The 288,358-nt window shown below is 36.0% G+C and overlaps 1 protein-coding gene across 2 annotated transcripts; it reads right to left on the reverse strand.

The window, feature by feature from the left end:
* Positions 1-25,224: 25,224 nt before the first annotated feature.
* On the reverse strand, positions 25,225-227,917 carry LOC149535362 (phenylacetaldehyde reductase-like). Of its 2 annotated transcripts, none has more exons than XM_089804096.1 (6): positions 227,755-227,917; positions 203,192-203,361; positions 144,948-145,139; positions 126,583-126,745; positions 78,780-78,966; positions 25,225-25,626 (listed from the first exon to the last, which is right to left on the reverse strand). In XM_089804096.1, exons 1-6 carry the CDS (start codon positions 227,864-227,866, stop codon positions 25,470-25,472), a joined length of 981 nt encoding a protein of 326 aa, XP_089660222.1. In that variant the 5' UTR covers positions 227,867-227,917; the 3' UTR covers positions 25,225-25,469. The 2 variants fall into 2 exon arrangements, with proteins under 2 accessions (XP_089660222.1, XP_089660223.1); XM_089804097.1 differs by lacking the exon at positions 227,755-227,917 and adding an exon at positions 226,034-226,333.
* Between the last annotated feature and the right edge of the window lie 60,441 nt (positions 227,918-288,358).

Consider the following 288,358-nt stretch of genomic DNA (forward strand, 5'->3'; position numbering starts at 1 on the left):
CAAGCTTGTCTTTTATTATTTATTTTCTTACATTTTTCTATTTTATTTTTCACTACCCACTTTTTTGTTTTTATTAATTACTATTTTAACTTTGTTTATTTATACTACTTGACACATGTATCTTTTAACATGGACATAATTAATTATCATTAATTTATTAGGGAATATATGTGTGCATCAATATATGTTCCTATAAATATAATTTAAATTATAGAAGTAGGAGTCATCCATTTGAATATTATAAAATTCATAATCACTTTAAAATACAATTCAAAGAATGTATAGAACTCATTACTAACATCGACTGATCAAATCATTAAACCAATTGATAAACACTAAAATCCATCAACAAGTTATTTGACTCCCTAACAAAGTTCTAGGTACAAATGCCCCTATGTGGATCATGATATCATCTTCAAATAAATAACTTGTTCAAAGATTTTAAGGCACACCAAAACTTGTGCAGCTAGGTGACTTTGATGTCTAGTACTTGTACACATCTCCATTGCTAACTAACAATATATAAAATATGCATATATAATAACAGTGATAGGAAAGGGAGGAGGAGTGCTTCATCTTGTTGAAGTCATGTAAGAGTGACTATGACTACCTTCCCTCATCTAGAAAATACATTAGGCAAGATGCATAAACATAGTGGGTTAGTAAGGTTATCTCAAATGATAATCATAATCATATAAATGCAGCATTCCATGCTATCAAGAAGAATCTAAAAATTAATTGATCAAGATTTCTTCCTTTGAGCAATAAGATGTATTGACTACAAACACATATTTTTCTTGTAAATTCCTTATCATATGAATCCAATATGTATTATCTCAATTAAGCCCTAGCTACAAAATATCAAACAACATTTGGGCCCTTGCAATGTTTCCTAGTTTTTCTTAAACACTTATTAAGGTAAGAGGGGTATTACATCCTCCCCCTAAGATTTGACCTACTCTTGGAAGTCAATAAGTACTAAACTATTCATATTTAAGTTAATACAAGATACTATTTGAATGATAAATTTAAAAGATATGATTATAGAAATATGGTAGCAATCTTATAACTTTTGTGCTCTACAAAATGAGTTAATCAGTCAAGGTCCCTAAAGATAATGCATACTTTCTACTTTTCTATCTTTTAGACAATTTTCTCTTAGGGGTCTCAAATTGTTACTCATTAACCTCTATTATAAAATTTTATCATAAGTTGCACTTACCATTTATAACTAACTAAACAACTTATATCAATTATTATCCCTTAGTTAAGTTCCAAGATTTTCTTTAATACATTGGTTGCTCCTTAGATGAACCTAATGCATGTACTTACTCTAGCTATTTCATTTGTAGTAAATCTATAAGAACAATAAAAATATACTCTATGTCCTTTCAATGTTATATATATTTCTTATGTTTACCAAATATTCCTTTCATGACTCATCTATTTCAAATTATAGCTAATCAACGACTGGTTTTACTAAAGTGATAATTATTACTCCTTTATAAGAATCAAATATATATCCTTTTATTTATTTTCGTAATGCTCTTTTAATCTACTCATCAAACTTCTACAAATGGTACATTAAAATAATTTGTTTATCTAAAAAACATAATCTACTTTCTTCCATGATTATATCTTTGAGCAATATTGCACACATTCCATCGTGTGGCTTTCTCAAACTTTAACTTACCTTACAAGTAGACTTATAATTATTGTAAACCATTCCTTTCTATAACATAAAGTAAGTGATAACTTTTGAGGACACGAGCCTTAAAAATCAAGTTCCTATAACATTTATAATATCTTTTGCTAATCAATTTAGTCCATCTAAATCTTTGGGAGGAAATAAAGCAACTTATTTTAGATTTCAAGTTCTAATTTTGAGAAGATAAAAGTGAGAAACATAAAATATGATCATTGACCATTATGTAACTTGTAATCATGCTACACTACGTTAAAAAAAATAAAAATTAATTCTTATATGAACCTCACTATATATGTGGTCCTAATACTCTTTCAACCTTAACGAAGTGTATTTTCTTATGGTCCAATTTTTCTACTAACAAAAATACAAAATACTTGCAAAAATCTTGAAGTCAACTTAACTTTTATGGAAAAGAAGAGACACATATATCATTCAAAAATAATGCTAAAGTTCATCATGATAGGGTTAGGAGATAGGTTTAACTATCATGACACATAATTCCTTAATACTTAATCTCTTCTATGAATTCTTATATATGTAAGAAAATGAAACTCAAGTATCACAACCAAGAAATACATCTATTATACCATCAAGATTACAGAATGCAAAATCATGAGTGACCAACAATCCCTAAAACATAGATTTCTATTTAGGATCTATTTCAAAGTAAAGACTCATTTTTTGAAACTTCTTAAGATACAATCTAATTATAGTTTTATATAACCTTACACACTTTCTTATAAGATATTCAGATTTAAACTTACAAACATTTTTATTCTTTAACATAATGCAATAGAAAATCCTCTTTAGGAGAAGACTAATGAACAATTTGATCAACACAAATCCACAAAGCCTTTGAATACCTGCATGCAAAAACCTATCACAGAAGAAAAAGACAAGAGGAGGCAAAGGGTTTTGCTCTGAAAAATATGCTAATGTATTTTTAGAAATGAAAAAGATCATGAAATGCAAAGAGATCAATCCTTATAAAAGGAGATCGAAACTCAAAAGGGTAACCTAATAAGTTGCTAAAGGTAACCTAAAGGTGAAAGCTATATAATAATAACTAATTAATTATTAAATAGAGAAAGCTAAAAAATGTATAAAATGAAATCTTAAGAAGGGAGAAAAGGTAATTTAATAAATGAAATTAAATTAACCTTTTTCTCTAACACCCCCCTTTAAAATGAGCAACAATGCAGTTACAAACAATGTAGAAAGAGCAAGGAAACTACAATGTTGAAAGCAAACTTGGGTCCCAGCAACAAGGCCTAATGAGGTACCCAATCCCAAAAAAAATCTCTATGAAATAGAGAAATAGAGAAAACCAATGGGAAAAACTCTACTCCAAAAAGAGATAGCTAAAAAATCTAGTGAAGGATTGAAGAAGCCTTCGACTAGAGGAATGTCCGAGAAAATAGGAACAAAGTGATCATGAAGAACATCACTGAAGCATGAAGAAGCTACAAAGCTCTGTCGAAAGATTACTACTGATCTAAAGAACCTCCACTAAAATACAACCTAACCAAGTAGAGAAGACTATAATCTGCATCAAACCAGGAGGCAAACAAAGGAAAATAACTAAACTTGAAAATGCAGATGCCATAAAACACCAAAGCTTGAAGAGTTGATCAATCAAACGAGGGAAGCATGAGAAACAATAGTAGAATCCCCCCTAATGCAAACAAGGTGAGGTGACAGGCAACTGAGAAAGTGGGCCAAAAAGAACTACAAGTCAAGGAACCACGATCAAGATGCACAAAAAAGTACATAAATGTGTGCTGAGGTGATCAATCTCAGACCTGTCATGAGGCTAATGTCACAGAAGAGACACTCACTTGGACAAAGGAAGATGGCAAAAAAAGGAAAAACATCAACCCCCCATGGAACTTTATAATGAGTAGTGCATGTACAAAAAGGCACAAGATATGGTGAATCCTAAGAATACAGTAATCTGTATGAGTGTCCTCAGATGACACTACTTCAATTAGAAGGAAAAATAAGGCAAACAACTGAAATGAAAAATACAGGTGCAATATGGCACTTTATCTCAGTGTGTTTGCAAGAATGCATACAAATGATGTATAAATAGACTAGAATAGATATAGGACTAATACAACAGATAGTACAGGTCATGAGGAATCATCTGAAGCAACAAAATCAATCCCCAGACTTGAAACAACTAGGATATCCACTAGAATTAAAAAAAAAAAAAAAATACTGAATAGAATGTGCCTCGAGTAGAATCTAGAACAACAACCAGGATCACTGGAAAGAGTACAGAAATAACTTTCCAACGATATAAAGAAGTCTCCAATCAAAGATCGGATGCTCAAGATATGCCTCTCGGAGTGCAAAATAGAACATCTAACTTTGACTGCCAAAATAGGCAACTAAATTGCATCTAAAACCAAAAAACACCTATACCAATGTCTCTATCTTGGAACCATTTTTTCGGTGCATTTTTCGGATCGAAAAAATACATTTGTATGCTCAAGTTACGAAAAAAAAACCTGTAGGGCCCTTGGAATGCACAAAAAATTATTATTTTTTAATAAAAAATAATTAAAATTAAAATTAAAAAGCCACCCCTGCACTACCACTGGAGTAGCGGCCGGGGTGGTGGGAGGGTGGAGCTACGGCGGAGCTGCTGTGGGACGTTGGGTAGACCACCAATGGTAACCACTCGTAGTGGTCGCAAGTGGTGACTGCTAGTGGTTCCACTACAGTTTTCTAACCACCGTAGTGGAAAAACCATTGAAATTTTATTTATTTTTTTGCGATTTTAATAAAAAAATTTCCTTGAACTGTGTGCCAAGGGTCGTACAGCCCTGCTAAGCAAAAAAAAATTGCCTCCCAAATCAACTTTATCCAAAATGGACAAAATTTATATGGAAATGGGGGTTTTGATGCCTTTTGAATCCATCTATGATGTCCGTTTGGCCTCAAGCAGCTCTAAAAATTAGTAACCCCCCTATTTTCTCAGAAAAAAAACTCAAAAAACCACTAGATCTAATTTGCCAAACCCTCGTTCTTTCTTTTCTCCAAATAATGAACAAGCTATAGTAGATCTAGCTCTGATACCATGAAGGATTTGATCAACACAAATCCACAAAGCCTTCGAATACCTGCATCCAAAAACCTATCACAGAAGAAAAAGACAAGAGGAGGCAAGGGGTTTTGCTCTGAAAAATATGCTAATGTATTTTCATAAATGGAAAAGATCATGAAATACAAAGAGGTCAATCCTTATAAAGGAGATCAAAACCCAAAAGGGTAACCTAATAAATTACTAAAGGTAACCTAAAGGTGAAAGCTATTTAATAATTACTAATTAATTATTAAATAGAGAAAGCTAAAAAATGCATAAAGAAAAATCTTAATAAGGGAGAAAAGGTAATTTAATAAATTTAATTAAATCAACCATTTTCTCTAACAACTAATATTTTTCACATTACCTTGCCTTGGTAAAATAATTTAGTCCTTTTCTAGAGTTTAGGAGAGAAGAAGTAGAATCTTTTATCTTTCCAATCCATAGTGAGCTATTTACCAATTACCCATTCTAAAGAAAATAAGGATACAATCTCTTCTAGGATCTTTTTTATATCCAACACAAGTTAAGATATTACCCTATACAAATATATTTTTATTTAATTCTATATTGAATATAAGGGAAGAATTACACATGCACATCCCAAGACATTTATCATTGTTAATCTTTCAATATGAGCAATAATCAGACTCAACCAAATATATTATTATTGTAAACTAAAATTAGAAATCTACTTCATTTGCAAAATCTTCTAAAACTAAGTTGGTCCTCATAAAACAAGCACATATAGGATGTAACTAGTCCATCGTACCCTAGTAGAGTTTTTTCTTTTTTAATTTTTTGTTTTTACATTTTTCCTTGAAGAATAATAGTGGATAGAACTATAAAGTATAATTAACATTATTATCTTTTCAATCCAATAAAGTGAGTACTACCATAGCCATATCATATCTCCTATTAGATGTATAGCTAAATATCTTTAAGTATCCACATTTGCAATCGAAGAAACACAAATCATGGATTTAACTCAAGAAATTAAAGTATTCAACATTGATACTATCTCTCGACTTCTATCTAGGCTCGGCATATACTGACTTACTCATTATGAGTTAACATTTCATCGCTCAGTCTCCATTGTTTTACTCGACTTGTACATTGGCTCAGTCTTTATTGGGGTGCTCATCAACCTCTAACTTTTTTGGCATGTAATGATATAGAAAAAAGTCCTTGTAGCTCAGTTTTCTTTGGATGGGTTGATTGCAGTGATGACTAACCAATGTTTCCTAGAAAATGACTAAGTGTTGTACACTAATAGGAAACTAGGCTTAGAGATCAACAATCTCCCCCTTTGACATTAGTGGCAAAAATAGTTTTTCATGACCTAGAAATTCATTCAAAATTACAAAATATCAAAAATAACACTCCCCTTGAGACTATGATTTGGTCTTCAAAAACATATCTCTACAAAAAAAATATATACATGTTTGTAAACTTTGATGTTTACTCGTTTGATAATTCTACTCCTAGTCTGATCTTCTGACTTCTCCATTTTCCCTTTTTATACTATCATGTTAATAGTTTCCCCTATACTGAATAATTTATGTCATGATATTCTTTCCTCCTTGTGAGGATATTTCTACCTTATTTGTGTCATGAGGATATTTCCCCCTTGTTTTTTACACTTATGGCATGGGGTTTGCAAGGGTCAGTTGGTATTTATCTAGAAATATTTTGTGACTTGCCAAAATCTCTTCAATTCTTTGATGTCATCTATCTCTTACTAATTCCATGACTTGAATGTGAATTTCTAGCTAAGCAGCTAGATCAATTAGGCTCTCTCTTGTTGAAAGACGTGGATCTCTCCTTGTTAGATTTTGAGCCACAAATAATTCCTCTTTAATTATCTATAAATGGGGTAGTAGCATGAATTAAATAGAAATCAAATTATCTCTAGTGCTATTGTCTCTAGTCATCAACTTGGCTAATATTCCCCAGTCAAATGTCAACTTATTATAAAATGTGAGCTTGAACTTGTGTTCTTGCCCAAAGAAATAGTACAAGACTTCATGTATGCTTATATTTGGTCAATAGATCCTTGATTCTATAATGTGTAGAAATCAACATCACAAAGTTTCATATATGAAGAATGAATTACTTTCAAAAATCCTTCCAAACTAGTGGGGATAGAAAGCTCAACCTGGCTAATTGCAAGTTTAGTTGAGACTTTCTCCAAAACTTTGTGCTCAAATATCTTTTTAGACCATCTCAACATTTTATCACTGGTCTTTATATCATTTTTTTGTATCTTATCAACTATATACATGATGATCCAAAATATGATGTTGCTCCTTAACATCATGAATCTCAAAAACATTAAAAAAATGTCCTTAATATCATGTAATACCTACTTTTTCTTGAGGTCTCTCCTTAATTGCTCTTTCTTTGTCTTAAGACTTAGAAAAGTTTGTAGATTATGCATCTTCTCTAGAGTCATATTGTTTAGGTCATACATGGGCAATGTGATGACCTCATCCAAACTTACTGTCTCCTCTGGTGTATCAACATTTTGTGCTACTATCTGTGATTGAGGGGTACTATCACTAGGTACTTATACCTTTGCACTCTATCCAAGGGTCTATCTTGACTCCTATGGAGTTGATATAGCCTATTGTACATGTGTAACAATTAATGTATTTGTTGGCATGACATCTATAGCTATATCAGAGCTTAAATAGCCTCTTATTCTTTTGGTTTCTTTGGCTCTGTCAACTCTTTCTCCTCTTTTGCCTCTTTCTCATCTATTTTACCATCTGTGACATGAGTGAATTGTGGAAACATAATAGTTTCCTTGCCCTGCTACTCAACACTCATATTAGGAACCACTGTAACTGATGTAACTTGAAAACCATCAATTTGTGCACTTTTAATACATGGATAGTATTGTATGTGTAGCAAAACTAGATTAGTGCATGGTAGAGAGGTGTCTGAGGCATGTGATTGAGCACTTTTCAAATCTTCCTCGGTTAATACATTTTGGTTCGGTGGTGATGAATCAGGAATGTCCTCAATGGTGACAACATCATGTTGTTCACTCCCTTCTACCAATTGACTCGCTTCTTCTAACTTTTCAATTTCTTCTTCATCATCTTGCTCTTCTAACTCCATAGCATCTCTTCCTTCTTCCTCTTCTTCTTCATCAGTAGATGGAACAAGAAATCTAAATGCTTCCTTCCATATGATTATGCTCTCTTTTACTACTTCATGATCTGTATTCTTCAAAATTTTGTATGCCCTCTCTTTAGGTAGAAATTTCTTTACAAAATCTTTTAGGGCTATAGACATATGTGTCTTTCCCAAGTCAGGCATTGTTTTTGCTAAGGTGATCTCCCTTATTTTTCTTTCATTGGATAATGCCCACTTCCATTTAGCACCTAATTTATTGTACAAATCTTCAGGGATGCCTTCACCTAATTCTATAGGTGTATATCTAAATTTTACCATCATATCCATCATATCCTTTTCAATCTTCTCTTGCTCATATTTATTCAAAGAATCATAATTAATCTTCTTAAAAGCTTTCGTATTAGTTGATTCTCTAATATTCTCGCATACTTGATTAATAGTCATTCAAGGTAGTCTAGGTAAAATTTGAATTTTTATCAGATCATCAAACTTAGCTCCTTTATCATCTTCCTCCTCCTCATCAGGTGTAATGCCTAGTTTTCTTCTAGGCCTCTTAGGTAGGCTCTACTCAACTTCTCTGGCATGTTTCCTTTTCACTAGGATTCTCTTTGTCTTTGTAGTTAGGGATTGAGCTTCCTTGGATCTAGTAATCATTATCCTCTTTGACTCATGCTTCAGAGGTTTGACTTCTTTCTTCATAGTTTTATTCAAATCCTACTTCACCTTAGGATCAACCATCTCCACTTTATTTTGCTTAGTTTCCTTGGGCTCAACAAAAACTAGCTCCTTAACTTTTGACTCATTGTCTTCTTCTTCTCCTTATAATTCTTTATCCTCTCCTTTTCCTTCAGTTATCTAAATTTGACCCATGTCAAGCTTTCCCTCAAGATCTTCAATCATCTTCTTTCATTTTCTATCTATCTTTGGCACTGTTGTTTTTATTAGCATTTTGATCTTGGTTGTCTCATAATTGGAGAAGGGCTCAACATTCTTGCCTATCTCCATAGATAAAAATGCAGTAACTATTGCATCAACTTCATATTGCATTTATCTTAACCATGCAACCCTTGGTAGTACTGCCTAGGCATAGGTGAAATTGGTGTCCACCATGAAGCATATATCATCAAAATAATGATCTACCACTGATTTTGGTATCCTCATCCTGTTCTTCATCATATTTTTGAATTCATCAAAATAATTATCCATGATAAACTCAAAATTTTCTCCTAATTATTTGATAAGATCATTTATCTTCTCAATAGCCAATCTACTCATATCCCATGAAACTATGTCCATAGTAGGGAATGAATTTTGTACATAGAAAAATATACAAACAAGTAAAGATCTAAACTTACAAGAAGTGTTCTTTGTCTTCCTTATTGCTCCAATATTTTTTGATAGTTGTTGCAATTATAGCTCGGCCAGATCGTAGCTATGATGTTTCTTTACTATTTTATAACCTAGGTAAACCACAATGCAAGGAACATTGTTCAGTCAAATCGACTAATAGAATTTGTGTGAAATTGTATGCACTACAAACTCAATAACTAGATCTTCAATCCCATCAATTTACATACCATGATTGTTCCACTTAGTCTTTGTTTGTTTCTCAACAACATCTTTTGTGGCACACCTCATTGCTTTGGTCTATCTAAGGTGGGATAACGAATCACTTGATGGATGATTGCCTTGTTAATCTTTACTAGTCCACCTTCCAACCATATTTTCATGTCATGGACTTAGCTTAACATAATCTTGATCTATTCTACCTTGAATACCTTTGAAAATTCTAGGGCACAAGTAAGCCCTTTCTCAAGAATGATCTTATTTTCATCTCTCAGAATTCCATTGTCACACATTTTATCATAAGATGCTCTCAATTCATAGTCCCCAATTTCTGCAACTTTGCACATGTAACATGATTGCACATTGCAAACCATTAATAATCTGGGTGCAATCAATGACAGGGCACCAGATGTGTCTCCAATCATTGCAATGTGAGGGCACTTGAACTTAGGTGGAGGACACAGATTGTTCCTCACAATTTGTGCATTACTCTACTTCAACATTTCCTTTCTAGATATGGATGCCATTTCAAAACTAGGGTTTGAACAAATTTACTTCAACAACTTCAAAATCAAGTCAACTTGGCACTTAAAGCTTTACTTACTAAATTCTTCATATGTTTCCAATGGCACGCTATGATTTGCTTGTTATATCGTTGAAATTGCCTTCTATGCACTAAAATCGCATGGTAAATGAAATGAACTTCAAAATTTTGATATATACCTTCAATTTGTTCATCTAGTCTACAATAAATATATTGTACTATGGTAGGTGCATAATAGTTTTCTCATCCTGCACAAGTTGTATTCATGCTTCTTTCCATTCAAATACTCGATCACTATTACTCTGCTCAATCAATACCATTTAGTTTAGTCAATATATCAGCTTAGTTGATGTAATCTCTTGGTCTATATTACAATGCTTAGTCAATATAGACAATATTATTAATACTCAACAGTTGATAGTGTGATTGATTTCATTGCTCAATTCTTTCCTCAAATTTTCCTAATGCATCTTGATTCATGTTGATATGGACTTTTAATCACATTTCTTGTTAGAAACTAGTGTATAATATATCATTCAAGTGTATAGTCCCTTACATACCTTCTTCTCTTAATTGGATGTGGTGTGATCACATGAGCCATTAAATTGGGTGATCTCATCTTTGCTTGATCCACTACCTCCAGCTTCTACTATATTTTACCATGATTGTTTCAACTCAACTTTACCTTTTCCATTGTTGTTTTCATTATTTGGTGTTGGTGCTCAAGTCTTGTAGTAGTTCTTACTAACATGTCCCACCTTGAGACAACTAACACAAACTAGGTTTCCATTCAACCATTTCTTATAGTTACCTCTAAAATGTGTCTTGATGGAATTTTCTGGAATGTGTCCATACCATTCAAAATAATGACAATCATACCATGTATTGTAATCCCAATTGTAAGAGTTACCTTTCTTAGGTGAATGTGTTTTCCTTTTAGATGTCCAGGTGGATTTTTCTTTGGATATGCATTCCTAAGCTCTATGTCCATATTTCTAACACATGTAACAATGTCCTTCAAATCTAGGTGTAGTAGGTGTACTACTTGCCTTTGACCTACATTCATGTGTTTGGTGTCCTTGTTTCTTGCAATTAAAATAGTTACCAGTAAACTTAGGTTAAGGGTTTTGCATACCATTCTTGCTTCTGCAAATATTTGTTGTGTGTCCTACTTTGCTATAATGATAGCATGTAAGTTTTGCATTTCTTTATTCTCCACCCTTTGATGTATCTCCTTCCTCAGTAGATGAAGAGTGCTTGATATGCCCTAGACCAGAAGTATCACTAGATGACCTTGCTGATATCATTAGTTCTTCAAAGTACCTTATAGCTTCACTTAAATTATTTATTCTTTCCATAAGTTCTTTCTCAAATCTCAATTCATTCCTTAGTTGGTCACTCTATGATCTCAAACTTGTAATCTCCATGTCCTTTCTATTCAACTCCTGATTTGCAAGTAAAAACTAATTCATCATGTCCAACTGAGTATTTGTAAGCTTCTACACATCAAATGATCTTTCTTCAAGTCTAGTAGCTATTTTTCTTTTATCTTCTTCAACTTTCTTCTTTCGTTTAGTTACTTCACATAGTCTTATTGATTGAATTCCATGCTCTCTTTAGTCCTCTGACTTCTTCATTCAAAATGTTGTTCTTTTCTAATATATTTTCTATTGTTGCATCATTGTCACTGGAATTCCCACTATCAAGCAATTCTTTGGTATCAACTTCCTTATATAGTTTCATTCTATTGAATGGCCATATGTTTCCTTTTCTTTAAGAATTTCCTTAAATCTTATTTTGCTACTTCAAGTTGTTGTAGTATGATTTGGGTTCCAATCATATAGTTCTCAATAATCTTTCCTAATTTGTAAGCCTCCATCTCCAAGATCTGAACTCTCAAGTTATTAGACTTCGTTCAAGAGAACAAAGCTCTGATACAAATTGTTGGAATTTTTGTTAGGAAATAAGATACTGAGAGGTGGGGCGAATCAAGATCTATAAGACTTTTCTCTATTTGAACAATATAATAGATTGATTGCATTGACTCCTAATCCATCTCATTTCTTAGATTTTGTACCATATAATCATACATTGTAATGCTAAAATGAAATTTATCTAAGCATAATAGCCATGAAAATATAACCACATAACACAAAGATTTTGGTAACCTAGAAACCCTCCAAGGTGAAGGTAAAACTGGGGTGGGGATAAAACCCAAAAGTCATTATTGTTGCAACAATAAATTTCACTTATTAGGGCTACAATTTGATCACTTTTGATGATCTACCTTGTGAGGGGTCTTCTCTATTAAGAGATTTAAAACACTGTTAGGTCTACCTTGATTAAAGGATTTAAACTCTCAATAAAGTAACCACTTTATTAGGAGATTTGGATAAGGTCTGTTAAAACCACTCTTTTAAGAGATTTTCCCTGATACACTTGTTAGAATGTCTTAGTACTTGATCATTCGGTTTGCTCTAAAAGTTGTTTATAGATCTCTTCTCTTCAACGTCTAAAATTTATCTCCTTATCTGATCTTCTATGTTATGGCCTTCATTGTTAGGCTTCTCTATCTAATCTCCCTATCAAACTTAACCTTCCTTGCTTTGTCCTTAGCTTATTCACTCCTTCACGCTTTCATCTATCTCTAATTACTCTCATTCTCCATTCCATAATGATTTAGGGTTAGATCCCTTCTTAAATAGATAATTGTAGAAAGTTTTATATGATAATCAACCATCCATATTTCATCATTTTTTGGTTCATCCCTTCTAATTTATTGATTGGTTAATATGTTTTTCTTGGGATTAATGCCTTCTAACAAAATGTGTATTTTATTCCTTGATTGCCTCTACAATCTTTAAATGTCATATAGAAGTTGACTAAAACGGTTTCATAAGTGTTTGTATCATTACAAACACATATGCCACAACTAGTTTACTCGGCAATTGAATGTTCTAACGCTCAGTAATAACTAACATTCATGTTCTCTCTTGACTTTTATAGGCTCGACATATACTAACTCACTTGACATGAGTTAACTTTTCATCGCCCAGTCTCCATTATTTTAATTGGAATGTACACTAGCTCGGTCTCTACTTGGGTGCTCGGCAATCTCTAACTTGTTTGACATCTAGTGATATAGAAACAAGTCTTTGTAGCTCGACCTTCTTTGGATGGCTTAATTGCAGTGATGTCTTACCAACGTTGCCTAGAAAATGACTAAGTGTTGGACACTAATAGGCAACTAGGCTTAGAGATCAATATGTAATACATTTTGGTAGATCATGGGTGGAACTCAAATGTACTATGTTTTGTTAAGGCATTGACCACCCTATAAGTGAAAGTTGTATTTATTGCAGTCTGTGTGTTACGACATCTTATATAATGATTATTCGATTAAATATTTAATAAGAATAATATTCCATGACAACATACATGCTAACAAATCTATTATAAACATTATTATGATAATTAGATGATATATTATAATATATAATATCATGATCTATGAAATAATATATTTCTTATTGAATAAATCCTGCATTTATCATATAAAGATGATAATATAAATAAATATTAACTAACAAAATATTCAGAATGTAATCATCAATATTAATAAATAATATCATCCTAATATTATCTAATAATATATCAAGTGAAAATAATATCATTACTAAAGTTATTAACCAAATATACCATTTCTAAGCACATTAAAATATAATAAGTCTACAGTCACCTCAAACATCCGTGAAGGAGCACAACCACAAGAAGGGTACTATACATATCACGTCACCTATGAATAGGAAAACCTCACACCCACGAATCGAGCAAAAACAAACAGAAATATATAATGAAATAAAGAAAACATAAAAAAGAAATCAAAGGAGATTAAATATGAAGGAAGAAACCCCCCAAAACAACACAATAAATATGATAGAAAGGGCATTGAATAGGACACAAGAATAATCTTTAGAAGAAACTCATGAATTATAGATTTAAGCCACTTGAAGGAAATAATTAAAAATGAAAATACATCTCCACATAAAAAGTATAAAAGGCGGCAATTTTGTGAGAGAATCTTCATTTCTTTAAGGTATACACACGCATTTACAAGCTAAGAGGAATATGCCTTTACATATCTCAAAAGTGATGAAGATTCTTCCTCGCAATATATATATATATATGATAGGTAAATATATTTAAGATATAATTAACAAAAAAAATAAATGAATGTAAAATTAGTCATATGACTTATGATATATTTTAATATTAGCAAGAAATACATTCACGTTGTAGATATAAAAATTATGAATTCTCATTTTTTATAAATATGAAATCACTTTCTCATGGTTATAGATTACTAAATATAAACACATATGTTTAAATATATGTGTATATCAATTGTATATTGAGTTTATAATACAATTCGGAATTTTAATAATGTGAATTATGATAACAATAATGAGAATTATTTTAAATTACAATTATATTTGCTTCAACATAGAAATTTCATTTATTACTCCATACTAAGGTAGTTTTAGATAGGGAGTTTGTGGGAGATAAAGACAGAGTAATCTCGGGCACATGGCAGAGTATCCCAATACCAGGGTTAGACCTCGAGGGACATTGCATGTAGTCTATTTCACTTGATCTTCGCACAACAAATCTACCATCTAAGAATGACCTTAGTAATTAGAGAAAGTAATGGGATTTTCACATAAGACAGTTAAATTAAATCAATAAATTAAATCGATCATAATTCAAAAAATTGATATTTAATGATTCCATAAGACAAATATCCTCAATCAACAATTATTATGACAAGAAGTCATCAAGGATAAAAAGGGTTCATTACAATTGGTATCAGAGCATGATCTTGCCATCCTATAGGGTGAATACAATTATAAGCATTTCAATTAATAAAAAATCAAACTATTGAAAATAGGTGATAATTTAACCTAGAGACATGATTGCATAAATGTTGAATATAAGTTCATGAATACAACTAATCTAATTTTCAAGATGGAAGAGGCAGAGTAAATATTCACGTGATAGGTAGATTCCAAGATAGGTGAGAACATGGGATCAAATGCCCCGAGGAAAGATTCCAAGATGAGTATTGATATGTTTTTGAATGCCTCGAGGAAAGAGTCCAAGATGGGTAAGAGCATGATTCCAAAAGCCTTAGGGAAAGATTCCAAGATCGGTATGAACATGCAGTCCCGATACCTTGAGGGAACCTACTCGTAGATGAGTAGCTAGCACTCTCCGGTGTCAAATTTTTCATCCTTCTATAAAAGTTCATGTAAGAAGCAGAAAGGACTAGAGCTTAATATGTTGACTATCAAATCTATTTGAGATTATTCATCATCCTCCTAAATTTCATTAATCTTTGAAAGTAAATAATCTTCGTATATGACACAATCATCGAAGAAACCTTAAAAGATATTGAAACTATGAATATCAATCAAACATTTCAATTATGAAGATACCAACTAAATTATGTATGGAACTATTTGAGGCAACTCAACACCTCGACATTATAAAATCTATATGTCATCAAATTTAATCAAACACAAATCAACTGATTATGCTCAATCAATCACCTAAATAAGATTCAATCTCACATTCGCCAATTCCATTATCACATGGAATCTCTCATATCATTCAATATAAGTGTACTTAATTCCACTCTTCAAACTATTGATTATATCATCAAATTTGTATTTGAAACTCGAACAAGAGTCATGTATTTATTGTGATCCAACCAATGAAATAAAGAATTGTAATTACTCGAGGACAACCAATTGTGAGAAGGTAGGACTTTATGAACCCTTATATAATGATTATTAGATTTAATATTTAATAAGAACAATACGCCAAGACAACATACATGCTAACAAATCTATTATAATTATTATTATGATAATTACATGATATACTATAATCTATGATATTATGACCTATGAAATGATATATTTGTTATTAAATAAATCTTGCATTTATCATCTAAAGATAATAATAAAAATAAATATTAACTAACAAAATATTCAGAATGTAATCATCAATATTATTACATTATATTATTCCTAATATTATCTAATAATATATTAAGTAAAAATAATAGCATTACTAATGTCACTAACCAAATATAACCATTTTTAAGCACATTAAAATATTAATAAGTCGACGGTCACCCATAGATGTGACAAGGGACACATCAGTTTAACCTATGAATAGGGAAACTTCACACCCACCAATAAAGAAAACATAAAAAGGAAATCAAAGGAGATTAAATGTAAATGAAGAAACCCCAAAACACCACAATAAATATGATAGAAAGGGCATCAAATAGGACACGAGAATCTTCATATTTACAAGATTCTCATGAATTATTTAAACCACTCAATACGTATTGAAGGAAATAATTAAAAATGAAAATAAATTTCCACGTAGAAAGTATAAAAGGTTGCAAATTTGTGATGGAGAATCTTATCACTTTTAAGGTATGTAAAGCATATTCCTCTTAACTTGTAAATGTGTATATATATTTAAAACCATCCATATATATTTTTTTTTAAAAAGATAAGCAAAGATATTTAACATCGAATTTAATATCGAATTAATAATAAGATAAATTAATATAAAAATTATTTGTACCACATAATATATTTTAATATTAGTAAGGAATAAATTCATATTGTAAATATAAAAATTATGAATTCTTATTTTTATTAATATGAAATCATTTTCTCATGGTTGTAGATTACTAAATACACACACACGTATTTAAATGTGTATATGAATAAAATATTGAGTTTTAACTATTGAAAATTTTAATAATGTGAATTATGATAACAATAATGAGAATTGTTTTAAAGTAAAATTATATTTGCTTCAATATGGAAATTTCATTTTTTCTCTTGAGGTATTTTTAGATAGGGAGTTTGTGGAAGGTAAAGGTGGGGTAATTTTGGGCACATGGCAGATTATCCCAATACCAAGGTTAGACCTTGAGGGACGTTGCATGTAGTTTGTTTCGCGTGACCTTTGCACAACAAATTTACCATCTGAGAATGACCTTAGCAATTAGAGAAAGTAATGAGATTTTCACATATGACAATTAAATTTAAATTATCATATTTAAAAATAATAATATTTAATGATTCCATAACACAAATATCCCCAATTGGCAATTATCATTATAATAAGTCAACAATGATCATATATATGAAAGGTCAAGTTGATGGATAATGTGGAGAAGCGTTGGCTGCCGGCTGGGCTAGGGTTTTTCCCCTAGCCTGTTCTTGGTGTTTGATCTTTACTATTTTTCTGTTCTGTTTGGATTGCTAGCTACTGGACATAATTTGCGTCGGTGTTTTTGGAAATCTTCTGCAGTCAATTTTGGATTGGGGTTTTATTGTTTGCATGGCAGGGCCTGGGATTTCTTCTCCGTTGGTGAGAACAGATGGTTCTTCTCCAACTATGCATGCAATGCGATCTGAATCGTTTTATTCAGGGGAGAGCTCCAAGCTGAAAAAAGTTAATGGTTGTTTTCCGCGTAGCCATGATCGCCCTGTTCTGGTTATTCCTCCAACGGCTGTAATGGAGGACATTGATTATTGGACTAAGCATGCTTTGATATGCAAATTTTTTGGAATCCGAATTTCCCTATCCGCTCTTGAGGCATGGATCCGCCGCTCATGGCAAGTGGAAGACGATATGGAGATTATGTTGGCGGGGAATAGTTATGTTTTTGTTGTATTCTCTTGCATGTCTGATCGGGATCATGTTTTTGAAGGAGGTCCTTATTTCTACAATCATGTGGGGTTATTTGTCAAACCTTGGCATTCAGGTTTTAATTTTGCTGAGGATCTCCCTTCAACAGTGCCAGTTTGGGTTCGCTTGCCTCGTCTTCCCTTGGAATTTTGGTGTGAAGACCATCCTTCGACAAATTGCTGCTTTGTTGGGGAAGCCGGCTGCGATCGCACATCAATCCCTTGATAAAAAGGTTATTTCTTATGCTAGAATTTGTGTTGAAATTAATTTGAATAACCCATTACCAGATTCTTTGAAAATTTGTATGGGGGATTTTTCTTGGGTGCAGCAGTTAGATTATGAATCTCTCCCTTTCCGTTGCCGGATTTGTCATGAGTATGGTCATTTACTGCGTCAGTGCCCCCGTAACTAAAGTTTCAAAGGAGTGGATGGTTCTACAGCTGGCAATACTGGTGGTTTGGCAGATACTACAGGGGAAGGACAATCTCAAATGGCTAATACTACCAAGGGGATGAATCCGCAAGATGCTATAGGTAAGGGTAAGGCTCAAATGCAGGATAAGGATGGATTTACCCCTGTTCGTCCTCGTGCTAAGGGTTGTGGTCAAAAGAGGCCTTTGAAAGAAAGATTATCTTATTCAGGTTTTAACCGCTTTGAGGTGCTGGATAGTATGGTTCTAGAGGAGGGTATTCCTCCTCCTATCTCTTTTGATCCAGTTTGCCCAGATGAGAGATCTGTTCCTAATGATGCTTGTGGGGCATCCCAAGTTGTAGTATATCAGAACTGTGAGGTCCCTGTAGCTCCTGTAACAGAGGCTCTTGTGACTCCTGCAGTGTTGGAGGATAATGATGTTGTTTTAGCTGACTTGGTTAAGGATGTGCTACCATCAGGTAAGGGCAAGGGTTCTCCTCTCCCCTTGGGGTTGATGTCTCGACCCTTTAAGCGGGCTTCTTCTACTCCTCCTCTAAGGAGTGGGCGCAAAATAGACCAAGAGAAAATTAAACTCATAGGAGATATATTGATTGAGTCTGGTTCAGTGAAACCTTTGGATTCTCATTTTCCCAATTCTACCCAATGATGATTATTCTCTCATGGAATGTAAAGGGGTTGAATAGCATCCCTAGAAAAAAGGCTATTCATAACTTGGTGGTTGATCATAGCCCTGATGTTTTTTGTATCCAAGAGACTAAGCTCTCTGTGGAGTCTATGGTCCAACATGCCTCTAGTATTTGGTCTCGTGGCCAATGCCAGTGTGTTGGGGCAATAGGCAATGCGGGTGGTTTAGCTATATTTTGGGATCCTCAAAAAATTTCTCCTCTTGGCTGGATGTCTTCTCACTCAGCTCTCTCTATGGTAGCTTCTGCTCTAGACTCAGGAGAGGTGATCATGGTTACTAATGTGTATGCACCTATTGATCTTGTGGGAAAGGAGGAACTTTGTGAACATATTCAATATGTTAGAAATTGTCATCCTTATCATCCTTCGGTGTTAGCAGGGGACTTCAATTCAGTTTTAAGTCTGGAGGAGAAGCATGGTGGTTTGGCTAGATTGGGGCCTTCTTCTGCTCTTCTTCGGCAACATATATCTCTTTTGCATCTCTCTGATGTTAAGCCTTCTAATGGTCTCTATACCTGGAATAATCGCAGGACTGGTGTTGCTGCTATCTCAGAACGTCTGGATAGATTTCTTGTTTCTTGCTTCTGGGTTAGTGGCACACTTACTATCTCTTCAGAAATCCTTGATTGGAGGGGTTCAGATCATTGGCCAATCAAATTTTCTACTATAGGGCCTTATGTTCCAAAGCATCCTCCTTTTAAGTTCCAGTTGATGTGGCTTCGGGACTCCTCTCTTCATGATTGTGTTTTCTGTTGGTGGAAAGATGGTGCTCCTGCATATGGTACTGCAATGTTCTCATTTTCTAAAAGGCTTCAATATGTTAAAAGGCAGCTCAAGATATGGAATAGGGAATGCTTTGGGAACCTTCACTTTATGAAGAGGCTTGCTCAAGAAGATCTTGATGTCATCACAAGAGAGATTAGAGATCGAGGTTTCTCAGAGGATCTTGGCAAGGCTGAATCCCTTGCTTCTAAAGCTCTAGAAGAATGGGAACTTCGAGAGGAAATTTTTTGGAAGCAAAAGGCTAGAGTTGATTGGCTCCAGGAAGGTGATCGTAACACTGTCTTTTTCCATAAAACAGTGCAATCTCGCCGGAATCATAGCACTATCTCTTCTTTGGTTAATTCTCAAGGTATCCAACTGAATTCCTTGCCAGCTTTGTTCCAGGAGGCTATTTGGTACTTCTCTACCCTCTTCTCTGAGGGCTCTCCTCCTGCTGATAATGAAGAAAATCTTATTTTGTCCTCTATTCCTTCCCTTATCACTTAGGAAATGAATGATTATCTCATGCGTCCTATTTCTTTGGAAGAGCTGGAGGAGGTGGTCTTTGGCATGCCTAAGGGGAAGGCTCCTAGTCCTGATGGCTTTCCAGTTGAATTCTTTCTGGAATTTTGGGACATCATTAATCATGATTTGTTGGAGGTGGTTAAAGAATCCTATGCTAGCAAACAGATGCTTCGAGCTTTGAACTCTACATTCTTGACTCTTATTCCTAAGAGAGAGGGTGCTAATCAATTGGAGTTTTTTAGACCAATTGCTTTATGTAATGTGGTTTACAAAGTTATTACTAAGTTGATTGCTGAGAGATTGAAAAGGTGGCTTCCCAATATTATCTCAGAAGAACAAGGTGGTTTTGTTGCTGGTAGACAAATTTTGGATGGGGTGGTTATTGCTACTGAGGCTATTCACTCTATGGCTACTTCAAGGGAGAGAGCCATGTTTGTTAAGCTGGATATGGCTAAGGCTTATGATAGAGTTAAATGGAGCTTCCTAAGGAGTATTCTTCTTTCTTTTGGATTTAGCTCTAACTGGGTGAGTTGGATTATGAGTTGTGTTACTTCTGCCTCTTTTTCTTTTCTTATTAATGGTCAACCTTCTCAACTATTTGGTGCTTCTAGAGGCCTCCGCCAGGGTGACCCTCTCTCCCCATATCTATTCATCATCATGGTTGAAGGCTTGGGCAGATTCATTAAGCATCAGGTGTCCCAGAATTCTATTCAAGGCTAGCGGTGGGGTAATGGCTTACCTTCTCTTTCCCATCTTCAATTTGTTGATGATTTTGCTCTTGTTGGTCTTGCTAGGATCAAGGAAGCTGAAGCCTTTCGACATGCTTTGGACGTTTATTTGGTAGCTTTAGGCCAGAAAGTTAATGAGCACAAATCTTCCATTTACTTTTTTAACACTCCTGATTCTATTTAGCACAGGATTGTTGGTATCCTACGGTTTCAGATAGGATCACTTCCTTTGACTTATCTTGGCATCCCTATTGCTGTTTCCAGGCAGCCACGTCTCTTCTGGCAAAATTTGATTACCAAGCTTTAGGATAAGGTAAATCATTGGACTCATAGATGGCTTTCTACTGCTGCCCGGGTTACTCTTCTTCAAGCTGTTATCCAAGCTCTTCCTCCTTATCGAAACATGGTTCACACTGCACCTATTTACTTTCTCAAGGAGTTTGATGCTCTTTCTCGGCAATTCCTTTGGAGTGGTAATTTGCGTAGTACTAAATGGAGCTTGGTTAATTGGGCAACTGTTTGTAGGCCTAAAAAGGAGGGTGGTCTTGGTCTTCGATCTGCTCTATTGAGTAGTCAAGCTTTGGCTGCTAAACTTTATTGGCGATGGTGCTCTGGACAACATCAACTTTGGGCTCGTATTATCACTCATAAATATTTTCATGGTGTTGATCCTTGCTCTGTTTCTGCACTTCCTCTTGAAGGTCGTGGCTCAATGGTTTGGCATACTTTGAAGACAGGTACAATGTTGGTAAAGAGGGGTCTGTTTTGGATATGTAAAGGAGGTTCTCAGGCTTTGTTTTGGTCTAATGCTTGGGATGGATTCCCTTCCATTTTATCCATATACCCTCATCTTCAGCCTCTTTGTGACTCTTTTCTTGCCGCTGGATGGGATAAAGTGGCTCATTACAAGACTCCTTATCAATTGGGACCTGTTGTTGGTTACAGATGGAAGCATTCTTCTGATTGGCCTCCTGGAGGTACAGACATGGATCGTCAGGAGCTTTCTCAAATTTTGGCCTCTAGAGAGTGTTCTTCTTTGCTTGGTCCAGATGTTTTGGCTTGGGGCGGTATCTTGTCTGGTAAATATCATGTCTCTGTTGGGTATCAAGAGATAACTAGACAATTATTTGGGGATGTTGAGGTCCCTTGGTGGAAGCAAGTTTGGAATAAAGTTTCTTGGTCCAAGTGCAATTTTTTCATGTGGCTAGTGGCTCACAACCATTGTCTTACTTGGGATAATCTTTGTAAATGTGGATTTCAGGGCCCCTCTTATTGTGTTTTGTGTGGTAATGGAGAGGAGTCTGTCTCTCATCTGTTCTTCCATTGCTCCTATTCTACTCAGATATGGCACCTTTGGTGGAGCGCTTGGGGTTGCTCTTGTCGGCATGCTTCCTCTTTGCCTGAGTTCTGGGCCCGCTTGGGTACTGCTCCCTCCAAGTCTTCTTTTCTCCATGCTGCTTGGATTGCTGGCCCATCTTTTATGCTTTGGCATATCTGATTGGAGAGGAATCGTCGCATATTCCAAGATGTTCGGCTTGGTGTTTTGCATCTTTGGTGGAAAATATCACATTCTCTTCAGGAAACTATTCTTGTGAAGTGTGAGCTTGATGGGGGTATGGATCCGGTTGATCTTGCTATCTGTAATCGCCTCAATTTTACTCTGCAGGATGGGGCTGCAGCTCATAGGTTTCCTTCTATGTCCAGGCAACTTCACCATCAGAGGAAGGGTCGGGTTAACCAGGATGGGCACTGGACTCCTCCTCCCTGTGGAGTTCTGAAAATTAACACTGATGGTTCTTCTCGTGGGAATCCTGGTCCAGCTAGTATTGGCGGAGTGGCTCGTTGTAGTTCTGGGGATGTTAAATTTTTCTTCTGAGTTCATAAGGGTGATTATACTAACAATCTCATGGAAGCTCAGGCTATTTTATATGTTGTGGAACAGTGTTGCTTGCGGGGATGGAGTAAGATTATCTGTGAGTCTGATTCCCAGGTGGTGGTGAACATGCTTTCTTCGCAAGAGCTTGAGGATGTTAGTTGGCAGCTGGCCACTGTTGTTAAGCAGATTCTTTTCTTCTCTTCCTCTTTTCAATTCATTAGGTTCACGTATATTCCTCGTGAATGGAATAGAACTGCTGATTGTTTAGCCAAATGGGCATCTAGTCATGATCCGGATTGGAATATTAGGGATAGGAGGCAATTGTCCTTTGAGATGGTGCAAGAATTTGATGATCTTGTTGCTCAGGATCGAGCTTCTTGTTGTATTCCTTTCTGTCTTAATAAATTTTTACCCCTCTTTTTGCAAAATAATAAGTCAGCAACGATAAAAAGGGATCACTAAACTGTGGTATTTGGAAGTTTGTAGATTGTGAATATTGTGTGTGATTGTGCAATTTGTTGATTGTATGCAGGAAAAGACAAAAATTGTGCTTAATTGGGTATGTACAAGGAAAGGAGAAGTATTATTTCCAAATTATCTCACTTGTTGAATCCTAACAGGTCTGAAGACTAAATCCCTTAACTGTGTAGCTCATTGACTTGAGTTCTAAATCCTTTCACAAGGTAAAGCTCCTAACCAAGTGACTACTAATTCACCCCACTTCCCCACCCCATCCCCCTTCCTCCCCCCCTCGACAGTAATCTTGGACCTTATAATACTTAAAGATTGATGGGATACGACATATGGAAGAGGCAATCATCATTGAAGACTTCAACAGTCGCAATAACAGTAATGCTTCCTTTGATCTAGTTCTTCAAATGCAAACAATTAATTATCTTCAATAGTCATCATTCATGTACACACATGAGCATATGCGACATCAATGTCGAAAGAGAGAACAATTTTATATAGAATCAATCATCGTAGAAATGCAGATAGCTCCTGCAATTACCTAACTTCAATGGGTGCAAAGCAAATTTCCCAATTTCCCCAAATATGCAATATATTAGCTTTCAAAGATGATTGTTCTGAAACTTTCTAAAAATGTAGATATCACGAACTACATTTGGATTCAGCCTTGAAAAAATACTTGCCCTGAGACTTTGCAAATGAACATGGAAGTACAATCATACATGTGAAATCCTAGGAGTCAAATGAGGTCATCAGACTCGAAAAATGGAGATAGGGGTTCACTATAAGTTGGCAATACAAGAAAACAATCATTTTGTCATGATAATCAACTTGATGTGAAATCAAGCCTCCAAAATAGTGTATTTTGATAATTCTGAATATGTACAGGATGTGAGTTATTGAATCTTGAACTAGGTGCTGGGATTACTTATCAAAACTGATTATATGAGGCTAAAAATAGACAAGTGCACTTACTCATAGCATGCAAACATAATCCTGATATCGTTTCTCACGACAGCTACCATCAAGTTATTCAATCTCAAAGTAGGCCACTTAGAAAAGTTTTTGCAAGGGAATGTCTAAGTGTCATGGTCAACTTTCTATCAAAAACACTTCAAAAGGTGCCAACAGGGAAAAAGTATATAATAGACACGTTGGCTCTCGTTTTGGACATGTTAAATTTGATTGTGATATTGGTTCTATCTTGGAGAGGATTGACTCTTTATCTTTGTATTGTGAGGATGAAAAACCCTTGCAAGTGACATTCTCTATGCTGTTGAGAGATACAATCTAGAAAATACATGGAGATTTTATACAGAGGTTACGTAGGGGCATATTGCAGATTGCATATCAGAGCTTACTGTATATCAGATTTAAAGAGAACGAGTTTCAAAATATTATAGAGATTTATTTTTATTAGTTAGTTATATCTGTCCTAGCTGGAAATACCGTTTCTGGCCTACTGTACCACTTCTTGAAGGGCTGTGTGGGATTTCTATGGCAGCTGTTGAGGTTCGTAAATTTTGGAATCTGAATTGAATTTATTATTTTGTGCTGCTGTTTGTTATTTCCAGACCTGACTATTCATTTTGGAAACATGTTCGCACCTTCAAAATGCATGGTTTATATGGTTACATTTTATAGGTAGGTGAGATTTTAATATGTTATGTCAATTTATGAACAAGGTTGTCATTATATTTGAGAAATATTGAAAAATCCGATGAAATTTTAAAACTGGAATTTTCAGCAGTGTTATTTCTAAGCTTTGTAATCTTGTAAAGGTGTTGAAATTATATTTTCATCTGCAATATTATTATTATTGCGTGTATTGTAAAAAAAATTCAAACAACTCAAAGCATAATAAAAAACAAAATAATCAGAGTACAAACAGAACTGCATCTTACACAGGTATTAAACAAATAAACTACTAAAATTTAAATGCCTTTCATGTTTTTAATGTACAAACTTTGAATATTATAACCTCTGATCATGCCATTATTTTCCACAATGTTATTCAGCTGATCCCACCAAACGATCAGTTCAGACCACATGTTTCGAGATTTCAAAAGATATGTCTCACATAGAGCACCAACAGTTCGAGTATTGTGCTTAACTACCCAATAATTCAAATAAAGTATGTTCCAACTATTAAAAGATCACATATTACTCTCCAACTTAAGCAACTTCTTTTCCTTCAAGCTTTCAACAGTTTGTCTTATAGCCTCTTCAACGGGAGTAAACTTCACACCCAATTTCTCTGCCATTTCTTTAGACACTTTAAAGGTAGGAACAAATGGTTTATCATCTGCACACCTGTCAACAGACGGGAAGAGGAAATTAGACAATCTGCCAAAAGGAACGTTCCTTTATTTCTTTTTTTTTCAGCCTGGAGTTAAGGAAAAAGCACAAAGATACGTACATGATTCATGTATTTTTTCAATCAAACCCAATTTACCAACATTCGTCAATATTCATGTTTTTGATAGAAAAAGAATTATTATTAACTTCTTAATAACTTCACGATATCATAATTATAATGACTACACTAACATTTAAAAGAAAACCCACTTACAAGTTTCACTTGTACAAGCTTCTAGTAATTTTTATGCAACTCCCTTTCATCATATCATGGTTAGTAATGAGGAAAACTCTCTAGTAATATTTATGCAACTCCCTTTTGTTGTAACATGGCCGGTAATGTGGAAAACATTTAACAAAGTGTACAGGGCATTGACTATGCAAATCAACTATGGTCAGCTAATATAAAACAATATAAACATTTTAACTGTGATTCCCCAAAAACAGCGTCAGAAATATCAGGCCAAGGTAATACAGGAATGTTGGTTGTCATATATCAGAAGCAACCATCTTTAAAGAAAACATAAAATCAACCCTGTAAGCATATTTGAGATGAGCTAGAGAAGCGGTGTTTGAGATGGAAGTCAACAAGGATACAGACAACATAATAAATAAAGCATCCATAGATAAAGAATAGCAGAATTATGACAGAAAATAATATACAGAGAAGAGATGATACCTATGAGAATAATGACAACATCATTTATCTGACATGGGTCTAAGTAAAACTAATTGATAAAACAACTTCATTCCAGGCTCCTCCTGATAGTTTAAACATGTGTGCAATGACAACAGAGAATAAATCATAGCAAGTATTTGGAAATTTGTTGTGAAGAATCCGAGTCATCACAAGTCAAGGCAATGTAAATGAAAAGGGTATTAATGGTAGCAAAAAATAAAGTATCCATGGAAATGAGGTGTATGAAGTCAAGATAAATCCATCGTGAGTATCAATCAGCAATGAGTGTATAGCAATCTCATAAAATATAATCAACAGTGACAAAGACAAATTTGCATCCATGCCAGCCATATGAGTCCACAGATGCAAGTAAGAAACATTGATTAATATGGTAAGACAAGTGACGTCTATAATGACTAGAGCAGAAGAAAAACCTCAGCATTATTGGCAACATACATATACAAATGACATCGAGAGTTCCAAGGCAGCGGTTAAAATGTGTAAGCATCGATATCAGCACAGGCAGATATGTCTCATTGGCATGCAGAGATCTCAGTCAAAATGAAATAGAAGGTGTCAGGAGCAGCTTGGTATAAAAAGTAATCAAATAAATGCCCAGTCAAACTTTGGCACTGGCTAATCTCCAAACAAAATGCACCAAAGACAAAAAAAAGTCAAACATGATTCTTTTTCCAATTCACAAAAACCTCTATAATGACTAGAGCAGAAGAAAAACCTCAGCATTATTGGCAACATACATATACAAATGACATCGAGAGTTCCAAGGCAGCAGTTAAAATGTGTAAGCATCGATATCAGCACAGGCAGATATGTCTCATTGGCATGCAGAGATCTCAGTCAAAATGAAATAGAAGGTGTCAGGAGCAGCTTGGTATAAAAAGTAATCAAATAAATGCCCAGTCAAACTTTGGCACTGGCTAATCTCCAAACAAAATGCACCAAAGACAAAAAAAAGTCAAACATGATTCTTTTTCCAATTCACAAAAACATAGCAAAATTTTCTCAAAAATTTTGTTGTTTTTGATCACAAAATATACAGATCATGAAGATCAAATGCTGAAAATTTCAAAAACATTCATTGTGTTTTCGTTTTTTTAAATTTAGTCAATGGTGCAATTTGTAGGGAGGATAGCCACATCCTCAAACCTTCTAGGTATGATAATAGCAAAAATATATAAAAAGAAAATGATATGCACAGTCAGCAGCTATATTAAACCAGATAAAGGGATTTGTCATGAAGATGGTATTGAACAGAGAAACCCGAAGAACACATATGGGTGTACATGAGATGGACAGTGACATTAAGAATCGATGTCAGCTGTAAGAGATTATACACAACAATTAATGATTAGCGGTTAGCCTTTGTTAAGGCAGCGATTATTGTTGAAACGAATTCGCGATTATATGAAAAGATGCACTTATAGAGATGCCTTTATAAAGATAAAGGTATATAAGACAAACTCAATTCATTGTTTAATATGTAATTTGAAAGAGAATGACTAGAAAAGAGCGAGTGTAATAAGAGATAAGAAAGTATATAATCAGATCTTTGATCTGATGTATATAGTATATAGATAAATTTCAGAGTTTTTATTGAGAGCGGTGTGTAAAAAGGGGGTGTGAATAGAATAATTTGAGGAATAAAAAGATATATATATGAAAGATAAAAGAGTAGGTATGGAAGAGAGAAAAAGTGTATAGAGAAGATCAGTCAAATAAGGACATAATTGAATATATATTCAGATTGAAGAAATTGAATGAAGTGTCCATCATTAGTTGAAGTAAGCAACATAGTTTGGGTGGAAAAGCAGTTTGTGTGTAGTGGGTCGGTGCTCACAAAGACAAGAAGTGGGGGTTGGTGCTCCTAGTAGGTCAGTACCTGTGAAGTGTGGGAGTTGGAGCTTCTAGTGAGTCGGTGCTCATAAACATAGGGATTGGAGCCTCAAGTAGTTTCAGGGCTACATAACATTGTAAAAACACAAGTTTATATAAGAAGCATTTATTTGTCATGGTTTTCTCCCGCATTGGGTTTCCACGTAAATCTTTGTGTTATTGTATTCATGTGCATAATTGTTGATTTCAGCATTTAAAGTTATTAAGGCGATCGTTTGAATTTTAAAAAAATTGCAATTTGTTATTATACTGATTCACTCCCCATCCACCCCCCTCCTCCATATAACCATGTGCTCTTCAACGATTAGTTTCTCAATCCCTAAAACTTTAACTAAACAACAAGTAGCACAAATACCAAGGCATATTCATGGGGTTTAGAGGCAGAATTTTGTGTTCTTTTTCTGTATTGTATTACTGGCATGGTCACTGAAGATGAATTTTCTCTGGAAGTGAATAGACTTGTAAAACCACAGATCTTAGTAGAAAACTATTCTTAGGAATTGTTATCTCCAAAATCTACACCCTCAAAATTTTCCTTAAATCCTAAAACTCTCAGCGATTTTGGAGAAACATAGGATCAGCCAAAAGTTGTGAGTAACTTATAACTTGGCTGAACCTCCGGATTCTAGGCCGGTTCCTGTATGATATATCTTATACCTTACTTGTACTAATGGAGAAATGAAAAATTTAGACGGAAAAGGGTAAAAAGATAACCTTAAACACGGAAAACTTAAAAAAATAAGGTGATACACCAAGATTGATAACACAAGGCACTGCTATACCTGAGACACACTGAAAGTTTTTGACAAGACAATCACAAGAAACCTTATTTGAAGATCCGCTAATTCATATCAATAATTTAAGAGAAGGTTTATGAACTTGAAAATATACGAAAGGAATTTGATCACAATCGAATACATCAATAATGGAAACACAACTCAAAACCTATGAACAACTATTTAGATAAAGAAGATACAAGATAAGACATCATTCAGAAAGGTCTATTATTAAAACACAATTTGAATAATATCAATCACCTTAACGCATACAACTAAATCTGTCAACTCCAAAACTGGTTCCAATGAAAACTTTATTTCAATCAAAGGCCCCAAAAACAGTACATCTGCATAATGGATCAGAATAATGGAGAAAAAGGCACTAAGGATGAAATCACATAAGCGTCCTCTACCAAAATCCGAACCCCTTCCTCAAAAATAAGAGGAGTATATATAAACAATACACTGTCTCCAAACAGGAAAAGCTAGGTCGAAATAATGAATTAACTCATTATTAAAACCACTAAAAACTCCAAAAACATGCTCAAAATATCCCAAACTGAGGTTCCACCATCCATGCATGAGAAAATCTAAAAAAAAAAACCCCAAACTGCCAAAAATCACTCCATAATGCACTCTGAAGTCTTCAATCTGAACTGCGCCTCTAAATATATCAACTGCAACTGCCCCCTTGAATTTTGGCATTTAAAAAATACCAACTTCCCTTAACTCTTTATTATTTTTTAATTGCATGAATGTTTATTATTTTAATAATTGATTTATAAGATATCAATCATAAAAATAATAATTACAATCCCTTTTAAATATTTATGCAATTAAAATAAAATAAAATAAAAGACTTGACTAAGAGTCAATCCCTCTTTACTTGCATTATTGTTTAAATTGCATTTTAAAATTCATTATCTTTATCTAGTCGATTATATCAACTAAAGAATAATAAGGTTTACAACACTATACATGCAATTTTTTTTTATTTAAATAAAGCTAACACATAACGCAAAAATGTGTTTTAACATGTGTATGCCAAAATAAAAATCTCCCACTTCCATCAGCATGCAATCGGACCCAAAATTCTATTAAATATAATTGAGGAAATGTTAAGAGGCAAAAAAGGGTTTCAATTTTGGCATTTCGAATGCATCTGCCTTTGATATTTTTTGGAGTTGAAACACGTCAATAGGGTTATTACAAACCCTAGCCGTCATGGAACTTCATCTGCATCTTTCTCTTGCTCGGAGGCCATTTTCGGTGCATCATACCACCGTTAGACGCCCTTTACTAGTGTATTTTCTTTTCTTTGGTCTCCGTTGTGGCGCATCTATGATTGCGGGCATAAAAATACAGAGTTTTGAGAGGCCGACTGTTGCTTGTTCGAAGTCTGAGCATGGGAGTCATTGTTTCAATGGCATTTTTTCTTGGTTACGCCTCTCCTCTTGCTGTAGCTTTAAAGTTCCTTTACTTGCTTTGCTGTTAGCATGGCTGAAGATACACATTTGGTATGAAAAATAAAGGAGCTTTTCTGTAGCTATAGTTTTCTTTGGCATTTAAAAGTTGAACCCGCATTTTTTCTCTTGTGGGTTTTCCTCTTTCTAGCCAACTGTTCATTGTCAAAGCTTGAAACTGAAAATGTTCTTTTCCTTTTGTGGGTTTTTCCTCTTTTACTTGTTGGGCTCTACTGGACGCCGTGAGACCTATTTCGCATGCTTGGAAATAAGGCAAAAATGGAACTCAGTTGCTTACTGCTGTAAGTTGTCTTCCTGCTTCATTTCCTTATGAAATTTGCATATATCATGGGCATGAAAAATAAGTAACATGTTTGTTGGTTAATTTTTTACATCTATAAAATCTGGGCGCCTCTTACTATTGTATTTAGCAGCTGATTGACTGTATTTTTAGATGCCTGGAGGATAATTTTGCTTGCTTGGTTTTGGAAAGCCATAAAATCTAGGCATCATATCATCTCAGACTTTGTGATTTTTCAGCTGCTAGGAACTCATTACCTTATTTTTCATTGTGCTGGAAGTTATTATGTGTGTCATATCTGATGTTTATGTCTGCTACATATTCCTAAGTGCATATTAATCCCCCAGATCTGTAGTCTATAACGAGATCTTCTGCTGTTGATGTATCATTTTAAACATTTTCCCTCCCCCTCTGTTTCCTTTGCCATGTAAACTATTATGTATATGGATAATGTTTTTTTTCTCCTCAAATCTGTGCTATATCTGGTTTATGATGGATCTACCACTGTATGTTAACCCTTCTCAAAAATTTGCAAGAACTGATATAAACAATTATTTTGCTGAAAGTGGCCATATTTCTAGACTTGTCTGTTACTTGCTCCTTGATGGAAACTGTCATGCGTCATATTTTCTTTATAAAGGATTCTTTGCTGAAAGTAATATTTACGATACACTGTTTGCATTTACTCCATGCTAGGCTGCTGTATGAACTGATATATTACAAAAATTATGGGAGTTTCTTTCAGCTGTCAAACCAGATCTTTCTTTATCAGCTCTTACTTTCATTGCTGAAAGTTGTATATGACTGTCATACTTTCTAATGTATCATGCATGATTTTCTTTTTGTCTCTTTGCTGTATACCTATTTCTACGCCACAAAAGATTTTAGTGAGATCTTTGAGTATTGCTTGCATCAATAGCATGTTTCCGTAACATCTTTTCCTTTTCTTTTGAAGATCTCCTGCTGTAGCTTTCAATCTCGCTGTATGAATGAAACAAAAGGTTTCAAAACTTTAAAAAGTTCATCCCTTTAATGTTTCATTTGCTGTCATTTCTGTGCATATCACTTCCGTCTGGTACCTTTTTTTTTTTTTTTTGTTGTTTTCATCAGTTCTCAATAAGTAAAAGGTTTCAAAACAAAGATGAATTGTCCCTTTAATACTTATTATTTTTCTGCTATCGATCTCTCTATCTGCTGATGTGTACCTGTATTTCATTGGGATGAATAGCGTGTAAGATAGTGAACGTGAGATTAAGTGAGTCATCAGCATTGCTTCGATCCATTGGATCTAACCCATTTCTCCTTTGCGAATGCAAGAATTGGAAGCACAGAACGGGCAAGATCTGGAACAGCGAGAAGATGGATGCAGTTGGATGGCGCATCACTAGTCATTACAGGCAATGACTAGTGCCCATGAACTTTTCTCCTTTTACTCTTCTATGCAATTATTGATTTCAGTAGAATATAGGTGCATGTTAGCACGTAGGGACTACTCTCACAGTCAGATGTGTGGGAGAAATTTACTTTCAGCTTTTCCTTTAATAATTTTTTGTCATGATTTGCTCCATCATGCAAACGTTGTATATTATTTCAAAATGAATAAAATACCTTTCTTTGATGCATTTTCTAAAAATTATTTGAAAGTAATAAGCATGTATTTTCCTTCATTTGAACATGTGTGAAAAATGAACAACAGGAATAACATAAAAAAACAAAAGCTAAAGATTATTTCTATTAATTGAGATCCATTTCGGAAAAATAGAGTCAGGATAAGAATTATGTAAATAGGGAAAAACAAGCTGCAGAAATCAGGAGAAAAAACACAGAAATGGCTGAGACTTTTGAGGATGGGTTTGTAATGTCTCAAACTAATTAAATATATAGATAATTAACCTTTAGCTAATTCTTCACATTTCCAATAAGGTGTGGTAAGCTGAAAGTAATTATCTTATTTAGCATTTATCTTGATTCCATTTAAATTCAGAATTTAAGTTTTTAGAGTTCAAAACTTGGTAGCATTCATCTTGGTTCCATTTTAATCCCAAAAAAACATTGGATTTCTCAAGAGAAAGTAATCTATTGCATGAATATACCTGGGTATGACGTGTCTGAATATTTGTACCATCAATGTTTTGGATCATACTCAATGATCTGTCTGAATATTTTTACCATCGATGTTTCTGATCATACTCAATGATCCATCATCAAGATGAGAGGATGATAGTATAATCCGAAATGTTGATGGTAAAAATATTTGGACACAATCATACCGAGATATAATCATGCAATACTATCATGTATTGCAGAAATCTGCTGCCTTTAGACCATAATCTAATACAAGCGCTATTTTTAGGAGATTCTTGATGGTTATGACAGGTAACTCATAAGTTGCGCATAAGGTAGGCCCCATGTTAAAGCCAAGCATGGTGGAGGTTGAATTTCCCAATTGACATTGGGTTTCTTGGAAACCCAAGCTAGCAAGTTTTTAATAAATTCTTGGCTGGTGACAATGAATGGATCATTTGTTTAGTCACTCTTACCTTTTCAGATTGTATGAACACATTTTTCTACAATTTTCTTTTGTGGATGAAAACATGGAAGTTTACAATTTGTTGGCAAAACATCATGAGTTGTGAGGGTTACAAGACAATGTCCTTGTGAGTTTCCATTCTCATTCCATGAATGCATTGGAACTTCAGCAGAGTACAGTTCAAGTTATGAATGTGAATGTACGCACATGTAATTTTTACAGTTTGATTTCTAGATTTTTTTAAGTGTTTCTGCTATTGTATGGTATTATTTTTACAATATCTCAGTGTTCAAGACTCTGCACGCTCCATGTAGATCAGTGTTCAAGATGATTGACACTTCAAGTGGATGCGGTTCAGTAGTGTTTTGGTTAGAATTTGTATGCAGGGTTGTAGGTGAACTTGTATAAAGTTCTTTCCAATATTTTGTGTGGCATCTTAGGTTTCTGTTTTCTGCTTTAGGATCTTGGTTTTACACTTTTCTTATGGTTATCTTGATCAGCCTCAGGTTTTGAGGCTTACAACTTTCAGTCTGAACCAGATCAGTGGCGACAATGTCATTTGTTTGGAAGATTTCACTTGATGTATTCATTTTAAATTTTAAGAATTTCTAGAATTCATTAGTGTTTATGTTTGGAATATATAATTTTGTAAAAGAGTATTGTCATTTATTGAATCTGAGATTGTCAATTGAATAAGATTCTGGAGTTTTTGAGCAAGTTGTGAAATTTTTTGAAATCTCATAAGCTATAGATGAGACATCCCACTCCTTCAAATGGCTAATGAATTGCAATTGCTTGCATAAATCATTATACTCATACAATATTAAGTGCAAAATAGTTAAGATGGCTGCTCTATCATTGTCTAAATGGGAATTTATAATTTTGGTAAATAAGTGTTGGAAAATTTGAAGCACTACATCATCACACTTAAGATCAATCAAAATGACATATGAGTTAATCTTAGTCTTGGCTTCTTATTCTGATGCCTCTTTCCGAAAGAAGGGTTTCTAGTATCACCCAATCCATCAAGCTTCCAATAATCAACTCTAGAATATTCTCATCACATTATCAATGTAGGGTGCTACAAGAGCTGTAATACCTATGATCTCACTGAGGCAAGAGATAATTGCAAGTCTTACATCTTCATATAGATATTTCATAAGCTTGTGCTGGACCAAAGCAAGCACTGAAGGTTTCAAGACCCTATCAAAAATTCTTCAATATGACTAGTCCCGTGGACAAATACGATTCTATTTCCTCCAACATAGAAAGAAAATCGTCAGAAAATTCTGTGGACTCCAAATCAAATCCAACTATTAAGAACCAATTTCCCACTTCTAGTTTTATAAGCCTCCTAATCAACACACTATATTGCTGAAATCGTTTGACAAAGTGGTGTCCTCAATTTTGATATCACAAAATTGTAGTAACCCTACATAATTTTCTCATGAATTGATAGGTGCATCCTCCTTGTTTTAATGCATTAGTAAAGCATCACAAAGGCAATTTGTCATCCCTAAATTATGCTTTATATAACATTACTTGTGTATCGTTTTTGAAGGTTTCCAACATGTCAAATCCCCAAATATCTGTTAGTAAAGAGTTTTTCTTCTTTCACGGCAAGTGCTTGATTTTTGGTAGCTTTCACATCTTTTTTCTTTTTTTGGTTTTTGTAAATAGTTTTTTCCACATATTTTCTCCTAGGTTAATAGCTTTTGGAACTTTTCTCATTTTGAGCTAACTTAGGCCTCAAATGGAATTGTCTAACTCAAGGTATAAAGGAAAAGGTGGCGTTTTCTTGGGCAACAACACATCTTATTGAAAAATCCTCCAAAAGTGGGCCTCTTATTAGCAATTGCACAACATAAAAATATTTTTAATATCTAAAGTAGATTTTGATATCCATTTAAAAATTTCAGCTCATTCTGAGTTGATTTTACTATAGTTTTTAATGTTTTAATGAAAATTGGTTTTTCTAGTATATTTTCATGTTACTTGATTGAAAACTACAGTTATTTACATGGGACACTTAAAATGCATAAAGGTGGTCATTGCATACCATCCATATGCAAATCACCTTACTAAACCCACTACCAATAAAAGACATGTCCTAGATACATATAGGTGGGCTTTTTATATGCAATTGCACATTTTTATTTTAAAATATATCACTTAACAATTGTAGGTAGGGTTTTTATGTGCTTTGCACAATAGAATCTTATTATTATAGACCTTTAATAACTTAAATGCATAATGGTGGGGAATTTGAACCCACTAACAAAAATGCCTTTGAGCTCTTATTTTATTGCATTTCTAAAATCCGTCCTTCTCTTATTGAGATGTTTTCACTTGCAGATGCATGTGGTGGGTTTTTCAACTTGAGTCTTTCAAAACCCGTTTTTTCCTCTCCAAGGTAATATCGGTAACTAAAAGCACTAAGAGTTGCGATTTAGAGGGCAAAAGCACATGCTTTTGTATATGAAAACCACACATTTACTCATATTGAAGGCATTTCTGACCAAAAGGCATATGGGTGGCGATTTCAGGGATCAAAACATATGTTTTACCTTTCAAAAAGCCCATCTTTACTCACATTGAAGACATTTTTAAGCTAAAGAGTACTTGAACCAGCAATTTTAAGTGTCATTGCATGTGTTTTGGCATTGAAAAAGAACGTCTATATTGTGCTTACAACGGTTTGGATCTTGAACAACAATTTTGAAGACAAAAGCACATGCTTTTGTGTTGTAAAACCCCATCATTACTCATTTTTACATGCATTTGTGACTAATTCTCTTGGGCAGCTATTTGCAAGTGAAAAGCACATCACTTGAGTTGGAAAAACCCATCATTCTTGGGCACTTTTAGCTGGACGGGTTTTTGAAGAACAAATATATGAGATTGATCAACAAAGAATTTAAGATTTGTGTCTCCAATAGGGGCATTTTCGCCTCAAATCCCTCCATGTTCATTTTCAGCTCATCAAATTTGCAAATTTGGAAGTATTTCATTCTCTAAACAGCCCATTTAGTGCATGTTTTTGCTCAAAAACACCAATTGTTTGAGCAATTTTCTTCATCAAATCTTCAAATTGATGCCTCAAGGTAAGATCTAGGGCATTGTTTATAATTTTTAGCTTGTTCATCACTCTTCTCAAGTTGCATTTGATGCCTTGGACGCAATTTTTGATATGTATTGCGTAGTGCATATGATTTAGTCAAAATGGTTGCTATTATTGTGCATTTTTTACCTCAAACTTCCCACGCTTGGCAAGCAATGGATTTTGAGTAAAAAATGCTTTCATTTTGGAAGTATTGAGTAAAGAATCAGAATCTATTTAAGTCTCATTCATGCAATCTTTCTAAACCCAAATATCTTAATGAATTCATTTGCAGATTTGGTATAAGAGACTAAAGAGACTTCTTTCTTTGCTTCTTGAGGGAAAAAGGTAAGATCTTTGTCAATTTTATAGGCTTGTCACTATAAAAATACATGTTTTTTAACTCAAACATTTGCATCCACTAGCTGTCCCAATAATTTCTAGACATACCTTTCATGCAAAAGTTCCATACTTCACACTTGAACACTTGAAAAAAATAAAAATGGATCCCCCTCTTGAAGATGTACTTATGTTGTGGAATTTTCATGACACAGTTGCTTGCACACACAAAGTTGGCATGATAGAGGAAATTGTACTAGGTATAGGTAGAAAAAAAAATTATGGAGTATCAATATGATCAAAATTATAACTCCATGCCTCCTTCACAAGCCACTTCGTATTATGAAAATATCAAAGATATTGATATCTCATACTTGGATATCAAAAGCTTTTTTATAAGAGTAGACGATGTTGCTACAAGTAAGATGCCATGCATAAAATAGAGTAGCATTCATCTTGTTTCTACTTTCCCTCTAGCAGCCCATGAACCTAAGTCTTCGTACGTGCCTATGCAAAGAACTTTGATCTCCCATCAAGGACTATTAGAGACCAAGATGAGAAGACCATTATCAGTGTAAAACCAAAGACTCTTGATAGAATCTTCCAAGTTCCACCTGCTCCAATGGTAACTAATATCACAAAACAAAAAGCCTTGGAGAGATGGAATAGTGACACAACAAAATGCAGTTGCATCTGAATGCTAACTAGTTGATCAACAAGAAGCCTAATCTTATTAGATGGCCGGAAGGTCTACATCTTTCTGATTTCAAGGAAGGGATCAACAATCTTATAAACACTATTTAGTCACATTACTGGAGTCAAAGAATCCAACACTTTTGAGCCATCGATGTATTAGAACATTTCTCTCATTGTTCACTCCAAACAAAAGATCTTTTGGGGAGATACAATCAGAGATATGTTATCAAAGTAGCTGTCCCAAGTCATTTCAACTGGGACCTTCTACATGAACTCAAACTTGGTATACATTGTTGCTGCCCTATGTTCGTTCTTAGGTCTATACACAAGGGGTGATCGCATGACAATTTCAGTTTGGTAGTATTGTGATCAGCTAACCTTGAGGTCCAGTCAAATGCACTACAAGAGGTTGCAAGATGCTTTCTATGTGTATTACATGTGCCTATTAAACAAGGAACTTCTAAAGAAACGCACATTTGATGAGGCTTGGGCTAAGGTGTATGAGTATGGTTGTTTGTTCTATCAAATTGCCAACTTCACATCTAAGAGGGTTGGTTATTTCAAAGATGAGACATGCACTCTTCCAAGATACACCCCACTTACACGATTATCCTTATGAAGTTGACAAGGCAAATGATGGGGGTATAGTCATACCAATCTATCTTGCGTAAACTGGGCATTAAGATTTCATCAAGAAATCCTTTGAAGATTAGTGATTATTCACTCGATATGGTACCTAAGGCTATAAACATGGAGTTTGAGCTTCAAAGGATTACTTTGAAGAATTTCATGTCATGAGGATTCTTTGATTAGTGGGGCATAAATGATAAAATAAGAAAATCCTACATCCATGTTCACCGTCTTGAAGATATTTGGGTTGATTTGCGCATATAGATTAATTGTCATCAGATAGACTATTGCCAATTAACTCTAAAGAAAATTGTGGACTTCAACCTTGGAAAGATCCATGCAGGAGTTGAAGATGATGATTTAATTCTAGATCCAAAATATGAGCATCATGTGGATAGGCTACCTATTTCATCTCCATCCTACTCATCAAAGCGGAGCGTTTACATATAGGATCATTTCCAACCTAATCTCGCCAATACAAATATCGGGTTGAAGAAAAAAGGGCTGAAAAGCATAAAAGTGAATCCTAGGAGGGATTTCAATCTTGCTGGTCCAATTGGTTTTAGAGTCAAAATGAGAGGCAAGCAAAAGGATGGCACAAAATCTTTAGCAATAGCCATTCGAAAGCTTACTATCAAGAGTGACAAGGCAAAGGGGTCGTTCTTGAGGGAAACTCTGCAAAACCTCAAAAGATTCATATTGACCTAAGTGATGATGAGCTTCTCCGCCATCAAGGAAATCTTGTCCAAGGGTACCTCCTCTGGAAGAGTCAATTGCTACTACTCTCCCTGATTTTGCGCTAGCCTTGAATGAATCATCAGATTAACCCTTACATGTGGCCGTGGATACCTTTCCCCCTCAGCTAGCATTATTTTATATGGATTTGACTCCAATCGCATGAGCTATGTCTATTTCCTTCGTTGCTCCTATAGTTCTGACAGTGGACCAGTATCACAAGTTTGAAAGTGTGTTGATGCTTACACCATATCTATTCCTAATGTCACGGTTCTATCCATGGCATTAATGGATACTTTGCTAGCACAACTTGAGCAGTTCATGGCAGAGGTCACAAATAGTAGCCCAAGTCCAGTGACAATCATGACCGAAGTTGTAAAAACCAATTTGGTATCCACTTTGGTTACCACTACTACTGTAGAGTCCTCTTCCTTCACACTTCCTCCTTGGCTTACTGGGTAAAGTACAAAGCTATGTCACCCTTTTGTAAAGGAAAAAGATGACACAATGCAAACTGTTCAACTTTAACGACATAAAAGTGGCATTTGTGTTTAGAATTTGAAGATGATGTAAACTAATGAAATGCATAAAACTGGATGAAGTTTATGCCTAGAACTTTTTTTAAAAAATTGAAAAAGAATTTATGCATTTATTTTTTATTTTTGAAGTCCTTTGTTTAATTGGCATAAATATGAGGTGTACTTCATGTCAAACAAGTATACACAATCTTTTTTTACTCTAATTTTAGAATACGTTATAAATGACATGTATAGCTAGTGTCGAAAAAAAAAGAACTATTGATATTTGATGTATTTTTTCTCTATTATAAGTACTCAAAGTTGAACTTATCATAAATAAACAATTTATTTCTCTTGTTAGAACCTCCCTATCAAATCTACATCTCTTTGAAAAAAATTACATATTCTTGAAGAGGACTCTCTCCTCTAGTGCTAAATATAAATTATTAATATTTTTATACAATTTACAATTTTTTTCCTTTATTGAAGTAGCATCTTCTCGAATGTTGAAATACCTACTTCCAATATTTTAAATTATAACATTATAACTAATCAAAACACTATGAAATTTATATAATGATGATCCCAACTCTGAGACCTATAAAAGGGTATTTTTAATTTTTCAAGAAAGTTGAGTTTTGATACAGAAATGCAATTTGGCCAAAACAAGTTCAAATGTCCTTTACGGTGATATAGATTTGTGCTTTTACTCCACAATGATTACTCAAAAGAGGAAAAAGGAAGAACTTCCACCCGAGGACCATGATTCCAACATGGTTACAAAGGCTAAGGTTCCAAAGACCAAAAAGGAAAAAGTGGTGTCAAGGATCTTAGTTGGTGATGATAAACCCAAGTATGCAGAGGTAGTTGAGCCTCTCATTAAAAATCCAAGATGCAAACAAATGATTAAAAGTTCATACAATTGAATTTGGTAAATAGTCTTGCTTGGCTTGTCAACATGATGCAAGTGATGCTCTTGGATTGCTCACTCAAATGAATGACAAGTCATGGGAAAGGAAAAACGAGCTCAAAGAAGTGAACGCTAGACTGGATGACATCATTGAGAAGATGAAAGCCTCTTCTCTAACAGTTGAGTCTTTAGAGCATGCAATGCGGATCAAGAGGAAAGCTAAGCTTGTGGATAATTGGTGTGATCACCTAGTATCTCAAGGAGTGGATGTGATCAAGGACAATTTCAAAAACCTAAGGCGTGGGAGAGATACTTCCATCAACAACTCAAATCTGTCGAGATGGACTTGAATGTATAGAAGACCATGACTAAGATTGACTTAAATGTTCTGTACAACTGTGGAATCATCTCTTCAGTGGAGATGTGTTACAGGTACCTTACATCTAATGGTCAACAAGGAAAAGGTGTTGCAAAGCCTAGTGATTGAAGGTGAAGCAGCGATACAAGGTTTGCAAGAACAAGAGAACATGATCAGCATAGTTTTCAGTAGCTGACATGTACAATCATTGATGAAAGTGGACTTGCCAATGTGGGAATCTTGATAATAGAATTTGAGAGAGTGATTTGCCTACAGCTTGGGGCAAAAAACTTTGATTTTGAAGAGGCTCATACTTTCTCAAGCTACAAATTTTCACACTATTGTTTACAAGATAAATTGAAAGAGTGTAGCAATATTACTTCAGAGAACATAAATGTTATATATATGTTGTCAATTGTCGCATGAAGCACAAAAGAACCAGATGCAACACTTCTACTAGAGTCGTTGCATAAATTCAAAGAATTCATGGACACATTGTGAAAATCTTTTCTGAGTTCCTTGGGCACTTCTTTCTGGTGTTTTTAGGAGTAGATATAGTTCATGCTAGATTGCATGTAGAATCAAAGTATTTTGCAAATATAGGAGAACATCTACCTGTATACACATTTCATGCAATCAAGTTCCAACCGCATTAGGCATGCAACTTTGAATAAGTTGTAGTTAGAAGTTTGTTAGTAAATAAGTCAAGGTGGTAGAGGGTTTCCTCTTATCTCTCCACTATTCTCTCTATTATTTTCCTATATAAAGGAATAGAAGAAGCAGGTGTTCTCAAACTTTGTGTTCTGAAGCTTGAAATTGATATTTGTATTCTTATGTGTATTGGTCAATTTATCTTTGATCCAATTTATAGTTTATTTGCATGGAGCATTTGAACATTCAACTTGGTTTCTTAAAGACTTTGAGCTTCTAGAAACAAGTTGTTATAGTTAGATAGTGGCTACAAATACTCAAAATTAAAGACTTTGTACTTTAATTTGGAGTATATTATTTTAATTTAGATAGTTGACAAGAGACTTTGCGCCTTGTTATTTATTTAGTTTCCTCATCAAAACTGATTAATTGCAAGACTTTGGGTTCTTTATTCTTAATCAAACAAATACAATTGTAACTGTTGTCTTAGGAGTTGTTCTGAAGTCATCTACCAAGCCACTAGTATTACCATAGCAGTAGGTACTATCTGTCAAATTGCAAGTAGTTGGTTTTCCCATACAATCACTTCTTAAAAAAGAGGAGTTAATTCTAGAACACACGCATTTTGTCAAATTTTGTGTAAGTCCCTATTGGAGCCACCCATAGTAAGAAGGGAGCCTCCCCTATTGTTGGGAGGACATATTTATCTCACTATACCGTTGCCTAAAATCAAAATTTTGTAAGTTGTGGTCAGTAACTTACAAAAAATTTAGCCAACAGAAAGGATCCATGTTCTGATTTGCTTTAATTCTGTAAACTTGAAAATTCACCTTCTCAACTCCATGAGCTGGCAAGACCAATGCCTCTAATACCATTTTAATAAGGTACCCTATTTTGGACAATATTTCTTACCACTGATAATTATGTTAAGCAGTTTGCATAATCCCATATTGTAATGTCCCCTGTTGGGACTGGACTTAATTTATCTTAAATTTCTCAATTAGGGTTTGGATTGTAATCTCCATGATAGGATTAGTCAAGCATCTCATTAGATTTGAGTTGTCTTTAACACTCACATCCGACCTTATTACTATTTCAACACAAAGATGAAAGGAGTAGGTGCTATCCAAGTTTCCTAAAAATCAATTTTGCAAAGGATTCCCTCGATATTTACAAGTCTAAGTTCATATTCATAAAGGCTTACAGAACATTGACCCCTACCCTATCTTGGGGCAAAGATCCTATTGTTTGGATTTATACAAGTGCCCTTGCTTGGTATCATTACAAATTCTCTTCACAGATTAAAATAGTAATATAATTGGAATATAATTTTTGAATACAATTATAAATGTTTAATTTATATAGCTTGAATATATGTTTATATATATATCAATCATGCTTGTTTATTTGCTAATAGGAAATTCAGTTCTGCACATACCTGATATGAAATTATATAATTTTTAATCATACTGTCTTGTACTCTGCCTTATACACTCTCAAGGGGATATATATGTTTAATTATGTATTCAGTAATGTTGCTGATTTGTTATTCACTATGTTGCAACTCACATTTTTCCTTATGTTTTCTCTGTGGTTCTTGGAAGTGTTCCTGCTTGTTTATTTTATATCTCCCTTCAGTGGAGTGGAGAGGTGCGATGCTTGTGGTCATGTCTCCCTATTCCATAGATGCACCTCCTTAATTTAATGCAGTTTAAATATTGCTTGTATTGCCTATATGAATCAACAGTTGGCTTTTTATTTTGATTCCACCTTAATCAACTAGTGTGGATAACTAATACGTCGTAGTTCATTGCAACTGAAAACATAATTAAGTTCAACTTTCAATTGTAGTTTTAACTATCACTCATCCAATATCATGTATTACGAACATACCATGTTAATTCTCCACTCGATTAATCATTTTCTTCAAATTCCCAAAAATATATTTGTTCATCGGCTCCCTAGGGCCTATATAAATCATTGGACTTGGTTGCAAATATTACACATTAATGGAAGTACATGTGATGGTTCTCTTTCACAATTAGTTCCCTAATTACTCTGTGATGACCCCTCGTAGGCTCTCACTTAAATTCTCATAATATTCATAATCATGGTCTAGATCATATTTGTTTCATACTTAGAGAATATTAAAATATTATTCGTGACACTGAATAAGGCTATTTCTCCTTATGTGTCAAATTATGTAATAGATATAGATTTACTACTGCTCAAGTCTGGACACGCTCAGCTTGGGGTTCCCTCAAATCTTTATCCATATAGGGATTCTCTTGCCCCAACATGACTGATTTATTCCTCCCCCTATGCACACTCCCTATCCATTATGCAATAAGACACAATTGGATTCCTATCTAGTTCACTGATAATGTTATCTTTAAATTTACAAAATAAATTTAGATATGCTTCAAAGAATTATTATTTACTTTTATATATATAAAGATTTTGATTTCTTATTTAGAATACGGAAAATCATGTTAGTTTGTGATATTCATTTAATCATTAAAGTATGATTATACTTTTTACTCTATACATTCGCATATCATAATTTCTAAGATATCTATTATTTTCATATATAACCTTACCTGGACTATTTAATATGTTATACCAATATTTCAAAGTTTAATAATGAATAAGGAAGCATTACAAACATATATCTAGAGAGCTGATCTCTTTTTAACATGCCTCCACATTAATATCCATGTGGGTTTCCTTGGTAATTTAAACTAGATTGTGCCCATGTAATCCATGTAACAATGCCCTATCATTCTTGGTTAACATACTCAATTTCCAAGTGGGACTTGCGGTCCATAATTGGTTGTCTTCGATTATTGTTTGTATATTTACCTTATATATTTCTCTATCTTCCATGATTGGCCTATCCTCATCAATGAGTATTTATAGATTGATTAAGGGTCATGCCCTTGCGTGGACGAATGGCCCGTCAGTTGGAGATAATAGGTGATAATAGTAAATGGTCTTTGCTATTCAAACTTTATTAACGTGTTATAGTATTAAATAGTGATTGTTTACTTTGTTACTAATTTTATTAACTTAAAGTTGTTTATAAAGCTAGTTTAACAAATGTATTATATATTAATTATATTATTTAAACAATATTTAACACAATAGATTGACATAAGGGATTAAGTAAATTCATCATTGTTTGAGCAATAGGAAATTAATCATATGTATTTTAGATTAATATGTTTTTGTGTACCCTATCAAAAAAATGTTCGTGTGTACATTCATGGAAGTCTTTTCATTTGATTCAATACTAAATTATCATATTAATTTATATCCTATAGTCATTTATTATTAGGGCTCATGACATACTCCAAATTAGTATGATACTGCAGACCATAGTTGTGCTTGTATTGATTCTTTCTTCCAACCAATAATTGTATAAGTGCTAAGAGTTATAGTTCAGTCCTGACGGAATCATCGTATATTTCACAGCATGACACTATTTTTCTTTTTTTTTGATAGGTAAAAGGCCAGGAGGCCCAAGATTGTGTTTAGATTAAAAAACCATCTCAATTGGGCACCAAAGATCAAAGATGGATAGGTATCCTTGGTGTAGCCCTTACATAAATATTTCATAGTAATTTACTCATTTTAGCGCCTATTTTTTGTTTTTGAATTTATAACTTTTCTCTTGATAATTCTTTGTAACCTAAAAATTAAACTTAGCTACGATCAAGTTGTTAGAACGAAAAGAAATATAGTGCATGATCAAAAATGACACTTGTCTCCTATTAATGTTAATTTTAAAATCAAATAGTATATAAGGAGAAGTTTTGAATAACCAAAGATATGTCACTTTTAACATTAAATTTCCATGATATCAGCTAAATCTAACATGTTTATTTTGACAATAGAAGTTCTAAACCAATTTCGATTCAAGAACAAGTATCTACCTTATACTTATCATATTAGCTTGTCTTATTATATTCTCTCCTCCATCTGCTCCTTTGTTAGAAAGATTATCTACTTCTCTATTATCTTCCCTATAAAAATGTTTTATGATTATTTCTTCGAATAGATCAATGATGGCTAAAACATATTCAAGTTTAGAATTAAGGATCCAATTTGGGGTCTCTCTTTTTCTTAACACATTTAGGATAATTTGCGAGTCTCCTTTGATAACTTATTTATTAATACCTATCTCTCTACTTAGAGTTAAGCCTTCTACAAGGCCTCTAATTCGGCTAAGTTATTAGACATTACTCCTGAAGGTTTAGCATGTTTAGTTAGGCATCTATTGTTATCTGAAGAAATAATACATCCTATGCCTACTGATCCTAGATTACCTCTAGAGGCCACTTCAAAATTTAACTTTGACCATCCTACAAGAGGTGGTTCCCATTTACATTGTTTCCTAGCGATCTTGTTGGATTTTGTGTATATCATTGGTGGACTAATTAGTTTAAACCAATTTTTACACATATCTACATCCCAGTCCGAAAATGAACCTTCCTCTTTATATGAGTTTCTGATATTATTGTTAGCTACCTCAATAATACAAGCCTCCAATTTATTAAAAAAGGATGTTAGATCCATCTTTTCATTACTAAAAAATCTTCTATTCCTTTCTTTCCATAATTCCCATAAGAGCATAGAAGGATATATTGTCCATAAATTACTATAAACCTTAGAACAATGTTTCGACCAACTTCTTAATAAACTTAAGAGGTTATCAAGGAATGCAGTTTGCCAATTTAATTTCTTACATAACCAATACGAACAATTCTTAGCCAAGGGACACTCATAAAGCAAATGCTCACATGTTTTAGATTCTTTTTCGAAAGTGGGCATTTAGATGGCCCTTCAAAACCCATCTTAGTAAACCTATCTGCTGTTAGAATTCTCTTTTGACGAGCAGCCCAAAGGAATATACCTGCTTTTGGAAGACATTTCAGATCCCAACATAGATTTAGAGGGATATCAATCTTATCCCATCATTGAGAATTTATTATGTTTTCATTCCCTAATTTGACTTTATAATTCCTGTCTTTCAAGGCTCCCCAAATTAATTTATCTTTCCTATCTTTATGATTTGCATGTCTACTTTTTAAAAATTGATTAAAATGTACTTTTCTTGTGATAAAATTGGAGCTTCATCTAGGGTTTTTCATTGTCATCCTCCATATTGATTATCATTAATATTAATCTTATAATCACTCACATTCTTAGCCCACATAGTTGAAAGAGTGTTTTTATGTTTATACGCAGATTACACTATCTGGAGAAGGAAGCCCATCCCATGAAGCTTCCCAAAATAAAGCATCCTTCCCTAAACCAATGTCCCAAGTTAAATTATTAGCTATTAATGGGTGGCAATTCAATTTAAAGTTCCAAATTCTTGAACCTTTTGAAGGACTCTTAGTTCTAAACAAAGACAAAGGAATATTATTGTTTAAATATTTATGATATAAAATTTTGGCCCATTTACTATTATGTTCTTTAAACATTCTCGAAATAAGTTTGCCCCTAACGCCTCATTCTACCAACTCAAGGTTTTTATGCCTAGGCCTCTCAATTTCTTAGGTCTACGTATTGTTTCCCACTTTAACAAAGCTTGTTTCTTATTATCTCCAGTACCTTGCCAGAAGAAGTTCTTAAGTTTAAAGTCTAATTTCCTTTTTACACCTTTGGGTAGGGGAAGACACGACATATGATAAGTGGGGATTGTCATGTCCCCATTTTGGTTGACATCGTTTAGCATGCCAGATCAGTCTATCACAGGCTCTCGTAGACTGGTGGTGATGTGGAGAGAGTCGACCAACAACTATTTGGCAGTATTTTGTCCTTACAATGGATTAGTGATTTGGGCTTACGTTTGTTATAAGTAAAGTTACTTTATCCGGGCCCAATTTTATAATTTGATGTTGAGATACACTTTTTATTATAAAGTAATATTTTATAAATTGCACTTTATTTCATAAGAATATTTGGATGCTTCTAGAATGTTTAAGTGACTTCTAGAGGAAGCTACTTAAAAGTGAATAAATAGACCCTATGGGTCTTGCATTTGATGATCCAGTTTGTATTTCTCTCTGGACATCAGATTGTGATTCAGTCACATAATCTATTGTGGAGCCAAGTTGATCTTCAGATAGTCTATTGGTCTTTGGAAATGGAGTCTCCCTTAGATTTGCATAACTGAGGAAGTGGAATATCTTCTGAAGGGTTGCACTTTGGAGATAGTATTCAGCTATCTCAAGCTGAGTATAAGCTGAGATAGTATTCAGCTATCTAGAGCATTTATTTTGAGGAGTTTTATTGCATATCTTAAGGAAGTTTTTACTTCAGTTATGGAGGGTTGATTGTTGGGGCAAATTGGAATTCTTGTTGCATTTTCACAGTCAACTATACTCAGAAAATTATCATTTTGGTGGAGAGGAATATTAAGGAAGGGTTCGAAATTGGAAGGACGACTAAGTGTTTTCATCTAGCTTCATTTATAGCAATCAGGCAAGGTTTATTTTCGAGCTAGGGTTTGCAGTAAATATTGGAGTTCAAAAATTAGCAGCTGGAGCCATATATTTGTTCGAAACTCCTTCCTCGCTGGTTGTCTTTGTGTGAAATCCAGTTTGCAACCCTGCTACAGCCCAGACACTCAGATCTGAGCCATTTTCGTCACTATTCAAAGCACAAAAAAATTCATAAAGAATTTGCAGAGTTGCAGTTTGCAATTCGCAGTCATACCAGACCTGAGAGAAATTGATTGGAGGTCATTTCGCAGTCTTCCATTAACTTGAGCGCCTCTTTTTCTTAGGCACTTTCATCGGCTTTGGATGATCAGAAAAATTAGTAAAAAAATCACAAGTGCCAGGCATTTTCGGCAGGGTTAGAAAATTGCAAAAATATTGCAATTAAAATCGCAGCTATCTGTGGTCTTCCAGCTGTTTTGGTAGTTCCCAAGCAAGACAAAAAAAATCACAGGGTCGAGCTTTATCATCAAGCTGTACAGCTCAGTAATAAATTTCAAACTTCTTCAAGCACTTGCAATTCAGTTACAGTCAGCACCCAGGCATTTCGAAATCATTCTTCCAAGTTCTTGTATTTTTGCATTTGATAGAAAAAGGAGGAAATGATAGTTTTGATAAATGATTGTAAGATGAGCTTTGATATTGAATGACTAAAGTTTATGGTTCGGTTTGCATCCTTGTTAGCTGAAGTGATTTCATGTAAGAAGGACAAAGGAATTTGATTGAATACATTTTCAATTTGACAGTTTAGTAAAATCTAAGTTCATTCTTTCAGCTATATCCTACATTGCTTGCCAACTGATTGTAAAATCGTCTTGGATTAATTTAGTACAATTTTGGTGTCATTTTTACATCAGCTTGTGTTTGAATTTGTTGCACAACAATAATTTATGTTCACCATTACTTCTCAGCAGTGGTATGCCAAGTGTTTGACGAAATTACTAAGTCTAGCATTAGTAGTTTTAGTGACCTATTAGTAAGGGACACTACAATGGTATCAGAGCAGTTTTCTTGCCACCCTGTTGGGTAAGAGCCATCTTGTATGAGTGATCAGCACTCTACTTTATCCAGAATGGACAGGTATAGTACAGAGTCTCAGAGGACACGATCTTGGATAGTTGGTAGACAAAGTAGGAAGATCCAGAGTCGGAACAGTAGAAAGGATGGTTATTTAGACATTCGAGATGAACTTAGGAAAATAAGCCATGACATGTCTGAACAGTTGGTTAAGCACCACCGTATGATGAATGACATGTTGTCCGACCCAGCTAAGGTGGATAAGTTGACTGGATTTCTATTTGGCAGATCTTCTCATAGGGCAGATGACACAATTACCAAGAATTTGAATGAGGAGTTCGAGAAACTAGCTTATAGCCAGGAAGAGGTCTCAAATTCTACTCCGCCATGAGAGGTAATGGTAAAGGATATTACGCAAATTAATAGTAACTGTCAACTTGATACTCAAGTTGAGACAATTGTATACAAGTTGCCAGAGGGTGATGTTACAGATACTCGAGATGGTTTAGTTACAACAGGCAGTGACTACAACGTAGAGGGTTCAGATGATGATTTTGAGGATGTTGTTGTGCACGATGGTGAGATATCAGGTAGAGATGAGCAAACATTGAGTATTCATGACTTTGCTGAGAGGGAGTACCAGGCACATTTGGATGCTTCGTCACATGAGGTTAAGGATGGTAGTACTTCGCATGATTTGTCCAACCAGCTAAGGTGAGCAAAGACCGTATTGTGACTTCATTATCTCATCATGACAGGATGCGGGATATGATAGAGGATCACATCCGGATGATTCAGTTACAGGGCAGACATAAGGGAGTTCAGGTAAAGTCTTCTTGTGTTGACTTACAGGCGATCAGGGAAGGAATGGGAACGATGAAGTTGAGTTATTTACATCTTCTATCAGATCGTGACCATCTTCTTAGCCTTGCCGATGACTATTTAGATGCCTGGAGGAAGGAGAAGGAAGTTGACAGGCTTTCTCGCGAGCTTGAGGACACTCGAGCTTCCTTGGTGAATACTCCATTGGCATTACAGGACTTGGAAAGACATGGGAATGAGCATGGCGTGGAGTTGAGTTTAGTACCATCTTGCATACCTGATACTCAGCTTCCTACGATAGGTGGATCATATGTGGTTGTTGATAATGTTGTGAGTTCATCTTGCATTCACATCCAGGATATAGGGACAGTGTCAGACAGGTATGTGGAGGTAGTTGGTATTAGTCATATTACTCAGATGAGGAGTTTACTTGAGTTACTAGCTGATTCTAGTTTACGGATATGGACTCGAGTTTGTTATATTGGCATTTGGGATTCAGTTAACTGGAGATCTTTATCACTTTTTGGTAGCAATGTTTGTTTGGGTGCTATCATGAATTTGATCAGTAGATTGCACGGTGTTGTCCTTTCTTGTGCCAACAGCTTATCCGATGTTGGTATTAGTTTTTATACACCGGTGTTGGGCTTTGTTCTAATATTTAGTCGACCATTCTTGTTGGGATGTGTTGATGATCTTTCATATTTGGCAGTGTTTACAGATGAGTCCCAGGATCATATTAGCATTGATGACATCCAGGAGGATGCAGTGGGTAGTTTTGAGGACTTAGTTTCCTTGTCAGTTTCTTTTGGTATAGAGGAATTGGGCAACGGTGCTACAATTTTTGATACTCTGTATGTTGATATGAGCGTTGGAGTTGATTCGCAGGATGTGGATGGTAATACTCTAGAGACCAGTAACTTTGAGGATACTCCTTTGGACAGTGCGTCAGAGGAGGTTTGTAGGAGATAGTCTAGCCAGCGCCATCATGTGTCTAGTCAACCGAGAGTTAGTGAGCGAGACATTGCTATCGCTTGCCAACATTTCGATGCTGCTCGTCAGTTGTTAGCAGTTTATGGATGGGGTTCTACTAGTGATGAGCAGGGAGGCAATTATCTTTCCTTGACAGAGATCCGAAGGCTATCCAAATTCTGAGACAGAATTATATGCAGTTGGTAGCCCACAGAGATTATCTTATGAAGTGGGGGAGTACAACATACGATGCATTATTGGCCAAGGAAGATGAGGTGAGTGAGCTTACTCAACAGCTCGAGGGGACTTCTGAGATTCTTGAGAGTACACAGCTAGCTTTTGAGGAGTCACAGTTTCATTTGGCTGAGGTGAGCATGAAGTTAGAGCGACTGCAGTCTTTACTAGATTCTGTACAGTCACAGGCTGTGGTGTCTGGTGATCCGAGGATGTCCATGGTCAAGATTGTCAGAGACAGTGGAGATAGGGATGCATCCATCCTTGATACTAGCATTGGCATATCGGGTTCGTTTCCACTAGAGTCAGGTTCAATTGTGTTGGGTGCGGCAGCAGATTGTTGTGGTATGCCTGACATGGTGGTGACCTCTACTACTGATGGCACGGAGACTATGGATGTTGTATCAAAGAGCATGTGTGATGTTGGTGAGCCGACAGTTGGCATGGTTCCTACTAGTGATACTACTCCCTTGGCGATATCTTCAAAGGTAGCAGTCAGTTTCAGCTTGGTTAGTGATCGGGTGCAGTTAGTTTCATCTGGATTGCAATCTAAGCCACTGACTGAGATTGGTGCATTCTATCGGCATTACACTTTGAGTGCTTGTCATTAGTTATCAGACGGTTTGACGCCATGGGATGAGAGTTGTGATGGGCATGAAATGGCGATAGGTTTTGCAGTTGACAGCTTGATAGTACATGGCTCAAAGCAAGAGTTTGGGAGTGATGCTTCAGCAATTGTTATTGATTCTACTCCTTTGGCATTGTCATCTCCTGACTTCGTTGGTGATCAGTTGCAGTGGGTTGCATCACCTGTGCATGGCGAGCTGTCGACTAAGGCTGGTTCTTTTTATCCACACTATACTGCAGGGTATGTACATCAGTTTGCATTTTATCCTTGTGTTGAGGAGTTGATGGTAGGTAGATTTGGTTTGGGTTCTATTTCTTGCTGTTTATCTTGTATTTCTTTTCGCCATCAGCAGTGCATGGGAGTTATGGTTATGAGACAGTGGCCGGTGATTTGCAGAGTTGTGCTGATTGCAGTAGGTGTACAATGTGTGGATTCTCCGTACTTGGTACAGTTTCATTCGGGAGTGTCCACCATTGTGACAGAGTTGGATTGCACATCCCGCATAGGCTAGTGGGATGTGTCGATGGTATTTACTATGTTGGCAATTTGGGATGTCCACTCTACTTGGGTTCTGATATTTTGGGAGTTTGTGTCTCGTGGGTTCTTGACTATGGCAATAGTGGATTTGAAGTTCAATTGAGCAGTGATTCACACTTCATTCATGGATTCTTCTTGGTTATATTGCAAAGGATATTGCAGGAGCCTACGTTGATTGACAGCGGTATAGTACATGACTATATTTGGGATCCAGGTGGGTTGATTGGTTTATTATTCAGTCATTGCTTAGGGACAAGCAATTTCAGGAAGGGCGTACTGTCATGTCCCCATTTTGGCTGACATCGTTTAGCGTGCTGAATCAGTCTATCACAAGCTCTCGTAGACTGGTGGTGATGTAGAGAGAGTCGACCAACGACTATTTGGCAGTATTTTGTCCTTACAATTGATTAGTGATTTGGGCTTACATTTGTTATAAGTTACTTTATTCGGGCCCAGTTTTATAATTTGATGTTGAGATACACTTTTTATTATAAAGTAATATTTTATAAAAGTGCACTTTATTTCATAAGAATATTTGGATGCTTCTAGAATGTTTAAGTGACTTCTAGAGGAAGCTACTGAAAAGTGAATAAATAGACCCTATGGGTCTTGCATTTGATGATCCAGTTTGTATTTCTCTCTACACATCTGATTGTGATTCAGTCACATAATCTATTGTGGAGCCAAGTTGCTCTTCAGATAGTCTATTGGTCTTTGGGAATGGAGTCTCCCTTAGATTTGCATAACTGAGGAAGTGGAATATCTTCTGAAGGGTTGCACTTTGGAGATAATATTCAGCTATCTCAAGCTGAGCATAATTTGTGGCCAAGGGCCAACATCTAGAACATTTATTTTGAGGAGTTTTATTGCATATCTTAAGGAAGTTTTTACTTCAGTTATGGAGGGTTGATTGTTGGGGCAAATTCAAATTCTTGTTGCATTTTCATAGTCAACTATACTCAGAAAATTATCATTTTGGTGGAGAGAAATATTAAGGGTTCGAAATTGGCAAGAAGAGTAAAGTGTTTTCATTTAGCTTCATTTATATCAATCAGGCAGGGTTTTTTTTCGAGCTAGGGTTTGCAATAAATATTGGAGTTCAAAAATTAGCAGCTGGAGCCATATATTTGTTCGAAACTCCTTCCTCGCTGGTTGTCTTGTGTGAAATCTAGTTTGCAACCCTGCTACAGCCTAGGCACTCAGATCTGAGCCATTTTTGTCACTATTCAAAGCACAAAAAAATTCATAAAGAATTTGCAGAGTTGCAGTTTGGAATTCGCAGTCATACCAAACCTGAGAGAAATTGATTGGAGGTCATTTCGCAGTCTCCCATTAATTTGGGTGCCTCTTTTTCTTATGCACTTTCATCAGCTTTGGATGATCAGAAAAATTAGTAAAAAAATCGCAAGTGCCAAGCATTTTCGGCAGGGTTAGAAAATTGCTCACAAACAATACAATGGACAGTAAAATGGGATATCCTTAGATGCTTCAAGTGTTTTTCCCATGTCCTATTATAAATAAGATCATCAAAAAATACCAATAAGTACTTATGCAATTGCTTGTTGAAAATGCAATTCATGCATTATTGGAATGTAGTAGGTGCATTTGTCAATCCGAACAGCATGATCAAAAACTCATAATCTCCGTAGTGACAATGGAGGGCCATTTTTTCTACATCTTCCTCCCTCATGCGGATCTGATGGTATCCGGAATGGAGATCTATTTTTGAAATATAGATTGCGCCATGCAATTCATCTAGCAACTTATCTATCCTTGGAATGGGATATCTATTATTTATTTATTTTTGTTCAACGCATGGTAGTCCACACACATGCGCATCGTCTCGTCCTTTTTGACCAATACCACAGATGACACGAAAGGGCTAGAATTGGGACGGATCCATCCTTTCTCTAGCAATTCCTAAATTGTCTTTTTGATCTCATCTTTGAATTTCTTGGGATGGCGGTGCTGTGTGGTTATGACCGGCTTGGCTCCTGCTTCCAACTCGATGGTATGTTCAAACCCTCGATGAGGCGGTATGCCAAGAGGAATGTCAATGAAAACTTTATCATGTTTACTCAAAATATCTTGGAGTTCATCTTGTGGAAGTGTCTATTGTCCTTTTATACGTTCTACTGAGATAAAACAGTGTGCAGCCCACGCAAGGTCATCACACCGAAAAATTGCCTCCATCCAATGTGCAGAAACTTCCTTCGGACCTTTATTTGTCATTCCGCGAAGAACAACCTTCTTTCCATCGACAACAAAAGTGAAGTCCATCCATTTGAAACTCTATCATAAGTGTCTCCATCCACTGTATGCCTAGAATAACATCTATGTCATCAAGGTCCACTATGAAGAAATCCTCAATCATCGTGTGATTTTCCATTGTGATACTTAGCTGAGGAACAAGGTCCATACAGGGCAGAAGACTCCCTCCAACAACCTTGACCTGAAAGCCTGCATGCATCTTCGTAGGTAGACCTCTTCGCTTCACCAGGGATGAGTTAATGAAGTTTAGAGTGGCTCCACTATCAAGCATCACCATAACCCTTTGTTCTTGAAGGGTTCCTCGTACATGAAAAACTGTGCACCTCGGATTACCGGCTAGGGCGATAGTCCCTCTGCGTCGTACCAACACTGCAATCCTTTTCGTACGGTTCAGACTAACCATGTCGGTGTCGTCATGATGTTGGTTTCCTTTAGTGAGTGTTTCTTCCTGTTCATCCTCATCATTAGACAACCTCAATGCAATGTATTTTTCCTTTCCTGAGGCATCTGTGGCTAGGTTCCCACAGTCCCTTGCAGTTGAAACATAATTTCTTCCTTCGAAATTCCTGTCTAGTGGCTTCGTCCAATGACGGTTTCCTAGGCGAAGGTATATTATCTGTCCCTCGAAAACGTCGGTGGTTTGGGGTGTAACTTCGAGAAGATGATGTCGATGATGATGCCATGTTTTGTGCCTTCTTAATAGCCTTCGATAAAGTGGCAGGATTAAACCCTTTGACCCAACCTTTCAGTGGTTCTATCAATCCGTCCATGAAGAGCACTATCTGTCCTCTTTCAGAAATGTCTATGACCAAAACAAAGAGTTTATGAAATTCTGCAATGTACTGGTCAACCGATCCAATTTGTCTCGACTACGCCAAATCTTTGAAATTGAGTTCCAGGTATTTACCATCAAATCACTCAATCAATCTCTCAATGAATTCCGTTTAAGTAGCTATTTGATCATGCCCCAGTGTGATGGTGCCGTGATGCCACCATTCATGCACAACTCCCTCCAAGTGCAGCACCACAAATTTGATTGCTTCTTCTTTTGGCATAGGATTCAGCTGGAAGTATTGGTCTTCATTACCCACGCTTACGCAGATATAGATCAGGATCCATCAAATGGAGATAGATTTACTTTACTCAACTTTCTTCTAAGATCATTGTTAAAGTATCCTCGGTTTCCAACTCCCAAATATCCCATTCTCAGATCCGCATAATCTTTGTAGGATATATCATCCTCAAAATTCACATTCTTCCAGTCTTCTCTTAGGTGTTCTTGCATCCCTTCAAAGATTAGTTGTTTCCCTCCATGTGGTGTCTGAAAAGATAGCATGGAAGGTCGAGAACATGCTAGATGAGGGTTTGTTTTACCCGACACTGAGTCCGTGCTGTGACCATTTTGTTCTCTAGATATTTTATTGTCTGCCAACTTCTTCAGAGTTTCTTCCATAAGCCGCTGAGTATTGGTGATCTGTGCCTGATTCTTTGCAAGTTCTCTTAGTAGTGCCATGAGTTCAGCAGCTGTTGGCTTCGGTTCGGCAACCATTCTATCAACAGAACAGATTCTTTGTCTCTTTCGACTATAAACTCTCATTGTTCACAGCCTGGCAAGATCAAAGCACTCTAATACTACTGTAATAACCCATACATGCGACTCTTCTTTAAATCAATGTGCAAACACTAAGCTGAAGCCATACAGTAGATCAACTGCAGGAAAAACACTTGTACGGAGGCCAAATAGGGATGTACAGTCAGAATGGAGGCTGCATGGTCAAGGCCGTACAGTATGCTTGGTCACGTGAGATTCTGTATGGTGAGCAAGAGAGGGGTCGTATGGTGGCATGAACTGTGGTTGTGCGGTATGATGGTCGTACGATGGAAGAGAGGGGGTCGTACGGTGGAGGATGGATGGCTGTACATAAGTTTGTGATCTGTACTAGGGGAAGCAAGTTGACATACAATGGGGAATGAAGAAGATATACGGCGCGGTGGAGGTTTATGCCAGGAAGGTCGTACGGTCAGAGACCATACCACAGGTGAGCCGTATGGTGTGAAATGGAGGTCGTACAGGATATCCTAGAGGTCATACGATCAATGAATTCCGCATAGGAGGAGGGTGAATGCATATGGAATGAAATACGAGACTCAAAAACAATACAATGGATAGTAAATGCAAGGAAAATCACAGAACGTTTTATGTAATACCTTATTCATTCAACACAAGAGAATTTGATAATAATGACTTCATCAATTTGCAAGTTAATAATGCTCCAATTTGCCAGATCCGAGCGAAGTGCTACAGGCAACGAAATAGGGTGAGGGTTGAATCCCACCAAAATCGAAGTGCCTAGTAGGGAAGATCTTTCACTTCCAAAATGGTGAATAGAGAACCACAACTGGAATTTGCAATTTACAGAAATAATCCAAATAAAAAATGCATAACCAAGGACTAACTACAAGTCGTGCTTAAATACCCGTCAGGGAAACTTTCTGAGGGTGTACAAAGGTAGCCGACGGCGACACAAACTACGGAAACAAAAATAAAAATGGGTCCGAGATATATTAAATCAATCGGCCCATTAACAATAATTTGATAATTTATTTATTTTATAACAGGAACATTACAAATTGACCTATTAGGAACAAAACTTGCCTGTTCCTCTAAAATGAACTTTGGTGGTACTTTTTTAAGTATGTGTGTTAGTTCTTTTGAGAGTATTTTATAGATCATATTACATAAGGCTATGGGCCTAAAATCTCTTGAATCCATATGTTTTGTTTTCTTTGGAATTAAGGCTAGGAATGTATTGTTAATTTCAGTTAGAAGGGATCCAGAATTCCTAGTTGCCTCAATAGCCTTCCAAAGGTCTTCTCCCAAATTATCCCAACATTTTTGTAAGAAAAAGGCTTGAAAGCCATCAGGACCCAAAGACTTATTAGGATTAAGTTGAAAAAGGGCATCTTTAATTTCTTCTTTGGTAAATTTCTTATTTAAGTTTTTATTATCTTCTACAATTATTATTTTCAGAATGGATCATAACATCTTATTCTAAGCTATTAAATTTGATGATTTGAAATTATTAAAGATATCAGTATAATAATTCACAAAAGTTTGCGTTATCTCATTCGGGTTTTCAATTACCCTTCCTGTATTATCCCTGATTTTTATTATTCTATTAATATTTGTTCTATTGATAGTACTATTTTGAAAAAAAATGCATTTCTATCACTTTCTAACAACCATATTTCTCTTAATTTTTTTTTCCACAATATTTCTTCTTTTGCTAGGATATTTTCCTATATAGCTAGAAGTTTTTTTACTTTGATATATTTTTCATTATCCATTCCAACCCTAATGATTTCTTCGTTTAAGTTTTTCAATTCTTCTTCATTCTCTAGTCTTTCCTAAAATATGTTATTAAAATTATCTTTATTCCATTTTTTTATTTTTCCTTTAACGATTTCAATTTGTCTATAAAATAAAATATCCTTGATCCTTCAAATTTCTCTTCATGCCACCATTGATATATATTATTAAGAAATTCTTTCTCTAGAAACCACATTTTTTCACACTTAAATGGATTTCTTGATGGTTTTTGTGATTCACCTATTTCTAGTCTAACCGGATAGCGATCAGATTCTATATTAGGGAGCATGACTGTATTGAAAGAATGATTAAATGATATTAAATACCCTTTAAATATAAATGTGTCCAATTTTTATGCTATGTTACAGAGGCCAGCTCATCTATTATTCCATGTGAAGACTCCGTTAGATGTTGGAATGTCGATAAGGTTATCTTATGCAAACCATACTTTGAAATCCAAAATAGCTTGGTTGATGGTCATGGATTCATCTACATTTTCTCCTACATCTAGAATTGCATTAAAATCCCCCCAATGAAAACCTTTTCTTGTGGATTTAATTCTAAATAATTACTAATCTCCTTCCATATTTCTTTTTTATTCGATGTTTGTGTTGGCCCATACATAATAAAAGTAGAAATTGAATTTCTCTTTTGATGCTTTTTACTATCCCCCCATCCAATTATTATTGGATACAAGTGGAGTGAAATCTACCCTTCTTGGATCACATATAATACCAATCCCACCTGAGGCCCCTATTGAATCAACTAGTTTCATTTTCCAAGCACCTAATTTTCTTCTAGACTTTTCTCCTTTGTTAAGTTTCGATTCTTGAATCAATACTATATCTAATTTAAATAATGTTAAATTGCCCTTGAGTAAGTGCATTTTGTTAGGGGAATTTAGGCCCCTAACATTCCATGTTGTTAGCTTCATAGCTCTGTGGGAAGGAACTTCCCCTTCCCTACATTCATAAGAACATTAATCATTTTCTAATTGCTAGCCATTCTTGTAGCTTCTCTAAGTTCAATTAAGGATTTCCTTCCGCTTTTTTCTTCTTTGTTTTCCACATATTGGGTGTTCTAAGACTTGTAAGTTTGCCACGATGCCAAGATTGTCTAGAGTTTTACTAGCGTTTTGCACACTTGCAGCGATAGATTTATCTGCCACTTTATCTTAATGTTCTTTTTCTAGTTCTTTCATAATTTTGTTACTAAAACCTCTATCATCCTCATCCATTTCTCAACCTATTGTTTTCTTAATTTGACTGTTTACACCATTTATCTATAACTTGCTGAAATTTGTCTAATTCCTGGATATCAAACTTCTCCCAGTTTTGGACTTCTCCTACTTCGTTCCTAACTAGATTACCCAAATTCCATTTTTCTACGATCTCTTCTTGAATTATCAATTCAAATTCCCTTAAGAATGTATCAACAAGAATATATCTGCACTCTCCTCTTTTATCAATTTTTTCTTGGGAGGGTGGAATAGTTCCATTTCTTTTTGTTTTACATTATTATACTCTTTTATTGTTATTATATCTGATTATATATCTTCCCTGTTCCAACAAAAGTGCCTAAGTCTATGTTTTTATCTAATATTGATTCACTATTTCCCTTGTGATTTGCTAAATTGTGTTCTACTTTATTATTCACTAAGTCCTCATCTTCAAATTCTTCCTTATCCAATTCCATGATTCTTTCAATCAACCATCTTTTTCCTCTCATAATTTCTTCACTTTCTTCATCTTCTTCTTCAGTCTTGAGATCCTCAAGGAAGTCTTCTTCATCTAAGTCAACTTTATCCAAAGGAATAGGAGAATCAAGTCGAAATTTTATACTACCTATGTTCAATGTTGTTTCCTCGGCTTCTATCAATTGATTCTAAACATATTTTGTTCTAAATTCATTCTTTACAAGATTAGAAGTAAACTTTTGCTCCTTTAGCTCTTCTATATCTAGTTGTTTAACAAACATATTTTCTTCTTTGAAAGAATGTCTACCTCCTATTGCCAAAACTTATATAGCTTCCGATTCTTTTTTTATTTTTCCTTAATCAAAATAATATCCTCATTATCTAGTTGTCTTTCTATTTCTTGAGTTTCTTTTCCTGCATACTCTACTTCTACATTTTCTAACAATGGATTAATATCTTCTATACTGATCTCATGATCTATCACCCTAAGTTGTGTCCTATTGTGCCTTCTTGGGCCGCTAGGTGTTTGGTATTTCTAATATTTCTATTTATACCTTCCTCTTGCTCTAGTGAATTTGCCTATGAGAGATGTTGTGTTAAAGATAAAGCCTTGTCCATTCTTGGCTCAAAATTAGTTTTGGCATTGTTATACAATGTCTACTTCAGAGGCTCTGTCAGATTATCTCTAAACATCTAGTTGTTAGAAAATAGAATATGATAATCTTTTCTTGAGATTAGATTTATGTCTAGTTGGTCATCTCCTATCTTTTCACTTTCACAGATTATACCCTCCATTGGTGATGTTTCTAGATTTAACTTTAAATCATTCTCCATAAGTTGATCCTTCGGGACTATGTGAGGGTTATGAGCCCCTTCCCATAAAATGAGTTGATCACAAATTTCATTATGTATCAACATTATGTCCAATAAACTCACTATGTAGTCTGATGTTTTCTCTTATGTCTTCCAAAAATAGATTTTTTTTTATACATGTATCACATTATTGCAGCATCTTTATCTTGTTTACTATTGCTGAATTATCTGGACAACATCTATCAGTCTCAATTGTTTCCTTCCCCTTCTCTACTAAACCACATTAATAGTTCTTCATCTTCATCCTGAATATTCTCTTTGTTTTCTTCTTGTTCTGTGATATTGTCTTGAATATCTCTTGGCGACGAGAGGGGTTTCTACTTGGGCACTTTTGTTGTCCCTATCTTCTTCTCTAATTTCCCCTTCCTCTATTTCCTTATCTGGTTTATTATTCGAACTTTCCAAATGATCGCTTTGTTTGATATTATTGATCAATTCTGGGGAACTCTCTACTTGTTTATTCAATTGATCCTTAGGTTTTAGTCGCTCTATTGCCTTGTTCTTTTTCCAAACAATTAACCTTGGGAATATCCTTCCTAGATCTCAAGTTTTGCCCGTATATTTGAAGCTCCCTACCTCTAAGCCTTTATTAGATTCTAGAAGGACAATTTCACTAATGTGTTTGTCATATTTTTTCCAGTTTAAGTTATAAATAGATCTATTAGTTATGATTTTAATTTGTTTAATTGCATTAGAAGTTTTGCAATTGGCTTTTATGCCTAAGAATTCCCCAATAAAGGATCTTATTCTTTGAAAAGTACAAAATTTAATGAGTTCTACTGAAATTTCTTTAATCTCAACCCAAGTAGGCATTGTTAAGGTTTTTACCATATTTTCATTAAAATTTGCTAGCCAATGAAAAAAATTTACGCTATATATGAGTTCTACTGAAATTTCTTTAAACTCAACCCAAGTAGGCATTGTTAAGGATTTTACCATATTTTCATTAAAATTTGGCATCCAATGAAAAAAATTTACGCTATAACCTTTTAAACCACATACTGATCCAAAAAGGAGACTATCTTTAATTTCTATATTCTAGCAATGTAAGCAATACATAATTAGAAAAGGAAGACATACTTCCTGTTCTCCAAAAAATTCATACAGCCAATCTGTGAGTTTTGGGTCCTTTTCTTTGGGTCTTTTCTAGAAGACAAAAACTCCCAAATTTTTGCATTACATCCATCGAATAGTTGCTTATTATTAATGTATTGGAACCTTTGTCGATGTTCCTATAGTTGGTCTTAGCATTCCACAGGGATTTTGTCGCTACTCCTTTATCTTCCACCTGACTTTCCTCATACCAGAATTGATGTTTGTTGTCTGAAACTGTGATTTCAAGAATTTTTAACCTGTCTTTGTTGTCAAATGCATATTTAGTGTTTGAATCTAAGTTGTCAATTCGGGTTCAGGGACGGATTCATGTTAAAGGTTCGGGTTCGTGGGCTCGAGCAAAAAAAAAAATCCCATTTGGGTTCGTGGGTGGGTTCATGAGTGTGTATATATATATATATATATATATAGGCAAAAAAAAAAAGAGAAACATGTGTAGTTGTAAAACTAACTTACGAAGTCATTTCATAGTATCAATATATCAATGTTACTTGATCATTGATCAATGCCAAATGTCAAAGATAAACATTAAATACTCACTCATTAATCAATGCTAATATTGTAAAGAAAATCATGCATTGAAAATATTAAAAAAATGATATTTTAACGTAATTTGAAACACTTTTATGGCCCACAGTCCCAATCAAAGACCCTAACCGGACCTGGATTTGGACCCAAGCACGAATCCAAACCAAAATGAATCCGGATCCGGACCCGAGCTCTAGGGTCTGAACCTGGTAACTAAGGTTTGAATGATGCTTCTGCTATGAGTATGTAAATAAACACATTCCTTCATCCTTCCACTTTTCGTAAAAATCATACTACTTTTTTTTTCCTTGTAATACCTATTTTGAAAAATCGCTTGCCTTTGTGCTCTTTGCGCATTTGTGTTGTTGATAGATTTTCCAGTTCTCCCATTTGCGCATATTTGGTTAGTGAATAGAAATTATGTTGCCCTTCCACGATTGACTCCATCCTTTTACTTTTGTCATTGATAGAATTGTCGCTCACATATTGAGGTGGCCCTAGCGGATTTACCATGTTTTTTGTTTAGATGCCTCTATGACCTGTTGTAGGGTTTCTTGATTATAAATAGGTGCTTGATTGACTACCACGTGCTTTGCTCCATTTCATTCTTTTTTCTTTAATGCTTTTCTCTTTAGGGATTTCCGTGCAATTCTTTGATTTAGGTTGTTTATGTTTGTTACCCCACCGTCATGCATTGTCGTATTCATCTTGTTTGGTCTTCAGACTCTGATCCATCCCTCTTCTTCCTTTATTAAATTATTAGTCGAATTCCGCCATGAAGGGGTGTGGTCAACAACTTTGGATACATTGAGATTGCTCAAATTCTCTTTTGAGGCTTGTGAAGGCTTTAGGTTTTCTCCTTCCGTGACATTTCTTAGAGTGTCATACTGATTCTAGCAGGGCAGTAGCATAGAGAGATTATTTTGCCCTTCCTTGTCGGTTTCTCATATTTTGTATGGGAAAAATGAATTTTTTTATTTCCATACTTTTGATGGATTATTGCTTCTCCTTTTTCGTTATTCACTATTTGTATAGAGCATATCGCAATTTGTAATCTGGTTTCACAGCATGATACTATCGACCAAATTATTAAGATAATATTATTTATATATTTACTAATATAGGGAAGTATATATTTGTTTGAGATACAGGTTATGATATTTATTAAGATTGATTTATGTATATCATTGATTATATATTATTATGGATTATATTATTATGAATTATATTATTATGAATTTTTTTATTTCCATACTTTTGATGGATTATTGCTTCTCCTTTTTCGTTATTCACTATTTGTATGGAGCATATCGCAATTTGTAATCTGGTTTCACAGCATGATAGTATCAACCAAATTATTAAGATAATATTATTTATATATTTACTAATATAGGGAAGTATATATTTGTTTGAGATACAGGTTATGATATTTATTAAGATTGATTTATGTATATCATTGATCAAGGAACAGGTTATGATACAGGTTATGATTTTCATTGTATAATGTATTCACTTATATACAAAACTGATCAAGGAATTATTATTCAAATTAACATAATGCACCTTTTGAATAAATCATATGAGCACTGATTTATTTAGACATTCAATTGCAGCTCATGACACATATATAATGGAAGTAGTTTGCAGCAGTTTATGATCAGTTAGAATTTTGACAATTAGCTTACACTTTTTGTTTTGTTTTCTTATTGAGTTTGAATTGCAGTGAATTCAAATGACAATGTAACCATCATACATAATTGAGATTTAAGCAAAACATACGACTGAAGACAGTGAAATATCTGTCCAATAGCTTTCTATTATAATGTGAGAATAGTGATAGAAATATACCAGAATCTCTCCAACATTAGGTTGACTTGCCTTACCCCAAAGTGGGGTCTTGCGAAGGGTAGGGAATTTTTATTAGCAATTGACAATGCCTATACAAAGTTTGCATTCCGCAGTTTGCTGAGAGAAAGATCACTTTTTAACATTCTCACAAGTGCCCTTTATGGTCTCCTCCATGACCAATTTTGAGGACTGTACCTTAAATATCCATAATGTTCCAGCTTATATGAAAATATTTAAGCTATGCAGACCTACAGGTTCCAGGAGGCCTCATGAGAGCATGGTCATGCACTACTCCTAGAAAAAGTGAACTTTTCAGCTTGTAAACATCAAATGAGGTACGATTAATCCATGGCCCAATCGAACCAAACAGTACAAGTTAGCAAAGAATGTGCTTAATTCTGCAGACATTCAAATTTTAATCCCTTTTATATATTGACTTTCATGCTTTCATATGTGGACTTCTATGAACTTCCCCCCACACTATTGTGTACTGTTTGGAGTAAAATTTTCATCTTCCCATGGGGTAAATATGTGGTTTACCAGTAAATGAGGATTATTGGTCACCATCATTGTGAATCCTCACTCTACTATTGTTTGTTTAGTGGCTGCTTCAAATTTCATGATGTTAACGACATCAGACAAGATTGAATTTGATTCTTTGCTACAACATGCTTATAAAATTCTTTGCAATGATCTCAGATGGTATCCCATTTGTCCGAGCTTCAGTGAGTTTGTCTCCCAGTGCTATTTGAGATATTATGTAGATTCAATCACTATTATCTTTCAAGATCGAGTACCAAGATTCAAGCGTCAGAGCAAAAAATCACAAGTAATTAACAACGTGGTGCAAACCATATATGTAAGAAACTTGTGCGTTGCAGCAAATTTATCTTCTTGTGCATATATAGCCATTGCCTTTGGTTTATGTAATTGTTGCTAATATCATTTTTGATTGAACACAATCATTTATTTGGGTTTCATACATATCGTTCTCTTGTGTAGTACTAACAAATAGCAAATCTGTATGAATGCATTCAAAGATAATACTTTTCTTAAGCCACAGAACAGATTGAATAATAGTTAATGTTGATGAAGGGCCACACCACCCTTACCGACTCACAACCAAAAAAACAACAATATGGAGATGAAAAGAAGACAAAATGGTTCACAAAGCATGCTTTTATTATACTTGAAAATCCTTACAACATAAACATGATGATATCATAACTATGGCTTCTTCAAAAGAAGCTTACAAATTCTTCTAGATGAGACAACTTCCAAGTAAGAGCTTCCACAAGAAGAGTCTTCATACCAAGAAATCTTCCACAAACAAGAAGTTACAACCAAAGAGCTTTCATCCCAAGATATTATTACACTAGAAGATCTTTTACCACAAGAGCTTCCAACTAAGATATTTCACCTCCAAAGTTTGCTTACAAATGCTCATATGCCTTGCTTATATAGGCACTTACCACCCAAGATATTACAAACACAACCAATGTGGGATAAAAGGTAAATACAACTACCTTACAACAAGTATTAAATACCCACCTAAATACAACTAAGCACCACAAATATTAAATGCATGATTTAAGGAACTTTTCACAAACTTCTAAAAACCCACCTACACACCTTGATAAATGAAATGACAACCATTTTTTTTATTTTTCTTTTTATGTCATCTATGCTCCTTAGTAAATGAAATATTTTTTTCTCCATTTTTTTAAGTTTCCATTTTTTATTAATTTCCTCTAATTTTCATCATTTTCTCTCTCCTCCATTTTTTATTTTATTTTATTATTATTATTATTATTAATTATGCCCCCTTTTATTTTGTGATGAAGAGGCCCTTGCATCAGACACCCGTGGTAGGAAAATTTTGTGAATATACATTCACAAAATAAAGTAGCCACTGCTAATACAAAAAAATTCTTCTCTTCCAACACCTAGCTAGAACAAGTATCCGTTGTCGATATATTTCTTTTTTTCTTCTTTTCCAACACCTAGCTAGAACAAGTATCCGTTGTCGATATATTTCTTTTTTTCTTCTTTTCCAACACCTAGCTAGAACAAGTATCTATTGCTAACAATACTCCTCCACAATTAACTTTGTCCAAATGTAACACTCATTTTCCTCCAATCTTGTAGGATTTAATGCATCTATAATAAACTTTGAAATACCATACAAATATTCCTTTGCATAACACACATTACTAACAAGATCCTCATGTAAACCATCATCATTCAAATTCATCTCAAATTCAATATTCCATGATTCGTAGAAATTTACCTCTTCTACGCCTTCATCTCTATTTGTTTCTTTCAAGTCTTCAACAAGGCATGTAATTGCTTCACTTGTTGGATCTCCAAACAAGGCATCGAGCTCTTCCTCTACTGCTGCAATCTTCAAATCATCTTCATCTACTTTTAGGTACACAAATCTTGTCATTATCATGGTCTTCCTTTTCTTTTTCTTTTTCTTCAACTTCAGGTTCACAAATAATTCGTCTTCTTTCTTTCCTGCATCCAAACACTTTTCATCATCTCTTTTCAAATGAGGCGCTCTTCTCTTTCACAACTCTGATTCTAATTCATTCACTTGCTTTTGCAAATCCAGGAATGAAACTCGTAATGCTTCTTGATTTCTTGCTTTAATTTTGTCAAGTCTAGGAATCCTGAGAATCCATTCAATCACAAAAGTCTTCTTCTTCTTTCTCTTCTTCATAATCAAGTCTTCGTCAGACAAACTTCACCCAACACAAGCACCTAGTGCAAACTGCCTCATAATCGGCGATATGTATACACACTTAGCTCAAATCACGATCCTCAAACAAACTACCTCGCAGTTGGCTATCTATGTACACAATCAGGAACTTGTTAAAAAACTTCATCCAACCCAAGGTCTTGGCGCAAATTGCCTCATAGTTAACAATCTGTTTACACAATCAGGAACTCCTGCTCTAATACCGCTTGATGAAGGGCCACACCACCTTTACCAACTCATAACCAAAAATATAATAATATGGAGACAAAGATAGGACAAAATGCTTCGCAAAGCATGCTTTTATTATACTTGAAGATCCTTACAACATCAACAAGATGATATCATAACTATGGCTTCTTCAAAAGAAGCTTACAAATTCTTCTAGATAAGACAACTTCCAAATAAGAGCTTCCACAAGAAGAGTCTTCACACCAAGAAATCTTCTACCACAAGAGTTTCCAACTAAAATCTTACACACTAAGATCTTTCATCTCCAAAGCTTGCTTACAAATGCTCATATGCCTTGCTTATATAGGCACTTACCACCCAAGATATTACAAACACAACCAATGTGGGATAAAAGGTAAATACAACTACCTTACAACAAGTATTAAAAACCCACCCAAATACAACTAAGCACCACCATGTGGGCCAATTAGAAAATTACATTGCCTTTGTGGATCACAACAAACATTAAATACATGATTTAAGGAACTTTCCATAAACTTCTAAAATCCCACCTACACACCTTGATAAATGAAATAACAACCATTTTTTTTATTTTTCTATGTCACCTATGCACCTTGGTTAATGAAATATCTTTTTCTCCATTTTTTTCATTTTCCATTTTTTTAATTTTCCGCTAATTTTCGTCACTCTCCTCTAGTTTTTATTTTATTAATCATGCCCCCTTTTATTTTGTGATTCAAGATGCCCCTGCATCAGATGTATAAACTCCTCTTGTCATTTGCAATCGTCATTCTTACCAATCTGATTTATATCATGTTCTGATGTATTCATCTTCCTTCTGTTGGTTACGATTTCATACTTGTTTCTTATCAATGGCTAAACAAAATATTTGATGCAGTTATTCATCCTCTCAACGGAAATCATTTTAATCAGCAATGTATCTTCAATGTTTGCCATATTTTCAATATGCCAATAGTTCAATTGAATATTGTAATGGCCCTTGCCAATAGGCCACTAATAACCACTAATATTGACATGCAAACTAAATACACTGCTAAAAGTAAAATGTTGAATAAAGGAAATTGTTGTGCAACAAATCTACTCAAATAGCTGATGTAAAATTAGTGCCAATATATTCATTCAATGATAACCAAATGCTTTTACATATGATGTGCGATTTTCAACTCAGAGCATTACAACACAGCACATTACAAACAAACCCTTACTGGCTGAATGCAACTGAGAATTTCTTGCAACTGCAAACTGAAATGAAAGAACTTGGATTGAGAAATTGTTGGAGACTGAATTCTGAAGACAAAATGATGATAATGCAACTCCAACCTCCCCTCAAACAAGTTGACCATACGGCCTGCAGGTATAGCCGTACATGTACGGACTAGTACAACACCTCGCAAAAATAAATGTTGAGCTGAAAGGTGCCGAAAATGGTATAGAAATAATCGCTAGGCTCCAAGGAAAATTCTTCCAAAAAATAAAAATCAAACTCCCAGCCAACAGTGAGATATGAGCAAAAATGTATGTCCAGGCTAAAAATCGAACCCTGCTGGAAATGTCCAAATAAGCCCAACTTGAAGTAGCTGAATACCACTTCCAAAGTGCAACCCTTCAAAGGATATTTCACCTCCTCAGTTATGCAAATCCTTAGGAGACTCCATTCCTAATGATCAAATGACAATCTGCAGACCAAGATGGCGCCACAAACGCTCAAAGGGAAAAGTAGTGTAAACTCAAGTCATGGGATGTCCAAATGAGAGGCCAAGCACGCTATTTATTCACTTTCCTAAGAAGCTACTAAGAACTTCTAGAAGTATCCACAAAATATTCTTATGAAATTCCTTTGTAATGCACTTTTATATAAAAAATGACTTTATAAAATAAAAAGTGCAGCTCAAGTCAAAATTATAATATTTTGGCCCCACATAACACAAAAAAGGAAAATATGATAAACCCCATCTCTCCAAGAGCAAAATAGACCATCCAATCCCCAAATAATCATCAGAATGACTCTCTCACCAAAAACATTTGCCTACGAGAGTCCATGATAGGCAAATTCACTAAAAAATAGCATGTCACTAAAAGGGAGACATGACAGTCCACCCCTCCTGAAATCGCTTTCCCTCAAGCAATCTCAAATACTGTATGTTGCAAAATATCTTCTCCCTCCCATGTGGCATCCTCCTCGGGTAAATCTCTCCACTTCACCAAGTACTCTCTAATAGTCCTCCTACAAAGCTGTCTCTCTCTGCTGTCAATGATGTACTTAGCAACAAGAACCAATTTCCCTTCATCATCTAATGGAGGAAGAACTGCTGAAGGTACAACATGTTGTCCCAACGCCTTCTTGAGTCGCAACACATGGAAAACATTGTGCACCTTGCTGTCTATTGGAAGCTCAAGCTCATAAGCCATCTCACCTATCCGCCTAATGATCCTGAAAGGGCCATAGTATCTAGGCTTAAGCTTCTCTGACCCCCTCTTCCTGAGAGTGGACTGTCGATAAGGCTGCAACATGAGGTAAACCATGTCACCAACTTCAAAACTGCTCTCTGTCCTCTTCTAATCTGCATACTGCTTATGTCGATTCTTTGCTCTAGCAATATTATCTTTGAGAGCATCAATAATGTCCTTGCTCTCCTGAAGCAAATCCCCAACACAAGGAACTCTAACATCACTCATAAGAAAATCAACAAAGCTCAATGCATTATAGCCATATAATGCTCTAAAAGGAGTCATTTGAATAGACATGTGATAGGTATAGTATTATAGCAATACTCACATAAATAAATCCATCTAACCCATGCTTTCTGCTAACCAGCCACGTAGTTCCTCAAATATCCCTCCACCCCCTTATTTACTATCTTTGTCTGCCCATCAATCTGCGGGTGGTAACTAGTGCTAAGTGTGGGCTCAGTGCCACATAAATGGAACACCTCCTGCCAAAAATGACTCAAAAAACCTGTTGTCTCTGTCACTCACTATGCTCCGTGGTATCCCATGTAGTCTGAAAATCTCCCTGAAAAAGACTTTAGCCACCTACACTGTCGTGTAAGTAATAGTGATGGGAAAGAAGTGGGCATACTTCGTCAACCTATCTACCACCACATAGATGCAATCTCGCTCTTGGTCCTTAGGAAAGCCTGTAATGAAATCCATGGATATACACTCCCACTTCCTGTTAGGAATGGGAAGTGGCTGTAGGAGCCCTGCTAGAAAGGTGTGCTCTTGTTTGTTTTATTGGCAAACAAGGAACTCTCCTACATACTGCAATACATCTGCCTTGAGTCCCTTCCATGTGAACCACTCCCGTACCTGCCTGTACGTTTTGAAGTATCCAAGATGTCCAGCTATAGGTGAATCATTAAGTGCTCTCATAACAATACGCTTCACCTTCGATCCTGGGACTAAGAATATCCTATTCTTGTAAATAATCAAATCATCCACAAGTGTATACCTGGTATCAACAACTGTCCCATCAACAATCCCGAATGCCCATGAATCTCTAGCATACTCAGCAATGATAAAGTGCCACCAATCCTCTGATATCTGAATCATAGCATTGAGATGTGGTCTACGTGAAAATGCATTTGCTACCACATTCTGAGTCTCTTTCACATAGGAAATGTCAAAATCATAAGCTTGCAGTTTACTAACCCACTTTTGTTGCCTGTCATTGAGATCTCTCTGTCCAAGGAAATGTCTCAAACTATTGTTGTTAGTTTTAATGCAAAACTTACCACCCACCAGATACTGCCTAAATTTAGCCAATGCATGCATAATAGCCAACATCTCCTTCTCATATATACTAAATGATCTCTCTGGCCCACGGAGCTTCCTGCTCTCAAATGCAATGGGGTGCTTGTCCTGCATCAAAACAGCACCAATACCCTCTCCAGATGCATCACACTGAAGCTCAAATGACTTTGAGAAGTCCGGCAATGCTAATATAGGGCATGTAGTCATGATCTCCTTGAATCCCTCAAAGCAAGCTTGTGCCTCAAGTGTCCAAACAAAGGCTCTCTTCTTCAGCAAATCCGTCATAGGAGCTGCATGACGTGAATACCCACTGACAAATCTATGATAGAAACCACACAACCCAATAAACCCTCTCAACTGTGTCAAGTTCTCTGGAGGAGGCCAATCCACAATAGCACGGATCTTATCAGGATACATCCTTACTCCCTCTGCACTAATGATGTGACCCAAATACAATAGCTCTGTTACGCCCAACTCACATTTGGACTCCTTGGCATACAACGACTCCGACTGCAGGATCCCCAAAACTGTCTCCAAGTGCTCCATGTGCTCCTGCCAAAACCGACTGTAAATCAGAATATCATCAACGAAGACTAACACATACTTCCGCAACTGGTGACGGAAGACCCTGTTCATGGTGGACTGAAAAGTAGCCGGCGCATTGGTCAACCCAAATGGCATGACCACAAACTCAAAGTGCCCACAATGACATCTGAAGGCAGTCTTCTTAATATCCTGCTCTCTAACTCTGATCTGATCGTAGCCAAATCTCAAATCAATCTTCATGAAGTAACATGCACCGTGAAGCTCATGAATCCGTGGAATGGGTACCTGTTCTTGATTGTCCTTTTGTTCGGCACCTTGTAATCAATGCACATCCTTAATGTACCATCCTTTTTCTTCACCAACACAACCGAAGAAGCAAAAAGAGACTTGCTTGGCCTGATGTGACCCATCGCAAGAAGCTCCTTGATAGTTTTCTCAACCTCATCCTTGAGCCTCTTAGGATGCCTGTATGGTGTAATCATCACAGGTTTAGCACCCTCCTCCAACTCAATGATGTGCTCAATACCTCTGTTTGGTGGTCTGCTAGGTGGAATGTCACTGAAGACTCTGTCATACTTCACTCTCAACCTCTGTATGTCTGGATGATACTTTGTCTTATGTGGTCCCTCCTGTGTAGGCATGAGAGTACATACAACTACCCACTCAATGTCATCATGTCTAGTTAACCTCTCCAGCTGTCTGAAGAAAATAATCCTAATATCTCCATTCCTGATGGCTCTCAAAATGTGTTGCTTCCCATCAATTTCAAACTTAATCTCCATGTCCTTCAGTCTGAAGGTGACCTCTTCCAATGAGCGCAACCACTCCATCGCAAGAACAATATCCAGATCACCCATGTTGACAACATGGTAGTCCGCCTTGAACTCATAGTTGTTCAGGCGTAAGGGCAAATTTCTAACCATCTTGTTATACTTAAGAGTATAACCATCAACAACTTGTACTCGTAGTCCCTCAAACTCCTCAATCCTAATACCACGACGTTCAACAAAACGTGCATCAATGAAATTGTGCGTAGCACTAGTATCAACCAAAGTAATAACTCTCTGCCTTGCTAGAACACCACGCAATCTAAAAGATCCTTCCTGCTGAATACTAGACAAGCGTGCCTCTTGGAAGTGCAACTTGAGCTCCTCCTTAGTCTCTGGAGCTTCTGCTTCTGCCTCGGGCTTTGCATCACTATGATCAACCTCATGTCCAAAGTTATCAGAATCTGAACCCTCGTCGTAAGCCCACATAACCCTATTGGCCTTCCCTTTAGGCCTCAAGGGACAATCATGATCTCTGTCATAGGGACCCTTGCAGTAAAAACATAGCTTCTTCCTGCGCAAGTCATTCATTGTCTTCATATCCAAAGGTGCAATAGACTTACCCTTGGTAACACCTTTTTTGCCCTTGTTTTTATCAAACTTCTTATTGTCCTTGAATGAAGAAGTGCTCCTAGAGGTGAACCTGTTGGAGGGTGTTGTTAGCTCCATGCTTCGTGCCTTCCTCATAGCCTCCTGCAATGAAGGGGGATTGAATGCCTTGATCCACCCTTTTAGAGGTTCAAACAACCCCTCTGTGAATAGTATAACCAATCTCCTCTCGGACACATCCTGCACCATCACTGATAATCTCTGAAACTCACTAATGTAGACCTCCAAACTGTTTGTCTGTCTCAACTATGCAAGATCACAAAAGAGGACCTCCAGGTCTTTCTTATCAAAGCGCTCTACCAATCTATCCACAAAATCCTGATAGGATGTCCCCTGATTATGCTGCAATGTAACCATACCATGTGACCACTAATCATGTGTTGCACCCTCTAAATGCAAAGTGGCATACTTGATAGCATCCGTCTCTGACATAGGCCTCAATGCTAGGAATGTATCTAACTTATGGATCCAAGGTTGTGCTATCATTTGTCCATTGCCGTCAAAAGATGGTAAGGTGAGCTTGCTAGCAGCTCGCTGCAACTCACTGTCCTGACCTCCTCTACACCTCCAATTCTACCTGCTACTCCTCGTGTGCTCTCTTCTCTAACTCAGGTATCGATCAAAATTCAGCAACTCACGAACATGTGGAGGTAGTGCCTGCCATTCTGCATCTGTAGCTCGAAGATCATCCTAAAAGTCCTCTGGCATATCATCCTCTATTGCTTCCTCGGTCGCCTCTCTAAGGAATGTAGCACGTGTAGGCCTATTTGCAATCCATGACCTGTGCCTAGGACCACCCTGTGAACCTGCTACACTCCTATTATCCTGCTCTGGTGTCCCCCTACCCTTTTCCTGATTCCTCGGCTGAGCAACTCTCTCCATCATAGTAGTCAATGCACGTATAGACTGAACTATCTCCTGTTGTCCAGTAGTCATAGCCCGAAAAAAGTTTCTAGCCTCATCATCATCAGTCCTGAGGACTCTAGGTGGACTCTGTGACTGTCTTTCACCCATAGTAAGTATATCTCTGAATTCCTACTCACCCTCAGGTGTTGCTCTCTTGTGTGTATAATACTTGTGATATCCAAAAGCTGAAGGATGCATAAAGATTCCTTACCCAACAGGATGGCAAGAACACCACTCTGATATCACTGTAATGGCCCTTACCAATAGGCCACTAATAACCACTAATACTGAACTGTGAAATTTCGTCAAACACTTGACATGCAAACTAAATACACTGCTGAAAGTAAAATGCTGAATAAAGGAAATTGTTGTGCAACAAATCTACTCAAATAGCTGATGTAAAATTAGTGCCAATATATTCATTCAATGATAACCAAATGCTTTTACATATGGTGTACGATTTTCAACTCAGAGCATTACAACACGACACATTACAAACAAACCCTTACTGGCTAAAATGCAACTGAGAATTTCTTGCAACTGCAAACTGAAATGAAAGAACTTGGATTGAGAAATTGCTGGAGACTGAATTCTAAAGACGAAATGATGATAATGCAACTCCAACCTCCCCTCAGACTAGCTGATCGTACAGCCTGCAGGTACAACTATACATCTACGGACTGGTACAACACCTGGCAAAAATAAATGATGGGCTGAAAGGTGCCGAAAATGGTATAGAAATAATCGCTAGGCTCCAAGGAAAATTCTCCCACAAAATAAAAATTAAACTCCCAGCCAACAGTGAGATATGAGCAAAAATGTATGTCCAGGCTAAAAATCGAACCCTACTGGAAATATCCAAGTAAGTCCAACTTGAAGTAGCTGAATACCACTTCCAAAGTGCAACCCTTCAAAGGATATTTCACCTCCTCAGTTATGCAAATCCTTAGAAGACTCCATTCCTAATGATCAAATGACAATCTACAGACCAAGATGGCACCACAAATGCTCAAATAGAAAAGTAGTGTAAACTCAAGTCATGTGATGTCCAAATTAGAGGCCAAGCACGCTATTTATTCACTTTCCTAAGAAGCCACTAAGAACTTCTAGAAGTATCCATAAAATATTCTTATGAATTCCTTTGTAATGCACTTTTATATAAAAAAATGACTTTATAAAATAAGAAATGCAACTCAAAATTATAATATTTTGGCCCCGCATAACACAAAAAATAAAAATATGATAAACCCCATCTCTCCAAGAGCAAAATAGACCATCCAATCCCCAAATAATCGTCAGAATGACTCTCTCACCAAAAACATCTGCCTACGAGAGTCCATGATAGGCAAATTCACTAAAAAATAGCATGTCACTAAAAAGGGGACATGACAAATATCAATGCTAACATATCGTCAATTATCGAGCTCTATTTGGCACCTCTGCCTCCATTATTAATAATATAAAATTTTCCACTTGAATCTTCAAGATGGGACGTATATCTGCATGTATCATCGGTTCATTGGGGAGTGATTTGTCAAGAATCATACATTCAGCTATCCATTCTCCCTAATCGTGTCTAAGGATATGTTTTATTCTATTGCAAGACACTACTTTAGGTGATCCATTAGGTAATCCTTTTAATGTTATATCTTTCCCTTTGTGCTTGAAGCATACTTCCAGGTTTAGGTTATTTATAGTGAAGCGCCCTAAGGAGTCAATCCAAGACATTCCAAGGATGATATCATTTTGTGGTTTCACAACAAAAAAAGCTGCCTTTATAGTGTGGTTATTTGAGTAATTTTTAATTGGGGAATGATCTCCATGCATTGATCAATGGTACCATTACCCATTATCACCTTGAAGCCTTTAAATTTTTGAGTCTATAACCTTCTTTTCGCTACTAGGTCCTTGTTGATGAAATTATGAGAGGCTCCTAAATCTATTAATGCAATCACATTTTGGCATTTTAATGTTTCCTTGATACAAAAAGGTCTCTTTCCACTTTCTTGGGTGACTACTGCTAGTGTCCTGAAGTCCTTCTCATCCACCTTTATTCTTTTGTTTGGTGCATCATCCTTGCTTGTTTCTTCCATTCTATATAGTTTTCCCCTTTTACATTGATGGTCTCGTGCCCAAGGTTCTTTAGATTTGAAACATAAACCTTTCTTAGATAATTCATCCCTATTTTTAATTGCTTCTTTACCTTGACATCTATACCCTAGATTCCATTGCTCTTTGCAAAAGTAACATGATTTATCTTTATTTTTCCTTCTTGATCCTTCTTGCTTATTTGGAGTTTTAGGAGGGTAATTTCTAAATCTTTCTTTGTATACATTAGATTCCACCTTTCTTGCTTTTTGGATGGCTTCTTCCACTATTTGGAGTTCTAAAGGATTGACTATGTTTTTAATAGAGTCTTTTAGACCTTTAACAAATAAGTATGCAAGCCTTCTTTAGGATAAGTCAGGAACCATGACTGAAAGTTTTTGGAACTCATTTGCAAAATCTTCTATTGTTCCATGTTGTTTTAAATGGGTTAGTTCTTTGAAGTACCATTCGGATTCGATTTGATTGAATCGTTTGATAAGCTTTTGGGAGAATTCTTGGTAAGAGGTTATTTTATTTGATGACCTAGAGAGAGGAGCCCATTGTGTCACCATTCATGTCTTGTCCCTTCTAAGTGGAGTATGACGAATTGAAGGGCATCTTCTTTGGTCATTGGACTATGAGTTAAATACACGTTTAGTTTTTGGAGCCATGCATGGGCCATTATTTTTCTTGATACATTAAAATTCAGTAGTATCGCTTTGTTCACCTTGTGTTTAAGATATTTGTTTACATGTCTTCTTGTCCTTCTAGTGGCTTCGTGTTTTTGACCCTCACAAAATTCTGCAAAAGTTATGAGTTCCCTGATTTCAGGTTCAAGGCTTGCATAGGCTCTTGTATTATCTACTGTGCTATTGACAGGTTGGTTTATTCCTTCCTCTTCCATTGGTACTTCTCTTGGTAAGAAGGGTGGTCTCGGAATTCGAGAAGATGACGACTCATTAATATCCAATTCATTTGAACTCATATCTCTCCCATGGGAAGAGTTATTCTTGACGTCATTAATAGAATTCCCCATATTTGCCAATGCTTTTAAGAGGGCCTAATTGGATTTATCTAATCTTTCATTTTGACTCATGACATCATATTTATGCATATTTGTACGTATGGTATATACATATGTATATATACTTATATTTTAATATACTATATATATTATATATACATATACAATCTAGACAAATAATACATACAAGTATATGTAAGTATTATAGTTATTAATTATATAATAATATGGGTGAAATTTTTTTTCCATAAGAATTTCTTTCTTTAAATTCAAGGAAGTCCATTGGGCTTTTATAAATTCTTTATTATTTTAGGCCTTTCTAATTTTTCTTCCAAATTACATGTCCATCGACCAAGATTGTAACCTAGGGGTGCATGATTCTACCACCTTGTTTCATCTTGCAAAACGTAACTCCATATTACTCTTTCTTCCTCCATGTTGTCGACCATTCTCCTATATACTTACCAACCACAACCAATACTTGTTTAGCAGCTTACTTACCATATTAGTCAGTCTTGTTTCCGCCATTCATACTTTTATCAGTTGCTTCTCCCACTGTGAATCATCTCACCTCTATAGTCAATTATCACCGCAAAGGACTGTGAGTCCAATTAAGAAATTCATTTGAGCTCATTGACTTTCGATCAAGTCAAGCTAGGAAAGTTACAAATCCAGTGCTCCTCATTGAGGTCATATTCATGTGAAATTATTTATTTTCTTTCCGTAATAATGAACACTAGATTTGTTCCATAACATATCCATAAATGGTCCAGTCAGACCTCAAATTTCTATACAAGTCCATTTGAAACATAATGATACTGTTATGCAATTGTGCTAAGAGCACTATAGGTAGAGAATCACCTTTATTATATGATATTCATTTCTTTTCTGAAAAAACATAATTATTTGTTTCAAAGAAATAGGCTGAGCATGCTATATGTGCCTCCAAAAACATAGTGGCATTTAAGTATGTCCATAAAATGTGGAGGATTTGATCATGGCTGAAGATAAATCTGGTCGTATAAAAATCACAATCTTTCTTTTCTCTTTTCAAAAATTTTGGAAGCAAAAGTTATTACTTCTCATAACTGAACATCATATAATGCAGGCTGGAAAGATACACCAAAGATCATCAAGGATGGTCAAAATGGCTGAGATGAGTGGTGTAGTCCACATAAGTTGGACAAATAAATATACCTGCAGAAAATAGAAGATATATCAGAATTAAGAAGAACTACCAAATAATGAAAATTAGAGTCTACTCAGCTTACTGGGGAATCGGATATTAGATATGTTTGTCAAATCGAGCGATGGATGATTGGGCACATAGTGTCCTTTGGAAATCCTTGGCCAGCATAGGTTTAGTGGCGAATGATGCTACTATGATCACTAGAGGTTAGGATAACTCGTAGTTAGATGGATAGTTTGTTGGGAGGTACCCACAGTCTAGCCAGCTATGTAATTGAAAATTCTAACACCAAGATGCTCAGGTGGCAAGACGAGATGGTGTACACGTGCCTTATCCCATGAAGGGTTAGGCCATTCTCAGCAGAGAATGAGTGGGGATTATGCTAGGTCTGTTGTTGGCAGGTTAAGCCTTTGTCAATGCTTTTCCTCTCCTCCAAAAGCCAAGACTTGCACAGAATGGATCAATTCTTACTAATTTGACATGGTGTGAATCTAAAGCTAGATAGTATTCCATTATTTCCTTCAATAGCATCTTTATTCCAGAGCAGCTATATATATCTTATGCAGTTACTTTCCTGTTTCATATGTATGCTAGTTAGAAATTGCAGTTATATTTATTTTAGTTATCATGTGTAATATAATTAGTTGATCCATTATGATCGTCCTTTTAGTTTATCAAAGATAGTTAACATCTGCCAATTGGTAGTTAAGATCTTGTCATGTGAATGCAGATGATTAGTTAATTTATGTTATTCCTTTTCATGTGATTGGGGTAGTTAGCTTTGCTTCTATTCGACAAGATAAACAGTATTTAAGGTTTTAAACTTTGGAAAATTTTAGCTGCAAATTTTAAGACCAAATCATCCTTAAATTTATTACAACAAGAATCTGTTAGACATTTTTATTCAAAAAGAGCAATATAAACTTGTATGTGGTTTCCTTTAACATCAAATAAAAATCTTAAAGCATAAAATACAGCTCCAAAATTTTCATTTTCCGTTTTTACAGTTTTACTTAAGCAACCAAGTGAGCAACTTCAGCTGGAAGTTTCATGAAAACACTAGAATCAATGATCACAATCATTAAAAATAACTTCAGAACAACTATTTGCGGTTATTTAAAAAAATTGTATAGAATTCTAGAAAACTAAGTTATTGTATGATTCGATGCTGACATACTTAGTTGGAAGCGAATAGCCCGGATACAACTTGCGCAAGATCGTCACTATCTCTGAGTAGTGTACAACCCTATCAACTAGAAGATACCTTCCATTTGCTGATGGCACTTCAAATGCAAGAATGTGTGCTTCAGCAACATCCACAACACCCACCCATCCAAAAGCCATGTTTGGAAATGTGGAAGATCCTGCATTTCATGTAACAATTAATTAAAATAAGATACATAAAACACAGAACCACATATCGCACAGCAAGAAGAGCAAAGATAAATAGACTATTTCAATATGGAAATAATACATGATTATGATAATTTGTACATGTTGAGTGAAATAAGCACACTAATACCGTTTTGGCATGCAACATTCACATTCACTTTATGGTAATAAAACAAACTAAACAATGATGGAAAAAATGACAGCCAAGATGGCCATGAGATCTGCACACTGGTTTTTTTACAAGATTTCAATTCATAAAAGTTGACAGACAAAAGGCATTCTATACAAGATGATTTAAATTAATGATCAACTTTCCATCACAAGTTGCATCTTGGCCATCAGATCTGCACACCCTATTTCTTAAAAGCTAGCTTTCAATTCATAAAAGCTGACAGATAAAAGGCATTTTATACAAGATAGTTAAAAGTAATCAACTTTCCATGACAAATTTCATGTGACAATTTTCTAAGCTGGATTTTTCTTTTATGGAAGTGTGGTCTGTTCATGGAGCATCCATTTACTTCCTTTCTTCCACTAAATTTTTTATTAATCCATTTATTGCCTCCACAGAACTTCAGATGGTGAGTACTGCATGTTGAACACAATGTTGTCAATTTATTGGAGACGAAAGATTAATCGCCTGGCTGACCCCTGAGATGTGTTATGAGAAAATAATGGCTGACCTCCATGGTGGTCTAATTTATTTTCAGTGCCCGTAATTGTTGGCCAACTTCATCTAATCTTGGTGCCCATTTGAGAAACAAATAAAATTATTATTTGAGGCCTCCTTGATTTGGGCCAGCCCTCTTGGTATTGTTATCGCTTGGGACATGAAAACGAATTTATTATTTTCAAAATGTGGCTGACAACTTTGAAGAATTGCCTCCCTTGGATGAAGAGGCGCAATGGAGTAGTGTAATAAATGGAAGATGGGATGGAACTTAGAAACAAGCAAGCAATATGACATCCTTCTAAATACAGGCAGACTTATGAAGAAGAAAAAGAAAAAAAAATTGATCGGCAGATTTTATTGAGCAGATTCTGTCATCCATTTAAGAAGCAATATTCAAGGAGAACATTTGCTTATTTGGATGTGGGTGCCTCTCAATAGAAGAGTTGTGCATCTTGCTAAGTTGATGCTTAGTGGTGGCAATTAGTGTCTCCAGTGAGTTGGTGCCTACAAAGATTTGGAAGAAAACTTTTATATTTTGTGGTTGGAAATTGGAAGTAGATTCAAGCAGTCCTTTTTATGGTTTTTTGTCAAAAGGGTTTCCACATAAATGTTGTGTTTCTTAGTTAGTAGATCCATTTGATTACCCTATTGCGGTTGTTGAATTTCTAATAAGTTAACCATTGTCTTATACAAATTAAGCCCCCTCAATAGAAGTATGCTCATCACTGCATGCTTCATCATATTGATCTATAAAGGAGATGTGTGCCAATAATTCCTCAAACTACACAAACATTTCTACAAGCTTTATGACTATGTCTAAACATGCATTATCAATATTCCTACAGTTCACATCATAGTGTTGAGACTTGTCAAGGACTCTGCCATACTTATAATTCAGAGCCTAAGATGCCCTCAATGAGTGTAGATTGGACTTACAAATCCAATCAAAGGATTCCCGAATTGTTAGCATAGACCGACTGAGACTGCCACCAATCAATAAAGAACATTTATACAAAACAAACTCAGAAAGAGAGAGAGCATTTTTTTACCATCAAAGGTGCAAACACTTTTAAGCTCACTCATTTTGAGCTTCATTTCACTTACTATAATGTCCCTGTTTTTGGCCAGTCTGTCCAGTTGATAGAGTTAGCTAATCATAGCGACCCTCGTGAGCTGACTGGGTGTTTTGCGGGTCTCAGTTGATTACTTACTATTTTTAGTAAGTCTATTATGGGCAGTTGGTATTTTCAACAGCTCAGTGGATAGCTTGGCAGTTGGTCATCACCTGTCGTTGATCGAGTTAATAATTGCATGAGCTCTTATTTATTTATTATTCATTGAATTGCATTATTATAATAATGTTTATATTATTATGACTTTGAGAGATATTTCTAAAATGTAAGTTGGAAAGTTTCTACTATTGAGTTCTTTTCGAAAACTTCCGTGTTTTCTAAAGTGGAGTTTTATGGAAACTTTTGCCAACGAAAGCTTATAAATGAGAGCTCATTTCATCGGAAAAAGCATGCAATGATTATATAGTTGATTTTGTGCCTTTGTGGCTTTTTCCTAGGTTCTTAACTATATGCCCTTGCTGATGTATAAGGGTCTTTGAAGTTTCTGATGTTTGAAGACACTGTTGATGTATAGTGATTTCACTATCTAAATCTCCTATCTATGTTTCCTATATCTGGGAGATTGTTCTGGTAATTTCATTGCAAATTGTGCTTTTATAAACAATTTGCCGAGTCTCCTTACTGTAATCACTGTGGCTACTAAGATTTTTATTCTGAAGGAAATCAACTATATTTTGCTGCCAACTGGCAATCGATTTGATTAACGTTTTGAGGAAATTGAAGACTATTGTTTCTCTATTGGGCTAACATCTAAAAGACTGAAGGTTTAATTAGTGCTGGAGTCATACTTTTGCTGGGCGGAATTGTGTGCAATCGGCACTCTTAAAATCATCCACCTACAATTTTCTTATAGTTGGACGCCTCTCCTTTCTTGGCCGCAATTCGCATTGGGAATTTTTCACATTAACTTCAAACTGTTGTAATAACGTCTCTAGCTTGTCTTGTGGATAAACATGAAGACGTGGGGTTCCAAAGCTGCCTTTATCTCATGTTTGGATTTCCCTTTCAGCTGGAAAGCACAAGAATTAAGCAGTGGAGAAAAATCAGGTTTCTTTTATGAGTTACTGGTGGAATTTGATTCATGTTTATTGTATTGCCTTTCTACTTAAAATTATGAATATTGCTGAAGTTGAGTTGCTAGTATTTTCCTTGCACTTTTAATGTATTCTGAAAATCAGTTCTAATAAAGCTAATTGGCATAACAACATTGTTCATTGGCACCAAAAAATCCTATGAAAGCACACTTAGAGTTTTTACACTTACCCATTCGATCTCAAAACCATTAATGCCAAAGTTGCATGGAAATGGATACCACATAAGACACGATGATACTAAATCTTTCTATATCCCTTAATACAAAAATGGCAAAGTTCAGTGATAATAAAAATATAAATACATTCAAATATTTATACATCTAACATTATGGACATAACGTCAAAAAATAATGTTTTCTACTATTATTTTAGTTAAGATCCTGGTAGCCTTGAAGATTTTAATTTGGACTTTGTACAAGGGGTTCCACCACTTAACCTTGCCATATATCATCATAGGGAAGACACAACCAACAATACCCCTCAACCCTAATGGGAAGTCCACCGCCAGACCCATGTTCTAGTTTATTAATAAAAACATCGCGCTTCACTTCACAAAATGATAAGACAATAAATTTTCGAAGTAGTTGAATTCCATTTATGCTTTTGGTTCGCGTGGTCAATTTCAATTTTGAAGAAAGCTGCTATTATATTTGAAGTTTTTTTTATTATCAATACAATATGCAATTTTTCAAACTTCCTTTAATTTTTGTTATTTTCAATGTTTTTCTACATTTGCATAGTTTCACCAAGACAAAGAACTGGCTTGCAAAGTTTTCACTGAGGTTGTAATAAACCTGATGGCTCACCCAAGACTATGCTGAATAGATTTTTTGTTCTTTTGCTCAATGTTTTTGCAATTTCTTTTGGTTTTGAGTAGATATGTTTTTCGATATTTTCAGAAAGTATAGGAATTACAAATGATATACAATTCTAAATACTATGATTGCCAACATAAATTTTCAGTTTTCAATTATGTTGTATGCAATTATTACAATCATAGACTATAGAGAAGCAACAATTTAAAGAGCATGTGTATGTAGTTGGCGTCACTAGATTGCAGCAGTAAAACATGGAACACCAACTCCACAGCTGAAATTCTCACACCCAACAATAAATGCAGCGTCTGCAAAAGTAAATGCTGCCTCTTGATATGTGATTGCAGCCTTCAAACAAATTCCCTATAGGGCAATTTAAATCCATAGAATGCAACGCCAAACACTAGTAATGATGCCACCCAGCTATGGATTAATTATCAGACTTGTAGGCATCCAATTGCAAGAATAATTGATGCCCAAATGCTGAGAATATGCACACCAAGATGAAGATACAAATGGCACTAAAAATCAGAAATCCCCAAACCAAAATCTCCAGCAATGTCAATCTCCTTAGCTAGAGTTAGTAGAGTACGAGGAATGACAAATCATATACCTCAACACAATTTGCCATGCAATCTCGAAATAATTCTTAGATTTGAATCTACAATACTTCATTTGTAGATCCCAAACCCTTATACTTCAGCAAGGGCATGAAATCAGAGCCTTAGAAGTGTCACCAAGTGAAATCCGATGCTTTTCTCCTCAAATGGACTCATATTTATAATCTCCAATTGGCACAAGTTTCCCAAATAAACTCCATAACATTAAAATATAATAAAGTGTCATTATAATATAATTTATTAATTGCTTTTGGCTCCCAAAAATTACCTTTTCCACCATAACGTAATATACTGACACACAGGGCCATTGTTTCTTGTGCCCACAATTTAAAACTTTTCAACCCAATTCCAACAACCTATGATACTAAGATGACTACCATACAACACCAACAAAAATAGTAACCTCAGCATATTTAGATGAATAATCATAATAATTCACCCGTCTTGCAAAAACAACTATAGAAGCATCAGAATTGAAATCTGACAACACCAAAGTGTTCCCAATGAAAAAAGACGATGAATGAACTTGTCAGGAGACTTACTATAAATAGATGTTCCCCCCAGGATTCTTGAAGCCCAAACTAGAAGCTCAAAATAAAAAACTAAGGGCATCATTCAACTCCTCAAACACAGTTGAGCTCATCGAAACCAACAGCTGACTTACTATAAATAGCAAGTCCCTCAAACGGAAGCAAAACACACCATAGGTTGTTGGAAAGCCTATAACTCCACATTTGAGAACCTCAAATCCCACTACTAGCTCATGAGGGTCGCCATGGTGAACTGACCAAGCCAACTGCAGAAAACTGCTAAAAATGGGGACCTTACAGTTCCCCCTCCCTAAGATCGCTCCCCAAGCAATCTTGGAGAAAAATGAACATCACAGTCCACTTGGATGCCAAAGGTAGAACTGCATACTATCCCTATTATATATAAGCAACTCCTGTAGCACCAACACCCAAATAACTGATATCAACGAGAGAATCATCTGAACACTAACTATAGGCATTGATGGCGGTAACAATTGATCAAAACTCAATCTAACTAAAATACAAACTTTGTCAACATCTGAGTCCCTATCAAATTGACATTCACACCGAACTGCACTATGGAGATGACGATGACCATAAGTACCTGAATCACTATCACCAATTCCAACCTCTGATAAACTATCTTGGGTATGTGGATACTGCAAGTGGTCTAACTTGCAACTGTCAATCTCATCTATAAAAGATGGTGTTAACCCATCCCATAATCGATGATATGAAACTGGAGCCAACACACACCGACGTGAAACCAAATCCTCTACCTATAGGTCAAAAGAGAAGTGACAAGCACTCCTCGTAGTGTAATGTCGATTAAAACTCCCAATCTTTGTCAAGGGCTCATCAATATCAAACTAGGAATCTGGAGACGACTCCAATCTCTAATCTTGCACAACTACCAACTGGGAAGGATCCTGGGCAATCCTCTCAGCAAAACCAACCTCAATATCTTTGTTGGGAAGCATTGTAGCCAAGTTCTCTACAATCTTCCCCACCAATCACCGTATAGCCCAAGAGCCCTAAATGAGAGTACCCTCAAATACTTTGTATGAATCCTACCACACATACAAACTGTCCAAAAGATACTCCATGACAGACTCTGTGCAGTAGAAATTATATGTGGAAGCATCAACCTTATCCCCCGCAACTCACAGTTGATCTCTCTGAAAACGTGGCACCGCCATGAGATGAAGAAATAGATTGGCTTCCAACAAAAAGAAGCAAATCATCATGAGAGCTCGTCTCCACTAATGCTCTTACCTCCATATCTACTGCACCCATATCCTGGACAGAGCTAGCTACCACATCATCACATCCCTCATCCTCAATTGTAGAAGCAAACTCACCACCAATCACCAATATTTGAAATTGAACTAGATTTGTGGCATGTGTGGACCGAATACGCTCCAACTCTACGATCACCTCATCCAATCGTAACTGTGACTCATGGAAAGCCAATTGCGTACTCTGTGGTGAATCCACAATCACCTCAAGCTCCTAGGTGAGCTCAACCACCTCCTCCTCTTTCCCTAACAATGTCTCATAACAGGTGCTACCCCACTCTAGAAGGTAATCCCTACCACCAATTGTGAATAATTATGCTTCAAGACTCTAACAGCCTCTGAAGCTGTAATGTCCCCTCTTTAGTTCGACATGGCATTAATCATGGATTTGCCTATTCCAGACTCTCGTAGGCAAATGGTGTGGAAAGAGAGTCAATTCTGCGGATCAGATAGTCATATCTTGCTCTTGAAGAAGTGTTAAGAGGTTATATTTTATCATTATGTGTTATTGGGGCCCACATGTTATAATTTTAATTTGAGTTGCACTTTTTATTTTATAAAATTACTTTATTATAAAAAAAGTGCATTATAATGAGAAATTATAAAGGATGTTTCTAGAAGTTCTAGCAACTTCTTAGAAAAGTAAATAAATAGAGGGTTGGGCCTCTCATTTGGACATGCTTGGATTGGAGAACTCTTCTACTTCTTCATTGTGAAGACATTTGTGGACTTTGGATCTGCAAATTATTCGATCTTTGGGAACGAATCACTCCCTTGGATTGGCGACTTTGAGGGTGTGAAATATCACCTGAATTGTTGCATAACTGGAGTTGGTATTCAGCCATCTCATTGGAGCTTATTGAGAATTCGTTGTTAGGGTTTGTTTTGGTTGGAATAAGGATTTCAGATTTGCCCTATCATTTGGAGAAGCGTTTGACAAGAGTTTGAAGACAGAATAAGTGCATTTTCAGAATTGGCAAAGCAGGGTTCGGAACCACATAATTGCTCATATCTCCTCAACCCCTTGGAGTTATTTTTTTTGGTTTTACAGGGTTACTACCTAACCCTAGGCGCCCATTTTCCTTGCATTTGGGGGTCCCAAAACCCTAATATTATTTTATTTCAGCAGCCGTACAGGTACGGCCTGGTACGGCCCTGCTAGTTTGGGCAGCAGCAGCAAATTAAGGATAGTTTGGGGGTGCGGTTGGAGGTCTTCATCAACGATCTACAGCAAAATGTGGTGTTCTTCCATAGTTCTTCAAACCAGGTTCTTGCATTCTGAAATATATGTCAATTTTTGGGTAAATTTGCTGTCATACAGTCATTGAAATAATCAGTCCAGAATTGGTAATAAAACAATTTCAGAATTTATTGCATTGTAATTGAAATATCGTTCAAAGGCTTTATATATATTGTAATTCTGCAATTATATTCTGAAAGTATCAAATCTGAAATAGCCATATTCAGAATATTGTAACTGTTATTATTCATTACATGCCAAGTGTTTGACAAAATTCCTAAGTTCAGTTTGAGGGTTTCAGTGGCCTTTATAGAGAGGGTCATTACAGTGGTATCAGAGCTATAAGTCCTGCCATCCTGTGGAGGTCTTATAGGGAATTTGGAACAGCTGGATAGGAGGGAAAGTGTTTGACGAAATGTCAAAACACTAAAATCAGAGCATGCGACAAAGGCCTTATAATTTCCGCAATACCAAAGCAAGACAAGATAGGATTTCTAACCTGCAGAGCGAACAGTCTAGCTCATCTATCCAGGTGGACATAGAATCCAGTCATACAGACATAGGGGAGGTATTTTTTGATCAAGACTACGACTACAATATGGATAGAGGCGGGAATGCCGGTCCAGATCCGCAAGAGGAAAGATTTTTACAGTTATTAGACACCCTGGCACAGGGACAGCGATTAGCCGAACAAAGAGCACAAGAACAGAATCAGAGAATGGAGCTTATGATGCAGATGATGGCTCGACAAATGGGGTTGAACGCTAACATAGGTGGAGGAAATAATCAGAATGGTCACAATCAGAATGGGAATAATCAGGATGAGAGACATAATGGAGGCGAACAAATTGGGAACAATTTCGGTCATGCCCCCCAGCAAGCTCGGACAGTAAGTTCGAGGCCTATGATTCCTACGTTCCTTCCTAGAGCTCCAGAGCAGCCGGTACCAGAACCCCAGATCACTGACATACAGGATCAGCTGAGGAGAGATTGGGAAGCAGGAGGACCAGATTTTACAGCTGCAATCACCTTTAGAAAGTATATGGATGTGCGGATGAAGCATATGCCCCATGGACAAGACAGGACTCAGAACTATGAGCTACGAAAGAAGGTAGGAAAACTACAGTTACCATATTATGATGGCTCGGGGAAGTCTACAGCAAGAGCTTGGGTTCAAAAGCTTGACACATACTTTCAATTGAATCCTATGTCTGAGGAAGAAGCTATTAAGTATGCAGCAATTCACCTGGATGGGTTAGCACACGAATGGTGGCATCATGGTATGATCACTATGGGTCATGCACACATTACCTCATATGTGGAGTTTACGGAGAGACTAATTGAACGTTTTGATAAGAAAGATCCAGAACTCCATTTCAAGGAATTAGCCCAGCTTAAACAGTGGGGCTCATTGGAAACATACATTTCAGAGTTTCAGAAACTTGCAGTGTTAGTAACAGATGTATCTGAACGAAGGCTATTGGTTTTATTTATGGATGGGTTAGTTGATCCATTGAGAGGGTGGATTAAAGCTCTCAACCCTCCCACTTTGCAGGAAGCCATTAAAAAAGCTCGTGACATGGATTCCTCTTCAGCTTCTAAAAATAAATTTCAGGCAAAGAATTTCCCTTCAGGAAAAGATAAGGACAGGAAACCCTTTCATAGAGAGGCACAGCTACCTAAGGAACAAAGTAAGAGGCTGGACAAGGAGACACTTAATGACTTGCGTAGGAAGAAGCTATGCTTCTATTGCAAAGGCCCGTATGAGTACGGCCATGACTGTCCTATGAGGCCAAAAGGGAAGGCCAACCGGGCAATGTGGGCTTATTACGAAGGCTCAGATTCAGATGGTTCAGAACATCATGATGAGGATCCTGATGAAGCAGAGGGAGAGCAGGAGATAGACAGTGCAGGGCAAAGGCAGGAAACAGAGCTACATTTACAGGAAGCACGACTGTCTAGTATCCAGAGAGAGGGATCTTTTAGACTTCGGGGAGTCTTGGCTGGACAGAAGGTTATTACATTGTTGGACACAGGTGCCACGCATAATTTCATTGATGCACGATTTGTAGAGAAGCGTGGACTCATTACTGAGGAGTTCGAAGGACTAAGAGTCAAGGTAGCTGATGGATACACTCTTCGTTGTGACAGGATGGTACGAGACTTACCTTTGCGCTTGAACAACTATGAGTTTAAGGCGGATTATCATGTGGTCAACATGGGTGACATGGACATAGTACTTGGGATGCAGTGGCTACATTCATTGAAGGTGGTTACCCTGAGATTAGAGGATATGGAGATACAATTCGAAATAAATGGTAGGATTCATGTGCTAAAGGCTATCCGTAATGGAGACATCAGGACTATCTCATTTAGGCGGCTGGAGAGATTAACCAGGCATAATGATATAGAGTGGGCAACAGTTTGTACTTTGATACCTACACAGGAGGAGCAACATAAGGTGGAATATCATCCTGATATTCAGAAGTTGAGGATTAAGTACGAAAAGGTATTCAGTGAGATTCCACCAAGCAGGCCACCGGACAGAGGTATTGAGCATATTATTGAACTGGAGGAAGGTGCTAAACCTATCATGATCACACCATATCGACATCCAAAGCGACTCAAGGATGAGATCGAAAGGACCATTGAGGAGTTGCTAGCTATGGGGCACATCCGACCTAGTAAGTCACCTTTTGCATCTTCTGTTGTTTTGGTAAAAAAGAAGGATGGAACGCTTCGGATGTGTATTGATTACAAGGCATTAAATAAGAAAACCATTAAGAACAGGTATCCTATTCCTCGCATTGATGAGTTGATAGATGAATTGCATGGGGCCTGTTATTTCACGAAAATTGATTTGAGATCAGGATATCACCAGATCAGAGTCCGTGAACAAGATATTGAGAAAACTGCTTTCAGATGTCATTGTGGGCACTTTGAGTTTGTAGTCATGCCTTTCGGCCTGACCAATGCACCTGCCACTTTCCAGTCCACTATGAACAGAGTTTTCCACCATCAGTTGAGGAAATTCGTGCTGGTGTTTTTTGATGACATTTTGATCTATAGCCGATCATGGCAGGAGCATCTAAAGCATTTGGAGACGGTGTTGAGCATTCTACAGAAGGAGTCCTTGTATGCAAAGGAGTCCAAATGTGACTTAGGGATGACCGAGCTGTTATATTTAGGACACATCATTAGTGCAGAGGGAGTGCGGATGGATCCTGAAAAGATTCGCGCTATTGTTGATTGGCCTCCACCAGAGAACCTTACACAGTTGAGGGGGTTCCTTGGTTTATGTGGTTTTTATCGCAGGTTTGTCAGTGGCTACTCACGACATGCAGCTCCCATGACAGATTTACTGAAAAAAGGGGAATTTGTGTGGACTCAGAAGGCACAGGACTGTTTTATGAGATTTAAGGAGATAATGACTACGTGCCCAGTTCTAGCATTACCTGATTTCACGAAGCCATTTGAGCTTCAATGTGATGCATCTGGAGAGGGAGTAGGTGCTGTACTTATGCAGAATAAGCACCCCATAGCTTATGAGAGCAGGAAGCTCAGAGGCCCTGAGCGTTCATTCAGTATATATGATAAGGAGATGTTGGCCATCATGCATGCTTTGGCCAAATTCAGACAATATCTTGTGAGTAGCAAGTTTTGTATTAAAACTGATCATAACAGTCTGAGGCATTTCTTGGGACAGCAGGCCCTGAATGATCGCCAACAAAAGTGGGTAAGTAAGTTGCAGGCATATGATTTTGACATCTCATATGTCAAGGGAACTCAGAATGTTGTTGCAGATGCTCTATCTCGAAGGCCACACCTCACTCTTATGATTCAGATATCAGAGGATTGGCGACACTTGATTATAGCAGAGTATGCCAGGGATACATGGGCCTTCGATATAGTAGAGGGAACAGTGATTGATACCAGATACACACTTGTGGATGATTTGATCATTTACAAGAACAGGATTTACCTGGTCCGAGGATCAAAGGTTAAGCAACTGATTATGAGAGCACTTCACGACTCACCGACAGCAGGCCATCCCGGGTACTTCAAGACTTACAAGTCAGTTCGAGAGCGGTTCACTTGGAAAGGGCTGAAAGCTGATGTTCTGCAGTATGTTCGAGAGTGTCTTGTTTGCCAGCAAAACAAACAAGAGCACAGCTATCCGGCAGGGCTCCTACAGCCACTTCCGATCCCCGACAGGAAGTGGGAATGCATCTCCATGGACTTTATCACAGGTTTGCCCAAGGTACAAGGACGAGATTGTATTTATGTGGTGGTAGATAGATTAACGAAATATGCTCATTTCTTTCCTATCACCACTACACATTCAGCAGCTCAGGTGGCAGAGGTTTTCTTTCGGGAGGTTTTCAGATTGCACGGCTTGCCTCAGAACATTGTGAGTGATAGGGATAGCCATTTCATGAGTCACTTTTGGCAGGAGGTATTCCGGTTATGTGGCACGGAGCTTACACCCAGCACTAGCTATCACCCACAAACCGATGGTCAGAAATTGTGAACAAATGGGTGGAAGGGTATTTAAGGAATTATGTGGCAGCTCAGCAACGAGCTTGGGTCAGATGGATATATCTCTGCGAGTATTGTTACAATACTACATATCATATGACTATACAGATGACACCCTTCATGGCACTTTACGGTTATGAAGCACCTAGTTTCCTGGATTTATTGTTAAGCGACAGCCGGGTACCCAGTGCAGGTGAATTATTACAGGAGAGTCAGGATATAGTTGCTACCCTCAAAGACAATATTGCAAGAGCTCAGAACCAGCAGAAGCAGTATGCAAACCAGAAGAGAACTGAGCGTAGTTTTGAGGTAGATGATATGGTTTACCTCATGTTGCAGCCATACAGGCAATCTATTCTTAGGAAGAGTGGGGCAGAGAAACTTAAGCCACGCTATTATGGACCATTCAGGATTATCAGGCGAGTTGGTGAAGTGGCTTATGAGTTGGAGCTTCCCGCAGACAGCAGAGTGCACAATGTGTTTCATGTGTCACGCCTCAAGAAGGCGTTGGGTCAGAATGTGGTGCCTTCTGCAGTATTACCTCCTTTAGACGATGAGGGAAAATTGATTTTAGTACCAGAATCCATCCTGGAGAGCAGAGAAAAGCAGCTTCGTAGAAGGGTGATCAGAGAATACTTGGTTAAGTGGAAAGATTTACCTGTTGAGGATGCTACTTGGGAGGGGGAGGCTATTTTGCAGCACCCGGCGTTGAGATTGCTTGAGGCCAAGCAATTTCAGGAGGGGCGGACTGTAATGTCCCTTCTTTAGTTCGACATGGCATTGATCATGGATTTGCCTATTCCAGACTCTCGTAGGCAAATGGTGTGGAAAGAGAGTCAATTCTGCGGATCAGATAGTCATATCTTGCTCTTGAAGAAGTGTTAAGACGTTATATTTTATCATTATGTGTTATTGGGGCCCACATGTTATAATTTTAATTTGAGTTGCACTTTTTATTTTATAAAATTACTTTATTATAAAAAAAGTGCATTATAATGAGAAATTATAAAGGATGTTTCTAGAAGTTCTAGCAACTTCTTAGAAAAGTGAATAAATAGAGGGTTGGGCCTCTCATTTGGACATGCTTGGATTGGAGAACTCTTCTACTTCTTCATTGTGAAGACATTTGTGGACTTTGGATCTGCAAATTATTCGATCTTTGGGAACGAATCACTCCCTTGGATTGGCGACTTTGAGGGTGTGAAATATCACTTGAATTGTTGCATAATTGGAGTTGGTATTCAGCCATCTCATTGGAGCTTATTGAGAATTCGTTGTTAGGGTTTGTTTTGGTTGGAATAAGGATTTCAGATTTGCCCTATCATTTGGAGAAGCGTTTGACAAGAGTTTGAAGACAGAATAAGTGCATTTTCAGAATTGGCAAAGCAGGGTTCGGAACCACATAATTGCTCATATCTCCTCAACCCCTTGGAGTTATTTTTTTTGGTTTTACAGGGTTACTACCTAACCCTAGGCGCCCATTTTCCTTGCATTTGGGGGTCCCAAAACCCTAATATTATTTTATTTCAGCAGCCGTACAGGTACGGCCTGGTACGGCCCTGCTAGTTTGGGCAGCAGCAGCAAATTAAGGATAGTTTGGGGGTGCGGTTGGAGGTCTTCATCAACGATCTGCAGCAAAACGTGGTGTTCTTCCATAGTTCTTCAAACCAGGTTCTTGCATTCTGAAATATATGTCAATTTTTGGGTAAATTTGCTGTCATACAGTCATTGAAATAATCAGTCCAGAATTGGTAATAAAACAATTTCAGAATTTATTGCATTGTAATTGAAATATCGTTCAAAGGCTTTATATATATTGTAATTCTGCGATTATATTCTGAAAGTATCAAATCTGAAATAGCCATATTCAGAATATTGTAACTGTTATTATTCATTACATGCCAAGTGTTTGACAAAATTCCTAAGTTCAGTTTGAGGGTTTCAGTGGCCTTTATAGAGAGGGTCATTACAGAAGCACATGAACATCTGCTAGGAAAGACTACTATCACCGTGCTCATCTAACAATAGAGCACCCCAACAAGATGCAGCTAGCATTTGATGGATAACATCATAATGTTCTAGAGTTGAAGTGATGTCACTATCACTCACCTTCAATTGACTAATCACATGATGCCTCTGTAACCCTTGACTCCAATACAAGCACGGTGCCACAATATTTGTATTGTGATAGGAAATTGAAACAGTACTACTCACCACAAGACCACTCACCGCATGTGGGCTATTGTCCTCACATGCACCTACAATCGAGGTACAACAACTCGGTACCTCAATCAACACCTTTTCTAACAAAGCGAAAGCCCATGTAGTATCACACCCCTCGCATGACTCTACTTCCCACTCAATAGAAAATCCCAATAAATCCTGATCACATGACCCATCCAAAACCTCCTCAAAGTCATCACTTGAAACCTAGCAAGGGATATCATGCCCAGCGCAGCTCATAGCATTATCCAACAAATCATCAGAGGTGTTCATACTCTTTGTATCCACATCTCCTAATAGATGCTCAATAGCCATCACCTGACTTTGCACACATGACTCAACGTCAGGATGTGAATCAATAATTCTAGAGCATAGTCCAACACCCACTAACTCCGCTATAATACCCAGATCACCAACATAACAGGTGGGTGACTCCCTAAATGCATCGGTCCCACCTGAGGAAATAGTTGCCTCCTGCACTAGAGCAACACTATGACAATTGACATATAAATCTCCCATAATAGTCCCCTCCTCAAGAGACCCTGAAGAGTCAATGGTAACAACTGCATCAACTGTCTCTACACTAACTGCAACAACTCTAGGAGTTTCAACCTGCTCAAGCTCAATGTCGCTATCCCCCGCTACCACTGACACAACCACATGACCCTATGAAATAAGTCCATCAACACTACCGATAGGACTAGCAGGTGTTGTACTAAATACAGGTACATCTACATCATGGACCCCTGATGGGAAAAACTCAAGCTTCCTTCCCTGCAACCTCGACATTGGCCTTCTAAAGGCGGAAACCATGTACCTTGCTGCCCTATCTACCTCGCCAGATCCGACAGTCTCTATGCCAACTTCTTCTGATGAAGGCTAAGTCTTTCTAAACTCTCTATCAAAGCATTTACTTTCCTGCTATCTTCCTCACTACTCCAACTCCTAAAACTACTAGGCCTCCTATATCAGTGCATAGCTAGAAGAGTGTTGGTCACTCTGAAATCAAGAACAGATGTGATATAATAATAAAAATTTCCTACACCACAGGATGGCAGGAAACCACTCTAATACAACTATAATAACCATGCTGGCTCACCCAAGACTATGCTGAATAGGTTTTGTTTTTTTTGTTGAGTTTTTGCAATTTCTTTTGGTTTTGAGTAGATATACTTTTAAAAAAATTTAGAATGTATAGAAATTACAAATGATACAAAATTCAAACTACTATAAATGCCAACGCAATTTTTCAGTTTTCAATCATGTTGTATGCAATTATTACAATCATACACTAAAGAGAAGCAACAATTTAAAGAACCTACGTATGTATTTGGTGTCAATAGATTGCAGCAGTAAAACATGTAACACCAACTCCACAGCTGAAATTCTCACACCCAACAATAAATAGAGTGTCTACAGAAGTAAACACTGCCTCTTGATATGTGATCGCAGCCTTCAAACAAATCGCCCATAGGGTAATTCAAATTCACAGAATGCAATGACAAACACTAGTAATGATGCCACCCAGCTATGGATTAATTATCAGGCTTGTAGGCATACAATTGCAGGAAAAATTGTTGCCAAAATGCAGATACAAATAGAACTAAAAATCAGACATCCCCAAACCAAAATCTCCAGCAATGCAGATCTCCTTACCTACAGTTAGTACAGTAAGAGGAATGACAAATCATATACCTCAGCACAATTTGCCATGCAATCTCAAAATAATTCTTAAAATTGAATCTAAAATACCTCAGTTGCAGATCCCAAACACTTATACTTCAGCAAGGGCACAAAATCATAGCCTCAGAAGTGTCAACAAGACAATAGAAGAAAATAAGATAATCAAACAATCAGATGTTTTTCTCATCAAATGGGCTCATATTTACAATCTTTAAATGGCACAAGTTTCCCAAATAAACTCCATAACATAAAAATATAATAAAGTGACATTATAATATAATTTATTAATTGCTTTTGGCTTCCAAGAAATAATCTTTTCCACAATAAAATAATATACTGACACACAAGGCCATTGTTTCTTCTGCCCACGATTTAAAACTTTCCAACCTTGTTCCAATGAGCTATGATACTACAGCGACCAACATAAAACACCAACAAAAATAGCAACCTTAGCATATTTAGATGAATAATAATAATAATTCATTTGTCTTGCAAAAGCAATTGTAGAAGCATCAAAATCGAAATCTAACAACACCAAAGTGGTCCTGATGAAGAAAGACGATGAATGAACCTATCGAGGTGACTTACTATAAATAGATGTTCCCTCCAAGATTCTTGGAGCCCAAACCAAAAACCCAAAATAAAAACTGAGAGTGTCGTTCAACTCCTTTTAAGTCAACTGAGCTCATCAGAACCAACAGTTGACTTGCCATAAATAGTAAGTCTCTCAAATGGAGCCAAAACACACCATAGGTTGTTGGAAAGCCTTTTAACCCCACAACTGAGAGCCTCAAATCCCACTGTTAGCTCACGAGGGTCGCGATGGTGAACTAATGAAGGCAATTGCAGCAACCTTGCTAAAAATGGGGACATTACAGCGGTAAAGTCTAAACATTATACTTAGTAATTTGTAGTACTCTAAGGATCTAAAGCTATCAACCTTAATACAAGAAAGTTAAGACTAAAAAGGTATACTACACCACAAGAGCTAATCAAATGAGAACATGTTTATCCAACAAAGCAAATATTCAAATATGTGTTTGCATATTTTTGCATCTCATATATTATGATACCAATAGACAATCAGTAAGTAAAAAATGTTCAAAGTGACCAAGCATGTTGCAAAACATGGCACCAAAACACTATGAGGGACAAAAGATTAAATTCACTAAATATAAACACCAAAAAAGGTAAGACTTTTTCTTGTTGACAGTTTGCAGACCTATTATTGTAAAGTTTAGCCAAGTCATGGAAAACATTCAAATTTCAGCAATTGTTACGCTAAGAAGTTAGACTCACAACTGTTGGCCTGTCTGAACCAAATCCTATCACACAAACTGTCACATTACCATTAAACATTTTAAGACAAACCTTTTCATTTTTTCCCCATTATCCTAACCCTGTGTTCTTATTAGTTTCCAACAAAGCATTTCCTTTTAGTTATATGTATGGTTCTAGTGGTGGAGAAAATCTTCACTGTGATGTCCCCAATTAGGGAAGTCATAATTAATAAAATATCAATAAATGAAATTACTAAATTTTTTTTTTAAAGTTTATAGCACAGACCTTTGGGGAAAATCTTTATTAAATAAAATTTTGACTACCAATCTAGGTTTTTATGGTATTTATTTCGTTAGCTACCCTTCCATTGACTCATTTATATGGGTGTTGTTCGTGAAGACGTGCACCTGAGAATTCAATAGTGTTAGCATTAAACAAAAACAAGGAAGATTTGGACAAACAACTTCCCAAATGGGAGGAAATCCCCACTCACTTGGGGTCATTCCATCCACCAAGTTCCTTCATTAAGACATACCATGTTTAGAGGTCTCAAACAGGACTAACGCAAAGTGCATCTTGCCAAAGCATGGTAACATACCAAAAACCAAGGTTGCATGGGTACTAGTACCCACACCCCTGGTACTCGTACCCACGTACCCAAGTACCGAGTACACATATCCCACGTACAAGGTACTCGGTGGAGAGCATTATAGCTAAGGACCTTGATTAAGATTCTGATTTTTTTTTTTGGTTTTTTGTTTTTGTATTAGCTTGTTTATCAAACTTAATTCAATACCAAATCAGTTTGAAACTTTGATACTCATAAACTTTATCACTTTTCAAGTCATAAGTTTATCATTTGCAATATGTCATTGTCATATGGTTTAGGATCTTCTTGTTCATCTTTAAAGTCTGCCTTCTTTGTTATGCATCTAAGCATTTATCATGTATTATTATTTCAAACATATAGCAAATCTGAAACTGAAAACGGTTCATTACATTTGCAAACTTTATCACTGTTCTTGTTTTGAAAAACCATTGTCATGACTCATAATTTCAGATTTTTTATAAATATAAAAGTATAATTTTTAAATAAGTTTGACATACCCAAGTACTTCCATCCCCTATTATAAGAAATACTTTAAACATTCAGCAATAGCATATATGGCTCATATTTTCAAATTTCTTGTTTTGAATGCTCAATGTCATGACTCATGACAGATATTTTGATTTTTATATTTTCTATAAAATATTAATTATATAGAAAAAATTAGGCATACACACGTACCCCCGTCCCCTATTTTGAAAAATATGCATACCCATACCCGTTCCCGTTCCCGTACCCACGTACTCATGCAACCTTGCCAAAAACTAAAACGACTAGATGTAAGGAAGCCAATCAACTTCTTGGAAGTCATATACTATCATTATTCAGGTCATAAGAAAGGAGCTGAAGGGGCTTATGGCTCATATTTTCAAATTTCTTGTTTTGAATGCTCAATGTCATGACTCATGACAGATATTTTGATTTTTATATTTTCTATAAAATATTAATTATATAGAAAAAATTAGGCATACACACGTAACCCCGTCCCCTATTTTGAAAAATATGCATACCCGTTCCCGTTCCCATTCCCGTACCCACGTACTCATGCAACCTTGCCAAAAACTAAAGCGACTAGATGTAAGGAAGCCAATCAACTTCTTGGAAGTCATATACTATCATTATTCAGGTCAAAAGAAAGGAGCTGAAGGGAGATTTGACGCCCCTTCCAAGGCAACGGGCTTGAGTCTATTAGCATGAAGGTGATTATAGATCACAACTCATGGGGGATTCAATTCTGAGCAGAATAACATAGTTCCAAGATTCTTTATCCAATGCACGATTACTGCATATCTGTTGTTATTATATATGATCTCAGTTACTGGGTTCTGCTATTTAGGCCTGGGCTTGGTACTATCGAGTATTGCTTCTTCCTAGGTTCTTCCTGGGTGTTTGGGTTCTCTGTGAGTCCTTTTGTGAAGGACCCACAACAAACCCAAGCAGCCAAGAAGTACTTGAGGGCAAAGTTTTCTTGCAGATTACATTGTGGTTATTATATAAATAGTTATTGACTATGGGATTGAATCTGACATACCACCACTTTCGTAACCAAAATAATGTAGTTTGAGTAAATTTGTTTAAGATCTATTTTATTATGAGATGGTTGCAAGAATAGTGAATTCAATATTAATTTAAACAGTGTAAGATTAATACTTAGAATATAAAATGACAAGATTTTTCATTTTATAAATTATCTGTAATCTGGTGAAGATTAAAAAAATTTACATGCCATTTTCAAGATTATTTTAATCTAAAGTTTATCTTCTGCACCGTTGATTCACATAATCATTGTAAACTTTTTTAGTGCTGAAAAATCCATATAACTCCACAAATATATTGCTCCACTGATTCCACTGAACTATTGAGTGAGATATAAATGTGAATATAAATACTAAATAATTTGAGGCATTTATCATTTATAATTTTATTGGCAATTATGGATTTATGAGAATCACCCATTCTCTTATATTTATCACTTCAATGTTTGAACATGTGTATGTGTGGATATATAAATATAAATATATACAACAATATATATATGTACAAACGAACCCGATACTAGCCAAGGAAAAAGCAATTTACCATACCACATACCAAAACCCCTTACCTCCACTCAAATCAAAACCCAAATCGGCAACTTAGTATCTGATTATTTTTCCTTCTGGAAATCGACCGTAAACCTGATTTTATGGTAAGGCTAAAAACTATGCATCAATTTTCTAAGTGTATGTTTTGATGGCACAAAAGGATTATATTGTATTTGGAAATTGGTTTTTTGCCTATAACATTTAACATCATTTTATGAATGTTGCTGTTAGCCCTGGCACTTTCTTTGAAGTATAAGTTTCTCATAATCTGGTGTATTTTCTTGGTATCATAGCCACCTTTCTGAAAGCATGTGAATTCATGACTGACAGGGATCAGCAATATAAGCAAAGAGAAAAGAAGGCAATGGGTGACACAGATGAGTGTACCTTGAAGAGTTCATTTGGGAGATTGGAGAAATCCATACCAATAATAAGGGATAGTAAGAGGGAGATGGTTCAACTTTTTAGAGGGATAGACCAAAAACTAAGTACTAATGGACCTGTTCGAAATTATGTTGAAGGCAGCAATTTTGGTGGAGGAAAAGCTTCAGTTGATGGTGCAAAATTCTTAGCTAATGGCGGGAGAGATACAAGTAATATATTGACCTACAGGGCTTAAATTCATGACAAAGAAGCAGTTAGAAGTCTTGGAAAAAAATAACATAATCCAAAAGAAGACATGACAAGATTTCATGATGCATCGTATGTGTGCTAATCCCCATTTACCATGCAGATCTAACTTTGAGGGGAGTATTATGTGATCAAGAAGGCAACCGGGCATGGAAGGAGAAGTTATGGTGCAAGAAAAAACATTGAGCACCATTTGGGAATCACTACAACTTTTGATGTTGTTGATAATTTCTTAACAAGGACTTGGTTTCAGAAATTAGAAGCATATTTCTCACTGAACCCAATGTCTATAAAAGAGGCTATCATATTTGCGACCTCGCATCTTAAAGGAGTGGCTCATGAATGGTGGTCAACCTAAGGGCATGATTATATCGCCAACTTCGAACCCCTTTAACCATATTCTCAATTTGCATTTAATTAATGATAAATTTAAAGTACAAGTCATATATTAATTCAATGTCATCACATCTCTATGAGGTTGCTTGATTATAGGTGTGCCCCTTTAATTAATTCATCCCTTTCATCATCATTTAAATACATCGGCCCTATTTCACCATATGTTTCTTTTCGTATTCAATTTCATCCCAAAATTGAGCGCCAATTGTTTGAGAGATTCCATAGGAAGGATCCAGAGACATATTTTTATGAGTTAGCACAGCTGTAGCAAGAGGGAAAGGTACAAGACTATGTAGCAGAATTTTAGAGGACAGCAGTCATGATTTCTGATGTGTCAAAGAAAACACCCATAGTCTTTTTCTACAGAAGGCCTAGTTGAACCCCTTAAAAGGTTAGTAAGAGCATTTGATCCAAACTTAGTGCAAGAAACAATCAAAGGCCTTGAGTTTTAAAGATTATATGACCAAGGATAGATTGAGCTCTAAGAAAGCATTACCTGTGCAATCAAAGAAAATGTTGTTTGCAGGGGGCTAGCGTCTCTTGTGAGGATTTGTGACACGGTTTAATAGCCTCCTATGTCTTCTATATGTCTAGTGGTTGTATCAAGCATTGACGGGTCAATCATTTGGTGCAACAAAAACCCCAGCTTGTAACAAGTGGTATCAGCACTTGGTCACATGTTTGAACCACACAGGTTGCAGCAAGTAATGTTGGGAGAGGGATTGTTTGCTGCAGGTCAAAGTCTCTCGCGGGATTCCTTACATGGTTTAACAGCCTCCTCTATCTTCTATAAGTCTAGTGGTTGTATCGAGCATTGATAGGTCGATCTTTTGGTGCAATTGCAACCCTAGCTTGTAACAATTGTTTTAGAAGAACATGTCACCCACTAAGCCTAGTGCAATGGAGGTGTCCAAAAACAAATAGTGAAGGAGGAAGCTATGCTTCGTATGGAGATAATCATGGAAACCTGCTCATAGGTGTTTGGCAAAAGGATAAATACACTATATAAAGGAAGTCTCTAATCAAGATGCAAAGATACAACTTGGGAGGAAGTAGCTACCAAAAATTTAAATTTGAAGTTGCTTGAGGACAAGCAACATCTACAACAAGTGGACTATGATGTCCCTGATTAGGAAGCCCGACTCTTTTCTTTGCTAGTGTATGTTTTCTAAATAGTTGAATATAACATAATTTTAAAAATTAAATTTTAATAATCAAAGTATTAAATTAAAATCTTGAGGTTGACCTAGGTCTATGGCGATTATTTATTGTTGTTAACCTCGCTGCAACTCATATTTATATGGGTTATGCTCTGAGATACCGATGCAGGCTTGGATGGTCTAGATGTTGAAGCAGAGGTGACTGGAGGTTGGATGCTTTCAGAAGCCCTGTGGAAGCTATCCATAGGCTCTCAGATGCGGATAGAAGCCTAATGCTAGCTTCTAGGCGCATTTGAGGTCTATAGATGGCTTCCACAAGGCTTCTGAAATCATCTAGGGCGTTAAGCACACAAAACATTTTTAAAAAGCACTTTCACTTAAAAAATTAAAAGACGTGCTCTATTATGATTTTTTTAACTTATTTTGTGCTCCCAAACCCTAAAACGACCCTAAAAGAGGCAATTCAAGTATTCACAACTCAATTTGTTTGCAGCTACACTCTCTACTCATTTGGTCTCCATTTTGGCATTGAAGGCAAGTTGATTATTTTTTAAGAGGATTGATCGGAGAGCAAGAGATAGCTTCCTCAAAGGAGTTGCATCTAAAGTAAGCATTTGATCCCATTCTTGAGTACTTTGATGAGTTTTTTTGAGATTGTGATGAATTTTTTCAAGTTTGTGAAGAAATTTTTCAAGTTATTTTCATTTTTTAATTTTTAAGGAAAAAAGTTTAGCTATCTATTTTGCTAGTTTTTTTTCATTTTTTTGCACTTCTATGCTTGATGTTCATGGTTGTTTTCCTAATTTAAATTTATTTAATTTCTTATTATAGCAAGAAATTCAATTGTATTGTGCAAGGATGGTCTCCACCAGTAGTCAAAGTTTCAGTAGGAGGGCAAGGAGGGCAAGGAGTCGATAATTTCAAAATTGATAAAGGATCTCCTTTATGAAGATATACCACAGGTTGCAAGAGGTGGCTCATATTATGAGAAGTGTAATTATTGTGAAAGTAACAAAGGAAAACGTTTCAGTGGTTCATATTCCCAGGTCAAGATTCATTTTGTGGGCCCTGTTGACAAAGGATTTGCAATGTGCAAAGGCAAAAGTGGGCATGGGATGACTAATGTAGAAATAGCTTCAATTGTAAAAGAACAAGATAGTTGCTGATGCATTGGTTAAAAGATCCCAAAAAAAAGTTACTATCAACCTCCATCTACAAACAACAAGATGCAAGCACCCATTGAACCAATTGTATCCTCCGAACATCCATTCTTGCAAGTACCTATACCGGGAGAGGAAGAGGAAGAAGTGGAAATTACAGCCCGCAAAAGAAGCCCATTGCACATGGCATTTAAAATCAAGGCAAGAGACTGTGTTGATGAAGCCATTGCATGTTGCCTCTATGCCAATGCTCTTCCTTTCAACTTGGTGAGATCACCATATTGAAAGGAAATGGTGGCATCCATTAAACAAGCACCAGCTAATTGCTCAAGTCTCGGGTATGAAAAGGTGTATACCACTCTACTACAAAAGGAGAGGACAGATATAGAGAAAGAACTTCAACCAATCAAAAATCGTGGAAACGTTTGGGTGTAACTATTGTGCCTAATGGTTTGGAAAGATACAAAAATTGACCGTTAATGCGATTGTAGTGTCCCCTAGACAGGCAATATTTTTAAGGTGGTTGATAGTGAAGGGGAGGTGAAGGATTCCCAATGCATTCTAGAATTATCATTGAGGCCATCGAGATGGTGGGTAGTGAGAATGTGGTACAAGTGGTTATAGACAATGCAAAAAATTTGAGTGTAGGTGCTTTGATTGAGGATCAGTATGACCATATTTTTTAAACTCCATGCACCATACACTCCCTTGACATGCAATAGATTGGCACTCAAATAGATTAGGTGAAGTAAATATACCAAGAGGGGGAGAAGATACAAATGTTTGTGATGAACAACCACATGTCATAATCCATTTTTAGATCATATTCAAAATTGGAGTTGTTGGAGGTAAAGTGTAATTAGTAAATTCCATGGGTTTATTTAATTTGAATAAATTTTATGTTCATATTCAATTATCAAATTGTATATAACTTTGTCTTTGTTTAATATTTATTGACATATTGCAAACTTGCTTAGGTTGCTCAGACCCATTTTGCATCTCATACTATGATTGTGAGATGCTTGTCAAGATGCACGACACATTCAGCCAAATGGTCATTTACACTTAGTGGAGCATATAAAAGGCTTCAAACTCAGAAAGAGCCCAAAATGTCAAGGCGTTGGTTTTGGATCACACTTGGTGAGCCCGTGTGGCATTTGTATTGGATTTCACCGAGCCCATCATGACCATGGTCCACTTTTTCCATACAAATACACCTTGCTTGGGGAATGTGTATAATGGCATGGCCACCATGGTTGAGGAGACAACATTGTCCATAAAAAATATGAGAATGACCCCGCAACATGTGAAGCCTTATGCAATAAGGTGGAAGCAATCATCCATCATTGTTGGGAGAAGATGACTACCCCATTGCACCTCTTTGCATATGCCTTATCTCTGAGGTACTATAGCAAGGAAGTCCTTGCTATACTTGATGGAGTTGCACCATATGCAGATGAAGAGGTTGCTAATGGTTGCTATAAAGCTTTTACAAGACTCTTCCAAATTGAAGAAATGCATGAAAAAGTAAGGCTAGAATTTGTGCTATTTGCTTTGGGACTCGAGCATTCTCCATATGCAATAAAGGACCAAAATAAAATAGCAGCTATCACATGGTGGTGCAAGTATGGTCAACCTTTCAAGAACCTACAACCTCTTACAAACAAGATCCTATCACAAGTGTTTGTCACTTTCTTTTTGTTTTATGTTTTCCACTTGCATTCTAGAATTTAGTGTTTAACAATCTCTAATTTTCTTTCCATTTGTATGTTTCATGAGCACTATCTAGGTTGCTAGTTCTACTACTGAAAGGAATTTGGAATACATACTCTTATATATATTCACTAAAGCGCAACCTATTGGGCTCCAAGAAAGATGAGAACTTGGTCTACATCCAGACCAGCTTGCATCTTTTGTCATGTAAGAATGATCAATACAAGAATAGGGCAGCCAAGCTTTGGGATGTAACCCCCAAGTGTGCAAGTTTGGACACAGCTTCATGATCTTACTACACTCATGGATGATGATGTTACCGTGACACATGGTACATCTCAGACAAGTGGAACCGTTTTTGGTTCAAATGATCTTGAAGTTGCAGCAGTTGGAGGAGACCATGAGAATGTGGATTTTCTTGTGATTCCTTATGATTCGGAGTCTTATTAGTTGATTGAATATTTTAATCATGAACTAAGTGTTGATTTTGTTAGAACCTTGAACATGACCAATTGGTTATAACTTATTGTCTATTGAACTTATTTCTGAATTTCAATTTGAATATTTGTGTCTAACAAATTTATTGTTTTACATTGAACTATCACATATGAAATATCTTGAATCTTGATTAATGGTGAAGTATCATACTATCAAATGATTTATTTGTGTATATTTCTTGCATTTCTTTGCATATATAATTATATTTTTTTAAATGTGTGTCTGTATGCATGCTCCCGCATCCATTTCTGAGCTCACTTCTGAATCGGCAACTTAGGTTATGTTGGTTAAGAAAAGCATTGGAGACTGTGATAATCTTAGCATCAAACAAATATAGAGAAAATTTGACCAAATGAAAACATGAAAACCCTTCCTAGATAGGATGAATCCCTACCTTACTCATTTTCATTCCATCTGCCAAGCTCGTTCCTTGAAACACATTTTGTTTCCAGGTCTGAGAGGGAACTCAAGCAATGTGCATCCTACCAGAATGCTGTAACAACTGAAACAGCCAAATATATGGGAGCAAAACAAATTCTTGGGAGTTGGATATCAGTATTCTTTAGATCATAAAAGAGGAGTTGGGGTAGATTTGACGCCACTTCTAGGGCACCACTATCGCATCTATTAGCCTGAAGGTGATTGTAGATCATATCTGCTGGGGATTGAATTTCTGTGGAATATCACAGGTTACAGGTTTCTTTATCTCTAGCAGTGCATGATTACTATACATCTATTATTAGTATATCTGATTATTGTTCCTTCTGGAAACAGACTGTAAACCTGTATATGATAAGTCTAAAAATGTACATCAATTTTTTATGTTCAGATGGTAAAAAAGTATTACATTGTAGTTGGAAACTGAATTTGAGCCTATAAGTTTTAAAATCACTTGACAAATATTGTCATAAACCCTGGCACTGTTTTGGAAATTAAAAATTCTTCATAAGCTGGTGTATTTTATTCACAGATTTACTATTATAATATAATCTTAATTTTTATTTGTTTTATTGGTAAGTCCACAATGTGAGTGAGATAATACAAGATGTCACTTCAATATACAGTCTCCTAACATTATCTACCCTAAACATAGTTCTAAAAAGAACCATAGCATTTAGTAACAAACTCCAACCATATAGATCCATCAAGTACTCATAGGAAGGAATATTGTAGGCAAATCATCTAAGCACAATCATTGATGGGTTGCTCCAATACTATCACCATAATAGAAACAAAATTAGGGGTTATAATTTCAAAGTTATCTTTTTCTTAAATATGACAATTACTTAAGCTTCTAATTCAAGACGAGTTCATGGTCTTATCAAACCACTACATCTCACAGCCAACTCTACTCACAGTTATGTTAAATGCACAAACAGCTGAAAAAAAAAATTCAATATAAACAAATACATAAATACTTGCCATATCCAATCATTGCTTCTCACTAATAATGTATTCAATTCAATATTATTAACAAAATAAACTCATGCCTCATTACCAATAACAAACTCCAATTTCCCAGTGCTCTGCTCTTCAATTATCCTCTTTAGTTACTATGCTTCCTTTGTAATCATTTTCTCTTAATCTTCAAACCCATCATCACATACATTCTTCTCTTCACCAATCTTCACCTCTCCCTCACATTTTTAATCTACGTCTCTCCACTTTCTCATATCCATTAGACACCTCTGTTTTCCATCTTTCATCTTCGATTTTGTTTCTTTTCTTCACGACCCCTCTATTTCCTCACACCATTAACCAAGAAAAGTTTCTGTATTTTTGGTTTTTCTTTGACAATAAACTTTGTTTACAACAACCCATTTTAATTTTTCATACCAATTATGATCAAGAATTCCTTCTTTTTCTGTGCACATTTTAATTTACATGATTCTTTGTCGTTGCATGTCTTCTTTCTTTGCCCAGAATTCCAACATTCATTCCATTTTTTTAAAACTCAAACCGGTGGTGCACAAAGATGCCTCCTTTGTTTCTATGCATTTGTTGGTCCACCTTTTAAACTCATTTAATGCTTCTTTGTACAAACACTCTCTTCTTTCATTGTTTGAAATCTCCACATTTCATCTAAAAATAAATGCCACTCACCCTTACTCCCCCATGGGTTGATGTTATTTTCATCTCCATGTAGCATCCCTTCCTTCCCTCCCTTGTCTATTAGCTTTCTATGCAGCTCTCTTCATTTATATAGTTTCTAATCTTACTCTTACCTGACACCCACTTTTCATTTGTTCTTTTCTTGTTGATTTCAACATATAGCTCCAAACTTCGCTTTCAGCACCCAGCTATGTAAAATGCCCCCTAATTGTTTTTTCTCTCTTTTTTCCACTTGTATATTGTTACCTTCTAAGCCAGTTAATTTTCTTTTCTCTTCAAAGCATTTGAGTAGTCTTCTCTCCTTATATAGGAGTTGGAGGATCTTCTAATTTTCTTTTCTCTTCAAAGCATTTGAGTAGTCTTCTCTCCTTATATAGGAGTTGGAGGATCTTCCTTTAATCATGTGGCCATTTGTCTCTATTCCAATAGGAAAATGATCTTAAATGTCACACTGTCAAAAATGAGAAAAGGACAAAGGATTTATGTTTTTAATTTATTTAAAATTTTGAACACACAATAGACAAACCTCACAATACCCCAAAAAGATTAAAACACAAACTAAAACCAAATAAGCCAAATACAAGCAAACAACCAAGAACTAAAAGCATATTGGTTTTGCTTCATAATGGTTGCTGATTTTTCTGGAGTGCTCCTCCTGCATTAGATATGACGGGTAGGAAAAAAATATTGACTAGAACTCACAAAATGAAGTTGGGTAATTGAACTACCCTTCCAGGTTGTAAACATGTAAGATCCCCAATTTTGGCATGATAAATTTATTACTTTTAGGTTGCCCAAATAAATAAAATATTAAAAGGACAACTTTATCTTAAACGATTTCATTAAAAAGTGCTTTAAATAAAATTATAAAATATTAATAGAAGTCACTTTTTCTAATAAAGTTGTCCATCTTATTCCAAAAGTCACATTATGAGATGGAAAATTCTAGAAGGCTCATCAAATTGATTATAAAAGAGAGTTTATGATTCATTTGGTATGTTCAGATTATTATTGAAAGTGATGGAATTGTTCTACATTGGCTAAATCTTTGAGGATGCAAATCTTCAACAAACTGATTAAGGGTTGAACAAAACCCTAGCTCTTCTTGTGAGTGGATTTGTAATGGAGTTCACACTTGTACCAACTTCATGAAGCCTCCATTGGAGACAAATTTACAAATAAGTTCTATTGTCTAGCTAACATTGTGCTTGCCTAGAGAGATGATATTCTAAATGGAAAGAGAATAAAGAAATATTTATTTAGAGTCATTTATGTGTGTGGGCATATCTAGCAGGAGATTCGTGGGGTTTTATCATTAGATGCAAAATAAGTCGAAGGGAATACTAAGAATCAATGGACCCGAACTTGATGAATATGGAGATATAATTTAGGTTTCATCGAAAATGAATCAATCATTTGGTGATTTCAAGGTTGATTTCCAACTATTAAAATATTTTTGCATGGCCACGCTTATTTATGAAGTGTGTGGATACATACCTAATTCAAATTGGGCCATACATATAATTGGAGGGCAAAAATGCTACAAAAATTTAAATTGACTTTGTTGGCACTTTAACAGCTAGGTTGAGAATATAACTATCGTTAAATCATAAAGCCAATATTGTTATATACATGTTAAGAAAATATTTGGGTGTACGTTTGGGCATTAGTGATGGTAAATAACATTGACAGCAATGGAAAGTCTACTAGAAGAAGATCAAATATTTCTGCAACTTAGTGTCCGCCAATATCCTAAAAGTTGCAATTTACACCATTGAGACAAGGAGTCGGATATAAGATGAAGATAAATGTATTAATGTCCAACAAATGACCACAAAGCGGGTGCAAGAGACTATCAAAAAGAAGACAAGGGGCCAGCCCATAGTAGGGAAACCAAATGGTGCTCTACGAAAAGCTACAAAAAAAGAAACAAACTAGCAAATAACCAAAAGAGAAGAGAGAGAGTGAGAGAGAGAGAGAGGAGGGGGTGTTGGAATTCTTACTACAAAATTAGCTAGCAAGAGGTCTGGACTGCATTTGACACTTCCTGGATGAGGAGGGAAACCACTACTAAAAAGAACCCCTCTTGGGCTTAGCGGACCAAGAATGGCTAGAGGGGGAACCAAGTTGGTAATTAGTGCCACGTGTTGAGTAAAATCCATAGGAGGTGATAAACTAACAAGACAGCATAGTGTCATGGTGTTGGTGATGGAGAGGGTGATCCTAGAGCTTCATGGCCTTCTAAAGATAAAGTGCAAGGAAGCTCTAATCTATGAATCTAAAAAAGGTGGAGACGAACTGCTCTCCCTGAAAAGGCATTAGAATCTATCTTTGATCTCATAGTAGATAGGAGAGCAGAAAATGAAATGCTCCTCAACCTTATCCTCTCCCATCAGCATTGTTAAGAAGTAAAGTCAACACACAACTGGGGGGCATGGGAGGAGGTGAGGGGGGTGGTGGGGGTGATGTCCCCAGTTTTAATTTAGTAATTAATCAATTAATTGGTCATAGGAATTAAATTAAATAATAAAGGACATTTAATTAATTAATAAATATGGGCCCAAGTTAATGAAATAATAAAATAATTAATATTGCTAGCCTATACTTGTAAATCTCTAGATGCTTCTTGGAGGCCTTTATAAGGAGATGCATGGGCATTGTAATGGATCATGGATTGGATTTTATTTTGCTTTGTATTTTTGGAGGTTGAAGGCTAAGGAACTTATTCGTAGTTTCGAAGGTGGGAGATCTTCTCTATTCTGCCTATTGCAATTTTGATGGTTCAGCGCCAGCATATTCTGTTGTCGAAGGTGTCGCTTAGATTTCTCACTATGTACGCTAGATCTACTAACCATTGTCATTTGGAGACTACTTGTATCTTGACGGTTCTTGTTTGATGCATGTGTAATTTGTAATCAAGTACTATAATTTGGAGATTAATATAACTTGTATCATTGGTGTTTGGCGAGTTCCATTATGTGTGTAGTTCTCCTAAATTGTGTTGGCAAAAATCATATATAAGTGGTGTATTATTACTATTCATCTAGTTTCGAATCAATACTTATCAATTGAAATACGGGTCAATGAGTTTGACTCAAAAATTACACAGTTAAATCCTAATAGCAATATCACAATTTGATTTGCTGTGGAAAATATCTCCTACTTATCAATTGATGAGCTTAAGGGGCTTTCTAATGAATGGTTCATAAGGCACAACATTTGGTGAAGGTTTTGTAAATGGGGTTGCAAGCAGAGTGATTTTAACCATGGAGGAAACTTTGTAGTTAAGTGCACTCAAACTGGAGTAGTACTGGGATGGTAAACCTCCTAAGAAGTCCCAGTGCTTCACCTCTGTGAACATCACCTAGATCTAATGAGTGCTAAGTGTTCCATTCATTCTCATGAGAGATGGGTTCGGTGAACCACTACTCATGAAATATGGGTCAATGAGTTTGACTCAAATTACACAATTAAATCTTGATCACAATATCACAATTTGACTTGCTATGGAAAATATCTCCTACTTATCAATTGATGAGCTTAAGGGGTTTTCTAATGAATGGTTCATAAGCCACAACACTTGGTGAAGGTTTTGCAAATGGGGTTGCAACAATAGTGGGTTTAACCATGGAGGGAACTTCATAGTTAAGCACGCTCGAGCTAGAGTAGTACTAGGATGGGTGACCTCCCGAGAAGTCTCAGTGTTTCACCTTTGTGAGCATCACCTAGATCCAATGAGTGCTAAGTGTTCCATTCATTCTCATGAGAGATGGGTTCGGTGAACCAATACTCATTAAATATGGGTCAATGAGTTTGACTCAAATTACACATTTAAATCCTTATAGCACTATCACAATTTGACTTGCTATGGAAAATATCTCATACTTATCAATCAATACTTCCTCCATTGTTGATAGCACACACATTCCTAATAGCACAACTTGCTCACTGTGCGGCTTGCAAGGAATGTAACATTAGTGATTTGGGACTCTGCGAGTCTGAGGCAGAGGCGCACTTTCCAAGGCAATTGGCCTCTGGACTCGGACTTGGTCGAGTCCTCGGCGAGTCCGCGTGGACTCGCCGAGTCCAAGGATTGCCAGACTTGCCGAGTCCCAAGCCCAGGACTCTCACCGACGGCAAAGACATTAAAGTGCAAAAAAATAAAAAATCAATGACTTAAGTTGCATTTTTCCGGTTGTTATAACATCTATTTGACCTAGGTCATTCAACCATTTTCTTATACTTGTGATAGAGAGGAAAGAGTTAGAGAAGAATATTGGGGTTTTGAGAAAGAAATCAGCAAATCGACTGGCTCTCCCGTATCAATTGATGATGGTTTGTGCAACTTTGTAGCTTGCACTTAAGCATTGAGAGGAGCTTAAGGAAGCATTTGGAAGTGGCTTCTACAAACTTACTTGCATTTCCATTGTTTGACTTTGTGCAAATTTGAAGAGGTAAGCAACAATTTGCATTTCTTTGTGTTGTTTTGTAATATGTTTTACATTCATATGTTTTACTTCCCATTTTGTTTACATTTGTTTAGTCTCTACTTCTACCATCTACTCTTTAGAATCTAGATTTATTCTAATTTATCTTGATGACAAAGTAAGAAGGCCCTAAAGTTTAAAAATCTGATTTGATGCTAACTTTTTTCTATTTATAATATATTCATATTGCAGTAGCAAACACATTGACATAATGCCTCAGGGTGAGCCTTTTAGAAGTGGAACTAGGTCTGCATTTAACTCTGATGTAGACCCAAGTGCAATAGCAAGGGATAGGGCTTGGAAGCATGCCATCCCGAGGCACAAAAAGGGAGTTGTTACATGTTGGCATTGCGGGGTAGCATATAATGGGGGAGGAATAAATAGATTGAAGTATCACCTAACACATATACCTATGTGTGATGCTAAAAAATGCAAAGATGTACCCAAAGATGTTATGCGAGACATGCAAACTCTTCTAGAGGACAAAATGGAGAAAAAATAATTGAAAAAGAAGCAACAAGAAGAAATGGCACAACTAGCCCAATAGGGATGTTCTAGTTTTCGCTCTCCATTATCCCCTACACGACCTACAGATGCCACTGCTTCTACGAGTGTGACCATTGGGCCTCACATTCATAAACAAAGATTGACATTTGATTCCATGTTTGTTCCACGCATGGCTCCAGGTGCACAACCATCGCTTGAGGGCATGGATTGGAACAAGGAGAAGCATGATTATGAAAAATTGGCACTTGGAGACTTCTTCATCTACAACATTTCATTCAATGCAGCAAGGTACTTATTTATTTAAATTTTAATTTGTTTTACTCTTCTTGCTTTCAACTTTCAAGAGACAATAATATGCTTATTTTGTTTAATTTAATTTGTATTTTGTTTTCAAATTTATTTATAATATACTAATTTGTTTAACTTTAAATTTTATTTTATTTGTTTTAGGTCCCCTTATTGGCAAATTGCAATTGATGTTGTTACTGTGTGTGGTCCGGAGTTCAAAGCCCCTAGTGCTGACAAGCTAAGAGGCCCTATTTTGACCCAAAGGGTGGCTAATGTAGAAGGTGCAATCAAGGAGCTGCGTGAGGCGTGGAAGACAAAGGATTGCACCATCATGACTAATGGTTGGACTAATAGGAATAGAACACTCCTCAACTTTCTTGTCTCATCATCAAGTAATTGTACTTTTAGACATTAAAAATTTAGAAGTATAACTTGTAATTAAGTGATTAAGTTTATAAATTATGAATTTATAAACTATGATTCATCATTAATCATTATACTAATTTGTTTATTTTTCTTCAAGTGCCACGATTTTTTTGAAATCAACTGATGCCTCACAAAAAACAAAGAATGTTGACTATCTTTGTGAGGTAATGGATGAAGTGATAAAGGACGTGGGTGAGGAGAATGTGATACAGATAGTTACAAATAATGCAACAAATAATGTTGTTGCAGAAAAGCTTCTTATGGAGAGACGCCCTCACATATTTTGGACCCCTTGTGCTTCTCACTGCATTGACCTCATGTTAGAGGATCTTGGTAAACTCCCTTGAATAAAACAATTATAGAGCAAAGAAGGAGTGTATGCAAATTCATATATAATCATACATGGGTCCTCAACCTCATGAAAAAACGCAATAACCAAAAGGAGTTGTCTCGTCCAAGGGTCACTAGATTTGCAACCAATTTTCTCACATTGAAATCTTTGCTTAATTCAAACGGAGGTTTGAGACGCATGTTTGTTAGTGGGGAGTGGATTGCATCATCATATGCAAAGACCACTCAAGAAAAGATGCAGCTGATCACGTTTTTGATGAGGGTTCCTTTCGGACATTGATCGCTAATATTGTGATGGTAATTTTCCTTTTTGTCCTCATTTCAACTTTATTTTGTTTATAAAATTATGTTATAAGTTATTGTTCATTTTTTAAAGAAAAAACTTAAAGCTGATTATTTCTCTTCCAACTTTCATAATGATTGCAGTTTGTAAAGCCGCTTGTTGTTCTCCTACGAACTGCTGATGGAGAGAAGCCTTCAATGGGCTACATTTATGAGGGCATGGATAGGGTGAAGGAGGCCATTCGCTCTTATTTTGCAGGGAATCGAGATAGGTATGGACCTATATGGGATGTCATTGATAGACGTTGGCAAAATCTACTTCACAGGCCTATACATGCAGCGGCCTACTTCCTTAATCTAGCATACCAATTCAACCCACATTTCACGCTTGATAATGAGGTGTGGAGTAGCCTCTACGATGTTGTAGAGAGAATGTCACCTAATTCAAGAGTTGGAACAATTGTAGTCTATGAGATTGAGTTGTTTAAAAAAGCTCAAAGGGACTTATTTGCATGGGAGTTGTGCAAGAAAAATAGGAAAGAATTGATGCTTGGTAAAAATCTTTGATTCTACATCCTAATTTCTAATTCTCTTACCATTTTAATTTGATAAAGTCAAAGTTATTGATATGATTTAAAATTTTCTTGTTTCAGATGCATTGTGGAAGATGTTTGGCACTAAGGTGCCGAATTTACAAAGGATTGTGATAAGCATCTTGTGCTAGCCATCTAGTGCATCAGGATGCAAACGTGATTGGAGTCTATTTGAGCACATACACTCGAAGAAGTGCAATAGGTTGGCAATGAAAAAATTGAATGATCTTGTCTTTGTTTACTACAACCTTCGCCTTTACCTTAGACAAATCCTAGGCACTGATACATCACCGATTGTATTAGAGAATGTTGATCCACATGTAGAGTGGAACACAGAGATTGTTGATCATGTCTGCAGTAATGAAGATGTGGAGTGGGTAGATCAGGTGGATCAGGAGGCCGAGGCAGTAGCGATGACATTCAAGAAGGCTAGAGCGCGAGGAGACAAAGTACAGGATTCTAAAGCTAGGAGTGATGGATCTGAGTCTGATGATGAGGATGAGGATGAGAATAAGGTGCAGCCTTAGACATAGGGAGAGAGAATGGCTCCACAGTCTTCCATGACTTTTAGGCATACTCGTAGGAGGACATAGACTACTATGAGCCTTAGTCTTCTAGCTGTTATTTTGATACATGTTTTGACCTTTTGATACCGTGGATTTCATAATCCATGAATATTGTGGACATTTGAGTCGTTGACACTATAGTGACACTATGTTTATTACTTTATAGTTTATATTGTGTTATTCAATTCTTTTCCTTTAGAAATTCACTTTTATACTTATGTGATCTATGCAAAATTGTGTGTATTAAATAGCTTCTATTTATCTCAATTATTGTGTATTTGATGTTAATTGGCTGAAAGATGCATTAAACAATCTTAAAATCCTTACAAAACTTTGATTTCATGGGTTTTTCTATTTTCCGAGTCCTTGCCGAGTCCGAGTCCGAGTCAGATTTTGACTTTCCAAGTCAAAGACGAGTCTGAGTCCCGTAACTATGTGTAACATTATGAAGGGTTGGAGGATCTGAAGAGTACCACCGTATGACATTCTAACCTTCATACATCACCGTACGAACCCCTCCTTCCAACTTCCCGTATGCCACAATCTCCTTGCCTCTACTGTATGCACTATCTCTTCCCCTCCCTACCACCATACAACCACTTGTTTTCCCTTTCCTTACATCTTACATCCTCCACACACCCTATGGCAATATTGCTTCCCCTCTAACTTTGCTCGCATGTCTTGTCCATACATCCTCTTCGTCCTCTGTACTACATCGTCTAACTGGGTATATTATGTAGAGGGGGAGCGGGTGAATCAATTGCAAACAAATATAATTAAATCCAAACATAAAAAAATGATGATCGACTCTTAGAACAATGATGCAAAACAATAAGAAATCATACACCATAACACAACAATTTTATTTACTAGAGAAACCCTTGATAAGAAAGAAAAACCTGATGGGATAGTACCCAGAAGAAAATGTACTAATATATAAGATCCTTGTGAAAGGATGTGATCATTTTAGGAGTCGAATACAATTCCTTTAGTACAAGAAGCCCTGTTCAAGGCTAGATCCTTGTTAGGAGACCTTAAACCCTTGCTAGAAGGTTCTAACCTGTTAAAGGCTGATAAGAACAAGTAGACCCATTTTCTAAGTGCTCGAGTAACAGTGAAAGATAATTCTTTCTAGATAACATATCCGATAATCATGAACTGGCTAATCTGCAACTTACTTGTTAAAACAATTCCTTTGAAGTCCACTTAATCATTCAACAACACCTCTACTTTGCTCTAATCATCCAAGATCAAGGCTCGCATTATATACATTCTGTGCATACCATACATTCATCCCCAAACAAAGAAAACATCTTTCCTTAATACCCTTTACACATAATTAATTAGGTCAGCCTACTAGAACTTTGTCAATATACAATTAATTGCGTAGGACCATGCTAAGGCATACATGCCCTCTTAAGTATCAATACAATCATTTTATTAAGTTGCCCCCATGTTACAAAGAGAATATTACATTTGCCATGCTACAATAACATAGTCGTCTACCAATAAAATGCATTGCACGTTACACACAAGCAATCTTTCCCAAATAAGCCAAATGACTCCCAAAAATGAACATCCACACACAAATAAGTCCTCAACCATATTCCATGCTCGCCAACATTGATTCATGTTCGCCATTACGCACTAGCAAAAATATCTTTAACTATCTCTGTCATGATTTCTTGTATAATAGTGTGCTACCAATCTTCACAAAACAATATGCAACTCAACCAATATATTACATAAAGTATAGAGAACATAGACATGATGTCTACACTCATTCTATGCAAATGTAAGCTTGCATATCCAAATTTGTTAATCATTGTCCTTGTTGAACAAACAAATAATAGGCAATATATAGAATCTAAGTTTGTCATTAACCAAAGATCTCTGCAACATTCCCAAGTGCTAACAATATCCTCAATTCCTAATAAGCATAACTAGCATATCATGCTCTCTCTATCTAGCTAATAATTTGTCTTGTTGCAAAGTCAATGAGAGCCCACCCTAAAGGAACCAAGAGGGATCCAAAGGGAATGTGCACACTGCATAATGGCGGGATAAGTAAGAAGAAGGGAGAGGCTCTAATACTTTGTAAGTTGTCATACAACAAAATGTGCTTTGGGACAGAGAAGTATTAGTTTGAACTTTGAATAACACCAGCTATTTTTTGGAAGTGATAGGAATATAGTTAGATGAGGCGAATAACCACTGCTGAAAGGAAACCCTCTTGGGCTTCATAGACCAAGAATGGTTAGAGGGGGGACCAAGCTAGTGTTTAGTGTCACGTGTTGGTAAAGCCCAAGGGAGGTGATAAACTAACAAGATTGCATAGTCTCAATGCTGGAGTGGGTGGTCTTGGAGTGTAATGGCCTCCTAAAGATAAAGTGCAAGGAACCTTGAATAAGTGAATCTAATAAAGGTGGAAAGGAACTGAATTCCTTAAAAAGGCAATAGAATTTACGTCTAATCTTGTTGTAGATAGGACAATGGAAAATGAAATGCTCCTAGCGTCATCCTCTCCCATCAGCATAACTAGCTTATCATGTTATCTCTCTCTAGTTGACGATTTGTCTTGTTGAAGAGATGATGAGAGCCCACCCTGAAGGAACCAAGAGGATCCAGAGGAAATGTGAACAGTGGTTGGATAAATAAGAACGGAGAGACTAATACTTTGCAAGTTGTCATACAATGAAATGAGCTTTGGGGAAGTGAAGTATTAGTTTGAGCAACACTAGATATTTTTTGGAAGTGATAGGAATACACAAACAGAAGTCGCAGATGTGGCAATATATTTGGAAGAATATATTTCATTTATAATATTCTTCTCAATTTGAAGTTATCATAAGTTCTATTCCATATGACAGGAAGACAATGCTTAGTATCGTTTAACTCCTATACATAATGTAATCATTCTGTGGTTAGAGTTGACTTTTGTTGTGCATATAATTTCAGTCTGAGATGAGACGAGGTCAGAATCTATTGTCTTTGTAATCTATAATGTTCTAACAATTATAGCGAATTTTTGATTTGATGAATTTTGTTGTCTTGGTTATGGCTTGTGTGTAAATGTTGGTTAACATATATGCAAAAACTATACCAAACATAAGAAGCAAAGGTGAACTTAGAAAATAGATTTCTTTACATGTTTTCAATGTGTTTGACAAAATTACTACTGAGGAAAAACTAGTGAGTTTCTCTGCAAGTGAACCAAAGTGATTCTTACAAAACAACCTACAACGAACTTCATCGCAGTGTAAAGAATAAGAAGTCACTCCTTTGTCCTTCATTTCCATCATCTAGTGGAACAACCTTTTCCCTCCCCCAACAACTCTTCTCACCATTCTTCTCTCCTATCATGAATTTGTGTTATTTTTCAAGATACTAGCCATTGCCTGATTGGTGTGTTTTCCAAAGGCAGCAACCTCTTGTATTTATATTAAAAGATGAGCCAAGAAGAGACATGTCCCTCAACGGGACATGTCTATTCATTATAATGTAATTAATATAATAACAATTATTATTTAACTATATAACATCTCACATTATATTTAATTAATATATATAAATATTCTCTCTCTCTCTCTCTCTCTCTCTCTCTCTCTCTCTCTCTCTCTCTCTCTCTCTCACACACACACACACACACATCTACACTTTAGTCTCATGGTTTATCAAACTAAAGCTACCAAACATCAACACTCCCTCTTAGCTAGGGAGGATAAACACATGATAATATTACACCATAGGTAATATTAGGAATGGCAAATTTTAAGGATATCTTTGATTAGAAGATATCCACTATTTTGATATCTAGAGTATTGGTCTTCAGAATATCAACATGTGATATTCACCAAATACTCTGCGTAATGGCCTGCAGAACATCAACATATGATATTCACCAATTACTCAATAAGGTAATGGCCTACAAAATATCAACACTTGATATTCACCAAATACCTATTATATATCTATACAAACCAGAGTAACAAGACTCACCACGAGTCGGGCGAGTCTCCCAGGTCAGCAAGTCAGGCATGGCTTGCCGGGTCAAAATGACCCATGACCCGAGCTCGATGGGTTAGGGAGGGTGACTTGCCTGACTCACGTGACTCGTGGGTAAAGGCGTGACTCGCAGGTCACGACTGGCTTGACCCACCTGTAGCAATCAAAGTTCAGGTAAGTAAAAACAATAAAAAATACATTTTTTTTTTTGTTTTTTGGTTCCTTTTTATCCTTAAGACCCTAAAAGGGCTTTCATAACACTCTATTGTGAGAAAAAGAAACAGAGAGGAAAAAGAGAAATAGAGTGCCATTGTTTTGCAACCAGCTGAAAGGAAGAGGAGAAAAGCTTGCATTTGTGACATTGGAGCAACTCATTTCAAAGAGGTAAGAGTTGATTTTTTGGATTTTGATGGTTTTTTCTCTATGCTTATGGGTTTTTTGGATTAAAAAATTTCGTATATTTAAAGTTTTTGTTTTACTTTAGGTCTTCATAAAATGCAATGCTTAAATGGTAATATTTGGTCTAAAGTGTCTTATTGCAACAACCTTGACATTTTTCCTTACTCATAATGGCTCCTCCAGCGAAAAAACCTAAGCTCTCTAAAGGCAATAAAAAAGATGAGTGTTGGAAGTACACCATAGTATTTCCGGGTAGAGGTAAAACTCAAAAAAAATGCCTATTTTGTAAGGTCGTTAATAGTGGGAGGATAAATAGATTGAAATGCCTTATTGCTAGCATACGTGGTCATGATGCTGAGCATTGTAAAAGTGCAACTCCTGAGGCTAAACGTTTTTGTTATGTTGCCTTAGAAAAATATGAACAAGCAACGGAATTAAAATTAAAACAATTAGCAGAGTTAGCTCGGATTGGTTCCAATTCCCTTCCACGTTCATCTAGCACTGCTTCTGTATCTAGTTTTACACCCATAGGTTCAATAGGTTGTGTTGAAGAAGTTGCTTCCCTTCCCCCTATCGTCCTAGTGCTTCTGCTAGTTGTACTTCTTCTACATCTATTCCTTGCGCTGCTAGTGGTGTTGCCCCTGCAAGTAGTACTGGCATTACCTTTGGTCCATATTCAAAAAATCTAGTTTGGACAATTTTTTTGTACCACGTTCCACTCCTGGTGAACAACCCTCACTTCAGAGCTTGGTTTGGAATAAGGAGATACATGAAGCTAGAAGAAGAGCAATTTGCAAATTTTGGTATTTCTGTAATATTCTATTTATAGCAGCCAAGTACTTCAAAGTTCAACTTCATTTATATTTGATTGTTTTACGTTTTAAGTTCTAAATTCAACTTTTAAAATAAAATTTTATAATTTTAACTTGATGTTGAAATATGCTAATTAAAATGTTTTTATAAATGTAGCAAGACTCCTTATTGGCAGGGGATAATTGATGTGATTTCCATCTGTGGTGCGGGGTTTAAAGCCCCACTGAAAATGAGTTGAGTGGCCCCCTCTTACTAAAATGGTTGAGGAGATAAAACTTGAGTTGAAAGACCATAGAAAGATTTGGAGCCAAAGGGGGTGTACCATTATGATGGATGGATGGACAAATAGGAGGAATAGGACTCTCCTCAATTTTCTTGTTTCTAGCAGAGGTAATTCATCATCATCTACTTCTCAAAGTCTAAAATTTAATGTATGATTGAATAACAAAATTTTTATTTTATTGACTATTCAATGATAATTATTTTGTTTAATTTTCACTTTCACAATCCACCATGTTTTTGAAGTCTATAGATGCTTCCTCACATGTCAAAAATGCAAAATTCTTATGTGAGGCTATTGATGAGGTAATAAGGGAGGTGGAGGAAGAGAATGTTGTCCAAGTGGTGACTGATAATGCAACTAATTATATTGTTGCAGGTAAAATTTTAATTTCTAAAAAAATTATTTTAGTTTTTCCTTAAATTTTGAAAATTAAAAATTTTTTAACACATTTAAATTTTTAATTGTTTACTAACTAATTTAAAATTGCTGCAAAAAAACTTTTGATGGAGAGAAACCCAAGAATCTTTTGGACTCCATGTGTGGCCCATTGCCTCGACCTCATATTAGAAGATATTGGCAAGCTTGAATGAGTGAAATCATGTTGTGCTAAGGCCAAAAATCTTTGCAAGTTCATCTATAATCATGCCTTGATCCTCAGCATTATGAGGGAATACACGAAGGAAAAGGAGTTGGCTCGTCCCAGTATCACAAGATTTGCCTCTAATTTTATCACACTAAAATCCTTGTTGAGTTCAAGGTTAGCTTTGACGTGCATGTTTGTTGGTCCACAATGGACTTCCTGCTTTGTCACCAGCCCTATAGAGATAGATGCAACAAAATGCATTTATGATGAAGAAGGTTTTTGGGAGCCATGTAAGGAGATTGTTGAGGTAATTTAAATTTTAAAAGCTTGTCTTAAAATTTTATAAATTAATTTATCTCATACAAATTTTTGTTTTATTTTCATTGTGCAACTTTGCAAAGTTTCATCATTCACTAAATTGTTTTCATGTTTAATTGTTTTGTAGATCACTAAGCCCCTTGTAGCCCTCCTACGAGTTGCTGATGGGGAGAAGCCCGCTATGGGCTACATGTATAAGGACATGGATAGGGCCAAGGAGGCTATTAAGGCCAAATATGTAGGAGTTGAGGACAGGTATGGCCCTATTTGGGACATAATTGATAGGAGATGGCAAAATCAGCTTCGTAAACCCATCCACATAGCAGCCTATTACCTTAATCCGGCATATCGTTTCCGTGAAGATTTCAAGGCAAATGAGGAGGTTCTTAGTGGCCTATACACTGTGATATCAAAGATGGCCACTAATGCCACAAATACATTGCTTGAGATGGATACCTATAATAATGCAACAAGGCCCATTTTTCCAAATCAAATTTGCAAAGGTCATACAAAATTGCAGCCAGGTAAAAATTGCAGCTTAAGCCTTATACAATCTAGTTTCTAAATTTCTAGCTTTAAAGTTCAAATTTTGAAAGGAGACTAATATTTTTTTCTTTTCCATTTTTCAAAATTCATATAGATGGTGGCAAATGTTTGGGCCTTCCACCAAAGACCTTCAGCAAATCGCCATCCGCATAATAAGCCAGCCAAGTAGCACTTCTGGATGTGAGTGCAACTAGAGCATGTTCGAGCATCCACTCAAAGAGGCGTAACAGGTTGTCTATGGAGAAAACGAATAAGCTAATCTTTGTGCATTACAACCTGCACATTAGGACCAAGGAGATTTTGGATAGTGAAACCACTCCGATTACACTAGAGGAGGTTGATCCAGAGTCTAAGTGGATCACTGAGGCTATTGATCCTGTCTTTGATGGTGAGGACCTAGAGTGGGTTGACAAGGCAGACAAAGAGGCTGAGGTCATGGCTATGGCAGCAGAGGACCAAAGAGCTACAGTTGTTCCTAGTGGCACCTCACAGGCACTAGCAGAGACTACAACTGATCCTAGAGGCACCTCATAGGTTGATGCTATAGCTAATCAATCATCCAAGACCTACCTTAGACACCTTACTAAGAGGCATTTTATAGATTATACTAAGCCTGAGGTTGAGGTTGGGGATGAGGATGAGGACTAGGAGCCATAGTTATAATCTTGTTTTAACTTTTTGTTTAACTTAACATATGATCGGAATTCGAAACATTTGATGATGACTATTGATGTGTTGGATTTCGTGGATTTGATATACATTTTGATGGGTTTCATGGACTTATCATTTTATATATCTATAATTCTATGTTTTGCTTTTCTATTTCCTTCAACTACTATTTAAATTTTAGTATTTAGCAATTTACCTTTGTACTTATGTAATCGATGTATGTTTAAGTATGTGCATTGTGATCAAATTACCTTCTATTTCATGATGTTACCTGTGTATTTAAGCTTTATTCAATAATGGAAGTATGGAATGTTCTTTAAATCCTAAAAAGTATCAAAATTTCAAGATTTTTTCACTTTGCCGAGTCATTGCCGAGTCACCGCCGAGTCCGATCCAAGTTACGAGTCAAGTTACCCTTGCCGAGTCCGAGCCGGATCCGAGTCACGTTACTTTGATACAAACAACTCATAGGCCATCAAGTGAATGACATCTAACACTTAATTGTTGATTTACAAGATATAATCCATCATGATCTATTTCAACATTTACATAAAATGTATACCATGACTTTTGTTATTATAAGATTGTCACCTCCAATAACTTCTACAAATACAAGCGATGATCATTTGGAAGTCGTCACTTCCTCATGGTGTACATAGGGGGTAGGCCCATTAAATCATGCAATCACACGCATGATACCAAACGTTTACATGAAGTCTAAACTCCCTATAATTCTAATATGATCAAGATCTTCAAAGATCAACTGAAACATATCCTCTATCCATTCCTTCAGACGAATGTGTCAGACTCCCTCTGAACATCAATCTTCTAAGCTCTTTATTCAAAGTTGCTCCTAATGACATGCCAAACTCCCTTTAAATCTAATATCAATTTCCCTTTTCTGCAAGAACATCCTCGAAAAAAAAGATCAAGGCACATAACTCTTAGAGTACATATAGAAATACATAAAAGATAACTTTACTATATTATAAATACAATACTTGGAAATTTTACTCAAAATATACTTATCTCATGTAGTCAAAGGATAATGCCCTCCACAGGACTTCCTTATTCATTACTAATTTTATTTCTTATTTCATTTTTATTCAATAACAAATTATGTTGAATAATAACATTTAAATGAACAACAATAACATATATAAGAATAATAACATTGAAATGAACAACAATAACAACATATATATGAGTGAGAATAATAAAATATATCTACACACTTTACCGTAATGGGGCCCATGTTTTGCCCAATGCCCTTGCATTTATTGGTTTCACTGTTCCATGTTACTTAACAAATCAATGTTCGTGTACTTTGGGCCCTGAATCAAGTACAACTCACTATGGTTTATGCATTTTTGTATCTCCTTTTAATAATAGATGTAGCTGCAACCTTTTGAAAATAGCTCGTCTTCTTTCTCATTTTATTCACTCAAATCAATCTCTTTGTATGCAATACACATCTTCATCAGGTTCTCGGTAAACCTCTATTGCGACCTCCAAATGCATAATCTGAAGTTCATCTTCTACCTCATTCTATCAACTTATCAAGTACTTTTAGCTCCATCATATTCTTTGTGTTCACTGACCAATTGACAATCCATAACAAGCATGTTATCTATATACTCCTTTTTGTTTGTGTGGGCTGCTCTCACATCTTTCTCCTTCCAGTTGCAACTGTCCGTCAATGAAAATCTCCACATCCCATAGCTCTCGTCCCATTATCACTCCAAAAACAAAATAAGCACAACTCTCTCCATAACCCACCTCATCCTCTTCTTCAAGCTCACCATCTTCTGATTTACCACAATGACTTCTCACATATTCACTTGTTTTCCAGCTCTAACTCTCAATTGTTCAGGACTCTCTCCTACCCACATAAATACTTCAGACCTTTTCTCAACCAACTGCTTAACTCTCTATCTAGCCATTGGTCTCAGCATAGGTTGCCTCATGTTTGATTCTTTACTTACGCACTTAGAACCTTTGGGTCCAATAATATTTGATGCCAGAAATTTCAGGACTTATTCAGCTACTGGGTCTCACCGCCAACTCTACTTGCAGTGAAATAAAAAGGCAAAGGAAAGGGAAAACCACAAGTCTATGTAGTGAGATATAAAAGAACAATGAGGGATTCAATTCAAGATATGTTTGGTGTTGTTATTTTCACTTGGAGAATTTGAGAGCATATGGCTTTGAGTTCAAAAACCAAAGATTGGATATCCTTGGAATTTCTTTGGAATTGGATGGAAACCCAATTCAAGTTTGGAGTGGATTCATTTAGGATCCAACTTTGCAATTCACTATACAACTTGTGGACATCTAATGCAGATAAGTCATTTCAAATTTGACAAAGTCTCATTCTAAGCCAAAACATGTACTACAAAGATTTCATCTTAATCTATTTAAATGCTTTTAAAGTTCTATGTGGGAAGATTGCAAATATTATTATAGGAATGAAATAGAGTCATTGCTTATTTGTTAGTGATTATCACTGATAGTTTAATTAACATTGAAGGGCAAACAAGAAGTTTCTTTTATTCAGTCTTAGAGGAGATGGTCAAATAAAATACTACCTTGGACGACTTAAATCATTTCAATGTGTGAGAATCGATTTTCATTGGAGATCACCGTGTGAAGATTTTTGAAGGTTGAGGACATTAATATTTTATATTTTGTATGAAATCGTGGGATATAGTTACTAATGCAACTACTAGTATCTGGCGAAATATTATCATCGGGGGAGTGTGTTGGTATGAAGCTGTCATTCTAAACCTTTGGCTCAGAATTCTAATATTCTGTGTGAGCCTTCAATAATGATGCATACAATCTTATGTGGGCTAAGGGAACAATAATCAGTTCTAAGCAAGTAATTGGATGCCAAGACTTGAATATCCCATTTTGAAGATCGAGTCTTGACCTATCAAGTCTTGTTTGATATTCTCATTGTTATCCTGGTATAGGTGCAGGATCATTGTCTTTGGTATGGAGCTCCAAAATTGAATGGTGGTGGCTTCTAATTACTAGCAAGCATCTTTATTTGGCACGAACCTTTCTTGGCCAGGCATTTCTGTGGCACCTCTCATCATGGCAAGAACAGAATCCTTTTCAGCAGCTGTTTCTGTTATGATGCAGACAACTTCTTTGTCGAGTACTTAGATGGAACCCTTTGGAGGTTCGTGGAATTTATCAAACAATGATATCGTCTGCAGAAAGACCAGTTCATCCAAAGTGTAGCTCTTTTTATTATGGCACAAGTTGCTATCTGCTATTTCTCAAAATACAGAGCAATACTTTTGGACAGGACGCAAATTGCTTTCAAGGTAAAGTATTAAGGTGACTGGTGTGAGCTCTCATAATCTTTAATTTGTGAACTCTCAGTTTTTTGCATATTTGGTAGAGACTATTGAATAGCTATTCATAGCTGAGGTGTGGCTGTTTATCATTTCCAAGGGCTGTAGCTTCTATTGCAGTCTGATACATGCATTTCTGAGCATCACTGGGACATTTGCATATTGGTTTCAGTTATTAAGTTTAGCTTTGATTTCAGATTGCTATCACGTACAGACTGAGTGCAACTAACAGGTCAGGAGTAACATTGTGACTGCCATATTCTTATTGTGTGCATTATCGGTATTAAGCTTGCAACCTTGTGTGCTTTCTCTGTTGTTATTATGCAGTCCATTGAAAATGAAAAATGAAACCCATATCAAACTAGAAAGCATATATACCTGCACATTTGTTTGACAAAATGTATCAGAGTTGAAATTGCAGAAAATTTAAAGGAAACAGGGTGGATTACTATACTATGGGTCTATGATATAACTGTGCAGAAAGAAGGAAAAATTGTCAAATGGACACATATTCAGCTGATAAATAAATTGAAACAGAGGATAGTGAGGAAGATAAATCAGAAAAAGATCTGGAGAAAAGAAGGAAAGTGCAAGTATACTTGCTAGACTCTCTATTCTCAAATATACTGATTTCATTCAAGGTTACAAACAAGCATGCTGAAAGGGAAGAGAATTATTGACATTGGTGCCAAGCATGAGGAAGATTCGTCAATGGCGGTGAATGGACACACTACGTCAAGCATGAGGAAGATTCCTCAATTGAGGTTCCTCGAGTCACTACAAAGTCAATGATGATTTTTATGTTGTCAACACAGGAGGAACAGTGTTTGTTCTTGCTATACACTGGCTTCGCTCTCTTGATGAGATCACCTCAAACTTAAAAGTGTGATTATAGAAACAAGTTTGCCCCTTAGCACTTGAGGCTTGAATAACTTTGATTCAAGATAGTTGAATTTGAGGCTAGATAAATAAAGGCTCTATAGTGCTCTAACATATGCTTTATTGAAAGGTGATCAAAATGTGACTTTCTATCAATAACAAAAGTCTATATCACAAACAAGAAAAAACCATTTTAGAGGGGTGTAGATTTTACTTGCAACATTCCTTGGGATCATGCTAGGATATAACATATCTAGAATTACAATTGAAGACATCACTGACCAAACCAGTATATATCATGAAACAGATTACGTTCAAGACACATCTCTCCCTTAAAATCCATCTACTAAAACTTTTCGAGCTGTAACTATGATTCAACTATACATAACTGATGGTGAAACCCTGTTTAATATTTTCTTTGGTTCCATAATCTTATAGTTAAATAAGTTTTACTAGAATTGTCTTACAACAGAGAAGAGATTACAATTATCAAATATCTTTAAAACTCTGGTAGGAAACCCATAAAAATTGAATGATTTAATCGAAAGAACAGGCTTTGATACACTGAGAACTACTTAAAATTCACATTAGCCATAAACCTTACCAAAGGGCATTTTCTCAACGGTCATTATAATTTATGATTTATCCAGTAAACTAATATCAGGCAGCAATTGAAGGAGAAAAGAATTATATGTTCATTGATTCAACTATCTCACATGTTCCAATTCCATTCTCTTACCACTCATCAATTGTAAAATTGCAGCACAGCTTGTATTCAGGGTAGGCTGCAAGAGAGGGCCAATCACCATTGCTGGATTTATTGTGACAATATCAAGGCCCTTATCCTTCGCAATTTTCCATGCAGCTTCTTCGGCCAATGTCTTCGATAGTTGATACCAATTCTGATTGTAACCAGATTATAATGATACCATGTCAGTTAAATGCTTTATTTGGATAAGAGTAAAACAAAGCTCACAGATTTAACTATACAGGAAATTGACTATTTCCCCATCAAATAGTAAAACAAATGTGTCTGATAGTAAACAGATACAGAAAATAAAATAAAAGAAAAAAGAAATGATCTCATAAGATTACTAATTTAAATTAACTTCTTTGAAGAGTTTACTACTGAGTAAGATCATCAAGAATGAAAGCAACTCTAAGAATGTAGTCACTCTGCCTTTGGACAATTATTTCACAAGAGTAAACTTTTCACATAATTTTATAGTTTAGGAAACACAATTCAAACCAATTTCAAAATTTATTAAATTGTTGTCTCCAGATGAAAACTACAAGAGGAATTAAGTGCAAATAGACAATATTATCATATATGCTATTACAACACTTGGACTTGACAATCTGATTTTGCCATGAACTTGGACAAGACAATGAGACATGGCAAATTGAAAAACCATTTAAAGATTTTGCAAGCCTTTAATGCTTTTACCAAGCACCCTCAAATAAAAAAATTTAGAAGCATAATAAAATAATTGATTGGAAGCTAGATCAAATGGGTACAAAAGCAGATTTGGAAAGAAGGAAACGACTGTTTCAAATATATAATGAATGACTTAGGTGTATGTAGCTAATGGATTATGATATACATCCATGACATCTAAAAAGAAAAATCACAATATAGAGTCATGAAATAGGGTAGAGAGCTTGTATCACTCATCTCTATGTGCAGTCTTCCACTTGTATTTGAGATCAGCGTGCAATCACTACTACAGGCATAGAAGCATTACTTAGGCTATACACTGACTCAGCAGAACAAGTGTCTATATGTAGTTCAATTACTTGGGATTACCAACCATCTTCAGAAAATGAAGCTTACTCTAGAAAATAAGCACAGAAAGTAGAGATAATGAGGATTACAATCAAATAAACTGGAAAATAGATCTTCAAAGATTATTCATTTGTGTATTCAAATTTATTGAGGTTATTCAAATAATTGTGTCCACCCATATTGACTAATAACCAACATTCTAAAAAAATTTATTAAATGAAAATACTTCCATTTCCTTCATGCAAAAACACATTCAATCTCAATAAGGATAGCAAAAACTTATCATTTATCACACACGGAAGACAAGCATGGCACTAAGTATGAGCCTAAAAGATTAAAATGTAAAAGTGCTCTAAGCAAATGTCTCCATAACAAGTTCTTCCTCCAACTTCCTTCAAACCCATTATGATGCTAGAGCAAAAAGCTAAGATAGCGGGCCCTCCCCTAGAAGCCCCAAGTCCCAATTCAGTTCAAATTGGGTCAGGGTTCAAGTTTGCGTGTGATGCAGGAGCATCCTTGGGTAGTTGGCAATCTTACATCACCCAAAAAGATATTTTTTGTTTTATGTTTTACAGTTACATGTCTGACAGTTTGATTTGGCTAACTCTTGTTTGTCCTTTCCAAATCTGCAAGCTTGGCTTCATATTGTGGACCTATCATGGAACAATATCCTAAGTGTGCAGAATTTAATGTTACAACTGGCGGAATTTATGCTTCATCTTCTCGGGTTCTGATTGGCTATGTTGTTCTTCATATGATGCTTGGTATTGAATTCGGCGAGGTTCTATATTTAAGAGTTAGCTTACGCGCTCTTGGATCTAGGCAGTTGGTTAATATGTGGACCTATACCTGAGGCCGCATAATGTTATCCATGTATTATGTATGTAGTCATTAATTATTCGATGGTCAATCCGAAATTGTAATGCATGTTTCCTATTACTAAAGATTGTGAACTCAAATATGACCTGTGTGTCCTGACGGCTATATATGTAATTTCCTAGACTCTTAGAAGGAATAATCACTTAGTAGTGATCAAGAAGATACTTGGAGGAAGCTCAAGAGTAGTGAGTTTTGGTCTATAATTTGATTGGCCGTAACTGGGAAGGCCTTACAGCCTAACATGTTGCTTACCATTTTGTATGTGAGTTGTCTTATCAACCAGTATTCAGTGATGTATATAAAGATCTCTTGTTTATAAGTGTGTTATTTGCAATTGCATCTTGGTATACTTTTCTTGTGTTGTATTTGCTAGGGGCTTGGACATTTCCTTTGGAGGTACACCTACCTTGCACTGCATCAAATGGTATCAAAGCTGAAGGTTGTTGATCTTATCATACCTAAAGGTTGGATCTTATAAGAGTGTGGTTTGATCTTGCTGAGTGAAGGTTGATCTTGTTGGCGACTTATCGAAGAGTGGTTAGATATGATGGTTGACGCTCTGATCTTGGTAGGCTTGTGAAGACTTGAAATCCTTGGTCGTGAGGTGACAAATTGAAGTTCTGGATCATGATTGCAGAGGACTTTTCCAAGTTGTTTGGAATCTTGTTACAGACCTATTGATCCTTGTTGGTGGGCAGATTGCCTAAGTTTGAGGTAGTTACACCTTCTTGTAATTAAGTATGCCACCTAGAAGAATGAATCCTAGGAGGTTGGAGAAGATGTTTGAAGAATTCAAGACTGGGATAGGGAATGAGATCCTAAATGTCTTGAATGGCTTGAGAAGAAATCCTTAAACAAAAGAAGAATATGTTGAAGTTGTTGAAGATCTTTAAGCACTTGAGATAGAGATCCTTGCAAAAGAAGGAAGATTGTTGAAGGATATGGCACAAAGTGGTAAGAGTCATAGAATGAAAGATTCAAATTATTATGGTTCTTTAGATCTTGAAGAATTGCTAGATTGGGATAATGAACTTGAGGATTACTTTGAGCTTGAAAATATTGTAGATCAGCAGAGAGTTAGGCTAGCACAAACTAAGTTGAAAGGTCATCCTGCCTTGTGGTGGAAAGAACTACAGAAGTATAGAGAAGATAATGATGAACCTAAGATTAGTAGATGGAAACCCATAGTTTCTAGATTAAAGGCTAAATTCATCCCTGAAGACTATGAACTTGAATTGTTTAAGAAATTGCAGAACTTGAAGTAGAAAGATGTCTATGAAGAATTGTACTGAAGAATTTTTAAAAATACAAAATCAGATCTAGACATTGTGAATCTTCTAAGGAAAAGGTTACAACGTATGTTAATGGTCTGAAATTCAATGCTCAAGATGAATTGAGTATGTTGAAGATGCTTATCAGTGTGCATTAAAGGCTGAAGAAAAGCTAGGAAGAAAGCAAGGTAAACAAGTGGCTAAGGTTGATAAGTGTAAGGAAGTTGTTTCTGATAAGAAGTTTGTTTTCAGAGGTACTTGTTTTAAATGTGCTAAGGAAGGACACTAAGCTTTTGAATGTCCTAATGTGAAAGTTGACAAACAGAACTTGGTAGTATAGGAAGAACCATAAGTGGAATCTTCTAATGTTGATTAAGCATTACCAAAAGTAGGAGAATCTCTTTTGAGAAGAATCATGTTGGCTAAGCATGATGTGGAACCGGTGCAAAGAAGGAATTTATTCCGAACTAATTGTAAGTTTGGGGGTAAATGCTATAAAGTTATTATAGATAGAGGTAGTACTAATAATCTTGTTTTTGAAGAGACAATTAGGAAACTTGGTTTGCAAAGAATGAAACATCCTACTCCTTATGGTATTAGTTGCTTTCAAGATGATCAATGTATGCAAGTTAGAGAACAGTGCTTGGTTAATTTTCGTATTGGACATTTTAAGGATGAAGTTTTATGTGATATAGTGGACATGAGTGCTTGTCATGTTCTACTTGGAAGACCTTGGCAATTTGATAGAGGAGCTATACATGATTGTAGAAAGAATATTGTTATAGTTGAGAAAGATGGTAAGAAATTTGTTTTAATTCCTTTGAAGGATGAGGAAGATGTCAAAGCAAAGAACCTAAGTGTTTTCAAGACTTTCAATTTGAAGATAGAAGAACTTGTAGTTAAGGTTTCTACTGATCTTGTGATTAGAAGCAGAGGTAAAGGAAAGAAATCTTCTAATCAGATGAATGTATGCAGAAGGTGTGATTCATTTGATCCTAGAAGTAGTAGCAGTAGTAGCTCTGAGATATCTAATCGCATAGTTGGTTGCAATAGTGAGTTTGGATAGACTTCTATGTTGATTGATGAAAAGGATTCGTGGATTAAGAATAAGCATGGGATTTATGATCTGAATTCTTTCAGATGTTCATAAGTCCTTATGGGACATCTTTTGTCACCTTAGGTGTCAGATGTAGGAGTGTCCTCAGGCTGTTGGCTATCTTGCATCACCCAAAAAGATATTCATTGCTTTCTGTTTTACAATTGCTTGTCTAACAGTTTGATTTGGCAAACTCTTGTTTATCCTTTCCAGATTCCACGTGCTTGGCTTCATATTGTGGACCTATCATGGAACATTATCCTAAGTGTGCAGAATTTAATGTTACAACAAGAGGAAGTTATGCTTCATCTTCTCGGTTGCTGATTTCCTATGTTGTTCTTCCCACGATGCCTAGTACTTAATTCAACAAAGTTTTATATTTAAGACTTAACTTACGCGTTCTTAGATCTAGGTAATCAGTTAATGTGTGGACCTATACTTGACGCTGCATAATGTTATCTCATGTATTATGTATCTAGTCATTAATTATTTGATGGTCAATCCTATATTGTAATGCATTTTTATTATTATTGGAGATTGTGAGCTCAAAGCCGACCTGTGTGTCGTAATGGCTATATATGTAATGTCTTGGAGTCTTAGAAGGAATAATCATTCACTAATGATCAAGGAGATACTCGAAGGAAGCTTGAGAGTAGCGATTTTTGGTTTGTAATCTGGAATTTATTGGCCGTAACTGAGAAGGCCTTACAGCCTGACATGTCACTTATCATTTTGTATGCGAAGTGTCTTATCAACCAGTATTCAGTGATGTATATGAAGATCTCTTGTTTATAAGTGTATTATGTACAATCACATCTTGTTAAACTTCTGTTGTGTCGTATTTATTGGGGGCTTGGTCATCTCCTTTGGAGGTACACCTGTCTGGCACTGCATCATTATGGGTCTGGCCAAGGTCCAGCAAACAAACTGTAAGTTCAACCTTGTCAAACCAAGGACACATACAAGCGAAATTTAGTTTCCCATGGAAAAATCTTACATGAATTTGCCATATTTTTTATTTATTTATTAATTTTTTAAAATTTTCATGTTTCCTAAGTTATTAGTCCAATTTGATTTGAAGAATCAATTTGCTGGTACGGAAAAAATCTGGAAAGGGGTTTGGGTTTGTTTGGATTCATCCATACAAAAACATGTAAAAATTTATTTTTAAAAAAAAAAAATATATATATATATATATATACACACACACACATTTATGAAGCCTAGAAGCAGGAGCTAAAATTAGAATGTCATGTAGTACCATAAAATATGATTTAACAACAAAAACACCATAAACTTTATAACTTGTTATCATAGCATCATGAATCGTGATCGAATCATCGTATATTTCAAGTTCAACATCAAAGATTCAGAACATTAAAATTAAATCATAACAGCATGTTGAGTATCATTGTTTCAAGTTCAACAAATGGATTAAAAATTGCAATGTTGTCATGTTAAAGTTGCATTTTTTATTTTTGGGTTATGGGAAGTGGGTAGTAAGTTGAGCCATTGGAAATGCTTGTAAATGCATCAATATGTAGTCCAAACTTGAATGCACAAGTTGGACAAGGAAGAAATAGCTGGTTAGGCCTCTTATCACTACATTTTGCAGACATTGCAATGTGATTGCATGCCTTTGCATGTGTTTGAGGGTGTTAGAACAATGAATTAACTTTACATTGCATTTGGTTTCATTCGATTCAAAATGACCTACATGCACACCGCAAATGAGAATTAGAAGCCAACATAAGCCTTCACTTACACATTTTAGGGTGAAAACATTATAAAATTTGCAAAAAAATCACTTTTCGGTCGTTTGCAAGGACTCATTCATCCAATCCAAGTTCAACCTTGGTTCAATCTAGGCTAGACCAGTTTGCCCAGGTCCATCCATCATGGTAACAAGTTCAAACTTGGGTCCAAGAATTCAAACCCTGACCAAAACAAGTAGCGAACTATACACAGACCAAGTACCAATTCATACCCAGGCATGGTCTGAAGGGGGTATGGGTATAGCAAGGTAATAAAAAGGTCAACTCAATGCCCAAACCCTGATGTTGACCACTAAAACTATATTAAGGTTAAAACAATTTCATTTAAATGAAAAACAAAACTTTTTGTCTCCATTGTTGAAATTTCCTTGTGCTTGTCATTGCTCAAGGATAGTTGAAAATTGATTATTGCATGCCCTAAGATGGTTTGTGTGCTATTTCTACATAATTGCAAGTGTTGATAATTTATCAAAGACTTTGAAGGGGAAAACTACAACAAAAGAGGTAGGTTTTTATTGTTTATTGTTTGTTCGTGTTTTTAATTTTCCTTGCATTTTTTGCAAATTGAAATGAACTCTCTATTTCATTTTGGTTTGAGGCTTTTTGCCTATATATGTGTTCTATAGAATGGCAAGTGCTTCTAGCTCAGGGAACTTCCGGGTTAAAATAGACCCCAACTCTCCCCTATGGAAATGTGTAGAAGTGGTACAAATCCCAAGTAAAGGACGTTAGATTTGAATTTATAGCCATTGCAAAGAACACTATGTCACAACACGTGTAAACAATTCTCGAGATCGGAGATTTTGAAGGTAAGTTAAATTATTTAAATATGTTTTACTTTAGTCAACAATTTAAGCTTTTAATTTAAGTTATTATTATTTTGATTTTAAAATATGTTGTTAAGAACTTTCTAGAAACGTCTTGTGAAGATTTGTGGGGCACTATCTAGAATGGTAATCAATGAAGCATATGGAGGCAATCTAGCATTACAAGGGCAATGATACTAGATACCTCTTGGTGGTATTATGCTAAGCACCTCTTGAAATTCACTAACCCTATATTGAACATGATTCAATATACTAACATGGATAGGTCTTGCTTGGATTTACATTTAAAAAAAGTATTCATAACTCCTAACTCTAATTTTAAAATTTTAGAGTCTTTAGAGGTTGTTAGTTTCATCTGAGAGATATTGGAGCACACTCCATCCAATCAATAAAGTGTGATAGACTACACTCCAAGAAGGCAGAGGACTTGGTCAATGTGCATTCAAACTTATGGCTCCTCACAAACAGAAAATACCTACAAAAGAGAAGACATAAAGCAGTTGAATGTTGATCCAGAGCATGTCAGCCTAGATGTTGGTCCACACAATGTCAAGTTGGATGATTCAGTTGCCTTCCCTATTGCACTTGGAGTTTACAATGACCATGGGCTACCTAGTGATCATGACATTGAGCCTAAGATTGCTAGTATCAATGTCAATTTTTTTGCTAGTGCAAATGTTAGTGGTGTACTATTTGTGGTTCTTCAAATATACCACAATGATATGGTGGACAATGATATTTTTGATGATTTTTAAATCATTGATAGCTGATTGTTAACAGTTGACATTAATATTTGTGAACTCGGACACATATGGTAGTGTATTTTGGCATTTTGCTATATTATTGGAACTAAAACATTAATATATATAGTGGTGTAATTCCTATGTTACTTGCCTATTAGTATAGGTGTCTTATGAACTTCATAACTGCTGCATATATGTACATGTTTCTTATTTTTTTATTTGTAAATGTTTTTATATGGACAAACATAAAACAAACCAAATCCCCCAAAAAACAAACTTTGACCGAACCCGTGAACCTAAACCCAAACCCAATCCCGTACTAGGTCTGGAAACTTGGGCAAAGAAGTTTCAGATTTGCTTCCATTTCAAGCTGATACAAATTAAAACAAATTATTCTACATGCAAACTAAGAATCCATCCAAACACCAATTTACCAATTCTTGTAATGTACTTGTAGAATAAGGTTACTTAGAAACTTCAGCATAATTTGTAATGTCCCCACTATGAAATATAATTTAATAATAAATTAAAATAGATAAAAATCGAAAAAATAAATTAAAATATAAAAGAATATAATTACATATAAGTAAATCTTAATTTAAGTTAATGGTCAAAAGGCATGAAATGATAAGTTGTGAATCCCTCAAATGAGTATAGAAAGGAGAAGAGAACTTTGTTTTGAAGGTAGATAATAACAAATGAGAAGTAAAGATCTGATTTAACTAGGATTTGCAGATCTGATCGTGAAAGGTTGTAACCCTTTCAATGGGACAAAAGTAATGAAGAGTTGCACTCTTTCAAAGGATGCTAATGGTGAAAGGTTGTGTCTCTCACCAAAGGGCATTTACGATGAAAAGGTGTCATCTCTCCCTCACATTAAAAGATATAAAGGAAAGAAGGATGGGTATCGAAGGAATTGGAGATTCAGATAATAAACTACATCTAGCTATCCTCGAAGGACTGAAGATTATTAAATAATAAAGATCTAATAATATATTCAGTTTGGACTGATAGTCTGAAATGTGGTGTCAGCAAGGATTACCACATTAAAACTATCAACTGTTACTGTAGCCTGATATATTCAGTATTCTGATATTTAAGAAGTATAGTTATGAATAAATAAAGAATAAAAGGTTTATCAAGAAAAGGTAAATGGTTGGAATAGATATATGTATGTTTGTGATTGAATCCTACTACACTCAGTACCTAAAGAGGGAGGAATGGAAGTGTTTCCAACAAGGGGTACTCTAAATCTAGCCAATAGGTCGATTCTGAAGAGAGGGAAGAGATTAGCGTCCCATAAACCTTGAGGGTATGGTCCCAAGATAGGATAAGGGCTTGGATATGAAAACTTTACGGGATCCTATTGTACTTGATCCCTAAGATCCATATCTATTTGAATCATAAGACCAGCTTGGTTTCGGACCCAACAACTACAGGACTATCATGAGTGGGCATACTTTTGCCAAACTATATGCCATAATGTTGAATACTATTGTTTCCAAGGTACTTGATCATCGACACTGTCAAGCCAGGTGACAAGCTGGTTTTTGTAAAGATCTCCAGACCACTAACCATATTCTCACTTTGCGGGCTATCATCAAGGAGGCACAACATTGCTCGGCAAGGTCAATTGTTGTTCTTTTGACTTTCACAAAGCTTTTGATTTGTTCCTTGGAAGGCTTTCTTCTAGACACTTAGAGACATTGGGCTTTCAAAGACTCTATTGACCATTATCATGAGGCTATATGAGAGTGTGGTCAACAGGTTTAGGACTCAACAAGGGTTCTCAAATCCTATACAGAGCACCATCGAGGTGAAGCAGGGTTGCCCTCTCTCTCTACCTCACTCTCTTTGGCACTTACACTAATGAGCTCGAGCCCTTTCAAGATGTCTCTCTTCTTGGGGATGGTTGCTACTTACACTAGGTCCTAATATCCATTTTTCTTTTTGCCAACAATGTGGTTATTTTGGCCTCTTCCTTGGAGGGGCTCCAATGGATTCTTGATGGTTTGGCCTCCTTCAATGATGCGAGGCAGTTAACTGTGAACCTGCATAAGACCCAATTGATGGCCTTCAATTGTTTGAAGACTTTTCATCTCCACTTTTATTTCCATGGTCATGAGGTTGAGATCACTTCATCCTACACTTATTTGGGGGTCAAGTTCTTCGGTCCCTATTTCAGCTTGAGACCTATCATGTAGCCCCGGGTCAATAAGGAGCTTGCATACCTTGCTATGCTTGAGTGATTGTCCTTCAAACACCACTTCAAAGACACCACAACTAAGATATCCCTCTTGAACTCCTTGGTCAGACCGACTGTCCTCTACGGTTCTACTATTCAGAGGCCCTATCTCCAAGTATCTGATTAGGCTTCGGTTGAGAGAATCCAGACCCTTCTTCTTTGATGTATCCTCAGATGTCATCGATCACTCCCACATTATTTTGGAGTTTGATGTGCATCCCTTCAGGCTTAGGACCATCTTTGATCTGGTTTGGTTTATCCATCGATTATCGAGCTTCGTTGATTCTTTGGATGGCCGTCACAGATATTTTTACTTGGCCTATTGCTCTTCCAAGGCAATCACTAGGTCCGATCCTAAAGACAAGGCCCGCTGCTAGTTCACTCAAGCTTCTACTCTTCTTGGTTCGATTGGAATCTTGATTGACCACCTTCCCCCTTTTCATTTCTCCCTGGACACCCCAACTCACCTCCTTCCTTCTCAGCATGATTTGAACGGGCTTGTTAGGGTAGATATCTACAGACAGTACATTATCACGACTTGGACAAACCCTCCCAGGGGACTTGGGCTGAGGATGGGCTTTTACAAAGAGCACTACATGAATATTCAGGACAAAATCATTGTTTGCCCTGGGTACCTCACTCCTTGTGTCCATGCCCTTCGCATCTCCTTGGGCTCTTTTAGGGCGGGCTCGCACTGGCTTACATTCAAACAGATTATCAAATTATCAAAGAGGACAAGATTTGTTGCCTCTATTCTCTTGGGGAAGTGGAGTCTGAGATACATTTTTTTATCGCTCCATTTACTATGAAATCAGGGGGAGATTTTATTGCTTGTTCAAAGGGTGCCAGAGCCTATCCTTTTTCTTCAGATACACCAACCAGCGATGCCTTGCACTTTATCTACAGGAAATCGTTCGGCTCTGTATTCACACTCTCCAATCTCAATGCCCTCTGAGACAAAATTCTAACCAACTCATTACCTACTTCTTCATCTTGTATCTCTTGCCCAAGGGACATAGACTTCCCCCTGCTTCTTCGAGCCATACTAGATACGTGAGCGCTTGCAATAGATACACTTGACAACTCCATCCTACCTCCAACGCTTCCTCGAGACAGCCCGAGACCATTTTTTGCCTTCGCCTCAGACCATATCCTTTGCTTTTGGGGTACTTCTCTCCTGCGAGAAGTACTTAGGCTTTTCTTGCCTCTTGCTTTCATCTTTTTGCCTTTTACTTTCCTGTTTTGTTCTTTCCATGGACACTGTTTGGTGCTCCCATTATTGGTTGCGGCCTTTTTGTACTCTATTCAATCCCTTAGATCTATTTGTTGTCTCCTCTTGGACATTAATAAATTTATTTAATCTTCCTTCTCAAACTAAGGTAGTAGTAAGATCAGCATTGACATTTAAGAATTATTAGCTAGTAAGAGAAACCAAATTACTTAATGTGTTTGATAAATAAACAATTTTCCTTAACTTGAGCCATGGAATAACATACTCTGAATCAGTATATCTTGGGCAATTCATCTTAGGACGTAAGAATATTAAAATGGGATAATTTGGGTTATAACAAATCTAAACCTAGCAAGGGACATTACATAATTGTAGTTGGCCTACATGATATTTCCTTATATATACCCAAATGCATGGAGATTTTTCTCAAGCAAGTGCTACATGATTCATGCTTGACATCTTCATAAGTATCAAGAGTCAAGCTAAAGGGTGTGGTAATTATGATGAGAACACCTCCCAGAAATATTATTTGAAATAACTTTAAAAATATCAACAACTCATAGTTTACAGTAATGTAATAATCTCTTGTGCTTACACAAATATAGGAATGGGTTGTTACAAATCAAAGCAAGAAAATATGTAATGACAAGAAAATTGTACACTTCTCATTGAATTTACACTAGCCAAACAGCTGTTGTATATCTGAATGTTCTTTATCTTCCGTAATCTCTAAGTAGCTCATTTGTTACATGATACATCTTTGATACATTGTCCAAAAAATCTCAAGACTTTGTTGGTCTTTTCGCTTTGTGAATTGATGAGCTCTCACACCACAATCTTATTTAATGCATCAAGGGGAACAATTATCAAGACTTAAATATTAAATATTAAGGCTATCTCTTACGGCAAAACTTAGAACATGCACCTAACATCAAGAGTGAAGCACATAATGAAAGCCTTAAAAACACAATCATCATGGCCTAGTAGGCTTTAGAATTGGTTAACATCAGTAAAATGATACTAATAGCACTTGCATCACCCAAATCCAACAGTTACATCGATTGCCAATCATCCAGTGTCACTTAAATCACAAGCTCCTCTCTCTCTCTCTCTCTCACACACACACACCCACACTCAAAATAATAATCAAATACCATAGATAAGGAATTTGTCTACAAATATTGGTATTTTTAATTATAATAATATAATTATTTGTTACAATTATTCAATTATTATAATAAATAAGATAAGATAATTTTATTAATGTCCAACAAAAGACTAACAAGAGGGTTCAAGAGATTGCCAAAACTCGGCCAAAATAAAGCCTGCAATAAGACCACCAAACAATGTCCAAGAAAAGAAAAGAAAACAAAAAGAAAAAGAGCTTGCAAATTGAATAGAAACCAAACCACCCCACTAGCTGCCCCGCACAACCAAGAAGAAATCCAAAACAGATTTATAGGCCTTAGAGCGGGAAGAGACGTAAAGTCGTCGTTGAGAATCTTTGGACAAAGGAGAAGAGGATATTCGCTACGTGAAGAATCTGCGAGGACATATAGTCTTGAGATGCCTGGAAGGCGGGTTACAAGACCGCTTGGCCTCTTGCGCAGGGGAGACCATCATGAAGAATGAGGTGATGAGCTGATCTGAATGTGGCCTCATGGGGAACTGTTGTTGTAAACCATGGTCCCAAAGCCTTAAGCCCTCCTGAAGATAGATCAAGGAACTTTCTAATCTGTCTATCTAAAAGGGAGGGGAGAGACTAAGTATCCATCTAATCTCATAGTATATGGGGCGGCAAAAATCAACTAAGTCTCAATCTCAGCCACCCCCATTGTCACAATGATGACATTTCTTATTCTCCCTATACAAATGATGGTTAGTCTCAATGCGGAGCCTATGCAAACCCACTCTAAAGGAGCCAAGAGAGATACAAAGTGCATGGGACCAACAGTGTGATAAGTTGAAGGGAAAACAATGATCCCGTCCTAAATAACCATGTAGTGCTTAGCATAGAAAGACATTCTCGGCCTCAACCCCTTTGAGGGGTTAACCCAAATAGTAAAAATATATTGTCTATAAATATACATCTGGATGTGGCAGTTCAACCCATTTTGAGGTTGCAAAAGATAAGCAAGGCAATCCAGAGAGTATTGGAAAGGAGGAAGGTGATTGATGTAATCTCGATAGACCCCAGAAGAACCAAAGCTTGAGCCAACCAACAACAAGCCCACTCCATGGGGTCCAAGCATACAATGGCCTCAAATGAGTAGTAGACAAGTTAGAAGTATCTATTATGACCCTCGAAGGAGTCCGCAAAGCATCGTAGCTGATGTAAGAACCAAACAAAGTCGAGACTTGTACCGACTTGAAAGGATGGGCCCTAAACTCAACCAAGACAATACTATGTAGAGTAGTCTACCAACAGCAAATAATGCGCCAAAGAAAAAGTATCTAAACCCACTCAACAGAGGCCCAATCCAACCCTAATAAGGAGGGTCCCCAAACCACAGAACCATAGGGCACATTCCGCCTAATCAAAGTGTCCATAAGAGTCAACTTGGACGTCGTGTCTTGAAAGTGATGCTTGAAACACTGTCTATCAACAACAGCCAAGAAACCATACCCTTTGTTGATATGAGGTTGAAGTGTTGGTCTCATGCTGAAATGAGGGCCATGGAACTTGACCACCAGGTATGTGTAGCAAAATGAGATCTCAATCTCCGCATCCTAGAAAAGGAAGTGGAGGTGTGAGGTCCTAAGACAGTTGAAGACCTATGTCTTACTCAATTAACTAACAGTTGTTGTGAGTAGCAAAAAGAGGCAACGGCATCAAGAAGTCTCTCTATAACCCATCAAGGGAGGAGGCCAACAAGACCACGTCATCCACAAAAAGCAAGATATAGATCAAGACCTAATGTAAGGAGCAACCATCTCCCAAAAAGGAGTGTGCCTTTAAATAAGTTTGCATCTCTCCAATATACAATCCAAACAATGTGGGAGATAGAGGACAACCTTGCTTCACCCCAGTGGTGCTCCAGATAAAATTGGGCAACCCCTAGGGTGTCCTTATGCACTCGACCACCATTTTGTAAAGTCTCATGATGGTTGTCAAAGGAGTCATAGAAATCCCCATGAAGCCTTTGAAAAAGCATTATCTTGGGAATTGAATCAAATGCCTTCCAAAAGTCCACAAAGCAGCAATAAAACTTTGAGGATCAATGTTGTGGTTCCTCAATAATTGCCTTGAGGGTCATGATCTGCTCTGTGGTTTAAAAATCCAAACGAAAACCAGCCTACCCCAAAGCCCAAATATGTTTCTAATCCAACTCCCAAAAAAGAATAGGATGCCAAATTGTAATGTAAAGTTTAGAGAAAGTGTGTCCAATCATGATGGTCTTGCAATTGTTTGAATCAGAGGTAGGCCCAGCCTTATCAACTGGATGGATGATATGTTGTGAACAAGAAGAGGGGGACCCTATGCAGACCACTTTCTTAAGCAGATCTGTGAGGAAAGAACTCAACACTGTGATGTCATACTTGAAAAGTTCTTATTCATGAATATTAAGAATTATCAATTATTTATTGAATTTACTTTTCTTGATAAGTAGGAGATAATTTCCACAGCTAGTCAAATTGTGATATTGCTATCAGGATTTAACTGTGTGATTTTTGAGTCAAACTCATTGACCCATATTTCATAAGTAGTGATTTAACATGAATCCATCTCTCATGAGAATAAATGGAACACTTAGCACTCATTGGATCTAGGTAATACTCACAGGGGTGAAGCACCGGGACTTCCTGGGAGGTCACCCATCCCAATACTACTCCAGCCTGAGTGCACTTAACTACGGAGTTTCCTCCATGGTTAAACCCAAAGCTTGCAACCCCGCTTAACTACAGAGTTTCCTCCATGGTTAAACCCAAAGCTTGCAACCCCATTTGCTCAGGCTGGAGTAGTACTGGGATGGGTGACCTCCTGGGAAGTCCCAGTGCTTCACCCCTGTGAGCATCACCTAGATCCAATGAGTGCTAAGTGTTCCATTTATTCTCATGAGACATGGATTCATGTTGAATCACTACTCATGAAATATGGGTCAATGAGTTTGACTCAAAAATCACACAGTTAAATCCTGATAGCAATATCACAATTTAATTTTCTTGTTTTCTGTTTACTAATTATACCCTAAAACATGTTGTTAATAAAATTATTACCATCAGCATAACCATTTCACTTCTTTTTACTAAATCCAACCTATTAATGAATCAAAGTATGACAACTGAAAATGCAACGACCAATTGCATCCAATTCAAACATACTCAACTTTTTAAAAATTGACTTGTGCTTGCTATTATTGCATGTATGATTCTTGGATATTGACAATCCAAGTGCACTGCTGGGTAGGTACGCTGACCACATTGTTTTCAACTTAATTCGCTTGCCAGATTATACATGATGGAAGCTCACCTAAATCATTTATTTATTTGCCTTACAAATCAGACCAGCAACTACTGTAACATAGGGAATATAATTTATAAAATAAAAGTTGAATCAAGTCACCGCAGCTCTGTAATATATTAATCTTCAAGATAATATTGCTGCCCATATGATAAGCCTTCTCAGCAAAATGAATGGTGTCCCAGTAAACATACATGGTCAGACCTTTGCAGCACACTGAACATTTTCTGTTCCAGCTTAACCCAATCTCCTATAATCCCATTCCACCGCAACCTCTGCCCAATATCTCAAACCCTTTCTGACAAAAGTTCACAACACTGGTAGCTGCAAACTGTTTCCCAACTTGGATGTGGCACTTTTCTTGTCGAGATCTAGCCAAGTAATAGCCTATCGGCTAATTACTACATCTGAGGTAATCAATGGCTCTCTAGACATTCATGACTTTGTTGGTTCTAAATTACAAAAAATTTAATTTCTTTACCACATATAAAATTTAGGTACAAGAATTCACTAAAATTCAAGTACAAAATGAACCTTGGTGTCATTTAACTAATCATGTGTGCCCCTTATATGTCATGAACTCAGGAATGGAAGTTTACAGAGAGTTGGAAACAATCTATCTAAGAACCTATAATGCAATTATACAAGACATATAATTTAGAGTTAGAAACATTTAAGAACCTTAAATGTTTTGATAACCTGGCCGTGGTCAAAGTTTACATACACCCAAATTTGGCACAACAAAAGGAGCTGGGATGATTTCCAAGGCATCCCAATCTTGTAAAAGGATGAATCATTGCTGATGCTTGTTGGTGATTATCCTTCAGGAGCCTGTGGTACAGATAGAGGGTACATGGAATGCGTGGCCTCTTTAAATTCGCTGCCTTCACCGATGGTGATGCATATGTGGCAAGTTGGACAGCAATAGCACTGCTGCAAGTGACAGTGCAAGGTGGTTTCTTAAGGTTTTTTGGCTTGGTGCATGTTGGCTTCACTACGGAGGCCAATTTCACTCTCTAGAGTCTCTACACTCACAAGCAACAACAGTCTGTTCTCAGCCAAATTTTGAAGAAAAGAATGAGAAGTACATTCCAAAATGATGATCCACTATTTATGCAAATTGTGGAGATTATTTTGGGGGATGAATACATAAATTTGCAGTATTATATCATACCAATATTGATGTAGCCTCCATTTTCATGGCTTAAGGGTTGGATCTTGGAATGAAGGTGGTGCTAAAATGGGTTATGGGGGATGCATTGACGGGGATTTAACTCATGGGATGAGATCCCTTCTCGCACTAACACGCCCAAGCAATGACTTTGTAGTAGAAAATAGTAGTAGCTATACAAGCTACAACAACTCAACCCCCTACATCCAACCTATCTTCAGTACCTCCAGCTCCAAGGACATCTTCTCATCTACCTTCCCAATAGGTCTCATTTTTGTCTTGTTTCAGCTCCCAATTTTGTTAGTTTCTCATCTACAATACAACTCTCTTAGTTCCTGAAAACTGATGTCAGTGGCAGTTGCTGACAATTCAAGTTCTCATAATCAAATCTTATGAATGAATTGAATGACATACCTATCCAGAAAAACTGCTCTGAATTATTACCATTGTCTTCTATTACGTTATTTTGTTCACCTCCACTATTCTAATTCAGGTATAGTTAGCAAGTAAACAATTGTGACCTATAATTTCTTATTTATTTAGTGATATTTATCATGCCTATCTTGCTTACAAATATTTTGTGAGATGTTTTGTTAGGTGTGCTATGGGTTATGTTGCTTAGCAAATTTCAAGCTTTGTAGTGCAAGTTAACTAACATGTAGATTGTGCCTTTTTATCAGGTCATGTATTTAATTTACAATAGAATTCACATATTTGTGTGACCTATTGGTCCTATCCAATACATGTGTACTTACAGAATCAATTGTCCATTACATTTACGTAGATGTTGGGAAAGGAATTAAAGAAGGTTGCAATTATGCTAATGTGTGGAGTGGAATTGAACATAGGGCATAGAACAAGAGTCATTATACAAGAACCCAAATATGATATGATGAATGCATACAACTACAAGGCCTACCAGTTCCTACTACAGAAATGGTTCACTTGTGAATGTTGTGCCATACTGAATATTTAAGTTTTGCTCAAAGAAATATTTGACATTATATTATTCCATCTCCTTTAAGGTCCAGCAACAACTTTAACACACATCTATTGCTTAGTAAATAAACATTGCACGCTGATTTTATATATATAAATTCTCATTTGCATGTATATGCATAATTTATAAAAATATAGTTGCTGTCATGATGAATAAAAGATGAGACTACACCAAGGTAGATGCAAGTTTTGAGTCATTTGACTTCAGTATTCTGAAAAGCAGTCTCACATCTATAAGTTACAGATAAGATTTCACCACAGTATATATGCCAACAGAAACACTATTCCTAAGCCTGCGAATAATCCTTCTCAGTTATGTTATCTTATGAAAATATGTTCCCAAAGTATATTTTTTCCCAGAGTCAAAACAAGAATAGTTTCCCTTATTGGCTTCATGGGAAATGAATGGAACTGCTTATTGAACACACATGAGTTTTTCATCTCGCATAAAATTAGAATAGCCAAAACAAATCTCCCCTTCAAAAGTGGCATGCATATTCTTTATAGATGATTTGGCATATGCTCAGGAAATTATCGCACAGTAATGATGAACAAACAACACCCGAGAGCTAAAGACAGTAAGGTAAAGAAAGTGATCAAAAATTTATTTGAAAGGCACCTGTTGTTCCCGGGAATATTCCACATCACTGAACCATGTCTCATCAACTACTACATCTGGACCGCGAGGCCTCTTATTATACGCTACAGCTGCCATAGAGGATGTTACTACCACCCTCTTCACAGATGGTGTTTTAGCACATGCTTCAAGAACATTGATCGTACCCTTAACTGCTGGGTCCAGCAATTCAGCCTGCATTGGAATAAATTTGTCAGAGAAGAAACGTATACTTTGAAGATTAGAATAAAAAATGCCACATACATGAAGCAAACTAACTTAAATTGGCATTAGCATAGATTTGTCACAGAAGAACAATATCTATGAAAATTAGAATCAAAAATACCACATGTAGAAAACTAACTTAAACTCACAAAGAAGGCTGAAGAAAGGGATAAGCACACAAAATATGAAAGAAGAAGAAAAATAGCATGACTTAAGGCCCCTCAGGAAAGGGCTAGGGAAGATGGTCCACTTGAGATAAGTGTGCAACAATTAGAATGCGAAGCCACATAAAAGCAAGATAATAAATTCTCTCTTTAAATAGTCCAACTCCATTCAAGAGTAAACAAAATACTTCTGTCGTACAAGGATTATAGAGTGTAAACTAGGTTACAGATTGAATTGTTTTACTATGTCCATGACTGCCAAGACAAAGCAATGATAAGTCATAACCATTAAAGCTCAAGATGTTGACAGAGCCAGGTCAGGTTTTCTAAATTGCATGTCACTTTTAGGCTGTTAACACTGCCTCTCAAAATAATGCTTTTATATTATGAATATCACAAAAGCTAGAAAATAAAAGATTACAATTCCTTCAGTTTATCCGAACTAATCATGGATTGACAGTCATTTAATAAAACATTAGTTGAATTCTAAATCAGAAGGAAAAGATACATAGTTTTACAGCTTACTCATCCAAACACGAAATTTCTGTTCGATTTCACATGTTTGTGCTGGTAATTCTTTTTTCCCAATAACCAGTTTCATCTAACTTCTAAATCCAATCCAATGAAATCCTTTTCTATTTTACATGCCATCTTCAAGACGACAACACCTAGTTGATCTTTTGAAGCCTCTAGTTGAAGCTTATTAGATATCATTTCTTGTGTATACAAGGATTGATATTCCTATTTGAGTAGGTTTGTTTATGCGTCCTACATGATTGAATGTTTAGATTGCCTTCCCCACTTGAAACCAAAAAGGGAACACATTACCAAAACAATCCTTAGAATAGTGTCTTCTCTTTGCTTTTAACATTGTTTGAAAATCAAAAACTCAAAAGGTCAAAAGTTCAAAGCCAAAGTTAATGACATTTCCAAATCTATAGCCTAAACAAGAAAGCCAATGACCTCCTTCGCTCAACAAATTCAAGATCTTAAGAGAAACATTTATGAATCCCAACAAGAGAAACCAATGAGTTATCATGAGAAAAAAATTCAAGCTATTAAAAATGGAAAACTTCAAAAGATTATTGAACAACTATATGCAATGGAACAACTCATATTGGAAGCTCAGAAGCTAAACTCCAAGAAAGAACGCACAAATTCTTCCCCAAGACAACCAAATACTTCTATGAACACATGTCAATTTGAATATCCTAGGGAAAATCCCTTGAGTCGGCTTTAGAGAAACTTCTTAAGCACAACATTATTACATTGCCTAAACAAATGACATGTGGATATTTTGGATTGAATAAACATTGTGCATATCATAGACATAACAAGCATAAGAATTCAAATTGCATAGAAGTGAAACATAAGATCCAAGATCTCCTTGATGATGGTATAATCGGAGTTGAAGATCCTAATAACACTCCTAAAGAAGAAGATAGTACTTTTGAGTATGATCAAAATCATGAACCTATGTTTAGCAATGGCCTACATATAGCATCCATCTCTTCCACCATTCCTTCGTCTCACAAATGATCAAAATCATGAACCTATGTTTAGCAATGGCCTACATATAGCATCCATCTCTTCCACCATTCCTTCGTCTCACAAAGTTTCCCAAAAATACTCCATATCATCTTCTTCAAACAATAAACTATAGGAATCAAAATTAATACTAATTTTGATGCAAATACTTCACGTGCTTCCAAAATCAAGTCTAAACCACCATATACTTCCAATCCAATCATACCCAGTCCTCAAAATGTTGCCTCATCATGCTCAAGTATGGAATCTCTCCAAGAATCCCCCATGAATATCCAAACTCCTACCTCATCCTTAGAAGTGGCTCCATGTCAAGAGGATAATCCAAACAATAAAGACAAAAGTCCTAACATAGATCAAGATTAAGATACTAATCCATTTCAATTTCATCCAAATATTGACCAATATCATGTATCCCAAGAACATCATGATGACCCCCTCATACCTTTTCACTTCTTCAAGATGATTCTCTTCCATCTCAAGAGCAACATGTCCTTCCAAGTGTCATTTTGAATTCACTTCTTGAGCAATATCCTGACATCCTTTCCACCGTTTCCAATGAGCCTATTGAAAATCAAGAGCAAGGCACCTTCTACCCCATCTAATGGTCCTCTACCATGTTAAGATTAGAGCATCCCATCATTGCTCTGTTACGATCCTATGTCTACTTCAAGAACCCATCATTTCTCCTAATCATCCTCACGACGTTATCTCTCCTCAAGCCCCCATTGCTCCTATCAAAGCTACTGATGAACCCGTTGATATAAAAGAAAACCTTAAAGATGATAGCCTCAATCTAGCTCACTCTATAGATGTTGATACCCCTCTACACCATAGATCCCTCCCTTTAATTGTAAACATAGACCTTCACCATTCTTTACATCCATTTTGGATCCCTATATTTCAAAATTAAAGCCTTCATCCATTCCACCCCTCTTGTGTCATTATATCCCTACATCAACCATGCCTATCATTCTTAGCTCACAATCCACTTACCCTGTCATATATTAAGATTGACAAAGGCACACATACTTGAAAATCTTCTTGCCACCAATGCACATGAACTCTCCATACTATCATATCCATCCATGACTCACCACACCTTTGGAAGTAATTTGGATTCCAAACATAAAAACCATAGATCCATGAATCCACATATATCAAGGGATCAACATGTCTAATGTAATCAACATGTAAATACAAAGAAAAACATGATCCCAAAAACAAAGAAATATCCAAAAGGCCACAAAGGTCTATCTGTCAAAAAGAAAATTCAAAAATAACATGGGTCCCTAAATTGCTCGTTAAAGAAATGCATTCTAAAGCATCAAAAGGAAATGATACATCAAAAACCATGTGGATTCCCAAGTCACTCGTAAAAGTGTTGCACACTGAGGAAAAATCAAAGTTCGCATTCAGATTTCTAAGAGCTTCCTCTAATCCTCCATCCAAACATATTCCACCATACTCTTCCAAATCCCTTTTGGGTCCTTATGTCCCAAAATCTACATCTTATTCCCCATCAAACTCTAAAACTTCGAAGTCCACGTTTCCTCCAAAATCTATTTTCTCCCCATCATTACATCACCCTTCAAGGTGTGTTCAAATGTCATTCTTGGCACCCTTTCCATCCTCTCCGACACAAAGCCTACAACCCCCTATCTATTATCCAAAACCTATTCTTTACCCTTCGATCCCTTTTACGCAATCCATCACATAAAGTCTTACCACTAGCTATCTTATCATCTATTTCTTCTCTTTTCACCATTACCCTATGAACATTTTTTAGCAGACTTTCAATAGCCATGGTCAGTTGTAGTACATCTTCTAGGTGTATTATCTAAAGATCAAGATTGCTTGAGTCCATAATTTATCATTGATCCATTGTCTTCCCAAAAATGTCAAAAGAAAAAGTCAAAAACAAGAAAATTGAAAAAACTGAAGAGAAATAATTTCATCCATGGGTAAAACCCACATACACAATTATTTTTTATTCGCCCTATCTTCATAAACACCCATTTTGCACCTTTGATCTTGACAAGGTTAAGGATTTTCATGAGCATCAACTATCCTATATTTTTTTCCTTATCTACACCCTCTAGTCACTATCCAATACCTTATCCATTATTGTTGTTTTTTCGTCATACCTTATCACTTTTGGTCTTGCCTATGCTATCTCCCTTCTATCCATATTGACTCCTTGATCTTGATATAAAAAAAGGAAATACGATACAAAATATGTTTTCAAAGCCTCTTGACATGTCCATTACTTTCACCCATGTGCCTTTCACATGCACCATGTTTGCAATCTTGTTTGACATATCATGTCCCTTAGCTTGGATAAACATGTTATCCTATCACAAATAGACCTTGAGAGTCACATGCATTTTCTCCACCATTCTCTCATGCATTTCTAATCCATCAATTCATTCATCCATTCATACATTGCTATGCCTGGCTAGACATCAGAGGTGCGCACAAATGATCCTGCTTGCTAAAGAATCAGTGGTCACTAATCTGAAAATCATAAAAATCATTAAAAAAAAATTATAAAGATAAAAAACTCAAACAATCCAATAATAATAACAATAAATCTCAAAAACTCATAAAAATCAAAAAGAAAATGAAAATTTGAAAACAAACCTTTTGAGTAACTATCTCGACATTATGCTTAACAAAATTAGAATCAACCAAAACCGTATAAAACTACCTCACTATCATGTGATCATCAATCTTTACCAAATTATCTAGTGTCTTCATCAGACACTCTCATGATTAATCACTTGTCTTATATACAGGATGAATCATTCCTGAAACCAAACATGGCAATCAAATGAAACACATGAACTGTGACAAGATCATTTTAGCATGAAACATGATGTTTATCTGTGCAAGTTTCATACTTTTTGAAGTTTGGACCTGCACCTACCTTTGTTTTTGCATTGAGATCCATGCCTCGGATTTTGTAATCAATTTTTGCACTCTTCATCATTTCTTGTTTTTTGTGCCTCAAAAAGCATTCACAATGGCATCTTTGACCAACATAATGTTTACAATTAGTCGGTCATTCAACAACAACAATTACAACACAAAAGCATCGGGCAATAACTATCTTCGAATATCATTTTCTTTATGAGCTTTTTTTGGGTAAAGAGACTCATCCTACTGAACTTGGACAACATCAAGATAAGTTTGATGAGCATAACTGAGAAGCGAGCTTTCTCATCAAACTTTCAAATACTGATGATCAGCTGTCACAAGTACCACCTAACAAGATCGCTATCGAGATCGGACTATTTTGAAATATCTCCATGAGATATCAAATAAGTTTCGTGTGTTCTTCTTGAAGAACCAGCTATATATGAGTGTATTTCCTTACAAGAGAATCTCATGAAAATTAAGGGCATTCAAGATTAGCTAGAGGCCATGAGTCAAAAAATGGCAGAAGAGGTTAGGGTAGTAATAAACCTAAAGAGTCTACCTAAATCCTATGAGGACTTCATCAAAATGTTCAAGATTACTACAAATAATGTTGATTTAAAGCTTCTAGACTTTTGTATCAAGGTTCTGTAGTAGGACAGTTGGAAACAAAAGATTGGTAGCAATGTCACTTCGTCCTCCTCAAAACAAGCCTTCACAACCAAATTATTTCACGACAAAAGAAAATCTCAATCATCTCAACAAAAAAGTTTCAGTTAGTCTCAAGATAGCTTGAAGAAGAAGAAAATTCGATGTTACTACTAGCACAAATTTGATATCTTGACAAAGGAAAATCAGAATCAGATTGCTTCCAAACAGCAATATCCAGGAAAGTCTCAACCTAAGACCAATATCGCAAAGCACTGCACTTAAAGCAAAGAGAATTTGCATTTTATGCTTTCATGGCGAAACACCTTGTAGATCATGTGAAATCTTCTACTTGGTACATAGACTCTAGTTCTTCTTGACACTTCACTCATTAGTGTCATTGTTCACAAACTTCTCCCCTTTTCACTGATTCAATTATTTTTGGATAAGAGTGCACTATTGTCGGCAAGGGCAATGTCCTAATACAGCCTAGTGGGAGGAATCTCATATTCCACAATGTTTACTAGGTTCCCAGTATCGCATTAAATCTTCTCTTTGTGAGCCAGATTATGCGGCAGTCTCCACAGCTTGATGTGGTTTTCAGTGCACACAAGTATTCGATTAATGATTGTGCAATTCACACTGTTGTGGTTATTGTTGTTGAGGATTATGGTATGTAGTATGTACAGACATGTGGATACGAAATTCTCTTAAGCACCCTTTTGCAGCTAAATCATCTTCCATCAGCAATCTCTACGAATAGCAGTATGATCACCTAAAAATTCATTACCTTGCTTAGCTTGTTTGGGACAATCTAGTTCTTGGCTTACTCAAGATTTAAACTCAGAATCGTCAAACTTGTGGAGCTTTCCAAGTTGGGAAGCAACACAAGACGCCATTCAAAGATGATGACTCATGGCAAGCCATAAAAGTATTGCAATTAGTTCATGTTATTGTGTGTGGTCCAATGAATACACCTTATGTTATTGGTTCCAAGTATTTTGTGGTTGTTGTTGATGGTTTTAGTCGTAACATGTGGGTGTACATTCTTATTCAAAAATCATGTATTTCAAAAGTTTAAGGCCATTGTAGAAAATGACTCAAGTTATCCCATAGTCACTCTTGCATCAGATAATGGAGAAAGTTTTCTTCTAATACTTTCTCCAACTTCTATGATACACATGACATCAAAAGCCAACCAACCATAGCTTACACTCCTTAGCAGAATGACATTGTTGAATGTCAAAACTGCACTATAACTAAAATGGCTAGGTTAATGATGAAACACAAGAGTAATTCCAAGAAATTTTGAGCAGAAGCAGTATTCATTGCAATTTGTCTCATTAATTGGTTTCACACACAAAACTCTTGAAAAGCATGGATTAGTCGCAAACCTAGGATAACTCGTCTGCCTTTGGCTCTAGAGCATATGTTTGAGTTCCATATGCCCAGCACTCCAAGTTGGATTCCAAGAGTTAGAAATGTATGTTCACAAGGTAGATTGACAACCATAACATAAGATAAGACAGATAAGATAAAAATATTAATGTCCAACAAGAGACCAACTAGGGTCTAAGGGACTGGAGGATACAATAGTACAAGAAAGAACGAAACAACTAGCACACTAAATAGTGTTCGGGAAAGCGCTTAGCATAAAACCAACAAAAGACGAGGAGTAGGGATCCTTGCTCAGTGAAAAGAAGTCCAGCACTGAAGGATAAGGCTCAATACAAAAAGGGGTCCAAGCCCGTCTCAAGGAAGCACTAGAATTAGGGTGTTTTTGTCCGTGAAAACTACATAAAGGTCTAACTAATCTAGTATGTCTAGAGCTGGGTGTAGTGAGTTGTCGCTTCGTACCTTGCAAAGCAGACAAGGACCGAAAAAAAGCTATGATGAGCTGATCAGAGGCCTGAGTCTGAGGAAGCACAAGCTGTAAAGTATGGTCCCATAGCTGGGAGTTCTCTCGGAGATAAAGGGCTAAACAGTGCTGGTCTAAATAGCTGAAGAAGGTTGAAAGGTATCTACAGTCTCTGAAAAGGCAATAGAACCTGCCTCTAATCTCATAGTAGATAGGGCACCTGAAAATGAAATGGATCTCAATCTTAGTCTCAAATAAAGTATAGAGGCCGCAAATCCAATCCTCACCAGGCAGGTGGTGATCCATGTGGCACCGAAGACGGTGCGAACCGACTCTTAATGACCCCAAGGAGAAGCCTAGGGCATGACTTCAGTGTCAACTCAAGTACCAAGGATGCACAATAATCTTGTCCTGTATATCCAGGAAGTGCTCTCAATAAAAGGCCATCCACAAGCGCAAACCCCCAAGAGGGTTAGTCCAAGTCATGGTGATGTACTGTCTGTATATGTCAAGTATGCCTATTCAACTCCTGCTATGAGGGGAGGAGATAGGCAGGAGCATCTAGGGAGAACTAATACAGTGGAAGATGATCAATGTCAATCCCAGCTGAACTCAATAAGGTAGTAGCCTGGGTGTACCAATTGTGAGCCCTGGATCCCCTAGCAGAACTAGCAATATCAACTAAGGAGCAATAAGCAAGGTAGGAGTATCTATGGCGACCATCAGCGAAGTCAGCAAAGCCTTTGAGGCGGTGGATGAACCAAATCATATCAAAGATAGCACTATGCCGAAACGTATGATCCCCAAATTCGGCCAGAATAATACTATGCGGAGTGTAATGGTGAGAGCGAATAATCCGATGAAGGAGAAGGGTCTGAACTTGCTTGATCAAGGCCCAATCAAAATCTAGAAGAGAAGGTCCCCAAATCACTGAGCCATATAAAATTGTTGGTCTGATCAAGGAGTCCAGGAGAGATAACTTGGACTTGGTGTCCTGAAAGTGACGTCGAAAACATTGTCTCTCAATAAGGGCGAGGGAGCCTATACCCTTGGCCACCCGAGGTAGATGAGCGGGTCTCATGCTGAAACAAGGGCTAGAGAACTTGACCCCGAGATAAGTATATGAGGAGACAATCTCAATCGGATGGCCCTGGAAGCTCAAGCGAAGATTTGAGGTCTTAAGTCCATTGAAAACCATAACCCAAGTTTTAATCAAGTTCACCACAAGATGGCACTGATCGCAAAAAGAAGCCAGTCTGTCAATAAGCCTCTGAAGTCCCTCCAGACGGGAGGCCAGCAAAGCCACATCATCTGCAAATAGGAGAATAGAGATCATAACCTGGTGTAAGTAACAGCTATCATCGGGGAGTGAAGTCTCACGAAGAAAGGTCTCCAACTCCTCAATATAAATACCGAACAGGGTGGCGGAGAGGGGGCAGACCTACTTCACGCCAATGGTACTCTAAATCTATTCTGAAAAACCCTCTGGAGTCCTAAATCTACCAACCACAATCTCATAAAGTCATAATCATTGTCAAGAGAATATCTAAAATACCAATGTCCCTAAGTCTCCTGAAAAGGGCCCCCCGAGGAATAGAGTCAAAAGCCTTACGAAAGTCAACGAAACAACAGTAGACTTTCATAGAATGATGTTGTGCCTCCTCAATGATAGTCCGTAAAGTCAAAATGTGGTCCATATTCTGAAAGTCAGCACCGAACCCAGACTACCCTTTGGCATTAATTTGCCTCCTGCCAAGCTCTCTGGAGATGACAGTGTTCAAGACAGTAGCGTAAAGCTAGGCAAATGTGTGTCCAATCGTGATGGTTCTGTAGTTGTCAAGGTCTGAAACCATCCTGGACTTGTAGATCAGATAAATCACATGTCTCAACCAAGAAGCAAGGAACCTAGTACACATCACTCTATTAAAGAGCATCAAGAGGAAGGAGCACAGAATTGGGACACCGAGCTTGAAAAACTCTGCCTAAAAGACTTCCTCATCTGGGGCTTTGCTACATCTCATAAGTCTAATGGCCTCGCTAACGATGGATGGAGTAAAAAGATGGCAATAAGTGGGGGGGGGGGGGGGGGTATGATGAATGGGTTGTTGGCCAGGGATATCATACAAAGTGGAGACATGGGACAAAAGAGAGTGCTAGTCGAGGGTGGAGGGCGAGGGAGGGTTGTGGGGAAACATGGTACGCTAGAAGGCTTTTGGGTAACGGGCAAGTGTATCGCAAAGAGATCTGCACTACATATCAATGGACAACCCCTCCTTGTGACAAAGAAAGCGATGGTATAAGGAACGCATCTAAGTGCACGAAGGGGAACTAGCAGCAAATGAGGCACACAGGGAGTGGTGGAAAGACTTACACTTGTCATCAAACCAAAGGTTCATGGGAAGAGAGAGAGAGAGAGCTATGGTGAGGGATGGAGAGGAGGTCGGCCTCCCAAATACCAACGGCCAAATGGTCAAATGAGGACAAGGCCTAGGAGGAATTTGAGAAGCAGTCGTGGGAGAGAAGTTACCTGAGGTGGATGGTGAAGAGATAGCATTCGCACTCTAAAAAAGCAGAAAGTGGTACGGGGGTACAAAGGTGAAGGCAGGGGAGGAAGCAAAGGGGTGGGGATGCTGTGGTGGAGTGGACGACAAGACTGAAGATGGAGTGGTCGGCTAGAGGTGGGCAGGTGATGCAAAAGCGGCTAATGGAGTGGATAACCGAGGTAGGCGCAAGAGCATAGTCAACCACGCTCCCCCCCCCACCGTGGGGCCAACAAGTGAAGAGCTCAAAGTCTAGGAAGCGAGGGAGGCCGTTCAAGATCAACAAATCGGAGGACTCACAAAACTGGAAGAGACGTCAACCGTAGCATGAAAGAGGCCCGAGGTAGTCCAAAGAGAAGCGTTGGAAGCCCATACTGGTCGAATCAATCTCTCTAGTACAAAGCAAGTCTAAGGTGCAGTCGTGGTGAGGGGACTAAAGATCTCTGGTACGTGCATTAAAGTGCCCCAAAATGATGATGTCTCCCAAACTTGAGAACTTTGAGATGCATTCATACAAATCGAAGAAGGGATCTCCATCCACCAGACTGTGAACGGCATAAGGCGAGGTGGCCGGCAGAAAATAAAAAACCGTTAAGATGTCCCTATGGTGGCTAGTAGTATGGCTTATCTGGATCCACATAAACCTAGCCAAGATGTCAGAGTGAATTATCATAGTAGCATTGAAAAGGTCATCTCTAATCAAGCAAGCCACACCACCAAAACCTCAGACAGCCAAACCTCCTCTCTACAAATAGAAAGCCACTAATAACCAGTGAATCCCAGGAGGGGGTAGACCGGACTCTCATCAGTCTCAATGACACCAAGTATATCTACAGACCCAACCACGTTAGACAATAGGCCAAGTAATGACCAAAGGGTGTCATTACAATTCCAGCAATTAACATGAAGAGAACCAAAGGAAGATTTTCTAACATGTAACTACTAGTGGGATCCTCATTTGGCTGCAAGAGTTGGTCTCTGCTCCCATCCGCTAGGAGGGGAATCGCGAATAATAGCTTTGAGGTTTTGGATTACCACCCATTTATCGGCACATCTCACCTCTGCAACCAAACCTCTCGAGTGTCGTAACTCTACCATCTATGCCCTGGTGAGATCTTCATCCAAAAAACTATTCGAAGGAAGAGGGAATAACTTCGTCTTCGATCTAAGAGCCCGTAGCCTGTTGGTACGTGAGAGAAATCACAGGAAAAGGGTACAATTTGGTCCCACCCAACACCTATCTAAAGTAATGTCTGAAATGACAAGTCGGTCAAAAAGAAAGAATTGTCCAGCTGTTATAGTATACTAAAGGTAGGGAGGCCCCAAACTCTAAGATTAAGCTCGCAGGCACGACTCCAATACTCTTCGGTAATTTGTCCTTGGACAATCTTTTCCACACCCCGCAAGGGGGTAGACTCGGGGTTGGTGCAAATAGAGACCCATGATTTGTCCTTCTCCTCTGTATCAGATAAGCGGGAAGTATGCTTAACCACCAAATCACTCTATTGTTTTCTGAAGGTATCAAGGTCACCTAGCTATTCAATAACTATGTCGAAGTGGGCTTTGATGTCAATAGTTTTATAAATGAGTGGTAGAGAGACAAGAGAGGGCCAAAGAGTTGGAATCAACCTACAATTTCAAAGCCACTATGATCTCTAAGAGTTCGTGGACAATAACTTTCAAACATTGTTTCTCTATTTCTACTTTGAGCTTGTAATACAGCCTCTGATAGGTTAATGATGGTGCAGAGATTGTAATTGTAGAAAGCACTAGAGTTGGGTTATCTATTTCCGGGGTCCACATTGGAAGGGCAGCTATCACAACACGATACACAGTGAGCTGAGAGTTGGGCACACACACAGGATGGAGACGATAATCCAACCACCAGTTAGGATCAGTGCAAAATGCCACAAAGGAAAGTTTAGGCAATAAACAGCATGAGTTAGACTGAAATCCTGCTTCCAATTCGAAGGTCAATTATGACACGACATACAAGTTGAGCTCGTTGTTTACCGTATTGGGTAAAGAAAACAATGCATACAGATAATAGACAGAACAGCAGAACTCCTTCGATTATATTCGCCTATGCCAAGATATTACATTAGGTTCTGTTATCATGCTTACAATGATCCCGAAGGGGAATATAAATACTATCCGAGGAACCTTCTCGAAGGTATCTGTCGGCCACATACATGTCAACTACAATAATAGAACCTTCCGGATACATCCCAATACATGTCGGCCTGACAGCATACATCCCGATACCCCGACGATTACATCCTGTTACCCCGATGCATACATCCCGTTACCCCAACGGGTACATCCCATTACCCTGACGCATACATCCTGTTACCCCGATGGGTACATCCCATTACCCTGATGCATACATCTCGTTACCCCGACGGGTACATCCCATTACCCTGACGCATACATCCTATTACCCCGACGGGTACATCTCGTTACCTTGACGTGTACATCCCCTTACATTATTTCCTAACGACATCATCCCCCCCAAAAAGAAAAGTCGTCTCCTGACGACTAGACAACAAAAATTGTCTCCTTAGCTGACCTTGATAGCCACCCGTGTTGCTTAGTCTGCTTCCAACTCCTAGGTACACTAAGCCAAGCGTCGCTGTACTGCCTCCAACTGGATGATTAGCTCCTCCCAAGCTCTCTATGCATCCACCAAGACAGCCTCACGTCCAATACCTACTCCAAGTGCCTCTGGTACACAGACACTCCATGCCTGCAGCAGCTCCAGGTCTCATCAACTGGTCACACTTTCCACGACTGATAACCACAACAACTAGGGGTCCAGGGGGCAACGCCCCTGGTGGGGTCGAGGTGCAGCGCCCCTCACTGCCAAGACCAAATTAGCACTCTGAAACCCACACAAAAACTGCATGGAACACACTATTTCTGTGATTTACTTCTGATTCTACACTCTTTCTGTCAACTATTAATGCTTCCCCTTTCCTTTGGCATCATTCGTTACTCATTCCGAACTGCCTCAATCTGTCGTCATTTTTTTTTTTCTGTTTTAGAAAACCTCGTCACCCTTCTTCTGTATCTGTACAGTGGTCTCATACCGGATCTGCACTGTGGTCTTACAACCTTGCTGTCGATGTACAACTACACAATGCCATAGCCGTACCGTTTCTCACTAAACATCGTACTAAAATCCATGATTCTTCAACCATATGTGGTTATTGGTACGCCCCTACAGCCTTATTTGCTTGCTATATGTCGTACGAAATTCTTTCTTATGCACAGTCGCCAACAACTTTGAATTGTCGTATGATGACTTGTGAAGGCGTTACTAACTTGATGTTTCCAGACTAGAAAATGAAGGCCGTACGGTTGTCTTATAGTGCCTGCAACTTGCCAGAATGTCGTACGAAAATGTTATCTGGGAAAAGCCGTATGGTAACTTTGATTGCAAATGGCGTATGGTGCTTTGTAAGAATGTCGTACGGTAACTTTGTTAAGCATGTCGTACATAACCTCTTTGAAGTCCGTACGGTGCCTAGTCACTTGGTTATATAATGTCGTATGGTGGTCAACTATTATATCATACAGTGATGCAACCTTTCCAGTGTACGGTGTTTATTGCTCCCTCATAATGCCGTACGGTCAGACTGTGCTTTCTTTTCATTTTCTTTCTCTTTTTTTCTTTTTTTTTTAGAAGATAACTCTGTACAATATTTACATATATACAGTACTTACAGTCGTTCTTGTCTCAGTTGTTCATCCACGAAGGTGCGTTACTTCTTTCATGGTAGACATTCAACTTCCACCTATTCACTGCGTTGGCCACATCCTTTCCATCTAGTATCCATAGTTTTATTGCTCCGTTATCACCCACTTCCCGAATCTGGTACAGCCCGCTGATCCATTTCACTTGAAACTTCCCTGGTTTGATTGCATTCTATCTGTCATACTTCAACTCCTCCTGCCATCTCTTCCACTCGTTTTGTGTAACTTTCATGGCCCATTGTGCCTGCAGTCGTCACTCATCTAATTTATTTAAGGTACACAATCTCTTCCTCCGATTTTCCATATCACCCAATTTGTTCCCGAAGCTCGGTACCATAAACTCCGTCAGCTGCCCCTTCTTGCCGTCAATAATACCTTCACTCCATACTGCTGCAACTTTTATTAAACTCTTCCTCTTTATTTCCTGTGTAGATCGTATGATGTGTTTTCTTTGGTGCCAGCACCTTTCTGCTATATCTATGATTTGACGTAACACTTTTTTTTACGCGGTCGTACAGTGGAATCTTTCCTTTTTGTGGGTTCGTACTGTATGTTCTTTCCTTCAACTTCAGTCCCAACCACCTTTCCTTCTTCCCCTTCTCCGTATTCCTTTAGACATTCATTTCTCCTTTCTTTCTCACCTTCATCGACCCTTAAAATATTACAGCTCAAAAAAAGTTCATAGTCCTCTATCTACCAGTGGTAAAGACCGTTCACCAAATCTAGATCGTCGTCTGTCGATCCTCCTTCCAACCGCAGGACTCCCTCCTGATCTGGTTCCATATTCTATCTCCTTTCATCCTCTTCTTCTTCAGAATCTGATGATAGAGCTTCTTCCCCGACCATTTGAGTGTGTAGATCGATGACGTACTTCCGCCCTTTACATTTCAAGCGATAAAGTATTTTTCTTCCAATCGTGCTTTGCCTTGGCTTGTATCAACCACCCCTGGCCCAGAATGGCATCATATCCTCTCCGATTCAGTAGGATCACGACGAAATCCAACAAGAATGGCTATGTTCCAATTGTCACTGGTTGCGCTGTGAGTATTCCCAATGGCTTGATTCCATGTTGATCGGCTGTTAACAACTGGAAGGTAAGTGGCCACAATGTCGGTTGCCCCAACTTTTTCCAGGTATCCTCTGGCAGCACATTGACACCAGATCCTCCGTCCACGATCGTGTATGTTAGCATAGTCCCTAGAATGCCCATTTTGACAACTGTCCAATAGCGTCCGGATGAAAGAGCTAACAGCATCGAGTCTTCTGCACTTGCGTCCTCCTGTTTCTCCTTTTCTTGCTCTATTGGTTGCTTAGCAATCAGGACTATATTTGTGAGTGTCGTATGAAGTTGAGGCATAGTGAGCAACAGATCATTTATCTTGACAGGTACCTCGGCTTGCAATATTTGCCATACGATGTTCTGTTCTGTGCAGTTCCATACGGAGGTACTAGGCGTGTCCTTTAGGTGTGTCGTTTCTACCTATGTTGCTCTTTGAATCTCTACACAGGCTTCCTCCAGTCTCTTCTTTTCCTCTGTTGAATCAGGGTAGAGCTTTGCCTATTTCCAAGTGATTGCCAAAACTTCTTCCTCATCCATCCTGACAGTAATCAAGTTTTCTCCCGATTTCGGGCACTTCGCATCGTCATGATCGCCAGGTCCACACCATCAGCATAACAACTTCGGTGTGTTCACCGTTGTGCACTCTCAAGCGAAGTGACCCCACAGATTGCATGCGTGGCATTGGACTATCGGTCGGCCATTCGCATCATACTGGATTCGACTCCTACCGCCATTATTGTTGTTGCCGCTATTGTTGTTATTTTGACCGCGCCGATTATTTCTGTATCCTCCTGACGTGGCACCCTCCGTACTGTTGTTCCCGCTCCCTCCAGATGCGAACGCTTCCTGTGTCAGGAACACTTGCTACGGTGTTCTTGTTTTCAGATTGAAAGGGCATTCCTTTACCGAGTGTCCCATAATCTGGCAGATCTCACAAAATTGCTCTTTCAGGCAGGATCCCTTCGTATGGCCTTGCTTCTTGCACTCCGTGCACCATAGTTTATTGCCCTTAGTCTCTTTGTTCATGCTCTTGAATTCCTTCATCATCTGAATCATGTCCTTCTGAAGGGCACGAACCTTCTTGCTACTACCCTCATCATCGCTACTATCTTCTCTTGAAGAGGCATTGCCATCTAAATCGAATGAACTATTCTTCTTCTTCTTCTTGGTCTTCTGCTCACTTTCCAGGTTCATTGCCCAATTATACGCTTCAATGTATGTCGATGGTGGCACAATCTTCATCTTCTTTCGCAGCTTTGGGTGAAGGCCTTCAATGAACCATCTTTTCTGTAACCCGTCAACCAACTTATTCTCCATCTTATTGATCAAGTCTTTCAATTTCCTCGCGAAAACTCGCACTGTTTCATTCTTCCCTTGCTTAGTATTGAATATCTCGGCTACAATTTCATTATCGTCGCGCAGGAGTTGAAATTCTGCGATGAACTCCTTTTTAATGTTATCCCAACTGTTTAACTTTTGTGGATCGATATCAGTAAACCAATCAATTGCAACACCCCGTAGGGTTGCCGAAAATTGCCTCATCCATTCATTTGTATCCATTATGCCATTGGCTCTCCAAATCGTCTCACAGTTTTTACAATGTCGAATGGGATCAGCTGCTCCATCACCATCAAATTTAGGTAACTTCTCCTTTGGTCCCACCATCCCAACGCTTGGTATCCCGACACTCACTTGGTATTCCGATGCTCACACTTGGTATCTTGACACTGACGCTTGGTATCTCAACAGCTGTGTTGTTTGGTGAAGAAGGGTCTTCGTTAAGTGAATCTGTTCCTTCTGGAAGTGGATCCCGGACGAAGAGTTCACTCCACACTCTTGCTCTTTCGGCACTCTGAGCCGTGCTAGTCGATTCTCTTCCGTCTGGATTGTCTTCCCTCGGCGAACACCAATTCAAAAACTCCTCCCGTGCCTCTTCCACCAACTCTACCTGCTGTCGAGTCTCCTTCAACAATGCTTCCGCGCTTCTGCATCCGTCGGCAGCAATCTTCTAGAACCTCCTCCTGTGTTCGGCTTGCTGTGCCAAAATTAGATCTTCGTGTGCTGTGCGTATTTCGTCCTTGTCTTTCAAGTTTTTCTTATTCTTGTTCAGCTGATTTGGCATTACTCTTCATTCTCCTACCTTTCCAGGTCCATTGGGCAACAGCGCCAAACGTTTACCGTACTGGGTAAAGAAAACAATGCATACAGATAATAGACAGAATAGCAGAACTCCTTCGATTATATTCGCCTACGCCAAGATATTACATTAGGTTTTGATATCATGCTTACAATGATCCCAAAGGGGAATATAAACACTATTCGAGGAACCTTCTCGAAGGTATCCGTCGGCCACATACATGTCAACTACAATAATAGAACCTTCCAGATACATCCCGATACATGTCGGCCTGACAGCATACATCCCAATACCCCAATGGTTACATCCCATTACCCTGACGCATACATCCCGTTACATTATTTCTTGACGACACTCGTAAGCAATGCAACCACCTCATGGGAGTAACACCAAGGAGGGCAGCAAGCAACACGCGAGTGAAGGAAGGCACTCGCAGAAAGAGCAGCCCCCGCAAATCGTTAAAGAAGAGCAGTCGCAGAACCCCAATCATAACTGCAAAAAGAAAAAAGAAAAAACGACACAGGGAGGAGAAGAGAAGACCACGGGACTAGTATTCAAATGGCAATGCAGTTAGACCCCACCACAACAGTGAAGACCCCTGAACACAAGAACATGACGCTCAGGACAGCAAAAGCGAAGGCCACAATCAAAAGCAAGCAAAGCCATCAAGCTCGCACAGGAGAAACGGATGCGCAAAAGGGATGGTGGTCGCACAGGAGAGCATGGTGGCCGTGCGGTAGCTATTGATTCCTTACCATAAGGCTTACCAGATAATTGATGTAGACACTGATTACCTTATCTTTAGGAGTGGTGTCTCCCATGAAGAATGAGGACCTTTTCAGTTTTCCATGTCAGTGCAGAATTCTAAGGATCGGACTTTCAATGCTACTAATTTGGGTGTTTGTGTTCCATTTGGTTTATCTGTTGAGAGCGATGACGCAGATTTTGTATTTGAGGATGCACTACCTAACTTTCCTCCAGATGATGTTGCTCCTGTTGAACCTGATGGAACCCAATTTTTTGTCAATTAAGGGTCTCCATTTGTGAAATAATATTGGACACTTGAGAGAACATTGAAAGTGATGATGGTTTGCTTATAAAACAAAATAATGTTCAAAGATGCAGCAATACTAAGAGGGTGTTTGAGTTGACATTGAATAGTGGAGTCACTGGTGGTTTGTGGCATTACTCATAGTGCTGCATTAAAGCATTAACCTGTAAAACGAAGTTGGATTAGACAATAGATGTTAACTGGGACAGAACATGAGGTGAATGATAGTGTTTCTGAGCACTGCAATATAACCTTCAGATTGTCACCAGAATAAAGATACCCAGAAGCTACTTCTGCTGCAACCATTTCAATCAAACTGAAGAAGTTAGTTCTAGAATGGTTTGCGTTTCTCCTTCATCTGAATGCATATATCTAAATGATCATTGGAGCTTGGCATTATAAACTTGTAAAACAACTTCGAACAATCAATCAGGGAGGCAAAGTGTTTTGAACTTTGACATAATGCCTAAACAGTAAATCATTGGAAATGATAGAGAGGTGCAAAAAAATTAGTAACAACAAGGGTTGCCTTTTGCCCTTGCAATCGTACCAAAGCCTTCGTTTGATCATGTGAGCCTTATGGGAGACAATTTTTGAATATCTAATTGTAGGGAACTATTGGAATCCATGGAAAAATGAGTTTCAATATTACAAGGATGTACCAAAGAGAAATATGGTGGAATACTTTATAAATCAGATTGATGGATGATAAAACATGACAAGTGGATTACTTTGTTTATTCCAGAGGTTGAACAAACACCCAGGCTATCTATCAACATATAAATGAATGAAGATAACCAGACTTGTGCAAGTAGTACAAGGTGTTTCGAATGTCAAAAGGGTTTTACTCCATAATAAAATGAGACAAGCATCATGTTTCAGTAATCAACCAGGAAGAAATACGATATGAATCTACAGCAAGGAGAAAAGTCATATAATTTGTTGTGCAAGAAATGGTGAAGGATATTACTACCAAGAGTCATAGTCACACATCATACTGATGGTGAGAAAACAGAATTGAGAGTAAAATAACCAATGAACAGCAACCAGTCGTTTGAAAGAAGTGATGGTCATAAGTCTTTAGAAGTTTAAGTGTCTGGATGGTGGCGTCATCTTCAAAGAACCTAGAACATGATGTAGCGTGGAACAACATGAATGTTTTAGATGCAGGCAACAGCCCAAAATGAAACGCTTAATGGCCTCAAGGGAAGTTATAAGAGTCTCGATATGAATAAAATTGCAAACACCATCGACAAGACACTTGCATCAATGGAAAGCAGAGACAAAATAAAGTTATTTGTCTTGAATGACATCAACAATTAAGGAAGCCTCGTATTCGTGCTTAACAGTAAGTATAGGAGGTTTGGGGCATTGATATTTGTCAATGAAAGGGAAAAGGGAGATGTTTGCCATACTATTAATCAGCATCGATAAATAAGGGATTTGATAAATAGCAAGCTATATACACAGAGACAACAATATTGCATGTACAAGGTAATATGCACTGGAGCCGTCCATAGTAAAGATGAGAATACATCGGGCAAGGAGTATCAGATTGACAGAAGGTTGAAGTGACGAGGGGCAATGATGATTCAATGCCATTCAAAACAGAACGTCAGCATATCAGAAGATAAAAGGTTTGCGTGTTGGAGACTGTTGAACAATATTCACAATCGAATGTCATACCCAGGCAAAGAGATGGTCGAAGGATGAGATACAATGCAATAGGATCTACAAGCATGCTGATCTGAATGTCTGCGTACATTTTCCAGAGACGGACCATAAAAGATACGGCAGTTACGAATGTTAATCTACCTCACTGATAAGAATGCTTATCAAAAATGATAGATCAAAAATACATGTGTTGGGTATATATGAAAAGAAAATATATATGCGCCAGGAATACAATATTGAAGTTGCCATCAATAATTAATAATAATTAATAAAAATATCAGTGACTATACTCAAGATGACAAAAACATAAGATGGAACTAATTAAAATGAGAAGGCCCAATATGAAGTGCTGGAAACAATTCGTGTAGTGTGCTGAATCTAATGTTTTGGTGTTAAAATAATCAGAGGGTACGATTATAATTAGAGATGCTATTTATTTTCTAGAGACATAATTTTTTATTATTATATAAAGTCACGTCCCCTTTATTTAAGATGTAAATATGGGATGAATAACAAATAACAAGATACAGATTCGACAAGAAAAAGTATTTTATATTCTTTTGTACGGAGGAATATGGAGCAAAAATATGATTTTGTAATATAAATTTATTTATTATATTTTAATGATAAATAAAAGCTTTTTTTTTCTTTTTGTTTATTTAAAAGGCATGGAGATTTAAACTGCAGTTGATTCGTCCTTTATAATCATTTTTAAATTCTGTAAACAATTTGAATGTCAAGTAAATGGACATGGTCATTTAGCATTTTAAACTCGATCATCATTGTAGTGAAATATTGAACTGTTTCCGTATCTATGTCCAGTTTGTCTCCCTAACTTAAGAGTTGAAGTGCAATCTGGACTAGTTTAAAATTGCGTATATATACTTGATCTGCCGCGTCTTGATTATTAAGTTGTTTATAGTTTAAGTGCATAGAACTTTATAAAGTTGTACATGATAATTTTCATTATAGTTGACTCTATTGCCCAAATAAGCAAAGGCACTAATCTTTTGAATCATTGAAGTACTATTATTGAATTTATATTTAAAGTCAAAAAATCTATATCTTCGTTCTTACAAGCATCAAATCCAATATTGACAAATATTATACAAAACATTCATTCAATTCAAACATTCAGCATTCAATCTCATTTTGATCGAGTTTGAGGACCTTGTCAACCAGTGAACTCGCAAAGCTTAAATTCACTATAGAAAAGCCTTGAACCAAGCAGTCAACGTTTGAGGTGAAGGTCTACCTGCTTGGGTGTAGCGGAGCCTAAAGTGCAAGGGAATCAAGGTGATTCTCTTTCGTTGGCCAGTACTGACTGTGGAATCTTATCGAAGAAGTGGCAAGCTCTTGGATTTCCAATCTATGGCTTTGAGAACCAACAAAACCTATTCCAAATCATGTTCTAGCTATTCCTCTTGCCTCTAATGTTGGCTCCTTTACTCTTTGGCCTAAATGGTGGGCTAAGAGCATCACTGATTTTTGTCCTAAAGAGCTCATCAAGGGTAAATCTTCCAAAAACAAGACCAAGTAGAAAACTATAATCAACTTTTCTCTCATGACCAACATTCACTGTATTTTTGAGCCTCCAAATGTTTTAAGACTCAATTGATTCAAGGATGGGAAAAGGCTATGGAAGTTGAATTCCATAGTCATCTAAAGAACAACACTTAAGTTCTTTCTAATCTTCCTCTAGAGAAGAAGACCATTAGCTACAAATTGGTCTATAAAGTTAACTGCAAAGTTGATGAAACCATAGACAAGTACAAAGCTCATCTTGTTGCTAGGGGTTTCTCACAAAAGGAAGGCATTAACTATGAGGGTACTTTTGCTCCTACAACCAAAATGAGTACCATTCCTTGCCCTGGTAGACAGTTTCGTTGGAAGTCCATTAGACGGATGTTAAGAGTGCTTTCCTCAACAATTGGTTATATAAAGAAGTGTACATGGTGCAGTCTCCAGAGTATAAGGTCACTTGAAAAGAACACTAGGTGTGCAAACTAGTGAAAGCACTCTTTGGCTAAAAGCAGGCTCCTCAGGCTTGGTAGATCAATAATGACCAGTATCTCAAAAATAGTGGTTTTCAAAGGACTCCATTTGATTCTAATATTTATGTCAAAAACACTAGTGGTAATATCCTTGTTGTTGCCTACATTGATGACTTGATTATCTCTGGTAGTTTGGCAATTTTGATCAATCAGATCAAACAAAGTTTGTGCCAATCATTTGAAATAATAGACTTGGGACTTCTGCAGTACTTTTTAGGTGGTAGATGTTTAGCAAACTAAAGCTAGCATCTTCTTATCTTAGTCTATTTATGCTCTTAGTCTGTTGGACATGTTTTTTTGTAATGTCCTCGATTAGGACATTGGATTATAAAATCTATCTTGGCATATATTTTCCTACTCTTCTCTCCCATGTCCTTTTCAATGCGTTGATATTATATATGAGTGTATTCATAGAGTTGTGTCCTTTCATAAATATTAATTATATTAATAAGGTAATTAAATATATATTATATTAACTATGTATTATTATATATAATATTAATTATATGAATCATTTTAATTATTTATAACAATATTATCAATATATAACAAGGATGTAATTGTCATATACTATAGTACTTAGAATAGTTGATATATAATAATTATTTATAGTATGGTATTTAAATATCTAATTATATAGATATTTAATAATATATATGTATAGTTATATAATAATATTATTATGATATAGTGTAATTATAATATTTTATATACATTATTGATTATTTTAATATTATAAAATTTATGTATAATACTTATTTTTTATTATTAAAAATGGGGATATCACAATCCTTCCCTCTCGAAATTGCTTGTCCTCAAGCAAAATCATTCATACACGAGCTCTTTCATAGATAGAAAACACATTTGCATACAAAAGGCCTAAAAGATTTATGAGATATACATCTTAATGAACAAAAACATGAAGCGAACAAAAGTGGTCGCATGAATGCATGAAAGCACGAAGCAGACATGATGTAGACAGATGAAAACACGATGCAGACAAATTAAGACACGATGTAGACAGATGAAGACACACGTTATGCAATTCCTTGATTGTGAACCAGCAACCATAAAAAACCATTAGTACACATTTATATATAAATTTTCCTTTTTAGGATTTCCTTATATCGATCCCCTAACCAAGTATTTATGGTCTCAATTTAGTGACTTGTCAATCAGTAGTATAGTTCATTTATTACTCATCATTTCCTTAGTATGGGAGGAGAAACTATAATAGGGTGTAAAATTCCATAGTGGATGGTAGATTTACTACTGCTCGAGTTTGGACACGCTCAGCTTGGGGCTCCCTCAAATTTTTATCCATATTGGGATTCTCTTCCCCCAACGCGATTGATTTACTCCTCCCCCTGTGCACACTCCCCACTAGGAACATGTTTAATTTTGATGCGGATGGTAGATTTACTGCTTCTCGGGGTTGGACACGCTCAGCTTGGGGCTCCCTCAAATATTAATCCATATTGGGATTCCAATGCCCCACCATGACTGATTTACTCCTCCCCCTGTGCACACTCCCTATCCTTCATGAATTAAGAACACTTATTTTGAATAATGTCCCTTCTTAGACCCCAAAAAGAATTTCTATCCACTTCGCTTATAGTTTTATCTTTCAATTTAAGCAAGATATTAGTTTCGATATGTCACACAAAACATTATTGCCCACATATATAATTATCTCTAATCATGATGTACAATATATCGAATTTATTATTTCAATTATTAGTAACTTCATCGATAAATCATCATACATTTCCAGAATATAAATATTATTCAAAATTAGGGAAATTGATGTATTTATTTCTAACAAAACACTAACAAGTAATATCTCATATTAATTAAGATATAAAAAAAATACACTTACCTCATTAAATCACGAACATACCTTATGCTTTTAGTAATGTCTCCCCCCCCCCCCCCTTCGGACTTAAAAGGAAGTCTTAATGTCACGTGCTTTCCATTTTAAGAATAATAACATGCTGGCAGTCTTCACTAAGTACATCGCCCTATTTCCTTCCTTGTCTAGTCTGTCCCATGTGATATATCTGCTTTCGTAAGGTAAGATAAACACCAATGTTTCATACTACTTATTTTAAATCTAGCTCTAATATAAAGTGTTCTACATTGTCCACGTGGCACACAACTTGTCTTCCTTTCATTTGCAGGTGTGAGCGTGCACAATGCGATTGGGTTGAACGAGGATAAGGAGGACTAAAATTGTTGATGTCTTGTACTTTAGATTATTTAATCAACCATATATTATGGATGCCAACAAGAGTTTTGATCATAGTTCTAGTAAGGATCCAACAATGATATCCCCATCAAATTTCTCAACTCGATAGATGAATGACTGTTCAATGCCTTGTTGTATTCTAGCATCTATATGACGCTTGTTTTTTAACTTTTCTTTTCATTCCTCGTTGATTCTCCCTGATACTTGTATGTCTCTCCATATCAATATATGTGATATGTTATACTTTCTCTGTCTGCTTTATATTTATCTCTGATATGAGAGTATTTTTGGAATCTCTTACGGACTATTATTAGCGGTTTATCACTGCTGGCATGGATCTTATTTGATAGACCAAAATGCCTGGCTCAATGGTACGAACACTATACTATCTCCTTCCATGTTCCCTAACATTACTCATCTTAAATTTATATTAGAACTTTTATAGCCAATTTCATATATAAAAATTCGTGGTTGCCTAATTTGTGATTTTCATGATCAATGGCATGGTTCAAGAATTTGGAAAAAAAATTGCCTCTGAAACTGAGATAAATAATCTGCCCTGAGAGTCTTGCAATCTTCAATCACTTAGACACCTAGAGTTAACCAAATTTTGTGGCTTTGTCTTTCATTTTTAAGATTTCTTAAGCTTGCAACATATTGACTCAAGCTAGGAGTCGCAAGAGTTGCTTCATTGAATCCCATATGGAGCACTGTTTGGAGAGCCGATTTTCATTATACAATTTGATTAAGGGACGGATGGTTCATAATCATGATATTCGTCTTCAATAAATAGTTGCTACTCTTGAGAAACCCGTTTATGGTTTTCACAGGTGAAATGAATTAATAATTATTTCCAATGAATGGATCTTGTTTCAATTACTGCATAGTTTGGTATCGTTATCAACCTATGGAATACTAATTTTCTCATTCTAACGCCCTCTATATATATCATTAGAGATTCCCCAAATCTCATTATTATTGTATCACAATATTCATCATGACTTCTTTTACATTTTTTTATTTTTTTTCTGATATGAATAATTGCATAAAATAATCATATATGTATGATTTCAAATAATGTATATAACTTTCATCATCGGAGCTTCCATTCTTTCTTTTTTGTTGGTGCATTAATAGATTTGTATGAGCTCAAACTCATAGGATGGCAAGATCACAGCGCTGATACCAACTGTAATGTCCCTGATTAGGAAATTAGATTATAAGATCTGTCTTGGCATATATTTTCCTATTCTTCTCTCCCATGTCCTTTCAATGCATTGATATTATATGTATATGAGTGTATTCATAGGTTTGTGTCATTTCATAAATATTAATTATATTAATAAGGTAATTAAAAATATATTATATTAATTATATATTATTATATATGATATTAATTATATGAATCATTTTAATTATTTGTAACAATATTATTAATATATAACAAGGATGTAATTGTCATATACTATAGTACTTAGAATAATTGATATATATTAATTATTTGTAGTATGGTATTTAAATATCTAATTATATAGATATATAATAATATATATATATAGTTATATAATAATATTATTATGATATAGTGTAATCATAATATTTTATATACATTATCGATTATTTTAATATTATAAATTTTATGTATAATACTTATTTATCATTATTAAAAATGGGGATATCACATTTTTATGCAAGATTGTAAGCATGCATCCACAACTATGGACAAAGGGTTGAGGCTGACAGCCAAATCAAATTCATCTATGGCAAATGAATCAACATTCATGCCACTGGCGGGCAGTCTCATCTATCTTATTGCTAGTAGGTTTGATCTCAGTTTTCTAGTGAACTATATTTCACTCTTCATGCCAAACCCTAGGGATGATCATTCGGTAGCAATGAAACGTGTGTTATGTTATATGAGGGGCACTTCGAATGTACAATAAAATACATTATCCTAGGCCAATTGGTTTTACAAACTGAAGTTGAGCATGTTCCATTGATGACAGAAAATCAACTTTTGGGTAATGTTTACAGTTTAGAGTTTGATGCACTCACATGGTAGTGGCTCTTTCCTCAACAGTAGCTAAGAATTGAGGAACAGTTAAGGTGGCTTGTGAAGCATTTTGGCTTTGACGGATGCTTTCACACATGCAGATGTCTCAAGCAGATCCGACTCCCCTTTAATGTGACAATGAAGGGGTACTCAAACTGGCCTTGAATCGATCTTCCTAGAGAGAACAAAGTGTGTTGAAGTTCATTGTCATTTCATTCGAAAGTTAGTTGAAGATGAATCAGTCTAGTTGTTGTATGTTCCAACTACGGATGAGACAACATATATTCACACCAAGTCACTCAGCCTAAACAATTTTGTAAGATTTAGAAGGCAGCTTAGTGTAATTGATAGATTGGCCATTAGGGGAGGGTATTAGAATAATATCTTTATTATTTATTAATTAATGGTCAATAATGTAAATTGTGTAAATATAAGATGGTTTCTAATTTACGATTGTTTCATTGTAGAAACATCGTCTTTGTAATCCTTTAAATGATCATTTATTCATTCAATTATTTACCAAAACAATCCCATAAAGTTTGCAAAACTCTAAAGAGACAATAAGCGACCTATGCTACTGTACATGTTTGATGTAGGAGCATCTTGAGTTCATTGGCAATCTTACATCAACCAAAAGAAGATTTGCTTTGTTTTTTGTTTTGAGTTTGTTGATCGAGTGGAGTCTCGTTGTGCTTCCTTTGTTTCATCTGCAAGCACAGTTTCTTAAAGTGGACCTATCGTGGATCTTACACCTTTGATCGCGGATCTTAATGATTCGTCGTTGGTGCGTCCTCATTCACTTGTGACATGTTCTTCGTTGGCACCTCATGTAGCATGTGGGAATTTGCTTATGCAAAGTTCCTACGTGGATGTGATCTTCCATGGCTTTTCATATGGGTTCTTGGATCTCGTGTGCACCTATTTCTAAGCTTGTGTCTCTTCATATGCTTAATTGTGTGGTTTTCCCTTTCAGGATGCAACCAATCTGTGGCAACATGTTCCCTAATTTTGGAAATTGATATTCTCTCAACCAATTTGTGTGTCCTAATGTTTATATTATGTAATGTAGTTGGTGTTTAGAGGAAGCAATCTCAAAAGGCAAGATTTGGAGGTGTAATATCTATAATGTCCCTTCTCCCATCTTGAGTATTTGATGCTTAAAATCTATAACAATTATTAGTAAATGGAAAAGACAACATAAACATATATGAGTATAAAATAATTATTAAAAATTAACAAGATGAATATTATTAAATCATCTAAGTACTAATTCCCATACTAAACCCACCTAATCCTTTGAAGGAGGTTCTACTCAGATTTACCTCACCCTCTAATGAGAATAACTCTCAGTTAGGAAACCATCATGTTAAGAGCACCTTCTAAGGCCTCTCGGATCTCTATAATGAGTGAACTCATTAACAATACATACTTGGTAGAGATCCCACCTCTAACCAAGCCTCTTGTCTCTAACATATGCATATGATTAACCACTACAATATATATTGTCTCTAAGAGATTCTCTACAAATCTCTCTCTAGGTTCTAATTCAGAATCCCAACATTTAGTCAAGAATGCCCTCTAATCTTTGAGTTTTCATAAAAGAAACTCGACGTTCTAATGAGTGCTCTCTACCAAGTGCTTGATCTCTATGAGAATTGTAAAGTTCTCATCTCAATCCTTGATCTTGATAATTTTATCAACCAAATGATTCATATTTATTTATCAAATAAACATATCAAATGAACACACCTCTGGTTCCCTTTAGTTTTTCATTTTATAATCCTTCATAGAATATATTCAATTCCCAACATTCAATATATATTAGTTTAGTTTCTTTACTTTCTCTACTCTGATGGTTTTGTAGTTCAACTCTCTTAGGTATAATTGTTTTTAATCCCCCCATATTTTATTTATCATCCATGTCCTTTTCAAACAATCACAAACCTTCATGATCACAATCCTTTTGAAAAGTCACAACCCTTCATAATCACAATCCTTTGGAGAAGTCATAACACTTCATAATCAAAATCCTTTAAAAAGTCACAACACTTCATTATCACAATACTACCAAAAAGTCACAACACTTCATAATCACAATACTATCAAAAAGTCACAACCTTTTATAATCAGAATCCTTTTGAAAAGTCACAACCATTCATAATTTTTAAAGAGTCACAACCCTTCATAATCACAACCCTTTCAAAGAGTCACATCTTTTCATCATTGAAAATATTTGAAAAAGTCATTTGTTTTCTTCTCATTCCTCTTCTAATAATCCTTCTTTAACTCTTCTCTTCTTCTCTTCTTCCTTACTCTTTAAAATGAACTATCCTCCCTTTAATACCTTAATTTTAAAGAGTCGCGTCTTTTATTACATCTCTTGACTTTTTATTAGATTTAGTTAATTTATATTATAATATCTATTTACTTACCTATTTTGTATTTATTATCATTTAATATTAAATCTTATCTAGAAAGATAACATACTTTCTACAATATTCTCTTTTATTTAATTTTATTCATTTATTTATTCATATTAAATTTATTATTATTTAATTATTTTAAATATTATTTTATTGATAATATATTATATATGTAATTTTAATTTCTTATTTCTATACTTGAATATGATTTTTCTTATCATTATTTATTTAATTATTATTAAAATTATATTTTAAAATCGGAACACAACAATATCCACATCATTAAATTAAATAATACAATAACTTTATTTGAGGTCCAGATAGATTTATATATATCTCGAGCCATCTTTAATTTTCCGTAGGCATAGAAGTCTATCGTGTCATGTGTAGATTTTCCTCCAACAGGGTAAATATGTTTGTTGGGTTAGTTGTTGTAGATGTGTGATTTTGGGATTATTTTATTGTATTGTGAATTCTTGTTGGAGTTGGTATTGTTCGCTATTTTGGAAGTGGACGATCTTCCCTACTAGGCTATTAAAGTTTTGATGGGATTCAACTGTTACCCTATTCTAATTCTCTTTATTACTTTGCTTCGGATCTGGCACATCTGGAGCACCATCTGTCTACTAATATAAATTCCATATTCGGTGACAATTTGCATACATTCCTCTTCCTTGGTGAATATCTTGTTTATATTGGGCATCCAATTAATAGTGTAGATCTATTTTGGGCATCTCAAATTTCATTTTCTAGACCTACACGTATGGTCATTTCCAAATTTCCTTTGGACTAAGATCCCCTTCGAACCGAGATACCCTTCGGCAAAGATTGCCTTTAGATGACGATCCCCTTTGGATAGAGTTTACCTTCGAACTGAGATTGCCTTCGCCTTCGAACTGGGATCTCCTTCGGTTGAGATTGCCTTCAAAATGAGATCCTCTTCAAACCGAGATACCCTTCAGCCAAGATTGTCTTAAGATAAAGGTCCCCTTCAAATCAAGGTTTCCTTCAGACTGAGATAGCCTTCACTTTCAGACCAAGATTGCCTTTGGACTAAGATCCCCTTCGCACCATAATATCCTTCGACCAAGATTTCCTTTGAACGAAGATCCACTTCGAATCGAGGTTGCCTTCAAACCAAGATAGCCTTTGCCCTCGAACCAAGATCCCCTTCAGATCGAGATTTCCTTTGGAGCAAGGAAGGCTTCGGTCGAGGTTGCCTTCGAGCCGAGCTTGCCTTTAGATAGAGATCGCCTTTGGGACATTATAATCCTTTGGACAGAGATTTCCCTCGAGCGAAGATCGTCTTCAGAACATTCTAGTGTTATCAAAGCCAATGATTCTGCCAACCTATGGAATTGAATGCTTGTTTACACCAGAAGGAAAAGGCAAGATTGCTTTGTTGGTAGAATGGGGGATCCACAAGATCCTATGATAGAACTCATCAATCTTTTAAGAGAGCTCAGTAGAAACGAAATGTAGACAAACGAAACCTAAAGGCTTATACAAAAAACATTACAAAAATTGGCAGAGGGAAAGACAATGGGAGAACAAAATGGGCATAGCAACAACTTTGTTACGGGAAGGATAGACTCTCAACTCTTTTGCTCTTGACCTTTGATACCAATCTTCCTTCCAAGGACGGAAGCACCACGCAAAGAAAGAGAGCCCACTTTCCAAGAAATGCAAGAATAACTTCAAGAAGATTGGAGGAATGTGAGAATGGAAGGTGATATATCCTACAAAGACTATGCTGATCTAATGAAATATTCCGGAGGGGCAAATCATAGTTATTTTAATGATGATTTCTAGAGAAAGATCGAAAAAGTAAACTTAGCACCATTTTATGGATCTGGAGCCATCGCCGCACAGGCATGGATTCTGAAGACAGACACCTATTTCAGCTCAACCCAATGCCCGAAGAGGAAGCAATCAAGTTTGCAGCACTCCATCTAAAATGAGTAGCACAAGAATGGTGGCACCATGGATTGGTCACTCTCGGCCACAACCGAGTGACCTCTTAGGCCAAGTTCACTGAGAAACTCATTGATTGTTTTGATGGGAAGGATCTTGAACTAAACTTCAAAGATCTGGCACAACTAAGGCAAACAGGTACAGTAGACAATTACATCAAAGAGCTCCAAAGGCTATCAATACTTGCCACAGACATCTCTGAGAGAATGGAATCGTGTTATTCATGGATGGTCTGAGCGAACCCTTGAGAGGTTGGATCAAAGGGTTCAACCCGTGCACACTCAACAAAGCTATTAAAAAGGTATGTGGCATGGCCGCATCTTCCTCCAAAACCCACATAGCTACTCCACCAACTCCTCTACGGGAAGACAAAGACAAGGAGCCAATTCAACAAAAGCCTCTTTTGGATGAAGACTCTCATCAAGAGCTCCAAAGGAGAGCTTTGTTTCACTTGCAAGGGGCCTTGGGGACTAGGTCACCGTTGTCTTGGGAAGGCGAAGATTCATTACATTAAGGTGTTTCTCGATGATAAAGAAGGTTGAGCATCTAGAATAATTGGTGAAGAAACTAACCAAGTAGAGAGAATAAATGAACGTGTACAAAATGGGGGTTCAATTGCTACCCACACTACAATGGCTGGAAGTAGTATCTTCAAGGTCCATGGCACACTTCATGAAAAATGACTCATAGTCATGATTGATAGTGGCACCACACTCAATTTCATCAATTCATCATTAGTCGCTAGTAAGGCCTTGCACATAGTAGAGCATTAAGAATTTGAGGTTAAGGTTGTCAGAGGAACCTTGTTACCCTGCACTCATGTAATTCCATGGCTCAGCATTGCCATGGGAAACTATACCTTGACAGATGATTTCTTCGTCATAGATCTAGTTGACAACGATATCATATCAGCCATCCAATGCATAGAGACCCTTGATCAGTATACCCAAAGCTTTAAGAGGATGGACTTTTCATTCGAGACAGATGGCAGGGTGTTGCTAAGAGGAATGTCAAATAAAAGGACCGAAGGAAGTCACAATCAAAATATGATCCCAAGATGGAGGTGATTTTTAAACAAAATATGATCCCAAGATGTAACTTTGACAGTGCAATGGCAAGTAAAAACATGACAAACAACACTTTACCCCATTCCTTGGATGATTGATGGGCCCATCTGTTGGTAGAGTACTCCAAGAACACTTTTGCATGTCAACTGATGGATGTCTATATACAGGATGAAAGATACAAAGCGATTGATGATATCATTTAATATGGCAATAAGATCTACTTGGTACCTGATTCCAAACTGAAGAAGCTAATTACAGAAGGTTTCCCAAAATTGGATTTACAATTGCTTGATGGCAAACAATTTTTGGGACGGGAGGACTATAATATCCCCATCATTAAATAAAATAAAATAATAATTTTATTTGGGGTCTCAATTGATTTATGTATATCTCGAGCGTAGGCGTTTGTCGTGTCATGCATTGATACGTTGTTTCTCCATCTAGAGTTTTCCTCTAACAGGTTCTATTGTACTACGAATTCCTGTTGGAGTTCAGTATTGTTCGCCATTTCAGAAGTGGAAGAGCTTCCCTACTTGGCTATTATGGTTTCGGTCGGATTCAACCCTCACCCTACTCTGATTCTCTGTATTACTTTGCTTTAGATCTGGCACATTTGGAACACCATCTTTGTCTGCTAATATAAATTCCATATTCAGTGACAATTTGCATACATACCTTTTCCTTGGTCAATAACTATGTTGGTGAATACCTTGTTTATATTAGGCATTCAATTAATAGTGCACATCTGTTTTGGGCTTCTCAATCTTCATTTCTTGGACCTACACCTATGGTCATTTCCAAATTGCCGTCAGAAGATCCCCTCGGACTGAGATACCCTTCGCCCAAGATTCCCTTCAGACAAAGATCCCCTTCAGATCGAGGTTGCCTTCGATCTAAGATAGCCTTTGCCTTTGGACCAAGATTCCCTTTGGACCGAGATTGCCTTCAGACTGAGATTCCCTTTGAACCAAGATACCCTTCGGCCAAGATTGCCTTCAAATGAAGATCCCCTTCGGATCAAGGTTACCTTCGAACTAAGATAGCCTTCACCTTCAAACCAAGATCCTTTTTAGAGCGAGATTGCCTTTGGACTGAGATCTCCTTCAAACTGACATACCATTCGGCCAAGATTGCCTTAGAGCGAAGATTCCCTTCAGATCAAGGTTTCCTTTGGACTAAGATAGCCTTCGCCTTTGAACCACAATCCCCTTTGGATCGAGATTTCCTTCAGACCAAGATAGTCTTCGATCAAGGTTGCCTTCGGATAGAGATTGCCTTTAGGCCAAGATCGCCTTCAAAACATTCTAGTCCTTTGGACAAGGATCACCCTCAAGCCGAAATCATCTTCGGAACATTACAGGAGGCCGAGCTCTTGAGCATTTGAGCTCACATGTTGAATTTTTGTTGAAATTAGAAGGCTACAACCGGGTAGGCCAATGCTCAGCATATTGTAATCAAATTCCATTGGTTCTAAATGAAATCATTTGAATTTTGTTATTTCCTATATGTTTGTGTTGTGCTTCCATGTGTTTACTGTTGTTGCTTGGTTTGGGACAACTCCTTTGGGGATTCTCCTACCTAGCCTGCACAAGGTGGTATCAGAGTGAGTTTTCATTCCTTGTGAAGGTTTAGGAATCGTGTAGAACCCTATTTGGATTTGGTTGTGGGGTGGCAAACATAGTATCTAAACCTATAATTTGCAAATAGTTTTGATTCTTGTGGGAACTGTTGTCAAGATTGTTCGTGGACAATGAAATGTAGATCTTGCTATCATGAATATGTTGAGACAAATTCCAGCTAGACTTGAAGTTGTTGAGGTAGCACAGAGAAGGGGACCTATTGAAGATTTTAGTGAAGATGAAGTTGAAGAAGTTGTAGAACAAGTCCCTAATTTGGGAAAAGGTAATGAAATATTTTAGAGAGCTTTGACAAGAGTGAATGCAAACCACATTTCAATCCTCTTGATTGTCATGGTAAGCTTGATGTAGATGAATTGCTAGATTCTAAAATGAAAAAATACTTTTAGTATGATGAGAGTACATCAATTGATAATAGGGTAAAGATAGAAGCTACAAAGCTGAAAGGGCATTCATCCCTTGGTGGGAACATAAACTGATAGACAAAGAAGAGGAAAGGAAAAGATCAAGACTTGGGATGAGATGGTTAGTAAGTTAAAAGGTAAATTTATGCCTAGTGATTATCAAGTTAGTTTGTTGAAGAAAATGCAAAATTTGAAACAAAAAGACATGACTGTGAAAAAACACACTGCAGAATTCTACAAGCTAGATATTGGATCTGGACATATTGATGATGAAGTAGAAAAGGTTGCGAGGTACTTGAATGGTTTGAGGATTTCTATACCAAATGAGATTAGTTTGGTAAAGATGGATAGTATGGTAGAAGCATAACAATTCTCACTTAGCGTAAAAGAAAAGTCGGCAAAGAAACATGAGCAAAGGCAGAGAGAAAGAGATAGTAGGTTTCAAAGGAGTAGAGGGAGATCTTATGATGAAAGTAATAGGTCTTAGTCAAACAATACAAATCATGACAAAGGAAAATTAGGATGGAAGGATGAAAGTTCATACAAAGGTAGATGTAGCTTTTCTAGGGATAAGCTACGTTCCCCAAGGACGCGTCCCCAGCCAGAATACCCTTGTTTCTGAGACAGGGGCGTCCCGAGGATGGGGGACAAGTAGGGGACATCCCCCAACTGTCCCCAAAAAATGCAAATTACCAAGGGATGTCCCCGAAACTCAGGGATGGCTGGCCGTCCCCAAAAAAAAACAAAAAAAAATTTAATTTTTTTAAACAAATTCCTTTTTTTAATGCAAAAAAAAAAATTTAAGGCTCTTAACTAGGTCGCCCAGGTGGGCCCCACCCCTCCAAATGCCCTAAAAGGTTTAAAGACACCACATTTTAGTGGTTTTGTCATTTGTTTGGTTTTCGTTTTGTGTTGCAGCTGGCTGGAGTTTTCATTTTGCAAGAAGTAGAATAGGAGCAGCAATCTACTTTATTTTTTCTATGTTTTGTTTTTTATGTTGAACGTGAACATGATTATGATACATTGATACTTATTACTTTATGGCAGCCCTCTAGCTTTTGGGCGTATAGCTTTGGGCATATTTAGATTTAGATTTTCAGATTTATCATTATGAAATTGTTCACTAATATTGATATGCATTTTAACAATTGAGTACTGAAATCGGATATTATTTCCTAGAGGGCATTCAAATGTTGTATGTTATGGTTCTATAATGTTTAAATGACATGCTTTGTGCTTAGTTTCATATGAATGACATGTATATTTGCAAATTTCAATGTATATTTTCAAACTTTCCAATATATATATAGCCGTCCCCGTTTGTTGTCCCCCCCCCCGGTCCCCAAGATCGCCAAAAAAAATCATTGTCCCAAAAACCCATCCCACCATCCCGTACCGGAAACTCAGGGGGACATAGGGGATAAATATACACATAACTCTAGGAATAATAACAGTAAGAGGGAATTTCTAACTTGGTTTAAAGGCCCTTGTTTTAAATGTGAGGAAGAAGATGTCTTAATTCTAACAAGAAGACAAGTAGCAGTAGGAAAAATGCTTTGGTACAAGAAGATACGCCTAGCATACCTAATGGACCTAAAGAAGGAGGGAATCTAATGGTTAGAACCTAGTGGAATGAAGAACTAGAGATTTTGTTTTGAGTAAAAGTCTTTTCAAGACCAAATGTAAGTTCACAGGTAAATGTTGCAAAGTAAATATTAACAGTGGTGGTTCGAATAATTTGGCATTGAAAGAATTGGTTACAAAGTTACAGCTGTAGAAATTGAAGCACCCTAAAAATTATCACATTGTTTGGATCCAAGATGAGCATAAGTTACTGGTAAGTGAACAATGCCTAGTGAAAATCAAGATTGGAACATATTATAATAAAGTCTTGTGCAATATTATGCCTATAGATTGTTGTCACGCCTTGTTGGGTAGACCTTGGCAGTATGATAAACAAGCTTTGCTTAATGAGAGATTGGATCGTTATACTATTTGGGCTAATGGGAAAAGATAAGTTTTGTTGCCTTTGATAGAGGAACCTAAGGATGATTGTTGTACTGCTATTAGAGTATGTTTGGTTGAAGGAAATCAGTTAATTAATGATTTGAAAAAGGAGAATGAGTTATGCCTTGATTTCTAGAAAGACAAAAAAAGAGAGATGAAAATGAACGTGCACCTAAAATTAAAAAATTGTTGTCAAAATTCCATGATATTATCTGAGATAATTTTACCTGAAGGATTACCACTAGTTAGGAGTATCAATCATTGTATGGAACTTATACCTGGAGCTAGTTTGCCTAATAAAACACCACATAGATTGACACATGCAAAGAATGAAGAATTAAATAGACAAGTTAAAAAATTGTTATTAAAAGGTTTGATCAAAGAAAGTTGAAGTCCTTGTGCAGTGCCTACATATTGGCACCTAAGAAGAATGCAGAATGGAGAATGTGCACTAATTCTAGAGCTCTAAACAGAATTACAATGAAGTATGGACTTCCATTGCCTAGGATGGATGACATTATGGATTGTTTAAGTGGAGTGAAGTATTTCAACAAAATTGACTTGAAGAGTGGCTATCATCAGATCAAAATCAGAGAAGGTGAATGGAGAACTATTTTTAAGACAAATGAAGGTTTTTATGAGTGGTTAGTTATGCCTTTTGGTTTAACTAATGCACCTATTACTTTCATAATGTTAATGAATGAAGTTTTGAAGAAATTCTTTATTTGCCTTGATGATATTTTGATATCTAGTAAGACTAAATAATATCATTTGATGCATATAAGACAAGTATTACAGAGGCTAAAGAAACAAAAGTTGTTGATTAACTTGAAAAATATTCTTTTATGAAAGGATATAGTGTATCTGGGTTTTGTTATTTCTATTGATGTTTTGAAGATGGCCCCTCAAAAGGTAAAAGTTATTTTGGATTGGCGTACACTTGAGAATGTTGGTAAGTTAGATTTTTTAATGAACTGGCTAGTTTCTATAGGAAGTTCATCAAGAATTTCAGTTCAATTTGTAATGTGATGACAGAGACAATGAGAGGTGATAAAAATGAATTTAGATGGGCACATGGAGCAAACAAAAGCTTTGAAACTTTGAAACAAAAGGTCACAAAATCGTTTGTGTTAGCATTGCCTAATTTAACTAAAGTTTTCAAGTTGACTGTGGTGCTAGTGGATATTAAATAACCCGGATCGGTTTCTGCAAATGTAATAATATTGTCATTGTAATTGATATTTTTCAAATGCAGATCTCAAACTCTTCTAAATATAAGAGTAGGAGACATGTCTCATGAAGAGACATGTCTTTATGATTAATCATTATTAGTTAGTATATATTAACAATATAAATCACAATATAACATATGATTTATATATATGTATAATATATTATATATATAATATTATAATTATACTACATATATTTAATATAATATATATATATATATATATTAACATTGCATCTTAAGATTAAATCAATCTGATTGTAGCTATAATCTTAACACTCCCTCTTAGCTAGGGAGGATTAGTTATGGAACACAATATGCTCTCAAGCATATGGAGATATATCATCTCAAAGTTATATTTACGGATATCAACGAAAATCCATCAACTCACACATATATATTAACATATATTACATATGGAATCTGCTTCAATTCACTATGAGGCTAAATTTCTCAACACTCCCTCTTTAACAAAGAGAGAATTAAAGCAATTTGATAACAAGATCTGAACAACAGCTTAAGCGTGGTCGATCTATTATAGATTTAAGTTATGGTCTCCGGCAAGATCCGGCCCGAAGAACCATAACAACTTTCATGTTGTCTACAAAATCCGGCCCAAAGAATCATGACAACTTTCATGGTGTCCGACAAAATCCAGCCCAAAAAACCATGATAAGTCAGTTATCAAGGTGTCCAGCAAAATCTAGCCCAAAGAACCAAGATAACACTTGCTCCAACACATTTTGATGTTAGGAGATAGGTCGACTATTGATAAGATCGTCACCTTACAATAGCTACATTCTATTTGTTATCATAACTTCCGACACTCCAGGACAGCAACTTAATGTAGTCTGTTATAATAATAGGTCCAGCTACTGATAAGATTTTCACCTTTCAATAACTCCCCTCTAAATATATACATCAATGAAAGATTGTCACCTTTCATGACATAATCACAACAGCATCATGTAGTAACCCACATGATATCCACCATGAACCAAGTCAGAGGGTGGACCCACCATAGCTACTACTAGAGGGTGGAACAAAGGTTTTCACCTCAGACTTCTCTCTCATAGAGGTCTGAATATGATATCAATTTTCTGATTTTTTGGTGATAAGTCATCACTTCCTCATGATGTACATAGGAGTAGGCCCATCAACATCATGCAGTCACACGTGTATTTCTAGACTCCCTCTGAGTATCAATCTTCTAAGCTCCTGCATTGCCTTAGAAAAAGTCTCATATTCCCTCTTAATGTAGAAGGATCTCATAATCTCAATCATCAAAGATGTCTACTTCAAGAGCCTCACTTTATCCATCTTAATCATCAAAGTCTTTGGAGCTCCTATCATTAGATTGAGTCTGCACAATATTTGGTAGCATGCGTAATGTACCAACCTTCTTTTCTTCTAAGAAGATCCTCAAACATAAAGGAAAAGATCAAGGCAAATAACCCTTATAGTATGTATAGAATTACAAATAAAAGAGAGAATAGAATGAGTAGATAAATGTAAAAGATAAGAATACTTATCTACAGATGAAGATTCAAGAATTATCTTCTTAGATTATTTGAGTATGGAACATCTCCCTTCTAAGGATGATTCAAATGGGAATTGATTATTATTATTCCTCCCACAATGTAAAATTTTCACTTATTTCTTTCAATTTGCTTTAGAAGTGAGCCTATAATCTGTTTGTGATTCCAATGTATATTTGCATGGAAATGATTGTTGCCATCCCAATTGGAAAGACATTGTTCAATCTGATCACATATTTCCTATCTCAATTGTGATTTATTCATTAATTTCTTCCTTGTCGTGTTATTATAAAATTACTTCATAGAATTGTCCAAGAATAAATTTCTTTTGTCTTCAACAATCAAAACTTATCAGAGGAGAAATACACGGATGACCAAAACATACAAGGGCACATGGATTACAATCTCCTCTGCACAATGCAGTAGCACAACATTGAGCTAGTAGAAGTCCGATATGGGGAACTTGTTACGAAAGTAACCTGCATGTCTATTAGACATTGAAAATAAAGATTCTTCAACAAATAATACATAGTATAGTATCGTATCGCAACACAAATATTGTTCAATAATGAATTGTTGTTTGTATCTATTGCGTATAATGTCAGAGGTTTCCCTTTGACTTCGTAGCGCTATCAATTCAGAGTGATGAGTTTGCAGGGGAACTGGCTACTTCTACTTCCTCACTTCCTATCTATCTTCCTCGATTTAGTATCAATAAAGGATCCTCCTATTGTGTGCAGATATGTAATTACAAAGTGACTGTGCCTAGGAGAAGTGGTTAATTCTTGACCATGGTAGTCAAATGGAGATCTTAACATCTCACATACCCCATGCTACGAGTCTTATTAATCTTCATGGTGTTAGTCCAATGCACTAACACAATATTATTCAAGATAAAATGTTCCTCATGTAAGGAACTATATTGATCATTACAAGTAAAAGATAGTCACATTATCCAAACGAGAAATAAAAATCATATATATATATATTCAAAATATTAATAAAATTCCATATGATATCATTGAATGGATTTCATATCCAATGACAACCTTGTCCTAATAAATATATACATATAATACCTTACATTATAATAATTCAATATAAATACACTTTCTAATATTATAACACATTGATATTTACTACATTTTATCATACCTTGTACCTACCATGTGGGTCCATGCTTTCCTAAGCTTCTACTTGAGTTCCACGTCACTATTATATCCCAAATTTGTTGACTATAATGGACCCCATTGATTGGTGTAGTCTACCATTTTCTTATGTATCTTCGCCCAATACCATTTATTCACTACTCCCCCCATTTTATGCTTCTTGACATGGATAGTTATATTTGGATGATTCTTATGCAGCATACACGATCCTTGAATTTCATTGTTTCCTATGCAAGCATGTGGTGGAGTCCTTTCTTAGGTGGGAAGTGAGTTTAGGATTGTTCCTTCCATCTCCTTTTATATTATCTTCCACGTTGACTCCTTAAAACTATCATCCTCAATCCTCCCTCGACGTCCGTGATATGGGTAGAGGGTTCATATATCGTGAAATTTTTCTTTTTCTTTTCTATGTTATCGATGGCTTTTCTTATGTGACACCTCCTATCCACATTTACATATTCAAAGTCTCAATTCCAAATGCTTGTCAGTGTATTCAGAGTTTAGAATGTTGTGGATCTTACCAAATGGTTTTTTTGCTTGCAACCATGAACAAGATTGTCATTGTCGTCTTTTTCCCGATACGGAGTTTCATTTTTTGATTGGAATGTCTAGAGTGTCTTCTTAACTAGACCCAAGTTGCCTCTATATAAACAAAACAAGGATCTATTTTATTCCTCGTCAGTATCCTTTCCCATTAGGTTGAATCAAGTATGAGGGTTTTATGGCACTGTGCTTTGTCCATACCAAAGACTTGAATTCACTACTAGTTGTCATATGCACCTTGTCTCTGTGTTTTCGTGAATATCTATCATCCAATATATAACAGTGATTCCATAGATGCAATCAAACGAAATGCTCTCCTTTGTGCAGTCGATTTGAATTAAGATGTCTGTGTGCTTCCATGAGAGAACGCATTTGTGAATTGCTCATTAGTCGGCAAGATTGGGAGTTTTTCCATGTGATCGACTACAACCTTAGGCAGATCTTTTTGTCTCATGATAATTTGCATTAAGAAATCCTTAATTTATGAGTATTTACATAATTTAGTACGCATCGAATCACCAATATTAATCAAGGGATATAATGATCTCCTACTCTTTCTTTTGGCATAGAATTTGCTACTATATATGAGTATGTAAAACACAGCTTGCTTCTTTTTCTATTTCATTTTATTCATTTGCAGCCTGCAGCTCTGATACCATGTTAAAGAACATGGATCGGTTTCTCCAAATGTAATAATATTTTCGTTATAATTGATATTTTTCAAATGCAAATCCCAAACTCTTATAAATATAGGAGTAGGAGACATATCTTTATGATTAATCATTATTAGTTAATACATATTAACAATATAACATATATATATATGTATATGTATATGTATATGTATATATATATATATGTATGTATGTATGTATGTATGTATAATATATTTTATATATATAATATTATAATTATACTACATATATTATATTATATATAAATACATACATACATACATATATATATATATATATATATATATTAACATTGCATCTTAAGATTAAATCAATCCGACTGTAGCTATAATCTTAACACTCCCTCTTAGCTAGGGCAGATTAGTTATCGAACTCAATATGCTCTCAAGCATATGGAGATATATCATCTCAAAGTGATATTTACAAATATTAATGAAAATCCATCAACTCACACATATATTTAAATATATATTACATATGGAATTTGCTTTAATTCACTATGAGGCCAAATTTCTCAAAAGTGGAAATGCAATTGTTGTTTTGAGTCATGAAGATAAACCTGTTTCTTCCTATAGGAAGAAGTTGAATAATGCTAAGAGGAAATATTCAATTTATGACCGAGAATTCTATGTTATTGTTCAAGCTTTGAAGAAAAGAAGACATTATTTGATGCCTAATGAATCTGTGTTGTGTACTGATCATAAAGCATTGCAATACTTGGGTAGACAAAATAAGCTAAAACAAAGACATGAAATGCGTTGAATGCTTGCAAAATTTCACATTTGTGTTGAAGCATAGGAGTGGACATATTACAAAGTAATTGGTAAAATACTTGCTTATTATTAACAAAGTCCAAAAGGTCATTATATACAAAAGAATAAAACAATGTTTCCTTAGGAAACAATCATAAAGAGTAGAAATATTATATTCTAATAGAGAAAGCTAAAAAAGCTAAAGCTAACTAGATATTTACAATAGATTACCATTAACTAATAATAGACAATTATCTATTATCGTAATACCCTCCCTTAATGGTTAATCTATCTAGAACACCAAGTTGTCCTTTGAATTTAACAAACTTATCAAGACCAAGAGGCTTGGTGAAAATGTCTGCAGTTTGATCCATGGTAGGAACATATTGCAAATCTAGTCTTGTCTTCAACCAGCTATAGTATGTAATGATAGTGAACATCCACATGCTTTCTTCGTTCATGGAAGACTAGATTTCGTGCGAACTTGATAACGCCTTTGTTATCAACAAACAGAATAGTCGGTCTTGATGGCAACATTTGCATATCTCGAAGCATCCGACAAAGCCAAATAGCTTCCCATCCTTCCTTAACAACCCCCTCTATTCGGCCTCTGTAGAGGAGAGAGAAACTGCCTGCTGCTTCTTACTAGTCCATGTGACTGCACCAGATGCCAAACTGAACACATCCAAAAATTGACTTTTTATCATCAAAAGAGCCTGCCCAATCTGAATCTGTGAACCCACTAGGTTTAGGATTAGAACTTTGAGAGTACAAAAGTCCATAATCTAAAGTGACCTTCACATAACGAAGCACATCTTCACTACCATCCAATGATCAACCTTAGGAGCTGTCATGAAGCGTGAGATATAGCTGACTACGAAGCTGATATCAGGCCTAGTACCAGAGAGGTAGATGAGGCTACCTACTAGTTGCATGTATGCAATATCATCAACAGAAGGGGAATCAAACTTTGTGGATAACTTGAGACGTTTCTCCATAGGTGTAGAAGCAGGTTTGCAATCCGACATAAAGAATTTGTCTAACAGAGCCCTAGCATATTTGGATTGAGAGATGAATATACCAGAAAACTGTTGCCAAACTTCAACACCTAGGCAATCATGCATGAGCCCAAGATCAGTCATATTAAAAGACTAGCATAAATTTTGTTTGATTCCCTAAATAAAAGATGAACTACTAGCGTTGATCAAATCATCCACATAAATAACCAGAAAGATGATATCACTGTCAGTAGTCTTGATGTACAGATTTGAGTCTAAAGAACTCCTCTTGAAGCCTTGATCACTAAGGTACTTATCAATTTTATGTACCATGCCCAAAAGGCGTGCTTCAAGCCATAGAGAGCTTTTACCAATCTAAGAACCTAATGGTCTTCACCAGCAACCTTGAAACCAAGAGGCTGCATCATGTACACCTCTTCATGGAGATCACCATTCAAGAAAGCACTCTTGACGTCCATCTGATGAACCTTCTAGCCAAACTAAGTTGCCAAGGCTAAGACTAATTTGATGGTGCTCATCTTTGCAGTAGCAGCAAAGGTCTCCTCATAATCAATGCCCTGACACTAAGAAAAGCCCTTCACCACTAAACAAGCTTTGTACTTATCCAAAGTACCATCTAATTTGTATTTGATTTTGTAGACCCATTTGCAGCCAATGGGTTTCTTCCCTGGTGGAAGATCAGAAAGGACCCAGGTGTTGTTCTTCAACAAGCTTTGGTGTTCAGACGTCATGGCCTATTCCCACTCTAGAATGCCTTTAGCCTCGGAATATATTTGAGGTTCAAACAGACTGTGAATGTTGGCCATGAGAGCAAAGTTAACAAACTTTGTAGGTTTGCTCTTTTTCCGAGCTGTTCTCCCATCAATGAGTTCATCATCACGAAGATCAGCGTCTTAGCCCACCATTTAGGCTGGAGAGGAGAATGACCAACATTAGTATCAAGAGATGTTTGGTGATCAGGTTCATCATTAGAAGAATGTGGATCAAACTCAAGCAAAGCATCTACATATCAAGGTGATCCCGCAAGAGAAGTCGGAGGTATCTATAAAGGGATCACTAGTATAACTGGACCTGCAGGAGCTACTGGAGCCCTCCCATCAAGTGGACCTAATGGAAGCCGAACTCCCGAATCATGAGCCTTCATAGGCTGGTCTGTTGGATCAGGAACAAGAGAAACAGGCATGAATGGTCCTCGCTGCTCATCAAAGCCTACATCACGACTGTAGATGAGATGAGATGTCTCAACATCGATTAGGCAATAGGCTTTGTGAAGACTGTTGTATCCAGCAAGCATGAGTTTCTAACTCTTGGCATCTAACTTGGTGCATGACGCATCAGGGATCCAAACAAAAGCAAGGGAGCCAAAAACTTTCAGGTGACTGATTCTAGGCTTGTGACCTAACCAGGCCTCTTCCGGAGTTTTACCTTTGACCGCCACTATGAGTGACCAAACTACAATGTTAACTGCTTCTGCCCAAAACTTCTTCAGAACATTTATGTGTTCAAGCATGGATCGAGCCATCTCGGTGATTGTTTGGTTCCGACATTCAACTACACTGTTTTGTTGTGGCATTTGGGGTGTGGTTAACTGGCATTTGATGCCATGTGTATCCAAGAAGCTAGAGAAAACATTAGAACAAAATTCCCCCCCATTGTTTGATCTAAGAGTAATAATAGATTTCCCAAACTCTTTTTCAACTAAAGGTTTAAACTTCTAAAATACAAGAAATGCATCTAATTTCTTTTTAAGGAAATACACCTACATTGTTCTACTGAAATCATCGACAAACAATAGAAAATACCTAGACCCAAGAACAAGAGTGGACATAGGACCACAGATATCGACATGAACAAGTTGAAATACCTAAGAAGCTCGCCATGAATCGCCACCCGTGAATGGTGTGCAATGTTGCTTCCCAGCCTGGCATGCATCACAAACTCCAAGCTGTTGAGTCTGAATCTCTGGTAATCCAAGAACAAGCTCATTCAGAGTAAGTTGTGAGAGATAATGCACATTTAAGTGCCCATGTCGTTGATGCCAAAGTGTATTGATAGAAGGTCGTCAAGCAGCCATAGCTAAGTCCCGAGAATCACTAGAATCAGTAGTTTGAAAAGACCATGACCTTGAAGACCCACTGCAACAATAAACTGAGTCGCTTGATCAATGATGGTGCACTGATGTGAACTGAAGGTGACATCCAAGTGTGGAGAATGTCGCAGCAACTACTTGACTAGAAGTTCCATCCATACAACGTAGTACACATCGAAGAATATGAGATTCCTCCTAGTAGACTAAATCTAAATGTTGCCTTTGCCGACAACCATGTATTCTTCTCCGCCACCAAAAATAACAGAATCAAAATAAGGTTGGTAGTCAGTAAACCAGTCTCTACAGTAAGTGAAATGTTGAGAGGCGCCTGAATCAATGTACCAAGCAGACGACTTCACATGATCTACAAGTTTTTTAGCCATGAAGGTGTAAAAGGCAGACTCTATCTGCTCAGTGTGCTATGCACTGTTTTCTTTGGGCTGCGAACCTGATTGCTTAGATTGTGCAGCTAAGCATTTCTGACATTAAAACTTCATGTGTCCAAACTTGTGGCAGTAGTTGCATTGAATGTTCTTTCGGGAACCATTTGATGCTAGAGTAGAAGACTTATGTTGGCTACTGAAACTTGCCTTTATCCTTCTGAAAGGAATTTGCAGCAAAGGCTTGCTATGTGGAGGTGGAGGTGGAGCTGCTACCGAACTATTGTTTCCACCAATCTTGCTGAAGAAATAGTGTGCAGAGATTAGTGAACTACAAATCAACACTAGAAGACGTGATGCTGAGTCTTGATAAAATGCTCATAGGACTTTGGTAAACTCTGAAAAGTGATAACCACGATATCCTCTTCCTCCATCTTGCGACCGATGGCAAGTAACTGATCATGGATTTCTTGAATCCGATTCAGGTGTGCCTGGAGTGAGGTGCGCTCATCCATGATAATAGAAAACAGAGTGTTCTTCATAAAGAAAGCTTGCTTTTGTCAAAAGTCTCATTAAGAGCTTTGAGATGTGTCCAGATCTCGACAGCTGTCTTGCTAGATGGAATTTGAGAGAGCTGATCATCAGCTATGAATAACTTGAGAAGCATCACTACCTCCCGATTATTCAAATCACAGGTATCCTGATCAAAACCAGGAGTAGTCGGATGCTTCATAACACCCAATACAAGTTGATCCGTGTTCCGATATTCAAAAATTGCAATGATTTGCTACTTCCAAGTGCCATAATTTTGACCATTGAATTTGGAGTTATACTCGAGCAGAATATTTGTCAGATATGCCATGGCATGTTTTTCAATGAAAAGCCATGAAAATCTATAAATGCAGATTCTTCGAGGCAAAAAAATGGAAGACCCAAAAAATTGGAGTGACCCAGAAGAGAGCTTGAAAAACCCAAAAAGAATATGTTGTTGATTTCAAGATCCGCTAGCTCGAAAATCGAGTCACCTAGAAAAATCTGAAGACAACCCAGTTGAGCTTTCAAAAACCCACCAAAAATCTGTAAAAAACAAAATTGGATCTAGTACGAAAAATTAGGGTTTTGACCAAAACCCTAGCCGGCTGCAAAAAACCTCCAAATAATGGTGGTTTTGAACAAAAAGGTTACCGAAACTGGGTCGAAAAAAGGCAGCTTGAACAAACAACCAATGCTGGAAGGAAGTCAAGACAATATGGAGGAAGAACACTGATAAACTCATAAACCCTATGCCCAGAGGTCATGCAAAACAAGCAGTTATCAAGCACGAATTTTTCTAGTTTCGGGTATGAAAAACAAGCAGTTATCAAGCATGCAAAACAACTACAAAATCCAAAAATAGCGTGAGCTACTTAAGGTTTTCAGACGCAATTTTTAGGTCGCAATTCGGAGATGACCAACAAAATTGTGTTTTGCTTTGCAACAATATCCAGTCGCAATTTGCAAACGACCAAAGGAAATTGCAATTTGCTTCAAAAAAAATCCAATCGCGATTTGCAGATACAAGTTGCAGAAAAAATGACCTCCAGATTTGCAATTTTTTCAGATTCTCAAAAGCCTAGCCAAGGAGATTAGAGGAGTTTCTCAAAAGTCTAGAAACCCTATACTGCAATCAAAAATTATTTGAAAATTGAGAGCAGATAAATTCGAGAGAAATTATGAAATTTTTGAAAAAAATTGAAGCATTGGCTCTATACCATATTACGAAGTAATTGGTAAAATACTTGCTTATTATTAACAGAGACCGAAAGGTCATTATATACAAAAGAATAAAATGATGTTTCCTTAGGAAACAATTGAAAAGAATAGAAACATTCTATTCTAACAGAGAAAGACAAAAAAGCTAGAGCTAACTAAAGCTAACTAGATATTTACAATAGATTACCATTAACTAATAATAGACAATTATCTATTATCGTAATAGGACAGTCAAATAGAGTTGAAGATACATTGAGTAGAAGAAGAAACTTGCTAACAAAGATGAAGGTTGAGGTACTTGAGTTTGATGATTTGAAGACCTTGTATGAAACCAATCTTGATTTTGCAAAACCTTGGAAAGTTTGAATGACACATGTAACAGATAATCAGAATGAATGGGTTGACTATTTCATTTAGGAAGACATGTTGTTCAAAAGAATTCAGTTGTGGATACCTAGTTGATTAATGAGAGATTACATTGTAAAGGAAAAGCACTGTGGAGGACTTGCAAGGCACTTCGGAATTGATAAAACAATATGTTTGATCCCTAAAAGATACTTTTGGCCACATATGTATAAGGATGTTTAGAAATTTGCCAAGAGTTGTAGAATTTGTCAAGTTGCAAAAGGAACAAGTTAGAATGTGGGATTGTACAAACCACTACCTATTCTTAGTAAACCTTGGGAAGACATCAATATGAATTTGTTCTTGGATCACCTAAAACTCAGAGGGATAATGATTCTATCTTTGTTGTTGTTGATAGATTTTCTAAAATAGCTCATTTCATACCATGTAGGAAGACATCAGATGCAATACATATAGCAAATTTGTTCTTCAAAGAGATAGTGAGATTGTATGGGTTACCTAAGACTAATGTTTCTGATAGAGATACTAAGTTTACTAATTATTTCTAGAAAACACTTTGGAAAAGGTTGAATACTGAGTTCAAATCTAGCTCTACATTTCATTCAAAGACTAATGGACAAAGTGAAGTTGTGAATAGAAGCTTGAGAAACTTGTTGAGATGATTACTTGGAGATAAACCTAAAAATTGGGATTTGGTTCTGGCACAAGTAGAGTTTGCATACAATAATTATGTGAATAGAAGTACTAAGAAGACACCAGTTGAGATTGTTGCGAGTATGCATCCTAGGGGAGCTACTGAATTAAGAGACGAAGGAAGAAGTGATGAAGCAAAAGGATATACTGATCTCATGAAGACTTTGCATGATGAAGTAAAATGTAACCCGGAGCATTGTAGTCAGAAGTATAAAGATAAAGTAAATGAGGTAAAGAGACATAAGGATTTTGCAGTTGGTGGTGAAGTAATGGTTTCATTTGAAGAAAAACAAATTTCCTATTGGAACTTATGGAAAGCTGGAAAAGAAGAAATTTGGGCCTTATAGAATCTTGAGGAAGTTTGATAGCGGTAATGCTTTTGGGGTTGAGTTACCTGAGGACGTGGATATTTCACCTATCTTCGATATTTCTAATATTTATGAAACTATGACTCTAATGATGAATCAACTGAGAAACCTAATTATCCGAAGAAGCAAACAAATGGTGTTGAGAGGATTTTGGACAGCAAAGTTAGAGTAGCAAAGGAAAGGATTAATGGACCATCTAGTTTAGTGGCAGATAAACCAATCGAAGACAGTACATGGATTTCTCAATCTAAGTATAATCATTATGATTTTTCTCAATATGAATAGGTTTCCTGATGTAGGCATCAGTTTTCTATTCACCCTAGGTGTCTGATCCAATAGCACCTTGGGTTCATTATCAATCTTGCATCAACCAAAAAAAGATTTTCTTTGTTTTATGGTTCCAGTTTGTTGATCATCTGAACAATCTTGTTGTTTTGGCTTTGTTTTATCTGCGAGCATGGTTTCTTAGAGTGGACCTATCATGGATCTTACTCCTTTGATTGCGGATCTTAATGTTTTGTCGTAGGCTATTCTCTTCATTCTTGCTTGTGATGTGTTCTTTGTTGGCACCTTGCGTAGCATGTGGGAATTCACTTATGCAAAGTTCATGTGCCTACGCTATCTTCTGTGGCTTTTCATGTGGGTTCTTGAATCTCATATGGATCTATTTCTAAGCTCGTGTCTCTTCATATGCTTAGATGTGTGGTAGCCGATTTTCCCATATGGGATAGGACCTATCAGTGGTAACATGTCCCCTCATTTTGGAATTGCTAATTCTCTCAGCCAATCTATGTGTCCTAATGGTTGTATTATGTAATGCAGTTGGTGTTTAGAGGAAACAATCTTAAAAGGCAAGATTTGGAGGTCAAGCTCTAAAACATTTGAGCTCGCATGTTGAATTTATGTTATAATTAGAAGGGTGCAACCGGATAGGCCTTATGCCCACCATATTGTAATCAAATTCCATTGGATCCACATGAAATCAATTGAATTTTGTTGTTTCCTATATGTTTCATGCTGTGTTTCTATGTGTTTACTGTTGCTGCTTGGTTTGGGACATCTCTTTTAGGGATTCTCCTACCTACCCTGCATCAATGTTATTGAAATTGCGAACAAATGAGTGAATTTTGTTAATTTCTCAGCCACAACATAGATATTGTCCCTATATTGGGCCTTGGGCAAGCTCGTGATAAAATCCATAATAATGCAACTCCCATTTTCAAATAGAAATGAGTAGGGGCTACACCAAACCAACTGGTAAGCAGTGATCATATTGGTTGTACTAGCAAGTAAGACACTCCCTCACATACTTGAGAACTTTGATCTTCGAGTCCTTTTCAAGTAAATTGCTCCCAAATCTACCTATGCTTCTTATAGCCTAGGTGACCAACCATGGGAACATCATGAAAGACTCAAAATTTTCTTCTTCAATGATAAATCCTGGTACTAGCAATATCATCCCTTTGTAAACGATTAAGTCATTTAAAATTATAGAACTCTCATCTTGGATAGTACCATTAATAATACTAGATGCCCATTTGTCCTTTGTATACACAATTGTAATCCACTCTCTCCAATCAATGACAATCTCTGCCAAAGAACATGAGTGAGGTCTTCTTGAAAGTTCATCATCAACAATATTCTTCTTCCCTTTGACACATACAATATAAAATTCGTAGGCTTGGAGCTTTCTCACACAAATTTGTTGTCTATCATTGAGGTCACACTAATTAAGGAAATGCTTAAAGGTTACACTAATTAAGGAAATGCTTAAGGCTATTATGATTAGTCTTAACCATGGTTTTTCTTCCTACCAAATATTGCCATAATGTAGCCAAAGAATGCATTATGGCAAACATTTCCTTGTCATACATACCATAACCTCTCTATGTCTCATAACCTTCAATAGTTATTGTTTGCTTGTCCTACATTAGTACTACTATGCCCTCTTTTAAGACATCACATTTGAGCTCAAAAGGCCTATTAAAATCAAGTAAAGCTAATACAAGTCATGAACTCATCACCTATTTGAGTCTGTCAAAACAACAGTCTGCCTCACTAGGCCAAACAAATCCCCCCTTTGTCAACTTTGTAAGAGGGGTGGCCTACTATGAAAACCATTTAAAAATTTGGTGGTAAAATCCACAAAGACCCAAGAATCCCTTAAGTTGTGTGAGATTTTTGGGTGGGGGTCAATTGATGGTAGCTCAAGTCTTATGTAAGTATACTTTGACTCCTCTTGCACTAATAATGTGACCCAAATATAACAACTCTTCATGCCAAAAACATCTTGGATTCTTTGGCATATAAAGTATCCCTCTCCAAAATGCTCAACACCTCATTAATATGTTTAAGATGCTCCTTCCAAATCCTGTGAAAAATCAAAATATCAGCAAAAAATGATGACAATTCCACAACTAGTCTTGAAATACCATGTTCATGTGAGACTCGAATGTGGTGGGTGTATTGGTTCAACCAAAAGGCATACCCAATGACTACAAGTGTCTATAAAGGCAACGAAATGTAGTCATCTCCACATCCTTCTCTCTAAACCAAATATGACGGTATCTAGATCTCAATTCAATATTCGAGAAGTGTGCTCTATATAGCTCATCAATAAGCAAGATGACGTACCTTTTTTTATGGTCTTTTTATTTAATGTCTTGTAGGCAATACCATTTACAAAATGTCATCTTTTTTCTTGAGCAATAAAACAAAAGATGTAGAAGGACTTTGCTTGGTCTAATATGCCCCATCTCTAACAATTCCTTAATCATCTTATCAATCTTGTCCTTAAGCCTCTTGGGATGTATATAAGGGGTGGTAATCACAAGTATAGCCCCTTCCTCTAGCTCAAAAATATGCTCTATTGCTCTATCAGATGATTTCCAGGGTAGAATAGTACTAAACAACTTACTCTATTCAGTCATCAAAATTTGTATCAAGCAGATAACCATGCTTCTACTCATCTATTATCGTAGGCAGAACCAAACACTCTTCTACCCATTCTACTTGACCATATAAAGGTCATATAATATTATAGCCTCACTCAATTTTGTGTTTTTCTTATGGTTCCTCTCACCAACTACTACGTAAGGAGGTTCACATGTCCTCAACTAAAGTGAACAAGGTGAGTATATGCATAAGCATAATAATGAACACAAACCCAAAGTTGATGAAGTAGATGACAAAAGTCATAATAACCATCCTCAACCATAATATTTCTCAAAGCTTCATTGTTTTTATTCCCACAATATGGAGCACCAAATTACCCCTATCAAAAGAGTGAAAAAAGTGAGCCCTTACCATGCCTTATTATTTAAATTGATTTTCAAGGTTCAATGCAAGAATTGTCCTCAAAGAAAAAGGGCAATGAATATGAGTCGTGCATGGGTTGTCTTTCTTCAAGTAGAGAATACAAATATATTGCTAAAAACGACATAAATGTTCCTTTGTGCATGGGTTCTCTAACTGCAAGGGAGAGTGTAGATATATTGGTGAAAAAAATTTAATATTCTTCAATGGAACTATAAAATAAATGTGACAACCTAGGGGATTGAGGCATCCTAACGATTGTAATAAGAAACCCCTTGCCTCACAAATCAATGATCCCTACGGAATCCATCCTTGCGGCAACACTACAATGGGAGGGATGTCCTTGGACACATGTCCCTCAAGAAGGTACACCCAAGGACACTATATAATCCCCAAACCAAATTTGACAATTTGAAGGAATGAAGATGTCCCAAGAATGGCAACAGAACACTCCCTTGTTGCCTCCACAATTTTTGCAAGAGAGCCATTTCTAGGATGCATTGCGATGCAAGTAACATCTCTCAAAATGTTTATGTTAATTTTCATGGATCATTGCAAATGAACTAAGCAGTGCCATATTCGGTATGTGTTTTTCAAATGCAGAAATCACTTATATTTATATGGAGAATGAGATACGAATAGACATGTCCCTCAATGGGACATGTCGATTCATAATGACAATCATTATATATATATAATATCTCTTTCTTATATATATATATATATAGAATAATAAAATATGTGTATGTATGTATGTGTGTATATATATATATACAACTCTTATATACTATATATATATATATATACACACACATCTACACTAGAACTCATCCTACTGAAGCTACAAAACTTCAACGCTCTCTCTTAGCTAGGGAGGATAAACATGTGTATTACCTCGATGTAATATCAAGCTAGAAATATTAAGGATATCTTTGATCAGAAGATATCCACCATTTAGATATCACCTCACGATATCAATAGTAATGGCCTCCTGAATGTTAAGTCACGTGACATTCACCAAGTACTTAAATTATTCATAAGGTATGTACACACGCATTCTCAATAATGCTTACCATATGAAGAGCCATGTTTCATTTAAGGAACTTAATCTACCGTGCAAGTAATCTTCTATTGTGATCTTCTGAAACATCATAAGATGTCCATCACACTAAACGGCCATGGTCTATTTAAGGAACTTTATCCACCATGGAAGATATCATCTATCATGATCTTCTTAGACTTCATAAGATGTCCATCATAATAGATGGCCATGGTCTATTTAAGGAACTTTATCCACCATGCAAATTTACAATCTATTATGATCTGTTTCAGACATCATAAAATGTCTATAACAATAGAAGGTTAAATTATTGAAAGATTGTCACCTTTCAATAACTTTTACAAATACAAGTGATAGTCATTTAAAAGCCGTCGCTTCCTCATGATATGCACAGGGAATAGGCTCGAATAGTCATGAAATAAAGCTCATGAATCATAGTCCTCTATTTGCTCCCTCTCTTTCCAATGTTGCCTCTAATGAAATGTCAAACTCCTCTGAATCTAATATCAATCTCCCTTTTCCTACACAAATATACTCAGAGGAAAAGATCAAAGCAAATAGCTCTTATGGTATATATGGGTATACAAGTAAGAGAGAGATAATAAATAATTCTTCATAAGATAAGATAAGATAAATATATTAATGTCCAACAAAAGACCACCAAAAGGTCTATGGGACTGAAAGATTACAGCAAGATATCTGACAACAATAGGACCACCAAACGGTGTCCGAGAAAAGTGAGCAACAAAAACAAGAAGAAGAAGAAAGATATAGAGAGTGACAACAACAAGGACTAGGAGTCCTTTCTAGGCAAAAAGAAGTCAGCCACTAAAGGAAGATATTTTCAATAATAGAAATAAGATAACATAATACTTAATTATTGTATTCCTTTGTATTATCATTAACTCCATTGTTATTTAAATCCATAGGTAAATATGATCTGAAACAATATTTTAATTATCTATTCCATGAGTCTATTATAATCTAAAACAATATATTAATTATTATTTCTTACAAATTATATGCTTTATATATACATATAATCTTCCATATATCGATATAAGAAATTTAGATAATATATCTCATTATAATTTGAAAGAAACTTTGAATAATACATCACATAACTTGCCTCAATACAATTGTGTAAGTACCACCTTAGTATCGCCTTGGGATCTCTCGTCAACAAGTGGCAAACACTTATGTGCCTTCCCTTTTATCTTATGGGTCCCATGATATTTTGGTTGTACTTTGATTACCTTTCATTCCATACAAATAGGCTTGAACCAATAGTTACTGGCCCTTGCTAACATCACCTATCTCCCTTCTGATTGTTTCGTTGGAGTATCGTGATCCAATATCAAGTCCGCATATATGTTTGATGGTTTCCTTTTAGTATATTTCATCTTTCATGCTCTATCTCCTTCCCGTGCTATATCTAGTTTGACCCCTGACGCCATATATCTTGCTTGGCATGTGGCGGGACCCCTGATGCCATGTCTTTTCTTATTTCCTCTTAATCAATACTTAATGCCATGTCTATTCCTTCTATAAACTATGTTATAAAATTTAATACGATGCCTTATATAATCCCCTTCAGTCCACCTGTCGGGGGTTGTAATAGGTATTCTTCTCCGCGTCACTCCTTGCAAATTAGGTATATTTGTTTGGACTTATATTGATGCTGCTCCTAATGCACTGACGTGGCGGGGTCCTTTGTTCTCTCCCTCGATATTCCTATTGCTTGTCCTATTAGATTCGGGTGACTTCCCCAATGTCCTTACTATCGAATAAGAAGTAAGGTGGTTGTTTGTTTCTATGCCACTTCCACATACGGTTCTGGCTTTTTGTAATGTCCCCATTTTTGCCAGCATTAGAGTTTCAGAGATTAGCCTATTATTGTGATCCTCATAGGCTAATTATTGTGGATAGAGGGTCTTTTGAGGCAGTGGCTTGGCTTGGGAGGATCTTGTCAAATCCACAATTTAATAACAGATCGGTCTTCATTTGGCTCAGATTGGACTTTGTTTGGGCTTAGTTTTGTATACTTACTATTTGTGGCAAGTCGGGTGTTGACTGAGATGGACCCTTTCTATTTTTGGAAAGTGCATTTAGTCACATGGGGAAATAATAGGAGTGACTCCTATTTCAGACGGCATATTTAAAGGATAAGTATTTTGGGAGTTACTATCATTTTGGTGGTCAAATTAATGTTAAATCATGAAATAGCTTATTATAAAGTTATAATTTCACTTAAGTTGAGGGTTGAGTCATCATTGGAAAGAGCCATTTATCTAATTAATTATAAGCCTAAGCCAAGTATTAACTTTTATAAAGTGATCTTGTGTTGGAGAAGCTTCGAAAGTTAAGTTACATTCTGGAAACAAAAGGCCATTTGAATTGGAGAAAGCATCCGATTGATTATTTGCTTTTGTTGCTTGTGAATTTCTGAATTTGTTAACTTCATTCCCTTGCTGAGGTATAAGGATTTGATCCTAGTGCTTCCTCTTTCTGTATTCACTGCAGCTGAGGAGCAATTGTCTGCTGAAGAATTATTAAGTGACATCTCTTACTGTATCAACTGTGGCTGAGAGGGCAATCTTATTTTGGGAGACATTGGTAACTGTAATTTCTGATTACTGGTAAATAGCAATTCTGATTTAATGTTCCCAAATCTGGGCATTGGATTTTGCTGGAGATATATGTATTCTGTATGCAAGTGCAGACTGGAGTCTCTCTATCTCTGAATTTTTATCCTAAATACTGGGCGTCTAGCTTCAGGCTTTATCATGGGTTTATTTGCTGCAGAAGTTCACTGTTTTATTGCAAATAATCCAATGCTAGAATTACTGGCAACTAGCATCCTTTTGATCTGCATTGAACGTCTCTATTTAGTAATACTAGGTGTTCACTTTATCCTCTATTGGTGTGGGTTTCTGCCTGTATTTCTAACGTCCGGAATGCTGCATGTTGGGCATATTTTTCTGGGAGGAATCAGGTGTCATACACCTGCAGGTCAATGCCAATTTGATTGGGCATTGAGACCTTGTTTAACTGGCTTCTGTTGGTGTCCTTTCTTGCACCACGTCACCCATATTGGAGAGTAGACCTGATTCATGAGGCTCCCTCTAACAGGAGTTTCAGGTTCTTCCTATTTGTAAAATCGAATTCCATATTTTTGCATCATAGTTTGTCAATAAATATATTGCAGAACTTCACAGCTGTTATTGAATATTTAAATTTCAGAATTTCCATGTTTCTTCCTTATGCACTAATATCAGTTAGAGCAAAGGGCATAAAACACAAAATAAACAAATAAACTTTGCAATCCATCAACATTGGAGAAGGAAGATCGGTCAGGGTTCCTACGAGGGTATCAAAGCTTGCTTGCCAAGTGTTTTACAAAATGTCAAACAACTACTTAGCATAGAAATTTGGTGTGTCTGAGCTATAACTGGTAAGGGTTATTACACTTTTAACTGCTCATTAGTGCTTTAGTGTAACACAAATCGCACATTTAATTCCCTGAACAAATATCTCTCCTTAGTGCTGATTAACACGGTGATTCATATATATATTTCCACCCAATCGATTTGATAATCCTTTGCAATACACGATAGGCTTCTCTCAAAACCTTCTTATCACTCTCTCCAGATACATATCCATTCCTTCCATATAGTGTATGAATCCATACGCATCAGCTACGGTATTTGCAACATCTAATAAAAATGCCCCAATCTTAATGCTACATTTCATCAACCAATCTAATATCTGGCAAATAATTTGCTATACATCTCTTTTTCAACCCTGGCTCTGATACCATGTTAATTTTCATGGATCACTGCATATGTACTAAGCACTGCCATTGACATGTCCATTCATAATGACAATCATTATATCTATATATATATATATAACATCTCTTTCTCAAAGATATAAATAATAATAATAATATGTGTGTGTGTGTGTGTGTGTGTGTACAACTCTTATTTATTAAAAATATATATATACACATCTACACTAGAAATCATCCAACTGAAGCTACAAAACTACAACAGTTTCCCTTTTAAAAAATAACTTTTCTAAAAAATACCCACCTAGGCTTACCCACCCTCATTGCAAACCACAAACAAGGATTAGTACAAGGGGGAAAAGAAGACCAAAGTTGAATGTGCCATGAAGGTCCCTCTAGCCTCAAAGGTTCTGATTTGGACTTGATCCCCATGAGGACTATCTCTACTGACCCCACTATAAGATGCCATACCAAACCGCCACTCTGTTTTAAATAGCACAAAAAAATGATATTTTCAATAATGCTAAGATTAAGTCCCAAGTAATTGAATTCCAAGTATTACTACTGTGGTTAAAATCAAATAATTCAGAAAGCAAATATAATGATATAAGTGAAGATGCTTGGATTTCACATATGTACAATGGAAATTGTAACTCATTTTGGACATCTCTGCCAAACTTTATACCTTGGTTAATCTCTTGCTTGGAAATGTGTTAAAGCCCCTGAATGATACTACAAAATGAGCCATTCAAATTGTGGCCAGTCTTGGTGCATCTACTTCTATTCATTTGATGGATAATGCTAGAGGCCGGTACTTTTTTCATATGATGAATGGCAACAATATTTATCATCTTTGAAAATAGAAACTGCCGAAGCAGTGCCTGAATTTCTCAGACTATTGACAGCATGGCTGATATTGAGACTTTCAATGGTTCAAGAGATGATCCTACAAAGTAAAAGTAGTCTTGGTCAATGTTACAATTTCCACTGAAGATAAGAGACAAGACATACTAAGAGTTGTTGTAGCTGATGCAAAATGCTGTAAACATTGTTGTCCCCAAGGCTTCTCCCCCCTAACAAACACATCACTTGCCAACCCCCCTCTCCCTGCCCCCGTCTCCCCAGAGGCTCCATGGAAGACTGACAGAAACTGACAATGTATACTGAAGAACGAAAACAACATTTTCAGGATATATCTAATCTATCTATATATATATATATATAGAAGCAAAAAGTATTAATATTATAGTTCTTGAGTTGAAAAGAAAAAAAAATCCTGTAGTGAGGACTATGGCTATGTCATTTCACCATTCCATTCAACTGTCAGTGGATAAGAAATAAATTCCTTAACCATCACCAAAAAGTTTTAAAAAAATTGCTAGCAAAAAAAATGTGTTGAAGAAATCACAGCACCATGACGAGTTGGTTCAGCAAGCAGAAGAGCCAAAAAGTTTGGATATAACCCAGAAGCAACAAGTCATCTGTTGCAACAAATCCATTTACAGATCCATTGATCTTCACCCTCTCTGATTAACTGATGTAAATTTTATGCTCAAGTACCATAAAACTGCTACATGGGACTTCTAAGATCTCATTAGATTTTTTTATTTTTCTTGTATTAATTCAGAACGATTAAGGAAATTTGCAAGTACAAAATTGAAATAAATCTTTAGTTTGCTGGAATTTTATTTTATTTGGAATGACCAAATCCAAGTTTGTAGTGCTCTATCATTCTCTGTGTTACATAACAATCAACTTTCCACACAAAGGTTTCAAGACATTTAGAGATAACTACATCATTAGCTATGCATCTCGACTTTCTCTGCTAAGTTCTTCAACTTTCCTGAACAAGTTTGTCAAAGTTCTTCATTAAGATATCAAAATGTGATTACAATCAAACCATGGAAAATGGATCTACCATTCTTAATAAATAAGAATTTGCATGAAGATTACAGAAACGTGAAGATTACAGAAACGTTTTGGGCATTTACACTTACAAAATTATGTGCATGGTATTTGAAGAAAAATATAAAACTGATATACCTGGGGATCTTTGACAGCAAGGTAAAAAGGAGACGCAGTGTGAAAAACACCTTCACAGGAATCCACAGCTGCATCAAAGGATCCCATGTCAAGTAAATCTGCTTTCACAAGCTGAAGCCTTTCGTTGGCTCCTTCTAGTTCTGTTAAGTGCTTTGTTTTATCAGGATTCCCTGAATCACAGCGAAATGAATCAAGTAAATAAAACTTATGGAAACCATCAAGGTTATTCAATCAGCTATATTTGGGGAGTGAAAAAAACTCCTGTTACATGTTAAAAATTCAAAACTGAAAAAACTGAACCAAAAACCTTTCACTCCAAAATCCAGATGGCTACAATTGTTCTCATGAAACTTATACAACATACATTGTTTGCAAATGGTGTTCAATTCACTAATTCCATTTCAAGGTGTATTGCATGGTATAAGCATGACCAAAGCTCATGAAGTCCCCAAAAAGTACAAAATATAAGCTTCTTAGGGTGTGTGCAGCACACCCTAAGACTTTATCTTTTAAGAAAGGATGTTATGCAAAGGGATGATACACTTTGACAATTTCAAGAACATCAAAAAATTTGTTGAATGAAATGAGAAACTATACCAACTATAGCTATTTTGTATCACTATAAAGTGCCACCTTGCATGCCTATGACTAAGGTCAAGTGAGGCTTGTATTAATAGTAGTAACAATGGACATTAAATTCCCAATTTTGATAGCAATTTGATTAAAGAAAGTATGGAAGACCGGAAAATTATTATTTCTAATCATTAAAAAATGAATGTTTTAAGCAGTGAAACACAGGGACTCACACCCCCTCCCAAACCTCAAAGTATCCATTCCCCCAAGACATCCCCGCATCGGGTACTTGGAGTACCCAAGTACCCCACCTCTGCCATTCCGCCACCACACCGTTGTTGGGATGGGTACTTGAATTTCTATTTTATTTTTTATTTTTGAATGTTACTATTGGGTATAAACTATGTTACTACGTTAAATGTTCAATGGTTCCAGTTTGTGTTGCAATTTTTCTATGTTCAAGTACTCTAATATGGTATGTTATACTAAAATATCATTTCATAGCTAGCATTTGAAGTTCTATATGTATAGTATACAACACCCCTCCCTACCCCATCCTCCCTTTGCCATCGTCCCTTGGCCATCCCCTTGCCATCCCAAAATTGAGGCACATTGTCCCCCTGTTCTAGAAACTCGTCACAGCATCTTGACGTACCCCAATACTAGTGTTACACTGGTTTTTAAGCTAGGTCTTTTTATTCTATTTCATACCAACCCAAAAAGGGACTTCATTCCATTGTATTGGCAAGAAAAGAGATGTGTGAAATTTGATAAGATAGATAAGATAAATTTATTAATATCCAACAGAAGACTACAAGGGGTCTACGGGATTGAAAGCTTACAACCAAGAAGACAGCAACAGAAGGAGCACAAAATGGTGTCCTGATAAGAGCAAGTAAAATACAAGAAGGAAAGAAGAAGAAGAAAAGCACAAGGAAAGAAGACCAAAGAGGAGAGGACTAGAAGAAAAAAATGAGTTGGGTATAAGTAAGGGGGTCTTGTGGAGTCTTTAGTTATTAGGATAAGAAGTGATCCATCTTGGAGAAGAGGATGCAAACATTGAAGAGCTAATAGTTGCGACTTGAACACCAGGGATTGCTTGGTGGGCTTGCAAGCACAAGTTAAGATTTCCTTGGAAATTCTACCAGAGTGTGGCTCTGGACTAGCTGAAATTAGGATTGTGAGTTGGATCTTGTGGGATCTTGCAGAATTGTTATTGTAATTGCTGTTGTATTTGGCCCTAAACCGAAAGGCCTTACAACCAGGCATATTGCATGTAATCAGTTATTTTATGAATAAAGTATTGTGATTTGGTATCAGATCTTGCGTTGTTGTTGCTTTGTTGTTGTGTTTCCGTTGTGTGGTCATTTGTAGGGATCCAGTTTACCTCCAATAGGGGTACACTCGGATTCTCGTTGCATCAAGAGGATTTGACCCTTTAGCGTAAATCTCGCTCGGTGGCCAAGATTGTATATTTGGGGTTGTAGGTGTTTAAGATTGTGTTTTTCCAAGTTACAATTTTGAGACTCAACAGATTAGTGACTCTACTAGAGAATTTTTGGTTTTAAAATTTTTCATTCTTTAAAGATGGCGCCTCTATTTTGAAAGCCCTTTTTTATAACGAAAGCAGGTAGTATGTCTTTTCAATTGTATAAAATGTTTAGTTTTAGTGAAATTTTGGGTCTCCCAAACTCTGTGTTGGTTGGTATCAAAGATATTCTCCCTAAATTTGGCAGTACAAAAGATGAAATAGTAGAAAGGCATGTTCAGGATTTCAAATACCTAATGGAAGATTATGAAGTAAGTCATGAAGATGTTAATCTGTGTCTTATTGTTCAAACCCTAGCAGGGGATACAAGGGAGTGGTTATACAATTTGGCTCCACGCTCAATAAATTCATGGGAGGATCTAAAATCAATCTTTTGGAATACTTTGAGAAAAAGGTAAGTGATTCTATTTTGCTTTAAAATATCTAAATACAGAATAATGAAATAGTTCCCCTGTTCATCATTAGATTTCTAAAATTTATTCAAAATTTGCCAAGAAATATGAAGCCTAACGATGCATGGGCCCTAATTGTGTATCTCAGTGCTTTTGACAAAAATATGAGTTTCAATATAAGAATGGAAGACCCGGGAGACTTGTTTGCAGCATTGAAAATAGGCAGTAAAATTGAGAAGGCTGAAAAGTATGTTTGGGTGATGAAATTCAAGCCCGACGAAGAAGCGTAGAAGCGTCACAAAAGTATCTTATGGCTTGGACTAATGTAAATTACCCATATAATGAGTAAAAGGATCCATATCAACCATTTTGTTCTCCCATGACTTATAATAAAGAAGATGCCCCCTTCCATGGCATAAGTGAGAACAACTATGAGGACAATGGAATCGAAAGTCACTGTGATTCAGACTCCTTGCTTGATGATGAAATGAAAAAGGAATTGGAAAGAAATGTCAACATGATTAATCCTTTGTTTGATCAAGATAAGGATACTGATTGAGAATTTTGTACAAAATGAGAATGGGTAAATATATAGGTATATGTGAATCCTTTGTATGAGAAATGTGAAGATATTGAAACGAAAGCAATTAAGTAGCTTGATGAAGAACATGTTATTGAACAAGGATGTTTATCTGGTACTCATTATGACACCACTATATACATGAATGGTTATGTTGCACAAGAAGATTTACCTTATTCTCAAAATTTGTTCATTGGACAACATGAAAACACCTTCAACGCTATTTCGTAGATGGTGTCTTTAAGGGTCTATAAAATAGCGATATTGCTCTTTTGCAAGGTGGTTTTCTTGAGGTCGGCAAAAAAATGAAACTATGGGTTTCACACCGAGTAATAGTTAGGTACAATGATATTGCGAAAACATAATTATCCTAACAAATGGAGGTTAACGGACAAAAGATTAAGGGTGCAGATATAATCGATAGGAAGGAAACTCACCACTTGGATTTTACGGAATGCATTACGTTGTCAAAAGAATAGAATGGAATGATAGATGTGTGACATGTTAGGATGGGTGAACTGTGATCATCGGAGTTTCATTCCCAAGGACTGGGTGCCTCATGCAAGACAGCCTTTAGCATTAATGATGGCATGAAGTTGGTGATGAAAATTCCTTAAACTAGCCTTTACATTGATTTTTCTCGACAAATTCTTGACGAATATAATGGGGTTGCCTATGGTCAAAGGTTCTTCAAATGAGAGCCCCAATCATGTGTTGCAACCTAACTTGAACGAAGAAGTCGAGGAAGAACAAACAAACATTTTGAAAGGTCTCATGGAAACTTCTCGAAATATTTTTACCTATTATGTCACCTTTAAGAATGACATGGTTATGCTCAAGAGAGAACAAGAGAAAGCAAAACTCCAAGCCCTTTTCAAAGACTTTGGAATGAACCCGGCTGATTTCGAAGAGAAAATTGAAGACATTCTGGAAAACTTGGATCTTGATGACTTGTGGAAGTTTCTAAGGCAAAGCGTCACCTTGCATGAATCGACGCTCATAGAATTTTGAAATTTTTTATATAATTATTGAAAATGACATATGAAATAGTTGGAAGCTAGTCACTTCCTCTTCAAGGACACCACAATCGTTTTTTGATAGAAATTAATAGTATTAGGTTTATGTCAAGATAGAGATATACATATAGATAGATATGACAGAAGCGAATATATTGTAAATCTGATATATATATACACACACGCAATGAATACCCTTTTCAAAACTTGGGATATCATGTGTTTTAGTTTTCTTCAGGCTTAGTCCTTTGTAGTAATTAAACTAAAGATTTAATTGCCATCTTAAAGACTTGTGCATGTTCTTCAATTATTGCATGTGTCTGAATATCAATAAAGAATAATGAAAACATGATCTTATTCTTACTATTCAATTGGTTTCCACGCGTCGAATTAAATTCAATTGAACTGGCCATATATTTTGGCAAAATTGGATGGTTGATGATCTATTTAGGATTCCAAACTGTCTTGTAAAAGGTACATGAATACCTAATGAGAGACAACACTGTAGCCCAATGGAAAAGGGACTGGTATTTAAATGATTAATTAAATTTTGATGAAATAGGATTTCAGTTCTTATTTTTTGGAGCAAGTTTTAATATCATAGGATTACTTTATGGGATGGACTTAATATGTCTTTCAGTCTAAAAGGTTGCATAATTAGAAGGTACACAGGTCTTAGTAGGACAGAACCTACAGAGCAAAGAATTTGACCCTTGAGGGTTAATCCTATTCGTTGGCCAAGATTGTATAATTGGGTTGTAGGCGTTTAAAATTGTCATTTTCCCAAGTTGCAATTTTGAGACTCAAGACTATCAAGGACAAAACCGTCACCCAACAGTATCTCACGGCAAACGTTCCTAAGTAGTTACGAGGAAACGTAAACAAGGCTAGATGAAAGAGGGACACAAAATCATGGTACTTTGCTTTAATTCATAGACAAGGTATCTTAGAATGGATTAAGGATGATAATGTACAACCCAGTCTTTCCATTAAAATTATAATTGAGGTTTTGGGTGCACCTAGGATTGCCTTCAGCATTGAAGAGACCAACATAGGAAACACGAACTTAGAAGTTTTGTGAGAGAGGTTGAGAACTTTCAACATGGGGTAAAATGGCATTATCCAGCGATAGTGTCTAGATGGTCTTTCATCCCTCAAGGTTCTTATGACTTCAGTTAGAGACAATGCAACCAAGTGGGAGAAGGTAATTGCTAGAACTGAATCTGAAATAGACTTGGCATACTAGAAGATTCAAAACACACCCATGCCTCCAATGAATGACCTCAATAGCATGGTGTCCAAGTTCATCGAAAGAGAAAAACAAAGGAAATATTATTTTAGATGATAATTTGATGTAGACCTATGTGGCATACTCTTCTCATTGGTTGATTGCCAAGGTGTCTAATTCTGATTGGCCCACATTAGTGGCACCCCCTCATTGGTTGCTACTTTTGTGCAATTTTGTTACTGGTCTATTTTTGGGATACCTAAATCTCATTGGTTAATAAAATGGTAATTGTTAACACAGAAGTCTGCACCCTTGCTTGAGGTATGACCCTCAAACGACCTCGTGTAACATGGAAACGACCTCCAAGAGTGGAAATTGCACTCTGAGGTCGAATCTTCAAAGAAGGTCGGCTTCCTCACAATCAGGATGCACCTAACTACTCCTGAGAGGAAAAGGAAGAAGGAGATGCAAGAAATCAAACTACCTAGTCTAATCTAAAGCGGGTGATGCACCTAGATTGAATGGTCACAACTCTGTCTATAACTGCACAAAACATCAATGAAAACCCAAAATATACTAGACTTAACTTCAATCTATCTCCCAAAGCAACATACAAGCCTAAAACTGATGAAACGTTGAAAGGAAGGATAATGTTCACTTATGCAACAATTGCCAATAGATTAAACACAATATGTGAACTTAAGAAAATAGAATGAAAACATTCTCGGCAAGGCATATACATGCACTAGACAGCAAAATGGTAAGAAAAGGTAAGGAAAGGAGATTTCATTAATGGAGAGCAAAAGTTGCAGAGCATAATGCTACTGCAAAATACAAATAGGGAAGTACCTCTAAAACATATTTACAACTACCTTTTACAGACTTCAAGCATAACTCTGATATTTCATTGAGTTCAAACTCTAACTAGGTAGAGTTGAGATTGTAGAGGAGCAATAACTATTGAGCAAAAGAAATCATGATCAAGTGCACGTCGCCATACAGGAAATCAAATCTTTTACGTGCAAATTTGGCTCTGAATGGACAAAAACGACGGCCATCATTATTCTGGCTGGGTAGATGGATAAGTAAAGAGCAAGAGAAAGAAAACTACATTTATCAGGCATGGTAACATCAACAAGTAGTTGCAGTTGATCAAAAGGATCGCTTTTCCATTAACGAGTTGCTTTCCTTTGTTCTCAACATGCCAAATCAGATATATCATCAAGTCAAATAGAGTCAACCATCTAACTTGCCACATGGACCAATGTCCTTTCAGCACTTCGCCACCTTGCCCAGTCTTCTATTTTTACGTTGACCTGTGCCTTTGCCAGTGTTTGTGGCTTCGCAGTCTGAATTTCTCTTTAACTGTTTGGCCTTGCAAAATCACCACTGCCCTTGTTTATGCTTGATTGTGGCATCACAGCTTGAAATCATGTTGGCTCCTTAACTGTTGCAACCTTGTGACATCATGAAATTGGCCCTTCACATCATCGCCACGATTTAGACCTAATAGTCTTCTAACCATGTGATGATGTGAAAGCAGTTATCTTACCTTTGTCGCCCTGTCGCAACTTAAATCTTGGCTAGCATGAAATGTTCGTGACCCTACGGTCACTAGAGCCTAACACTATGTGTTGCCTTTCGCACAGGTGCAGCCTAAAGCTTGACTGCATCAAAGATACCCGCGACCCTACGAAGACAAGTTTTTGACCGTGACCGCCCAGTCGGAACTATCATTTGCTATTTTCCACTAATCGTTGCGACCATGCGATATACAAAAATAATCATTTCGTCGGATCACAACACAATCCTTAACCATATCATAAACCACTGCAACACCGCGAAGACCACAACCTAACCATCGATTGCCCAATCGCAACCTAACTATTAACCTTGGTGTTTAACCTTGCAACTGTGTGATCCATAAGTTTTCGCAGCTTGGCAACTTAAAAAACGAAGCCATCTTGATGGAATGAAATCGATTGAAATGATCAACCTTCATCCGATGAGATATTCTTGACCCTTGCAATGATGCAAAAAGGAATTCGTCATGAACCTGGGCCACCATTACACACGATGTCATGTCATTATGTCGCCATAATTAAAGGTCCAGAAGCTCCCACTAGCGACATAACGACAGACGTAGATCTTCTTTACATCTAACGGCCAAGAAGATTGTGGGCCCTCTGAGGTCTTTTGTTAAGGCAGAACTTGACCTATGACCATGTGACCAAAGCTAATCGCTCCATCACAAGTATTAACTGGATGCTGGCTCTCTAAACCGTGAAGCTGCGTTGACTGCTGAGAAGACCGTGTCGCACATTCGCAGATTCCCTGACGATTAAGCCATAAATTGCAGCAACCAAGCGATGAAAGGCAGTCGCAGGGTCGCGACTTGAAATACTCATAAGGAAAATGCCATATAATAAGAATATAAAAGCAAAGGATAGAGTTTTTACATATCCCTATCATGCATGCATGGCAACTAATGAATGATTCCAAGGAGGTGGATCAAGGCTACCACCCTAGTTTTTCATGGAATTGATCAACGTTGGAAAAAATGAGGGGGTAAAAATGGTCAACATTTCTAGCGACTCAGAGGGTATGCTTGCCTACTAAGCATGGACCAGTGGCCTTAAGCATTCCATTGGGCTATGGAGTCAAAAAAAATGAAACCTACTCAGCAAACAACTAGAAACTACAACCTCTGCAACTACCAAAAAAAAATCAACACTTTGCTATCTCACAGAGAAATAGCTTGTGCCAGTGCACTTCTTGGAAAACTGAAAAAACACCTAACCTACTATATACAGAAATTTACACAGAGAATATCAAACAAACCCATTGACTGGCTTATTGAACTAGTTGCCCTTCCTCACAAGCTGATTTCCTCTCCCATGCGCATGAGCAGCTGAAAATGACAGCAAGTGTGACGAACACACTGCTACATGAAATGCCTCCTTCCCAATGTTGAAGACAATGAAACTCTCCAACATTGCGACACTATCGACCTGAGCAAAACATGCTTGCTCTTCTTTGTGAAACTCTCCCTCATACTCTAGAATGAGAATGACTTGGGGCAACTTGTTGTTTTGTTACAGAGCTAGATGCCTTATGGAACATCCTCTTGATAATTTCAGGTCTAAGCAATCAGTCCCGACCACTTGGTTGTGCTCTGCAACCTTTGCATCCTCTTGGCTAGCAGGGGCTAGCTCTAATGGTATGGATGGTAGTGTATGTTCTTCTTCATGTTGCAGCTGCAACATGTATTCCTCCTCAAGCCCACCTGAATCCGTGCAAATAAGAGGTTGCACCTCCTGCACTTGTGCAGGCTCTTGTGATGTTGAAGAAAGAATTAGATATGCCTCCTTTGATGTCTCTATTGTAGCAGACAACATACTCATCAGCTTCAGTTGTAGTTCTCTCTCACATTGTTCCTTTTGTGTGGCCAACTCCCTTGCAAGAACTGCTTCATGCTCTTGTTGTTGGGCCTCTAGCCTCTTTGCAATCTTTGTCTCAAACTGCACCTAAGGCGCTTCTAGTTGCTGCAACAAGGTTTCTCCCTCTGGAGTATGTATTGGCTCATGAGAAACAACTAGTACCTCTTGTACTTGGGGCATGAAAGGCAAGGCCTCTTCCTCTATCATATCATGAGAAGCCTCTTGCTACAACACTGGGTCTAGCTTTTCTTCCTTTTGCAACAGGTCCTCATGCTCCATCTTAGGCTCAAAAGCCAAATTTTGTTCCTCAAGAATAGGAGCAACCTTTTCTTCTTTTTCTTCCTCAACAAGAGAGGGCAGCTCCTCACATAAGAGCATTGGGTCCTCCTCCTCTTTAGCAAGTTGTAACTCCTCCCATGGCAGCCTTGTGGGCTTTGTTTCACTCTCCCAAAACTCCCTATTTGGACCATTAGGAGTCCATACAACCGGTCCACCCTTAAAGAGTGAAATGGTGATAGGTCCAAGAGGCTCATGACCCAGCCAGCTTTCTCGCACAGGGAGTGGAGGGGTTACGACAGCAGGCTCTTGTAATGGAGGGGGCTTCTTGAAGCTTGGGATGACATATTTTGGAGAAGGGGCTGCCTTTGCTTCCTTGGTCTGAAAATGAGTCAATTGTAGCCTCGCTTCCTCTTCTCTTGCTGCAGCAACTTGTTTTGCAAGATTCTCCTCAAAATGTCTCTGTCTCTCCCTCTCTTCTCTTTCTCATTTATGTCTCAGTTCATCCTCCTGTTGTAACTAAAGGAGAGATTCCCAAGCCTCTCTAAAAACAACTGTTGTCTTACATACCACCTAATAGGCATAAGGATCAGAAAACCATGTCTCCCTGTCTCTATGCATCGCACCAACCCAAGACTTCGTGAGGAGCATAACAAAGGCAAAGTTTCCACTATCTAAATGCTCATAAGGATTATGAACTTCTTCAAAAGTCCTTCCCAAGTTGGAATAACCAAAGAGCAAACCATCTATGTGGTCGGAGAGCTCTTCTAACTTGGTCGTGGGATCATTATAAGGTTTGATGGGAAACTAAGCAAGCCGATCATTTGATATTACACGGAAGACTGAAACTATGGAGGGATCAGCATATGGGCTTGAATTTTTCTCTCTTTGATGATCCGGGTAATCATGTTGGTCATAACTAGGCTGAACTGACATAGGGGTTGAGAGGGCTGAGGAATGACCACCTCATGATATGGGGGAAAATGGGAGGTATCTCTATGAAGGGGATTCATGATAAAGCATTTAGGAAAACAACTTCATAGAAATACTGACGAAACATAAAAATTGAAGATCATACCAGCACTTGGTCTATATGAAACTAGATAGATGCATAGAGTCACCATGGTATTAGATGAATGCCTCCAAAGGCTGATTTCATTGAGAATAACACCCAAATTCTCAATGCATAAGACTTCAAAATGGCTTCCAACGGACTTGAGTAGTTGAAAATGTATGTCCCACTAAACGTGCCAAAAATTGTTGACACGAAAGTCTGCACTCTTGCTTGAAGTATGACCCTCAAGCGACCTCGTGTAACATGGAAACGACCTCCAAGTGTGGGACTTGCACTCTAAGGTTGAATCTCTGAAGAAGGCCAGCTTCCTTACAATTAGGATGCATCTCCTTCTCCCTTTTCCTTCAAAGAGTAGTTAGGTGCATCCTGATTGTAAGGAAGTCGGCCTTCTCCGAAGATTCGACCTCAGAGTGCAAGTCCCACACTTGGAGGTCATTTCAATGTTACACGAGGTCGCTTGAGGGTCATACCTCAAGCAAAGGTGTAGACTTTTGTGTCAACAATAACCCTAATTAGGGCATGTAGGATTCAATCTAGGCCTTTTATTCTAATTTAATCTTGGTCGTCCATTGTATTTAGCTCCCTATATAAGGCTTGCTCTTCTCATTTGCAAGGGTTATGTGGAGAGCTAAAATAATGCCAAATTTGCTCTACTCATCATTGTTGTGTTTTGTATAGTGATAGATGTGATCAAGTTTGAGTTATTGCATGGTTACCTTCATCATCATTTAGAATACATTTTCATTTCAAAGTTTCTTTCCTTTTCAAGTTGTTGAGATAAAGTAGAATAGAATTTGCTTCATGTAGTTTAGTTGAACAAAAGTAGTTATGATGTCCACTTGCATGACTTGAACAAATCCGGGCCACAAGCCTCTTGTTGATTGTAAGTGTGCCTTCTGTGGTTAATCGACGAATGCTAGCACATAATTTCAAATGGTCTTGAAACTTTAGTTTGCATCTATTTGATAGGATTGAAGAGGAAGTATTGATTTGAATATCTTCAAGTATACCTTATAAGCTTGCACTAGGTGAGCAAAGTTGTTGATAAAGTTGCATCTAGTAGAGTCCAAGCCAATCACATCTCTTTGCATTCAAGAACAGTAATAGAAGTAGAAGTCAAGTTTAAGTTGAGAAGTCAAGAGTTTGAAAATCAAAAAGCAATATTTTCATTGCTCATTGTGAAGCCAAATCTTTAGAAGTGCATTGTCAAATCTCGAGAAATAGCATAAGTCGCCAAGTGATTAACAGCAAATCACATTATTTCATAAAGCTAATATACACAATAAAAGGAACCTTGAAGTCATTTCATGATCTTACTTTGCAAGCTTAGCATGAGAGATGACTTTATTCAAGGCAGAACTAAGTGTTTGATGTTTTAGTTTGAAAAATCGAATATTTGATTTTGCTTGTAGTAAAATAAAACTCACATCAACAAGTCCTAAAATCAAAGATGCAAGCATTCAAGATGAGAGCAGAATGACGCTATGACCAGTTGCCAAAAGTAACATTTACTATAAGTCAACCAAAACTCTCAGCTGATCAATCAGTCTCTACACTAACACATACAAAAAAAGTAACTAAGAATAGTAAGTCTCAAACAAGTCTTTCAAAAAGTCCAGACATTAGTCATTCAACATATAATTTTTATCGGATGTGATTTGTTTCAGTCAACCAATTCCCATGGAGCCATGTAATGTCCCCACTTTTATGCCTCCCTTAGTGTCAATGCCATCTACTAGGATTGACCTATTAGCGGGGTCCTATAGGCGAATGAGACAGACAGTGATCCCTTTTAAGGGGGTGTGACAACTTACTGGGCCTTGGAGAGCCAATTTGACCAGTCTTGAGTAGTCTATTAGATTTTAATAGGAATTCCTAATTTCTAGGGATGAATTGGGAGTTAGCAAGGACACACCAGGAGGCCTTTAGGATCAATCGGGACTCTTCCAACACAGATCCTATTTTTTAGGAGAATCTCTAAATGTTAGGACAGAACTGCCAATTAGCTTGCCATGGTCAAACAGCATCAGTGGACAAGGATTTTCAAATAGAATTCAAATCGGGGTCCAAACGAGCAAGCCACAAATATATTGGAAAAAAATTTAATTGTTCCATAAGTTGGTCTTAATTAAAATAACAATAAAGTGGTTTCTATAATCAATTATGAAATAATAAAGTTTTATAGTATTTAGACCAAGTCCCCACACATTAAAATATGTCCTGCAGGTGTGAAAAGGATTTTCTAGTTACAAAGATCAGCCCATTTCCGTAAGCATACATCAATTTATGTGAAGTCTCTCAGAAAGAGTAGAGATCCAGGAAGTTTACATATCAAGGTCCAGATCGGTATTTGTCATACCACTTCACACACAATATATTAGATCCAGTTTGGACGTATATTAAGTAAATTGCAGATCAGAGTTAATACTCAGGCATTTGTGCAGAGAAAAATAATTTTTCAGGCCTCTACAGCCCCACAGAAATCACCAGGCATATTAACATTGAAAGCACCAGTCGTATATCTATTAGAATAATCTTTAATGCTCACTATTGTAGCTTATTGTAAATATTAGAATGTTTCTAATATTTAGGTGTAGTCTAAAATAGAATGTTTCTATTCTATTCTAATCTCCTTTTGTATATATTGATCGTTTTGATCTATGTAACAGGATCTATGCAGAAGTTTTCATATGACCGATCTTGGATTGCTTCATTATTGTTTAGGTATTGAGGTTTGGCAGACTGACAACAATATTTTTTTGTCTCGGTCCAAGTATGCCAGAAATTTGCTTGACAGGTTTCGAATGCAGGATTGCAAACCTGCCTCCACTCCTATGGAGACTGGTCTAAAATTGTCCGCACAATCTGATTCTCGTCCTATAGATGAAACACTCTTTAGGCAACTAGTAGGTAGTCTCATCTACCTTACTACTACTAGACCTGATCTCAGTTTTGCAGTCAACTACATCTCATGGTTCATGACGAACCCCAAGACTAATCATTGGATTGTAGTGAAACGTGTGTTACGCTATGTACATGGTACTTCAGATTATGGTCTTCTTTACACAAGGAGTACTACTCCTCAGCTCAATGGATTCACCGATTCCGATTGGGCCAGCTCAGTTGATGACAGGAAATCTACTTCTGGTTATGTGTTCAGTATCGGATCTACAGCAGTTACCTGGACCAGTAAGAAGCAACAGGCACATACACTCTCCTCTACAAAAGCATAATATAGAGGAGCTGTCAAGGCAGCTTGTGAAGCCGTTTGGCTCCGTCAGATGCTTGCAAATATGCATATTTCTCAAGCAGGTCCAACTTCTTTCTTTTCAGATAATCAGGCAGTACTCAAACTTGCCAAAAACCCAGTGTATCATGAACGAACCAAGCACATAGAGCTTCATTACCATTATATCCGACAGTTAGTAGAAGATGGATCTATTCAATTACTTTATGTCCCTACCTCAGAGCAACCAGCAGATATTTTTCCAAAACCCCTTAGTCTTGACAAGTTTGTTAAATTCAGGGGATCTATTGGTGTAGTAAATAGATTGTGCATTATGGGGGGGTATTAGAATAATCTTTAATGCTCACTATTGTAGCTTATTGTAAATATTAGAATGTTTCTAATATTTAGGTGTAGTCTAGAATAGAATGTTTCTATTCTATTCTAATCTCCTTTTGTATATATTGATCGTTTTGATCTCTGTTTAATCAATCAAGTACTCAGCCATTTACATTTGTAACAATATCAGAAGACTTCAGCAATTTGGTCTCAGACCTGGATGTCAACAGTTTATAGCAGGCTATAATAGGCATGTTCAGATATATTTACATCACCAGACCAGCTTGTGGTGAGTGAAATTGAGAAAGAGGTGCTGAACCCAATTTTTGTGAGCATCATATATCTAGTACGATTACAACATAGTTTGGAAGTAATAAAAGTAGATTGACTTTTCTGCTGGGCGTGGTCTTCTACAGGGCTGAACAGACCACCAAGGTTAGAACAACACTTTTTGTGGCCAGTCCGAGGAGTTTAAATTTTAGAGTGCAAACAGCGAGAAGTCAATTGTGCATAAGTAACTGGACAGTCATTTACCCCAGTGGCCCACCTACAGTAAGTACCTAGCAAGTTACAGCCTGATCACATGTTTATCAACAGTGAAATTTGACCAAGTTGCAGAGAAACACAAAAGCGTCTCATCTAGTTTGCAGCAGCCAGGAGATATCTTAGATATCTGCTATCTTTGCATGTGGTCATCAAATACTTGTACCAATATGTATTTGAGTGGAAAGCACAAGTAAAAGAAATCAAATTTGATTAATTGTGGTTATTCTTGTAATTTATTAGTCTTCCTTGTCAGAATTATTTTTATGCATTGCAAGCATCATTAACAAAAATCCAAAAAAATCATAAAACCTACAAAACAAACAAAAGAAATCAGAAAAGGCAAGCAACAAACCAAAAAATCAGACCTTGCAAATACAAACCAGAATTTCTGCAAAAAACAAATCAGAATTGGCAAAACCATCTATTGAGGGGTGGTCATTACTCATTACAATCCTTGATTTCTTGACTTTTCTTAGTATTCTCCATGAAATAACCAAAAGGCATAACCTGAACTTTTTCCATTTGATTCACCACTCTTAAATTTGCAAGTGCAAACACTTTTTTGCTTGAAATCAACTCTGCCAAGCAACCACAACTTTCATGCAGCAGTAAAGTTATTTCATTTGAGCAATGTTTTGCCGAATTAGAGACTACTTTACTCCTCACCCAAGCTCACATTGATATGCTGTTTATATATAGCTCCCTCTCATGTTCCCAAGTTAGCATACAACCATAGATTTTTGTCACAACTCTCGTTTTCATATTTATTATTAAAATATTATTTATTATTATTTAATTAAACCTTTATTAAATAAATATCATTAATATTATTTTACTATGAAACACTTTATGAAAATTTTTAATCCTAATGGATAATCATGTTGTAGAGTTTATTGCCAGATTTAAATGATTGCAGAATTTTTGTTGCAGGTACAAACAATAACACCAATGTTTTGAATCGCTTCCAAAATCTGCAAACGTTAGTGTAGTAATTACAGAAATGAAGTATATCAAACTCAGAATTATCTTCAATCCTTTTGGAGGGCTTGCATTAATAGATTTCGATGCCAAGATTACATCGGGCAGATTGGATAAATACCAACGGAAGGGGTGTGGAGATGAATGGCCATGTCTCCAATTGGAGACATAGACATTCATTCTCACACCCGTTCATCTAACTAATACTCATGATTAGTTACTGTCATAAACACAATGATTAAATGTATAACCAATCATTACATCTGCAGCCCAATATAAAGGATAGATCGATCATGATCTAGATTTTAGACATCAAAGGAACCAAAAATAATCTCGATCATGCCTTAATGATTTCGGAACATATATATATCTCATCGGTTGCAGGCTAAGTAAGGTGCAACAGCATGTACATATGCATATACACATAACAGCATGTGCATCATGCTATTGCGCGTATATACATACGTATGTGCTTATCACAGTAATGTCATACCGAAGCTACATGCATTAACACTCCCTCTTAGCTAGGGAAGACAAAGTGCATATATATATATATATATATATAATTTCTTTATATATAAAGTAATATCCTCAAGATATATATAAGAAAATCAAGTCTCATGATATTCTTTCTAGTTATGGTGTGTACATAGATATCAAGTCACATGATATCCACCATAAAAGATCATGGTACATCCATAAATATTAAGTCACATAATATTCACCATGAATTTGAACATATTGATCTTCAACAGATATCAAGTCACATTATATCCATCAACATGCTCTTTTAACTATCATGTTTTTAACTTGAATATCAAGTCACATGATATTCATCATGATAGTAATCTAATAATAATAAAGTCATCACCTTATATTATCAGAATCAATATTTCATTATAAAAGATTATCACCTTAAATAATGAACATAGGGTAGGCCCATGAGTCATAGAGTCACACATATGACAAAAGAGTTTACACTTTAAACATCTTTATTTAAATAATACAAATTTACAAAGTTGAGACTCAATCTCATAAACTTACATTTCAATCAAGCCAAGTTTATTTCTGAAATGATCAACTTTCACTTTAGGGAGAGCCTTGGTGAGAATGTCAGTTGTTTGATCACCTGTATTAATATTTTCTAATTGAATAACTCTTCTTTCCATCATGTCTCTTACGTAGTGGTAAGGAATTTCTATATGCTTAGATCTATCATGAAATACCAGATTCACAGATAACTTGATGCAACTTTGGTTATCACAGTGAATAGTGGTAGGTTTCATAGGTTCACCAAACAAGTTAGAAAGCAACTTCCGAAGCCACACTGCTTCTCTAGCTCCCAAGCTGCTGCAATATACTCTGACTCAGTAAAACTTTGAGCAACAAAAGCTTGCTTTCTACAGATCCAAGAAATCATGGCTGATCCTAAACTGAAGCAGCATCCTAATGTGCTTTTCCGGTCTTTTACACTTCCGGCCCAATCGGAATCAATATATCCATGTAACTACAAGCTAGTATTCTCATATTTAAGTTCATACCCAATGGTACCTTGAAGATACCTCAATATATGCATCAAAGCAACAAGATGAATCTCACGGGGTTCACACATGAACTGACTTAATGCATTCACTGCATAGTAGATATCAAGTCGAGTACTTACAAGATACATCAAGGAGCCAATTATCTGTTTGTATAAAGTGGGATCAACTAATCTGGATTCAGCACTTGCTTCCTCTAGCTTGTGAAGGTTGGTTTCCATAGGTGTCGACATAGGTCGACAGTCCCACATTCCAAATCTTTTCAAAATATCAAATAGTATACTTCTTTTGATGTAGAAAGATATTACCAAACTTCTGACATACTTCCAAACCAAGAAAGTAATGAAGAATTCCTAAATCCTTCATTTCGAATTTAGAAGCCAAATCTTTCTTACACTAATTAATGAGATGTTCTTCCCCTGTAATCAGAAGATTGTCAACATAAAAAATTAGAATTAGCATATCACCTTTAGTTACCTTGAAGTAGAGATTTGGATCAGCCACATTCTTGGTGAATTCAAGACTTAAAGTATTTGTCAATCCTTTCATACCAGGCTTGGGGAGCCTATTTAAGTCCATATAGAGCCCTCTTCAATTTACAAACATGAGAAGCAGCATCATGAGTTACAAATCCTTCTGGTTGTTCCAAGTATACTTCTTCCTCTATTTTTCCATTAAGAAAAGCAATTTTTACATCCATTTGATGGATTTTCCAACCTTTGGCTGATGCGATGGCTATTACAGCTCTAATAGAAGTGTACCTGGCAACTGGTGCAAAGGTTTCTTCAAAGTCAATTCCTTCTTTTTGAGAAAAACCTCTAGCCACAAAACGAGCTTTATGTTTTTCAATGCTGTCATCTATAGCATACTTAACTTTGAAGAGCCATTTTGAAGACACAACAGATTTTTCCTTAGGTCTCACAACTATGTCCCAAACATCATTTTTTAGTATACATGAGTATTTCTTCCACCATGGTGTCTCTCCAAGCTTGATGTTTAAGTGTTGCAAAAGTACTAGAAGGTTCGTGATTCAAGCTCTCACACAAGAAAGCATTATATGTCAATTTTCTAGGTCTCTTGCTTTCTCAAAAGGTTCTTGAAGGGGCTGCGAATCCATCTCCTTCCTGTATTATTTTTCTTGCCCAAAGTGGCCTTTTAGAGTGATCAAGACTCTCTTCTTGAGTCTCTGGAAGGATTTCAGTTTCAGTTGAAGTCTCTTCAAGGAACTCCCTCTAAATCTCAGGAACAAGAGTCTCTTCTAGAGATACATCAAATGTATCTAGTTCATTGGAGGTTTTGGCTCTTCTGAAAGCAATGTCTTCCTCAAAGACGACATCTCTGCTTAGTTCTATTTGTTTTTGTCGAGGTATGTAGACTCTGTATCCTTTTACTGTTTCACCGAAACCAATAAGAATACCCTTTCTTCCAGAAGGTTCTAACTTAGTCCTCTTTTCCTTAGGTACATGAACATATACAGGACATCCTTAGGTGACTGATGACAAATTTCTTTCTAGAAAATGCTTCTTCAAGAGTCTTATTGTCCAAATGTGAGTGAGAACATCTATTCTAAATATAGACTATAATGTTAGATGCTTCAGCCCAGAAGGCCATACTCAAATTTTGATCAAAAATCGTAGCCCAAGCAACTTCTACAATAGTTTTGTTCTTCCTTTCAACAACCCCATTTTGTTGAGGATTGTAAGAGACTGTGAACTCCCTCTTAATCCCAGTGAGTTTGCAAAACTCTTTAAATATTTCAGATGTATACTCCTCATTATTTGTTCCTAGAACTTTAATGTTCTTACCAGAGGAGTTCTCAATGATAGTTTTGAATTCTTCAAACTTAGAGAGAATCTCTTCAGATTCTTTGCATTTAAGGAAGTATATCCATGTCTTCCTTGAAAAATCATCAACAAATATCAAATAGTACAAGAATCCTCCTATAGAAGGTATAGACATGGGCCCACATAGATCAGAATGTACTAGTTCCAACACTTCTTTAGTTTTGCTCAAACTATGAGGAAATGGCTTTTTAGTGTTTTTCCCTAAGGCACAACCTTTACATGATTCATTGTGAATATGGTTTAACTTGGGCATTCCGGTTACTACCTTCTCCATTGATGTTAGAGCACAAAAGTTGATATGACCTAGTCTTCTATGCCATATTTCATTTGAATCTGAGGTCTCGTGTACAAGTGCAAGGTTTGTCTTAACTCATAGCTCGTATAAAAGTCCTTGTCTTACTCCTATTGTTAGAGCCCTTTTAATGCTTGAATTTTTAGGCCATGCTAGTACTTTCCCTCCCGTGAATGTGATTCTAAAACCATCATCTTCAAGTGCAGATATAGAGATTAAATTCCTCTTAATACCTGGTACATAAAGAACTCCAGAAAGTTAAATAGAATTTCCAGATTTCAATTTTATGGTGCAGATCCCAATTCCTTTTATGGAGTGTGCAGAATCATCACCAGTTGTAACTTCATCTGTTTCTATTTGCATACTTTCTAGGTTATTCTGATATCTAGTGATGTGTCTAGAAGACCCACTATCAACTATCCATGTATTCCTTTTGCTTGATATATAGCTGGATAATGCTGAATAGAAGGCATATTTCTCATATTCATTGCCTTCATTTGACTTCTCAGATTTTGCGAAAGATGCTTGAGGCTTAGATCTATCGGGACAATTTATTGCATAATGTCCATATAAATCACATCTGAAGCATTGGATTTTGGGCAAATCTTTCTTCTATTTGGATTGTCCTTTGAAAATTTCTTTTCCTTTTGTTGTTTTTCTTCTTTCCTTTCTTATGAGCATTTGTATTAAGAACTTGAACATCTTCATCTAGGGTTTTGTGTTTTCCCTTAATCATTAATCTCAATTCTTCTTGAAGACAATCTGCTCTTAAACGATCTAGTTTAAGAATTTTACACCTAGCACTTATACCTTGTACAAAGGATTCCCAAGAGTTTGGAAGTCCTCCTAATGCTATAAGGATAATTCTTGATTTTCAATTCAATAACCAAGTGCAGATAATTGATCTCTCAAATCTATGATTCTCATAAAGAAAGCATTTATAGTTTCTCCTTTATTCATGCTTGCATTATTCATCTGCCTTTTAAGAGCAAGTTTTCTGCCTGTATTATTGATTATAAATGCATTTTCAAGAGCACGAAGCATACGATATGTTGTGGTATGTTTTGCCACAATAGGTACTATGTGGTCTCGAGCAGCATCCACAATTATCTTCATAGCCTTTTCATTTTTCTTGATCCATTCTGATTTCCCAGGATCATCTTTAGGTTCCTCTTTGTCCTCTCTTACAAATGATTCCAATTTGTTTTCTTTTAACATCATTAATCAAAGTTTCCAGGATTCAAAGTTATCAGCACTTCCAAGGTGATGTTCGAATCTCATTGTTTTTGTCATCTTTGTCGAGAGAGGGAGGACTATTATTTGAAATAAAATCTGATCCTTATAAACTTAGTGTCATCTTTCCTTAGCCAAGCTCTAATACCATGTAAAGTTTATTACTAATTTAAATGATTGCAGATTTTTTGCTGCAGGTACAAACAATAACACAAATGTTTTGAATCGCTTCCAAAATCTACAAACGTTAGAGCAGTAATAACAGAAATGAAGTATATCAAACTCAAAATTATCTTTGATCCTTTTCGAGTGCTTGCATTAATGGATTTCAATGCCATAATTACATCAGGCAAATTGGATAAATACATACGGAAGGGGTGTGAGGATGAATGGCCATGTCTCCAATTGGAGACATGGACATTCATTCTCACACCCATTCATTTAACTAATACTCATGATTAGTTAGTGTCATAAACACAGTGATTAAATGTATAACCAATCATTACATCTGTGGCCCAATATAAAGGATAGATCGATCATGATCTAAACATCAAAGGAACCAAAAATAATCTCGATCATGCCTTAATGATCTCGGAACATATATATATATATATATATATGTCTCATCGGTTGCAGACTGTGGAAGGTACAACAGCATGTCCGTATGCATATATGCATAACAGCGTGTGTATCATGTTGTTGTGCGTATATACATACGTATGTGCTTATCATAGTAATGTCAAGCGGAAGCTAAATGCATTAAAACATGTAAAGCCACCTTTTCCCTTCTTCTAGCTGATTTTACCAGCCAATGCAACTTAAAATAAATTTGATTTACCTTCCCCAGCTTCAGTATCTTCCAACAGTTGAGGATTAACTGCCATTGATTTGGAGTCTATATAATTCATCTTGGGGGGACAGAGAAGAAACATGGGTGGCAGAGAGGAAGTTCGTTGGTGAGTCTTGCCAAAGGGTTTATAGCATATACCAGGTTAAAAACAAAAACCCAAGGCTTGGCCATGTGAGTTCTTCTTGAAAATAGTAAAGAAGACTCTAAGCGCACATCAAGTAGTTCTATGACAATTCCTACATACTTATGATGTTCTTTGTGTTTGTATTTCCAAATCATCACTGTTTAAAACCTCCATCTACAATAAGAAATGCTTACATTCACGGTTACCTGTAAGATAATTTCAAATGGGGTCTGTGTTGTCTTGCATTTCATTGTTGATATCTAATTTTACTTGGAATCAAAATCTTTAGAGACTTTGAAAGTTGATTTTTCATAGTGCATTTCATCCCATCATTTATTGTGCCTCAATATCCTTGTATTGCAATCTGTATATGCTTATGTGTGGGTCATAAACCTGCATGTGCTCACCTTTTGATTCAATGCTTACGATGGACCTTAGTCTGCAAAATAACTTTTCTAGGCCAGTAAATGATGAGTATTCTTCCAGCTATCTACATGGTTCTATTTTGACCTAAAGATACCATGATCTGCATGTGATTTAACTTGTCATTTCTGCCTATAGAATGTTCTGTAACTTGGATTAATTGTTTTTTAAAAATGAGTAATTTATTTTTATTAAGTATTTTATAAAAAGTTTAAGTGAAATAATATTTAAAAAGTGATTTTATTATTTAAATTTCTATAGAGCTTTAGAAAAGGTTGTGAAGTCTTATTTGATTCACCCTTGGTTGTTCATTCTTTTGGAAGTTAATTGTTCAGCTGTTCCTATTAGGATGAAAATCCTAAGAACTTCTTTGATTTTGTAAGCAAAAGTATACCCAAACAATCTTTGGTGAATTCACATGATCACTTAGATTTGTGATCATAGAGATTTTTCAAAAGATACGCAAGCAAATAATTAATCAATTCACAAAAAATTTAAGCAATCAATTTTAAATATTTCTTGTATTGCAAAGAATGACTAATAAGAGTTCAACAAGCACCAAACTATGTCATTCCCTTTTCTAAAAATGCAACCATATGCTGCCATAACATAATGTGGCATGATTCCTAGGTAATATCGAGGATAGTCAAACTCATTATCTCTATAAAGGATAAAATGGAACAAACTTGGCCTTCAAATCTGGAAATTTCAAAGGGACACCCAATATCAGCTATTTGCATGGGAGTTATTCATGTCAAATTCCTCCATCCTTAACCGCCATACCCTTTTTGTGTTAAATGGAATCCATAGAACATGCCTCTTATTTTTCCTCTCATGCCCGCAACATTTGGCATTCCCTTTTTTCATCTCTTCCTGCCCTCTTCCAACACATTTGGACATGGAGAGCTGCTCTGCTTGGTATTTCCCCTCTGAATAATATCCCCACGCAATCTAGCAGAGAAATCATCAGCAAGCTTATTTGGAGGTTTCTTTGTTCTGCAGTCTTCACTGGCACCTTCTTGCCCATTCAAACTGGAGTTCAAATGATCTGCTGGAACCTTCCCCTTCAGATTTCAAGTTTAATAAAAAACCTTCACGATAAATTACATTTCAATAATGAATTTAAAGATACTATTCATCATATCCAGTAACAGCTCCAGGTAGTTAAAGGGAAGATTGCCTCTTAGCTTCTTTTAAATTATTATGTTCATTTCTGTTGGACTGCTTAAAATGGATTTTACAGGCTTCGTTGCTAACCAAGCTAGTCCAAAGAGGATTGGGTTAAATATTAATTGTGAGAAGGTTGGTCGTAATTACCACTGGTTGCTGTGATATGAGTTTCTGGATTCGTCGCTACTGCTAGAATATTGATGAAGCTGTTGCTGTAGAACTACCTTGCTAAATGTTATAAAATTAACTGCTGGGTTTGCTACTGCTGCAAACTAAGGTCAACTGTCTTATTTGTCTACCGCTTTGCAGTGAGCAAGTCTGTCATAGTGGGTTTATACTCCACTTTTCTCCTTTGCTCTTCTGATGTAATCGTGGCATCAATGACCTGTTATTGCTGCTAGAGTTATTCGTGTAGACGTTGCTGGTTTTCAACTGTTATTTGTTATTTTTATGAACTCTGTAATATCTTTTTCCTTATTATATAAAGTATTTTGGAGAGTCCTACTATAGATAGGAATCTATTGAATCCAGCCGTCACCTTTGACATTTAATATTTGAAAAGTATTTCGGAGAGTCCTACTGTAGATAGACATCTATTAAACCCAGCCGCCAACTTTGACATTTAGTAATCCGGAAAAGTGACAGGAAAAGTGACGCCAAAATCAGAAAGGTGATTTTGTGAAGACTCCTATAGTAAAAAGGACACTCCAATTCAACCATTCAGCTTTACTTTGGTGTTGAAGACTTCAAAAAAGTATTGCAAACTTTTAGGACAGCGAGTTTGAATATGAAAAGAACTCCGCATTTAGCCACTAATCTCATGGAAGGTTGGGGAAGAGTTGAAAAGGGGATCAAACTCTACATTTGAAAGGTCCTCAGATGGTAACGAAGCTCTTGGGGTTTTCATTTTATCTGGCCTTCAAATTAAAAAATTATTATCTGCTGTTCACAAAAATCAACCAGTTCAAGCAGGTCATTAGATCAACTAGTGTCCGAGTCTGATGGTAGAATATATGTTTTTGGGCGCCACTAATTATACTCTCCAATTTGCTCATAAGGTAATAAGCTAATGTATTCTGGTGATGAATAGTCAATTGTCCTTGCATTCTATAAGTAAGAATTCCTTGCAGAAGTACCGATGAATACGATTCAGCTGGTGTCATTTTTTGCCATACTTAAATTATCTGTATATGTAGTTTATACAATGAAACAGCAGTCATTGAATTCAAAATCGGGGATCTAAAAAGTCATTATAACAGCAATTGTTTGATGTATAGTCTGCAAGTAAAATTCCCAAAAATTGCCAAAATACGAAATACTGTTGCTAGGGGGTTTTACAAATGGATGCATGTACGGAGCAGAATATGCCAGTACAGCCAAAAAAAGCATCACTGGGTGTATTTATAAATATAAAAAATAAAAATCATAAAATCATAAATATTTGCCGACTCCAAACAGAAATTCGATTCAGAAAATGATATGTTCAAAAACATTACAAAATGCAGTATATTAACTCAATAAAATTTCATGATAGATATTCATTGTTCAATACTACAATCACTAACCAGTGTCACATTTAATGCAATCCCCTGGCACGGCTCCTTTCTTGGCAATATGAGGTTAAATTAAAAGTCTTAATACCTGTTCATTCAGTATTACTCGTGATGTATGAGGACGACAAAACATCTATTATCAAAAACCACTAATAAACCCATCAATCATATCTGTTATTGATACCCTGCAAATTCCTTTGACACAAGCTATAACAAAAACAAATCATACTGCAGAAAAGCAGATTGAAGAATTACGTTTAAATTAAACTGAATCGGAATACTTCTAATAACAAAAATGCTGGAAAATACACAGACCCAAATCACGAACTGTAGCTCGAACAACATAACCTCTTTGGAGGAGAAGCTTGACGAGCCATGAGGCAATAAAGCCTGATGCCCCTGTCACACAAACGAGCTTTCCTGTCATTCTTATTTTGGCCCAGCTCAAGATCACTTCGAAGTTTCAATTTTTCTTTGTGGTGAAAATTGGGTGCAATAGTGGTTATTTATACAGCCAATTTGGGAGATGCCTCGATAATTACTTCCTTTGAGCTTTAAATGTATCTTCCATCATAAAATGACCTTCAAAACGTAAGCAAATGCGTAAGCGTGGATAATTCAGTCGTTACTTTTTTAAGCTTTAAATGTAGCTTCCATCATAAAATGGCCTTCAAAACGTAAGCAAATGCGTAACCGTGGATAATTCAGTCCTTGTGAAAGATAACTACCCATCTTTTTATAGACTCCAATATTTGTATTCATCTTCAAATAAAATTTGTATTAGCTAAGTATTGTCGAAAGGCTTTTGGTCTATTAGTGAAGTTGAATGGCTGATAAAGAATCTACAAGTTAACATCATAAGTTGAGGTTATTATGGAAAGTCTTTTCAAAAATATGCACTTCAAATATCTCATAATTAGAAATAAGATTGAAGAATGAGTAATTGTATAGATGTCAATATGTAAATATGAAATACAATGTAATTGTTCCGTTTGCAATCCTTATTAAGGGACTATATTATAAGAGATCTTGTCATCATGGGTCATAAAATGTATAAAGCCACCTTTAAAAATATGACTAGTCAATATTGCATGAACGAGTTGTAAATATAAATTTAAAATATAAAATATAAAATATTTAGCTTAAGTCTTTTATGGATAAAAAATTGTTAAATAATAAATTACAAAATATTTTCAACAAAATTAGAACTAGATGTCTCCATTTTAAACATGTATTAAAATTATAGTGGAATAGAGTAGTTGAGTGTTTGGTCAAATGGACTTCATATAATATAGATGGTTGGGATATTGGAGAGAGGGATGGTTTGCCCCATGATTATCAGTTCTTAGTGAAGTTAATGCTATAGAACAAGAATATGTACAAATAATTGTTCACCCCTTTTCTAAAAAAATATAAATTTAGATTGATTAATTTTTTGTATTTTTAGTGAGATGATTTAAAAATACTATTGAAAGTAGATTTTGAATTATAATATTAACTTTGAAAAAATAAATTTGTGGGATATATGTTAGAACAATGTAATAACTTAATTATTTAGTCGTCTTGACTTGATTATAAGTTACCTTTACTTCTCTCTTAAGATATCACTTTATGCATTAGGGGCATTTAATAATTATATTAATTATTAAATAATTATTTTATAAGGTTTATTATTTTAGGTTACAAGATCTTCTATATTAGGATTGATCATCCTATATTTTATTAATTTGTTTGATCTGATTATATAATCTTTCATATTTTCAAAGTTCAAACCCTTGCTTTGTTATTCTATTCTTCCCAATAACAAGCTATCTTTGCATGTAAATGATCTCGGCTTCATGAAGTTGGATTGACAATGTTTACATGGTATTAGAGTCTTAACCCAGCTTGTTCTAGTTTTTAAGATTTTGGGTAAGGGTATTTTGCTTGGACGAATCATAGTTTGTTCATTTATTTTTTATGAAATAGGGGGTGACTTTTTTTGGTGCACTTGAGCTCAAACAAACCTCGTCATTGGGTTTGCACTGCCTGAAAACCCTAATTTCCATATAAAATTTGTCTAGTTTGGACAAATTTGACCTTTAAGGCAAAAAAAAGTTTGAGTTGATTGTATTACAATAAAAATAAAAAAATTGTATAGCATTTTTTTTAAATAAGCACATGTCATTTTATTTTTATGGAAAAAAGAAAATAGTACATGTTTTTCTTAAAAGGAGGGGGTTGATTTATTTATTTATTTTTAAATATTGTTTGCTAGGCATTTTTTTCAGAGGGAAAGAAACATGCAAACATCGGGCCCCACATGTTAGTGTTGTTAGGCCTGTGCACTATATCGGCCCAATGCATTAGTGCTTTCAAGCTTTACAGATAGTGTAATGCCTAAAGCAAACAACACCCTCCAACCTATCACTCGGTCAACTCAATTGTTGCTCAATCGGCTCTTGCAACCCTTGGGTCGATGCCTAACTTTCACCCTTTGGCCACGACCAACCTTTTTGTCTAGCGGCTTACTTTTTTGGTGACTAAGTTTTCCTTTTTTTTCAGCAGGTTCAAATTTTTCCAACGACTTCAAATTTTTAGGCCCGATTCTTTTTTGTAGTGATGACCAAAATTTTCCAACAACATTTTTTGATGAAAGTATTTTTTGCGACGATGTTTATTTAGCCATCAAATTTAACCTCGTGATTTTCTAACATCAACACTCAATCATTGTCACATTAGCATGCCTTCAAGCCCTTTCTAGGATATTTTCTAGCACTCTTTGAATTTTTTATCATATCTTGGTCATACGAAAATATTTTTCGACAAATCTTATAATGTTAGAAAGTTATTTCTACTCTATCTCTTTATAGAGGTTTGATTTACTGATTTTACAATTTTGATGGCTTTTTTTGTTGTCAAATCTAGAAGTTCTATTTTGCACTCTAGAAGACATATCTTGAGCATTCAAACTCTATTTTTCAAAACTTTATATCATTGGAAAGTTGGTTTTGTGTTCTTTCTAGTGATGTCGATATTTTTTTATATTTTTCTCTAGGTATAGTTTATTCATTTTTTAATATTTTTACACTCTGGTGAATATCTTGGAGATTCTAGGTTAGGGGATTATTTTTCGTTGCATGGGATGACTCATCTTGGATTATTTCTTTTGTTTTACCAACCTTATGTCTTTTTTTATCTTTCTAGACATCTTTTGTAAGCATTTTTATACAAACATACTAAGATAAAGTGTCACTATATCGTGTATACTTAGGATCTACCACATCTCATGCCCTATTATACATGCACTCCTTAGAAAGTGTCATGGGGAGTTGTTGATTATCTTTTTTTTTAATCTACTTTTGTCACGTGAGTGTTTCTTCCATGATATTAGCTTCATGATATGTGTCAAGAGTGTGATCACCTCAAGACACTATTATGTATTTATATGCATCTTATTATGCATGGTTCCTTGATATGCAATTCTCGTTGGTCATCTTTTTCAGTTGCCTATCGCCTCTTCCTTGCCCATGTTATGGGCCAAGGGGTTTTCCTATTGGCTCTAATACTTCCTTGGTTCATTGGAGTGAGCTATGTATACAGTGTTTGTTCATATGTACTAAGTGGATGCAATGGTTGGGTACCTATACATTTCAATGAGATGGATGATTTACTATATGGACACTTTTTTGTTCCTATTTTGAAGGCAATCTTTCATGCTCATGAAGAGAATTTGACAGATGAAGAAGTTGTTCTTTCTTTGAGAACACTTAAAAAGAAGTATGTTGGAGTAACAAAAAGTTCCATTGGGAGAAAGCAGAAGAGAGGGTATAAATCTATTCAAAATTTATTTGAAGAAGCAAGCAATGTGAAAGGCTAGATAAAATTGAGATCCCAGAGGGACCTTTTCCCTCCTAGGGAGCAATGTGACTCCTTGCGTGATCTGTCAGGGGTTGCAATGCTTCTAACAAGAAACATTTGATCAAGCATTATTTTGATTAAACAAAAAAAAACATTATTTATTTACAATAGGTGAAGATGAATAAGGAGATGGCAACAAGATTTTTAGGAGTAAGAATTAGATAGTCAAGTTGTTTTGTAGACTCGGTTGGGGCCTCAAACAATTTGCAGTTTTCGTGGAATCTAAAGTTTGTGAAAGCAAGGTTGGTTGATCAAGCTATGAACTAGAAAATGATTAAGGCTCTATTTTTGGTTTAGGGTGTAAGTGATTTCTTGATTAATGTCTACATTCCAACAAAAATAGAGAAAAAGAAGGAAATAGGGAAGAAACTTACTAAAGGCATAGGAAACCTTTGACTAGATAGTGTAATCTTGGCAGGAGATTTCAATATGTCGCTCATAGTAGCTAATAAGAGGGGTGGTGTAGGAAGACTTGGAAGGGTGCAAAGACTTTCAAGATTTTGTCTTGGATAATGGTCTTTGGGAGATCAGTTCAAAGAGTGGAAATTACACATGGATGAATCAAAGATTGGGTTTCTTAGGCCTTGTTGAAAGGTTGGACCACTGTTTTGTAGGTAGAGACTAGTGATGCCTTCATGTATTATTTGAATCTAAAATTCTCCCTCAATTGGCCTCAGTCATTTATGTTTTCATTAGTCTGATCAAAGACAGGAAAGTTCTTTAAGAAATTGGAGTGTATCAAGAAGTTTCTCAAACTTTGAAACATAAATGACTCTAAAAACATTTTTAAAGAGAAGGAAACATTAGAGGGACAGTTGGCGGCCTTGAGCAACAAGATCATTGAAGAAGGAATGGATGAGATGGATTTGAAATTGAGAAAGACCTTAAGTGTAAGTATGGTGATATTATAGAAAGGGAGGAGTTATTTGGAAAAAGAAATCTTAGGAGTCGTATTTGTGTGCAAGAGACAAGAATAGTAAGTTTTTTTCACTATTTAGTCAAAACCAAGAGATCCATTAGTAGGATTTTTAAGCTTTGATTGTCTCAAGGGGATGAAATAATGAAAGTTGAAGAGATTAATAGTCAAGAGGTAGATTTATTTTCTCAGCTGTGGAACGAAGTGGATAATGGGAGGTAGTTAGGTAGGAATCAAATTTTGGATGTAATCCAACTATCCTTAACAAAAGATAGTAAAAGGAAGCTCTTGGCCCCTGTTATCCTCATGGATTTGAAAGGAATTATTTTCAAACTAGTAGGGGATAAAGCACTAGGTCCTGACATTTTTTGGGCATTCTTCTATCACAAATTCTGGAAGGTTATCAACATAGAGTTTTTGGGTGTAGTGGAGGAGTCAAGAGCTTCTAGATTTGTTTTGAGAGACTTCAATAATACTTTGGTGGATTTAATTCCCAAGAAAGAAAAGATAGAAAGATTGGAAGACTTCATGCTAGTTTCTCTCTATAATAAAATATATAAGATCATTTCAAAGGTTGCTACTAATAGACATAAATAATTCCTATATAGACTAATTTCCCTAGAGCAAAGTGGTTTAACTCTAGGGAGGCATATTATAGTGACATTATTATTTCTCATGAGGCAATACACTCTATTTTGACTAGTAGGAAAAGTCCAATGCTTTTGAAATTAGATATTAGGAAGGCCTATGATTAGATTGATAGGAGTTTTTTGTTTCAAGTTCTAGAAAGATTTGGCTTTAATAGAAGCTAGTTTGAATGGATAAAAAGTGTGATTAGATATTATAGGACTTATGTATTAGTCAATGGCAATATATAGGGCTTCTTTTCAATGGTGAGGGGTCTTCATAAAGGTGGCCAGATTTCTCATTTTCTCTTTATTTTGCTAGTAGAAGATCTAGGGGATGCATGTCTAAGTGAAGGAGTTAAAGATAGCAAAAAGGAGTCTGAATTGCAAGTGGACTTGATCCTTCTTCTCACTCATAGTTTGCAACTGATACTTCTCTGGTGGGGGAGGCTACAATGAAGGAGGCTAGAGTTATGAAAAATGTATTGAATACTTACAGAGATGCATCTAGTCAAGATATCAATTGGTTGAGATAGAATATTTATTTCTTCAATGTCAAGGATAATTTGCAAAGGAACATTGAAAGAATCTATGGTATACATATGGGATCACTCCTAAGCAAACTTTTGGGAGTCCCTCTTTATGCAGGTACAAGGAGAGCTAGTATTTGGAATCAGTCAATTGATAGATGTTGCAAGGTTATAGAAGGATGGAGGTCATTGTGGTTAACTTTGGTAGGTAGATTAGCTTTACTAAAATCTATTGTTTTAGCACTACTGATATATTTGATGTCATGTAATTGAATACCACAAAAGGTTATTAGACAAATACAGAAAAGAATGTGAAAGTTTCTTTGGAATGGAAGTAGTGATCAAGGAAAAGTTTTTTTGTTGGCTTGGGATAAATTATGTAAGCCAAAATCTGCTAGGGCAACGAGGCTTAGAAATTGTAGAATGATGAATGAAGCTTTAGGGGCTAAATTGGTGTGGGAGACGTATACTAAATTGCAACAAAGATGGGTTCAAATCCTTAACAAGAAATATTTATGGGGGGTGGGAAGTAGGGAGAGCATTTTGAAGGTTGTTGACCCCCTCAAGGGCTCATCTCCTTGGAATTTCAATGTAAGTTACAGACCATTCATTACTAAACATGCATCAGCTTGGAAGATTGGGGGTGTGAGGAAGGCAAGCTTATGGGAGGATTCATGGATGGGAAAGAAGAGAAGGAAGTTTTGATGAATGATGGGGAAGCGGTTAATGTAGCAAAACAAAGGTGGGGAAGTAAGGTGTGCGACTATATGGATTTGGTAGACAAAGTGGATGGAAAAAACATGAAATGGAAAGACCCTGGTATGTTGGAACTAGATGAAGATTCAATCAATGAATTCAAATATTTGCTGGAAAAGAGGAACATATCACTAATTGAGGAAAAAGGAAATGTTAACTGTGGTTGTTCAAAAAGTGGTAAGTACATAGTGAGGTTGGGGTATAAACTAATTGAAAAAAATAAGTCAAGGGAGAAGTGGGCCTTAAAGATCTATTAGCATTAGGCCTATCTTCCTAAGGTCAAGGCATTGACCTGGATAGCAAGTCAAGGGTTAACTGGGGAAAGGTTATAGTAGCTAGGATTTGTTGGTCCATTTAAAATGCTCTTAGTGTCACAAGGTAGAGGAGAATGTAGATCATATGCTCCTTAATTGTAGATTTCCAAAATGATGGTGAGAATTTGTTTTAAATAAATTTAGGTGGTTTAGTCCACTCCTGTGCATAATTAAAGATTGGTTAGATTATTAGCCAATAATTAGAGGTAAATTTACATTTGTAGCAATCTAGGTGGTGATTGCAAGAAAACTTACAACTAAAAATATCACATTTTCACATAACCTATAGTAGATCTAAAATAAATAAACACTTAGAATCTACATGCAAGATAATAGACAACATACCCACAAAATGTGACACAAGAAATATCCTGGGAAACCCTCATTAAGGGAAAAAAAAAAAAGTCAACCTCCAAAAGCATCCATCACCATGCATTATTCAACAAAAACATCATTGCAATACGACAATGGAAGTCTTCAAATCCATAGCCACAACTAAGCAATTCATGTGAATAAGCATGAATCCGCACATCCCATGCCATGCTTCCAACCTCCATGAATGCTCTCTTGGCTAACTTGTCTCCCCTATCTTGTTCTATCTTTTCTCATCAATAACTACACTTGTGGTTGCTTTTATAGTAGCAAGCTCCCACAAAACTACCAAGTGGTATTACATAAACCATGCACTACCTATACCCTATTGACCCACATTTAATATTGGGCATTTAATTTATTTTTCCCTAACTATTAAATAATTACATCAAATATTATCACAAGGTATCAATATGACTCATCAAGGATATTTCATAGGAATATCTACATATTGCACATCCATCTAGGTGCTCCTATGTGCAACATTACATAATAAAATAAAATAATACAATATAAACAATATTATGGAATGTGTGTAACATAAATAATCCCAACACTCTCCCACTTGTTGTATGCATTGCATAGTGTCACACTCTAGCCACATAAATGAATAAGGGAAAAATCCATCCTAGCACATCCACCATCTTGGATCAAAGTACACCATGTGTTCCATCTAGATTCCTATAGTAAAATCAAACTATACAACATTTCATACATGAAAATAACCACCTCCTATTATGTTAATTCCACCAAACATACATAGAACTCATCCAAAGAGAAAGCCACCCAACCTATCATATAAGAATCATAAAATATTGTACCAACTAAAATGCCAAGCACAAAAACTTGATCCAAAGGTAAGAAAATGTATTTGTAGCTATAAAAAAAATCCATAGCTAAAATGACACCTACAATGAGTGTTAACCCATCCAACTACCCATACCTAAAAAGGTATATCAAGTGAATCTCACACCATCAACATATCCAACTTGTAAAATGCAATCACAAGCCTCAAGTACAATACTTGCCACATACACACTAAGAAGCGCCCACTACAAAAGATAATGTCAAATATGTAACCAATCCACTCACAACATCTCATAGATGAGAACCCATTTAGTATCAAGGACATCCACAACACATAAACTAACAACCTACAAGAACAACTCTCGTAGCAAGTCTCCAACACTCTTTCAAGTTCTCCACAACCAACAAAGGAATGAGATAAAGGAATAGCCATGTCATCTCTCACATGATATACATAAATACAAACCAGTGAACACAAGCTCCACCCAATCCTAAATCCAATGTAAGTCAAACTAAACATCTAGGAAGATAACCAAGCTCAAAGAAAAAAACATGCAAATCATAGCCTATATCATGTCCTTCTACACACACCTCTAGATGTTGTAAGGAAACTTGCAACAGATAATGTAACCATTTCCATACAACCCATAATAGATCTTAAATAAATATGTAATTAATATCCATATGCAAGAGAATAGACAACATACCCACAAAAATGTGACACAAGATATACCCTGGGAAACCCTCATTGAGGGAAAAAAAAAAAAAAAAAAAACCAGCCTCCAAAAGCATCCATCACCATATATTATTCAATAAAAACACCATTGCAATACAACCATAGAAGTCTTCAAAGCCATAGCCACCACCGAGCAATCTATGTGAACAAACACAAATCCACACATCCCATGCCATGCTTCCAAACTTCACAAATGCTCCCTTGGCTAACTTGTCAAGCCTTGTCCTACTCGACTCTTTCCCTTTTTTCCTTCTATCTTCTCACTACAACAACTACCGTTGTGGCTGCTTATATAGTAGCAAGTCTCACAAAACCACCAAGTGGTATTACATAAACCATGTGCTACCTAACCCATTGACCCCACATTTAATATTGGATATTTAATTATTTTCCACAATATTAAATAATTATAGAAAATATTATCACAATGCTACAATACAACTCATCAAGTATATCGCATGGGAATCTTTACATATTGCATGTCCATATAGGTGCAACATTACATAATAAAATAAAATAAAACAATATGACAATACTATGCAATGTGTGCAACACCCATTATCTCAACAGATGTAAACTATGCAAGTATGATCTCCTCCATAAAACCCCAACCAAGAAGCTGCAACAAAACCCAAACCATACCATATAACCAATCATTGATGTAAGCCTCTCACAAGAAGATCAAACTCATAAACCATTCCTAAACCAAGGAATAACCATTTCTAGTTCAAGGAATATGCCCAATATAAAATCATCTCCTAAACTCAACCCAAATAAAAACATATGCACAAAGAGATATCCAATGTTAAACCATCTCTCCCATAAACCCTCTAGAACTAACTCATGCATCATAGCTCAAGATCCATATCAATAAAAGAGAAGCATAAACATAATGCACCTAATAGAAAAAATGGGATATACTTCTCAAGTAGTAAATTGTCAAGTAGACCAAGATTGAGGAATGAGAATGCTCATCAAGATATCCAATTCTCCAACCGAGAATAATCTAAGAACAATCTCCTCTCAAGTCCATATCAGGTGAATGCCTTTCAGAATTCATATTGAAATTATCATCTATCCCAACAAATACATCTCCAGTCCAAGAGAAATCAACATCACTGCTATCTCTAAGTATCCATGAGCACTTGTAACTAATCGATCCATGCCAACTCCAAATGCAACATATCAATATCATGAAGTATCACAAAAAATGATCAATGCACTCAATAAAAAATAAACTAAACCAAGGTCAATGTCAAAGTTATAACCATAGCCTTAAGAACATAATCATGAAAACATGATCTAACCATCTCAACCAAAAAGATAGCATGCTCCATATGAACAATACCAATACATGTCAAAACTCTAAACGTGTATCAAGAGTATACCATGGCATAATAATAAAACCATCCTAACACCAAGGATAATATGTCAAATGGAAGCATAAACCACACCTCTACCAAGAACCACATGAGTCCTCATGATGCAGCCATCTCCACACACCATGAAGATAACCACCAACAACAAGTGCACCATATAAATGTCAAAGATACTTCTGCAATAATAGGATTTGAGGTACCCTCTAACATCTACAAACACTAAATAAATATATCAATGCCAACAACTCCCAATTAACCATGGTATTAATTTACCAATGACATCATGGTATCCATCTCTTACATGAAGATCCTTCAAGTCTACAAACACAAAACCAAAGTGTTGGCACCAAGTGAAAAACCAAGATCTCCAAGCCAAGAAGATACAAACCAAACCCGTAACCAAGCCTATGTTGCCACATCATCATTGTCACAAGCTCCCACTAAATGCATATCCAATTTATCAATGACAACACAATGAAAATCATCTTCTAACCATGAAAATACACCAAGTAATCAAACCATCAAAGAAATCAATGCGCACATCATGAGCTCCTCAAAAGAAGTCAAATAACCATGATCCTCAACCCAAAAGATATGCTACAATAACTAAATCAAGAATCCAAACCCATGAACATCAATAAAGTATATGTTTATCCAAACATGTCATTCCAAAATTTATGACACCATGATCACATCCATGAACTGAGCATGCAACACTCAAAGTGTCCTAAGTTGTCAATGCAAAAAGGTCAACCACAATCCTCCACCATGACTATACCTGGTAACAACATCTCATCCCCTCTACATGAAGATGAATCAACAAATCATGTGACTAAGGGAATAGACAACCCAAATCCAAGCCACTAATTTGAATATGCATCAATAACATAAGATTAATGGACAAAGACAACTCGTATCCAAGCCATAAATGTAACCTATAAGTATAGACCGCTTCTAAAACTGTACAACTTGTAGACCCAACAAGTCAACATACATATCCAAATCAAATATTGACAACCATATAAAAAAGAGACCACTCTGAAATACATCTTAAGTATATAATGGCATCAAATCTCAAATCTCCAAAACATACAATGCCATAAACTCACAATGTTACCATAGTCAATATAAATTATAAACCATTTGGATTAATATATCACCAAATAAATCATACCAAACCTACACCAAATTTGAACCAATGTGTAGATATCTCCAAGAGCTTTCCATTAACTAGTTTAAGTCTAAAATTTGACTCCATATGCCCAAGTTATTCCCAAAATTGTGCTAAAAATAAATAATATCCAGCTTTCATACTCATAAAATATTATAAAATGAGAAACTCACATAATCAAACCCTTACCAAACTTTAGTGCTCTGAATTAGCTTTCCAATGACTTTAAGTGCATTGTCTTGAAATAGAAAAACTTTCCTTTTAAGACCTTTTAGCTCTCTCTTCATAGTTCCTTCTTCGGACCATGGATATGCATGTGTTTGGTCTCCTTTTTCTCCTATCTTCTTGCTCTTTCCACCCTTATCTTTCTAACACCTACCCCTTCTTTTTGTGGCACCTGGGACTTGACCTCTAGGACTAGGTCAACTCAAAACAACCTAGTATGGACTAGGTTAACCCAAGTTGACCTAGTCCTCCCAAGTCAACCTTGTCCCCAATAGTTTTTGAGCTCGAGGCCTTAAAGGCCTCTAGGTTTTATTTATTTATTTATACCATTAACCAATCGACTCGTATTGTTTTCCCACCCAGAAACTCATATATAAGGAGACTTGGGGGCTTTATTCTTATATATCTCTCATCTCATTCATTCATGCACTCAAGCTCTTTCTCTCAAGTGAAGATTTATGCCTTTTTCATTCAAGGAGTTCAAGTATTCAAGTCTTTCAAGCATTTAAGAAAGGATATTTCTATCTAGCATTGAAGGATCCTTTATGAGGGTTTCCTCTTCAAGATCTAGCCTATTGTTGGCCATCAAGGGAGGAGATCTACATTTAATCATTCATCATCTTCTTCATTGATGCACTTTTATATCCATGGCACCATGAAGGGATTATGGTAGATTTTTTGCAAAGAGTGGAGATACCCTACATTCTTGATTCAAGATCTAGATTACATTTAGAAACATACAAGTAAAATGAATCCTAACATTTATCTTGTCTTTTAGTCATTTACATTTATATTTCTCAATTGCAGTTAATTCCTTAACCTAGGGATTTACCAAGGAAAGCTCTCATCAAACCCTGACCCCCAAACCTTTCTTTTCTATGTTTATTTACAAGTTGGGAGTGAAAAGGATTACATATCTAGAACCTATTATTTGTAAGCTTTTTGGAATCATCAGTTGCAGATCACCGAACTATGTCAACCTAGTTGTAAGACATCTTCCCAAGTCGACCTAGTCCTTTAGTCTCATATTTTGGGGAGATTTTTGGGTTTTGTTCCTTTCATCATTTCATTCCAAGATCTATAGATGGATATTCAAATAGAGTTCAGATATTTGAGTTTTGGAGTGAAAATAAATCTTCCTCTACACATTTCAATGTGAGTCATTTATATTTTATTTCCTTTCATATCCTTACCCTAGATTTACATCTTAATTGGGCTAATTGTCTTTACATAACATCTAGATTTACATTATTTTAGCAATTAGTTTGATTTCACATTCACATTATCCTATTTAGAGCCAAAGAAAGTGCGTTTCCTTGCATTGCATTCCTCCCTATAATTCAAATTTAGTATTAGCTCCCTTCTTCCTTTGGGTCCTAGCTAATCTAATTTGGACCATAAGTGGAATCATACTTGGAAATTCCCTTCATTTTCGCACACACACATTTGAATGGCTTAGTGACCCCATAAAATGGAGGCTTAAAACCATATTTAAAGTGCTTTCATTTTACCACTAAATAGTAAGAAGTTTGAAATCCAACTTCTTGAGTGAAAGTCATGGTTGTTTTAACAAGACAACCTATTTGTTCATATAAACTATTTTAAAAAAAAATTAATGACAAAATTTTTGACGGGATTAAATTTGACGGTTGTCATAGCTTGCAACTAAAAAACTTTTGTATTTTCTATCAACTTGGATAAAGTAGGGAAAATTATATATTAATATTTAAGTAAAGGTCAGTCTGGATCTAATGATGAGGTATATTTTTTCCTAGGAGGTCTTTACTGTAAGCTCTACCTAAAGTCATCTAGTGCAGAGCACCTATCTCCTCTATTCAAGGCATCAAACCTTTGCAAGGTCTTCATCGAACTTCTTCCAAGGGAATTCATGCCTAAGGTTCATACTTAACATTTTCTAGATAGTTTAGTTGCTCATAGAGCCTAAGGTGTAAGGCCAAGTCACTATTTTGGTATTTTATAAACCAATGGTTTTGAATATGGTCCATGGGAACATATTATTCCTAAGTTAGGGTCGGTGTGTTTGCATGTTTTTTTAAACATTTTAGTTCTTTGGGATCCTTTAGAAAGTTCCTAGTAATGGAAAAGTGTGCTTGATGCATACTTTGCAAAAAGTTGCATTTTGCACTAAAAATTGCTTGACAACTTTTTCAAAAAATTGTCAATTTTTGTAATTCAAACTTGCAATGGTCACAACCCTTAAAATGTGGTTGGAATAGTTGGGAAAGGTCTTCATATAGCCCTTATAGGTGGGTGGAAGAAAGATTATTGTACTTGAGTATTTTATTAATAAAAATCCTTATTTTTCCTATAAAACAACATCAAAATGATTGTGTACTGACTAGAAAGCCTGAATGAATGTTTGATTTGGACTCCTGGTTGAGTTAGAAGAACAATACAATTTATTTGAAGCCTTCAAGTTTTTTGAGCCAAAAGATATTGAAGGATCTCTGCTGGGTTCACCAAATCATTGTTTCAATTGGCAGTTTTTACCAAAAATGCCCTAACTTGCAATTCCACCCTTGGAATTCCTTGTTTCTCTAGGGAATGCAAGTTAGGACCATGCATTTAAAGATTCCAAAATCTCAAATCATGGGGATTAGATCTACTATCTTTGCACTCAAGCCCTAGGCCAAACATCCCAATGTGTTTGGCAATTTCTAGAGTGAATTGAAGTAGCAGTAGCACTTTAGGGGTGGATAAAACCAAAGAATTTGTGTATTATGGTCTCTAATTGATCCCTTTTAGTATCCCAATGGGTTTTTTAGCCTAAACAATTGTCTGGTTAGTACTTCCTTGTAAACCTAGCAATTAGGCCTAATTGTAAGGGGGTCATTTGACCAGTTTGGAGTCTGAAAGTTTGGAATATTATACTTCTTCCAAAAGGGTATCCATATCTGGAGCTTGATTTCTAGATCCTTCAAAGTATTTTCAAACTAAAACCTAGTTACCTCGATGATAGGACTAATTGGGGTTCTTAGGCCTAAAAGGCAATATTTCTATTTTTGACCTTTGGGAACAAGATAGGTAGATCAAACCCACTAGTTTCAGTTTGTTGGATGTTAAGGAACCTTTCAACTCCAGTATAAACTCATAGGTTCCATTTTCAAGAAAAAACCTACCATTTGGAGATTTTGTGCTGATAAGACCTAGTTGTGCATCATTGGTACCTAGGCCATGTTCTAGAGTAAGTTTGTTTGAAAGGTGTAGAGCCATCTCTTGACTCCATTTTGGGGGGTTTTAAGTGTTGTAAGGGCACATTGCATCATTGTTTCTTGTTTAAGGGAGAGCTCTACATCAAGTGGTATTAGAGCAACCTAAGATCCCTAAGGGTAAGAAATTTGACAACACCATGGAAGGAGAAGATGAAGAGGGTTAGCTTCAAGGATGACCAATGTAGAGATTGTGAAATACTTGAGAGAACAAAAGATAAGGCAAGATGAAAAAAGAGACAGAGATGCAGTTGATGAGGAGAGATATGGACAAGCTTAAAGAGGAACTTTGTAACAAAAGTAGTGAAAACTCTAAAGAAGTCAGACAAGGGAGTGATGAAGAACCCCTTGAGTAGGAGGAAGAAGAATGTCCTACTAACCAGAGGCTACTTATAAGGACTCTAAAATATATGGAGAGGAGAACCATGGATATTAAGCTTGGCTTGCCTACATACAATGGGAAGATGGACCTAGAGGCTGCAATGGATTGGGTAGATGCCCTAACTAGTTTCTTTGATTATGAAGACATCCTTGAGAACCAAAGGGTGAAGATTTCCAAGTCTAAACTCAAGGGCTCTACACTCACATGGTAGAACTTCATCCAAGATGATAGGGGGAAGAATGAAAAGAATCTAGTCACCACATGGAAAAAAGATGGTGGCTCTACTCAGAGAGACCTATGTCCCTAAGGATTATGAAGTTCAAGTTTATAAGAAGAGAATGAGGATTATGAACTCAAAAAGATGGACATCCCTACACACATTGAGGAATTCCAGAAGTTGGTGATGAAATCCAAAATTGTTGAACCTAAAAGTGTGAAACTTGCAAGGTACATGCAAGGATTGAGGCTTTCCATTCAAGATGAATTGAGTTTGATAAGCCCTACCATTATAGACCAATGCTACCAATTAGCACTCAAGGTGGAAGAAAAGTTCAAAAGGAGGAATGAACAAAGTGGTAGAAACAAGGGAAATAACAATAGAGGAAAAGGAAATTATCGGGGTAAAGGAACACAAGGCAATAAAACTCAAGGAGATTCTAACAAGGAGAATACCCAAGGTGAGAATAGTTCAAGAGGTGGATACATAGAAAGGAAAGGAAATGACAGAGGTAGAAATGGTGGAAGAAACAATGGGTAGATTAAATGCTACAATTGTAACTAAATTGGCCACTACACAAGCATATGTCCTAAGAAGAAAAAAAACCAAGGAGAAAGAAGAACTAACCTAGTTCAATAAGATGATGATAATGAAAGTTTTAGAGATTGTACTGGTGAAGAAGGGGTTACTCTTATGATGAAGATGAAATTAATCCAAGCACCTATAATAGTGGAACCTCCACAAAGGAAAACTCTCTTCAGCACTAACTACAAAAGCCATGAAAAGCTATGCAAGGTAGTTATTGATTATGGTTCTACTAAAAATCTTGTTTCTAAAGAAATGGTAGACAGGTTGAATCTAGAAAGAATACCCCACCCTAATCCCTCCCATGTATCTTGGTCAACCAAAGGGCATTAAACACTGATAAATGAACAAGCTTGGTCAAATTTTTAGATAAAAGATTATAAGGATAGAGTTCTTTGTGACATTGTAGACATAGACATTTGTCACCTTTTACTAGGTCTTCCATGATAGCATGATCTCAAGGCCAAACATGATGGTGTCACTAATAAATATCAAATCACCAATGATGGGCATAAATACAATCTTCTTCCCAAACTCAACCCTCACCAAGAAAAACCCAAAGAGTTAATTGTCATGGTAGGTGAACAAGAGATGTTGGAAACCATCCAAGACTCTTAAATAGGGTATGCCCTAGTTCTTAAACCTAGATGAAAGTAGTCACCCAAGAAGTTCCTAAAGAGGTAAAGGATCTACTATAGAAGTATAAAGGAATTGTCATAGGAGACACACCAGATGAACTCCCACCATTGAGGGACATCTTACATCAAATAGACTTCATACCAAAATCTTCTATACCTAACAAGGTTGCATACAAACTCACCTTTGATCAAAAGACAAAGGTATCTAGAAAAATCAATGATCTATTGTCTAAAGGACTCATACAAAAGAGTTTAAGCCCTTGTGTAGTCCCCAGTGTTCTAGCCCCTAAAAAGGATGAAAAGTGGAGGCTATGCACTAGCTCTAGGGAAATAAACAAAATAATTGTTAGGTATAGAATCCCTATACCAAGGATTGAAGATCTATTAGACCGACTGGTCTGCCTCACAATAGGTGTATCATAGTCATGCTCTGGGCCATGCTTAGGAATAATGTATTCAAACTAAGGACTATTTTTACCACTATGAGTTGCATTTAATCTTGTCAACCTAGGGACGTATACTTGAAATGGTCGGTAGAGTATGTGCACTAGGTCTCTTAATGAGTCACTAAGCTTATGCTATAGGAAAGTAAAATGCAAGGAAAATAAGTTACACTATTGCTACAAGAAACTAACACACTTAACTCTATGAATACTAGAAATACAATGAAAGGCTAACAAATATTCCAACTTAGTTCATCCACTATAATTGTTCTCACATATGTTGCAAGAACATTCACGAAGTGTGTTGCTACAGGAAGGAACTTACAATACTAAAAAAGGCTTGGAAATAAATCTATACTATCCTAATCTAATCCACCTTCCAAGTGGGCCCCCTTGGTTGGCTTCAGCTAAACTACTAACATAGGATAGAAGCCAAAAACTATTTCATTACATTTCAGAAATTCATTACATGGATACAAAACATAGAACTGTAAAAACACAACTTCACTGTAAAAGTTAATAGTTTGTTCTCATAAACTCTCTTTTTTCTAACTAAACTAACACACTTGGTCCGATTCCTATATATAGGAGATCGACGCTTATTCTAAAATAGAAAAGTAAACAACCTAGCTATAAATCCATAGGAGAGAAAGAAGGAAAATAACAACTCAAGGTGGGAAGGAGAGATAACGACTTAAGGCGAGAATACTAAAGTCTAAACATCTGCTTGCCATAGGAATAAATGTAGAGAATGCAACAAGTCTTCATAGCTCCTCCATACTCATTGCCATGTCCTTTGGAACCATTATGACTCCCCTCCACCATGGCTACACCTCAATGTTCTTTTCTCCTTGAATGCTATTGGCGCTCACCTTTGAATTCTTTCGATCATCTTTCAGCTTCATTGCTAACATGTTAGTTATAATGTGGAAATAATTGCAAATAAGAATTTTCAAATTAAATTCAAATATCAGGACACACAGTTTGATAATTATATGAAACACTACATCATATATATGATATTGGCAAAAGATGAAATTCTATCTACCCATAGGTTAATCATTGGTTTAGGTAAACATAGATCCACAAATGTCTTGATGAAAATGAAAAAAGTATTAACAAAGTGTTTAAAAACTATCATGAAAGAGAGGCAATAATTAGCCTCATCATCTGCCCCCTTGTAAAATAATGCTTGTCCTCAAGCATGGAATTTCCTAGTTAGTGACTTGAATTCCCCCTCTTTTTCCCTTCCTTTCCTATTGCTCTTGAAGGTGTAATAGAATCTTCATGTTCTTTACCAAACCTCTCTTCTATTGTCCTGTTGCAGCTTGTCAAGTCTGTCAGCATTAATGTCATATAAAGTCCACATGAGCATTGGAGGTTGCATAGTGAGTGGGCACCATAATTTGGGTCTAGCCTATTTTCCTAGCTCTAGATACTTTGGAACTTGGTGAAGGGAAACTTCCAAGTTGATGAGACTATGTGGCTCTAACCTTTTAAGTGACTCAAGTAATTTGGCCCATCTACTTCTAGCACCAACCATAGCTCTCTGGAAAGCAAAGTAGGGCAAATTCTCATAATCAACATAGGCCTTGGCTCTAGTAGCAAAGATTCTATCCCTCACTCCCTTGTTCTTGTCCCCATAAGTTAACTTGAACCAGTCCCAAAGAACTTCTTCTGGCTTGCTGCTTTCGACTCTTAATGGCAGGGGTTTTGTCCTTTCCTCATCTCTATAATTATTTAGCTACTTGTCATAATTTTCTTCATTAGACATCCAAGACATCAAAGCTCTTAAATTTATATCCCCTATATAAAGTAAAGGGTTCCATTGGGTTTCTAAAGGGATAACAAAATTATGCACATATAATTCACAAAGAAAATTCTACTGCCAGGATGGTAGAATCTGATACAAACCATAAAATTCCTGGGCTGATTTAAACTCTGCATTTATATTCTTAAGGGTTAACATGAGTTGGAACAAGAGAATTTATTCTTTTAAATAGAGAGCATAAATTCGTGGCGATGGTCTATAGGCAAGTGCTTGATCAGCCAATTTGAGGGCATGATCCATCCTTTGTTTTTGATTTGCCAACTACTCTTTTAAATCTGTAATTCTGCATTCAGAAACACTATATTTTTCTTCTTTCTTTTCCTCTCCTCTTCCCATAAGGCCTTAGAAAACATATGTTGTCCAAATAATTGAAAAAGGAGTTTCTAAAGGGTAATGGAGCCATTGTCTTCCTCATGGTTTCTTTTCCTCTTTCTCTATTCCCTCCATAATTTTTCTACAATATCAATAAACCATGTCGATTTATAGGGAATTAGGGCAATGTTTGGATCAACTTTCTTAGGAACTATTTCATCCCTATAGCTCGAAGTACCTGGTTGGTCTGTTGGGGTGTCATTTGGATTTTCATCAACCTCAACCCTACATTCCTCATTAGGGTTTTCAGGAATGTTTTCAATTTCAGGGTGAGGAGGAGAGTGATCAGGAACAAGCTATATAGGGGATTCTTTAGTAGATGGTTTGGATGAGGGAGATTCTTTGGAAATTTTTCCTCTCATTCTGGGGCTTTTTCTTACAAGGGTTTTTTTTCTAATATTACAATCTTTTGCCTACATCTTCCTTTTGGTGTCTTTGCTGCAAGAGTATCTACTGCAGGACCCTTCTTAGTTCTCTTTGCCTCGCAACTGTAGGGTTTGGCTTTTCTTTTACTGGAATAGAGATTTCTTTTGTTTTCTCTTTGTTTGGCTAGAGGTAAGTTTCTGGGTTTCTTGAATAGGTGAAGGCATAGTCTCTTGCACATTTTCTTGGGTGGTTTGTTCAACAAGTTCATTAGTGGGAACTACATTCTCCTCACTAGGCTATTCATGAAGGGCAGCCTGGGGTTGTAAGGTTTTGGCTTAGACAAATTCTGCCCATGACAAGGGAGAAACATCCCTAAGTGACCTTTCTATAAGTAATTTAATTAGGGCATGATGGGTGATAGAATTGTCTTTTCCTTTTTGAGTTTCTTTGGCACTAATACACAACATATTGTACAAGAAATTTGGAACATTAATTGGATGATTATGCCTTATACAACTGAGAAATTTAAAATGATGTACATGTAAATATGAAAATCTGCCTTCGCATGTGAGGTACCTAATAAGGTGCATGGCTAGTTCATTGTATGGCAACAGAAGAGACATTCTCTTACATTTTTGCTTGGTAATGCCCATCTCAGGGTCGGTTGGTATGACAAATTGAGCTCTGGTCGACCTGGCATCATGAGTGTTGGGATAATGTTCTCCTATCACCGGTAACCCTATAACTTCTGCTATATGTTCCTTTGTAGCAACCACTATTAAGTCCCATACATAAGCTTCCCCCTCATCAAATGTCCTTGTGAATTTCATGGCTACTTCTTCATCATATGTAGTCAAACTTAAAAAGTACCCTAACCAACCACATGCATTAAACCTTCTCACAACTTCTACATCTAAGAGCAACACGGTATGCTCCACTAGTTCTCACCTTTGCAATTGTCCATCCATTCTTCTTTAACACTTCACTATCTACACTACTTCACTGTTTCCCCCTTACAAATTCAGGCTTCAATTGTTGTTTTACAGACCATTTCACATTTTATTTAACAAATAATTAATGCCATAATGATTCATTATGAGCAATAATATGGCTTTAATGAGAGAAAATCATGGAAGTGTGTGAAAATTGTTCAAAAATGGGGTTCAGGTCACTTAAAATTTAAACAAAAGTCACATCACAGCCTGACAATAAAATCATTCAAAAATAAGGGGTACGACACCTAGCCACTTATGTACTTAAGAAATATGAAGATTTGGAAATCTTTATGAATAAATGCAATCATTGGGTTTTAGTAACCTTCCCCACCCCCTACAAAATAAGGACAAGTGTCTACACTTGTCAGACTTGGTACAGGGTAGAAAACTAACATAATGCCACCATAATATAAAAAATGCATTATTAAATATAATTGATGAAATCTGTGGACTATAAATGAATTATAATTTGAAAACCTTATACCTGTTAATTGATCATCACACATACCAAAAGGTGGTGGAAGTGATATCAACAATGATAGTGTTTGTCAACATCTCACAGGGTTTATTGAAAGCATGGCAAATTGATGGCGTGGTAAGTGGGTGGATGCAAGGTAAAGAAATGAGATGGGTGGATGGTTGGAAGGTAAAGAAATGAGATGGAATGAGAAAGTGAATTGAGAAATTTGGAACTCATGTGGACATAAAGTTTTTATTATGAGCATGCACAAAGAAATTAATGTTGAAGAGCGACAGGCAAAAGGTTGACACGTTCAGCTGCAAGAAGAGTTACCTTGTTTGTATTTGAATTTGGCCACTAGAACTGTTGCAGGAAGTCCTCTTTTGTCTGGGGTCGTCTATACAACTTGAGTCTATGACCATTGACTATTAATTTGAAAGGTACTAGATCAATAGTAGTTAATTAAACAACTCCATTATCAAAGACATGACTAATTTCATATGGACCCAACCATCTTGTCTACAACTTACTTGACATATCTTTAAATATGGAATCATATAGCAGTGCCCACTCACCAACTTGAAATTGTTTACTAATAATATGAGAGTCATGCTATTATTTCCTTTTTTTTCGTATAATTTTAGTACGTTCCAAAGAAACTTTTCCATTTCATCTAAAGAGTTAAGATGTAGAAAACGTTCTCTTTGTGCTACAGGAAGTTCAATTTCTAGCTCCATTGCAGTTCTCAAAGTTTTATGTTCAAATTCAATGGGGAGCATTACTAGCTTTCCATATAGGAGCTCAAATGGTGTGAATCCTGTAGTAGTCTTCCATGTTGTTCTATAAGCCCAAACAGCTTCTTGTAATCTACTAGTCCAATCCCTACAATGTAGATGAACCATTTTTGTTAGGATATTCTCTAGCTCATGGTTTGTGACCTCTGCTTGTCCATTAGCTTGAGGGTGATAAGGACTGGATTTCTAGTGCTTGATGTTATACTGTTTCATCAACTCTAAGATCATATTAGAGGTAAATTACACACCTTGGTTAGTGACTAGCTCCTTGGGTACACCACAGTGGATAAATATTTCTTCATACAGAAATTTTGCAACTTTTTCATCACAAGCATGCTTCATGGCTTTGACTTCAACCGATTTTGTTAGGTAATCAATGCACACAAGAATATAGGATTTCCCATTAGATGGAGGATCAATTGGACCAATGAAGTCCATGCCCCATTTGTCAAAAGGTGTTAATGCCATCTGAGGGTTAAGAGACATTTCATCTGTTCTTGTTGGTTGGCCCATCCTTTGACACTTATCACACTTCCATGTATAGTTGGCTGCATCTTTGTGAAGTGTAGGCCAATAATAACCAGTTGTCAGGATTTTCAAGGCTATTCTTTTTGCTACAAAGTGTCCTCCACATGGTTCATTATGACATGCATGTAGAATGTCATATGTCTCATCCTCTCACACACATCTTCTCATAACTTGATCAGGTCTAGTGTAAAACAAAAGATTATCTATCCAAGAGAAACAAAAACTTTTCTCTATAAGTAACTTCTTTTCCTTGTAAGAAAAAGGTTCAGGTATTTTATTAACTGCAATGTAATTATCAATGTCTACATACCATGGAGTTTGAATAGCAATATGAAATAAATGCTCATCTAGAAACGCATCATCTACCAAAGTAGTGTTAGTATTATCATGATGGATTCTTCAATAATAATCAGCTACAACATTGGCTTTTCTAGGCTTATCAACAATAGTTATATCAAATTCTTGCAACAACAATAATCATTTTGCTAACCTACTAGTTATAGAAGGCTTATTCATGAGATATTTAATTGCTGCATGATCAGTATAAACAAATATGGAATAGCCAATTATGTAGTGCCAAAATTTATTTAGGGCATAAACTAATGCTAGCAATTCTTTTTTTGTCACTATGTAGTTTAATTCTGGTCCATGAAGGCTCTTACTAATATAATGGATTGCATTTTCAAGATTTTGAGATTATTGTGCTAGAACTGCACCTATGGCATAATCAAAGGCATATATATATATATATGAAAAGGTAAATTCCAATCAGGGCCTTGTAAAAATGAGGCTGTAGTTAGAAGTTTCTTAAGCTGCAGGAAGGCTTCATCACATTCATATGTCCAACTAAATTTAGCTTCTTGTGTGAGTAACTTATACAAGGGACTAGTTATTTTGTTGAAATCTCTTATAAAACATCTGTAATATCTAGCATGACCTAGAAAAGATCTTACATCCTTTGATTTTGTAGGTATGGGCAATGTTTGAATTACCTCTATCTTAGCTGGATCCACTTGTGTTCCTACAACTGATATGAAATGACAAAGTACCACGCCTTCCTACATGAGCATGAAACACTTTTCACTATTAAGTGCCAAATTATGTTCTTGAAACCTTACCAAAACCTTTTCAAGATTCATCATTGCTTCCTCAAAGGTAACTCCAAATGTTGTGAAATCATCCATATATATTTCCATACAATCATGTGGTATTACAACAAAGATGCTAATAACGACTCATTGGAATGTTGAAGGAGCATTACATAGACCAAATGGTAAAACAGAGTATGCAAAAGTACCCCATGGGCATGTAAATGTGGTTTTTTCTTGATCTTCAGAAGCAATACTGATTTGATTATAACCACTATACCCATCTAGAAAAGAGAAATACTTCTTTCCAGCTAGAGTGTCCAGAACTTGGTCTATAAATGTTAAAGGAAACTGGTCCTTTTTGGTGGCCTTGTTCAATTCTCTGTAATCTACACAAATTCTCCATTTTCCTCCCTTTTTAGGCACTATGACTAGGGGTGACACCCATCTACTATTAGATATAGGATAAATGAAACCAACATCAAGCAATTTTTGCAATTCAGTTTTAACTATCTCTCTTTGGCTTGGATATAGTGGTAGAAAACCTTCATTGATGTATATCCTATGGGTGCACAGTATAGGACTCAACCCTTTCATATCACTATAGTCCCATGCAAAGGCCTTTTCATGCCTTTGAAGCAACTCTTTTAACTATTCCATCTGTGTGGGTGTTAATTTAGGATTAATATGGAGATTGTGACCTTTAGTCAATTCAATAGTAGTGGTGGATTCTATCATGGTAGCTTTAGATATTGGACTTGCTTCTAATTCACATGGTAAGAGTGGATGAAGAATGTTAGGTTGTTTGAACAAAGTACAATTCTTATCACATTCTTCATATGTGGTTAATTCCAACACAAAACTTTTAGATACATCTTTTTCTACCACACAACTATTAGTAAGGATACTATAAAGTACTGAATCTTCCTCTTGCAACTTTAGAAATGATTCTCTATGCAATATCATGAGCTATACTATGGAATTTAACTCTTCTTCTTCATCCCCTAAATATGGCCAAACAGATGTGCTCAAATCTGGTAATGGTTGTGTAGGAGGATATAAATCAAATTTCTTTGTTGCTTGGCCATTTGATATGGTCATATTCCCTGAACTACAACTTATATTTGCATCAACTGTGGCTAACCATGGTCGACTTAGGATGACAAGGTAACTAGATAGATTAACTTTGGGGGTTAAAATTATCAAGTCTATAGGATACTCTAGAGAATCTAAGGTTACAACTATGTTTTCTATCATCCCATTAGGGGTGACGGTAGAACTATCTGCAAGTTTCTAAATTGTTGGAGTAGCCCTTAGTCCTTCTATTTTCAACTTCTTCATAGTGTCTTTGGTCATGACATTTATAGCAGTGCCAAGATCTATTAAAGCATTTTTAACAAACTGACCATTTATACTGACATTCACTACTAGACTTCCTAGATCAAAATATTTTGGTGTGATCACTTTCCCTAACATGATGTCAGCCAATTGTCCTACAACATGGACTATGATGGGGTCCTTTTTCTTCCTTCTAGGCTTCTTCAGGCAAGCATCTCTAATAGCTTTTCCATAGACTGGAACATCTTTAATGGCTTGGAACAGGGGTATATGGACATGTATGTTCTTCAACTGATCAACTATATCAAAAGGTTGTTCCTTTGCTTGTATAGGTTTGCTTTGTATAAACTTTTCTGGAAAAGGAGGTTCTACTACTGGTTGAGCTCGGGTCAACATGGTGACTTTGGTTGGGTCAACTATTTCAGTAACTGAGGGGTCTAAGGCTATAGGAGGATTTGGTATTTCAGTTATAAGAGGTTGATTAGGCACTGGTAAAGTTGTACCAGATCTTAGATGTATATCTGCAACATTTAGAGTGTAAGCAGGATACTACTGAGCATCAACACTATACATGAGCTACTATGGCTGTTGGCTATTTGGATTTGGTTAAGGTTGTGTAGGTAACTATGTTTGCTTTTGAGGTCCAGGATTTGTAGGTGGTGGCATTAGAGCAGGTTGTTGAACTAGAGGTGGTAATTGTGGAGTACTAGTATTTTGGTTAGGCCACTATGGAGATCCCCTCCATTGGTTCATAGACTACCAATTCCCTTGGGGTGGTTGCCATTGGTTCTATTAGTTTTGCTAGTAGTTCTGTTGGTTTTGTCATTGGTTACTATGTTGATTAGGCTAGGGTGGTTGGGAATTCTGAGGCCATTAGAATGGTTGCAGGTTGTTTTGCCTTGCATTATTCCAATTAGGTTGATATTATGGAGGACCTTGGGGATTATGATTTTTCCATTGATTACCATATGAATTTGAATTTTGCAAAGGGTCCTAAGGCATACCTTGATGTTGGGCCCATGGTCGGTGTTGAGCAACAAAAAATACTTGCTCACCATCTTCATCTATCTTGAGGTACTCAGTTGGAAGATGCTGGTTCTTCATGCTTGCAACCAGTTTACATTGACAATCCTTCTTTTGCTTCAGACAATGAAGGCAGTATTCAACTTGTTGTAGCTTAGCTTCTGCATACTTCTTCTTTGTAGTCATTGTGTCAAGATGTGTAGCGACATCATTGATGATGTCTTGTTTGAAATCTGACAATAGGTTATGTTGGTATTTGAAACTACTGAACAACAAAATTCTCAATACCAAAATGATAACACTCATATAACCTAAGGATTAGCCAATTCCTATTAACAATTACATAAGTAAACCATTTGGACCCAACTTCAATAAAACCAAGTATGATTTCCTACTCTTTAGGCTCTGCAAAACCAAGGTGGGTATACCTAAGGATGATTCTAATGCAAATTGTTGTATGAAAATTATCTTAGTTTCATTCTGATTCTCATCTTCTATCCTTAGGCACATACACAATTTACCAATTTCTTTAATGCTTTCAAGTTTATATGCATCCCTCATAAGAAAATCTGGCCATAATTCTCCTACAATTTTACAAGTATTTTTGGAAACAACAGCTACCTAAGACTTAGAATCTAAATGTAAATGAGTGGTGACCAACATTATAACCTTGAACAAAATAGAATGAAAATGACTTTGAATTTATAATTGTTTTGACATGTAGAAGCAGAATTTACTCTCAACCATCTCTAATTTATACGACTAGTACCTTATCCATTGGGAGCAAAGAGTCAACCACTGGCAGGAGATCTTGTTCAATTAACTTGTAATTTAATTTATCAACTATAATTACCTATTTCCATTCTTATGAGATATCCTTTTCATAAACTCATGAATTCTACTAATTTACTGAAGCATTTACATAATTCATTGAATTAAAAGCAACAATATAACCAATATACAAACCATCCAAACTGCATTCAGTCAAATAAACCTTATTCAAATGATCTCAAAATTAATAAACTCATGAAATGGTGACACAGATCTAGTGTAAATACCCTTTTGTATTATCCTTTTTACTGACTAATACAATAACTAATAGAAAATCAATAAGGAACCCAGAAATTCATACTAATTCTGTCATTTCTATTTGTCAGCAGAAAAGTACATAACTGGAAGTAAACTCAAAAACAACTACACACGACTGGACTGACTATACTTTCTTGAAAATTGAAAATATACAAAAATTTGGACCATCACAATGATTTGAAAACTCATTTATATAACATGAGTTGCAACAAGCAAAGGGCAATTGTGATTGATAGATGTCCTTTTACAAAAATAAGTACAACAACCTTTTTCAAAATATCCTGGACACCTTAATTCAAAAAGAAACAACAAAAAGCAATTGTAGATGATAGCTGGAGCATAAAATCTTTAACTTTGTATTTTTATCTAACTACTCCCTGTTGGTAAGGCTTTTATTTCTATGATTTCTTCCCATACAATGACTTCTCTCTCAGTGGGCCATTCACATGTCTTGGTTGTTGCTAGTTCACCAACATATTTCTACCACCTGGCATCAATGATCACTTTCCCTTCTGTGGTAAACCTATTCATTTTAGTTTCAATCTTGAATAGGGTATCAATAAGCTCATTAAAAACACATTCATCAATATCACCTTGGAAAATGGATGCCACCTAGTGAAAGTCTACAATATGGTCTAAAGAATTAGACCATTCATTGAAATCCTTTACTATATTATTAGAATCAAGGATAGAAAGAATTAAAGAATGGAAACCACTTGTTAATACTTTCACTTTACTCTGTATTGCTGCCAGTTTCCCTATAAAAAATTACAATAGATCTTTCACCTTGTCCATGCCCTCTTTTACAACAATAACTTTATCTGGCAGATCTGGCTTTTTTGCTAACAATGGTATCAATCTATCAAAGAATTGCATATATGGTCCCCATTGTTGGAAGATTGGATCAAGCCATCCTATTGAATCTTTGCATACCTATTCTACAGATTGTAGATTGATGAATGAACTATAGGAATCTTGAGATATTCTCTTCAAAATTCTTATTCTATGGCTTAGTACATTCATCATAACATTTTTCTTCGTTGCACTATCAGATTGAGGAGCCTCTGTTTCCACATTGACCACAAGCATTGGCACTATTACCCCTATAGGTATCTCTTCTGTTTGGGCCTCTACTTCTACAATGTGCCTTTCTTCTTCCACTTGCCTTGGTGCATGTTCTGCCCCTATTGTAGCCTTGAGTTGCTCTTTGAGGGATGCCACTTCTGCTTCTAAGTTCTAGATTTTCCCCTCCAACTCTTTTATTCTCTATTTTTGTACATAGCCCGTCTTGAGCTCCTCTTCATACAATTTTCTAAAATCTAGACACTCATTGTAGATTGTAGCTAACTTGTCCTCAATTTGATCTACTTTTACCTCATTCATGAGTGCAAAGTGTTTGACCAGGCTAGAAATTTCTTTTCCAATAGTATTATCTAGTGTCTATACAATCATATTACCTTGTGTAGTTTCCTGTATGTCCATCATCTTAGGCTTCTTTATTTCAGGGGCAACACTCCACACTGCTAGGGTTTTTGTATCTACATTGAACCCTAACCCCCTCTTCAGTCCCTCACTGCCACTGGCCTCATAGCTGATGGCTTTTTCTTGTCTTATTATTTGATCAAGTACAAAGGCCCTCTCAATATCCCAATTTGGTATTAGAATCATGCCACTCCTATGTACCAACTTCTTGGCCTCTATCGGGGTCATTATTTCACTTTCTAGGTCATAAGCAAGGAATTTATCCACTAATTCTTTATTTTTCTCAGGATCTTCTCCTGGCATAAGGCTCAATGTGACCTCATTCTATTTTATTTTATAAAGAAAACTTTTAAATTTTGATGATTTGATGAAAAAATAGATCATGTAGCTAATCAATGCCTTATTTATTGGGTAATTCCACAAATTACTAACAAACATCCTTGCAAATCATTGATACATCTCATGTATCAAGACTTCCAGATCTATCCATTCACCTTGTGAATTAGACATCTGCATCATTTCTAAGTCTCATACTTGGCCTATCCCTTCATGAAATATGAAACCTTGTGATGATATACTAAGAATTTACATGACTGCTTGAATCACAAGCAAACATTACAACACATACAACCTAAAACATATTGTAATTGATTTTTGTGCTCTTTTTTCACAAACCAAAAAAGATTACAAAAAACATGAATATGAGACAAGATTTAGATTAAAGATAATCTTGTTGCTACATTTTATTTATTTCCTTGAAACAAATACAATAAGATGCATGGAATTAACTCATAAAACAACTGAATAGTCTAGGACTATCTGTAAAACTTTATTAACTATTGTTCATACCAAGAGAAATGTTGCAGAATGGTGGAAACCCAGCTAAGAGGTTACTCAGAAAACTTAGAAACCAACCCTAGAAAATGAGAGAAGAAGAGAATAAATAGATAGGAAGAATTCCTAGATTAGATCTAATGTTGTGATTTGTCCACTTGAAAACTTTCACTCGTTAATGAAGAACTTCTCTCTACCCTCTTTCTATAACTGAAAACCATATCTTATCCTTGCTGCTAAAGAATGCTTGAAATATCTTCAGAATGATGGAGAACCCAATTGAAAAAGATGTTAGATTTGATATTAAAACAAGGGCCAAAACACCCGCCAAATGAGTTTAGAGGAAAAATGAAACTCTCAAAATTATTTCTCGCCAAATCTAGAGCCAACAAACTCACATGTCTTCTCTCTAACTGATTCTGATGCTTAATCACGAAAATCACTCATTCTGCTAAGAATGCCCCAGAATTAAAAAAAATTTCTTGTACATTTTATTGGTGGATACCTATACATTTTCTGACTACATAATCAAAAATCTCATCTTCTCCCATTTCCAATAGTATATTACACTCTATATTTCTAATAAAAATGGCCATCTTGGTGCTTGTTTGAAAATTCAGGCCCCAACCCATGAACATGCTACTTAAATGGATGAAGATTCTAAAAATTTAATGTAGTTTGAACATTACAATATATCCAAATTTATCTTCACATTCTCAAATCTAAGAATGCACGTTCAAACTTTTGGAAAGAATTTTCTTAATATTTTAAATATTTCAATTTTTTCACATATTACTTCTAACTCCACTTGAGTCAAACCTTAAGTTGACTACTAAATAGGCACCATGTGTTGTGATCCTATTGGCTAGATCAACCATTTCATTACTTCATCAAAAGGCTCTACCACATGTCATCTTTTCCTACGTTTAGGGCCTCTAACTTCACCTTAACACTAACTACTATGAAAATGCGCTTGGATGTTAACTAACCATTGTCAAACCATCACATGATTATCTCTAAATCTTGGGTTAACTACTCCAAACTTGTATGTGCCTTAATCACATCGTCATCACCATTTTCCTTAACCTAGCATTTAATGCTCCAAAATTGTGACACAGTTAACTTAAGCTTTTTCACACCATCACACAATTATCTCCTAACTATGTGGTTTACCTTATGAGTACATGATTTCATGCCGTGTGTACATCAATGATGTCATCTTTTTGGCCTACAGTTTGGTTCAAAATTTTGTTTCATGCCTTGAGATGGCTTTCCATCCACGATGGGCCCTCACACACGCAAGCCTACCTATAAAAGGCGTGTGTCTCAATGACACTTACAAAGAGTGTGTTTTGTGGCATTTAAACATTAAAAGGTGTCATTGATTTATGAATGTGAGATTAAATTTTTGAGTTACCCTTCACGCAAAAGCTCCTTCTTGCAACTGACAATGACATTGGCAAAGCCTCTTCCCTTGCGACCACTGTTAGTGATTGTAAATTATCTCATTCCTCGGCAATATCCAAAATCTAATTTGATCAATGATTGGGTAGGGTTTAATTTTTTATGAAAATAAAAGTGAAGACTTTCATGCTTGAACCTTCAAAATTCCTAGCATGCTTTGTTGAGAAGAACTGTAATAATTCTTAAAGAGTTTGCAAGATCCAATCATCACGAATAATAAACAATAATTACTTAGAACTTGCAAATTATTGCATTGGTCATAGAAAACACAAAACAACAAGGCATTTGATAGCTATACCTATGGTGTAGCCTAACATACCCACTAATATTGCTGGTTGGACCAATTCTTTCCAGTTTCAAGAGTTGGCCATAGTTGCAGCTGCAGCTGGCCCACCTATATTAGCATTAGATGCAACAAGGATTTGCAATATGAAAAACATTCAGAGTGGAATAGAGTAGTAATAATCCCTACCTACCATGAATTAGGCTCAAGGAACTCAACTTCATTCAAAAATTGGAAAATACAAACTGCATGGGAAGAGGAAAATAGAGCTTAAGTTAAAAGAAAAACTTATGGTTTCTGTGTGAATATGCCTATTTTGCAAAACAAGGCATACTCAAGTTTGTTTGACTAGATCTGAGCATGCCTATAGGTTTAAAATGATCCCCCTATTGGTATTTCTTATGAGAAAATGTTTTCAACCATATATGACAATCCTTTTCAACTTGAAACAATACATTTAATTATATGTGTGTTTGCGGACATACTAGAAGAGGTAAGTACCAATAGTGTTCTTTGCAAAATTTTACAATCATTGGGCTCATTGTGGGAACTATGAGCCACAAAATGGAGATGGTTGAAGCACCCTTTGGGAAGACAAGTCTCATCCCATTAATAAAACCCATAACACACTTTCTCATTTAATAGCTTTAGACATCATGTCGAATTTCTTGGTGTAATTCTTATCAGTAATCTAACTCACCATTTTCCTTTTGCACACTATGCATATAAGATCATAAATAACCATTTGATATTTAATTATTATGCATACACACCAAACTACTATAATGATTAAAATCATTATGATGTCTCTCAAACATTTTCAAACCCCATTAACGCTTTGTTAGTCTAATGAGTTAGTCAAGCCCCAAAGTGGGTCTTAGTAAAAAAAAATTCAAACTAAAACACCTGAAACTTCCAACTATTCATTTGATCACCTACACTGATTAAAATCAAAATTGACCACTAAATCACCATTTAAAACTTATTTCACCCTATTCTTGCAAACTATGATTTTTTGACAAGAAGGCCTATAGGTTGGCTTTAAAAACTTACCAACACACCTGAATAAGCCCTAAAAAATAAACACACTAATTTTTTGGTCCACATTCTTTCACCCTATTATATTTTGTCTCATGATGACATCTGGGTCAAAAGATATTGACTGTCAAAGTTGCCTTCTCTAAATTGCCTACAAACAAACATATTAGAAAACAAGAAAGTGAATTCAATTTTGGCTTTGGAAACATGTCAAACAAATACTTGGCAACACAAAAACTAGGGCATGAGTCTAATTTCATGAGGAGAGAATATATCTATGATTTGGGCTTATGATGAATAAATGGGCTCATTTGGTGAGCATTCGAAGTAGGGTACTTAGAATTGCAGAATTGGGAACACTAGTAGAAAATTGATTTTGAAAAATGGAATGGAGCTGGGAAAGTGTGCATATGGTTTGGTTAAGACTTGAAAATTTTCACACTGAAAGAATTTTTAGAGTAGAACATAGTGGTATAATCCATTTGGTCTCATCTATAACTAATTTAGAGTTATGACATCCCCAACAGGGGTACCGATCAATTTGCATATTTGATTAACAATAAAACTTGAGAAATTACAAATGGAATTGCATTTGAAAACTAGTCAAACGAATTTTTCATAGGGTCAAATAAAAAAATAGTGTGTAATCTCTAGAATGAAAAATAAAAGGAAATTTCTCATTTTGGCCAACTGGGTCAAAGTTATAATTGGTCAAATAGGGCTTCCTGAAATTCTGAGAAATATACATCAGCATGACAATAGTAAAGCACGAACTCCAAGGGATTCAAAACCTAGTCAAAACATATCAAAATGACTTAAAAACTAAAACATAGGTTCTTTTATATGCATAATAAACATTCCTAAATTAGTGAGTCATGAAACATAACTGGGTGCAACATATTCAATCATAAACTAGGCTTCCTCTCATTGTTTGACACTTGAGTGAAAATGTAGATCTAAACAATGCTCAAGACAAAACTTCATAGAATGATTCAAAATGACAATTTATCATCAGGGTACACATGGATATACTAAATTCAATGTTTTAGAAACATAAAACACCTTATAGGGCTTAAAAGGATAGCTGGGTACACAAGCAAGAAAAACACTTATCCCTAGGGGCTCAAATTTTAGAATGGTACTCAAAACAGGAATACAATTTTGAGTCCCATCATAGACTAGTACAGATTGGCAAGCCTCAATGATTGTTTGATTTTGATTCTTGGTTGAGTTATAAGAACAATTCAATTTATTTGAATCCTTTAAGTTTTCTGAGTCAAAAGATATTGAAGGATCTTTGCCGTGTGCACCAAATCACTGTTTCAATTGGCAGTTTTTACCAAAAATACCCTAACTTGCAATTCCACCATTGGAATTACTTGTTTCTTTGGGGAATGAAAGCTAGGACCATGTATTTAAAGATTCCAAAATTTTGGAGCATGGGGATTAGATCTACTATGTTTTCACTTAAGCCCTAGGCTGAACATCCCAATGTGTTTGACAATGTCTAGAGTGAATTGAAGTAGTAGTAGCACTTCAAGGGTGGATAAAACCAAACAATTTATAGATTATGGTCTCTAATTGATCCCTTCAAGTATCCCAGTGGGTCTAATAGCCTAAAAAAATTTCTAGTTAGTACTTCCTTGTAAACCTAGCAATTAGGCCTAATTGTGGAAATTGTTGCATTTTAGGGGAGGGGGTCATTTGACCAATCTGGAGTCTGAAAGTTTAGGATTTTAATTCTTCCAAAAGGGTATCCATATCTAGAGTTAATTTTCTAGATCCTTTAAATTATTTTCAAACTAAAACCTAGTTACCTTGGTGATAGGGCTAATTGGGGCTCCTAGGCCTAAAAGACAATATTGTTATCTTTTACCTTTGAGAATAAGATAGGCAGATCAAATGCACCAATTTGAGTTTGTTAGATGTTAAAGAACATTTTGTTTCCCCTATAAAATCATAGGTTCCATTTTCAAGCAAGAACCTACCATTTTGAGATTTTGTGCTGATAAGACCTAGTTGTGCGTCTTTGGTACCTAGGCCATGTTCTAGTGTAAGTTTTTTTCAAAGGTGTAGAACCCTCTCTTGACTCCATTTTGGGGCATTTTAAGTATTGTAAGGCCACAATACATTATTGTTTCTTTTTTAAGGAAGAGCTCTACATCACCCTCATTTAAATGAAGCATCCAAAAATAATATTTGACCAACAATTTTACATGCCCAAAATATGCCAATAAGCCATCATAAAAACAAAAATAAAACCCTCAAATATGCAATAAAAAACCTATGAAACCCATATATCTTTTCCCTATCTTTCATTATTTCATGTATTCCCATGGATTCCATCAAGGGTTACAACAACAAAACCATATATCTTATACCACTCGTTAGGAAACTTGCAACCAAACACATCATTGTTTCCACATAACCCATAATAGACCTCAAATAAATAAGTACTTAGAATCAACATGCAAGAGAATAGACAACATACCAAAAAAATGTGACATAAGATATATCCCAAGAAACCCTCACTAAGGGAAAAAAAAAAACCTAGACTAAAAAAACATTCATTACAGTATATTATTCAACAAAAATATCATTGCAATACAACCATGGAAACTTTCAAAGCCATAGCCATGACTAATCAATCCATGTGGATAAGAATGATTCCACTCATCTCATGCCATGCTTCCAACCTCCACAAATTCTCCCTTAGCTAAATTTTCTTGCCTATCTTTTTAAATATTTTTCTCACAAAGAACTACCCTTGTGATTTCTTCTATAGTAGTTAGCTCCCACAAGAAAACAAAGTGGTATTACATAAACCATGTGCTACAAATACCCTATTGACCCACATTTAATATTTGGGAATTTAATTTATTTTTCTTCAATATTAAATAATTACATCAATATTATCACAATATGTCAATACAACTCATCAAGGTTATTCCATGGGATTCTCTACATGTTGCACACCCATTTAGGTGCTCCTAGGTGCAACATTATATAGTAAAATAAACTAATACAATATAAAAAATATTATGAAATGTGTGCAACACACATAATCTCAATAGTGATTTTGTCAATGATCATGTGGGATATTTGGAAGGAGAGGAACCACAATATTTCTTCAAGAAAAGGAAGAGGATTTGATTAGGTTGTCTTAGAGGTTGGAAATAGCCATTTTAGAAGTGGAGAATAATTCAATTTCTCAAGTAATGTCTTAAAAACCCCTTTCATAAGGAACGATTAGATAATTTAGTTATTTTTTTTCCCTTGATACAGTTTAGGCCCATTCATAGGCCTTCAAGGATTAATCCTTCAAATGAGATTTGCGACAGTTGTAATCACCCAAAAAGGGTCATCTAGAACATAAGCCCCCTTTCTATGATCACACTGTATGATTAATCAATCTTATTTATCTAATCTATAATCTTTGATCAAATCATCATTATAGTATTTATTCAATTATAACCTATGGTTTGACAACCTTATCCTAAGTCTTTTTTAATTAGAAGAACTTACTCTCTTTTAATTGAATAAAACCCCTTTATCCTATGTGTTCCCATAAAAGGAATTTCCTGATTTAAAAATAAAGTAAAAGGCATTTTTTTCTACACTTTCCAAGGAAAAGGAGTCTCTCTTTTGCCTCTTATTCTCCTCCACACATATTTTTCCTCTTAAATATAACTATTGATCTTGCCTCTCAAGATTCTTGTGCACCACAGTCAACATGAAGCTTATTCTCCACCATAGCTTTTGCCTCTTAACCTCTACCATCCTTTGTTCCTTAAAAGGAGGCTCTCTTCCCACTCTCTCATAACTTAGTTACTCATGCTATTGGTATGATATAGGTTTCATTCTAGAGTACTCGGAGCACTCACCACATTCTTGGCATTCTTGCATTGTTGAAGTACCCTGCATTTATACTAGCATAGTTTCATCTTGCATTAGAACATCAATCTTTACTTTCCTTGTTCTTAGATTAGATTTTCTTAATTGTACTTGCATATAATTTAGAGTAGCTTGCATCTCATTCCAGCTTGCATTTTCATTGAACCTCTCATTTCATGGAGCACTTCACAAGGGGTTTCCTAACTAGGTTCATTTGAGAGCTACCACTAATTGATTCTTGCACATCATGATTAGAGAGTTGTAAGTTGCCTTTCAAGTCTCTCCTTACATGAGATTCTTTGAGAATAAGGGTTTATAGAAGTGTAATACATTTTGTGCATACATATTGGGCACCCAATGTGGGGCTAGACCCTTAGGGTTTAGTTCAATTTTCTTGCATTTTCTCATCTTTATATCAGCAGGTTTGACTTTCATATTTTTTACTCCAAAAATATTGTATGATGCTTCCTCATACTGTTGTACAATATTTCACATAACTACTAGGTGATCCTTACAATTTTTGGACTATCGCTTGGGTTTGTTGCGAAATATTGCACATGTTTGTTTCCCTAACTTGTATTTTTTAAGGATTTCTTGCTTGAAGAATATTGAGCATAAGAGGGCTACTAATAAGTGGTTTTGCAAGGCTACCCTAAGAAAATGAATTTTTTAAATTTTATATTGTGTCTTTTATCATTTTTCTTGCATGTATTAGTATTCATTTAATAGGCACATAATACTCATTTGTAAGGGTCATATTAGCAGTAGGAGAGTATTCTCTTGTCCTTCAAGGGAAATTAGAAATCTTGATCTACTACTATGATAAATAAAGTGAGAGGATAGGTCACTCTTTAATGATCTTAATTAATTTTTGTTTGTCATCTTTAGGAGAAGCACTTGGAGTAGGAGAGTATGCTCTTCATTTCTTTTAGGTGAATAAAAAATATTGACCTTCATTTGTCAATTATTTTGTGTAGATATCCTAGTGAAGTATTTAACCTTTAAAGGGCCTACTATTGGTGGTGTGGGGTAGGAAATATGAATCAAGTATGCAAAACCTTAGTTCATAACATAACCCACTCCACATTTATACTAGTATAGAATGTAGGAGGAGAGAAGATAACAAAAATAATCCTTTTAATCTCAATTCTAAAGAACTCGGTCCAGAGATATTAATTATAACCAAATGAACAAGGAGCGCCAATTTAAACTAGATGTAGGAAGAGTAGAGGAAATATATCCAATCTCTTAAAAAACTCTTGATGTGTGTGTGTGTGTGTGTGTGTAATGGAGACTAGATATATGTAGATATGTTGAGAATACAAAGAAGGAAGAAGAAACATACATTCTAGATCTATTTTGTGCTTGATGTTTTGATTGAAAGGAATGGAAGTTGTTAGATTCAGGCCTAAATTGCACAACAAACAAAACCCATAAAATTTTCAGCAAAGTTTTATGCACAAACTAGTGCATCACAGGCAAACTAGTGCATTGGGACTACAATACAAGCTTGATTGACTATGTGTGACACTAATTCTGATTTTACAATTTTGAAGAAAGCCAAAAAGGGTACTCTAATTTGTGACTTGTTCATTGATTCAGTATCCATAAATTGTAATAAAAAGATTTTTTGTTGCTGATGGGGGGTTTGCCTCAGTCAAACCCTATTTTATGAATTAACCTTGAGTTGAAATAGCATGAATGTAAAGTAAATGTACAAATTCATCTTACAAAGTTGGATCTCTTGTATCAAATATAATGTGCTTACTTGACCGATAGATTTGGACCAAAAAGATGAAGATGAATGGATGTAGAAGATGCAGAAAAGGATCTATTGGTCATTTTTGCCTTCTTGTCAAAATTGCCATATTTGAATTCAAATGTAGTAATGTTCACATATTTGAAAATTAAAATAAACGGTACACAAAAATACTTTATATTAAAACCTTATGTTATATTGTTTGGCTACTCTTTTTATCTTATGGGCACATATTTTATCCGCTGTCGGATCTTCCTAGCTCAGCGATTGGCACTTCCCCACATTCTGAGAATTGTTAAAATATTGTACAATGTAGGAAAGCAACTTTTTTCCATGTGGAAATTGTGGGTCCATTTCCATCATGTGGGCTGCAATGTGGCAAGGTGATGAGTCAGACTGAGGTGGTGTATAGTGGACATTGCATTGGCCGAGTCTCTACCATGATCAATTGGGTGGATTGCATTTTCCTAGTTTCTACCTTCATCGTTAGATCAAGAGGATCTACGACCATCAAATTGTCACTTTATGAAATTGTAAGATTTTTATGGAATGCAACAAAGAGACATTGTAACATGTGAACTTCATGACATCATTCCCCTTGGTGGGACCCAAAAGTAAGACTTGTTAGGACAATGTAGATATGTATGAGTAGTGTGGCCAATCAATGAGCTTTGATTGGTCAGGATCATCTTAAAACAATGTTGTTATAACAACATATACAAGGGATTTACCACCACAGGTTTTTTAGCATCACTATTATTCATGCTTCCATGTGATTTGTTGTAGGTATAGGTAGAATAAGTGGCATAGAACAAAAATCTATCTCATGCCAAGAATCGGCAATTAGTTCTATCTTTCTAACATAACAATATTGTCCTCATTCATTGCTGATTCATGGTATAATAGATTCTGGACCATGTGATACATCTCTAGTGGTAGAAAAAAAATCTAATATTGGGTCACCTAGATACCAACAAATGAAAAATGAAGGTCTTTATGCAGTTAGATAATGCAACTTACATGAGTTTGCATTGTCCATAACAGGTATGATGAAAATAAATGATTGTGGGCAAAATATTTGCAAAAAGAGCCAAAGAAGGGTAACCAATAGTGTATAGTCAACAACCATGCCATAATATTGATATCTCAATGAAGAGATTTAGGTTCATATTGTGCAATGCATATCAAAGGGATAGATTGATGATGCCCATGCCAACTTCTCCTCCATGTGGCACATAGATACACTCCTAGTTTGAAAGAAGTCATGATACTTAATTAAAGATTTGGTTTTCCAAATGTGACAGGAAATTCTATTCCACAAATCAACACATTGTAATAATAAATATTAGTAAAAAGCAATCAATGATTAATTTTCCAAAATTCAATCCCAAAACAATATTAAATATTGCTTATAAATATTAACCCATATGCAACATAGAACAATAAAATGGGATGGAATATAATGGAAATGGAATAAAGAAGTGAATAGGTAAGTGCATAAAATGGATTAAAATAGAGCATTAAATAGGTTATAATTGGCTCTCATCAAAAGGTTTCAAAGTTTACCGAATGGATGTTAAATCTGCATTTTTGAATGGCATATTAGAGGAAGAAGTTTACATAGAACAGTCAGAAGGATTTGTTGATGTTAACCATAAGAACATGGCTTGTAGATTACACAAAGATTTATATGGTTTGAAATAAGCACCAAGAGCATGGTATGAGAGACTTCATAATTATCTTGTAAAGATTGGATTTGAAAGGATTGATGATAACAACAATCTATACATGAAGACAGAGAAAGGAAAAGGTATTTTGTTATCTGAAATTTTTGTTGATGATATCATATTTGGAGGTCAAGATGCTTTATGTAAGGCTTTTGCAAATGAAATGAAGAAATTTTTTTAGATGTCTATGTTTGGAGAGATCAAGTTCTTTGTGGGTTTACAAATACATCAAATGAAATATGGTATATACATCACTCAGTCAAAGTATGTCAAGGAGATACTAAAAACTTTTGGATTGGAGGATTCCAAACTAGTATGTACACCTATGGTGACAAGACATAAATTGTCAAAGAATGATGATTCAACTATGGTAAATAAAACATTATACAGGTCTATGGTTGGAAAATTATAATATATAGTACATTGCAGACCTAATATTTCATTATCTGTAGGGATAGTTGCAAGATTCTCTGCTAATCCTAGAGTGAATCATTTAATGGCTGTAAAGAGATTAATGAGATATCTAAAAGGAATAGAGAAATATGGTCTATACTATTAAAAAAATGAGAAATTTTAATCAAGAGCCTATACTGATGCTGATTGGGTTGGAAAAATTGATGACAGAAAAAGTACCAGTGGAGGAGAATTTTTCCTAGGCAAGAGGCTAGTTACATGGACTAGCAAGAAACAAAATTGCACTTCATAATCTATTGTTAAATCTAAATATGTTGCTGCTATTTTAAATTGTACCAACATTGTATGCATCAAACAACTACTTAAAGGTATGAAGGAAGAGATCATTGAATGAATGATACTCTATTGTGATAACATAAGTGCTATAAATATATCAAAGAATCCTATGATGCACACAAAGACTAAGCACATTTCAATAAAGTATCATTACTTGAGAGAATTAGTTCAAGATAAAGAGGTGAAGATGGAATATGTTAAAACAAAAGAGAAAATTGTTGATATCTTCACAAAAGCATTACCTAAGGATGCTGATGAGTATCTAAGAGGTAAACTAGGGGTGATACCCCTATCAAAGGCTATCTAAGTAACAAAAGGAGTGCCTACATCAAACAAACTAATTTCCATATGTTACAAATTGATGTAGTGGATCTTAATTTAGGAGCCGCCTAAAGTAATCAAAGAGCTAGAACTACAAATCAGTCGTGAGTAAGGTGAGAGAGCGAGAAACTGAAAAAAGTTCATATTTGCATATTAAGATGACAAGTCATTGGCATTGTTGTCAAAGAGGGAGAAATACAAGAGAGTAAACTGATCCTAAAGGGAGAAATAAAAGAGATTAAACAAAGAGGAAGTAATCCTAATCCTAACTCACAGTATGAGTGAGAAATTTTGACAGTGTATCTGCTGAATACATCTACCTAGCAAGAGGAAGATAATGGAGAGAAGCAATTTGGAGGGAGTCATAAGGATGACACAACATAGCTTTGTAACCTATTCAAAAGATGAAATTTGTTGTTAGAGGGAGATATTTCAATACGAGGAATTAATTTCCTTTTGGTATTTTGTTGGTCTTACTATTTTAACCTAGTTAGTTTGGGTTGCCATCAATGCCAAGGAGGGAGATTCTTAAAAATAGATTGATACAAGTATGATAAATGTGTTTCGATAATTATTTTGTCACTAATGTCAAACCTACTATTTTTTTGGTAAGACTACTGCTTATATGATGTAAGTACTATCACTTATTTGATTGATGAAGAGGATTTGATCAAAAGATGTAACAATAGCACCTAGAGGAAAGATTGAGTTATGATATAAAAAGGAGTACAAGAATCAGTTAAGACAATGATATCATAATGCATTGATAATCTACTTAAGGTTGCAAGGGTTCATTACACTAAGCAAGTTCAAAAGAATAAGTTAAACAAAGTTTGTCTACCAAGCTTGACCGATTGAATAGGAGGTGTTGAGAAAACTTAGTGTAAGCTAAGTAGAAAATTAGTTGGAGCCAAGTAAAAGTCTATTTTAGTGTATGCTAAGCAAAATAGTGGATGCCAAGTAAAGTTTAGCTAATGCCGAGAACTAGTAAACTTTTGTTCATGCTGAGTGATTTTATAGAGGATGTCGAGCAATGTAGTATATGCCGAGCATTAGAAGCAAGTTAATGCCGAGTGTCAACATTATTAGAAATATTATGAATGCAATAGATCTGAGCTAACAAGTTTGTTTTCTTGGATTGTGTGAATAGGTGGAAAATAAGATTAATAAGTTGATGGCATAGAATTCATGGTAAACCATTTTGAGATGAATTCAAAGAGGATTGAAGGAGAAGTTTCTATAAGTGATATAAAATGAGGGGTAGATTTATTGAATCCTACCTAATCTATCCTAACCCTAAATTGGATGATGGAGAATAAACAACAAAAGATCTTAAATCTCTATTTAAAGGGATGGTTGGTTAGAAGCAAGTGTTGAAAGTCTGCATTGGCATGATAAGCAAGAAGGCTTAAGGGTATGGATGCTTGATGGGTGAACAAGCTATTAGAGCTAAAATGTGTGAAAGCCAAGCAGAATGGAGGACTAAAAGAATATCTATAATCTATAAATGGAGTTGTAAGTTATTATCAGATCAAGCCTTACTGTCACTCTCTAACAATTGTATTAGTCTAGGGTAAATCCTTTGGATTAAGGTTTATCCAACAATCATTTGTAAATCCTTTAACTGAGTGATATTCCAAGTGAATGGCTAAAGTCCTCTAACAAGGCTCATTCCTAATAGGGTGAATGAAATCCTTTAATAGGGTCACATTTAACAATGTGTATTGTAACCTTTAATAGGGTTGGCCTTTCATAGGGTATCACTTTAGAAGAGTGAAAAAGAGTAGCATGTTAGTGGTGGTTTTTTTCCAAATTGGGTTTTCACATAAATAATTGTGTCACGTGTATTGCTAAATCTATTATGTTTCATATTTACATTTCTTCAAATTGATTTGATAGTAACCTACAAGTTTTAAGTGATTGCATAATCTTATGGATGCATGCATGAAGATAAATATTTTATGGGTTCACTAAGCTATGAAAATTTTTATTTATACATTTGGACCTTGAATAATTGATTCACCCTCTCTTAATTATTCTAAAGAATTCCACCATTTTCCCTATGAATGATATATAAGTGAATCTCATTTTCCTTATGTCATTTATTCTAGTTTTTTGATCTACTACGTGTTTATTTTATCAAAGAAAGTATGGGTTTGTATATCTTTGGTGTCATGATGGTTCAAAAGTGCATGTATGGGCAGAGGTTGGTCTAAACGCTCCATTTTGGTGCATAACCCCCTTAGGATAGATTAAGTAGTTTGATTCTTGCATCTCCTCCTCCCTTTTCCTCTCCAAGGGTAGTTAGGTGCATCTTGATAATAAAGGAAGCCGACCTTCTCCAGAGACTCAACCTCATAGTTCAAGTCCCAGAACTTGGAGGTTGTTTCCATGTTTCACAAGGTTGTACTTAGGTAAAAACTTTGGATAAGGCTGCAAAATTTTGTAACAATAGTTTTTGGCATGCTTGGTGGAACCAATATTAAAAGATTCAAACCAGTTCCATAACCTCCACTGATCATATCACAATTTTTGACACACCTAGTAGGATTAATATTCAGAAGATTTCAAGTTCACTAGTGCCAAAGAAGGAGGAATTTCAAGATTGATGTTGAGGAAACAATGCTACTCATAGTATTTCAAGCCTTCAAGAGGCTCATATCCAAACACTTGGTGACTCTACTTCACTTTTACATCTAGCTTCAGACCATTAGTGTTGTGATTCATGCCCAAAGCTGAAATAGGGGCATCTTCTAGAGGCAAGTTTCAATAACAAGAGCTTTTATTTTCCAATCCTAGAAGAAGAAAGACTAGATTGTCTCTATCACCAGTTAGGCGTACAGGAGAAATCCACACACCTACAAGATCCATCTCTACACCTCCGGTTGTTAGATCTCAACCTAGAATACCATCTACTCATATCAATATACCACTTACCTATATGGCTAGAGCTCATACTTTTGCCACTTTTAATGGTGGAAGTTCTCTCCTATTGTCTCAAAGAAATTATATACCAATATAATCTCTTAAAAGTATACCTAAGTTTATTGGCGAAACTTTCATTTCCCCTTTAGAACATTCTCAAGAGGTTGCAAATGTTTGTATATACATGGAATATCTAAAGATGATGTTTTAGTAAGGCTTCTAATTTCATCCTTGAAAGGAAAAGCATTGCAATAGTACATAGGGTTGCCTCATAACTCTATAATAGATTGGGATGGGTTAGGAACAACCCTATGCAAACATTTTGAGGACAAAGGTGATCACCTATCACTTTTAGAACAATTGACTACTATAAAAAGAACCCCCCATGAATACATGACTAATTTTAGCTATAGATTTCAAAACACATGGAATAGAATACCTACTATAGTGAAGCCTTCCCCTAGTAATGCATTCTTACATTACCACTACAATAAAAACCATGGAAGGAGATACATTACGTGATGCTTATGAAATAGCAATAAGGGCATAAAATATATTGATACAAAGAGGAAAGTTAGCCCCAAGGCCTCCTACACACTTCTTCCCTTATATCCTAAACCACCAACCAACAATAGCCCCTATTCCCATACCTTCCACATCACAACCCCTTGCTCTAGCCCTTCAAGCTTCCACATCTTCAAATGGAATGGATGAGATTAAGGAGATGTTGCAATCTATGATGTTGAACACAGATAAGAGATTGCAAGGTCAAGAGAAGAAGTTCGAAGATAACTTCTTTGTGATGCAAAAAGTGAGCAACAAAGTGGTGAATTTGGAGAGAAAACAAGCCTAGGGTGATAAGGCTCCTTACCTACAATATCAAACTCCAAATAATGGTAGGCCTCCAAATCATATTCATGGGAATACTTCTTTTGATCATAGTAGGCAGAATAGTCATCCTTCTACTTCAAATGCAAATCAGACTAGGGCCTTAGTCCCTCAGAATAATATGGCTCAAGATCAAGGTTTTTGTCCCTCCTATAATTACTCTTATGCCTATTGTATATGTCGAAAGGCTGAATCCTGTTTAGCTTTGACCACTCCACAACTTGTAGTAAGGCAATCATACAAGGAGAGCATTTCTAAAGATGCCTCACATTTGCAATGATAGGGTGATTGCTCCTTCATGAATCACCAAGTGGAGGAACATTGTAATGTAAACTAGGATTCCATTGCTCACAATACTAGGAGAAAAAGAAGAGCTATTGAAGAGGCTACTGTCATGCCCTAAATTTATGAGGCAAAACACAACAATTTTTTTAAATTTTTTTAAAAAAATAGTTAACTAATTAATTTACCTACTAAGTCAATACATGCTACCATGGTTAGGTTAAGGAAGGATGACTTAGGATTAAAGTAAATTTCAAATACACATCATAAAGGTGTGGAGTCAATTTTCGCAAAACATTACATAGGTTTGAAAACCTACATTCTAGTGTTGCAAGAAAACTTTAAAGTTTGAGTTAAATGAGTTGATCAGTTATCATTTAGGTTCCATTTACAAAGGTATGACTCCTAGTTCAAGTTTCATTTTTAGGGTTTCCAAGTTCATAAGTTGACCCTGATGCAACTTTAAACTCATAATTAAAATCCACAGTATAAATTATGAAATAATTTCCTTGATAAGATATAACATATTCAATCATGCTCTTAAAGGTAAGTATTTCCAAACATATTATAACCATCTTGCACTTACTATTATGAGGGCATAACATTTTTTTTAAATTTTAAACTAAATAAAGACACTAAATTCAAATATAAATTTTATAAACATGAATTTACAATTAACATTATTGTCAAACTACTTACCTTAAGAACAACTTTAACTTCCTAACCCTTCAATCTAATTTTGCTTTAGTAAAATTCCTTTCATATCACTTGAACTATATATAACTGTATATAATTCTTATTACTAATTCCTGATTTCTTTAATATCTAGTAATTGAATTTATTTTAACTAAATTGTTTGCTTACTCAACACTAAAAAATATCTCAACATCTAGCACCACTGTCTTACTGGCTATCAAATAATATCATTACAAACTAATAAAGCTAACTAACTCTAGCCTCTAACATAGTCTAATGTCTAACCCCTAATTCTTGCTAATCCTTAATATCAACTAATTTAATAATTACTAAAGGACCTATACTTTCCATTGTACAACTTACTTAATTCTTAATTTTAATCGTATCTCTATTTATCACCTACTAACTACTCAACTTACACAATTTAATTAACTTGGTGTATTATCCTAAAATACAACTCAAATCTTAACTTTCTAGCACACCCCTATCTGCATTCATCCAAGATTTTAAAGCACTCCCTAAATACATAATTAATTTATTATTATTACCATTAGTGTTTCTTTATTTCTTTTCTTAGTGATTGCATATAGTTAATTATTAAAAGAAAAATCATAACTTCAAGGCTAACCTATGGTTCACTAACACATGGTTTCAGAATAATAATTCTTTCATCTCCTAAACCTTCATACTACCCCCACAATATCTTTTCTCTGACTCAATTAATCATACGATCCAATGTTAGTTCGACATAAAATATTTAATCTAATCTTGTTCACTTAATAATTGAATTATATATATGTCTTAGTAATTTCAATTAATAAAGCATTTTCCAATATCTCCCTTTAACAAATTTCATTGCTAGTTTACCAACTCCTAACCAAATCTTTTCATTTTTTTAGGTTGATTCAACAATACATTCAACTCATACTACTAAAGTCATAAGCTTATTGTTTTCTTTCTATTTTATTCTAATGACTATCTTTCAACAATAACAAAGGCTCATTAATTGCATAATATAATTGCTCCAATTTATTTAGCCTCATGACATAATTTAAAAATCTATTAAATTTGAAGCAAATCCACTATTTCATTTCCCCTAACACTTACCCTATTTTTTTTAAAACTACACATAGCCTACTTTCCTATACCATTTAATTATTTAGTTTTACTTACCCACTCCTCCTTTACCAAATTCGACCGCCCAAGGATGAGGTCACGTGCCTATGCAATACATTTTATTTGGAAATGTTGTCTTAAGATTGCTTTTTCTAGATGTTGATAGGTCTAACACATGGTTTTTTTTAAGGCTCAAGGTAACCTAAATTCTTTTCAAGAAGACCACAACTTCTTCCTCTTTCCCAAACGTATGTGCTCCTTCCAAGGTAAGATTTCATAAGTAAAAGTGTTTAAATCTGCAATAATTGCTTGGCTAGGCATGATGGATGTTTGGAGGGAAAGTCTTATTCTATAATTTTATTTTATTAAAAGGTCTCTCTTTCAAATGCATGCGTAAGTATGCATGGTTATGGGCTAAAGAAAGAAGCACTATAATATATTTTCTTTTGAAGATTTGTGCTTTATGGTATGGGGTCAATTTGGACAAGGGAGGAAGATATAAAAATTTTAAAAAAATTTCTACTTCCCTTACTACTCGTGTGGATTGATCCTTGCATGGGGTCGATGTGCTAGTTTTTAAGTACTTTATAAATTCTTGAATGTGACTTGTCTTCCCAAGTTTGAGTCACGAAATGTTTATGTACTATTTTCAAGTAGATGATGCTAGCCTACTATATTTTATAACCATTATTATTTTATTGTCTTATCTAAGTGAAGAGATGCTAAGGAATATTCTATTGAATATTATATTAGTCTATAATAGGCAGGGATTTAATTTTCTCATTCTCATACAAATTCCAGAGAAGTAAAATGCACCTACTACATACTTTCTCATGCAGATTTTAGAATGTGTTATATTGGGATTCATTTCCTCTTCGCTACTATAGAATTTAGAGAATTTCTTAAATGATAGGTTAGTGATGCTATAGTTTATTTATGCATGGTATTATATAACTTAAATTTAACACTCAGATGCACAAACCCAAATTTAAAAGTTCGCTAAGGAATGAGTTAAAATCATGCATTAAATTCCTTCTCGTTGAAACAAAATGAACCATTTTTCAAGCATACGTATGGACAAATGCAATAATGGAATCCTCATTCTCATAATATTAAACACAAAATCTAAATGTTACAATGATCTCACTCATCATATTTTAACAAGTATTTCATTGACTCTCTCTCACATGAAGATTTCACAACTTTACTATGCATTAAATTTCATAGATCTACTTATGTACAAGAGTTATCTACAACATGAATTTCCAAAAGAATGATGTATATTTCATACACAAACCATTTCTTTCTTCTTACACAAAAATGAAGATACTATAGTCTTTATTTCACAGTGTCAACTACATGCATAACATAGCCCATATTTTACAACTCCACATTTCCTTTTACATTTTAGAGATCATAAGGGTGAGGGTTTGACCCTCATAACTCATAAAAAAATGACATAAAAACGAGGATCTCATCATAACTCTTGATTCTACAACCATGCCAAGGGAAGACCCTAATATCTTCAAGGAGTCCATCTTCACAAAACTTGCACATGACACACACACACATAGGAAACATGGAGGCTCACTCCCAACCTAGGCTTCTATGAAGCCACCCACTGAGTAGGGGAAGCAAGAACCAAACAAGTTACACCCATACACCACTAAACATTGCATGCAACACTACCCAAAACAAAAACAACTCCCTCCCAAGGCTTTCACAATGATTTTCCATTGGAATCATAAAACATTGGGTGAAGGTGGGCTCTTCAAAGAGGAGATATTATAACATCAAAGATAATATATTGCCAATGCATTTTGCCTCTCAAGGCCATCATAAACAACATATTTCCATTGTATTTGCCTCTCAAGGCCACCATATACAACATATTGCCATTGCATTTGCCTCTCAAGGCCATCATAAAAATTCATCTCCTCCTCATTCACCAAAACCTCCTTGTACCTCCCAAAACAACAAAAAATCTCCTTGTACCTCCCAAAACAACAAGATTCATGGCATTAATGGAGACCATACTCCATGATATTAACAAACACTCATCATGAGGTAATTTTCTCAATTGCAATGTCAAGCCCAACTTATGCCCTTCACCCAAGGCTTCTCTTCCCTTCCCACAAGGGTGAGTGAAGCCCTCACACCCATGATCAAATTCACATCCCATTCCAAACAAGAAAACACAAAACCAAGAAGAAATAAAACAAGAAATCTTCAAGAGCACATCACATTTTCACAATGCCACAACACAATATCAAATCCATAATGCAACAAGAATACAACATATTCTCACAATACCACAACACAATATCCAAATCCATAATGCAACAAGAATACAACATACTCTCACAATACCACAACACAATATCCAAATCCATAATGCAACAAGAATACAACATACTCTCACAATACCACAACACAATATCCAAATCCATAATGCAACAATAATACAACATATTCTCACAATACCAGAACACAATATCCAAATCCATAATGCAACAAGAATACAACATATTCTCACAATACCACAACACAATATCCAAATCCATAATGCAAGACCCCACTACAATGCATACTCCATTGACACATTCCTCATACTTGTAGATATACTTTACATTACTCAAGAATGAAGCATGGTTTGGAACACTAACCTTGGTCTAAGCTAATGTAATGATAGTTGTAGTAGAGCTCCCCTTTCCCTTCCAAAACCTAACTATCTCTAAACTTAGAGAGTGGGAGAACACCCCACTAGTTTGTCCAAGACCCTATAATAAGGCCTTCTCACTAACCATTTTTAGCAAAAACACTAAGCCATCCCCCCTTACAAACTTATCTCTTTTGATTTTTCCATATTTGACTTAGTGGGAACATGGAAGAGAACACATGTGACAAGTCCATTTTCGAATTGGTGGAAGAATGCATGGATAAAGGGACCCTCTAGGCTGTCTAGTCACTATCATGGTCAAAATTAGGTCCCTAACATGTTATACTATCACATGGGAAGCTTATTTTCACATAAAAGACACTTTGGGACCACCTACTAACCCCTGAAAACCCAGCCAAACGTAAATTCGAATTTCCTTTGATTGTGACCCATCTTACCCCTTGTCAAGTGGCTTTACTTACTCATTAACAAGGTAATTAGTTCTAGGATAAAATGCCACCTTGGCCAAAACCCTACATGACATGTCATTGCACACAAAATTCACAAAACACATCATGACATTTCTCAAATGCATCTTTATGATTAACATTTCCACATGCAAGAAACTCACAATTACGAAGGAAAATACTTTCACAATGAGGCTTTTGAATATTCCAAAGATTCGCCTTGGTCAAATTATGTTCACAAAGGTTTGGAACTTGTTTCCCCCAAGAATTTCCATGGTTCCACTTCTTGCACATTCAACTCGAGCATCAGTAATCCAAGGAGGTTATATAAATAAATAACATAATTGCATATAATTTCAAACTTTATGTAATCTTAAATTCAAATAAATTTCCTTTCCTAATCATTTCAAATAAATTATTCAAAATGTAATAATATCAGGATCTGCATATCACAAACCATCAAAATCAAATCAACATCTATCTGCATATCACATTAAATCATCATGATCAGATTAACATTTATCGACTTATTACATTAAATCATAATTAACAAATTATCATTTATAATCATGTAAAAATATTACATCCTACAATATCCATTCCTATCATAGTAGTCCAATCCATTAGTCATCAATATGATTTATCAACAAAGCGAGTCTGATATAAAAGTGTGTCAAGTGCTATTATGGGATCAAAGTGGGGCCTTGCGCCACATTTTATCCTTTTAGATCAACTATCCTTGACAAAGTTAATTAAAATAGTCAATCATCATCAAGAGGTAAAACATAATAGAGTTAGGAGTATAACTCATATAAATACTTAACTAGCTAGGATGCAAACATAATGATGTCAACATATGTTTGAATTCAATCATCAAGTGAAAGAACTACATCCTATGTTTTCAATAATAAACACTAGCAATATCCGTTTATCACATTACAAGGGGTTTGTGTTTGAGTTTCCTAGGGTTAATTACTCAGATTGTTAGAATGTTTCTATAATTATGTCATACCAATTTCCATATGTCTTTTGTCATGATAACCTACATTCATTGTTGTTCTCACTAAAGTGAATGTTCATTTATCTTCCCTAATTGTTTGGTGGGTCATACCTAGAATCTCGTGACCTATTTCTTAGATGGAACATATTGAGTCTCATTTCCATGTGGTCTTATCTATTCAACCTAATGCTATTGGATGGGTATTACCCTTATAATAACCAAATATGCTTTAGTCTCTAATAAGACCTCGTGAATCATAATTGGTAACAAAAATGTTATTTCATCAAGATCCATATTAGGGTACTAGTGGGGCCTTACAAATACCCCTCCTCCTCCTAATCAAGCCTCAACATCAAATGTAATATCTCATGTAAAATAAGTGAATGATCAAGCCAATGCCCCTCAACAATGAAGACAAAATAGTAGTAGAGGAGATGTGAATAGTCCCCAAGTTATTCCATCTCAACCTCCTATACATACAAATCCCAAAGCTTCTACTAGAGCACCTAATGCATCATTCAAAATGGTAGATCAAATTAAAAAGACAAATGTAAACATTTCTATGTGAGATGTTATTGCTACTCTACCTATGTAGAAGAGATTACTACAACAAGAATTGGAGAGCATTGAACCAAAGAATTAACCATCAAGAGAAGAAAGTGCCACAAGTCTAGTACAACCATTAAAGGAAGGGAAAATGAGTAAAAAATTTAGACCTCCTCCATTTTATGTTTCTTTGATTATAGGAAAATAAGCTAGTCCACAATTGCATGATTGATTTAGGGGCTAGCAGTTTAGTTATCCCCAAGTGTGTTGCTGATGTGCTAGAAATGAAATATGAGCCCATTGTTAGGAATGTATTATAGTTGGATGATAGTACTATCAAGACTATAGATATCCTTAGGAATTTTGAAATGGCCATACATGCATGCCTTGGTTTTATTGTAGTCTAAGATATATCAGTTGCCAAAGTCAAACCATGCTTTTCCATCTATCTCTCAAGAGATTTCACTACCCAAATAGGTGGTTACATATCTTCTAACTGGTCATACATGTTTTTTAGAACAAGATATGGAACCAAGGCTTCAATTAGAGTAGAGCCTCTAGCCCTCCATCATATTCAACCCTACACTCCTAATCTCATCAATATCAATTCTACTATCTTAGAGATAGATGAAAATCATATAGTAAATGAGCCTGTTACTTCCCTAGCAGAGATACCTAATTTTCTCTTAGATGAATGGGCTAATGCATATGGGTTTGATCCTATATTAGAAACCATAGAAATAGGCTTTGGTACTTATTGTATATTAGAAAATTATGTTCTCGTCCCTAACCTTATGAAGAACAAAGAGGATAGAAGGGGTACATGGAGCATGTACTTTAATGGATCAAAAATAAAAATGGATCTAGGGTTGGTGTCATGTTGGTTTCACCTACACTAAAAAGGTACAACTTCTCATATAGGATTCAATTTATTTGTACCAATAATATAGCAGAGTATGAGGCATTGATTCAAGGTCTTCTACTCACTCAAAAAAGAGGGATCCATGACTTCAGTGTGTATGGAGATAGTAAGTTGATTGTCAATCAAGTGAGAAATCAGAATGTCACTAAGAATGATTTTCTCAAGTCTTATAAACATAGAGTATAGGATTTTCTTGAAGGTTTCAATGCATTTAATATTCAAAGAATCCCTAGGAAAGAAAATAGACATGCTGACAGAATTGTAATAGTTGGTGCATCTTATGATGTGCTAGGGATCCTTGAAGATGATAAGAAGCAACAAATTTGAGTGGTGGTTAGGCATGCTATCCATGATAATAATGTCAATTGGGAACTATTTGAAATTGATGCACAAATTGTAAGTTTCTTATAGGATAAAGGAGAATTCTTAGAGAGAAATTAGTCAAGATTACATGATGAGTATGGGGATTAGATAATAAATCTTAGTTCTAACAAGTTTCCCAAGGGTCTCATTACCTTAGAGAGTACCTTCAATCCTGATGACCAATCAAGAGATAGAGGCATGAACCTTGCTACAAGCAAGGATGATCATACACTAGTTGTGGTTGCTAATGGACAAAACTTGAACATGGAAATGTATATTCTAAAACTAAGAAAGAAAATTTTGTTCATCTATGTCAAGAATTTAATGATATATTTTCTTGGACATATGATTGACTTGAAGGATTTTGGCCCATGTTTATTTTAGCATACCATAGATTTAATTGATAATGTTAAACTTGTAAGGTAGAAACAGAGGCCAGTAGATCCTAAGATTGAGCTATTCATGAGAAACAACAATCCAAATTGATTGGGGCCAATATCTTTTTCCCTATCAAGCACTCGTCATGGGTAGCTAACCTTATCCCTGTTAGGAAGAAGAGTGGAGAAATTAGATTATGTGTAGACTTTAGGGATCTTAACCAAGCCTCCCTTAAGGATCATCATCCTCTCACTTCCATGGAATAAATATTGTCTAAGCTTAGTGGTTTAGAGAGGTTCTCCTTCTTGGATGGATTCTCTGGTTATAACCAAGTGCTGGTTAAAGAAGCTAAGAGATACGAGATTGCATTCACCACCAAATGGGGCACCTATGCCTATAGTAAAATGCCTTTTGGGCTAACAAATGTTGTGCCAAATTTCAAAAGGCAATGGAGATGGCCTTTAAGAACATGATTGAAAGGTTTGTGTTGGTATACCTTGATGATATCAAAGTGTATTAAAAAATGTAGCTGATCATTTGGGCCATCTCAAACAATTATTCATAAGATGTAGAAAATATGGTGTGTCACTAAATCCAAGCAAGTGTGTCTTTGCTACTAGTCAAGGGAATTATTAGGACATATTGTATCTAAGGATGGTTTAAGCATTGATCCAAAGAGAACTAAAGCCATACTTGCTCTCTCCCTTCCTAAACACAAGAAAGGACTACAAAGTTTCCTTGGTAGAATACATTTTCTGAGAGTATTTATTCCCAATTTAGCTACCATGGTGAAACCTCTTACAACTATGCTTAATAAAAACATGGTCTTTGTATGGACAAAGGAAGGGACAACAAGTTTTGATCAAGGCAGCCATAGCCTCAGCTCCTACTCTCATCAATCCAAATTTTGAAAAGGACTTCATTCTTTACACCTTAGGAGGTGAGTCAAGTATTTTTTTGGTCTTGACTCAAACAAAGGATAAGAATGAAGAACAACCCATAGCCTTCTTTAGTGAAGGGATTAAGGAATATGAAGACAAGTATAATTATGTAGAGAAGCAAGACCTTGCAATCATAAGAGCTTTGAAGTAGTTCAGGCACCTTCTATCCCACAATAAGATCTATTTGCTAGTGCCTCATGCAAGTGTGAAGAACTTTTTCTTGAGCAAAGATATTAGTGAGAAGAGAGATGGATGAGCCACTAAGGTAATGGAGTATGATGTTGACATCTAGATCAACAAGTTGGTAAGAGGGAAAGGATCGTGCAAGTAGATGATCTAATCTCAAAAATTAGATAAAGAGGCTGCCTTAGTATTGATAGAACACCAAGAAGAAAGAAATTATAATCCAAGGAATCGGATGGATGATATGATGACCTTCTTGTCAAGAAATGGATATCCTCAAGGATTGGATAGAGCTAAAAGAAGATAGTATAAGTTGCATTACATTACTTATGCCATAATTAATGGTATCCTATTTAGGAAGGACTTCAATAGAGCCCTATTGAGATGCATTTATATAGACCAAGTTGAAAGAATGATCAAAGAATTACATGATGGCCTTGATGATGTCCACTTTTCAGCAAGGAAAACTACAATAAAGATCATGAGAGCTAATTACTAATGGCCATCCTTGTTCCATGATTGTCATAGGTATGTAGGAAAGTGCAAAAAAATTGCTTTCTTCTTTTGTAAATAGAGGCTTGCACCCCTTCCACTCCACCTTATTCAAGTTGATCAACCATTTTCTCAATGAGGATTAGATTTCATAGGCGAGATCAATCCTCCTTCTAGCTTTGGTCATAAACAGATCCTATTTGCTATAGATTACTTCACCAAATGGATAGAGGCAGTTACATTGAAGGATGTCACAAAATCTTCAGTTGTTGAATTCCTTGATGGAATTGTGACCAAGTTTGGTACCCCTTCAACCATTATTTTAGATGATGAAAAGTGTTTTGTAGGAGCCTAGATTTGTGCATGGGTAGTTGATCATAATATCTATTTGAGAACTTCCTCAAACTATTATCCTTAGGGAAATGGATTGGCTGAGTCATCTAACAAGAACCTGATCAAGATTATGAAAAGGACTATATAAGATAACCAAAGGTGTTGGCATTAAAAGGTAAAGACAACACTGTGGGTTGATAGAATATCACCTAAAAGGGCAATTAGAGATTCTTCCTTTATGTTGGTATATGGTAGGGAAGCAAGGCTTCCAATTTTATTAGAATTCCCATCTCTAGAATTAGCCCATCAATTGGAACTGATTGAAAATGATGCCATGATAGTAAGAATGGCATAATTGATGGAGTTGGAGGAGAAAAGAAATAAGGCCATACAGACCTTAGAAAGACATCAACAACAAGTCAATAAAAACTTTGATAGGAAGGCCAAGCTCATAATTTTTGGGGAGGGTGACCTTGTGTTGAAATGGGATGGAGATAAGGAAAAACTAAGGAGGCACTCAAAATTTGATGCACTATGGAGTGGTCCCTATGTGGTTATCAGTTGCAAGCAGGCTAATGCTTTTTAGTTAAGTAGGCCAAATGATGAAATTCTGCCTATTCCAGTTAATGGAATATATCTTAAGTCCTGCATCTAATGAAAGATAAAAATTTCATGTACATAAGTAGCTAGTTTTCTACCTGTTAATTGCTATTTTTCAAGAAGTGTATGAGTACATGTGCTTTTTGTAGAGGTCACAGAGAGTTTTGGTTCCTGGTTTCAATTACAAAGAGGCAGTTTTGAGGTTATTGGGCATGTTTTCTATTATTTTAAGAGTTTTTTGGGTGGATCTTCATGATTTCTATGATTCAATTGTCCAATGGATGCATAAGCTACTGGTCTATGCATAGTTGGCTTGCATTCCCCTTGACTCGCTAGATTTGTTGGTTGTTTTTGCCTTTCTGATAAAATTATCATATTTGAATTCAAACGTAGTAATGTTCACATATTTGAAAATTCAAATAAATGGGGCACAAAAATAATTTATATTAAAATCTTATGTTATATTATTTGGCTGTATTTTTTATCTTATGGGCCCATATTTTATGCACCATCGGATTTTCCCAAATCAATGATTGGGACTTCCCCACATTCTAAGAATTGTCAGAATATTGTACGATGCATGAAAGTGAATTTTTGCCATGTGGAATTTGTGGGTCTATTTCCATAATGTGTGCCACAATGTGACAAGGTGATGAGTTAGATTGAGGTGGCATATGATGGGCATTTTATTGGTCGAGTCTTTGACATTCTCAGTTGGGTGGACCATATGTTCCTTGTTTCCACCTTCACCGTTAGATTGAGAGGATCTACAACCATTGCTTTGTCTCTTTATGAAGTTGGAAGAGTTTTATGGAATGTGAAAAAGTGACATTGTGAAATCTTCCCCTTAATGGGCTGCAAAAGTAAGACTTGTCAGGACAACATGGATATGTCAGAGTAGTGTGGTCGATCGATAGGATTTGATTGGTCAGGAGTCTATGTGTTTGATGTGGTGGATATTGAATGTCCAGTGGACCCAAAAACCTAAAGGAAAATTTCCACAATAATGAGGGTCTCTCATGATCAGCAATTGTTTGGTGATCAACAATCATCACTTTTTTGCATTATGGACTTGCTCAATCTTTAAACAATGTGAGAAACTGACAAATGACTATGTCTCGGTGGGCCCATTTTGAAAGGAAGGTACAGTTAATTTGACATCATAGTTAAGGTTGATAGTATTGTAAGTCATCGAAGTTAAGTTTAAGGGTGGTATAATTAGTTAAATAACATGGTCAAATACTTGAAGACTTTGTGAGGTGGCAAAAAAAAACACATGGTTGATCCACGTGGCATTTTTTGGTTGCAGGGCTTAGTTGACCTACCAACTTTGTTGATTCATGTACTAGAAATGATGGAAATTGGATTTTCTTGTGCAATTTAATCTTCTATATTGATCCCAACAACTTTGGAATGAATGCAAGGCCAAAAAGATGATGTGAAGGACACTTTTCCACTGTCTCATTGCCCATTTTGGGTTTTTTTAGCATTGAATAGCATCATTTCTATCACCTCCAAAATCCTTCTAGATACAGTTTTAATGATTATGTTGCATCTAGGATTGTTCCAAGATTAGATTTCTTTCATATTTGTAGTAATTTCTGTGTAGTGGTTGAGTTTGGATTCTAGGGCAAGGTATCTCAGTTATGCCTAAGGTAAAAGGCAATTTTTGTAAAAAAATTTAAGGTCAAACCCTCTCTATTTTCTTTGAAATTTCTTTGGTAGGCTACTATAAATCCCCTTTGTGTTAGGACTATGTGGTACTCTGCCTTATCATTTCCAACCATTGATGTATTGTGCAAGATTTATTTGCCTCTAATTGGTGTATAGTGGATATCTACAATTTTGCATGACTGTATCTCTTTGACCCATGAATGATATATAAGTGAATGTCATATTCCTTATGTCACTTATTTTGGTTTTCTAATCTACATGAGATTGTTTGATTAAAGCAAGTCTTGATTTGTATATCTTTGGTGTCATGATCATTCAGAAGTGCATGTATGTGTAGAGGTTGGTTTGAACACTCTATTTTGGTGCATCAACCCCTTAGGATAGATTAGGTAGCTTGGTTCTTGCATCTCCTTCTCCCTTTTCCTCTCCAAGAGTAGTTAGGTGCATCCTAATAGTGAAGGAAGCTGACCTTCTTTAAAGATTCAACCTCATAGTTCAAGTCCCACACCTTGGAGGTTGATTCCATATTAAGGTTGTCCTTAGGTAAAAAATTTATACAAGGGTGCAAAATTTTGTGACAATAGGATTGAATGGATTAAAGAATATCTTGAAGATAAATTCCTTCAATTTCTTGAACTATTGAATCCTTGATCTTCAATGGAGGGATGCTTGAATGCTTTAAGACTTGAAACTTGAACATCTAAAAGCTAGAACTTGTGGATGCAATTTCTTGTTATGATTGTGGATGCTTGGATCTAAAAAATGGAGCAAATGGGAGGGTTTATATAGAGATCAAAATTAACTAACTCCCATAGGTTGATAGACCTAGAAGTTAACACCCAAACATCTTGGAATACAGGAACCAAAGAAAAGGGCCCAAAATATGGCCACATTAGGGGTACACTGCACCCCTAATTAGGCTACCCCTAAAAATTAGGTGTACAAACCCCCAAGACTATGTATGCCCACCAAAATAGGTATTGGTATCCAAAAATTATGTCCAAATTCTAAGGAAATCTCATTTTAGTGTGAGGCATATATTCCAAGTGGATAGATAGATGAGAAGAAGGGACCTAAGGGAAATAGAGCCTACCTTGAGCTTAACACCATGAAAATGGGAGCTTTAAAAATGATCTATTAGGTTTTATGCCAATTCTACCTATTGGAAAGGATGAAAAAGGGGAAAAGAGATGAAAGAGAAAATAAGATTGATAATCTCACATTAAATAGGTACTAAATATTCATTAAATTGGGGTGCTTTCAATTTAAGATGGTACATGTGGAAAGATACTAATAGGAACAACCCAAGTGGGAACATAGTATCTTCATTCATTCTAGTGAGGTTGCTCAAGGATTACGCCCATGGGGAAATTTATAGTTTTAAATTCTCTTATGGATGCAAGGCATTTGTTTCATATTAGATGTAAGAGGGCTGCTATGAACATAATCCTTACTAGATACCTAGGATTTAGATGCCACTTTCTTTATTCACTCAATATCTTGGTGCAAGGATCAATCCAATTTAATTAACTAGATCACCTCAAGATTTGACTCACTATATGTATTCCTTTGGTTGTGTTAATAACACTTCCACAACAAAGATAATATCTATTATGTGCAACCACTTTTTGTAAGGTAAGTGAGCATAAAGCTGTGGGCCAAGGTATTGAGTAAAGAGTTATGTCCTTTAGGTAGAGTGTGCATGATGTATCTTCTAAATGTGTTAGATCCATAGAAATCTATTGAACTTACACATACAATTGTGTCTTAGGGATTTTCCCTTTTAGACCTCACAAGTGTTTATATCAACAAGGTTGCTTTGTCCCTTGTTCGATTGTTTGAAGACTACTACTTGTGTCACAAAAACTTTCTTTCCAAAACATCACTTTCTATAAAAACTAAGTTTACACATTTCTATAATAGTCATTATCGCTCAAATTGTCAAAAAGGTCTTTCAAACTAGTTCTTTAGGTCAAAATTTTGAAAAAAAATACCTCTTTTGTGAAACATCATTTGCAATCTAGTGAAATATCATACAACCTTTCATTATATCATCTGGCTTCTTAGGAAATCTTGTTTGTCATATATAAGAATTGTCATTTGTGTTATTGTTGAACTGTCATATTTTCCTAAAATATTGCCTTCCTTTTCTATGAAATATCATATGAAACATCTTAATGAACTTCTATTGTCTAGGTTCTCTGTTAAGTGTCACCTGGCTATTGAACATGGTTTATTGTCTTAGAAACTCATTCTTGGTTAATTAGGATAGTTGTATTTATATTTTCATGAGTCCCTAGTCTGCAATCTATAGGATTGAGAGTGTTCCTAGCTGAAAATGATCACTTGGATATCTTGGTTACATTCTTGGTTGGTAGAATTGCTCACTTGTCCAATTTTTTTTTATCTCTTTGGTTTACTTTATTTCTTGTCTTGACTTACCTTTTCTTGATCTACAAGTGTTGTACATAGGGAATTATAACACCCAGCTTGGGCACCTTGAGGAAAGTCTATCTTTTATTATTTCTCTCTTACTCTTTGGGCAAGTGAAAATTTTACTTATCTAGTTTGGATGTCAAGTGTCTTGAGTTATCCTATTATCTTGTTGCATTATCTCTTATGTCGATAAAAAGTAGGTATTAAGTCACCCAAGGAAAAAAACCCCAACTTACCTTTAATGAGTTACCTTTAATTGCTACTCATCAAATAAAATAGGCAAAGAACCCAAAGTTATATTTGATGAGTCCCCTAAGGAAAATTTAGAAGCTTGGTTTGATCCTTACAACTATCTTGGTAGCAACTTTACAACACCTATCACATCCTCTAGATTAGAAACTAGCCTCTCTTACACCATGTCTAGGGAGGAAAGAGACAAGAAAATTCATGATCTTTTTATGCAAAATGAAAGATGTAGGAAGATGGACTTAGAGAACAAAACTTTCATGGAACAAAAAGCATGTTGTACAATTGATTGATCAATGTAAATGTGTATAGAAATGATAGACAATTCAATGCAAATATATTTGGAAATCATGAACAATTCCCTTCAAATGCATTTGGGAATAATGGAAATGGATGATCCCCAAACACTCCTCTCAGGTCACCTCAATATGAAAAATAAAAATATCGTCCTAGGAATTCTATATAAAGCTCTTGAGGTTCTTCACATGTGTCTCAACATCACAATGATTCACACCAAGATATTACTCATGAAGACTTTTTCAAACTCCAACAAGATGTTCACTTCCATCAAATTGTCAAGAAACACTTAGAGAAAAATGTTGACCAGTATCTATTGAATTTGATATTTAAAGGGGCTAAGCTACAAATTATTTTATGTTAACAAGATGATTCAAAAGAAAGAGCCATGTAGGGAGGAAGCGTAGGAAAAGAGGATTCAAGATGTAGAAAGCATAATAAAACTCAAGAATTCATTTTCTATTGTCTATATGTCCTCTACCATTTGACAAATTTTTCCACATAACTCTTTTTCCTCACAAGACAAAATTTCCTCAATATGACAAGTATGAAGGGAATGGAGATCCCTATGACCATGTGAGATGATTTTACACTTTGAGTATGGAGTTCTTGCATGGGGAAACTTATCTTATTATATTGTTCCCTAGAAGCATTTGTGGTTAAGCTATGGCATGGTTAACTAAGATTTCACCTCCACTTAAGATTTTTGATAAGCTTGCCCAAGGGTTTGTTCAAAAATTTTCATGTAACATTCAACCTATCACTATGTTGGACTTACACAATCTTAATGAAAAACAAGGAGAGTCATTTGT

This window comes from Cupressus sempervirens, chromosome 10 (assembly GCF_028749045.1).
Source record: "Cupressus sempervirens isolate cs-2001-9-10 chromosome 10, ASM2874904v1, whole genome shotgun sequence".
Classification (NCBI taxonomy): domain Eukaryota; kingdom Viridiplantae; phylum Streptophyta; class Pinopsida; order Cupressales; family Cupressaceae; genus Cupressus; species Cupressus sempervirens.

What these genes read in the sequence shown, in the direction of transcription:
- LOC149535362 (XM_089804096.1), bottom strand. Translation starts at nt 227,866, where the DNA reads ATGACAGGAAAGCTCGTTTGTGTGACAGGGGCATCAGGCTTTATTGCC. An exon ending in AATATTCCCGGGAACAACAG is followed by an intron (nt 126,746 to 144,947) that starts GTGCCTTTCAAA and finishes GGTTACAATCAG; the next exon opens with AATTGGTATCAACTATCGAA. An exon ending in AATTTTACAATTGATGAGTG is followed by an intron (nt 78,967 to 126,582) that starts GTAAGAGAATGG and finishes CATGAAATGCAG; the next exon opens with GATCTTCCACATTTCCAAAC.